Genomic DNA, 288,358 nt, shown 5'->3' on the forward strand with positions numbered 1-288,358 from the left:
ATCTGTGAATGTGTCAAAAAGCATGGGAGTTGTGTGGGAACAGCCACAATGGTGCTCATGGAATGCCTTCCTTTTGCAGAGTAAGGCAATGCAGCTATTTGCTCTGGGTTGCCTTACTCTAAATTTTGAAGCCATTCAAAGACACGCAGAGTGACTTTTTATGGCGGCATAAATCTGACTTAGAGGCATGCGTCTCACATCTACCACTTTGCGTGGTGCAAACATGATGCAAGCCTTTCATAAATATACCCCATAGTATCCCACTGAGGGCTTGGTGAGGTCACCTGAAACTCTAGAACTGATTTCGTGTCTGCAAAGTTGTTTCCTAGTTGTTTGTTTTTGGTGACGTTTCCTTTCCATCAGGAAGCATTATTAGTAGATTAACTGCTTGGGACATGAAGGAGTTTATGCTGAAATTTAATGAATTATTATTGTTTCTTGAGTATGATCAAATGGAGTTGGTAGTGAAGATCCATAAAGCTCACAGTCTTCATCAGTTCACACCTCCCATACCAGAAGTAGCCTGTGAAATTTTACAAAGTTTCCAAATTTGCAAAACATAATGATTTTCTAGGTTTTTCATAAACTATATTTTACTAATTTTTGTTGCTTTCTCCATATCATCAGATTTGCCCCAGAAAACAGATCAATGGTGATCAAAACAAGATCAGTCAAATATATAGTCTGTGCAAAGGGTGGCTTAGCCATTGAAGAATAAATATCATACTTCCATCTAGGAACACATATATCAGGCAATTGATGATGATAACTATGTTATAACCATGCTACAAAGTAGGCAGGAAAAACAATTAAATGGCTATGAGTCAGATGTCTCTGGGTAGTCGCTGATAGAATGTAGTGGGTTCAAAGGCCTCTGATGGCAGACATCTGAATGCACACTTAACAAGAACATTTCTCAAATGTGTAAGTCACAGTACAATTATGAAGAAGTAAGGGTTTGTGATAGAAATGTCGTGGAGAAGCTAGATGTGGAGTGGCAAATTTAACTAGCGAGCCATTTCAAACATATCTACATCCTTGACCACTATGGGGCTGCTTTGTGACGATGGTAAATGATTTTATTTGTGGCTGGGGTGTATTTCCTCCACTATGAGATTCTCAGGTAGAGGGAAGCCTCCGGTGTGATAATTTTCACCCATGTCTGATTGAGCCCCCAAGAAAGTTAATAAAGTTGGATGATATATCATTGGACAGTTTAGTTTTTGGCCTAGATCTTGGTTTAGAGTTAGGTAATGGAAAAAGCTCAGATTTCTAGAGTAAGTGACACATCCTCTATTGGAGAAAGAATCTACTGTGGAATTTGCTCCAAAGTAGTATCACTAAGGTTCAGATAACTTTGCGAGATGGTTCTTCATACCATAAAAATACTATAAATGATGTAGTCACATCCTAAATCACCTTCCACCTGAATCTATCACACTTATAGGTACATAGACTTTTAACATGCTCTGTAATCATCAGGTGTAATAAAGTCCAACACACTGGTATGCATCATTGGAAAAATACTGTTAAATACGGGAGCATGTGGATTTTGGTGCTGTAAGGATAAGGACCACAATGTGTGTGTTATTCCCCATTATCTGGGAATGCAATCACCAGCACAACCCCTGTGCACTGTCGTGGGGACATCACCAATATTGCAGCATCTTCATGATTATTGGTGTAAATGTAAATATATATCGATACTAATATAATAAAGAGAGAGCCCAAACCTTTGAGGCGGGTAATCTCAGGAACAACAGCACCAATCACAACACCCAATACAGCGTTGGAAAGGGCAGTTGCAGCAGAAGGACATAGGCTATGCAGACGCCCACCATATACATTTAAAAGGTAAAAGAAGCGTGCCAGCAAATTAGTCCCTTGTGGGCGCGTCTGCGTTGTGCTGTGGGCGTGTGCTGGGGTCGTGACAAACACTGGGGGCGTGTGGTTCGTTCCACCTTTCATGCCATGTCTCATATTGTGTGCTGTTGGCATGTGCTGGGGGCCTGGGCGTGTGTGGGGCGCAGGATTACGGGAAAAAAGCGAGCATTGTGCCCAATATTACATTGTTTTTTCTTCCCAGGTTCTGTACATTCCAGCTCCGGGTGTGCTTGCCCCGCGCTCCCAGTGACATGCACCTGCTTTACTGTATGGAGGTCAGGCATGGCGCTATTCCCAAGGGCCGGAAGGAGCGCAAACAGGGGCCATTGTGCCGGAAATGTAATCTCGCCTTAACTTTCGGTGACGCCTGAAGCGCACACTGGAGATTTTCCACTTCTGTTGCACACAGGCCTCACGCCACGCACATCCGGACACAAGGCCCACCTCCACGGAAATAGCAAGAAAGGGACTATCCCTCCCCCGGGAATATGAGATGATATTCCGCAAACCCACATCCCGCATACCATCACTCCGCAATTTTTATAACGCAGGACTATTACTCCGCAAAGACATAATTTCTAAAACTTTTACAACGCATATGACTTTATTATGCATGCCATTATGACGCAAATGCATGTGTGGTTAAGTCATATACATTGTAAAAGTACATTATTAAAACATCAAATATATGTTTGTATATATGTGTAATTATATATATATATATATATATATATATATATATATATATATATATACACACATTTTTTAATATTTAATTTATTCTTTTAAATTGCATTATTTATATTATTTTTATTTATTTTATTTTATTACCCTTTACACCCTAAAAACTAATCCCACCCTGCTCCCTTTAAATACCCCCGCACCCCATATTCATAACCCACCCTTACTCCTTAAAATACCCCAACACCCTTAAACACTAACCCATCTTAACCCTATAAATATACCCTGTACCCCCAAAGCCCAAACCTATCCCTAAACCCTAAAAATACCCCTGTACCCCAAAACCCAAACCTAGCCCTGAACCCTATAAATACCCCTGTACCTCAAAACCCAAACCTACCCTGAACCCTAAAAATACCCCTGTACCCAAAAACCCAAACCTACCCCTGAACCCTAAAATACCCCTGTACCTCAAAACCCAAACTTACCCCTGAACCCTAAAATACCCCTGTACCCCAAAACCCAAACCTAGCCCTGAACCCTTAAAATACCCCTGTACCTCAAACCCAAACCTACCCCTGAACCCTAAAATACCCCTGTACCCCAAAACCCAAACCTAGCCCTGAACCCTTAAAATACCCCTGTACCCCAAAAGCCAAACCTACCCCTGAACCCTAAAAATACCCCTATACCCCAAAACCCGAACCTAGCCCTGAACCCTAAAAATACCCCTGTACCCCAAAACCCATACCTATCCCTAAACCCTAAAACTACCCCTGTACCCCATAACCCAAAACTATATCTGAACCCTTAAAATACCCAAACACCCCAAAACATATACCTCAGTACCCCAAAACATATACCCCCATACCCATACTTACCGTATCCAAACATTTAAAAAAACATGCTTATACCATTCATGCATTTACAACTAATTTCGTTGTAAATGTATGCGTGGTAAAAGCATATAAAATGTAATGCCATGTGTTATAATGGCATTGCGGAGTCATGGTACTTTCGTAATGAAAGTATGCGGAGTGATGGTATCCGGAAAGAAAGTTGCGGAATAATGGGTGTTTACCCTCCCCCGGTAAGTAGTACATTGGTGGCACGGCGGCCCACATCTCCCGCAACATACTCATATTTTTTCACCACCCATTTCAAAAATGCACAGGTGTCTCTCATTGATGGCCAGCACCGACATACACTTTTAGACACACCTCCCGCCACAAGTTAAAGAATTGCGAACTTTAGAGCTGGGGAGCTACGTTTGAATCTCAGCATCAGCTCAACATCCTGTGATTCCAGGCAAATCGCTTTGTCTCCCCATGCCTACCACAAATGAATGTGTTCTTCTGTAATGTAAATTGTGCTCATGGCATGTTGTCGAGTTCACGCTATATAATATTGCAAGGAAAAATAAAGTAGGGAAACTCGAGTTCACACACTACTGAACGTGCACTCTTAAGTGCATCAGCAGTGCACTGTGAATCGGAGCGTTTCACAGACCTGTCACAGATAAGAAATGCTATCAAACAAAATCCTACAAAACAATATACTACTGGCCGGCAGCAATTCATACCCGGACAACGTCGGGACGGGAAGTTAGTATATATATATTTGTACACACACATAGGTCACTGTCACACACTCATGTATGCACTCACCCAGACACTTATAAACACTTATAAACCCATTCACATACCCAGTCACACACTTAGACAGCCAGTCACATACCCACTCAGATACTCATGCTCTCACTCACGTACTCATTCTGGTACTTATGCACCCACTTACAAACTCACTTGGAGAGTGACGCACCCATGTACAGACCCACTCAGAGACTCATGTACCTACTTAGAGACTCAGTCATAGATTAATATGGACAGTTTCCTACCTACGTATAAACTGTTACACCCACTCACAGAACCACCTGGGCACTCATGCACCCACTCACAGACCCACTCAGATACTTATTCAGAGACAAATGCACCCATGTACAGACCCATTCATAGACTCACATACCCACTTACAGAACCCCACACACACTCATGTATGTACTCACAGACCCACTAAGACATTCACGCATCCACTTACAGATCCAGTCAGACATTCAAACATGCACTTAGACACCCATACACTCACTCTCAACTCAGTCACAGACTCTCTCAGAGACTTTTGGACTCAGTCACTCACTGATGCACTCAGAAAGTCACACTCATACTCACAAACTCACTCATATATCCATGCACCCACTCACTCACACACTCAAGGCTCATGCATCCACTCACAGGCCCAACCAGACACTCACTCTCCCAGTCACAGACCCACTCAGACACTCATGCATGCACCCATTCATTCACCCTCTCAAAGACTTATGCTGTCAATCACAGACCCATTGAGCTACTTGCACACCCACTCACAAAGTCATTCAGACACTAATAAACCCACTCACAGTCCCACCCAGACACTCACACACCCATTCAGTCACTCACACACCCTCTCACAGACCCAGTCAGAGATTTATGCACCCAGTCACTCATAAACTCCGAGACTCACACACGCACTTGCAGTCCCACTTAGAGACCCACGGACACAGTCACAGAACCACTCAGAAACTCACGCTCCCAGTCATAGACCCACTGACAGACTCATGTACTTAGTCAGACCCACTCAGACGCTCATGCAGATACTCACTGACCCACTCAGGCAACACTTAGACACTGATGCACCCACTCATAGATGCAGTGAGACAGTCATGCAGTTTGGCACAGAAGCATTGATAGACTGATGCGCCTTGTTAAAGATTCACTGAAATATTTCTACAGTGAATGAGAGACTTACTGATACAATGATGCATGCAGTTATACATTACATTGAAAACGTTATGCTCTTTGTTAAGGAGATATTAAGAGAGTTGTACATGCTATTATACAGTTATTTAGATAGTACTGTGTTTAGTCCGTTATAGGTTTTGATTGTGGTGGTGGCTATTATGTCTGCATTTGTTTTGTTATTTTGTGACATATTCGCAGGGAATTATCATTTTAAATAAACTTAGAAATTCACTGAAAAACCAAAGGTTACAGTGTTGTTATAGTTAGGCTGACATTTCACTCGTACAAAACCAGAGAAATTCAGTTAGCTGAGCTATTTATAACTGGCGCCCCCGCAATGCACTACTTATGACCTCACATATTACATCACTCATGACATGATCAGTGATATCACTATTGACTTTGTTTCCTCCCCGCCACACTTTTCATGGCAGTCGCACCACCATGAAACGATTGGCAATGAGGAAACCCCTAATATGCTTAACAGTGCCGCTGTGGCACCACCGGCATGTTAGGGGCCTGAGACAGCTGTCCCACCACCAGGGATCGTGGATCACTGGCAGCAGCAAAGGTGCCGTGGCAATCCAACCGCCACAGTCCTAATGTGGTAGGCGGACAGCCACTAAGGGTTTGGCGGTCCATTGGACCGACAAACTTCTAGTAAGGGCGTAAATCTTGATTATATGAGCATTATCTCACCTCTGACAAAATCCTTATTTTGCTATTTAGCTAAGTTCAAGACATACTTCTGGGGCAAATACGTTAGAGTGCAATGGTTTCATAAAAACAATACAGTTAAGAGAATACAGAGTTTAAGTTTTAAGGCAAGTTCATAAATGTAGTAAAAATGCGTTAACCCAATATGACTAGCCAGGAAAATTAAACACAGAGAAAACTGGTTAAAGCTAGGTGTAGGCTTTATCAGTTATTGGTTTAATTTATGTATGTACCTCTTTTAGTAGCTTCTGACAGGATGCCACTGTGTTGCTCTGATAATCCTAGAGATGCAGTATTTGTTGTCACCTATCTGATTCTGGGGAATCGAAGATCCTTGTATGGAAGCTTAAGCATTTTCTAACTTCAGCAAATGTCAGGCTAAGCTCAATCCAGCTTTTTCTTGTTAGAGGTATGGTACCGCTGGTGGTTTTAATGTTAAGAGATGAAAGCCTTTGTGAACAGACTTATCTTGAATTATTTCTTAAACATTGCCTTATTTGGGAGATGTGCGTGATTTTGCCACCTAGCAGGTGGCTCATTCTACTTCTACTAGGCTTCCACTAAAATCTGGCTTGAACAATTCGATTTGTCTTGTTTGTTCACAAGTTATATTTGGGTGTATAGATGGAAAATAATTAAGGTATATAAGTATTTATTTTGGTGCCATCCAGGGCTTTAAAAGCAGAATGGTGGACCTTCATTTTTGTTGTTTGTGTTATTGGAAGTCAGTAAAGGCTTTTTAGTGCCAGCTTGAACTGAGCAGATGTTTTAAACTGAGGGTGTCCTGCAGTTTAGTTTAGTTTAGCAGTGTTTGTACATTCAAGAGCTCTTTCTTATGGCCTTTGGCATAAATTATGTTGAAGAAATCAACAGCAAATCCCTGGCCATTTTAGCATATTGAAGTAATGGTAAGAGGCTTTACCACCCTTTTGACTTAGAGATTTTCTGCAACACGTGATCCAAAGTTCTTTACTGTACGAGTAGGATTCGGCAGTTAGCTGCTCTGGCTGAGCGTAGAGTGGAATATTATTTGAAGCCATTCTGGTCCTGAAGATGCTGCTGCTTTTTCATGCAGACAAAGACAGTTACCCTTCATTCCTCATCTAAAAACATTCGTGTTTTACTCAGGGGGAGATACATTAGGTTCAAATCATGTGCATACACTTACAATTGTACGTTGTATTGGCAGATTAATGTGCCAATGATCTCATGTAAAACCAAAATCATCCCTGACTGTTTTTGACCTTCAAAGAGAAGGATCTGATTTTGACTTTTTCTTAATATTTTGTTGAAATTGGCACAATTCAAGAACTATTCCATTTATTTCTGACAGTTTTTCTAGTCATTCCAGTAGAATTTTGTAATGCATTCTATTGCATGCTGCTGATACGTCCAGATAAATAAAAGGCTTAGAATGACCTGCTTTGATGTAGAAGAGAAGGTCAACTCTGATGTCAGCAGTTGTGGGCGTACCCTCTCTGCAAGGTCTGATACTTGACTGCCTGCCATGTACACCATTTTGAAAGTCTTCAAATTATTATAGTTCAAGCGCTGCCTCCACCTCCATGCTTTTACTAATAAATGGGAGTTCCTAAATGGGTCTGTAGGTTACTAAATTCAGATTGTACCCATTGGTCTCTTTGAAGTAGGTGAACATTGCGTTATGTAAGTGACTCCATCTTGGAAAGAGGTTTTATTATTCTTGTACTTCAAGCAAAGAATCCGAAAAACAGTTTTTATTATGGAGGATGTACTGGGTATAAAATTGATATTTGAAGAAGATGTATGTATTCACTCAAGAGATGTAAAAGAAGGAAACATCAGTGGAAGATAGGGAGTTAAATTGATGTAAATGATGTTTTCCCCGTGCACCTTTAGTGTATCTACTGTAATCTTGAAAAAAAAAAAATTCAGATTTTTCAGATTCACGCAATTCAATTGTTGGCTCGAATGGGTCACTTTTTTTCTATTTTTAACTCCTTTCTAATATTTCTTATATCCTGTACAGCTCATTTATTTGTGTTGTTACTTGATTAATTTAGGATAGAAAAGGAGGTTTTTTATTTGTTGCTTCCTAGACTGAAGGGTTGAAAATTATGTAAGTCATTTGCTGCTTATGTTTTTTTCTACCCATGTTACAATCTCTCCTCTATCTTTTTATATTAATCAAATGTGAGCTAAAGTGAGTAAGACCAATCAACAATATAGAAGTCAGTGAATGCAGATGCAAGTCTCTGGAAGATGGTACAAAAAGTCACGAAACCCTTGAAATGTTGCCATGTGCCTTATAGTGAAACCAAGATTAAAAGTAAGACTTGCTTGGAAACTGGTATGATGACTTAAGCCCAGTAAAAGATTTACCTTCATACTTAGGGCCTCATTTATGAGACATGATGCATTGCTGCGTGAAAGCAGCGATGCGTTACTTCTGAGTGCGCCCTCCTTGCGACATTCCTGATGCGTCATATTTAATGTATGACGCATCATGTCGCAAGGAGTTACAGATACGTCACTATTTCTGACGTATCTGTATGGCGCAAAAGTGACGAATTGCTGGAGTGTGTCACAAAAGTGACGCAACTCCAGCAATGCGTCCTTTCACATGGGGCAAGCCCCATGTGAAAGGGCCTGCGTCAGTCTTACGCCTGCTGTGAGGCAGGCGCAAGATTTTGACGCAACAGCGTCCTAAAAGTGACTCAGTGAAATCTCATAGATTTCACTGCGTCACTTCTACGACCCTTCCTTGCGTCAATACGCCCCCCCTTGCAAACATTATGGCTGGCGCAGGTATAATGTAGCGCAGGGGTTTACAAAGCAACACATCTACCTAGATGCGTCACTTTATAAATATGGTGCAACAAGGCACATTTTTTACGCTGCTGGTGCGTCACAAAAAGTGACGCACCGGCAGCGTATAGGTGACGCGCGGCCTCATAAATGAGGCCCTTAGTTTTGTTAGAACACACATGCCTCTAGTAGCAAATACTAAGCAGTTTGCAGCAAATGTTCACAATCTGTAAACCAGGGTCCGACCGAGAAATGAGTTGCCTGCTTAGAAGTTAACTCTGAACAACAATAATTGGCCAGGACCATGGAGGATATTGCCCGATTGCAAATTGTTCAGAATGCGGCAGCTAGACTTATTGGAAACATCCCTACCCGCAATTCGGTCACAGCATATCGGAATGACCTACACTGGCTTCCAATCGCCCGACGCATTCAATTCAAAATCTTGATCCTTGCCTTTCGGGCTATTCATGGAATTGGCCCGGCTTACCTGAGTAAAAGACTCAAATTATCTATATCAGAAAGACATCTGAGATCTAAAAGCCTCCATCTATTGGTTGTTCCCAGATTTAGGCTCACCAGGAGTGGCGGCAGAACGTTCGGTGTGACGGCGGCCAAGTACTGGAATAGCCTTCCTCTGGACCTTAGGTTCATTGAGTCAGAGCAAGTCTTCCGACGCAAACTAAAAACCTGGCTGTTCACCTAACTCTGATTAGGCGAGCCTGTGGCCCTCTGTAGCTTCAGGTTTGGATGGTTTTGAACCTGGTAGCCCCCTCCTGTGATTAACTTGTACTCTCAGCACCGGGACACCCTCGCCGGGGGTAGCCGCGCGCTTTATAAGCTTCTTAAATAAATAAATAAATTGCAATGTTTTACTCCTCTTTGTCTAAATAGGATAAGGGGTTTAAGTATGAAGTTCTTGGATTCAAGGAGATACCTCTGTTACTATTGTTTTGGGTTGTTCTGCTCTCTTTGACATACAAAACTACTTACAAGAATACTAAGGCATTTTGCGTTTTCAGGCATCAAAAAGCAGACAGGCAATCCAATTGCAAGAAAGATTAATTGTCATTTCAGTGAGTGTCAGGGTATGGGTCAAAGATGTGGCTAAAAAGGACAAAATACTCTGTGACTATTTTGTCGGCCTTTCCCTTTCAGGTGATTGTATTATATTTTAGACAGGTCATTTTTTTTGCCTGCACCTCGGATCCCTCGGTGCAAGATTTAAGTTGCCCCGATTCCCCTCGACCCACTTCCTGACCGGTGCAGCTGATGTTGGTGCTGACGCCGGCAGGCTAGGACGGTCGCCATATTAGGAGAAGAATTTGGTATTGCGGTCCAGTAGTTGGACGCTTCCCGCCCGCCCAACCGGTATTTAGTCACTGCGTCTCAGGTGAGGCTCAGATTTGCTTGTGCTCACCCCTGAGGCGGAAGCCGGGGGTTCTCTCCCTCTTTTCCTCTTGTTTGTGTGCATTCAGTAATTACTGGCAGAATACTTTTAAAAACTGTATTATATTTTAGACAGGTCATTTTTATTTGCCTGCACCTCGGATCCCTCGGTGCAAGATTTAAGTTGCCCCGAGGCCCCTCGACCCACTTCCTGACCGGTGCAGCTGATGTTGGTGCTGACGTCGGCAGGCTAGGACGGTCGCCATATTAGGAGAAGAATTTGGGTTGTGGTCCAGTAGTTGGACGCTTCCCGCCCGCATCTCACTGGATAAAACGATGACACCCTCTCGTCCGCGCAGCGGGCGGGCGCAGCGGGCAGCGGACCAAAGGCAAGCCCATCTGCGCCCGTCCGCGGCAGACTGGGGCACGGGGCCAGTACCCCTGCTCATTCTACCTCTAATGCTGGATCCAAGGAATCATTCAGGTATACTAGGGAGGATTTACTTGCTCTTCGCCCCAATGTTGAGGATGGCTGTCGCCATACTATGGTAATGGACTCCCCACCGCCATATTGTATTTCCTGCAATTATTCCACGGGGGGAGGGAGGAAGGATCAGGTAACTCCAACAAAATTGAAGTTGACACTGCTTAACTGCCGTTCCCTCAAAAAGCATAAAGTAGAGATACATGATTTAGTCCTTGAGGGAGATCTCGATGCGCTTTTACTCACAGAGACTTAGTTAGATGACGCCTCTACTCCCGAAACTTTGGAAGCTGTCCCGGCTGGCTACAGCCTACTTAGAATTGATAGAGAAAGGCAAATAGGCGGGAGATTGGCAATGATCTATAGAAGCAATATACACTGCACCCTAGAAAAGATCTCGCTGCTCAACTGTGAAAGTGTTTTTTTCACGCAAAAAGTTAATCCTAAAAACACTATCAATGGTATCCTTCTTTACCGGCCTCCAGGCAAAACCACACAGTTCTGCAAGCAACTGACAGAGCTGATAACCCATTACACTCTCCGCCGATGTGGTGGAGGCTCTGAAGTGTCTCAGTCACTCAAACTCCAATCCACTGCCCCGTCACATCAACATGGTCATCTTCTCAACCCCGTTTTCACCAACTGAGAAGGAATCAAAATTGCCACACCATTGCAAATTATCTGGTCAGACAACTTTGTTATCCCTTTCAAAGTGGAGACTGGCCCGCAGGACGATAATGGGAACAAAACCGGTCCTACGAAATTTAGAAACTGGAAGAAGTTTACGCAGGAAAACTTCAAAATGGCTCTTCTTAATGACCCACCCCCTCCCAGTGACAACCTGCTCAAGGCATGGGATAACTATGAGAATTGGGTGTCTAGGGCTCTAGACACAGTAGCACCATGGACTCGTAAACCCTCCGTCAGGAAAGGGAAAACAGCCCCTTGGTTCTCTAAAGAACTTAAAGAAGCCAAAGCCAAATGTAAAAAGGACGAGCGGAGTTGGCGGAAAAACTATAATCCAGTGGATATGTTGAACTACAAGAAAGAATTAAAAATTTATCACAAACTCGTTAGAACAGCTAAAGGCTCTCACTTTAAAGGATGTATTGAATCTGCAAAAAATCCTACTAAAGAACTCTTTGTGATCTACAAAGAGCTTACGACCCCATCCAGACTTGAGGCCCAAGATATCTTCACCAATAAATTATGCGATGATATCTCTGACTTTTTTATAAAAAAAGTAGATTTAATACATGTCACCTTTTCAGGTAATTCACCTACTAGAGAGGTGGCAGTGAGAAGTGTCTCTGCCACTAAGACCCATTTGACTCAATTTTTCGTCCCTGAGAGAGCTGACCTGCTCACTATCATTAACAGCATTCAGTCTGGCTCCCCTCTGGATGTGATTGCCCCAAATCGCTGCAAGGAAGTCATTGACTGTCTGATTGAACAAATTGAACACCTGATCACCTTGTCCTTTCAGGAATGTCATGTGCCTGACGCATGGAAGACGGCACAAGTAATACCCCTGAAAAAAAAGCGAATATACAGATTTCCCAGCTACAGAATCTCCGCCCTATCTCCCTCCTCCCCTTCTGTGGGAAAGTGGTGGAGAAGATAGTAAATAGCCAACTTATGAAATTTGTTGAGGAAAACTCCCTTCTCCACTCCACTCAGTCAGGGTTTAGAGCAGGCCACTCTACCGAATCGGCGGTTCTCTTCTCCACAGAATGTTTGAGACAACTTGCAGATGGGGGGCAGATAGCAGCGTTGGTTTTGTTAGATCTTAGTGCAGCATTTGACACCGTGCTGCACTCAACGTTGCTGTCTCGCCTCTCTGATCTGGGAGTAGTAGGACCAGCCCTGGAGTGGATTGGATCCTTTCTTGAAAACAGGAGTTTTCAAGTGCACTGCCCTCCTCACACATCGTCTCTTCGCAAGCTGAGACATGGGGTCCCACAGGGCTCAAGTCTGAGCCCTACGCTATTTAATCTATATATGGAACCCCTAGCCCAATTGGTGGAAACTTTTGGTGTGGATATCGTCACATATGCTGACGACACCCAACTAATAATCAACCTCTCCAATAATCAGGCTGAGGATGCCATCAATTTCTCCAATTGTATGCGATCGGTAGCAGACTGGATGAATAACAATTGCCTCCGCCTCAATAGCGATAAAACTGAGCTATTGATGGTTGGCAAGTCCTCCGCTGCCTGGTCGCAGGCCTGGTGGCCAGCAGAACTCGGAGTAGTTCCCCGCCCAGCACCTTCCATTAAAAATCTTGGGATATGGTTGGATGCGGAGCTCTCCTTCAAACAACAGATCAGAAAAATTACGGGCAAATGTTTTGGAATACTAAAAACACTCGGTAAAGTTCTTGATCTGCTTCCCATCAGTGCTAGGAAGACTCTTGTTCATGCCCTAGTGACTTCACATCTGGACTACGGCAATGCCCTCCTTTTAGGACTGAGCAGGAAAGGCTTACACCAATTACAATGCGTCCAAAATGCTGCCGCCCACATGGTAATTAATCTCCCGCGCAGGGCATCCGGCAAAACAGCATTACAAAAACTTCATTGGCTCCCCATTGAGGAGTGCATCAAGTTTAAAGCTCTCTGCTTTGCTCATCGCATTGCCCAGGGCAAAGGGCCAAGGTATTTGCGCAACCTTCTGACTATACATCGCCCTACCCGGGACCTTATATCTGCTGGAGCAATGCTGTTTCAAATCCCTCGCGTACGCAGGAGCAGAATGGGAGGCAGCTCCTTCCGCTATCTTGCGAGCAAGCACTGGAACAATCTCCCCCTTGACCTGCGCATGGAGCCTTCAGAAACATTATTCAGATCAAAACTAAAAACCTACCTCTTACCAAGGGAATAACTGATTCTGAAGCCCGGGATGCAGTCTATCCCCGGTCCTCGGCCTCTTCAGGGAGCATCAGCACTTCTCAGCGCGGGGACACACTGTTTTTAGTGTAACCATGCGCTCTATAAGTGGTTTTATTATTATTTATTATTACTGCATATAATACACACCGTACTTAAATGAAAAACTGAATGCAGGTTAAATACTGCTTTAAGTTATTCCAGGATGTCTTTGAAGGTATTTTATACATCCAAATCTGTAATGCTTTGGAATGGTGCTTTGGAATGGTGAAAGACTTTTCCATTTTTCAGCTCTGTGTGGATACCGTTAGCTAATCCTACGTTAAAAGAATGTTCTGCATAAATGGCAAAATGTGTTGTCACTTTTTTAGCTCAATGTGGATGGTACTGGGGAAATCGAAGGCCTGAAAAGTCTTCTCGAAAAACCGACGTACACATGTAGAGTGTCAGCATTGTTTTAGAGTGTTCCATATAAAGGAGCTGTTCCCGATCTTAAACCTGGGAACAAGCGCAGGTTCCCTGCTTCTCTTTTATGTGGATGTTTATTATATTTTAAATAATTAACTCATTTAATCTAATTAGTATGATAAAAAATTATAATTATTAAAAAAGTAATTCCCTGCCTCCACTGATTTGACTTAAACCAAGACTGATATGGATCCCTTGTACGCCACTTTTGACTCCTTTAGGGCTGCAGTAACTTTAGAAGAAAATGTTGTGAACTGCAATTGTCTTAATCTTTTGTGAGTGTACATTTTGAAGTAGCATGCCCCTTCCATACCACTCCTTAGGTTTTCCTCACCGTCTCCCTTTGACTAATATGCATTTTCTCATCACTCCACTGGTCCCTCACACATTACACTTACTAATAATTCATATGCCCAGGAGTGTAGAGATCTCTGCCGTCTGTAAATTATAGTCAAACCATGTCAATACCATATTAAACATTCTTACTTCAAACAGTCTAGTTGCTAGACGGACATTGTTAATGGTATAAAAAGCTGCTTATATTGCTACTAATATGAGCACTTCAAGACCACCATCAAGATTTGACAGCTCAGACCTTCAAGTATTGGCTCAAACCCACAAGGAAAGCGTCAGGAAGTAAATTTATTTTGGCAAGTGTCTGCAAGCAGAAAACACCACACTTCTCCAAGACCTTTCCTAGATTGAGAGGAGTGATGAAGGACAACATGAAGTCAACTCATTTATGTTTAAAGACAAATTCTTCATTAGTTGTTTAAGAAGTGCCTCCTTGCTTGCCATTGGCATAGCTCCTGGCTTCACATACCTGTTGAATAGTGTCACTAGTTCTGCCAATAGCTATTGGCAAAGTAACCCCATGTTTCTTGCTGCACATAGATTTCTTGATGAATTAGAAGAATGGTGGCAGTACTTCATTTATCGGGTTAAAATGATCCACATCTGTTATAGGGTGGTATGATTCCTTTGTTGTGATGGCATCAGCTAGGATAGAAAGTACTTTTCCTTCTAGCTTTGTACTGATCTTAAGAATCCTCTCTTCATTAAATGCAGTAGATGGTAAAAATACTGATTGATTTCCCACAGAGGTTTGAGATAGTGAGGAATATCTGTACCTTTGCTTTTGCCTTTCTTGTCTGTCTTTATATGCAGAAAACAGGGATAAATAGTCTGCTCATAAATCAGGAGAATATGTTTTCTTCAACAACATTCAAACAGGTGAACTTCTCATTTGTTTTAGCCATACGAGGAAAGAACCAATCAATGTACTTGGTCTGCTTTGCTTTTTCCCTCTCATAGCAAAGTGTGAGTGAGTGCCTCAGAAATCTTCATTAAAAGGGGCTAACTAGACTTTAGGAGCTGTTACCGCGTAGAGATTTAAAATTCCTGAGTGACTGACAAAGACAAGTGGAAGTGACTTCTAGATTAAATTGGCTCCAGTTTTATTCTTGCTGAATGCAGTTATTTATAGGTGGATTACAGAGGATAGAAATACATATTTCCCCCCATTTATACAGACCCCTCAAGATGAACAAACAACCAATGGGGAGTGAAAGCAGTAATAACCCCTCCTAACCATGGAATCTCTCCCTATTTGTAAAATAACTCACACCCACTAGAACTCACTAGTTCCGTGCTTCATCAATGAGTTCCTGGGTACTTGGGCACAGTTTAAAAAAAACGAGGACTACAAGCTGGATAAAATTGCAAGGATGACACCGTTGACAAACTAAGGCCCTGATTTTGATTTTGGCGGACAGGAAACTCTGTCACAACAGTGACAGATATCCTGTCCGCCAAAATATAAATCACATTATATCCTACATGATTTAAATTTCAGCAGACGGGCTATCCATCACTGTTGTGATGGAGTAACCTGCCCACCAAGATGTAAATCAGGCCCTAAGTCGCAGCTCACAAGGGGTATTGCAGCACATATCTTTGACTGCAAGGGACTCTAAAACCTGAGTTTGCTTTGTTCTATTTCTATGATGTGAATACAGAGTCGGCCCTCTTTCAAATTCCCTAGGGGCCTTGGATGGCCCGTTTCAAGGTATGATCTCCCGCCTGTGCACTAATAGAAATTGTTTTGATTTGCATGGATGTAGGTTACACCTAGTATACCTCAATGCCACTGTACATATAACATATGCAATAGCCTTAATGGTTGACACCATTTACACTTTGTATGTTCGGCCATCATGCTGAAGTGATTACAGTGCCCTCTATTGGTGAGATGATCCTTATTCCCAGGAAAACGCATCCTGGAACTATGAATGCTTTTAAATGTTTTTCCATGTTTCTTTCATTAACCACAGGTATCATTAGGGTCAATGAACCCGAAGGGTGTGTAAGTTCTGACTTGCATGAATGTATGTATTTATCCCACACACCTTGACATGTCTTGACCACAATTAGTGGATTACAAACAGTGTAGGAGACTCCCTTTACACATAGAAGAAAGGTATTTGTTATTCATAGGACCAGCAGAAAGCCAGGAGACCTGTCTTGAGTTAAGGTGACTGAAACATGTAGACCCTATTCCAAGACGCAGGGGATCACTAATTTGTCCCCACTTGCATCTTCTTCATTTTTAACCTTGCCAGAGTACCCATACACATAACAAATTGCACAGAGGGGACAAAGGGCAATTTTATACACAGCAGAGATCCCGCCACAAATTCCTCTAGCAAGAGTTCCCTTCTTCAGTAGGTTGAGCCCACCCAGACAAAGAGGTGTTCTGGGTGATGACTTGATGATGACGCATGCCACTAGTGAATTCTGTGGGTGGGAGTGCCTTTACAAATAGAAAGAGATTCCCTGGTTAGGAAGGGTTATTAGTGCTTTCACTCTCCATTGATTGTTAGTAGCATTTGGAAGAAGTATGGACCCACTCTAAATACATCTACCTCCACTGATTGATTCTTGATTGACCCCAAAATGATCTGTCCATATATAAGGGATTGAGTCACCTATTGAGAGCAAATCCCAGGAGATGTGTATACAGTCTAAAAGAGGCCCAGCTACGTGAGTGGGTTTAAAGTTAAGCACAATTGTGTGTTTCTCTAACTAAGACCACTATGCTTTGCATGGTGGTCCACGGTGGGGAAATGAGTAAGTGGGGCAGAGTAACAAACCACTTTGACCTGAAGGTCCATCCACCACAGGGTTGTCAGGAAAAAAGGTTTATGCTAGCTAAGCTATTGGAGTGTCTGATGGTGTAAACACAGGGCTTTCTTTGTCTGTGACTAAAGGAGGGGAACCAGGAGTTTGGCTGGCAAGTAGCAACATCAATTTGTGGTGGTGCTCTCACACAGGCAAACTTTAAATGAGGCAAAAGTGTTCTAATTTTCAGATTACAGATTACTTCTTTAGGTGAATGGTAAACAAGTTAGATGATAACAGTTATTTATTGCTGCCACACTACTACCCTAACAATAGGTATTTAAAGACAAAAATACCCCCAAAATGTTCTGGAGGATAAAATTCAGCCTTTCTCATAAATGGATTACAACAATTCTAACCATCAATGTGAGCGGAAGATACATGTTTGACCTATATCTGATTTTAGAGGGTCTACTACAATAAAGCAAACTCAGAATAAATTATTCAAATATGTCTCATGGTGGGCAACCTGAGTTTCGCTTAAAACAGAGTTTTCCTGATATTGCAAGATGATTTCAAACTTTTCTAAACTCTTAACTAGTGAGACAGCAGTGGAATGCAGCATTATGTTCACTTTATGCCAAACCATTAGGCAACAATAATTATTGAGTTGAAAATACAGAATATAATTCTAGATGAAAAACAAAGACACCTTATTTCACCCAAACTACAGCTTCTCTTGGTTTTAAGACGGTGTTGTCTTTCACATTAAATTAAAAAAGAGGTACTTCTACCCTTCTTTATGATTGTATGGCAGCATGTAAAACACAGAAGCAGATTCTACCCTCCCTATTACAAAGTTACCAGCTTAAGATGTCTCTGTTGTTTAATGTTCGTAAGTGCCTATGTGTAACTGAAGGAATGTTCCCTAGACAATTGTTAAAAAGAGGAATATACAGTTGTTAACTTTTCAGGGCATATCATTGCCACATATGGCATCAAAGAGTTGCTTTGCCCAATGTCAGTTGCCAGTGTCAACAGAGCCATAGGGTTATGTGTCTCTCAGGCCCTTGGTAGCATCTTTGTTAGGGCCATGAATTAAACTTGGCAATCTTGTGTAACAGTAGATGAAGCCAAGATGAGCATCACGCACCCACTGGGCAATGAAGATGTGCTGCGTTATTCAGTTTCAGGACGCTTGCTCTAGGTCCTTGGATAGGAAACCTATGGGATATGTGTGCATTCTATTACAGCTCTTAGATTAGAAACCCTGCAAGTCTTCTAATTTTGGTTTACAAATGTATGGTTACAACTCATCTACCTCTTGCATTTAGGTGAAGGAGATTCTTTGGGCTCATTTCTCAATGTCTGCTGTTGGCCATTAAACCTGTAATTAGATGAAAGTCAATTAAACCTGAAATTAGTTGGATTTAGCATTTGCAATTTTTCACCACTGATTTTACCAGACATTCTTTACACGTCTGCTGTTAACACATGATCTTACACCACATGTAGTCATATCATAGTCCTGCTGCTGTTTGCTAAAGAAAAACTTCCATACTTTGAATTAGCTTGATAGGTAGAGAAGCAAAGCATTGCAGAAGAATGGAGAACAATAGTAACTCTGCTTACAATGAGTCCCCTAGTGTGCTTCCTGGCAGAAATTAATGAACAGTGTGTTACCAGTGTTAGATCTCAAACCTTGCCCAGCAGACTAGTAAGTCTGCCAACAAGGTGCCCCTTCCTGCTCCTAATACCAAAGCGAATGAATAATAGTCGTGTGGATTGGAAAACAAAACAGTATCTGTGTGTCACGCGGCACTCTCTTTGTGTCAATTAATATGAATGCAAGAGGCTGTTATAGTGCTGCAGGAGGACATTATAGGAACAGTAAGAAAATGGAAAAAGGGAAAGATTAAATTTCATACTCCACAGGGGATGACTGTGCAGAAGGAAGGAGAAAGATGCTGCAGAATGCAGTATCTGGTGCTGTCAGATGCAGATACAGCAGAGGGCGAGGTACTGACTGCAGGAGGCGCACATTAACATACATTAAGATGGATTCTTGATAATATCGCTGGGATGAAGTAGAAAGGATTAATAAGGCTCTGGAAAGGGCAGTGTACTAGAGGAGATAGAGTACCACAAAAGTAAAGAGACACGTGTTCCACAGGGAAAGGAATGCATATTTTTGGAGGTATGAAAAATGCTTTGGTAGCAGCTGGAAGGCTTTAGGTGACTCAAGCTTGTAAGAGTGAAGGAAGCAATGCTTCAGAAGATGGCGCTCTACTATTGCAAGGGGAGGGCGACAGCAATGACAAGAGTAAAGGACACCGGATGCTGATTGCAGAAAGGTATAAGTCAGGATGAAGAGCCTGCACAATCTATGGAGAAGAAGGGAAGCCAGGTGCTGCAGAATAGAGGCAACCATTAGGGATGAAATCCAGAGACATAAGGGAAAACCTGGACTTATGCAGTGATAGCGCCACAGCCTAACAGCTGAGAGGCAGATTTACAAGCCTCTATCGCCACCGCAACATCACTTTTTAGGACGTTGTGGTGGCGATAGGAGTTCACCTTATTTACCAGGCAGAGATAGACAACTTAATGTGGCTTGACGCTGCCTTGTAAATAAGGCCGCAGGTACATCCCCAAGGAGGCACACCAATTATGATCACAAGAAGTGGTTCAAAGTTCACTTGGAAGATAGCATTTATTTTCTTCAATGCTTATTTCTTATATTTCTTTTTGGATTATCATGCTGATATTCAAAACATTTCAGAAGACAACACGGTTTAACATATGAACAGTTATTTCCAATGCATTTCGGGCTGTGCTGCCCTTGATCACGGAAAGCTGAGGAGGAAGAATACAAAAACAGAATATCAGGAAAAGATAGTATCTACAAAGCGTGAGGGCAAGTTACTGGTGCTAGTGGTGAGGGGACTAGGTCATCAAAAAAGTGCCCGATATTAACGTGAAGGGTGAGGGAGTGCTCGGGTTTTTACCGCTTGCGTGATTTAAATAAAAGATAACAGTGCGCACGGGTGCTTAAAATCTTACTTCATGGTTGAAGAGTGGTAGCGCTGAAACACGCTATCCATCAGGTAACCGCCGGTTGTCTGGCGTGTTCGTGAGAGCGGCTGTGTATAAAGGAACAGTGATGACGGACTAAAGCTAGGGGTTAGTCGCAAGGGATGACAGTGGGGAGTGCAGTGGCCATATTGGAGTGGTGGGTGAGTGAAAAATGGTGTTAAAAACCAAGGAGGTAAGGTAAGGGATAGGAGATACAGGAGTATAGTGAAACAATAAAATAGTTATATCAATGTATAGATATCATAGAAAGCAACTAAATTCAGTGCGATCGTTGAGCCCATGAGGCTTCAAAGTCTGTAGTAAGTAGATCCATTCAAGTTCTCTCTTGAGCAAGAATTTGGTGTTGTCAATACCTTCTCTCTTAGAGACAGTCTCTAGGATGATAAATTTCATTTGAGCGATGGTGTGGCGTGCATCAATGAAGTGCATGGCAATGTTAGATTTTTCTGATTTCAATCTGATGTTAGACTTGTGCTCGTTGAGACGTGTTTTCATTTTCCGTTCTGTCTTGCCAATGTATAATTTGCCACATGGGCATTTTAACGCATAGACTACATTGGAGGTGTCACAGGTTGCATCAACATGGAGTTTAACGTTGTGTCCTTTCATAGGGTGCTGCATAGGATGTACCTGCGGTTTTCCGCAAACATGACTCCATTATTACTCAGCGGTGTTTAGACGGATAACACCACCCTCTGAGAGCACCCAGAACCTCTGACAATCTTCCTTTAACTTATCCATCAACATAGTTGTGCACCCCCCAAACTCTTTTTGTAAATAAGGCCCCCTTCCACGCTATGCTTTCCACCGCAACACCCATTGATTTTGAAAGTACCCCATATTTATAAGGGTGTGTTAAATATGGGTCAGCACCAAAATTATGACTAGGGAAAACCTGGTATTATCCTGGTGAAAGCAGGAGAAATGTTTAATTTCTTCATGTTTTTGCGGTTTCTATGTCTGCTGTGCTGTGCAGCACACTTGGAAACAACAAAATGCCAATGATTGTTTTTGTGCAGGAAGGTGTCCCTTCCTGCATATAAACAACCATTTAAAAAAAAAAAAGATGTTTTGTAATTTCTATGTGTGCTGCATTGAGCAGCACACATAGAAGTTATACAATAACAATGTATCTGCTGTTTCACCTCAGAGGACTACTTTGCATTCACTTACTTAGACTTGATTTGCTTGGTTTGTGTAAGTTTCTATGCACTAACATTAGTCTGAAATGCTGGTTTAGACAGATGTATTTTTACCAGTATTATTATTGTTATGTTATGCTTGTCTTGGGCATCTTGTGCAATGCATACGTTAACCTGTGAGGTTATTCTCAGGTACATGAGATGCAAATGGATAATGCTGAAAGTTGAACAACCTAAAAACAATAATTGACTTACAAAGGTTTGGAGACATTCATTGAAGACTGATGTAATGATGCCTTGTTTGCCTCACTTTTAAGCCATTTATTTGACGCCATCTGTAGTATATTGAAGTTACTATGTCTAATAAAAATGTTGTTAGGTTATAGTACTAGTTAGAAGAACCATTCACTTCTACTAGTAGTTGGTGGTCAACTTTGAAGGTCTACTATTTCATTATTCTCTTCTGGATAAGTGATAACAGAAGTTGGGTACAAATGTCGAAAAAAAGGCCAGAGCCGAGACCTCTGGAGCACACCATACTATGTTTTAGGGACCTATTATAGGGTACTGGCAGACTGGAATCTCTGTACCTGGAAACACAGTTACCCTGTGGAAACAACCTATCAATTCACGCATTTACAATGTAAACCTCAACGTATCTGAATTAACTATGCATACAACACGGAATTACCAGTTCATTGAAGATTAATATTCCCATTCACCACCTAGAAGAAGGTGGTCAATTGGATGAAGAAGGGTGGTGCAAAGGGAGGATTATTGGGAGGGGTTTAGGAGGGTGGTAAAGGTAAGTGGGAGAATGTGGATTGGCAGGGGGGAGCATTACATGCTCGCCCATGCTGTAGATGTGGGTTGGGTGGGGTTGTGTTAAGGGGGCTTGTTAAAGGGGTTGGGTTGTACTTGCATCCCTGATCCCATAAAGATTTTCTAGCCACTATTCTAGCCAGATTTTCTGGTGCTCTGGTCTGGTATATCAAATCTGGCTTTAGGGCTGGTAGTGATTTGATTGACATATGAGCACATGGGATACCACTCCACTCAACTTTTAATCGGGGCAAAAGATGGAAAAGTGATATGACCCCATCAGGCCTGTCATGGACTGATAGCTCGGAAGGACCCGGCAAAATGAGTTTCTGGTCAGCAACACAAGCTACTTTTCAGAGTCAACACCACAAAATAATATGTTCTACAGTTTTTAAGGATCAATGGAGGTCTAGAAGCACCAATCTAGTTAGCCTGCTCTTTGTCTGAAGTCATTTGGAAGGTGTCAAATATGTCTAACAATACTTACACAATACCAAAGCAGGGGTGGAAGCACGAATGATGCATATCTAGCACATTAGTTTTGTCAACTTGCCTTTGGATTTGCTGGTTTACGGGTTTCTTCACTAATTGTCTGATTCTCAGGAGGTCTTCTACCGGTAAGTATTACCCTGTGTTGCTTACATATCTGGAGAACATGACTTTTGAGAGGTATACAAGACATCTGGCAGGAAAAATTATTTATCCACTTCTACAGAATATATAGGAACTCAATTGAACAGAGAATGAAGACTCAGGTATGGCGAAAAGATGCCAGGGGACAATCAGTTTGGTGGTACACGTTTGTAAAATAATATAACATGTATTTGTTAAGTGCATGCTCACTCAAGGGCATCCTGGCACTAAATAACATATGTTTATTGTTTCCCAACTGAATGGCACTTATTTTATCAACCTCAAAAGGTGAAAGGCTGAGTGGACCTGCTGGGATCTGAACCTGTGACCATGAGTTCGAACACAGGCCCATTCAGTGGACGCCTTAGTCCACTATGCCACCATCACAGTAGGGGGGATCCGCTTTTACTTAAGTTGGTATTATACAACGGCAGTGTACAGGAACAGAAGCACTTGTACCCAACAAATAATACATTTATTTTGTAAATTAACCATACTGCTTGCATTGGAATTCATAAAATCACATATTTTATGCTTCATTTTTTTAGAAGACTTTATCATTTGAAAACAACATAGAAAATCATGATGCCCCTGTGTATGAGGATACCTAACCAGCAATGTTAAAGACAATACCATTCAGGTATGTAAGTCGGTTTACAAAGGAGTCCAGAAAAAGAAAATACATTCCGATAGGAGGACTGATGAGTGGGGGGCTGGCCAGAGTCACCCAGGACCCACAGCAAGGCTGGAAATGAATTCAGGAGGTATTTAAAGCAGGAAGGCATGATGATAACAAACCAATCTGAGATGGCAATGTCTAACTTAGCAGATAGTCTTGCAATGGTTGCCATATACCTTTAGGTCTCGAGGTGATTGGCTGCAAAGTGGCATAATCTCTACTGGTTTTATCAAAGTAAATCATACTCTTCAACCATGCAGAATTAGAGGGCCACGTTTTGCTGCCTCAGTGCAATGCAATCCCACATTTTGCGAGCAGCAGAGCTTTAGCAGTGAAGTGGCGAACATCTATAGGAATGTCATCAACATATCCCAGGAGTGCCAGCAGTGGAAAGGGGATCAGTGCCATGCCCATCATTGTAGACAGCAGAGAGAGCATCTTTTGTCCTGTATCCACCCACTACAGTGCTTGTCCAGGTTAGGTGAGTGGAATCTGCCTCAACAACACCGCATTTAGGGCATTGAGAAGAGCTGGTAGGGTCAAAGCGCGATATGTCTCATGGAGTGACATAGGCACAGTGAACCAATTTATGCTGCAAAAGGTTAAGTTTATGTTTTATGGAGATGAGTTTAGTCTGTGTGCAGCAGTAATACCAGACTTTTTCAGGGTGGGTTTGTCCCAGGTTATTCTCCCAGGCCTCTCAGGTCCACCTATCTGGTTCAGGTTTCAGCGCTGCACAAGCTTGATATATTCTGGAGACTCATTGCCCCCATCGGAGTCAGTAAGGATAAGTGCTATGGGAGAGAAGTTATCTGAGATAGGTGTGCATCCAGGAGCGTAGTGTGTTATGTAGACACCTAAGCACAAAGTGATCCATGAATGTGGCCTCATGGTACGGGGAATCGTCTACATGTTTTAGTACATAACCATCTGTAAAAAGCCTGCCAATACTGTGTAAACTGTGTCTCAAAAAATAGTGGACTGGACGTGTTTCTCCTGTGTAAGGTGGGAACCAAGGATTGTTAGCCAGGGGTATGGCAGGAGAGTAAAGGGGTCCCCTCCCAGATAGAGGCAAAGCTTCCACCATGCCCAGCTTGTGGTTGAAAGTGTATGACAGATGGGTCCATGGGATTGCCCTTGGCTAGAAAGGATCAGAGCGCCACCTGTTCAGCCTAGTCTTTCTCAGGGCTCGTGTAGGGAATACATGCATCTGGGTGATCCCAATGATATGCAAACTGGCATTGGGCCGCAAGTTATTAAAGTTGCAGATCTGGGACCCCGAACCCTAAGCGTTCGTAAGGGAGCATTAGGGTGTCCCATCTAATTAAGGGTCTGCACCCTGCCCATATGAGGTTCAATAGAAGGTTGCATAGGATAGTGAAGAACTTGTTAGTTAATGGGATCGGTATGTTGAGGGAAAAATATAGGAAGTGATGGAGGACGACCATTTGAATGATTGCCACTCGTCCTGCCAATGATATTGGGAGTTTTATTGCGACTGTAATTGGGGCAAATTGGGGCAAATTATCTGTTCTTTTTCTGGATGGAGACTAATGCCCAGGTATTTGGAGGAGTCCGTTCACACAGTCAAGGGGTTTTCACTTTAAACTGAAATTCTAACAATTAAAAATACATAATGTTATCTGCAGTGCTTGATTTGAGCCGGTGGTTGCTGGTGCCCATTACTCATTGTTGGCAACCAGCACTTGTTTTTCCTCATCAGACATTTCCCAAGAGCAGGAAGGGAAAAACACACACAGTTCAAAGAGTAAGACAACAAAAACGTCACCAAAGAAGAAAGCAGGAACCTGCAAGAGTGAGATAAAGCAGCAGAGCGTCTGGCAATGAGCTAGTGAAGCCTGAAGTGGATTCAGGACTATGCAGCCTTGGACATTAAAGGAAAACGTGGTAGCTAGCATAACTGTGCAGTTTCTCATTGTGCAGTGATGTCACAAGTTGCGTCACCTCGGTTGCCTGCGTTCTTTTCTTTGTAGAGGGCAAATCTTTCGAATATTCTAAGTACATTTATGAACTTTAGCTCACTGCTTGGCTTTCATTCCGAGAACATAACATATATTATTTATTTTCAGACAATTTTTATCTGAAGAAAAGTTAACCCAGCTTGTCTGTTGAACAGAAATATTTCCTGAGCATGGAATACCGCGGGGTATTTTAAGTGGCTCATGAATGTATCCCACTTCTTTCTTGTGTGATGTACGATTTCCGAATAAGACTCGTCCCATGTACACAAAGGTCACTTTAGGGGTATTCCAGACAACCAGAGAATATGCAGAGGCTTCATAAATCTTTAATTGCTATTTTCAATAATTCCTAGAAAGAGGAGTCAGCTGAAGGTTCACTGTTAAGTATACACTTGTCAGCTGCTGGCTTCTGCAGTTAATAACACAAAGCTCCACAGGCGCATAGTAGGAGCAGCTAGGAGGTAAGATTCGTCAGCAAGATCCCTAAAGGAGACTGACAGAAAGGCATATGAGATAGATGCTATAATATTGTGCAGAGAAGCGGAAATTAAATGAACGCTGCCAGGTGGCAGGATAATCCCATCTCCAGGCACTATTTACTTTAAAACTATAATCTCTTACATTGAAGAATTTCCTAAATCGATGAAGAGATTGAACTTCTGCTACAGGCGACTCATTAGAGACATCACACCACCCAGCTCTTATTAAGAAAAAAAAGGCCCCTTGGGCACATTGCAACTGTGTATTCTCCCTCATTTGGAACCCTTCTAGATGGATGGATGACGGAACATCGCATACCGTCGCAATGTATGCCCCTACCACGTGGCCGTTACAATGCGAATGCCACTGCAACACGGGTGTTACAACGCAAATGCCATTACCACGCATAACCTTTACCACACATATTTTTACAATATATGCATTCACCACGCATGCCTTTCCAATGAATTTTGTTGTAAAATCATGAATGTTAAATGCAACTCGATGGTAAAGGTTTTCACTGATGATAGCCCTGAGCCCTAAAACTAGACCCCGGCGCAATCCCCACCCCCAGTCCATTAAAAAGTAAAAAAACAGCTTCTGACCCTGAGCCCTAAAACCACACCCCTGGCGCAACCTACCCTGGCCCCTAGCCCTTGTAAAAAGTACCTGAGCCCTAAAACGTAGCCAAGGCGCGTCCCCCCCCCCACATGGCCCCCATCCTTTAAAAAGCATGCCCTAAAACCATACCCCTGGCGTGACCTCCCCTTGCCCCCCAGGCCTTTTAAAAAATACCCAACCTTGCCCTGAGCCCTAAAACCGGGCACTGGCGCAAAACTCTTTCAGCCCCCAGTCCTTGAAAATATACAACGCCTCAGCCTGAAGTCCTAAAGCTGTAGCCCCAAGCCCAATTTTCCTTGCCTCATTACGATGAGGCAGCTCGTCAAGTCTGAGGCACCGAACCGGTCATAAAGAGGAAGTACAAGGGTTACTCAGTTTCCTTTTACAGACGCTGATTGCCACACATATGCCTTCACCACCCTTATCACACGTATTCCCCTTCCACCCCAGTACCACCCATATATCTTTAACATTCAAACCTTTACAAGGTAATTTGTTGTAAAGGCACGAGTGGTAAAGGCATATGCGTTGCAAAAAGATGCATTGTAAAGGTAAATGCGTTGTAGCTCACACATGGTAAAGGCTAACAGTTGCATTGTAATGGCTGTCTCCCCTTCTAGATTTCTAGTTAACAGGTATTAAGACCCATGCTAGAGGTGCACACCATGGGTGTGAAAGACGCCTTACTGCCTATATCAACCTTGCCGAGAACCCAGCTAGTTCTTCTAGTTCCATATTCCACAAAGTTGCATCTTCATTGGCCACTCAACACAGCCCACGCTGGGCATCCAAGGTCTGTTGTGGCTATCATAATTGGAAAATTTCACCAGAAAAGCTTTCTCTCGTGGCTGGCCTCCACTTTACCTCGTTAGTGCACTTAGACAGCGTCATACACACATGTAGTGCGCCTGACAACAGAGCAATGTAATCCTACATGGACAGATGTTTGCCGGAACAAAATAAAATGTTGGAGGCTTAAATGGAGTTGTAATGTAAACATCTATAAATAATGAGGGGTAATGGAACATGGGCACATTTTTGGCCATTCTCTAAGGAGGGCGTTTAACCAGGGATAACTTTTGAGCTCTTGCTACATTATCAGCAGATTGGGGTCAATCCTACCTGGTCTTCACTCATTGGCTTTCCAACTTGCAGGCCTAGTGTGTCTCTGCACAAAGCGCTGGCTGGTGCTGGATTCTAAGGTTACTCTGAGGCTGGGGCATGGCTACCCCTGGCTTTGCCATGGGAGACAGATCAGAGGATTGCTTGCCCTGCTCAGAACACTTGTGAGATAGGTAGGTTGTACATGACAGAGTGCTGCAGAGTGAGGCCTTGCAGTCAAAGAGACAAAGGAACTACAGAGAACACAGACACATGAATCAGCATTTGATCAGTGCAGCCCCGAGCAGAACAATGTGACCTGTCACATAGTGGAACAAGAAGTGCCGACTACGGTCATATTTAGATCCTAACTGCGATTGCATTGGAGAGATGAAGGGGCTCTTAAATCTCAGATGAGTTGAGTGAGTCCTCAATTTCATGGCTGATGCCCTCTATGCTCCAATCCTCATGTAATGGATATCTCCTGACCCTGAAGACATTGACAAAAGAATGCATATTTATTCAAGGTCTGAAAAAGACACTCAGGCCTTGAATACAAGTGCATTAGATAAATTCCTGTTATTTTCCAACACCTAAGTTACCATTACTGGTGTCTTGATAATTCCAAGGACACAGAAATAAAGGGAGTTAAAAGATTAAGGAGAATAAGTAGCAGGAATTGGTGTTCTTGTGCAAAACCTACATGTTTTCTCCCTGCATTTCACACACAATCTCGGTGTGAAAACCACAAACTTGGAATTCCAACTGGCCAAGTAACTCACAGTACACTATCCACCAGAGTTTATGGGCCACTTGTAATCATGGTTCCAGAAGAATGCCTGACCTAAAAGGCAGGGACTACATGGTCAATCATGCTAAGAAGAAGATCCTGAAACACCAATGAAAATAAAACAAAAGACACTGCTTAATAAGGCAAAGAGACAACGAGAAAAAAGGATGTCATTGGGAATAGCTTCCATATTATAATTCAAAGTAGTGATTTCAATCTTCCACTCCCTTAATTGAGAGGTCAGAAAGTAATTTGCAAGTAATAGTATCCTCAAGTGGGAAACCCAAAGAAGGAATACTCCACTTTAACAGTATGTTTAGACTATATTTGCCTTTATAGTCGTCCCTTCATTTTAAAAGGGCTGAGTAGCTAATCTTAACACTTCAGGAAGATAATCTACCAATCAGTAATCACATTCTTTTGACATTTTATTTTTGAATAGAAAACCCCACATATACATTCTCAATCTCTAGAGAAAATGTCACTCTTGCTTAACCTTTAATTAATGGGGGTGGCAGCTATACCTGTATATACTTATCATCCGATCCATCCTACAATCAGAACTATGGAAAACTTAAACTGATTAAAAGTGAGCTTCACACATATCATGTAGCCAGTTCATCCAGCAAAGGAATCCTCTCGATCCACCAACAAAATAGTGCATCCAATGGAAGAGCCCTTTAGCTATAAGCAAGTGCTTTTAAGCAATAACATAGCAAATCAACCCAATTGCATGTTTGTGATCATATAAAGAAAATGAGAACTCATTTGTTTACAATGAGATAATATCCTGAACTTTTAAAGAAAAATTTACCCTGCTAGATTTCTCAGAAATACTCTTTGTTGGCCAGTATCACTTTCCTTGTAGAGGGGGACTGAGTACAGATCTTCTATTCGTCTTTAAGCAGACTAATCTGTTTTTCTCGATTTTCCTTCAGACATCCTTCAAGTATCTAAAAGGCCCAAAATTAGCTATGGTCATATGCTGAAAATCTCCCCCTACTCCCCATTTTTGCTGGGATACCCATATCCATTTATGACAATAGTAAGTTGATGACCCAAGCCTAAGATGATAATCTTCAAAATTTCCCCTACACTTTCCTTACAAAAAAGTGTTCTCAGATTTAATCAACCAGGCTCAAAATCAAGTGACAATAGCTTTAAGCATCATGTTCCATTTCCTGCATCAAAAGATAGCAACAAGTCATTTTAGACTAACTTTTAAATAGAAGTGGTTATTAAATCGTAAGATTGAGTATGAAACAGACTTTGATATTCTAAACAGACAACCAGAATAATAAGAAAGGAGAAATTCAAAAGTTCACAAACTTCAACCATAGACAGTAGTCCTTCTGCAGAAGCACTTGACAACTAGCAGTAGAGATAACAATGCTAAAGAAAAACCTATACAATATCAATTAGCCCTTTAAGATGTCACATAAGACAGGAAAGGAGGCTAACAGGATAACAGACTTGTGAGATCAATTTTCTACATTTTGAAACACGTAAATATTCCTGTCCAGACTCGAAACTCTAGTCAAAATACACATCAAATATCACACAAACCAATGACAGATGAGTATCAAGGTCAATCTAGACCGCACAGCTGAGACCTATACACATCCTACAGGACATATTGCCTCCTCAGGGAAGAACCGGGGTTTAGAATCCAGCGGCGCCAGGGAAAACGCCTGATGTCTTCGAGTTCCCCTGCCTCGGCAAACAGAGACACAGGACACTTCTTGATGACGTCAAAGACCAAAGTTTATTGGCTGCAACCAGGAACAAAGATCTACGAAGCACAACATGGGTGGTTCGCTAGAGACTGCACAATTTCAATGAGCGGAGCATGGTCTTTTATGCCAAAAATCACATTCCAAAGTAGCATCGGTTACACACAAACTGGCCAATCACAATGTGACATTTCAAAAGTAGCGCATGACGACAATCCCATTTTCCGTTGTCCAGCCCACCAGAAATGACCAAGCAAATTCCAACTTTCCTGTTCGATCAGGCCGGACAAACCCATCATAAAACCTTAACCCAAATCAGTGATTATGTCGTAAAGGAAGGAGCAGAAACAGATTGGAAGCAAGATAGAAAGGTGGGTGCAGTGTACTGTAAATTCGGCATGTCCTGCTCTTTGATCTTTACTCGACCAGCTGCTTAACAAGGAACTGGCTCAGCGAGGTCAGCCTCGGGCAAGGGAGTCAGTTCGGCCAGGTCATTCAGAAGTCAGCTAAGGTGTACGTGTCCCAAGGACTCGCTTGGCCGCAGTCATCGGCCTATGTGAGGGCAACCACACAAAATGGCTGCCGTTCACAAAATGGAACCCGAGGGTTCAAACGAAATCCCTGAATACGTAGTGTTCTCATTGGTTGATTAATGCGAAAACACTCGTACACAACGCACTCGTGATTTGCGGTCCGCTGACACCAAAATTGTCTATTTCCGACAACCTTTATTGAACGGGTTCGGAACCACCGAACCTCAGACCCTCAAACTACGGAACTACAGACCCTCCTTTTGCCCTTACTTAGGCAACAACCCCAAGCCCATGTCAATCTGAATCTAGGTCTATCATCATCAGATCATCGATATGTTGTTGTAGCATCATCCTAGTACTTAGTACCTCTCTCTGGACAGGTCTCCTTGCACACGAAGTAGCACAAAGGCCACAAATAGCAGGAGCACACTGTACGCAGAGGCAGAACAGGAAAAGGATAGTTAAGACCATCCCAATGACCATCAGAATCTTCCATCCCCAAGTGGATATCAATCCCTAAAACCATCCCATCAACGACCAATCTCCTTTGTCTATATGGACAAAAACGGAGATCTTATGTAAATTGGAAGTGGCCTGGAAGACTGACGGAGCGTTGTCTGGAATGAAAACGCAGCAGCTCGACTGAATGAGTTTACATACTCCACCTCGGTCTGCAAGTATGACATCAAGAGCAACTCTATTCTGAAGTGTCATAAGTCTATCCGACTGGAGCTCAGCAGTCAAGTTACAAAGGGCACCGGCAGTTTCGACTATGGTGGACTCAACCACTCTCGTCAACTGGCGAATGTTCCTGCTGTTAGCCATCGGTCCCCAGAACGGTAGAAAACCCTTAAAGAAATCTCCCAACTCTTGCCCTGCAGTGTCTTCCTGACTGAAGACACCTCTAGCAACTCTCGTCTTATGGTAATCTGCCGCAGCTGTAAAAGTGGGAGGCAACAGAAAGGAAACAAAACATGTGCTCGAAAAGTCCGGGGGCAACCATGTATACGCTTTGTCATAGCAAACAAAATAAGTACCCTTAGCGGCTAGAAATGCTGGGGAAGTCTGAGACGTAAAGACATAGGTGTCAGTACAGACGCTCTTCCCTAGCTGAGCTTTCGGTTTCTTGCCATTACCCTGCAGACAATAGTGACCCTGATGGGGCACTATCCAAATCGGTGGAGAACTTTTCGCTCGCTGGTTAACACTCAGACTAACTCCATATTCAGTAACGTCCCAACCACTATATGGTTGATTCTCATCCTTCGGAATAGTTTCAACGGCATTAGTCCCTTTAACCATATCGACTATGCCTCTAACTACAGCACTATTCTTCGGATTGTCTATCGGTGAACGTAGGGGATAGGCACTATGGGCATAAATGAACATCGTTCTGTATGCCCAAATAGAACCATTAAGGCTGAAAGGCAAAACCAAGTACGGAATACCTTTATCTGTCGTATGGGGCATTAAACCACAAATCCAACAATTTGTTGTGTTCATAACTAACTGGTGTTGGTGCAAAAGTTGAATAAAGGAATAATTGGCAAATTCCAGTCTTCTAACTACTTCATGTTCAGGCAAAGGGTGAAAAGAATGTGAAGAAATAGTAGGTGTAGGTGTAGGTTACACAGTGGGAATAAACGTCACTTTTTTTTTTTTTTTTTATTTTTTAAAACCTTTATTATAGTAAAGCACACAGCTGTTCAGCCTAACATCCCGGAGGCAAGGCAGCATGGTATCAGAAGAAGTAGTGTGCAGGGCGATTCATATCAGGACAATGCAGGTTGTTTTTTATTTTATATACAAACAGAAACCTAAACAGAGGCGCCCGAGGGCGCAGAAGAAAGGCAATGGAAAAGGAGAAATGCCTATGAGTCAGTAGGAGGCGTAAGAGGCCAGGTAAGATTCAGAAAAGAACGTAAGTAGCATGTAGAAAAAGGGGGGGGGGGAAGGAACAGGAGAATTACAACACGAGTAGCATAGCTGGTGTCATCGGCTACGGTGACAGGTTTTCATCGCGGGGAATCGGCTCTGGTGGCAGGCACAAGTCACCTCTGTAAGCATTCCATGCCCCCCACACCTTATTCCATGTCTGAGGTCGCCCCCTGGCAGTATACACAGTCTTCTCACGCAGCATACACCAGTCCATGTTGGCCTTCCACTGCACCACCAGGGGGGCCGCGTTGGATCCCCATTTCTGCGCTATATCCCTCTTGGCGACCATGTTGCCCAGTGTAGCCCAACGAGTCTGCGCCGTGTTGTAGTCATTCGGCTCCCAGACATTGAGGAGGCACCGACGCGCCTCTGCAGCCAACTCAACTCCAGTCACCTCCCTCATCACTCGGTGTACTCTCTCCCAATAAGGGGCAATAACGGGGCACTCCCATAGTATATGCATAAAAGTAGCAAGGGCTCCGCAGCCACGACGACAAAAGCCATCAGGCGAGAAGCCCATACGCACAAGCCGGGGGCCGGTGACGTACACCCGGTGGAGGATTTTAAACTGCACCAGCCGCAGACGCGAGGAGATGGCGACCTCCTTAGGGGAGGACACAGCACTCTGCCAGTCCTCGTCGTCCAGTTCCAGACCATCGGCTACCCAATGGTCCCGCAAGCGCTGAAGGAGGTCGATTCTAACATTAATCAGCTTCTTGTAGGACAGAGAGATGGCGCTGTCTGGCATATGCCCGTCCAGAACTCTATCCTCCAAGGGGGAGCTCTCGGGGATTTCGCCCTCCTCCGGTCTGGCGGCAGTGATTGCGTGCTTAAGTTGGGCATGACGGAAAAACTCCGCCTGTAGTTGCGGAAAAGTCTTGACTTCCCCCCTGGCCAGCATGTCTTCCACCCTCGAAATACCTATGAGGTCCCATTTGTCGAAACCCTTGGTATGCCAGAGCTTGCCTAAGATATCTGAATCATATAGAGGGGTGAATTTCGTCAGTCTGCCCTGCCAGCCCTGTATCTTATTGATCGTTCGCCACGTGTGGACCGCCGCCTTGGTCGGGCCTGTGAGGCGCCGATCGAAGGATCTAGAATACAGGGCGCGGTAGTAATTGCCTCCGTGCAAGAGCCACCTATCCATAGCATAGCCCGGGCTATCCACAGGACCATAAAGGCCATGGTTAATAGCGGTAAGTTGAGAGGCCCAGTAGTATCTCCGCACATCTGGTAACGCAATGCCCCCGTCATACCACGGCATCGTAAGCTTCTGGACAGCGACACGGGGCCGACAATCCCAAAGCAGGGCACGCTGCAGGCTCTCAACCTCCCTAAAATAACGAGCCGGAACAAGGTCCTGAGTGTTCTGCAAGGCATATAAGAACCTGGGCAGGGACATCATTTTAAATAATGCCGCCCGGCCCAGGAGAGAGAGAGGGAGCTTGCGCCAACTCTCCACATCCCTCCGCAATCGGTGGAGCGGCGGGAGCAAGTTGTGGTCATACCTCGCCTTAGAATTATTCGATATATAGATCCCTAGGTACTTGAAGCCTTGCCCGGCCAGTTGTATGTTGCAACCTCTGGGGAGGCGCGGCGTGTCACCCTTGAGGATGTAAAGGGAGGATTTGGCCCAATTAATAATCAGGCCAGAATAGCGCCCAAACAACCTGAGCACGTCACACGCCACAATAAGCGACTTACAGGGGGAGGTGAGATAAAGCAGGATGTCGTCCGCATACAGGGAGACCCTGTCCTCGAAGCCCCGGGACCAGGAGATCCCATGCAAGTCAGGGTGCGAGCGTAGCATAGCCGCGAGTGGCTCCAGGGCCAACGCAAACAGGAGTGGAGACAAGGGGCAACCCTGTCTGGTGCCGCGGTGGAGCGCAAAAGGAGCAGACATGCGGCCGTTAACCGTGACAGCAGCCAGGGGACAAGCATAAAGAAGTTGCACCCAGCCCAGGAAGCCCGGTCCACACCCAAGCTTTGTCAGTACCACCCATAAGTAGCTCCACTCTAGGGAATCAAAGGCCATCGTGGCATCAAGGGAGGCAAGCACCGCCGGTTCCGTAAGGGCGTGAGCTCTGGCCATGACCCCGTGCAGGCGTCTCAGGTTGAGGGCAGTGTTGCGGCGGGGAATAAAACCGGACTGGTCCGGGTGCACCAAGTCGCTAATAACCCCGACCAGCCGATTCGCCAATAGTTTAGCCAGGATCTTGGGCTCCGCGTTGAGGAGAGAAATGGGGCGGTAGAATCTACAAACATGCCGCGGTTTGCCTTCCTTATGGATGACCACTATGGTGGCCAGCCGCTGGTCCAAGGGAAGGACACCCTCCTCACGGGCCCGTAGGAACATATCCCTCAAATAAGGAGAGATCACATCCGGCCGGATCTTGTACAGTTCAACCGGTATGCCATTGGGGCCGGTAGCTTTACCCGCTCGCAGGGCGCGGATCGCCAAAGCAATCTCGTCCGTGGTGATATCCCGGTCCATGTCGACACTTTCCTCTTCCGAAAGACAAGGGAGGTCAATCGCCGAGAGAAACTCAGTTGAATCGGCCTCGGAACGATCCGAGCCGGCTGTATAAACACCCCGAAAATAGTCCGCAAAGGACTCGGCAATGGCACTCGGATCTGTAACCATCACTCCGTCCTCGCCCAGGATCTCCGGGACCACCCGGCTTGCCATCTCCCGCCTGTCCAACCAGGCCAGCAGTTTACCGGCCTTATCACCGACGTCATAAATGCGGCCCTGCTGCTCCTTGGCCAAAACCAGGGCAGCATTCGTAGCGAGATCATGATACTCCGACTGTTTCAGGGAGAGTTCGTGTAGGAGAGAAGGGTCAGGCTCAGGCCCCAAACGGGACTCGAGATCCAAGACTTCTTCTTCCACATGCAGAAGGTCGGCATCACGAGTTCGCTTGGCCTCCGCAATGAGAGTTAGGGCTTCACCCCGCAACACAGTCTTGAAAGCCTCCCACAGGGTGACCGCAGAGCCAACGGAGCCCACATTTTCAGTGAAATATAGGTCGATGGCCTTAGCCAGAAGCGCTCGCGTTTTATGGTTGCGGAAATACCAAGGATTTACCGCTGCCGGACGGCTGGACAGGACGACACCGAAATCAAAGGAGACCCACAACTGCGAGTGATCGGAGACGCCCCTTGCCAGAAAACGGGCCTCGGAGATGGCAGGCGACTGCGCCGCCAGGGTGAGAACATAATCTATGCGGGACAGGCTCCCATGGGCACCGGAGAGAAACGAAAACTGGCGGAGCGCAGGATGCAGTAGCCGCCAACAATCCACCAAACCCATGGAGTCAAGGAAGGTCGGCAGCCACAGCTGGGAGCCCGGTAGGTCCCTCGGTGGCTGGCGATCAAGGGTGCCAGAGCAGACTGAGTTGAAATCGCCCCCTAGGATCAATAAGCCCGAAGGCAGGGACAAGATGGCGCTACCAAGGTCATGGAAGGTTCTAGATTGGAGGCCGGGGGGAACATAAACCGAAAGCAGCGCCAGGGAACGCCCCTCCCATCGTCCCGCCACAGCTGCGTAGCGTCCTCTGTCATCAAGTAGTGTGGCGTCTATTTCAAGAGGAAGGGACGCACGCACAAGGATGCCCGCCCCCCGGGAACCCGAGGAGAACCCCGAGTGGGCAACCATTTTGTAACCCTTACGATTGAGAGCCCTACAGGAGTTTCCCACTAAGTGCGTCTCTTGCAAAAGCACAACATCAGGCATGTGCCTCTTTATCAGTTGAATTACCACCCCTCTCTTAACTCGGTCACCTAGTCCATTGACATTCCAGCTAAGCACTTTCAATTTCCTACCCCCCATCGTCCAGCAACCCGCCCCACCCGACTCCAACCAGCTCAATTATCAATTGCACAGTAAAACACGCAGTCCATTGCCTCAAGAAAGAGAAAGAGATAGAACAAACAAACAATAAAACTTGCATAGTTGCACCCCCCACCCTGCACCCCTGCATATGACTAAAAAGCCCCCGCAACCAGCAGTGTGCCTGTCGCCCCATAACTACTCTACAAGAAGACACCCAGAGGAGTGAGGAATCTCCGCGAACACCCCCCGCCACCCTCCATGTACTGACAGGAAAGGTAATACAGCACCTTAAAGCTACATTCGATAGTCAATTGAGGCAAATATTACAGACGAGGAATCACCCACTATAGAGCCAAGTCTCATAGGTCCGGGCCGCCAGCAGCGCCACCGTCATGGTCCTCCTGTGCATCTCGGCGCGTCGATAAAGTGTCCAGCCAGTCACTTACGTTTTCAGCAAAGTCAAAGAAAAGGGCACGACCCTCGTACTCGATCCGGAGCTTGGCAGGGAACATCATGGAATACTTGAGTCCAAGGTCCCGCAGTCTTCGCTTCACCCCTGCGTAGCTCTGGCGCTGTCGCTGAACCGTCCTGGTGAAGTCCGGATAGAAATGGACATCGGCATTCTGGAATTTGAGCGGTCCATGTCGTCTGGAAGCCTGCAGGACCGCGTCTCTGTCGCGGTAGTTGAGCAGCCGGGCTACGATGGGTCTGGGTGCCACGCCCGACTTCGGCGGACCCCCCGGTACTCGGTGGGCTCGCTCCACCGAGAAAAAGTTGCTGAGGCCAGGCGGCGCCAGATGGGTCTTGATCAGGTCTTCCACGAGGAGGTCCGTCGCCGCCTCCTCCGAACCCTCCGGTACACCGACAATGCGGACGTTCTGCCGCCTGGCACGGCTCTCAAAGTCATCCAGCCGCCTTGTAAATTGTTCCGCCGACCTCTGCAGGTTCCGGACTTCAGTTTGTAGGTCCGAGACGTCTCCCGTCAGACTGGACGTCTTGATGTCCAAGTTCTTGACTCGATCATTAGTTTTGCCCAGGTCGGCTCTAATGAGAGTCAGATCAACGGCCATGCCATCCACCTTATGCGTAAGGACTTCATGCTGTTGCTGCATATCCGCCCGGAAACTTGTAATGGCCCCCAAAATGTCACTCAAAGTGGGCTCAGAGCCGTCCGGCGAGCCCGAGTGCAGGATATTCTTGGCAGAGGGCCCAGTAAAAGGCGGCGTCTTTGGTTGGGTATAGCGCTCAATCCTGTTCTGTTGTTGCTGTGATTTGCCGCGGACGCCTTTGTTCGATGTCTTATCGGGGTCCCCCTTGCCCGCCATATTTGGTCCAAGAGAACAAAGGGCTATGTCAGGCAAGTCCGAGCCCAGGGAGACGGAGATTTGCCCGGGACAGATCGTAGTATGCCGTCACAGGGTCGTTCCGTTGTCCAGTACACCTCGCCGCTGGCAAAGGCAGGCAGGCACTCACTCCGCAGATCGGCAGTGCGTAGTGGCGGAGTCCGGAGAGACAATGGCACTGGACTGGCACGGAGTCTCACTCGACGTAGCTCAGCGTAGGAGACACCGATTCGGGATCTGAAAACGGTTCTCGCCTCAGTGGACCATCAGCAACAAGTATCCACCCACGTGGATCAGGATTACGGGCAGGATAATTGCGGAGGATCGGAAGGTCCGCGGAGCTCCGAGCTTACGCGGCCATCTTGGTTGCCCGCGAAGCTCCTCCCCATAAACGTCACTTTAAAAGAGAATGTCACATAACCAATTAAAAATATCATTAAACTCAGTAGCATAAATGAGCACAATATTAAAAATCTTTTTCGTGTGATCAGTTTGTGTATCTTACTTTTGAAATTCATTGTCCCTACAGGTCTCTCCAACTCGAAGAAATCCATCCTCACTAAATATGCTGCTCGCGGTGGTAGGGTGTTCTATGCTAAGGAATGCCTCTGTCAACCCAGGGCAACTCCCTTAGGCCAACCAGAACCTTCGACCTAGTGTCTCGGGCTTGCACTCCAAAGACTTGTCTACCGCGACCCTACAGTTGAACCCGGATGGCGGTTCAAAAAACAAAAATATGTAGTTCCTCGGAGGAGAGTTAACCTGTAAACAGAAAAATCATAAAAACTTCATTTATTCTTTATTAGTCCCACGACTCTTGTTCGCAAATTATAACGATCTTTCCCAGGCAATGTTTGTTCCTTAAATAAAAGCTCAGGCTCAGTAGTGGTCAATCGATTCAAAGGAGGCACAGCTTCTTGCAGAAGATCGTCACTTTCTTTCTCAGTGTTCATTCCAATCAAACGGGCATCACTGACAGGCAGAAATCGAGGCACAGTTTCTGTTTCAGAGTCTGGGAGTCCTTCCTGGACCCACCGGTCATACGGTAAGGGCAACGGAGCCCGCTTGCAGTGTACGCTGTGGATCCAGTACTAGATACGGTCCTGTCCAGCGGGGCTGCCCGTTTTTGCTCCGCTGAAAGTTCTTCACGAATACCCAGGCGCCGGGTTCAATGGCGTGGCCTGGATCTTCAGAAGCCTGTGGCAGGCTATCGTAAACCTGTTGGTGTAAAACACGCAGTTTAGCCGTCAGTTCGTGCAAGTAATCAAGTAACACAGGGTATTCGAGATCACTGAACTTTGTTGGTCTTGGTACGCCCCAAATGTTCGCCGGGCGACCAAGCACAACCTCATACGGACTCAAACCCATTCGTGAATGCACAGTCATTCTTGTAGACAAAAGTGCTAAAGGCAAAGCATCTGGCCATTGCAAACCAGAGCTCGCTTGGATTTTGGCCAATTTTAATTTTAAAGTGCCATTATAGCACTCGACTAAACCAGCTGATTGGGGGTGATTTGCAGCGTGGAACTTCTGCCGGATACCTAATCCCTCGCATACTCTTTTCATCACTTGGCCCACAAATTCACTCCCATTGTCTCTCCAGATAATTCTCGGCAATCCGAACCTCGGGAAAAACTCTTTGATAAGGGCTTTCGCTGTGGACAAGGCAGTATTGTCCATCAAAGGATAAGCTTCCACCCATCTAGAAAAGGAGCAAACAACCACCAAAACAGATTTCAGGTTGTTGCACCTCTCCATGTGGATGAAATCTAGCTGCAAAGCCTCGAATGGATACGTAGGAGGAGCAAAATGACCAGCTGGTGTTGGAGTTCCCTTACCAGGATTGTACATCAAACACACCATACAGTTCTTAACCAAATTCTCTGCACATTTGGGAATTTACACATTCTGCCAAACCGGAGCCAACAACTTGCAAATCCCTTTCACACTAATATGTGCCATTCCATGAGCCATTGTAACAACTGGAAGTACATACGCGTCGGGTAACAACCATCTTTGATGCTCAGACAAATCAATCCAACAACCATTCTAGTCCAATCTACCCTTACTTTCTCTCCATTCATTCAACTCTTTCTCTGTAGCTTCAGCTTGGATGGATTTCACACTCTCAATCGTATCTTCACACATACTTTTCTCTGGAATACATCTCACCGGACCTACAACATACATTCGGCTCATCACATTTCTCGCAGTTTCTTTCGCAACTTCATCCGCAAACGCATTTCCGCGACCAACATCATCCGTAACTTTCTTATGGGCACTGCATTTCACAATCGCTACTTGTAATGGCAAAGTAAGTGATTCAAGAAGTTCATTCACTAACTGCCCATGCTGGATCTTCGTCCCAGGCGAAGTCAAAAACCCACGTTCACGCCACAAACGTCCAAAACTATGAGCCAAACCAAACGCATACTGACTGTCAGTGTACACATTCACTCGCTTTCCTTTTGCCAACACATGCTCTCGTTAATGCAATCAACTCTGATGCTTGCGCTGAATTGTCTGGGATACGTGCAGCTTCAACAATCGTATGCAAAGTTGTAACAGCATATGCTGCAGTCGTATCACCATTCGGCAGCTTAAAGCACGAAACATCAACCCACAAAGTATCATCACACTCTGGAAGAGGAGTATCCCTAAGGTCTTTCCTCCCTTTCATTTCTTCCTCAGTCCTAAGGAAACAATCATGCTGTTCTTCAACATTATCTGTCTCAGCTGAAATCGGCAACAACGTGGCTGGATTCAACGTGTTGCATCGTTTAATGTGCACATGACTCGCTAACAAGGTCAACTCGTAACCCGACAACCGAGCACTAGCTAAGTGCTGTGTCTTGGTACGATTCAACAAGGTATCCACTGCATGTGGAACCATTACAATTAATATATTATCCATAACCAAACCAGCAGACTGTCGAATTGAAACAGCCGCTGCTGCTGTTGCTCTCAAGCAACTCGGCAACGCTCTAGCTACCGGATCTAAAGTCGACAAAAAATACGCACATGGACGTTGCTTATCGCCGAACTGTTGAGTCAACACTGACAATGCACATCCCTCTCTCTCATGGACATACAATGTGAAAGGCTTACTGTAGTCGGGGTACCCAACACAGGAGCCGAACACAACGCATTGCGTAATTCGGAAAAGCTCTTTTGACATTCGTCAGTCCAAGGAGTAGGATTTGGAGTATCCTTAACAGTAAGAGCTATCAAAGGCTTCGCTAGCAAAGAAAAAATAGGGATCCACTGTCTACAGTACGACGTAATACCCAAAAACGCACGTACTTCTCTCTGTGTCATAGGCACATTCATTTTTGCAATAGCTTGAATACTCTCTGGGGTCAGTTTCCTTCCCTCCTTCGATAAGAGGTAACCTAAGTATGTTACTTCTTGTCGACAATATTGCAACTTGGAGAGAGAAACTTTGTGATGAAAATCAGACAAGTGGCGTAACAATGACAAAGTAGCTTCTCTACAAATCTCTTCATTGTCAGCAGCAACTAGCAAGTCGTTAACATATTGAATAAGGGCAGCACCATCTGGTAAAACCAACAGATCAATTTGCGTTTTCAAAGCTTGGCTATAGATCGATGGACTCTCGACATAGCCTTGAGGAGCGCGCTTAAAGCGGAAACTTCGTCCTCCTAAAGAGAATCCAAAGATATCTCTACTCTCCACATCAATCGGGATGCTGAAGAAAGCATTCTTCAAGTCAATCACCGATAAACCATGTGGCTATAGCCGGGATCAAAGTCAACAAAGCTGTGATATCAGGCACAACAGGAAATTGCGGAACAACGATCTTGTTCACCTCGTGAAGATCGATCACAAACCTATATACAGGAGGCTGTGAAGAATAAGTTCTCTTCAGAACAGGCAAAACGGGACTATTGCACACATTACCTCTCGTTTCCTCAATCACACCCTTTTCGATCAGATCGTAAATGATCGCTAAAAGTGCTCGCTCACCATCACTCGAGAGACTGTACTTTGGAATGCGCGGTAACTTAGCATTCGCTTTCAGTGTCACAACATAGGGCGGAATCTCCAAGAGGCCTACATCATTTGGACCAGTAGCCCACAATGAATCGGGTAAAGAAGACAATTAGGTGGAAGTCCATCTTTAGATATGTACATTGGAGAAATCACTCTCTCACCCAACATAAGATGTACTCCTGACGGAGAACAATACAAAGTGGCATACAATCTCTTCAACAAATCCAATCCCAACAAGTTCTCACCACAACCAGTAGTCAAAATGAGGGGTGCTTCGAATCTACGAGGTCCAACAGAAAGAGGCAACGGGGTAGAAATCAGATTCGTAACCGGGGCGCCAGAAAAACCTACAGAAACATTCTCGAAGCCAGACAAAGGTGCGCCAGGGAGTTTAGAGTGGATAATAGAACTCTTCTTAGCACCAGTGTCTAACAGAAAAGGCTCTGACACACCTGATGCAATCACTTCAACGTAAGGTCCACTCTGATCTACTGGAACTGAAACAACTCCCTCTCTTTGTCCATGGCTGTCCTAGCAATCATTACCATCCACTCCCTCACCTTCGACGTAGTAATCGTCCGTATAGTACTGAGCTGTCCTACCAGATGAACCCGGCTGCTGATCAAAACTATTCATCGAGTTCTGTGGAGGCAAAGAACGCACATTTTGTCCGCGACCTCTACCTCTAGGCGCTTGTTGAGCACCTCGTCCTCTTACACCAGAGGCACCATTCGTGTGCTGTAACAAAACTGGACAACTATTCTTTAAATGGCCCTTTTCTTTGCAATACGCACACTGATTAGGCCGATACGGAAAACGCTGTTGAGAAGACTCGTTCCTTAGCGAGTTTCTCGAATATTACTGATTCTGCTGATAATCGCGTTGAATATTAGTACGGGGTGGATAAGGTTGTTGTAGAAGAACTTTAGTCTTCAATTCCTTAGTCTTCTTATCCGCTTTCTCTATCTCATCCTTATGCCTATTTTCATAGTACTGGGCCGTAGCTAAAATCTGCGCTGACGTGGAAACAGCCCAAGCACTCTCAGAATCTTTCAACTTATTACACAACTCAGGAAGCAGATTATGTACAAATTTGTCGACAAACAATCTCTGGCCACCCTCAGTAGCCATGTCCTGACCACTATGGTCTACAAAGGTCTCTTCAAACTGCGTGAAAAAGTCAGACACTGTTTCATCTTTCTTCTGCTTACACGCAGACAACTTGTCCCAATTGACACGCACTTCAGGCATCAAAGTCTTCATATAAGTAATTATCCTACCAGGAAGTTCAGTAATTATATCCTCAGGCTTAGCACCGCCTACTTGTCTATCATTCGCAGCACTAAGATTATTCCATGTATCGCCCAATTCTCGTGCATGATCCGTGTGATGAATCGTACCCCAAATAGGCTGTGGAACAACATTTCCAAACAACATATCTATATCTGCAAATTCATGATACACAAACCCACAGTCTGAGTGAGCTCTTTATAATATCCCGCTGGATTTTTGCGCGGATCAGGCAAAGACTGCTTAATAGCCAAAACTTCAACACGCTTCCAAGGAACATGTACCCAGACACGCTGAAAGTGTGCAGCAACATTTCCATCTTGAGGTCTCCAAACTGGAGGAACCTCACGCATCGGATACTGACGCGCTGCTCTCCTAACTGACGAATCAGGCTCAAACAGTTGCTCAGAAGGAGTGTCACTACGAAATGACAATAAAGTCGCAAGTGCTTTCTCAAAATCCTGAGGACCCACAACGGTCCCTTTCGCAAATTCGGAGCGTATACGGTACAACTCAGTAGGAGCTTTACCTACTTCTTCAACCCATTGTTCATGGAGGAACACACACATCATCTCAAAGACGTACCGTTGCTTTGGTGCTTCCCATTGAAGGAAAACATCCATAACACCCTCAAGATCATACTGTGTAGCGTACGTAACCCATTTACGCGCCATGTGATCCAAGACTGTATGCTCATTAGCATAAGGCAATTGACTACGTGACTGTCTTCGCTCATTAACAGGAGACATACCCAATTGTCCCAACAAAGGAGATAAGAAACTAGAAACTGAAGCAGTCATTCTCTGTCTAGTAGAAGGAGAAGGTGTCAGAATAAGAGAAGACGGAACAATAGTAGAAGAATCCAAAGTCGGAACAGAAGGAGTATTATAGATAGGCGTAGGAGTAGCAGACGAAGGGGGAGGCAAAGTTGGCGGCCCCTGAGAAGGCTGCGCCAAAGGAATAGTAGCCAACGGAAGAGGAGCTGGCTGTGGAGGAATTGCAGGTGGCACAACAACCGGAGGTTGCGCAACTACAACTGGTGGCGTGGTGCCGTAGCATTCTGTGCATAAGGGGGTGGCGAACTCAATAGATGCGACATTAAAGGATCTTTCGCAAGATCTTTCTTGTCTTCCTGCTCTTTAGGCGGCAAAACTGGGTAGCACTTATCTACCGTTAACTTCCTAACCCTAAGCATCTGTTCGCTCTCTTGCTCTTCCTCATTATCCCTATACGCTATAGCAGCTTGCACCATTGACAAACCTCGTTCTCGTTTATTCTTCTTCGCTAATTTAATTTCTTTCTGTTTAGCTTCTTTGCGCCGTATACGGATAGAGTCAAACATTGCCGGCCGGGCTTTCTTTTTGAACAGTTTAACTTCGAGATTATCTAAAATCTCTGTTTCAAAGCTACCATAACGGGGCCACTGTAGGACACCGTCTTTCTCCGTATATTTTACCCAGATGTCATTATAACCAATGGGACCCACACCATGCTTCACGTAAAGCTCATATGCTGGAGTTCCAATCAGAGGAACCGGACACGAATCCTCTAACCGGGAATCCTTAGAACACCCACACCCAAATATCTTTCCAAGTCTGCTAAGACCAGGCATCTTCGCTCACTAGTCTAGCTTCAAACTTCAAGGGAAATCTCAAAACGATAGCCTCGCGAATACACGAGTCCCTTGGCTTTGGGGCCTGCAGGTACCAAATCAAAGCGATCCACTAAGGGATACCAAACAAACTAAGGACTGGGAGACGCTCCACTCATACTTAGCTGAAATGTCGATGGCGTCACCAGAAGACCCGTCTATCGTCTCGCTCTACAAATCGTCTATGGCTCCAAGACAGGGCGACAGTCAGGGCAGCATTCCTTCGTAGCCACCGGAAAGCGGGGAACCTAGCAGCAAATACTTTCGGACCACGATGACATACAGGGGACGATGAAGTGACAGGCCTTCCTCCAGAATTTCCACACGAAACTCTCCAAGATCTTCGGGCTTGGACCGGTACCACTGAAGTCACCCCACATTGGGCGCCAACTGAAGAACCGGGTTTTAGAACCCAGCGGCGCCAGGGAAAACGCCCGATGTCTTCGAGTTCCCCTGCCTCGGCAAACAGAGGCACGGGACACTTCTTGATGACGTCAAAGACCAAAGTTTATTGGCTGCAACCAGGAACAGAGATCTACGAAGCACAACACGGGTGGTTCGCTAGAGACTGCACAATTTCAATGAGCGGAGCATGGTCTTTTATGCCAAAAACCACATTCCAAAGTAGCATCGGTTACACACAAACTGGCCAATCACAATGTGACATTTCAAAAGTAGCGCATGACGACAATCCCATTTTCCGTTGTCCAGCCCACCAGAAATGACCAAGCAAATTCCAACTTTCCTGTTCGATCAGGCCAGACAAACCCATCATAAAACCTTAACCCAAATCAGTGATTAGGTCGTAAAGGAAGGAGCAGAAACAGATTGGAAGCAAGATAGAAAGGTGGGTGCACTGTACTGTAAATTCGGCATGTCCTGCTCTTTGATCTTTATCTGAACAGCTGCCTAACAAGGAACAGGCTCAGCGAGGTCAGCCTCGGGCAAGGGAGTCAGTTTGGCCAGGTCATTCAGAAGTCAGCTAAGGTGTACGTGTCCCAAGGACTCGCTTGGCCGCAGTCATCGGCCTATGTGAGGGCAACCACACAAAATGGCTGCCGTTCACAAAATGGAACCCGAGGGTTCAAACGAAATTTCTGAATACGTAGTGTTCTCATTGGTCGATTAATGCGAAAACGCTCGTACACACCGGACTCGTGATTTGCGGTCCGCTGACACCAAAATCGTCTATTTCCGACAAACTTTATTGAACGGGTTCGGAACCACCGAACCTCAGACCCTCGAACTACAGAACTACATCAGAATAGAAAATGTTGAAGATCTGCGTAGCTCATACAACTCCCCCGGATCCTACAACAACCAAATAATTGGGAACTCAAGGGGAAAGACAACTACATCCAAAGCATAAGCAATTCACAAAGACAACCTTATTGAAATTACGACCTTGCCCTATAAAATGAAACTATTCAATTCTATTTAACACAATTATAAGTCAGCAGGCAAACTCAGAATCAAAACAGCAGATAGAACTAAGACTCATAATGTGAAAAAAAAAGCCTCCCAGCACCAGCACTAGGAGAAAGGACACTAATGCACCATATTAGATATATATATATCTATCTATCTATCTATATATATATATATATATATATATATATATATATATATATATATATATATATATATATATATATATATCCCAAGAGCCGCTCAGGAAGATCAGATGCAGCGTGATGTCTCCAGCATGCAACGATAAGCAGACACGAGCCCAAATTGAGTGCAAAAAGTGGCGTTTATTCTTCTTAGTCGGCCATAACGCGTTTCACCACCGGAGTGGCTTGATCACATATATATATATAATCTAGCAAAAGCCCTTGAGCTTCTTTCCATGATTACGGGGCGTTCCTGCCTCGAAACGCGTCGGAACAGAATAATTAATGAAGGTGTGCAGGATGCACGTTACAGCAAGGCAATCAAGGCTGGAGGGCTCGAGGCAGCATCGAGTGCTCCTCTGAAGCTCAAGGGCTTTTGCTAGATTACATTACCCACACGGCTGCCCTGGCCGTGAGAGGAGGCACCAGTTTTCAGGAAGCAGATGGAAACGGCTTTGGAAAGGAACTTCTCCTCTCTGGGATGCACACTGTCTCGAGGGTGATTAAACTTGCATACCTGGACCCCCCACCTACTCAAGGTTAAAATAATGCGCAAGATGACACACAAGGTCAGAACCTACTTAAAGGTGAACACTGAACAGCGCTGCAAGGACTCAATTTACCAGCATTCCAGCGTCCTGGGTGGTCCGCTCCCATTGTGGGCGGATACACTCCACTGAATAAATTGTGAAATACAGCGCTGACTTCTGACTCTTCTGTGCAGCTTTCCATGATTACGGGGCGTTCCTGCCTCGAAACGCATCGGAACAGAATAATTAATGAAGGTGTGCAGGATGCAAGTTACAGCGAGGCAATCAAGGCTGGAGGGCCCGAGGCAGCGTCGAGTGCTCCTCTGAAGCTCAAGGGCTTTTGCTAGATTATATATATATATATATATATGTATATATATATATATATATATATATATATATATATATATATATATATATATATATATATATATATATATATATATATATATATGGTGCATTCCTGCCCTTTCACTTTGATGTATGGCAGCGCAGTAAGGTGACTTGCTGTGCTGCCCTTAGCCAAATCCACATAATGAGGCCCTAAATATATAGAAATGGTTATGGGTTAGCAGTGATTCATATAAACAGCATAATGCAAGAAAACAAAAGCAAAACAATTCCCCTGATTCCAAAGCCTACCAGTAGAAATAAAGTAATCTAACACTCAAAATTCACTTCAAATGTCACCCACTGGGGACAAACTCACCCTATGTTTATCGACTCATTGCGTTCATAAGCAATAAATTGTTCTCCCCAAAGAACAGCATATTCTTAGATTAGTTGAACTTATGCCGGCGGTTGAGAATGATACAGCAGTACCACACATCCTCAGTGTTGAAGAACATGAATGACTACCACTATGCCATACTCATCACATACTACATACATGAATTGCTCCATGCTAGACTTCATCATAACAGAAGGTTAAATGTTCAAGACAGAACCTCGCATGCCATGTCATTTCCAAATCCCCCTCACCCTTTCCTCATTCAATATCACTATATGGCAGGACAACCTTGAAGACCCAAACAATGGGTTAAAATCTCAAAAAAGTCAAACATGGCAGCATTGAGCACTCCGTCTTTGCCACACTACAATTTCCACAGATCAAGATGTCAGCACAATCACTACACATTACGCTGATACCAAGGCAAACATAATTCACACTCTTGTAACCCAAAAAGAGACTGAACTATAAACAATCTGCCCAATGGTTCTAGAAGAAATTCAGTGAACAATGTACATTCTACGAATGTCAGCACAAATACAAACAAAACCAAAAAATCAGAAAAAAACATCAACCATTGCAAAAACAAATAAGGATGATTACAAGTTTGTATAACAACACACTGTACCCACCCATATGTTGATTGTCAGCAGGTTCGTGGAGAGATGCAAACAACCTGTAAACTAAGAACTGAGAACTATCACAAATGGAAATCCTGCAGACCCTTGCCAAAATTTAGCTGTTGTAACTTCTCATAGTCCATTAATTTAACAACCTTAAAGGACATCCGTCAATCCTTAACACCATAATGGACCAACCTGATCAATTTATCTCTAAGACAGGAGAAGTCCATTACTACCTCAAAATTGAAAGAGGTACTCTTGTGCTTGAGAGAAAACTAGAATAGAAACCGAGGAGATTAACAACTTTCACCCAATCTTGAACCTATGATTTGTTGCAATAATATTAGAAACTTGGATAGCTAAGCAGATCAAACAGCTCATCACTGACAACAAACATCTGGATCAATGTTTATCTGCCTCTAGAGAAAGATGCAGAATGGAATCAGTCACACCAAAAACTGTTCAATGATGCAGAAAAGAAACTTGATTCTGGGGATTCTTGCTTCCTCGTTTTTTCAACCGTTCCATTGTATTTGACCCAGTAGGCCATCAGACATTACTAAATATACTGTAAGAAAGAATGGCCATAGAAGACACATTATTCATTTGGTTCATGTTTTGTCTTTGAAACGTAGGTGAAGTAATAAAAATAGCTGTTTACTTTTCTAACTCATTAACGTGCCTCACATTGTTCCATACTACCACTGATTCAATGCAACGTGTACTAGCCCCCAGCCTCACTACTTAAAAATGAAAAAAAAATCATGTTACTTCTTTGCCTATGATTCTCAGCTGTACATAAAGATCTCTCTGTCAAATTACATCATAACTCCAACTGTTCCACTCAAAGAACGGCCTGCGTGTATGAAATATCACATCATCATACTAAACATCTCAGAATGCAATGTGCACAACACTGTAACATTCTAGTACGGCAATAGCTCAACAATTTGCACACTTTAAAAAAAAATATATTTTTATTAACAAAGCTCGAGAGACCATACAGTACAAAAGAGTGCCAAAAGACCAAAAATGGAGAGACCAGAATAATCAGAAGCGAAGCAGATATGAGGGAGAAGAAAGACAATATCACATTACTCATACAACCAACATCTATGTGCCCACCCCTAGTTCTCTGTATTTTCGCCATGGTGCCCACACTCTTTCCCATAATTTGCACATTCTTGACCTCAAATCTGAAAACTGTACATTTTTCTAAGTCACTGGGTTTTGTACACCTCAAGCTACAATCACAAATAAATAAACTAGGTAATCAAGCACAATATCAACTGAAACTAATAAAAGGAATTAAACACCTTAACCTAGAAGAAGACTTCAAACATGTAACTCAGACTGTAGAGCTTTCAAGACAGAATAGCTGTTATTCCCTGTTTTGTGAAATTCTAAAAATCATTAGAACTCCTCTTAATACAATAACACATGCATCAACCTGACTCAGTCAGTCAATAAACTTTATTCATTCACCAGGCAATAAAAGTTCACCCAAGATTAAATCATTCATTCAATACAGAAGCAAATAGTAAAAGCACAACACAGAGCAATAAATATCATAAAACATATAATAAAATACAATTAAAGGAAGACACTTCATGATTAGGCCAACCTGCACTGTTATACATCATCAAACCTGGTTAAAATCCCATCTAAAACACAGAGGTGACTCTACACAAAGATCAACACACCTAAAAATCCCAGTTTAAGTGAAGTAGGGGTGATTATACTGAGGGGCATCTATTTCTTACCCTCAAGGCAAGATTGACCAAATTTACCAAACCCTCAAATATTTCCATATTCTTCAGTTTTTGCACAAGTGCAAAAGCCTCCGTTTCAGAGTTGGTAAAAAAAGGAATGGACGATAGGGGGCAACAACAGGTTCTTGGCATGGGTGTACGAGGTGCAAAGGACAATAAAGTGTTGTGCTTTGTTGTGCAATATTATTGCATGTGCACCTCAGCAATAAAGATCCCCAGGCTACATTTCTAGGAAAAGCAACCAGAAATGTCAATGAGTTAAAACGTAGTCTAGTTAGTCAAGTAGTTAACCGCATCCCTGCGGCTGCTTTTCCCGCTGTGTTCGGCAAAATTCAAAGAGCCGTTTTACATGACGAGCTCAGCTCGTCATCAGCACACGACTACCGTGGCTGATGACGAGCTGAGCTCGTCATCAGCAGCGAAGAGGTTAAGTCAAGTATTTTTGTTATGATTTGGGACTTAAAAAGGCCCACATAAATATAAAAAGTCTTAAAAAAGGCAATTCATACAATTCAAAATATACAGAATTATAACATACAAGAGGAAGGCCATTCAATGTGCAACCATACTCTACTTAAATATAAGGCCCTGCAGACACATTGAATCAGATTAGGCATTATAATACTATTTTTTGACAATGCAGGAAACTATACAAGATAAATGTTGCAGCAAATAAAAGGCGGTAAATGTTTTCCAGTACAACACTAATACAGTACATCTATTTGTGCAATACATTCAGCGATAAGGAATAATACTAGTAAGGTACTTCTATTTATACTATACAAAATCATAAATGCCAAAAATGCTCTATTCCACAAGTGCAAAGCCGAATACAGTTAGTATAAAAATTACAACATACAAACATATCTAAAAAATATTTAAGAAATACTTAAAGAATGTAAACAGTTTTTGAACATACTATTTATGATCGAGGTGCAAGAAGGCATTTTCGGGCCTACGTGACGAAGCTATTTTGTACTTTATAAACAGTGGTCTTAGCAATTGACGTTGCAACGAATGTCGGACAGGGCAAACACATATCACCTGGTTTAAATATTGGACATAATTCCAGCAAAGATCACAAAGTCTCTCCTCCCCAGGTAATACTTCTCAAAATCCAGTAATAATTAGCAGTGGAAGCATATTCAGCCTTAATAACAAAATAGTTCTACGTTCACCATGGGGAAGGTTCCATATAAATGCAAATGTTTTTGTACTTGTATAGCGCACAGCTACCCGCAGTGGGTTTCCCAGCGCTTGTACGAATACTGCAAGGGAACCCTTCCTGGCTTTCCCTGTGAAGTGTCCACTCCTGGGCCCCCCCATGGTGCAGACCAGGCATCCCTTGTGTTGTGGGGGCCGTTGTGGAGACTAAGCAAGCTATTGCCCAGAGTTGCAGCGTGGGACCCATGATCAGAATAGGCACTGAGGCGAGAATATCCGGTCAGGGGAATTAATGAGCCCGAGACCCGCTGGGGCAGGAATTGAACCCTGGTCCCTGGCCAGAGCTCTGCATCGAGGTCTGCTTGCTCTAACCATTGAGCCACACTTCTCCACACTTCTAACATACAGTTGTGTTTTTTTTTGCTAGTGCTGCTCTCCTCTACGATTTAATCCTAGGCATGCTGAGCACAAATTACCATGCCCCTTTTCCACCTTACTTCATAGAATGATTTTTTTGTCAGATTATTCAAGATAAGCTTTGGTACCACCTAACTTTGACCAATTTCAAACATCTCTAAAGCTATCACATAATTTGAGAAGACAGAGCTTCCTTCCTTCAAGCTATAAAAAATCAGATTTTAATGCAGCCCAGATAGAACCTGAATCACTATTCAGCATGTTATTCCCCCACCCTAAAATAGCTGCCATGGCAAACATGTAGGTAGAGGAGAACCCAAATTCAAACCGGAAGGTCGAATGTACAGTTGAAATATTCCATTGACAGATTTGGCATCAAATATGCCATTTAACCGGTCCTCCTTTACTTCATAGTCACATCACAATGAAAGCTGGAATTTAATCTTATAAACATACAAAATATGGGCAAAATTCCTTTGCCTACAAAACTTATATAGTTTGCGAATGGTTGAAGGTTGAGCTAATGCCTTACTTTTGCGCTGACTATATAATCCTTATTTATGCAGTTATTAGAAAAATTCTACCAAGATACGGGTGCAAATTCACCACTTCCAACTTATCATTTCCCAGGAACCAGTGCAAAACCTTCCTAACTCTGCACCCTAAGGACCTAAAGACCATAACGTTGCTCTTAGAGATGTTTATGTTTAAAAATTGTTCATCAGCATAGTTTCCCAGCTCAGAGAGACTAGTCTGTAGACCTATTGGAGTTAAGTCCAGCAGAACAACATCATCAGAGTAGAGCAGACAACCAACACTCATCGATCCTAATTTAGGTGGGTCCGATTTAGGATGTCCAATTCTGTGAGGTAAATCATAAGTGTAAAGGGAGAAATGGAGGGGAGCAAGAAATCACCGCTGCTTCAAACCATTATGCGCTTCTATTTTACTGGCCAGACCCAGGTCCGCTCCCATCAGTACCTGAGTCCATGTTCAAGAGTTCAGAGCAATGATCAACCTAAGTAGGTGAGCCAGTATCCCAGGTGTAACTAATTTCCTCCACAACGTCCCACGGTCAACCCTATCGAAGGCTGTGGAGAAATCGATGAAGGCAGAATATAACACTATTCCCTTACCCACAGGATACTTTTCAATCAGTGTTTGGAGGACCACGATGTTATCTAAGGTTCCACAGTTCTAACGGAAACCAACCTGCTCAACTGGAATTAGGGGCCAGATGTATCATAGGGTTTATCGCTCGCAAACAGGCCGATTCGCAGAATCGGCCCATTTGCGAACAGACAAAAAGCCTTTTGGGATGTGACAACCCACAAGGCATTCGCAAAATAGGTAATCACAATTTTTATGATTGCCTATTTTGCTAATGCAGGTAGGGATTTGCAATTTGCGATTCCCTAAATGCAATGCAAGAAGCAGTTTCAGAATGAGACTTTGCTTTGAGGAATCGCAAATTAACACCAACTTCAAGTTGGTGGTAATTTGCAAATCCTTACAAAAATGCACAAAATTGCATTTTTCTAAGTGCTGTGTGGCGCAGGCATGTGAGTGCACCACATATGCACACTTACCTTTTTTGAGGGTGCATCGGGGGGCTTATGGCCCCCCTGGAACCCTTGCAATTGTATTCACAATTTGTGATTACCTATTTGGTAATTGCAAATTGCGATGCCTTCTCCTTCATTCCTATAGGCCTCAAGGCCCATAGGAATGAATGGGAAGGCATTCCTTCATAGCGAATCACAATTTGTGATTCGCTATTAAGGAATATGTGGGAATCGCTATTTTTTTTGCAAAACCTACATGCAGTGCATTTTGCGATTCTAAAATAGCGAATCACCAAAATTCACTATTTTAGAATCGCAAAATGCATTGTTGTTACATCGGGCCCTAATTTATTTCCAAATGCCCCATCCTGAAGGTGAAGAAGAATACTCTTGGCTAACAATTTCCCAACTGCATCCAATAATGCAATCTTACTGAAAGTGGAAGGAGCCATTTGAGGACCCTTTTTATGCAAAGGCACAACAACACTTCCTTTCCAGGAAGACGAAATGACCCAAGCAGTTAACAATATTTAAAAAACGTACATAGAGAAAGAGCCCTTGCAGTGATTTCTTGTTTGACTAAATACATTGGGAGTTTGTCAAGGCACATCGCCACAGAGTACCTTTCGCCTTTAATAAAACTCTCTATATCCTCACAAGAAGGCGGGCCATATACATTTAATAAGGGAGGCTCATCGTTCGACTCAAGCAAAGTCCTGTAGCTGAAATTAGCAGCATATAACTGCGATATATATTGAGAACACTCTGCGTCGGATATAGGAATGGCCTCAGCCTTAATTCTGGAATCAAAGTATTTGACTATTAAAGACCAATATTTACGCAAGTCACCATAAAGAGCGCCTTCTCTCAGCTTAATCCATTTCTGGTCCTCCTTTCTTCAGACACCTTCAATCTAGTTCTCACCCGCTTTAACCAATTGATTTCCCTTTGCCTCAATAATGATGGCTGCTTAAATTGTTTCATTAGTAGGGAATTTAAATTGCAGTTTATCTTTTTAACCACCCAAGGGGTAAACACCGAGGGGCTAACACTAGTAATTCTATTTTGACTCCCACATGATCGAAACAGGGACAGCTGCTTTTGGAACCAGGCAATAGGGTTTTCTAGTGAAGCTGCAGAAGGGCCTTATCTCACTACTTTAAAATGAGCGCCAAATCCACCATATTATTAGTCGACCAAAAGTATCCCCATTTGTTTTATTGTATGCAATTGTGTCATTCCTATAATTCCAGGACTTAAGCATCTTAAGCTCTAAATCAAAAGCCACCGAGAGAATATAATTTGATCACTTAAATCCACCCTCAACACCTCAAATTGAGAACAGGAACTGAACATTTGTTAGGATACCACCATATAATCAATTGATGATTGCCATCAAGAAGAATTAAAAGAGATAGAGGCTGGAGAGTCCTCTGAGAACCTTCAATTTAAATGAATGAGGTCATTGGCTCTCAGACAATCCAGGAAGCATAGAGCCCGCCTATGTGATCTTATATTACCAGGTAAAAGAGCCTCTGATATTCTCCATACCTCATCCAACTCTGTGTTTCCGAATGTCATAGAAGAACAGGTCAAGATTTTGGCATTGAAGTCTCCCACAATGATTATCAATGTGTATTCTTCCAAGACACTAATATTATGTACAAAAGAGAATACAGACTCAACTATAGATTCTGACGACCTCCCAGCGGGAATGTAAACATTTACCAAAAAAAAGCTGTATATGGTCCTCCTGTTACATTGCACAGGGCTAACTTTAAGCATATGCAACGTTTTGAGGAATGGACAAACATCTTAGGATTCCAACGTATACTACTACTAAGTAAAACAGCTATGCCTCCATTAGCATGACCTTTTACCATGGGTTTTGCTGCATAAGAACATAACAATAATTCTCATATTTAAAATCAGAGCATATCCAGGTTTCCTGTAAGCAAATTATTAATAGACAAAACCACATTAAAAAGTTTAGCTTGAAGTTGGACTGTCCAAAGCTGCCATATTCCAGGAAAGAATTTTACCCAAGGGGCCACACCTGCAAGATTGGACGTGTTTTTTTTAAGCATTCAATACACCTGCTACCCAACTCCAGGGGGATATCTCATCTCCTTTCCTAGAATCTCTTACCCACTGATCCTCATATCCCAAAATGTTCACCACTCTCCTCCCTGCATCTTTACCGATTGAGATTGTAATATCCTTCATATTTGCAACATGAATCCTGAATGGGATCCTGGGAGCCCAATCTAAAGCTATTAGACTTAGGGGCCATGGTCACTTCAAATGGAAAAACATTGATACCTTTTTTCAAAAAATGGTCCCCATTAGATAGAATTAGCGTAACAACAATCCCAGAGCTAAATGTGACCCTAGAACTCAGAAATGGGCAAGGGGATCCAAATACACTCGATTATTATCTCTACTTGACACCAGACACAGGGCCTCGATTTCTAATAGGAGCTGCAAGATAAAACCTCAATTCTGTGGGACCAATTCCCTATCAAACAAGGAACAACAGTTCAAGGTGTTAGAGAGATGGCTGGAACCAAGTCCTTCAACAGACTTATTATTATGCCTTGATAGGAAAAAAGCGGAGCCTCCCCATTAAGGGTCTGTTAAATATTAGAATGCGATGTGAACATTTGGCGCCATCTTGTCTTAGGCCTTAGGTCTTAGGCCTTTTACGAGCGCGTAATCGGCAGCCATTTTAGACACTGTGGCCACTTCGTAACATTGCCAAACGCCTGCACGTCTTCCCGACCTCACAATCATCCCCCACGCGCTAGCAGCCCCCAAGCACACATGCTAGAGTCATAAAGCATCCTCAGTGTGACCCTGCCCCCGGAGCCACTTCCCGCGCCGAGCCCACATACCCTTTCATCCCTTGTGCACAAATAGGCTGTTGCATTCAAAAAAAGTACTTCTTTAGGTAAATAGATCCAGTAGACGTTAGTATTCTTAAATGGGTATTTATTGGTTAAAGTTGGTAATGAAGAAGGTAAGAAGGAGGTAAAAAGGAGGCCCCACCGGGAGCAGCATCCAGCTGCTCAGCCCACTCAATCAAACTGACCACACATTCAAACCATGCACACAGGAACATTCCAATGACATCACACACACAGACTGAGCAGCAGGGAAGAGATGATCAGGATATAACACATCTCCCTCTTTTAAAACAATGAAAACAAAAGAGAGAAAGTGAAACTAAACACAGTATGTCCTGATGATGACAAAATCAGGATTTAAAAAAAAACAGTCAACATAAAAAATGAATAACTGTAGATAATTATCATGAGATAAGCAGTCAACATAGAAAATGAATAACTGTAAATAATATCAAGAAATAGCAATATATCATCATAAAAGATGAGGAGAGGAATAATATCTTCTCGCACAAAACCAGAGACGAATCACATAACAACCATCCCCCATCTCAAACAAAAACCCAAAATATCACCAATCATGCCAGTTGGCCAGACTGTCACGAAAAGCAATACTAGGGAATCAAACTAAACAAAATAGCGTCCCAATAGAATAACAAATTTAGGACGTAGGAGTTACCACGCTGTCCAAAACCACTTAAATAAAGTATAAAGAACAAAACGCATAACACCTAGTGCAAGGGTACATGGCTACCTAACGACTCTCAATAACTGAACACCTCTAGTAGAATAGAGCACTTGCGAGGTTCAGGTAAATAAAAACATGAATAAACAGAACTGAGGACTTTGCAACCTCATACCATTAATACAAGCAAATGGAGCACCTCAAAACATGAGCACTTATGTGGCTCCGCAACAAATCCAAAATACACACTAACATTGAACTCCTCAAAGTTCAAGCAATAAATGTAGACTGTAGACTCTTCGCAGTAAAATGTGAACTCCTCAAAGTTCAAGCAATAAATGTAGACTCTTTGCAGTACAACGTGAACTCCTCTATCTAAAATAGAGCACTGTTAAATAAGTGGTTCATCAAAAATAAGTATAATAAATCTCAACACTTAATGAACACCTCAAATTAATTGAGCACAAATGTGGTTCATTTTCATAAATAAATTTAAACATTGCCAGAACTCAGCATATCAAAACTTGACCATTAAAATCAACCTATAAAGCAAAGTGTAAATAAATTAATTCATACATTTCAGGATATAACAGTTCCAAGTAGTGTAAGAAAATAAGTAAATCACTCAGAACACAAATAAACCAATACCTCAATTTCAGTACATAACAGTTCCATAAATCACTTAGAACACAACATGTACATCAATTTATATATAAATAGTGACTGATGGAAAATAAGAAACTAAAATAATAAAAGTAGTCACCGTTGTCATATCAGATGTTGTGAATTGCGAGACCTGAATAGAAAAACAGTACCTTGTCTCTTGAAATATAAATGAAAACATCTCAGGGACTTGCAGGGTTTAAAATAACTTAGCGTGCCAATCGCTGTGACACGATGATGAAAACGAAGACAGACACCCAGAAAGGAAAAGCTTCATGTCAGAAACGCTGTTGGAAATGAAAGGCTCGATCCAGGACTACATTAGCGCATTAAATGTCTTTTACATCGGAAAACTCTTGGAAAATGATGATGGCACGCAGCAACCTTCACACTGTCATGTCTTCGCCCCGATGGCTCACAGTGAAAATGCACTTGATGAAAGGCAATGACTCATAGGCTGAGAAGATGTGCTGAAACAAAGGCGGTGAGTCATAGGCTGACATCACGGAAATAGAACACGAGGAGAGCTCCCCTTCGCCAACTCCTAAGAACCTTCTGAAGACGTCATCACACAGCGTGAAGCAGGGGAAAGGCAAGGATCTCTGGAAACCAACTGACAACTCAACCGCCATCCCCAAACAGGACGGTGAGTGTCAGAGTTTTACTTCAAAGGGTCGGAGTTTTACATGACATGCTCCGTTAAATTGAGCGCGCTGGCACACAATTATCTCTGAACACTGCTGCAATTAACTTCTTAAATTTAATGAAAACGGAAGCCTCAGAGTGGAAAAAGGTCGCAGCTTGCAGGCAATGAATTGAAAAATAAACTTCCTTTCCTTAAAAGCGTCGCTACAATCCACTTTGAAATAGGGCAGTTATCTGTTTATTTCATCTTCAAGGTTTTAGACAAAATGAAAACAGTCGCTTCAGACACATTGCAGAAAGGTTCACATGTTTGCCCTTGAAATATAAATGGTCATTTTAAATTGCTGAAAGGTTCATATCTTTGCCCTTGAAAAGTAAATAGTCATTAGGTAAATAGATCCAGTAGACGTTAGTATTCTTAAATGGGTATTTATTGGTTAAAGTTGGTAATGAAGAAGGTAAGAAGGAGGTAAAAAGGAGGCCCCACCGGGAGCAGCATCCAGCTGCTCAGCCCACTCAATCAAACTGACCACACATTCAAACCATGCACACAGGAACATTCCAATGACATCACACACACAGACTGAGCAGCAGGGAAGAGATGATCAGGATATAACATAGGCCCTTCGATAATCTCCTCCCCAGCACCTGGCTGTTCGATCCGATCCCAGGCCATATTCAACCCATGCGGATACAGTTTATTGCCCCCGTACGGTAGGATTCCGCCTCCCATCAACGCCACAACCCCATGAGATCCGACCGATTGCACGTATTTCAGCTCCTGCCAGATTGCCCAGCTGCGCGATAGCAATGACCTATTGAAACCAAAGTGGGGTACAGTACTGTTGATATGTGTGGGAACGGGCCTGAAGCAGGAATTCAAAAAAAGGTTTACAATGCATCAAAGTAATGTCAGGAATATGTTATACTGCAATAAAGAAATAAAACTGTGTATAAAAGTCCAAGCCACAGAGGTACAGTTAGAGCACCTCGAGATGACACCCTGTTGGTCCGATCTGACATGTTTTCCTTTGAAGAATAAATATGTTTCCTGCTTTCCAGCGCCCGTCTCTTTATTTGATAGCTTATTTGATAGCTTACTGAGAGAATTAAGGCTTTGATCGCCGGCAGTGCTTGAGGATATCTGGGGAAAATCTGCTTTTTCAAAAGGTCCTCACAAATTTGGGAGTCATGGGCAAAGAAGATTCCCTACAAGGGGGAGCTGAGAAAAAACTTTTAGGGACCCACTCATCCTCTTGTGGTACTATACAACCTTTTTTATTGCTGCTCACCAAATCAACATTCCAATCCCCAGCATCATCCTCCACTATACCCATGGTCATGTCACCCCAGTTACTATGGACAGTTGCCCCCATATCCATGAGCCCCTTTTCCAGCTGGTGGCGGTCTATATTTGGTACTTCTAGTATATTAGGGGAAGAGGGCATTCTAGTTACTTCTGGGGAGGAGGGCTCCCAACTTCAATGAATGATGGCTTTCTCCGGCCTTTCCACTTAATGAAGCTCAATGATGGGGTCAAACTCTTCTAGAACATTATTAAACCTAAGCTTTTTAGACTTACATAATGCGCTGAGTTCTTTTCTTTTTTGCCCTATTATGTCCATGGGGCCCCTGTTCACAGGAGAAAATCCATCTTGATAAGCTCTTGTTAAATTAGTACTAGAAGGATCATATTGGACGCACACAACCACAGAAGTAAGGGGAGCCCCTATTTTGAAGATCGGAAATATAGGAAGAGGCTTCTAAGTTACAGTTGCATTTGCACTTTGAATTACATAAAATCATTATTCAAATAAATGATTTGAAAGAGAAGTATAGGGCAAGATATCAGTCTTCTCAGTGGCCTCAGGTTTACCATTGTGTTGCCCAACAAGAGAGGCCCCAAGACAATCACCAGCCTAAATTCCAATTTCTGCCACCCCATTTTTTGACATTATGTTAATCTGGGAGGCCTGAGATTTCATTTCAATACCCCTTTCTTCTTTCCTTGGACAAAACCCAAGGGATTGAGGTGCTGCACTCCAATTAGTGTTGGGATAATCAACACAGAGTCCACCATGAGTCATTCGGGAAGTTTCCTTAAATGACAACATTTCCAACACAAAGGCGGCAGCTTGGCCACCAGATGGAGCCACGTGACACGTGGACTCAGACAGCAATTTAATGTCAACAATGTCAACAATGGTCGGAACGGCCTCTGTGTCCTTTCTTCCACTGCTTCTACTTGACAACATGATTTGTTAGGCTGACATAAAGGCATAAAGCAAACACAAGGAGATGATGGATGGAGCACTGAAACCTTTCAGACACTCACCCCAAGTCACAGATCTGGGTTGAATCCATCATCGTTCTTTAGCTCAATTTGCCACACCAGTTCAGACACAGCTTTCAGACACAGCTATATGCAAATCAGTCTTGACCCTGTGCCTCATGGGAACAGTCCAGCCAAACTGCCAACCCATGTCTTCCCTGGACCGGAAACAAGCATCCTGGGACTGGTTTTGGGCTAACATCCCTCATAAGCCAGGCTAGCTTGAATCCAGTGGCAAAGTGAGCAAGGGACCCATGTCTGGGCATACCCTGCCAACCTAGGGTGAACAAAGCAAACACAAGGACTTGATGGATGAAGCGCTGCAGCTTTTCAGACACTCACCCCGAGTCACAGATCTGGGCTGAATCCATCATCATTCTTTAGGTCACTTCGCCAACCCAGTTCTAACCCAGCTATAAGCAAATCAGTCTTGACCCTGTGCCTCATGGGAACAGTTTAGCCCGAAGTACCAAGCAATGTCTTCCCTGGACCGGAATAAAGCATCCTGGGACCGGTTTCGGGCTAAAAGCCCTCATCTGCCCGGCTAGCTTGACTCCATGCAAATCAGTCTTGACCCTGTGCCTCATGGGAACAATCCAGCCCTGACCTTCATAGCCTCACATTCCTGCTCATTAACTCATCACAGAAATACAGTTACTCTTATATAGATTGATCATTTCTCTGATTGTTTTTTGTCTGACCTTCTGGCAAATAAGAAAAACAAATCAACAACTCTTTGTGACCGCGCAACCCTATAAATGTACTGTTTTTTGCAGGGCCATCCCTGAACTTTTTGCCTTCCTCCTGTATTTTGGGCCCTTACAGTATGGGCACAGGGATCCAAAAAGGTTCAGATTAGCGTAGAACTGGAGTATGCCCTCGCTGTTGCGGGCCAGGGTCCGTGTTCTATCGCCCAAAGCAGGAAATCCCATCAAGGTAGTGATTGGTCTCCCCTGCGTTTTGGCTGGAAGGGGGTTGTGTTGGACTTGGCCCTTTTTGCAGGGTCATCCCTGAACTTTTTGCCTTCCTCCTGTATTTTGTCTGACCTGTTTTTGTTGGTTCTATGACTCTGGGCACTTCACCACTGCTGATCAGTGCTAAAGTGCATATGCTCTCCCTATTGTACATTGATGTAGGGATTAGTGACTCCATGATTGGCTTATTTGGTTTACTTGTCAGACCCTAGTACAGTGCACTGCATGTGCCCAGGGCTTGTAAATCAAATGCTGCTGGTGGGCTTCAGTGGTGTGGAGCTATCAGCCGTCTTCAGCCAGGATAGCTTGACTCCAGTGGTGGGCTTGTGGCACTGGTTGTGCAACCCACAAAAGCAGCCTTTAAAGTGTGTCTCAGGTCTGCCATTACAGAGCCTGTGTGCAGTCTGGTACTGCCATGTTGACTGGGCAAGGGCACCCACTTGCCAGTCCCTAAACCTTCCCTTTTCTGCATATTAGTCACCTCTATGGTAAGCCCATGGGCAGGGTGCATTGTATGTAAAAGGTAGGACATGCCCTGATGTGTGTGGCATCTCCTGATAGTCAATTACAGATATTTTCGCTTTTCACTATTGCAAGGCTACCTGATACCCATAGGGCACAATGGGCAATTTGATTAGAACATCTTATAATCCTAACTGACTCAGAGACCTAGGTATACATTTGTGTTTAGTGTGCCTGGACTCAGAATGATAAAATACATATTTTAGTGAAGTTAGTTGTAACATTTTGTGTTTGGAAATACTACTTTTAGAAAGTAGGTATTTTCTTACCTAACTATCCAAGCCTGCCTCTGCTAGGTTGTATGTTCCTTGTCTGGAGTTTGAGTGGCAGGGGCTGGGGGATTCCAGGAGATAGGGTGAGTAAACACAGGGCTGAATAGAGAGATCTGCATGTAGATGGGTGGGAGGAGTTGCAACTGGGACCTCAATAGGGCTGTGCATTCCCTCCACAATGCTGGCTCAACCTCCTGTGGTGCTTCTGATGTCCCTGGCCTACACTGTGAAAGGAAAGAAGGAGTCTTGTCAACAAAGTGCTCCAGGACTGACCAGAACTGGTTTGAACTAGGCAATGGCCTCACTGCCTTCAGAGAACAAAGGGAAAATGAGTATAAGAGAGGGGACCCAAACCCCAGAACTTTAGATCACTTTTGGGAAACAAGAAGAAACCTTTGCTGAGGAGAGGAACCAGAGGAACTGAGGAAGAGACTATCCCTAAGCTGAGGACTGTCTGGGGGATTGGCCTGTACTGGTTGCCTGACTGCCAAAGAAAGGAGAAAGGACTTTCTTCTACTTTCATTCAATTTGTGGAGGAACTCCAAGGGCTTGAGATAGAGCTTGCCTCCTGCTGAGGTCTCAGGGACAACAGACTTCACCCACCAGCCACTCAAGAGTTCATTGGAAGTGCCTGCAGTTGTTTCGGGCTTTCTGAGGGACTGTGTGTTGCAAGGATCTGGAAGCGCGACTCACGAAGAAGAAGCATGTCACTGCCGCAGCCGCTGTTGTAGCATCACTGAAGAAGGGTGTCGCAGCTGCCGCTTTGCCTCGCCGAAGCATCTTGAATCATCGGACATGAGTGTCGCTGTTGCTGTCGCATCAGACGCCGTCACATCACCGGAGAAGCGCGTCGCAGAGTCTGTCGCGGCTCAGAAGGATCATTGAGTTGCCACACGGCCGTCAGGCGTGCTCGCATTGTGTCGCATCAACGAAAAGAAGCCATTTGTGTTTCATTGCACCGCATCTTTATCATATTACGGCGCTGCTTGTCGCATCGCCACGAAAGCGCAGTAAGAAAGCAACGCATCACCTCCACACGCCGAGAAGAACCAACACATCCCCAACGCATCAGTAGGGACCCGACGAGTCATTGTTCTTGCATCTAAGGAACCGACGCATCACCTTCCCTGCAACACGTTCACTGTATAGCGTTACGCATCCAAAGGTACATTGAAATCAAAGTGTCGCATTTACCATCTAAACACCGAGGGGCTAACACTAGTAATTCTATTTTGACTCCCACATGATCGAAATAGGGACAGCTGCTTTTCAAACCAGGCAATAGGGTTTTCTAGTGAAGCTGCAGAAGGGACTAAACTCACTACTTTAACATGAGCGCCAAATCCACCATATTATTAGTCGACCAAAAGTATCCCCATTTTTTTTATTGTATGCAATTGTGTCATTCCTATAATTCCAGGATTTAAGCATCTTAAGCTCTAAATCAAAAGCCACCAAGAGAATATAATTTGATCACTTAAATCCATCCTCAACACCTCAAATTGAGAACAGGAACTGAACATTTGTTAGGATACCACCATATAATCAATTGATGATTGCCATCAAGAAGAATTAAAAGAGATAGAGGCTGGAGAGTCCTCTGAGAACCTTCAATTTAAATGAATGAGGTCATTGGCTCTCAGACAATCCAGGAAGCATAGAGCCCGCCTATGTGATCTTATATTACCAGGTAAAAGAGCCTCTGATATTCTCCATACCTCATCCAACTCTGTGTTTCCGAATGTCATAGAAGAACAGGTCAAGATTTTGGCATTGAAGTCTCCCACAATGATTATCAATGTGTATTCTTCCAAGACACTAATATTATGTACAAAAGAGAATACAGACTCAACTATAGATTCTGACGACCTCCCAGCGGGAATGTAAACATTTACCAAAAAAAAGCTGTATATGGTCCTCCTGTTACATTGCACAGGGCTAACTTTAAGCATATGCAACGTTTTGAGGAATGGACAAACATCTTAGGATTCCAACGTATACTACTACTAAGTAAAACAGCTATGCCTCCATTAGCATGACCTTTTACCATGGGTTTTGCTGCATAAGAACATAACAATAATTCTCATATTTAAAATCAGAGCATATCCAGGTTTCCTGTAAGCAAATTATTAATAGACAAAACCACATTAAAAAGTTTAGCTTGAAGTTGGACTGTCCAAAGCTGCCATATTCCAGGAAAGAATTTTACCCAAGGGGCCACACCTGCAAGATTGGACGTGTTTTTTTTAAGCATTCAATACACCTGCTACCCAACTCCAGGGGGATATCTCATCTCCTTTCCTAGAATCTCTTACCCACTGATCCTCATATCCCAAAATGTTCACCACTCTCCTCCCTGCATCTTTACCGATTTAGATTGTAATATCCTTCATATTTGCAACATGAATCCTGAATGGTATCCTGGGAGCCCAATCTAAAGCAATTAGACTTAGGGGCCATGGTCACTTCAAATGGAAAAACATTGATACCTTTTTTCAAAAAATGGTCCCCATTAGATAGAATTAGCGTAACAACAATCCCAGAGCTAAATGTGACCCTAGAACTCAGAAATGGGCAAGGGGATCCAAATACACTCGATTATTATCTCTACTTGACACCAGACACAGGGCCTCGATTTCTAATAGGAGCTGCAAGATAAAACCTCAATTCTGTGGGACCAATTCCCTATCAAACAAGGAACAACAGTTCAAGGTGTTAGAGAGATGGCTGGAACCAAGTCCTTCAACAGACTTATTATTATGCCTTGATAGGAAAAAAGCGGAGCCTCCCCATTAAGGGTCTGTTAAATATTAGAATGCGATGTGAACATTTGGCGCCATCTTGTCTTAGGCCTTAGGTCTTAGGCCTATTTACGAGCGCGTAATCGGCAGCCATTTTAGACACTGTGGCCACTTCGTAACATTGCCGAACGCCTGCACGTCTTCCCGACCTCACAATCATCCCCCACGCGCTAGCAGCCCCCAAGCACACATGCTAGAGTCATAAAGCATCCTCAGTGTGACCCTGCCCCCGGAGCCACTTCCCGCGCCGAGCCCACATACCCTTTCATCCCTTGTGCACAAATAGGCCCTTCGATAATCTCCTCCCCAGCACCTGGCTGTTCGATCCGATCCCAGGCCATATTCAACCCATGCGGATACAGTTTATTGCCCCCGTACGGTAGGATTCCGCCTCCCATCAACGCCACAACCCCATGAGATCCGACCGATTGCACGTATTTCAGCTCTGAAGGACTGGGTAATTTAAGACCCAGCGGTGCCAGGGAACAACACCTGAAACCTTCGTGGGTAACCTGCTCCGGCGTACAAGTGACAGAGACACGGGACACTTCCTTCGGCGTCAAAGATTCGAGCTTTATTTACTGCAGGGAACACAGAAATCACGGCAAGTACAACGCGTGCTACTTGTGGAGACTGCTTCAAATTGGTTCTGTGGATCGCCCCTTTTATACATAATTCGCCCATAGGTTTACATGGTACACAAAGGTTTATGGCTCAGTTCTCATAGTTATCCCCCAGAGGGGTCGCTTTGGTCTCTTTGATACATTCAAGGTCCGGAACATAAGTGCGGAAACATTTGGTGGTTCCCAACTGTAAAAACCCATCTTCCCACCATTAGTGCATTCCAATCAGCAGTAAAACAGATCGAAGAAGGAGCAAGGACAGGTGCGGAGGAAGATGGAGACAGTGGGGATTTGGAAAGGGTGTAAAAGGGGAGGTATCGAGAAACACGAGCTCCTGGCATCAAAGGGACGTGCCTAATGAGATGCACGGCTGAGACAATAGACCGGCACGGCAAGATGAGCCTCGAGCGGGGCCATTTGCCTTACAGTATCATCCCCCTCGTCATAAAGACACTTTCTAAGGACATGTGTCTTCCGTACATATCTTGGGAATCCCAGGGTCGCGAAGCGGACAGCGTCCGTTCGCTGACTACTTGAGGGCAAGAGACAAAATGGATGCCATATCTAAGATGGAACCCGTGGGTACAGATAGAATAACCCACATAACAGACGAACGGTTTAGGTTAGCACAGCGAAACTGCATACACCCACTAAACTCGTCATTTGCGGTTCATAGATACCAGACTCGACCATATTCGTGCGAGTCAAAAACATCACTTACAGTTGTCACGGAACCTCAGACGCTCCTTTTGCCCTCATGTAGGCAAGCACTAGTCGGAATCATACTCGATATTCATCAGACCATCTAGATGTTGCTGTAACATAGCTCTGTCCAATCGAGCTTCTTTGGTAACAGGCGGCTGTCTTATACACGCTGTAGCACAGAGGCCACATAAGGCAGGACCACACTGCACGCAAAGGCAGCACGTGAACAGGAACGCCACAACAACTCAGATAATCATCAGAATCTTCCAACCCCAAGTCGACATCAGGCCCCAAAACCACCCAAGTAGCGTCCAACTCCCTACGTCCACGTGTATGGACTCAGAGATTTTATGCAACTTTGAGATGGCTTGATAAACAGTCGGAGCGTTATCAGGAATGAAAATACAGCAGCTCGAATGGATCACATTGCACACCCCACCTCGATCTGCTAAGATCACGTCTAAAACCATACGGTTTTGTAACGTCATAAGTCTATCCGCCTGAAGTTCTGTGGTGATATTACCAAGGGCACTGGCAGTAATATTAGCTGTCGATTCCACCAGTCGAGTCAACTGTCTCAGGTTCCTACTATTAATCATAGGCCCCCAAAACGGGAGGAAACCCTTGAAAAAGTCTCCTGCCTCTTGACCGGCAGTGTCCTCTTCGCTAATTACGCTCCTCACAACTCTAGTCTTGTGATAGTCTGCATCTACAGTGAACGTCGGAGGCAACAAATTTGCGATAAAACATGAGCCCACAAAGTCGAAGGGCAACCATGCATACGCACGATCGTGACAGATAAAGTATGTACCCTTGGCAGCCAGAAACACAGGGGACGAGACCATAGGCAATATGTAATTTTCAGTGCAAGCACTCTCTCCAAGTCGGGCTTTCGATCTTCGGCCAAGACCTATTAGACAAAAATTACCAATGTGGGGTACGACCCATATCGGGGGCGAGCTTTTAAGCTGTTTATCACTGGTGAACACACTATACTCGCCTCTACTCAGGACCCTATAGGCTTGTACCTCTTCTTCTGGAATAAGCAATGGTTCATAGATATCTCTATCTAGATCCTCTATCGCTATAGACAACGGCTTTTGATACGAGCCAGGGCCAGAGTAGGGGGATCGTGGCTCTCGATTGGGGTGGGAACCTAGTGCGCTTCGAAACATTGTTTGAAATGCTCGAGCGGAACCCTGGGAACTGTACGGCAAAACCAGATATGGAATTCCCTTATCTGTGGTATGTGGCATCAACCCACACACCCAACAATTTGTAGTGTTAACCACTAACTGGTGCTGGTGAAGGAGCTGAATAAAGGAATTATTGCGAAATTCTGCACGTCTAGCCTGCTCGTGTTCGGGTAAGATATGGAAGGAATGAGGAGATGTAGTAGAGGTGAATTTAGAGTCAGAAGTAGGAATAGGTGTAGGTATGGCAGAAGGTAAGAAGTACGACATCATATAGTACACCCCACCCGCCAGTAATGCAGAAACAATCAAAAGCAATACAAATATCTGAAACATAAAGCATTTCGTACGACTAAGTTGCTGTAGCTCGAATCTTTGTGCCTGTGCTCTTTCCACGTCCATCAGCTTTGAGAACGCCATCCCCTATGACCGTCCGCAACGTTTCTTGACGCACTTCGTTCTGTGTAGCAGTAGTCAATTCCTAGGAGTTCCCAGGAACCGACGGTCTTTAACCTAGCGTCAAGACCTACTAACCAGAAAGAAGTACGCGCGCGGCCCTACGGCCTTTATTTACAATATATATATGCAATGTCTCTCAGCTGTGGAAGCAAAAATACATAGGAAAAAGAACCCTTCAATATGTACAAGAATAATTGTAATGATACAGGTGTTCAGACTGATCGTGGAAAACGGGATAATGCAATTGCCAAGGGGCAAAACAACACTTTATTTGTCCTTAGTACTGGATCGCAAAAAGTATCGAGTTTTCCCAGGACGTGTCTGTTCATCAAACAAAGGATCCGTTGAAGAGACAGCGTTCTGTTGATCAGTTGAATGTTCTGGTCTTGAGTCTTTTGATGACAAATGTTCAACAGTGTCTTTCTGCTGCACTGTGGATTCTCCGACAGGTTGTGCGTCGCTGAAAGGAACAAACGCCGGCAATCCTTTGGTTTCAGTTGATGCAATGCCTCTCCTCACCCACGAGTCTGCCGGCAACGGAATAGGGACTTTCTACGTATGGGTGGCGTGCACCCAGTTTTTCCGATCCTCTAGACGAACAGCAGTTCTCGTGGCAAGGAGGACCTGGTAGGGTCCGGTGAACCTGGGCTCCAAGTTCTTCTTCCGAGAAAAGTTTCTGGTAACCACCCAGTCTCCAGGCTGGAGCTGGTGGCCTGGACCCTCCGTCTGCGTCGGCAATGCTTCGTAAACCTGTTGGTGAATTAACCTCAGTTTAGCAGTCAGATCATGAAGATAGTCAATCAACATTGGGTACTCAAGATCACGGAACACACCGGGTCTAGGGACCCCCCACACATTTGCAGGACGACCGAACACTATTTCATAGGGACTAATCCCTACTCGGGAGTGTACGGTTGCCCTTGTTGATAGTAAGGCTAAGGGTAAAGCGTCAGGCCACGAAAGACCAGTCGTAGCCTGAATCTTTGCCAGTTTTAGTTTAAGGGTGCCATTATACCCTTCAACCAAACCAGCTGACTGGGGATGATTGGCGCTATGGAATTTTTGATTAATTCCAAGGCCTTTGCACACACTCTTCATTACACTCCCCACAAACTCACTTGCGTTATCAGACCACACAACCCGAGGCATTCCGTACCGAGGAAAGTATTCCTTCAGTAGGATTTTTGCCGTTGACAAAGCAGTGTTGTCCTTGAGAGGATAGGCTTCGATCCATCGGGAGAACGCGCAAACCACAACCAAAACGTATTTCAGGTTATTGCATCGCTCCATATGGATGAAGTCTAATTGAATCACCTCAAAGGGACACGAGGGGGGAGCAAAACTACCAGGAGGAGTTGGGGTTCCCTTACCAGGATTGTACAACATACATACCATACAGTTCTTAACCAATCGTTCAGCACATTTCGTGATACCATCATTCTTCCACACAGGAGACAGCAACTTACAAATACCTTTCACGCTAATATGTGCTAACCCATGTGCCATTGTCACAATAGCCAGCACATACGCATCTGGCAACATCCATCTCTTATGTTCCGACAAGTCCACCCAACAACCACTCGCATCCAACTTTCCCGTACTTTCATTCCACTTCTTCTTTTCAGTCTCGGTGGCCTCATTTTGTATCGCCTTCACACTCTCGATAGTGTCCTCACACATACTAGTCTCCGCAGGCCACCTAACCGAACTTGCCACATACATCCGAGTGCTAAGGTTCCGGGCAGTCTCCTTAGCAGTCTCATCCGCAAACGCATTACCACGTCCAACATCATCCGTCACCTTACGATGTGCACTACATTTAACAATCGCTACCTGTTTAGGCAACGTAAGTGCATCCAAAAGATCGTTCACAAGTTGGCCATGCTGAATCTTCGTACCATGCGATGTCATAAAACCTCTCTCTCTCCACAACCGTCCAAAACTATGCGCGACACCAAATGCATACTGACTGTCAGTATACACATTCACACGTTTATCTTTTGCTAACACACACGCTCTAGTTAGGGCAATCAGCTCTGCAGCCTGGGCAGAGTTCTGATTCAATCTCGCAGCTTCCACAACAGTACTCAAAGTTACAACAGCATACGCAGTGGTCACATCACCATTCGACAATTTAAAACACGAGCCATCTACATACAATGTTCCATCTGGATCTTCTAAAGGAGTGTTTTTAAGGTCCACTCGACCTTTTGTTTCCTCCTCTGTTCGCAAATAGCAGTCATGGGCTGCTATTTCATCTGACTCTGTACTAATGGGTAACAAAGTTGCCGGATTCAGAACATTGCAACGTTTTATCTGAATATGACTTGCCAGCAGCGTCAACTCGTATCCAGACAACCTCGCACTTGTCAAGTGCTGAGTTTTCGTACGATTCAAAAGAGTGTCGACTGCGTGCGGAACCATCACCGTAAGCATATTATCCATGACCAATCCTGCTGATTGTCGGATGGACACCGCAGCTGCCGCTGTTGCTCTCAAACAACTCGGCAATGCTCTAGCTACCGGGTCCAAGGTCGAGGAAAAATATGCACATGGACGTTGCTTACCACCAAAAGGTTGCGTTAAGACACTCAAAGCACAACCTTCCCTCTCGTGAACATATAATGTGAACGGCTTACTGTAGTCAGGGGTACCTAACACAGGAGCAGAACACAATGAATCACGTAATTCAGAAAAACTTTTCTGACATTCTTCCGTCCATGGTAAAGGAGTTGGAACATCCTTGCACGTAAGAGCCACCAATGGTTTCGCTAGCAATGAAAAATTCGGGATCCATTGCCTGCAATACGACGTAATACCTAAAAAGGCACGCACATCTCTTTGTGTTGTTGGCACAGTCATTCGCGCAATTGCTGCAATTCTCTCTGGGGTCAACCGCCTTCCCTCCTTTGACAATAAGTGACCTAAATAGGTTACTTCTTGACAACAATATTGGAGTTTAGAAGGTGACACCTTGTGATGTAAGTCACAGAGATGTTGCAGCAACGACACCGTAGCAATTTTGCAAACGTCCTGAGTGTCCGCAGCCACCAATAAGTCATCGACATATTGGATTAAGGCCGCACCAGCCGGCAACGTAAACGCATCCAGTTGACCCTTCAAGGCTTGACTGTAAATCGATGGACTCTCACAGTAGCCTTGAGGAGCGCGTTTAAACCGGAAGCTGCGCCCACCAAGAGAGAAACCGAAAAGGTCTCTGCTCTCTTCAGCAATCGGAATACTGAAGAACGCATTCTTCAGATCAATCACCGAAAACCAAGACGCAGAGGCTGGAATCAGAGTCAGTAGCGCCGTGATGTCAGGCACAACAGGGAACTGAGGAATCACAATTTTATTGACCTCCCGTAAATCGATAACAAAACGATAAACAGGTGGCTTCGAAGGATCAGTTCGTTTTAAAATAGGCAGTACAGGGCTGTTGCACACGTTTCCCCGAGTCTCTTCAATAATGTCTTTGTCGATCAAATCATAGATGATCGCTAACAGTGCTCGTTCACCATCAAGGGAGATACGATACTGGGGAATACGTGGCAATCGCACATTAGATTTCAACTGAACAACATAAGGGGAGATGTCAAACAGGCCCACATCATTGGGACCTGTTGCCCATAGAGATGCAGGAAGAGAACTCAATTCCGGTGGAAGCTTATCGAGAGACAAGTACATAGGAGAGACAACCCTCTCTCCTAACGTAAGCTTTACACCCGCAGGAGAACAATATAGAGTTGCATACAAACGTTTTAGCAAATCCAGGCCCAAGAGATTTTCGCCACAACCAGTAGTCAAAATCAACGGAGCTTCAAGCTCATGTGGCCCAATTGTAAGAGGCAAAGGGCGTGAAACTGGATTGCTAACGGGGGCGCCAGAGAATCCAACGGAAACATTTGTTAAGCCAGACAAAGGTGCGCCAGGGAGTTTCGAATGCATAATGGAACTTTTCGCTGCACCAGTGTCCAACAGAAAAGGATCAACGACGCCCGATGTAGCAACTGCGACGTAAGGCCCTCTCTGATCAACCGGAACTGATACCACTCCCTCTCCTTGTCTATGGCTGTCCTAGTAATTACTGTCGTCAGTTCCCTGATCGACGTAATAATCGTCTACATTGTACTGCGCAGATTGTCCTTGCGATGATCCACGTTGATCAAAACAATTATTAGAGTTTGATTGGTTATCCGAACGATCATACTGAGCACCGCGACCTCTACCACGTGATGTCTGCTGCGAGCCACCACGACCTCCTCTAGATGAATTACCACTATTACGATCGTTCAAAACAGGACAGTTGAATTTTATATGACCCTCCTGTCTACAATAGGCACATTGATTGTACCCTAACAAAGATCTTTGGGAAGAGGAGTCATTTCTAGATTGTGGTCGATTAGATTGCGACTGCGATCTATTTTGCTGAGAAGCATTCTGATTCGAACGCGGAGGATACGCTTGCTGTAACAACACTTTAGTTTTAAGTTCTTTCGTCTTTTTATCAGCTCGGTCGTTCTCCTCTTTCTCTCTGTTCTCATAATACTGTGCTGTAGCCAATATTTGAGCCGAGGTATAAACGGCCCACGCACTTTCAGAGTTTTTCAACTTACTGCCCAAATCAGGCAATAAGTTAGAGACAAATTTATCCACGAACAACCGTTGACCACCCTCAGTGCCCATATCCTGCCCACTATGATCGATGAATGCCTCCTCAAATCTCGTAAAGAAGTCGGAGACACTCTCGTCCTTTTTCTGCTTACAAGCTGACAATTTGTCCCAATTCACCCTCATAGCTGGCATAAGAGTTTTCATTAATGTAATTATTCTCTGAGGGAGAGCAGCAATCAACTGCTCGGGTTTAGCACCACCAGTTTGCAACCCATCAGCCGCTATAATGGCAGCCCAATCACCGCCCAATTCGTTAGGATGGTTTTCCTGACGAATCTTAGCCCAGACCGGTTGCGGTACTACATTGCCAAACAGCATATCAATATCGACAAGATTCATTATCGTAGCGTCTACAAGCTGCGATAACTCTTTATAATACCCTGCAGGATTCTTGCGAGGGTCCGGCAAAGATTGCTTCACCTGCAACACTTCTGATCGTTTCCATGGGAGATGTATCCATACTCTCTGGAAGTAGGGTAGAACAATGGGGTTAGCATTAGGATCGCCTGGCATCCACACAGGTGGAACTTCCCGCATGGGAAACTGACCAGACGCATCTAACTGCCTTTCAACATCCTCAACAAACAGGGCTTGAGGTATCGGAGTGGGACGGAAAGATAGCAACCGCTCAACAGCACGTCGAACGTTGGTATCCACTATCAGTCCGTTTGAGAACTGTAGTTGTAGATCAGACAGAGCGGTCAACACCTCGTCAGGTGCATCGGCCGATATCTGATCGCGCAAAACTTTACACATTTCTTCGAAAACAAATCTTTGTGTTGGTACATTGAATTGACAGAACGTATCAAGTACAATACGTGGAGGATTTCTAAGAGGATGCGTCATCCAACCCATCGCCATGTTATATAGCGAAGCGCGTTCCTTACCGCCGGGAAGCTGACTACGTCTCTGAGGACCATCTGAACCAGCGGACCCAAGGACGGGTCCAAGAGAATGGAAGAAGTTAGCCGCAACAGGAGAAGTACGACTACGAGTAGCTGAAGAAGTATAGCACAAGGGACTGACAAGAGAAGGAGTAGAGACAGGAACAACAGCAGGAGTTAGTAAAGCAGGAACAGTAGCGGGAGCAGGAGTATGCGGAAGTGGAGGAGCAGTAGGAATAGCAGCGGGTAAGGGAGCAGGAACAGTCGGAAGAACAGGTGCAGGTTGAGGAGCAGGCTGAAGAACAGGTGGAGGAACAGGTACAGGGGGGACCACTGGAGCAGCGGTACCCTGCACATACGGAGGTGGCGACTTCATAAGATAGGACATTAAAGGATCCTCAACTGGTTCTTCCTTCTTATCCGACTCCGTAGGCAAAGCAGGATAGCATTTATCTATAGACATACGCTGTAGCCTATCAAACACTTCCTTTTCCTTATCCTCCTTATCACGCTGAAACTGTTCTGCTTTCTTTACAATGGTAGCAACACCATCTCTCTGATTACGTTTAGTCTGTCTGATCTCCTTCTGTCGGGCTTCTTTACGCCACAACCGAAAGGCATCAAACATGGCCGGCCTTGACCTTTTCGCAAATAATTTAGCTTCTAAATTGTCTAAGATTGGGGTCTCGAAGCTACCATGAGGTGGCCAACTAAGGACACCATCCTTCTTAGTATACCGAATCCAGTAATCATTAAAAGTAATCGGGCCTAGCCCGTGCTTACTGTAGAGCTCATAAGTGGGAGTTCCAACCGGAGGTATCGGACACGAGTCCTCCAGTCGGGAATCCGTACCACAACGTCTGAAACAACTAAACAAAGTACAGCGACCAGGCATCTTGCACACTAGCCGTGTTTCACAAACTTCAAGGGTTACGGGATTTACCAAGTCCCAGCAAAGAGCAAAAACCCTCGGTTTTTGGCGTCTGCAGTCGTCAAATATCACAACAAAGTACCAAGAACCACAAATGCAATGGAACCATGCAACAACTAAGTAACCACAACCAAGAACTCTGGGAGCGACCCACAAATACTTAACTCAAAGATCGATGGCGTCACCAGGAAGGCCCGTCAATCGTCTCGCTATACCAAGGTCTACGCCAGGCGCCAAAACAGGTCTACAGTCAGGGCAGCAGTCCGTCGCAGCCGTCAAGAGGCGGGAATCTTCGCGGGAAAAGTCTTCGGGCCACTTATTTCGACAACAGGATCGATGAAGCGGAGTGCACCTTCCCTCAGAGATTTCACACGAAGTTCCTCACGATCGTCGGGCTTGGACCGGTACCACTGATGCAGCCCCACATTGGGCGCCAACTGAAGGACTGGGTAATTTAAGACCCAGCGGTGCCAGTGAACAACACCTGAAACCTTCGTGGGTAACCTGCTCCGGCGTACAAGTGACGGAGACACGGGACACTTCCTTCGGCGTCAAAGATTCAAGCTTTATTTACTGCAGGGAACACAGAAATCACGGCAAGTACAACGCGTGCTACTTGTGGAGACTGCTTCAAATTGGTTCTGTGGATCGCCCCTTTTATACATAATTCGCCCATAGGTTTACATGGTACACAAAGGTTTATGGCTCAGTTCTCATAGTTATCCCCCAGAGGGGTCGCTTTGGTCTCTTTGATACATTCAAGGTCCGGAACATAAGTGCGGAAACATTTGGTGGTTCCCAACTGTAAAAACCCATCTTCCCACCATTAGTGCATTCCAATCAGCAGTAAAACAGATCGAAGAAGGAGCAAGGACAGGTGCGGAGGAAGATGGAGACAGTGGGGATTTGGAAAGGGTGTAAAAGGGGAGGTATCGAGAAACACGAGCTCCTGGCATCAAAGGGACGTGCCTAATGAGATGCACGGCTGAGACAATAGACCGGCACGGCAAGATGAGCCTCGAGCGGGGCCATTTGCCTTACAGTATCATCCCCCTCGTCATAAAGACACTTTCTAAGGACATGTGTCTTCCGTACATATCTTGGGAATCCCAGGGTCGCGAAGCGGACAGCGTCCGTTCGCTGACTACTTGAGGGCAAGAGACAAAATGGATGCCATATCTAAGATGGAACCCGTGGGTACAGATAGAATAACCCACATAACAGACGAACGGTTTAGGTTAGCACAGCGAAACTGCATACACCCACTAAACTCGTCATTTGCGGTTCATAGATACCAGACTCGACCATATTCGTGCGAGTCAAAAACATCACTTACAGTTGTCACGGAACCTCAGCTCCTGCCAGATTGCCCAGCTGCGCGATAGCAATGACCTATTGAAACCAAAGTGGGGTACAGTACTGTTGATATGTGTGGGAACGGGCCTGAAGCAGGAATTCAAAAAAAGGTTTACAATGCATCAAAGTAATGTCAGGAATATGTTATACTGCAATAAAGAAATAAAACTGTGTATAAAGTCCAAGCCACAGAGGTACAGTTAGAGCACCTCGAGATGACACCCTGTTGGTCCGATCTGACATGTTTTCCTTTGAAGAATAAATATGTTTCCTGCTTTCCAGCGCCCGTCTCTTTATTTGATAGCTTACTGAGAGAATTAAGGCTTTGATCGCCGGCAGTGCTTGAGGATATCTGGGGAAAATCTGCTTTTTCAACAGGTCCTAACAAATTTGGGAGTCATGGGTAAAGAAGATTCCCTACAAGGGGGAGCTGAGAAAAAACTTTTAGGGACCCACTCATCCTCTTGTGGTACTATACAACCTTTTTTATTGCTGCTCACCAAATCAACATTCCAATCCCCAGCATCATCCTCCACTATACCCATGGTCATGTCACCCCAGTTACTATGGACAGTTGCCCCCATATCCATGAGCCCCTTTTCCAGCTGGTGGCGGTCTATATTTGGTACTTCTAGTATATTAGGGGAAGAGGGCATTCTAGTTACTTCTGGGGAGGAGGGCTCCCAACTTCAATGAATGATGGCTTTCTCCGGCCTTTCCACTTAATGAAGCTCAATGATGGGGTCAAACTCTTCTAGAACATTATTAAACCTAAGCTTTTTAGACTTACATAATGCGCTGAGTTCTTTTCTTTTTTGCCCTATTATGTCCATGGGGCCCCTGTTCACAGGAGAAAATCCATCTTGATAAGCTCTTGTTAAATTAGTACTAGAAGGATCATATTGGACGCACACAACCACAGAAGTAAGGGGAGCCCCTATTTTGAAGATCGGAAATATAGGAAGAGGCTTCTAAGTTACAGTTGCATTTGCACTTTGAATTACATAAAATCATTATTCAAATAAATGATTTGAAAGAGAAGTATAGGGCAAGATATCAGTCTTCTCAGTGGCCTCAGGTTTACCATTGTGTTGCCCAACAAGAGAGGCCCCAAGACAACCATAATCACCAGCCTAAATTCCAATTTCTGCCACCCCATTTTTTGACATTATGTTAATCTGGGAGGCCTGAGATTTCATTTCAATACCCCTTTCTTCTTTCCTTGGACAAAACCCAAGGGATTGAGGTGCTGCAGTCCAATTAGTATTGGGATAATCAACACAGAGTCCACCATGAGTCATTCGGGAAGTTTCCTTAAATGACAACATTTCCAACACAAAGGCGGCAGCTTGGCCACCAGATGGAGCCACGTGACACGTGGACTCAGACAGCAATTTAATGTCAACAATGGTCGGAACGGCCTCTGTGTCCTTTCTTCCACTGCTTCTACTTGACAACATGATTTGTTAGGCTGACATAAAGGCATAAAGCAAACACAAGGAGATGATGGATGGAGCACTGAAACCTTTCAGACACTCACCCCAAGTCACAGATCTGGGTTGAATCCATCATCGTTCTTTAGCTCAATTTGCCACACCAGTTCAGACACAGCTTTCAGACACAGCTATATGCAAATCAGTCTTGACCCTGTGCCTCATGGGAACAGTCCAGCCAAACTGCCAACCCATGTCTTCCCTGGACCGGAAACAAGCATCCTGGGACTGGTTTTGGGCTAACATCCCTCATAAGCCAGGCTAGCTTGAATCCAGTGGCAAAGTGAGCAAGGGACCCATGTCTGGGCATACCCTGCCAACCTAGGGTGAACAAAGCAAACACAAGGACTTGATGGATGAAGCTCTGCAGCTTTTCAGACACTCACCCCCAGTCACAGATCTGGGCTGAATCCATCATCATTCTTTAGGTCACTTCGCCAACCCAGTTCTAACCCAGCTATAAGCAAATCAGTCTTGACCCTGTGCCTCATGGGAACAGTTTAGCCCGAAGTACCAAGCAATGTCTTCCCTGGACCGGAATAAAGCATCCTGGGACCGGTTTCGGGCTAAAAGCCCTCATCTGCCCGGCTAGCTTGACTCCATGCAAATCAGTCTTGACCCTGTGCCTCATGGGAACAATCCAGCCCTGACCTTCATAGCCTCACATTCCTGCTCATTAACTCATCACAGAAATACAGTTACTCTTATATAGATTGATCATTTCTCTGATTGTTTTTTGTCTGACCTTCTGGCAAATAAGAAAAACAAATCAACAACTCTTTGTGACCGCGCAACCCTATAAATGTACTGTTAGACTTGGCCCTTTTTGCAGGGTCATCCCTGAACTTTTTGCCTTCCTCCTGTATTTTGGGCCCTTACAGTATGGGCACAGGGATCCAAAAAGGTTCAGATTAGCGTAGAACTGGAGTATGCCCTCGCTGTTGCGGGCCAGGGTCCGTGTTCTATCGCCCAAAGCAGGAAATCCCATCAAGGTAGTGATTGGTCTCCCCTGCGTTTTGGCTGGAAGGGGGTTGTGTTGGACTTGGCCCTTTTTGCAGGGTCATCCCTGAACTTTTTGCCTTCCTCCTGTATTTTGTCTGACCTGTTTTTGTTGGTTCTATGACTCTGGGCACTTCACCACTGCTGATCAGTGCTAAAGTGCATATGCTCTCCCTATTGTACATTGATGTAGGGATTAGTGACTCCATGATTGGCTTATTTGGTTTACTTGTCAGACCCTAGTACAGTGCACTGCATGTGCCCAGGGCTTGTAAATCAAATGCTGCTGGTGGGCTTCAGTGGTGTGGAGCTATCAGCCGTCTTCAGCCAGGATAGCTTGACTCCAGTGGTGGGCTTGTGGCACTGGTTGTGCAACCCACAAAAGCAGCCTTTAAAGTGTGTCTCAGGTCTGCCATTACAGAGCCTGTGTGCAGTCTGGTACTGCCATGTTGACTGGGCAAGGGCACCCACTTGCCAGTCCCTAAACCTTCCCTTTTCTGCATATTAGTCACCTCTATGGTAAGCCCATGGGCAGGGTGCATTGTATGTAAAAGGTAGGACATGCCCTGATGTGTGTGGCATCTCCTGATAGTCAATTACAGATGTTTTCGCTTTTCACTATTGCAAGGCTACCTGATACCCATAGGGCACAATGGGCAATTTGATTAGAACATCTTATAATCCTAACTGACTCAGAGACCTAGGTATACATTTGTGTTTAGTGTGCCTGGACTCAGAATGATAAAATACATATTTTAGTGAAGTTAGTTGTAACATTTTGTGTTTGGAAATACTACTTTTAGAAAGTAGGTATTTTCTTACCTAACTATCCAAGCCTGCCTCTGCTAGGTTGTATGTTCCTTGTCTGGAGTTTGAGTGGCAGGGGCTGGGGGATTCCAGGAGATAGGGTGAGTAAACACAGGGCTGAATAGAGAGATCTGCATGTAGATGGGTGGGAGGAGTTGCAACTGGGACCTCAATAGGGCTGTGCATTCCCTCCACAATGCTGGCTCAACCTCCTGTGGTGCTTCTGATGTCCCTGGCCTACACTGTGAAAGGAAAGAAGGAGTCTTGTCAACAAAGTGCTCCAGGACTGACCAGAACTGGTTTGAACTAGGCAATGGCCTCACTGCCTTCAGAGAACAAAGGGAAAATGAGTATAAGAGAGGGGACCCAAACCCCAGAACTTTAGATCACTTTTGGGAAACAAGAAGAAACCTTTGCTGAGGAGAGGAACCAGAGGAACTGAGGAAGAGACTATCCCTAAGCTGAGGACTGTCTGGGGGATTGGCCTGTACTGGTTGCCTGACTGCCAAAGAAAGGAGAAAGGACTTTCTTCTACTTTCATTCAATTTGTAGAGGAACTCCAAGGGCTTGAGATAGAGCTTGCCTCCTGCTGAGGTCTCAGGGACAACAGACTTCACCCACCAGCCACTCAAGAGTTCATTGGAAGTGCCTGCAGTTGTTTTGGGCTTTCTGAGGGACTGTGTGTTGCAAGGATCTGGAAGCGCGACTCACGAAGAAGAAGCATGTCACTGCCGCAGCCGCTGTTGTAGCATCACTGAAGAAGGGTGTCGCAGCTGCCGCTTTGCCTCGCCGAAGCATCTTGAATCATCGGACATGAGTGTCGCTGTTGCTGTCGCATCAGACGCCGTCACATCACCGGAGAAGCGCGTCGCAGAGTCTGTCGCGGCTCAGAAGGATCATTGAGTTGCCACACGGCCGTCAGGCGTGCTCGCATTGTGTCGCATCAACGAAAAGAAGCCATTTGTGTTTCATTGCACCGCATCTTTATCATATTACGGCGCTGCTTGTCGCATCGCCACGAAAGCGCAGTAAGAAAGCAACGCATCACCTCCACACGCCGAGAAGAACCGACACATCCCCAACGCATCAGTAGGGACCCGACGAGTCATTGTTCTTGCATCTAAGGAACCGACGCATCACCTTCCCTGCAACACGTTCACTGTATAGCGTTACGCATCCAAAGGTACATTGAAATCAAAGTGTCGCATTTACCATCTAAACACCGAGGGGCTAACACTAGTAATTCTATTTTGACTCCCACATGATCGAAATAGGGACAGCTGCTTTTCAAACCAGGCAATAGGGTTTTCTAGTGAAGCTGCAGAAGGGCCTAAACTCACTACTTTAACATGAGCGCCAAATCCACCATATTATTAGTCGACCAAAAGTATCCCCATTTTTTTTATTGTATGCAATTGTGTCATTCCTATAATTCCAGGATTTAAGCATCTTAAGCTCTAAATCAAAAGCCACCGAGAGAATATAATTTGATCACTTAAATCCATCCTCAACACCTCAAATTGAGAACAGGAACTGAACATTTGTTAGGATACCACCATATAATCAATTGATGATTGCCATCAAGAAGAATTAAAAGAGATAGAGGCTGGAGAGTCCTCTGAGAACCTTCAATTTAAATGAATGAGGTCATTGGCTCTCAGACAATCCAGGAAGCATAGAGCCCGCCTATGTGATCTTATATTACCAGGTAAAAGAGCCTCTGATATTCTCCATACCTCATCCAACTCTGTGTTTCCGAATGTCATAGAAGAACAGGTCAAGATTTTGGCATTGAAGTCTCCCACAATGATTATCAATGTGTATTCTTCCAAGACACTAATATTATGTACAAAAGAGAATACAGACTCAACTATAGATTCTGACGACCTCCCAGCGGGAATGTAAACATTTACCAAAAAAAAGCTGTATATGGTCCTCCTGTTACATTGCACAGGGCTAACTTTAAGCATATGCAACGTTTTGAGGAATGGACAAACATCTTAGGATTCCAACGTATACTACTACTAAGTAAAACAGCTATGCCTCCATTAGCATGACCTTTTACCATGGGTTTTGCTGCATAAGAACATAACAATAATTCTCATATTTAAAATCAGAGCATATCCAGGTTTCCTGTAAGCAAATTATTAATAGACAAAACCACATTAAAAAGTTTAGCTTGAAGTTGGACTGTCCAAAGCTGCCATATTCCAGGAAAGAATTTTACCCAAGGGGCCACACCTGCAAGATTGGACGTGTTTTTTTTAAGCATTCAATACAACTGCTACCCAACTCCAGGGGGATATCTCATCTCCTTTCCTAGAATCTCTTACCCACTGATCCTCATATCCCAAAATGTTCACCACTCTCCTCCCTGCATCTTTACCGATTGAGATTGTAATATCCTTCATATTTGCAACATGAATCCTGAATGGGATCCTGGGAGCCCAATCTAAAGCTATTAGACTTAGGGGCCATGGTCACTTCAAATGGAAAAACATTGATACCTTTTTTCAAAAAATGGTCCCCATTAGATAGAATTAGCGTAACAACAATCCCAGAGCTAAATGTGACCCTAGAACTCAGAAATGGGCAAGGGGATCCAAATACACTCGATTATTATCTCTACTTGACACCAGACACAGGGCCTCGATTTCTAATAGGAGCTGCAAGATAAAACCTCAATTCTGTGGGACCAATTCCCTATCAAACAAGGAACAACAGTTCAAGGTGTTAGAGAGATGGCTGGAACCAAGTCCTTCAACAGACTTATTATTATGCCTTGATAGGAAAAAAGCGGAGCCTCCCCATTAAGGGTCTGTTAAATATTAGAATGCGATGTGAACATTTGGCGCCATCTTGTCTTAGGCCTTAGGTCTTAGGCCTTTTTACGAGCGCGTAATCGGCAGCCATTTTAGACACTGTGGCCACTTCGTAACATTGCCAAACGCCTGCACGTCTTCCCGACCTCACAATCATCCCCCACGCGCTAGCAGCCCCCAAGCACACATGCTAGAGTCATAAAGCATCCTCAGTGTGACCCTGCCCCCGGAGCCACTTCCCGCGCCGAGCCCACATACCCTTTCATCCCTTGTGCACAAATAGGCCCTTCGATAATCTCCTCCCCAGCACCTGGCTGTTCGATCCGATCCCAGGCCATATTCAACCCATGCGGATACAGTTTATTGCCCCCGTACGGTAGGATTCCGCCTCCCATCAACGCCACAACCCCATGAGATCCGACCGATTGCACGTATTTCAGCTCTGAAGGACTGGGTAATTTAAGACCCAGCGGTTCCATGGAACAACACCTGAAACCTTCGTGGGTAACCTGCTCCGGCGTACAAGTGACAGAGACACGGGACACTTCCTTCGGCGTCAAAGATTCGAGCTTTATTTACTGCAGGGAACACAGAAATCACGGCAAGTACAACGCGTGCTACTTGTGGAGACTGCTTCAAATTGGTTCTGTGGATCGCCCCTTTTATACATAATTCGCCCATAGGTTTACATGGTACACAAAGGTTTATGGCTCAGTTCTCATAGTTATCCCCCAGAGGGGTCGCTTTGGTCTCTTTGATGCATTCAAGGTCCGGAACATAAGTGCGGAAACATTTGGTGGTTCCCAACTGTAAAAACCCATCTTCCCACCATTAGTGCATTCCAATCAGCAGTAAAACAGATCGAAGAAGGAGCAAGGACAGGTGCGGAGGAAGATGGAGACAGTGGGGATTTGGAAAGGGTGTAAAAGGGGAGGTATCGAGAAACACGAGCTCCTGGCATCAAAGGGACGTGCCTAATGAGATGCACGGCTGAGACAATAGACCGGCACGGCAAGATGAGCCTCGAGCGGGGCCATTTGCCTTACAGTATCATCCCCCTCGTCATAAAGACACTTTCTAAGGACATGTGTCTTCCGTACATATCTTGGGAATCCCAGGGTCGCGAAGCGGACAGCGTCCGTTTGCTGACTACTTGAGGGCAAGAGACAAAATGGATGCCATATCTAAGATGGAACCCGTGGGTACAGATAGAATAACCCACATAACAGACGAACGGTTTAGGTTAGCACAGCGAAACTGCATACACCCACTAAACTCGTCATTTGCGGTTCATAGATACCAGACTCGACCATATTCGTGCGAGTCAAAAACATCACTTACAGTTGTCACGGAACCTCAGACGCTCCTTTTGCCCTCATGTAGGCAAGCACTAGTCGGAATCATACTCGATATTCATCAGACCATCTAGATGTTGCTGTAACATAGCTCTGTCCAATCGAGCTTCTTTGGTAACAGGCGGCTGTCTTATACACGCTGTAGCACAGAGGCCACATAAGGCAGGACCACACTGTACGCAAAGGCAGCACGTGAACAGGAACGCCACAACAACTCCGATAATCATCAGAATCTTCCAACCCCAAGTCGACATCAGGCCCCAAAACCACCCAAGTAGCGTCCAACTCCCTACGTCCACGTGTATGGACTCAGAGATTTTATGCAACTTTGAGATGGCTTGATAAACAGTCGGAGCGTAATCAGGAATGAAAATACAGCAGCTCGAATGGATCACCTTGCACACCCCACCTAGATCTGCTAAGATCACGTCTAAAACCATACGGTTTTGTAACGTCATAAGTCTATCCGCCTGAAGTTCTGTGGTGATATTACCAAGGGCACTGGCAGTAATATTAGCTGTCGATTCCACCAGTCGAGTCAACTGTCTCAGGTTCCTACTATTAATCATAGGCCCCCAAAACGGGAGGAAACCCTTGAAAAAGTCTCCTGCCTCTTGACCGGCAGTGTCCTCTTCGCTAATTACGCTCCTCACAACTCTAGTCTTGTGATAGTCTGCATCTACAGTGAACGTCGGAGGCAACAAATTTGCGATAAAACATGAGCCCACAAAGTCGAAGGGCAACCATGCATACGCACGATCGTGACAGATAAAGTATGTACCCTTGGCAGCCAGAAACACAGGGGACGAGCCCATCGGCAATATGTAATTTTCAGTGCAAGCACTCTCTCCAAGTCGGGCTTTCGATCTTCGGCCACGACCTATTAGACAAAAATTACCAATGTGGGGTACGACCCATATCGGGGGTGAGCTTTTAAGCTGTTTATCACTGGTAAACACACTATACTCGCCTCTGCTCAGGACCCTATAGGCTTGTACCTCTTCTTCTGGAATAAGCGATGGTTCATAGATATCTCTATCTAGATCCTCTATCGCTATAGACAAAGGCTTTTGATACGAGCCAGGGCCAGAGTAGGGGGATCGTGGCTCTCGATTGGGGTGGGAACCTAGTGCGCTTCGAAACATTGTTTGAAATGCTCGAGCGGAACCCTGGGAACTGTACGGCAAAACCAGATATGGAATTCCCTTATCTGTGGTATGTGGCATCAACCCACACACCCAACAATTTGTAGTGTTAACCACTAACTGGTGCTGGTGAAGGAGCTGAATAAAGGAATTATTGCGAAATTCTGCACGTCTAGCCTGCTCGTGTTCGGGTAAGATATGGAAGGAATGAGGAGATGTAGTAGAGGTGAATTTAGAGTCAGAAGTAGGAATAGGTGTAGGTATGGCAGAAGGTAAGAAGTACGACATCATATAGTACACCCCACCCGCCAGTAATGCAGAAACAATCAAAAGCAATACAAATATCTGAAACATAAAGCATTTAGTACGACTAAGTTGCTGTAGCTCGAATCTTTGTGCCTGTGCTCTTTCCACGTCCATCAGCTTTGAAAACGCCATCCCCTATGACCGTCCGCAACGTTTCTTGACGCACTTCGTTCTGTGTAGCAGTAGTCAATTCCTAGGAGTTCCCAGGAACCGACGGTCTTTAACCTAGCGTCAAGACCTACTAACCAGAAAGAAGTACGCGCGCGGCCCTACGGCCTTTATTTACAATATATATATGCAATGTCTCTCAGCTGTGGAAGCAAAAATACATAGGAAAAAGAACCCTTCAATATGTACAAGAATAATTGTAATGATACAGGTGTTCAGACTGATCGTGGAAAACGGGATAATGCAATTGCCAAGGGGCAAAACAACACTTTATTTGTCCTTAGTACTGGATCGCAAAAAGTATCGAGTTTTCCCAGGACGTGTCTGTTCATCAAACAAAGGATCCGTTGAAGAGACAGCGTTCTGTTGATCAGTTGAATGTTCTGGTCTTGAGTCTTTTGATGACAAATGTTCAACAGTGTCTTTCTGCTGCACTGTGGATTCTCCGACAGGTTGTGCATCGCTGAAAGGAACAAACGCCGGCAATCCTTTGGTTTCAGTTGATGCAATGCCTCTCCTCACCCACGAGTCTGCCGGCAACGGAATAGGGACTTTCTTCGTATGGGTGGCGTGCACCCAGTTTTTCCGACCCTCTAGACGAACAGCAGTTCTCGTGGCAAGGAGGACCTGGTAGGGTCCGGTGAACCTGGGCTCCAAGTTCTTCTTCCGAGAAAAGTTTCTGGTAACCACCCAGTCTCCAGGCTGGAGCTGGTGGCCTGGACCCTCCGTCTGCGTCGGCAATGCTTCGTAAACCTGTTGGTGAATTAACCTCAGTTTAGCAGTCAGATCATGAAGATAGTCAATCAACATTGGGTACTCAAGATCACGGAACACACCGGGTCTAGGGACCCCCCACACATTTGCAGGACGACCGAACACTATTTCATAGGGACTAAGCCCTACTCGGGAGTGTACGGTTGCCCTTGTTGATAGTAAGGCTAAGGGTAAAGCGTCAGGCCACGAAAGACCAGTCGTAGCCTGAATCTTTGCCAGTTTTAGTTTAAGGGTGCCATTATACCCTTCAACCAAACCAGCTGACTGGGGATGATTGGCGCTATGGAATTTTTGATTAATTCCAAGGCCTTTGCACACACTCTTCATTACACTCCCCACAAACTCACTTCCGTTATCAGACCACACAACCCGAGGCATTCCGTACCGAGGAAAGTATTCCTTCAGTAGGATTTTTGCCGTTGACAAAGCAGTGTTGTCCTTGAGAGGATAGGCTTCGATCCATCGGGAGAACGCGCAAACCACAACCAAAACGTATTTCAGGTTATTGCATCGCTCCATATGGATGAAGTCTAATTGAATCACCTCAAAGGGACACGAAGGGGGAGCAAAACTACCAGGAGGAGTTGGGGTTCCCTTACCAGGATTGTACAACATACATACCATACAGTTCTTAACCAATCGTTCAGCACATTTCGTGATACCATCATTCTTCCACACAGGAGACAGCAACTTACAAATACCTTTCACGCTAATATGTGCTAACCCATGTGCCATTGTCACAATAGCCAGCACATACGCATCTGGCAACATCCATCTCTTATGTTCCGACAAGTCCACCCAACAACCACTCGCATCCAACTTTCCCGTACTTTCATTCCACTTCTTCTTTTCAGTCTCAGTGGCCTCATTTTGTATCGCCTTCACACTCTCGATAGTGTCCTCACACATACTAGTCTCCGCAGGCCACCTAACCGAACTTGCCACATACATCCGAGTGCTAAGGTTCCGGGCAGTCTCCTTAGCAGTCTCATCCGCAAACGCATTACCACGTCCAACATCATCCGTCACCTTACGATGTGCACTACATTTAACAATCGCTACCTGTTTAGGCAACGTAAGTTCCAAAAGATCGTTCACAAGTTGGCCATGCTGAATCTTCGTACCATGCGATGTCATAAAACCTCTCTCTCTCCACAACCGTCCAAAACTATGCGCGACACCAAGTGCATACTGACTGTCAGTATACACATTCACACGTTTATCTTTTGCTAACACACACGCTCTAGTTAAGGCAATCAGCTCTGCAGCCTGGGCAGAGTTCTGATTCAATCTCGCAGCTTCCACAACAGTACTCAAAGTTACAACAGCATACGCAGTGGTCACATCACCATTCGACAATTTAAAACACGAGCCATCTACATACAATGTTCCATCTGGATCTTCTAAAGGAGTGTTTTTAAGGTCCACTCGACCTTTTGTTTCCTCCTCTGTTCGCAAATAGCAGTCATGGGCTGCTATTTCATCTGACTCTGTACTAATGGGTAACAAAGTTGCCGGATTCAGAACATTGCAACGTTTTATCTGAATATGACTTGCCAGCAGCGTCAACTCGTATCCAGACAACCTCGCACTTGTCAAGTGCTGAGTTTTCGTACGATTCAAAAGAGTGTCGACTGCTTGCAGAACCATCACCGTAAGCATATTATCCATGACCAATCCTGCTGATTGTCGGATGGACACCGCAGCTGCCGCTGTTGCTCTCAAACAACTCGGCAATGCTCTAGCTACCGGGTCCAAGGTCGAGGAAAAATATGCACATGGACGTTGCTTACCACCAAAAGGTTGCGTTAAGACACTCAAAGCACAACCTTCCCTCTCGTGAACATATAATGTGAACGGCTTACTGTAGTCAGGGGTACCTAACACAGGAGCAGAACACAATGAATCACGTAATTCAGAAAATCTTTTCTGACATTCTTCCGTCCATGGTAAAGGAGTTGGAACATCCTTGCACGTAAGAGCCACCAATGGTTTCGCTAGCAATGAAAAATTCGGGATCCATTGCCTGCAATACGACGTAATACCTAAAAAGGCACGCACATCTCTTTGTGTTGTTGGCACAGTCATTCGCGCAATTGCTGCAATTCTCTCTGGGGTCAACCGCCTTCCCTCCTTTGACAATAAGTGACCTAAATAGGTTACTTCTTGACAACAATATTGGAGTTTAGAAGGTGACACCTTGTGATGTAAGTCACAGAGATGTTGCAGCAACGACACCGTAGCAATTTTGCAAACGTCCTGAGTGTCCGCAGCCACCAATAAGTCATCGACATATTGGATTAAGGCCGCACCAGCCGGCAACGTAAACGCATCCAGTTGACCCTTCAAGGCTTGACTGTAAATCGATGGACTCTCACAGTAGCCTTGAGGAGCGCGTTTAAACCGGAAGCTGCGCCCACCAAGAGAGAAACCGAAAAGGTCTCTGCTCTCTTCAGCAATCGGAATACTGAAGAACGCATTCTTCAGATCAATCACCGAAAACCAAGACGCAGAGGCTGGAATCAGAGTCAGTAGCACCGTGATGTCAGGCACAACAGGGAACTGAGGAATCACAATTTTATTGACCTCCCGTAAATCGATAACAAAACGATAAACAGGTGGCTTCGAAGGATCAGTTCGTTTTAAAATAGGCAGTACAGGGCTGTTGCACACGTTTCCCCGAGTCTCTTCAATAACGTCTTTGTCGATCAAATCATAGATGATCGCTAACAGTGCTCGTTCACCATCAAGGGAGATACGATACTGGGGAATACGTGGCAATCGCACATTAGATTTCAACTGAACAACATAAGGGGAGATGTCAAACAGGCCCACATCATTGGGACCTGTTGCCCATAGAGATGCAGGAAGAGAACTCAATTCCGGTGGAAGCTTATCGAGAGACAAGTACATAGGAGAGACAACCCTCTCTCCTAACGTAAGCTTTACACCCGCAGGAGAACAATATAGAGTTGCATACAAACGTTTTAGCAAATCCAGGCCCAAGAGATTTTCGCCACAACCAGTAGTCAAAATCAACGGAGCTTCAAGCTCACGTGGCCCAATTGTAAGAGGCAAAGGGCGTGAAACTGGATTGCTAACGGGGGCGCCAGAGAATCCAACGGAAACATTTGTTAAGCCAGACAAAGGTGCGCCAGGGAGTTTCGAATGCATAATGGAACTTTTCGCTGCACCAGTGTCCAACAGAAAAGGCTCAACGACGCCCGATGTAGCAACTGCGACGTAAGGCCCTCTCTGATCAACCGGAACTGATACCACTCCCTCTCCTTGTCTATGGCTGTCCTAGTAATTACTGTCGTCAGTTCACTGATCAACGTAATAATCGTCTACATTGTACTGCGCAGATCGTCCTTGCGATGATCCACGTTGATCAAAACAATTATTAGAGTTTGATTGGTTATCCGAACGATCATTCTGAGCACCGCGACCTCTACCACGTGATGTCTGCTGCGAGCCACCACGACCTCCTCTAGATGAATTACCACTATTACGATCGTTCAAAACAGGACAGTTGAATTTTATATGACCCTCCTGTCTACAATAGGCACATTGATTGTACCCTAACGAAGATCTTTGGGAAGAGGAGTCATTTCTAGATTGTGGTCGATTAGATTGCGACTGCGATCTATTTTGCTGAGAAGCATTCTGATTCGAAGGCGGAGGATACGCTTGCTGTAACAACACTTTAGTTTTAAGTTCTTTTGTCTTTTTATCAGCTCGGTCGTTCTCCTCTTTCTCTCTGTTCTCATAATACTGTGCTGTAGCCAATATTTGAGCCGAGGTAGAAACGGCCCACGCACTTTCAGAGTTTTTCAACTTACTGCCCAAATCAGGCAATAAGTTAGAGACAAATTTATCCACGAACAACCGTTGACCACCCTCAGTGCCCATATCCTGCCCACTATGATCGATGAATGCCTCCTCAAATCTCGTAAAGAAGTCGGAGACACTCTCGTCCTTTTTCTGCTTACAAGCTGACAATTTGTCCCAATTCACCCTCATAGCTGGCATAAGAGTTTTCATTAATGTAATTATTCTCTGAGGGAGAGCAGCAATCAACTGCTCGGGTTTAGCACCACCAGTTTGCAACCCATCAGCCGCTATAATGGCAGCCCAATCACCGCCCAATTCGTTAGGATGGTTTTCCTGACGAATCTTAGCCCAGACCGGTTGCGGTACTACATTGCCAAACAGCATATCAATATCGGCAAGATTCATTATCGTAGCGTCTACAAGCTGCGATAACTCTTTATAATACCCTGCAGGATTCTTGCGAGGGTCCGGCAAAGATTGCTTCACCTGCAACACTTCTGATCGTTTCCATGGGAGATGTATCCATACTCTCTGGAAGTAGGGTAGAACAATGGGGTTAGCATTAGGATCGCCTGGCATCCACACAGGTGGAACTTCCCGCATGGGAAACTGACCAGACGCATCTAACTGCCTTTCAACATCCTCAACAAACAGGGCTTGAGGTATAGGTAGAGCTCATAAGTGGGAGTTCCAACCGGAGGTATCGGACACGAGTCCTCCAGTCGGGAATCCGTACCACAACGTCTGAAACAACTAAACAAAGTACAGCGACCAGGCATCTTGCACACTAGCCGTGTTTCACAAACTTCAAGGGTTACGGGATTTACCAAGTCCCAGCAAAGAGCAAAAACCCTCGGTTTTTGGCGTCTGCAGTCGTCAAATATCACAACAAAGTACCAAGAACCACAAATGCAATGGAACCATGCAACAACTAAGTAACCACAACCAAGAACTCTGGGAGCGACCCACAAATACTTAACTCAAAGATCGATGGCGTCACCAGGAAGGCCCGTCAATCGTCTCGCTATACCAAGGTCTACGCCAGGCGCCAAAACAGGTCTACAGTCAGGGCAGCAGTCCGTCGCAGCCGTCAGGAGGCGGGAATCTTCGCGGGAAAAGTCTTTGGGCCACTTATTTCGACAACAGGATCGATGAAGCGGAGTGCACCTTCCCTCGGAGATTTCACACGAAGTTCCTCACGATCGTCGGGCTTGGACCGGTACCACTGATGCAGCCCCACGTTGGGCGCCAACTGAAGGACTGGGTAATTTAAGACCCAGCGGTGCCAGGGAACAACACCTGAAACCTTCGTGGGTAACCTGCTCCGGCGTACAAGTGACAGAGACACGGGACACTTCCTTCGGCGTCAAAGATTCGAGCTTTATTTACTGCAGGGAACACAGAAATCACGGCAAGTACAACGCGTGCTACTTGTGGAGACTGCTTCGAATTGGTTCTGTGGATCGCCCCTTTTATACATAATTCGCCCATAGGTTTACATGGTACACAAAGGTTTATGGCTCAGTTCTCATAGTTATCCCCCAGAGGGGTCGCTTTGGTCTCTTTGATACATTCAAGGTCCGGAACATAAGTGCGGAAACATTTGGTGGTTCCCAACTGTAAAAACCCATCTTCCCACCATTAGTGCATTCCAATCAGCAGTAAAACAGATCGAAGAAGGAGCAAGGACAGGTGCGGAGGAAGATGGAGACAGTGGGGATTTGGAAAGGGTGTAAAAGGGGAGGTATCGAGAAACACGAGCTCCTGGCATCAAAGGGACGTGCCTAATGAGATGCACGGCTGAGACAATAGACCGGCACGGCAAGATGAGCCTCGAGCGGGGCCATTTGCCTTACAGTATCATCCCCCTCGTCATAAAGACACTTTCTAAGGACATGTGTCTTCCGTACATATCTTGGGAATCCCAGGGTCGCGAAGCGGACAGCGTCCGTTCGCTGACTACTTGAGGGCAAGAGACAAAATGGATGCCATATCTAAGATGGAACCCGTGGGTACAGATAGAATAACCCACATAACAGACGAACGGTTTAGGTTAGCACAGCGAAACTGCATACACCCACTAAACTCGTCATTTGCGGTTCATAGATACCAGACTCGACCATATTCGTGTGAGTCAAAAACATCACTTACAGTTGTCACGGAACCTCAGCTCCTGCCAGATTGCCCAGCTGCGCGATAGCAATGACCTATTGAAACCAAAGTGGGGTACAGTACTATTGATATGTGTGGGAACGGGCCTGAAGCAGGAATTCAAAAAAAGGTTTACAATGCATCAAAGTAATGTCAGGAATATGTTATACTGCAACAAAGAAATAAAACTGTGTATAAAAGTCCAAGCCACAGAGGTACAGTTAGAGCACCTCGAGATGACACCCTGTTGGTCCGATCTGACATGTTTTCCTTTGAAGAATAAATATGTTTCCTGCTTTCCAGCGCCCGTCTCTTTATTTGATAGCTTACTGAGAGAATTAAGGCTTTGATCGCCGGCAGTGCTTGAGGATATCTGGGGAAAATCTGCTTTTTCAACAGGTCCTCACAAATTTGGGAGTCATGGGTAAAGAAGATTCCCTACAAGGGGGAGCTGAGAAAAAACTTTTAGGGACCCACTCATCCTCTTGTGGTACTATACACAAACGGATTGGAGGAGGCGATGCTAAGAGGGGCCCAGGACCTCCCAAAAATGAAACAGAGATTGATTCCAGCGCTCCTCTACGCGGATGACGCCGTCATTCTGGCCCGAACCCCAAGTGAACTTCAGTACTCTCTAAATAGATACACCACCTTTATGAACTCCCTGGACCTAAAGGTTAACGTAAAAAAAACTTTTGTCATGACCACGGGGAGGGGGAGGAAAGGGAAAAAAAACATCTTCCTCGATAGTCAACCTTTGGAGATCGCCACACAATATCCATACCTTGGGATTGTGATTGCCGATAACCTAACATGGAAACCAGCAGTTGAGGCGAGATGTCACAATTTTAAGCGCGCAATAGCAGCCCTGCAGACCTTTTCTCGGAAACTGGGAAGGAGGCGCCCAGTAGAACTCCTAAGAATCTACAATGCCAAGTGCCAGGCGATAGCTCTTTATGGAGCAGGGATCTGGGGTCACACAGACGTTGGAGCCCTCCAAATAATCGAAAATCGATTTATAAGATTTCTTCTTGCCACCCCAAAAGGCTCATCAAATTACGCCTCCCACATGGAATTGGGAATTCCTTACTTGCAGGATCTCCTTAAAATTCAGCCACTACTCTTGTGGAGGCGTATTTGGACGTCGGAAGCTAACACACTATCACAGTCGATAGTGGCCGACCCAATGTCACTCGACTACGCCTACAGAATTAAGTGGCTTAGCTACGTCAGAAACTTTTTCACCGACCTTGGCCTTGAAAAACACTACCTCCATCCAGAATCACTGGTAGCTCTCCCAAAAAAGGAACTCAAGGAACTTGCACTACGGCACTTGGAAACACTAAGACTGTTATCCGAGTCAGCAAAACCTTCAGTGGTTCACGCAAACACAGTCCAGCAAACGTTTGGCATTCAACCGTATCTTACCCTCGACACTAAAACATACGAGAGGATGTTACTTACCAGGCTCAGACTGAACCTCTTTCACAGACTGGTCGCCTTCCCGTTAAACAAAGCCTGGGACCCAAACCTGCCTCCATGCCCTTGCGACGCGAAATCAACCCAATCCAATATCCACGTCATTTTATTCTGTAAATTTTATCATCCCCACAGAAAATATTGGATTCTTCAGCTGTGCAGGCGATGGGGCCTCAGACAATGTCGACCAGCCTTTCTAAGACTGCAAACCTTAGAGTCGGAAGAAGTCTGTTACCTGGTTTTAAACTTTTTAAAATGCATTTTGAACCACAGAAAAAACCTTTAGCAAACTGCACTAAGGAAAAAGTAAAAGAAAACGATTTAATGATCGAAGACTCTCTGAAACAAAATTACCTTTTTTCCTTTTTCTTAACGGCACAAATGTTTTTTATGAAATGGTCTTCTTTTTAATCTATGTATGTATGAATTCCTTATGTTACTTGCTTCTTTTATGGTTTCTCTTTGTGATTAACCGAATAAAGAATTATTATTATTACAAGTGACAGAGACACGGGACACTTCCTTCGGCGTCAAAGATTCGAGCTTTATTTACTGCAGGGAACACAGAAATCACGGCAAGTACAACGCGTGCTACTTGTGGAGACTGCTTCAAATTGGTTCTGTGGATCGCCCCTTTTATACATAATTCGCCCATAGGTTTACATGGTACACAAAGGTTTATGGCTCAGTTCTCATAGTTATCCCCCAGAGGGGTCGCTTTGGTCTCTTTGATACATTCAAGGTCCGGAACATAAGTGCGGAAACATTTGGTGGTTCCCAACTGTAAAAACCCATCTTCCCACCATTAGTGCATTCCAATCAGCAGTAAAACAGATCGAAGAAGGAGCAAGGACAGGTGCGGAGGAAGATGGAGACAGTGGGGATTTGGAAAGGGTGTAAAAGGGGAGGTATCGAGAAACACGGACTCCTGGCATCAAAGGGACGTGCCTAATGAGATGCACGGCTGAGACAATAGACCGGCAAGATGAGCCTCGAGCGGGGCCATTTGCCTTACAGTATCATCCCCCTCGTCATAAAGACACTTTCTAAGGACATGTGTCTTCCATACATATCTTGGGAATCCCAGGGTCGCGAAGCGGACAGCGTCCGTTCGCTGACTACTTGAGGGCAAGAGACAAAATGGATGCCATATCTAAGATGGAACCCGTGGGTACAGATAGAATAACCCACATAACAGACGAACGGTTTAGGTTAGCACAGCGAAACTGCATACACCCACTAAACTCGTCATTTGCGGTTCATAGATACCAGACTCGACCATATTCGTGTGAGTCAAAAACATCACTTACAGTTGTCACGGAACCTCAGCTCCTGCCAGATTGCTCAGCTGCGCGATAGCAATGACCTATTGAAACCAAAGTGGGGTACAGTACTGTTGATATGTGTGGGAACGGGCCTGAAGCAGGAATTCAAAAAAAGGTTTACAATGCATCAAAGTAATGTCAGGAATATGTTATACTGCAACAAAGAAATAAAACTGTGTATAAAAGTCCAAGCCACAGAGGTACAGTTAGAGCACCTCGAGATGACACCCTGTTGGTCCGATCTGACATGTTTTCCTTTGAAGAATAAATATGTTTCCTGCTTTCCAGCGCCCGTCTCTTTATTTGATAGCTTACTGAGAGAATTAAGGCTTTGATCGCCGGCAGTGCTTGAGGATATCTGGGGAAAATCTGCTTTTTCAACAGGTCCTCACAAATTTGGGAGTCATGGGTAAAGAAGATTCCCTACAAGGGGGAGCTGAGAAAAAACTTTTAGGGACCCACTCATCCTCTTGTGGTACTATACAACCTTTTTTATTGCTGCTCACCAAATCAACATTCCAATCCCCAGCATCATCCTCCACTATACCCATGGTCATGTCACCCCAGTTACTATGGACAGTTGCCCCCATATCCATGAGCCCCTTTTCCAGCTGGTGGCGGTCTATATTTGGTACTTCTAGTATATTAGGGGAAGAGGGCATTCTAGTTACTTCTGGGGAGGAGGGCTCCCAACTTAAATGAATGATGGCTTTCTCCGGCCTTTCCACTTAATGAAGCTCAATGATGGGGTCAAACTCTTCTAGAACATTATTAAACCTAAGCTTTTTAGACTTACATAATGCGCTGAGTTCTTTTCTTTTTTGCCCTATTATGTCCATGGGGCCCCTGTTCACAAGAGAAAATCCATCTTGATAAGCTCTTGTTAAATTAGTACTAGAAGGATCATATTGGACGCACACAACCACAGAAGTAAGGGGAGCCCCTATTTTGAAGATCGGAAATATAGGAAGAGGCTTCTAAGTTACAGTTGCATTTGCACTTTGAATTACATAAAATCATTATTCAAATAAATGATTTGAAAGAGAAGTATAGGGCAAGATATCAGTCTTCTCAGTGTGTCAGGTTTACCATTGTGTTGCCCAACAAGAGAGGCCCCAAGACAACCATAATCACCAGCCTAAATTCCAATTTCTGCCACCCCATTTTTTGACATTATGTTAATCTGGGAGGCCTGAGATTTCATTTCAATACCCCTTTCTTCTTTCCTTGGACAAAACCCAAGGGATTGAGGTGCTGCACTCCAATTAGTATTGGGATAATCAACACAGAGTCCACCATGAGTCATTCGGGAAGTTTCCTTAAATGACAACATTTCCAACACAAAGGCGGCAGCTTGGCCACCAGATGGAGCCACGTGACATGTGGACTCAGACAGCAATTTAATGTCAACAATGGTCGGAACGGCCTCTGTGTCCTTTCTTCCACTGCTTCTACTTGACAACATGATTGGTTAGGCTGACATAAAGGCATAAATCAAACACAAGGAGATGATGGATGGAGCACTGAAACCTTTCAGACACTCACCCCAAGTCACAGATCTGGGTTGAATCCATCATCGTTCTTTAGCTCAATTTGCCACACCAGTTCAGACACAGCTTTCAGACACAGCTATATGCAAATCAGTCTTGACCCTGTGCCTCATGGGAACAGTCCAGCCAAACTGCCAACCCATGTCTTCCCTGGACCGGAAACAAGCATCCTGGGACTGGTTTTGGGCTAACATCCCTCATAAGCCAGGCTAGCTTGAATCCAGTGGCAAAGTGAGCAAGGGACCCATGTCTGGGCATACCCTGCCAACCTAGGGTGAACAAAGCAAACACAAGGACTTGATGGATGAAGCGCTGCAGCTTTTCAGACACTCACCCCCAGTCACAGATCTGGGCTGAATCCATCATCATTCTTTAGGTCACTTCGCCAACCCAGTTCTAACCCAGCTATAAGCAAATCAGTCTTGACCCTGTGCCTCATGGGAACAGTTTAGCCCGAAGTACCAAGCAATGTCTTCCCTGGACCGGAATAAAGCATCCTGGGACCGGTTTCGGGCTAAAAGCCCTCATCTGCCCGGCTAGCTTGACTCCATGCAAATCAGTCTTGACCCTGTGCCTCATGGGAACAATCCAGCCCTGACCTTCATAGCCTCACATTCCTGCTCATTAACTCATCACAGAAATACAGTTACTCTTATATAGATTGATCATTTCTCTGATTGTTTTTTGTCTGACCTTCTGGCAAATAAGAAAAACAAATCAACAACTCTTTGTGACCGCGCAACCCTATAAATGTACTGTTAGACTTGGCCCTTTTTGCAGGGTCATCCCTGAACTTTTTGCCTTCCTCCTGTATTTTGGGCCCTTACAGTATGGGCACAGGGATCCAAAAAGGTTCAGATTAGCGTAGAACTGGAGTATGCCCTCGCTGTTGCGGGCCAGGGTCCGTGTTCTATCGCCCAAAGCAGGAAATCCCATCAAGGTAGTGATTGGTCTCCCCTGCGTTTTGGCTGGAAGGGGGTTGTGTTGGACTTGGCCCTTTTTGCAGGGTCATCCCTGAACTTTTTGCCTTCCTCCTGTATTTTGTCTGACCTGTTTTTGTTGGTTCTATGACTCTGGGCACTTCACCACTGCTGATCAGTGCTAAAGTGCATATGCTCTCCCTATTGTACATTGATGTAGGGATTAGTGACTCCATGATTGGCTTATTTGGTTTACTTGTCAGACCCTAGTACAGTGCACTGCATGTGCCCAGGGCTTGTAAATCAAATGCTGCTGGTGGGCTTCAGTGGTGTGGAGCTATCAGCCGTCTTCAGCCAGGATAGCTTGACTCCAGTGGTGGGCTTGTGGCACTGGTTGTGCAACCCACAAAAGCAGCCTTTAAAGTGTGTCTCAGGTCTGCCATTACAGAGCCTGTGTGCAGTCTGGTACTGCCATGTTGACTGGGCAAGGGCACCCACTTGCCAGTCCCTAAACCTTCCCTTTTCTGCATATTAGTCACCTCTATGGTAAGCCCATGGGCAGGGTGCATTGTATGTAAAAGGTAGGACATGCCCTGATGTGTGTGGCATCTCCTGATAGTCAATTACAGATATTTTCGCTTTTCACTATTGCAAGGCTACCTGATACCCATAGGGCACAATGGGCAATTTGATTAGAACATCTTATAATCCTAACTGACTCAGAGACCTAGGTATACATTTGTGTTTAGTGTGCCTGGACTCAGAATGATAAAATACATATTTTAGTGAAGTTAGTTGTAATATTTTGTGTTTGGAAATACTACTTTTAGAAAGTAGGTATTTTCTTACCTAACTATCCAAGCCTGCCTCTGCTAGGTTGTATGTTCCTTGTCTGGAGTTTGAGTGGCAGGGGCTGGGGCCTTCCAGGAGATAGGGTGAGTAAACACAGGGCTGAATAGAGAGATCTGCATGTAGATGGGTGGGAGGAGTTGCAACTGGGACCTCAATAGGGCTGTGCATTCCCTCCACAATGTTGGCTCAACCTCCTGTGGTGCTTCTGATGTCCCTGGCCTACACTGTGAAAGGAAAGAAGTAGTCTTGTCAACAAAGTGCTCCAGGACTGACCAGAACTGGTTTGAACTAGGCAATGGCCTCACTGCCTTCAGAGAACAAATGGAAAATGAGTATAAGAGAGGGGACCCAAACCCCAGAACTTTAGATCACTTTTGGGAAACAAGAAGAAACCTTTGCTGAGGAGAGGAACCAGAGGAACTGAGGAAGAGACTATCCCTAAGCTGAGGACTGTCTGGGGGATTGGCCTGTACTGGTTGCCTGACTGCCAAAGAAAGGAGAAAGGACTTTCTTCTACTTTCATTCAATTTGTGGAGGAACTCCAAGGGCTTGAGATAGAGCGTGCCTCCTGCTGAGGTCTCAGGGACAACAGACTTCACCCACCAGCCACTCAAGAGTTCATTGGAAGTGCCTGCAGTTGTTTTGGGCTTTCTGAGGGACTGTGTGTTGCAAGGATCTGGAAGCGCGACTCACGAAGAAGAAGCATGTCACTGCCGCAGCCGCTGTTGTAGCATCACTGAAGAAGGGTGTCGCAGCTGCCGCTTTGCCTCGCCGAAGCATCTTGAATCATCGGACATGAGTGTCGCTGTTGCTGTCGCATCAGACGCCGTCACATCACCGGAGAAGCGCGTCGCAGAGTCTGTCGCGGCTCAGAAGGATCATTGAGTTGCCACACGGCCGTCAGGCGTGCTCGCATTGTGTCGCATCAACGAAAAGAAGCCATTTGTGTTTCATTGCACCGCATCTTTATCATATTACGGCGCTGCTTGTCGCATCGCCACGAAAGCGCAGTAAGAAAGCAACGCATCACCTCCACACGCCGAGAAGAACCGACACATCCCAACGCATCAGTAGGGACCCGACGAGTCATTGTTCTTGCATCTAAGGAACCAACGCATCACCTTCCCTGCAACACGTTCACTGTATAGCGTTACGCATCCAAAGGTACATTGAAATCAAAGTGTCGCATTTACCATCTAAACACCGAGGGGCTAACACTAGTAATTCTATTTTGACTCCCACATGATCGAAATAGGGACAGCTGCTTTTCAAACCAGGCAATAGGGTTTTCTAGTGAAGCTGCAGAAGGGCCTAAACTCACTACTTTAACATGAGCGCCAAATCCACCATATTATTAGTCGACCAAAAGTATCCCCATTTTTTTTATTGTATGCAATTGTGTTGAGGAAATATAAATATTGGTCAAGTTGTGTTCCCTAGCGTGTACCCCACCGTCTCCATGTACGAGTTAAAGTGCATGTAACTTCCCTCCTGTACCAGCTATGAAGACGCAAATACATTTGCGTCCAACGTCAACATGTCCTCTTTCAGACCCACCCTGAATGGGTTGGATAGCCCGTTCCTAAGTATACTATGCCAACGTCTTTTTGTAGTGTATTCTACATGTTTTTCAGCTCTGGCAAAGTAGGCCCAGAATATCTGCCATCGAGCCTTTTCTCCCTTCTGACTCTGGGAGCCTCAGGTCAGGCGGCCCAGGCTGCCCCCGTACCCGTGAACTCTGCCTTACTTCTAGCGCGGCCCAGCGCGTTCAGCTCAGCCTGCTGCCTGCCAAGATTGACTATAACCTTCGAGTTATCTGTTCTGCTCCTCGAAAATACATTCCTGCCTGCTAGCTTCAGTAAACATCCCCCTCGGCTACAGGGCCAAAGGGCCGACCTGTCTCCGTGCAAGTAATTCATAGCTTCTGTTGCCATGCTCCCATGGAAGGCCCATGCCCCCACGCTTCTCATGCAGACACTCAGGCGCTTATACACGCACTCACGGTCAGTATAGAATAACTTCTGCCCCAGAGACCTTTCCGCCCAGATAGTTCAGTTCCTAAACACCAGATATCAGATATGATAGAAGCACAAGTTGATCTGACATGCCAGACTTCTGTCTCTTTCCGTCAGTGCAAATGTCAAGCCCCCTGCACCCTCCAGTTTCACGTTTATCACACGTCATGCAGCTTCGCGCGCATCCAAGCTTCCGATTTCTGCTGACATTGCAACATTTCTGTTTAGTGCCACCCCTTTTGTGACACCTATCTGTGACGTTTCCAGCACACGCCTAGTCCACGCCTTCTGATTACGTATTAGTAACACGTGGCTACTGTTATCTTGTCTTCTCTCAGCTGTTACGCCTACTGTACTGTTTTCTATGTCATGAATTAAGTATATAAGCTATGTACTGTCAATAAAATGTGGCGCGCTCTCTCTATCCCTTCTTCCACCCCTGTGGTGGGAAGAATATGATATCCTGGTCTAGACCATTCCTTTTTAAGGAATAAAACCCCTAAGAACTCTAACACCACGGACTCTGTTTTCTTTCTTTCTGATTGAGTTATTATTGATTAAGTACTTACCTGCATAGAAATTACGGTAAATTAAATATTTACATCATTTTGGCGCCCGAACAGGGACCCCTCCCCCACCTCACGCGCCGGTTGGTGCGTTGTAAACTCTGTCCCCTGCCATCAGTTAGAAGGAAACTACGCGTACTGGCAGGATTTCCTGTATCTCCCTCTGGCCCACGGAGGTGACGAAGATTACGATCAGTACCCAGACGAGGCGGTGAGGAGTGCGGAGGATCCCGACCAGAGCCCAGCCGAAAGAAGCAAGGTCCGAGGTGTCAAGAGGCCCACCAGTTTTCCGAAGTTTTCCGAGGTTTTCCGAAGTTTTTCCGAAGTTTTCCGAAGTATCGAGTCCAGTCGAGTTTTCCGAGGCCTTCTGTTTCCGTGCTTCCCGGTGAGTACCATTGCTGGGACGTATCTAGACGGGTTTGGGTACACAAGTCCGGTCTGCACTGTTTTAGACAGTGTATCTGTACTGTTTAGCAGTACATCCGTTCTGCACTGTTTTTAGACAGTGTATCTGTGCTGTTTAGCAGTACATCCGATGTAGGGGGTAGTCATATATGTGTTTTCAAAATGTCTTTTCATGTGATTAATGTCGTGGTATGAGTGTGACTGTTTCCTAATGTGCATTTATGTTTTCTTGTATAACTAGCTGTATTCAGTATTAAGTAGCAAGGATCGAGCATTCAGTACCAAGTAAACAAGATGCCGTTTTTCAACAAGTTAAAGCAGATAGGAACTAGGAAAGGGATACTAGAGGAAGAAATTCCTATCCCCCCTAGGGACACCCCAGGTAACTTTATGTACAACAAGCATGGCATAGATGCCATATTATACCTCGATTTATGGGCTGACTATACCAAACATCTAGACGAAAGACACAGATGGCCCGTTACCGGAACATGGGATGCCGAGTGCATCATGAAGGTAGAGGAAGCACTATGGAAAAAGAAAGCCAGACAATCTCAGAAAGACGCCATAGAATTCTGGCGTAAGGAATCACATAAACGTGCTGAAAGAACACTACGTAGGGAAGATAGACTTAAAGAATCAGAGAAAGCCCAAGAAAACGAACTAGTTACCGAGGGGATCCGAGTAAAAACTGAACAGATAGACCGCGCACGAAATAATCTTGTAAACGGTATGTATCTCGCGGCCGAGGGTTCACCTGAGGCCATTTCAGAAATACCGAAAGACCTACCGCCCCCATTGGTTCCAACCAAAGTAACTCATAGGACCACTAAAGACATATTCCTGAATTCCTATCTAGAGAATGTAGCACCCGCTTACACCAATCTGCCTGTCCGCGCCCTGCCTAACGACGGGGACGGTGGTGGTAACCCGCCCCAAAATCATATTCTACCAGTATCACGACAGGTTTCCCCTGTTCCACCAGCTCCACCACTTCCAGTACCTAAAACTGATCCACCAAAACCACTTCTACCTGATCCCACCAAAAGACACATTCAAGTTCAGGTACAGACTCCACAAAGAACTAATGCTCAAGCTTCCGCCTCAGGGGGTGCTACCGGGGGTCTTCACACCCCGCCACCGACACGCAGGTTACCGCTTGGGGACTTGCGGAATCCTTTTTCGTTCAAATCACCCCGTCTTGACGTGTTTAAAGAAACCATTTCAGTTTGCAGATATGATCCAGTACCCGGCAAAGACGATATAATGGTGATGGCATCATTACGGTTAAGATCTGCTACTGATTCCCTGCTGTGTTATGCAGGAATGAAGGAGCGCCTAGATAGAATATATGAGTTTATTCAGACTGGGAAAGACCCCGACAGTATTAAAGATGCCATGGAGCGTCAGAAAGTTGACATTCAAGCACAGATACTACGTTTTTTCATAAATTGCCTAATAAGAGAACGAGATAGGCCTGGGACCGACCAGAGTGAATTAGATGCATTAACCAAGTGGGGTCAAAATATATCTGAAGGAAAACACGATAAGGGGACTTGCATAGCTAGTATGTACAAGAAAATCAGAAAAGCAGTGATAGACATACACCAAAAAGAGAAAGAGAAGGCTTCCTCCGAGGGGGAAGAAGAATGTGAAGAACCAGAAGAAACTCTAGACACTATAGCATATGTAGGTAAAGGAAATTACCTTAGGAAAGGCATCCGTCCAGAAAGCAAGAGAGTTCTTTTCTGTGCCTTAACAAATCCGAATTCTGCTGAGCATCAGTTCCAGGAAACTGATAAAAGGCTTCGAGATCGAGTAGGGTACCATGTACTCAATTCTATGGATGAACAAGAACTAGCCCGGTCAGCCATATCATGGGCCGAAAATCCAGACATATATAATGATGACACAGTAGCGCAGACATTTCTGAACCTCTCCCCAGACGAGCAGAAATTAGCAGGTGTATACATGATTCAGCACCTTCTCATAAAGTACAGACATCAGCATTCGGATCCAGGTCCCTTACCCGAATTACTAGAAGCGCTACTCATGGATAGATGGAGAGGTCTAAGTACCAAATTAATTCAAATAATTCTAGAACAACGCCGCAGATATGACACTTTCATAAGCTCTGAATATGTTCCTGCTCCGCCCCCAGAAAGAAAAACGTATCACATGCAATGCCTGGTTGGCATTGAAAGCCAGAACCCCTTACGTGAAGTACACCCAGTTATGGGTACGGACAATATCTTGAAACGTGTGTATGTACACACGCCATTGACCAAGTTAGAACTGTTAGAAATGAAGAAACTAGTCCCGAGCCATGATAAAGACCCTGCAGGTTTTCACAGAGAGCTTAAAGACATGTTACTGATGGGGGATTACACATATGATGATATCATGAAAATGTTAAAAGTACTGCTGCCCACGGGCATCTACGAGAAACTAAAGGAAAAAGAATGGGAGGTGGGAGACACAAAGATTGCATGGGCAGAAATAGAAGATGAAGAGAACAAACGGGTCCCAGGGGTAGGCCTTGGGGACAAAACTAAAGCATTACCAGGTTTAATAGTACAGGTTCTGCCAAGATTATTGGCAACTAGAAAAGAAGACTGGGATGCAATCTCAGCATGTAAACAGAAGCCCGACGAAGATACTAGTGACTTTTATTCAAGATTCGAGAAATGTTTTATTATTAATAGTGGTCTTAAACCAAGTAGCGAATCGTACCCGCATCTTTTTGTATCAAAGTTAGTTGAGAATTCCCTGTTAGCAGTCAAGAATCGTGTATACAAGGTGGAGAGTACATGGCAAGCAAATACGCCATCTCAGATGTTACAAATGTTACAATACCATCAGAATAGAATTAGAGAAGAACAGGATCAAGAACAGAAACGTATGAAAGACACAAAAATGAAAATGTTAGTAGCCCAGTCGGTCCATACCGACAGGAATAGAAAGGGTACGACCCAGACAGGTCACGCCGCAGCTCCCGTTAAAGGGACATGCAACTACTGCAAGCAGCCAGGTCACTACGTACATGAATGCCCCGTTCTGAAACATAACATAGCAACAGGTAAAACTAAAGAAAGACCGCATCCGCCTAGACAAGACCATAACCAGCATCAGTCTTCACAGAATTCACAGAATACACAGCCTATACATGCTTCCTCACCTCCAGCACAGACAGTAGCGGTGTCACAGCCACAGCCCATTGCCGCGTCCCAGCAAGTTTCACAACAGATGTACCAGTATGCCCAGTCCGCTTACCCTGATTATCAACGATATACATGAAACAGCCTAGAGAGGGAATTTGGCTTGCCTCTTATTGAAATTCCTGTAGATCAAGAAGGTCCTTATGTACACAGTCAAGTATTGGGAAAAGACAGAAAGTTTTTAATTGACACAGGGGCAAGCCGCACCACAATAAGTCATAATGAAGTCCCAGGGGCACCCCTCTCAGGCTCACAGAATGTTTCCCTTGGCTTTTCAGGACAGCCCATTGTAAATGAAGTATCAGAACCAGTCCCCCTGGCTGTGGGTCCATTATCACGTGTTACAGACTTGTTACTTACAAAATCATGTCCAGAAAATCTGTTAGGAATTAAAACATTGAAGGCTCTAGGAGCTATAATCTGCTGTTCCCCGGAGGGAGTTAGACTCTTTCTACGGGATTTCAAGGGTCATTATGTTTTGCGAGAATTCGATGTCAGATTGAAAAATGTACCAGATCACCTGTGGGCAAAAGGCCCAACTGATGTAGGTTGTATGCATATCACACCATACCGTGTTACACTCAAAACAGGAGTTGTACTACCACGAATCAGACAATACAAGTTACCACCCGATGCTGTAGTGGCTTTACTGGAAATCATTGAAGAGCTTATAGCACAAGGAGTGGTCGTAGAGACCGACTCCAATATCTGTAATTCACCCATTATTCCGATTCTTAAACGTACTGACCCCAATGCACCGCCAGTATATCGGCTGGTGATTGATCTTCGAGAACTGAATAAATGTATTGTGCCACAGTACCCTGTGGTTCCCGATATCTCATCCCTATTGACTGCTATTGATTCAGAAGCAACGTTCTTTACTGTAATTGACCTCAAGAACGCCTTCTTCAGCGTGCCTATTGATCCAGAGAGCCAATATCTCTTCGGATTCAGTTTAAACGGACGCAGTTTCAAATTTTCACGCGCACCTCAAGGATTCAAAGAAAGCCCCAGCATCTATAGCCAAGCACTGAAAAGACAACTTGATTGTATCACAATGCCAGTTAACACCGCTTTACTGCAATACGTCGATGATCTACTGATCACCGCACGAAGTGAGCCCGAATGTGAACAAGCATCACTGACAGTTTTACATTTTCTGGCAGACAAGGGACACAAGGTGTCTCCTTCGAAGCTACAATTCTGTGTTCAGCAAGTTGTGTACTTGGGTCACTTGCTGTCCAAAGTGGGGAGACAGCTCACTCCCGATCGCATTCAGTTAATTGCAAATATGCCACAACCCCAGACACAAAAAGAAGTGCGGTCCTTCATAGGCCTCACCTCGTACTGCAGACAATGGATTCCTCAGTATGCATTTCTAGCTAAACCACTCATTCAGTTAACAACGCAGGAGGCAGCAACTTCAACTGTCCTTCCTTGGACTCAGGAACATACACAAGCCTTTGAGGAATTAAAGAAAGCATTATGCCAAGCACCAGTTTTAGCGACACCATGTTACAGCAAACCGTTTACACTTTTTGTTACAGAACGTGATGGTACAGCGTTGTCTGTCCTCACCCAAGATCAAGCAGGTTCACATAAGCCTTGCGCTTATTTTTCAAGTACACTGGATTCAGTAGCCCAGGCACTCCCTGCGTGCTTAAAGTCAGTAGCAGCAACAGCATTAGCAATCAGACAGAGCGATTCAATTGTTTTAGGACATCAGTTAACCGTACAAGTTCCACATTCTGTTGAGGTTCTTTTAAACAGAACCCAGACTCAGCACTTGACTATAGCACGACTGACAGGTTACGAGTTAACGTTATTCCAACCACACATAGAGATCAGACGCTGCAGCATTCTGAACCCCGCAACACTGTTACCTACAATTATGACAGATCCAGCCCTGCATGATTGTATAGAAATCATTAATGCAGTAACAAAGCCACGACGAGACTTAACAGATGTCCCACTGACAAATCCAGACCTGACACTTTATGTGGACGGTTAATGCATGAGAACAAGTACAGGAGAATTAGTGGCCGCGTATGCAGTGACCACTGAAACTGAAGTTAAAGAAACACATCGTATTGACACACTGTCTGCTCAAGCAGCAGAGCTCATCGCTCTGACCCGAGCTTGTATACTAGCCAAGAACAGAAATGTTAATATATACACTGATTCCCGTTATGCGTTCGGAGTCGTACACGACTTCGGAATGTTATGGCAAGAACGAGGTTTCCTGACCACTCATGGTGCAAAGATACAACACGGTCCCCTCATTCAAGCACTGTTAGAAGCAATACATCTGCCCTCAGGCATATCCGTCATGAAGTGTAAAGCACATACTAAGGTCACAGATTCTGTTTCCCAGGGTAATGACCTGGCAGATCAGACAGCGAAACATACAGCATTGACTCACACTCAGACAACTGACATGACAAAGACAATAGGACCGACAAATTGTATGACAGTTAGGGATCCCGCACTAGATGTTATCGATATTCAGACACATGCTACCCCAGATGAAATAAAGAAATGGATTGAACTAGGAGGGATCCAGACAGATCAAGGTTGGATGACGAAGGGAAAATCTACATGGTTTCTCCCTGACTCTATGGTTCAAGTCATAATCAATACAGCACATAGTCCAGCACATCTAGGGGAAAAAGCAATGTTAGACAGTTTACAGAATCTCTGGAGCAATAAACACTTACGAGCAGCAGCAAAACAGAAAGTGCGTACTTGCATGATCTGTTGTCAGTTCAATCCAGGTAAAAGCGTCCCTGTAGAGCAAGGTGGATTTCATCCTCCCGATCATCCTTTTGAAGTCCTCCAGATGGATTATATCCAGATGGACCGTTGTCGGGGATTTAAATATGTCCTCGTAGTTGTTTGTGCACTGTCCCGTTGGACCGAAGCCTACCCAGTCCCAGATTATACTGCTCCGACCACTGCCAAGCAGCTGGTTCGTGAATTCTTCCCTCGATACGGCATGCCTCGTGTCGTGTACTCAGATAACGGTCAGCCATTCTCATCCGAATTAATGAAGCAGGTTTCCTTGCTGCTAGGATATCAGTGGAAATTCCATTGTGTCCGACATCCCGAAGCCGCAGGCCTTGTAGAAAGGCATAATCAGACACTAAAGACACGTCTTGCTAAAATATGTCAAGAGAAAGGGGTCGACTGGATAGTCGCCCTGCCAGTGGCACTGTTCTACATGAGAATGGTTGCCCATTCAAGATCAGGACTATCCCCGTACGAAGTGGTCTTTGGTAGACCACCGAATATGTGGGGGACGCCCATTCCTAAAAAAATTACCGATGTTGATTGCAATATGTTGACAGATTACCTTGCCTCCTTGATGTCTGCACTCCAATCATGTCGGTCACAGGTTGCCGCTGCCTTCCCTGACAACACTGATGTAAAGCCACACGATGTCCATCCAGGGGATCTGATCCTTATAAGGAACTTCGACCGGAAAAGTCCGTTGGAGCCCCGCTGGAAATCGCCGAAGACCGTTCTACTTACTACGAGGACAGCGGTGAAGTTTGAGGGCAGGAAGGGGTGGGTCCACATGAGCCATGTTAAGCTGTGTAATGAACTGAAATCCGACCCAGGCTCATCCACCCCTTCCAAAGACTGTATCAAGCCCAGTGACTTTGAAGTTTCCAAACGAGAGAAAACTCCCCAAGAGGAGTACAAACTCAAGCTTCGATCTAGCAAGTCAGACAGTTTAATTGTTTAAGTCCTCCCCTAGGTGAATCGGTTAAATAGTTTCTGACATGTATCCCCTAGATCGAAATAGAGAGAGAGAGAGAGAATTCAAGAAACGTACATACTGCAAATCACTGCGTAGTCACTGTATAGTGACATTATTAATCATGTTTTTTCTAAGTATTCTGATAATTGTTGCAAGCGTACTTCTCCCTATCTATTGCCCTATTTTCAAGAATGGACAATCTGCTTATAATGTTTCTGCTGAACACTCTTTTAGCGAGTTACCTCCACACGAACTCTCCTACAGACTTGCGCTGCGCAACAACACATTCATTAGTATGCTGCATCATTCCCATCAGACTAACAATGCTACAGACTGCTGGATATGTGGCCGACTCCCTCCCTACCAGAATTACAAGGGAGCTCTGCCCCTCTTTCCGTACCCATTCACTCACAATGGCTCCTGTGGGGCATGGTTTAAAATAATTAATTCCTTAGATCCTGATATTGCTGTTTTCGATGGGGGCTGGGTTTGGGGAAACTTGAACTTGGTCCTGCTCGACGTCTGTTACCCTGATAAGGAGGGACTCCCCACTCGAATAGGAACTGATCTAGAAAATGAAGTATATGGATTAGGTAATTACACAATTAGCCTTATGATCCTTACTGTTGAATCCGAGGCTGCACCAGTCCTGCCCGCTATGCTAGTATTACCAGTCACTGGTAAACTATGTGTCAGAAAGAAAGGTTCAGTACACTTAGGTCATAGTAAATGCACTACTGTGGTCGAATTCAGTGATCATGGTAAATCGTCCTTCAAAGCTATCAGTCACTCTTATTTTGTTTGTGGTCATACCGCATACATACGCCTGCCTCCAGATTGGGATGGTACTTGTTATATTGCATTCCTTCTGCCACCTGTTTTTCTAGCCCCTCCTGATTACCACAGAAACACAAATCTAGTAAAGAATAGACTCCGAAGAGATCTTCCGCTTGTCGACTATACAGAAACGGCATGGGAACAGTACACCGATTTTAATAAGGGATTCTTTTTCTTTTTAGGCCCCGTCCAAAACAGTAAATTAATACGTAGATTAACTAGAACACTTGAAGCTGTAGTACATGAAACTGCCTCCGCCTTAGGTAACCTAACAGAGGAGCAATCTGCTATGCGGGTTGTTGTCCTTCAAAATCGTCTTGTTATTGACGTCATCTTGGCAGATAGAGGTGGAGCCTGTAAGGTCATCGGGTCAAGTTGCTGTGTTTTCATTCCACAAAACGCGCCATCTGTATATCAAGCTATTACCCGTCTGCATAAAATTGCAAATCAGATACATCAGAATCCAGGCACCTGGACTTGGTCCGGTTGGTTCTGGACCACGTTAACAGCTTGGGGATGGAAGATCCTATCCTTCCTAGGTTTTGGCCTTGTCATAGTATTCAGCTGCTGCCTGTGCCTACAGTGAGGGCCGGCGATATGTGGACTGTGTGCCACATCATGCATTGAACATTCCAGTTTTCTCTCAAATAGACAACGGAAGAGAGACGAACAAATTATGTTACAAGAACAAACTGATCAATTTATGATGATTGATATATCATGAAGGGTCCGTAGGGAACAAGGAGGGAATGAGGAAATATAAATATTGGTCAAGTTGTGTTCCCTAGCGTGTACCCCACCGTCTCCATGTACGAGTTAAAGTGCATGTAACTTCCCTCCTGTACCAGCTATGAAGACGCAAATACATTTGTGTCCAACGTCAACATGTCCTCTTTCAGACCCACCCTGAATGGGTTGGATAGCCCGTTCCTAAGTATACTATGCCAACGTCTTTTTGTAGTGTATTCTACATGTTTTTCAGCTCTGGCAAAGTAGGCCCAGAATATCTGCCATCGAGCCTTTTCTCCCTTCTGACTCTGGGAGCCTCAGGTCAGGCGGCCCAGGCTGCCCCCGTACCCGTGAACTCTGCCTTACTTCTAGCGCGGCCCAGCGCGTTCAGCTCAGCCTGCTGCCTGCCAAGATTGACTATAACCTTCGAGTTATCTGTTCTGCTCCTCGAAAATACATTCCTGCCTGCTAGCTTCAGTAAACATCCCCCTCGGCTACAGGGCCAAAGGGCCGACCTGTCTCCGTGCAAGTAATTCATTGCTTCTGTTGCCATGCTCCCATGGAAGGCCCATGCCCCCACGCTTCTCATGCAGACACTCAGGCGCTTATACACGCACTCACGGTCAGTATAGAATAACTTCTGCCCCAGAGACCTTTCCGCCCAGATAGTTCAGTTCCTAAACACCAGATATCAGATATGATAGAAGCACAAGTTGATCTGACATGCCAGACTTCTGTCTCTTTCCGTCAGTGCAAATGTCAAGCCCCCTGCACCCTCCAGTTTCACGTTTATCACACGTCATGCAGCTTCGCGCGCATCCAAGCTTCCGATTTCTGCTGACATTGCAACATTTCTGTTTAGTGCCACCCCTTTTGTGACACCTATCTGTGACGTTTCCAGCACACGCCTAGTCCACGCCTTCTGATTACGTATTAGTAACACGTGGCTACTGTTATCTTGTCTTCTCTCAGCTGTTACGCCTACTGTACTGTTTTCTATGTCATGAATTAAGTATATAAGCTATGTACTGTCAATAAAATGTGGCGCGCTCTCTCTATCCCTTCTTCCACCCCTGTGGTGGGAAGAATATGATATCCTGGTCTAGACCATTCCTTTTTAAGGAATAAAACCCCTAAGAACTCTAACACCACGGACTCTGTTTTCTTTCTTTCTGATTGAGTTATTATTGATTAAGTACTTACCTGCATAGAAATTACGGTAAATTATATATTTACATCAGTGTCATTCCTATAATTCCAGGATTTAAGCATCTTAAGCTCTAAATCAAAAGCCACCGAGAGAATATAATTTGATCACTTAAATCCATCCTCAACACCTCAAATTGAGAACAGGAACTGAACATTTGTTAGGATACCACCATATAATCAATTGATGATTGCCATCAAGAAGAATTAAAAGAGATAGAGGCTGGAGAGTCCTCTGAGAACCTTCAATTTAAATGAATGAGGTCATTGTCTCTCAGACAATCCAGGAAGCATAGAGCCCGCCTATGTGATCTTATATTACCAGGTAAAAGAGCCTCTGATATTCTCCATACCTCATCCAACTCTGTGTTTCCGAATGTCATAGAAGAACAGGTCAAGATTTTGGCATTGAAGTCTCCCACAATGATTATCAATGTGTATTCTTCTAAGACACTAATATTATGTACAAAAGAGAATACAGACTCAACTATAGATTCTGACGACCTCCCAGCGGGAATGTAAACATTTACCAAAAAAAAGCTGTATATGGTCCTCCTGTTACATTGCACAGGGCTAACTTTAAGCATATGCAACGTTTTGAGGAATGGACAAACATCTTAGGATTCCAACGTATACTACTACTAAGTAAAACAGCTATGCCTCCATTAGCATGACCTTTTACCATGGGTTTTGCTGCATAAGAACATAACAATAATTCTCATATTTAAAATCAGAGCATATCCAGGTTTCCTGTAAGCAAATTATTAATAGACAAAACCACATTAAAAAGTTTAGCTTGAAGTTGGACTGTCCAAAGCTGCCATATTCCAGGAAAGAATTTTACCCAAGGGGCCGCACCTGCAAGATTGGACGTGTTTTTTTTAAGCATTCAATACACCTGCTACCCAACTCCAGGGGGATATCTCATCTCCTTTCCTAGAATCTCTTACCCACTGATCCACATATCCCAAAATGTTCACCACTCTCCTCCCTGCATCTTTACCGATTGAGATTGTAATATCCTTCATATTTGCAACATGAATCCTGAATGGGATCCTGGGAGCCCAATCTAAAGCTATTAGACTTAGGGGCCATGGTCACTTCAAATGGAAAAACATTGATACCTTTTTTCAAAAAATGGTCCCCATTAGATAGAATTAGCGTAACAACAATCCCAGAGCTAAATGTGACCCTAGAACTCAGAAATGGGCAAGGGGATCCAAATACACTCGATTATTATCTCTACTTGACACCAGACACAGGGCCTCGATTTCTAATAGGAGCTGCAAGATAAAACCTCAATTCTGTGGGACCAATTCCCTATCAAACAAGGAACAACAGTTCAAGGTGTTAGAGAGATGGCTGGAACCAAGTCCTTCAACAGACTTATTATTATGCCTTGATAGGAAAAAAGCGGAGCCTCCCCATTAAGGGTCTGTTAAATATTAGAATGCGATGTGAACATTTGGCGCCATCTTGTCTTAGGCCTTATGTCTTAGGCCTTTTTACGAGCGCGTAATCGGCAGCCATTTTAGACACTGTGGCCACTTCGTAACATTGCCGAACGCCTGCACGTCTTCCCGACCTCACAATCATCCCCCACGGGCTAGCAGCCCCCAAGCACACGTGCTAGCATCATAAAGCATCCTCAGTGTGACCCTGCCCCCGGAGCCACTTCCCGCGCCGAGCCCACATACCCTTTCATCCCTTGTGCACAAATAGGCCCTTCGATAATCTCCTCCCCAGCACCTGGCTGTTCGATCCGATCCCAGGCCATATTCAACCCATGCGGATACAGTTTATTGCCCTCGTACGGTAGGATTCCGCCTCCCATCAACGCCACAACCCCATGAGATCCGACCGATTGCACGTATTTCAGCTCCTGCCAGATTGCCCAGCTGCGCGATAGCAATGACCTATTGAAACCAAAGTGGGGTACAGTACTGTTGATATGTGTGGGAACGGGCCTGAAGCAGGAATTCAAAAAAAGGTTTACAATGCATCAAAGTAATGTCAGGAATATGTTATACTGCAATAAAGAAATAAAACTGTGTATAAAAGTCCAAGCCACAGAGGTACAGTTAGAGCACCTCGAGATGACACCCTGTTGGTCCGATCTGACATGTTTTCCTTTGAAGAATAAATATGTTTCCTGCTTTCCAGCGCCCGTCTCTTTATTTGATAGCTTACTGAGAGAATTAAGGCTTTGATCGCCGGCAGTGCTTGAGGATATCTGGGGAAAATCTGCTTTTTCAACAGGTCCTCACAAATTTGGGAGTCATGGGTAAAGAAGATTACCTACAAGGGGGAGCTGAGAAAAAACTTTTAGGGACCCACTCATCCTCTTGTGGTACTATACAAACTTTTTTATTGCTGCTCACCAAATCAACATTCCAATCCCCAGCATCATCCTCCACTATACCCATGGTCATGTCACCCCAGTTACTATGGACAGTTGCCCCCATATCCATGAGCCCCTTTTCCAGCTGGTGGCGGTCTATATTTGGTACTTCTAGTATATTAGGGGAAGAGGGCATTCTAGTTACTTCTGGGGAGGAGGGCTCCCAAATTAAATGAATGATGGCTTTCTCCGGCCTTTCCACTTAATGAAGTTCAATGATGGGGTCAAACTCTTCTAGAACATTATTAAACCTAAGCTTTTTAGACTTACATAATGCGCTGAGTTCTTTTCTTTTTTGCCCTATTATGTCCATGGGGCCCCTGTTCACAGGAGAAAATCCATCTTGATAAGCTCTTGTTAAATTAGTACTAGAAGGATCATATTGGACGCACACAACCACAGAAGTAAGGGGAGCCCCTATTTTGAAGATCGGAAATATAGGAAGAGGCTTCTAAGTTACAGTTGCATTTGCACTTTGAATTACATAAAATCATTATTCAAATAAATGATTTGAAAGAGAAGTATAGGGCAAGATATCAGTCTTCTCAGTGGCCTCAGGTTTACCATTGTGTTGCCCAACAAGAGAGGCCCCAAGACAACCATAATCACCAGCCTAAATTCCAATTTCTGCCACCCCATTTTTTGACATTATGTTAATCTGGGAGGCCTGAGATTTCATGTCAATACCCCTTTCTTCTTTCCTTGGACAAAACCCAAGGGATTGAGGTGCTGCACTCCAATTAGTATTGGGATAATCAACACAGAGTCCACCATGAGTCATTCGGGAAGTTTCCTTAAATGACAACATTTCCAACACAAAGGCGGCAGCTTGGCCACCAGATGGAGCCACGTGACACGTGGACTCAGACAGCAATTTAATGTCAACAATGGTCGGAACGGCCTCTGTGTCCTTTCTTCGACTGCTTCTACTTGACAACATGATTTGTAAGGCTGACATAAAGGCATAAAGCAAACACAAGGAGATGATGGATGGAGCACTGAAACATTTCAGACACTCACCCCAAGTCACAGATCTGGGTTGAATCCATCATCGTTCTTTAGCTCAATTTGCCACACCAGTTCAGACACAGCTTTCAGACACAGCTATATGCAAATCAGTCTTGACCCTGTGCCTCATGGGAACAGTCCAGCCAAACTGCCAACCCATGTCTTCCCTGGACCGGAAACAAGCATCCTGGGACTGGTTTTGGGCTAACATCCCTCATAAGCCAGGCTAGCTTGAATCCAGTGGCAAAGTGAGCAAGGGACCCACGTCTGGGCATACCCTGCCAACCTAGGGTGAACAAAGCAAACACAAGGACTTGATGGATGAAGCGCTGCAGCTTTTCAGACACTCACCCCCAGTCACAGATCTGGGCTGAATCCATCATCATTCTTTAGGTCACTTCGCCAACCCAGTTCTAACCCAGCTATAAGCAAATCAGTCTTGACCCTGTGCCTCATGGGAACAGTTTAGCCCGAAGTACCAAGCAATGTCTTCCCTGGACCGGAATCAAGCATCCTGGGACCGGTTTCGGGCTAAAAGCCCTCATCTGCCCGGCTAGCTTGACTCCATGCAAATCAGTCTTGACCCTGTGCCTCATGGGAACAATCCAGCCCTGACCTTCATAGCCTCACATTCCTGCTCATTAACTCATCACAGAAATACAGTTACTCTTATATAGATTGATCATTTCTCTGATTGTTTTTTGTCTGACCTTCTGGCAAATAAGAAAAACAAATCAACAACTCTTTGTGACCGCGCAACCCTATAAATGTACTGTTAGACTTGGCCCTTTTTGCAGGGTCATCCCTGAACTTTTTGCCTTCCTCCTGTATTTTGGGCCCTTACAGTATGGGCACAGGGATCCAAAAAGGTTCAGATTAGCGTAGAACTGGAGTATGCCCTCGCTGTTGCGGGCCAGGGTCCGTGTTCTATCGCCCAAAGCAGGAAATCCCATCAAGGTAGTGATTGGTCTCCCCTGCGTTTTGGCTGGAAGGGGGTTGTGTTGGACTTGGCCCTTTTTGCAGGGTCATCCCTGAACTTTTTGCCTTCCTCCTGTATTTTGTCTGACCTGTTTTTGTTGGTTCTATGACTCTGGGCACTTCACCACTGCTGATCAGTGCTAAAGTGCATATGCTCTCCCTATTGTACATTGATGTAGGGATTAGTGACTCCATGATTGGCTTATTTGGTTTCCTTGTCAGACCCTAGTACAGTGCACTGCATGTGCCCAGGGCTTGTAAATCAAATGCTGCTGGTGGGCTTCAGTGGTGTGGAGCTATCAGCCGTCTTCAGCCAGGATAGCTTGACTCCAGTGGTGGGCTTGTGGCACTGGTTGTGCAACCCACAAAAGCAGCCTTTAAAGTGTGTCTCAGGTCTGCCATTACAGAGCCTGTGTGCAGTCTGGTACTGCCATGTTGACTGGGCAAGGACACCCACTTGCCAGTCCCTAAACCTTCCCTTTTCTGCATATTAGTCACCTCTATGGTAAGCCCATGGGCAGGGTGCATTGTATGTAAAAGGTAGGACATGCCCTGATGTGTGTGGCATCTCCTGATAGTCAATTACAGATATTTTCGCTTTTCACTATTGCAAGGCTACCTGATCCCCATAGGGCACAATGGGCAATTTGATTAGTTAGAACATCTTATAATCCTAACTGACTCAGAGACCTAGGTATACATTTGAGTTTAGTGTGCCTGGACTCAGAATGATAAAATACATATTTTAGTGAAGTTAGTTGTAACATTTTGTGTTTGGAAATACTACTTTTAGAAAGTAGGTATTTTCTTACCTAACTATCCAAGCCTGCCTCTGCTAGGTTGTATGTTCCTTGTCTGGAGTTTGAGTGGCAGGGGCTGGGGGATTCCAGGAGATAGGGTGAGTAAACACAGGGCTGAATAGAGAGATCTGCATGTAGATGGGTGGGAGGAGTTGCAACTGGGACCTGAATAGGGCTGTGCATTCCCTCCACAATGCTGGCTCAACCTCCTGTGGTGCTTCTGATGTCCCTGGCCTACACTGTGAAAGGAAAGAAGGAGTCTTGTCAACAAAGTGCTCCAGGACTGACCAGAACTGGTTTGAACTAGGCAATGGCCTCACTGCCTTCAGAGAACAAAGGGAAAATGAGTATAATAGAGGGGACCCAAACCCCAGAACTTTAGATCACTTTTGGGAAACAAGAAGAAACCTTAGCTGAGGAGAGGAACCAGAGGAACTGAGGAAGAGACTATCCCTAAGCTGAGGACTGTCTGGGGGATTGGCCTGTAGTGGTTGCCTGACTGCCAAAGAATGGAGAAAGGACTTTCTTCTACTTTCATTCAATTTGTGAAGGAACTCCAAGGGCTTGAGATAGAGCTTGCCTCCTGCTGAGGTCTCAGGGACAACAGACTTCACCCACCAGCCACCCAAGAGTTCATTGGAAGTGCCTGCAGTTGTTTCGGGCTTTCTGAGGGACTGTGTGTTGCAAGGATCTGGAAGCGCGACTCACGAAGAAGAAGCATGTCACTGCCGCAGCCGTTGTTGTAGCATCACTGAAGAAGGGTGTCGCAGCTGCCGCTTTGCCTCGCCGAAGCATCTTGAATCATCGGACATGAGTGTCGCTGTTGCTGTCGCATCAGACGCCGTCACATCACCGGAGAAGCGCGTCGCAGGGTCTGTCGCGGCTCAGAAGGATCATTGAGTTGCCACACGGCCGTCAGGCGTGCTCGCATTGTGTCGCATCAACAAAAAGAAGCCATTTGTGTTTCATTGCACCGCATCTTTATCATATTACGGCGCTGCTTGTCGCATCGCCACGAAAGCGCAGTAAGAAAGCAACGCATCACCTCCACACGCCGAGAAGAACCGACACATCCCCAACGCATCAGTAGGGACCCGACGAGTCATTGTTCTTGCTTCTAAGGAACCAACGCATCACCTTCCCTGCAACACGTTCGCTGTATAGCGTTACGCATCCAAAGGTACATTGACATCAGAGTGTCGCATTTACCATCTAAAGAGCACTAAACTGATTCTGCCATTTTTAAAGTACAGTATTGTGGATTTTTTCATTTGTGGTCTTGTGTTAAGTCTATATAAAAATACTTCTTTTTATACTACAACTTGTATGGTGTCCATCTATAGTTTTGTCACTGGGTTACTGTATGTGTTCACAAATTCTTTATGCACTGACTCTGAGATAAGCCTATCTGTGCGTGCCAAGCTACTAAGGGGGTGAGCAGGGTTTATTTTAGGAGTGTACCCCCTTACCCTGGCTAGAAGCAAGGGTCCCTACTTGGTCAAAGGTACCTACGTCTGCTAACTAGAGACCCCCAAATCTAACATGTACAAACTAAACCAGGATATATTTTGGTCAAAGGGCAGACCTAGATATGTGTATGACTTTACTGTCAGGATTTCTGTCCCCCCAATAAAATGTTTTAGGGCCTGATTATGAGTTTGGCAGTCCATAGGACTGAGTAACTTGCGGTGGGGGTCGGGGACCGCTGCACAAGCTGTCCAACTGCTGTATTACAAGTACAGCAGTCAGACCTCCATGGGACTGCCACAACTGCAAAGGATCTGCGATCCGTGGTGTTGGTGGGGTGGTGTTGGGGGCTGCAATATGCTTGTTGCTGCCACTGCGACACTGTCAAGCATATTAAGAGTTTTCGCAACGCCAGCAACCTCATGGCAGCTCTCACGCCATGAAACTGCTTGCGGTGGGGAAATAAAGGGGGCCCTACAGCAACCCCTCTTGCCCCTGTGCATTGGGGTGCATGCAGGGGGCACATGTACATGCACCCCTGTTCCGGCATGGCATGAACTGCCCCGTGCAGGAACATGCATTGAAAATCTCACAGCGGTGCAGTTTTAAAGCACACATATGAGCCCTTCTACTGCACCACCGTGGCACCACCAAGCTGTTCACCCGCTAGACCACAAAATACCTCCTAATCTGGTGAGCGGGCAGTGGTCGACTTTGGCAGTCTTAGAGCGGGGCGCTAGTGGGGTGGCTTACTCCAAGACCGCCAAAGTCGTAATTAGTCCATGCCTTTTTTTTTTGGGAACCAATACTATTTGTAAAAGACTTCTGTAAGTTAATTTTAAGATCCAGGTTACCCATAAAAGTAACAAATTTGTCTAAAAGGAGCAGTAGGACATTAAGTTATCGCCATTAAGACTGCATCATCTGCATATAAAAGGACTGGCAGACCTCTGGACTTTATCATAGGCAGATGTTTTCCCATTTTGGTCAATTGTGCTTTTAAATCATTAACATAAATGAGGAACACGAGCAGGGCCATCACGCATCCTCATCTTACTCCTAAATGAGACCAACTCATTAGAGAGATAAAAATTCAACCACATTACTTCACAGCTGATCTCATTCAGCTGGTTAGTTGTAAGAAGGCAGTACGAAACAGACTGCATTTTATAAAAAGGTTATAAAAAGGCATACATTCCAGAGCTCCTAAGTAACTGGCCCAGAAACTGACCATCTCAAGCAGATAACGTTTCCAGTCGGAAAAGAAAACACACTGGCCACCTACCAAAACATCAAGACCTCAAGGAATTCATGTTCCGAAGCTCCCTCCTTTGATCATCATTTCTAATGGAGTGTTTATTACTTTTATAGGGACTATAGTGTTAGTTGATCTTTTTTGTATAGGATATGTTATGTTATGTTATGTTATGTTACAATAGTTTATATAGCGCTCAGCTGCCCCAGTAAAGGGGCGTCCCAGCGCTTTGCAACAGAAAAATGACAGACTTCAGAGAAAGAAATAGAGCATAGAACAAGCAGGCTTAGTTTCGGGGGAAAAGGTGGGCTTTGACAGCACTTCTGAAATCCAAAAGGTTTTCCCGTTCGCGTATATGTGCCGGCAGGGTGTTCCACAATTTAGCTGCTAGAAAGCAGAAGGAACGTCCTCCCTCTCGACAGCGCTTGATCCGGGGTATCTTGACCAAATGTTGGCCAGCAGAGCACAGTACGCGGGTCGGAACATACAGGAGAGGCAGAGTGTCTTAAACTGGATACGCTGAGTCATAGGGAGCCAATGGAGTCTCCGGATGGTATCAGAGATAGAACAGAATCGAGGAATGCCTACTAAGGCTCTGGCGGCCGCATTTTGAATGCGCTGCATCCGGCAGATCTCTGCTTGATTAGCTCCCAGAAGCAAGGAACAGGCGTAGTCCAGCCGAGAAAGCACCGTGGCCTGGACTATCAGCTGCCTTGTAGATGAATCAAAAAACTTGAGGACAGGCCTTAGGCCTCGTAGAACACCGAAACATTTGGCCGCAACTTTCTTTGTCTGGTAGCAGAAACTAAGGGAGGAGTCTAACCACACACCCAGGTTTTTAGCTTCTGATTTGGGTTCCGGGGCTTTACCCAGGGCAGTGGGCCACCAATGGTCCCCCCATAGATCGACGTTCTTTTGAACCAGTAGCACCTCTGTCTTATTTGCATTTAATTGCAGACAGATAGATGTCATCCACTGTGCCACGGCGGCAAGGCCACTTCGGAACCTGGAGACGTTTGGAGCTGCTGCCTCGGTCAAAGCAACCACCAGCTGAGTGTCGTTAGCATATGAAATGATGGCAAGGTCCCACTGGCTGGCGACATCAGTGGGGCTTAGTGCCGAGCCCTGTGGAACACCTTGTTCAATCGGGTGTGCCTGAGATAGGAAAGGAGGGGTGGACACACGAAAGGACCTCTCGGTCAGAAATGATCTGAACCAGGCCAAGCCCAGATCGGTATTCCCCGCCTCCTCAAGCCGGTGGAGCAGAATCTTATGGGAGACAGTGTCGAAGGCGGCACTGAGATCCAACAGGATCAGTGCTGCCGTTTGACCATGGTCAAGAATGTTTCGTAGATGTTCCAAGAGGGCAGTCCTGGTGCTATGGCCAGCACGAAAGCCATGTTGCGTCTCATTAAGGATGGTATTAAGGATTTTATTAACGCTCAGAGTGTTAGTGAGCAAGGTATTAACATGGGATTCTGACACCTTCGTTATCCAGGGAAGGAGAGAGATAGGCCTGAAGTTCTCAGGCTTTGTAGGGTCCAGATTCGGTTTCTTTAGAATCAGAGAGACCCACGCCTGTTTACATTTCGCTGGGACAGTCGCGCATGAAAAGAAGGCGTTGATCATTTGGTGTAGCGGGGGCATACAGGGCAGAGAAGAATCTCTGAACTGCACAGGTTTAAGTGGGTCTGCTGGAGAGCCGGACTTAATTTTCCCCGCCAACTTACTGAATTCTTCCCAGGAGATCTCAGGGATAGCCGTCAGGTTAGAGGGTAAGACAGGCCTGGTAAAAAGAGAGGGGGTGGGCATAGCCATAACAGGGAAAGAACGATAAATGGCCCGTACTTTTTCAACAAAAAAAGAGGCCAATGTCTCTCATTGGGGTTGCGATGCAGATATGGACACCTGAGCTTTTCTTGTACTGAGATCTTTAAGAATTTTAAAGATGATTTTCGCGGGATTAGAGCTCATTTTGATCTCAGCAGCATATTACTCTGCTCTAGCCCTACATACCGCTCTGTGGTATGTTTTGAGTTCTGCTAGGTAGCGTGCTTTGTGTTCAGGGGCATAATCTTTCCTCCATTTGCACTCATATATTTTACATGCCTTCCTAAGGACGGTCAGGGAGTCATTATACCAGGGGTTAGAGTCATGTGTACGACATCTAATCCATGTTGCCGGTATCAAAGTGTCCAGTGCCCGAGTGATCCAGGCACAGAACGAATCATATCATACCTCGACATCAGTCAAAGGACCTAACGGGTTAGCTCCTAAAAGAGCATGAAAGTCTTCTAAAGGAAGCTTACGCCACAGTCTTTTATATACCGAGCGTTGCGTGCTATTCTGTGGAGATAAAGGCAAGGGAGTGATCATTTCAACCAAGAGATGGTCAGACCAGGCCATGGGAATGGGTGTCGATGCAATGGCCCCTTCCATGTTGGTAAAGATGGGATCTAGCAGATGGCCTCCTATATGTGTAGGGCTTTTAACTATTTGGTGTAACTGAAATGCGGCTAAGTCGGCAAGCATGGTACGGATTGTCTGGTCCTGGTCCAGATCAAAGTGGAAATTAAGGTCGACCAAGATGCTAAAATTGGCCGACTCCACAGCAAATGCTCCGACAGTTTCTAAAAGGATAGTATTAAAACCGGATGTAGGTCTGGGGGGTCTATATATAAGTAGACCGGAGAGGGAGAAATGAGTGTGCACGGCGATATTAAAGTGTGCACTTTCGCCTCCTTCCATATTGACTTTCTCAAAACGGCAGGAATAATTTGACCTGGTAATCACCGCAATGCCGCCTCCCCTCGTTGCTCTATTCACCAGATAGATCGAATAGTCAGGGGGTAGCGCCAAGTTCGAAACAGCAGTCATATCGTCACTGAGCCAAGTCTCGTCAGAAAGAATGCATCTGGAGATTTGTCGGTAATCAAATCATATATTTCTGCATGGTGTTTAGCTAGTGACCTTATGTTTAATTGCATTATTTTTAACCGATATTGAGGAGGAGGTGTAGGGGGTACAAATAATGGCATGGATTTAGAGACTACAAACGTGCCACACGGACATCTTACCGGGCCAACTTAAAGGATGTAGCTGGGACATACTACACTTGTGAAGTAGAGGTCGAAGGTTTAGTAATGCCTCTCTGGAGCAGGAGAGCTTACCTGACTGACTTTGACCAGCATGGCTGGTCAAAGTCAGTCAGGTAAGCTCTACTTTGTTACGTAGCACTACTATGTTAGACTAAGAAATGTTTATTATTGTTACTCTTACTATTACTACTACTTCTACTACTACTATTGCTTCAACTACTACTAATAATACTATTACTAATAATAATGATGATGATAATTGTTGTAATCTCCTTTTTACTGATGGTCCATAATGGTATGTCCCAACACCCCTCCCCTTCCCGTGTTATCAGCGCTCTGGAATGTTAGCAGGGCGTCTGAGATAGAACGTTGGTGTGAGGCAGGAGTGCGAGAGACCAAGACGTGAATAAACCAGCTCTTCTTCAACCATTGTTTGCTGTGCTTTATTCTAACAAATTGGCGACGGGGCTGCGCGGGGGGCAGGTCCTGGTCTTCCCCCGTTTATTCAGCACTGCCGTGAGCCACTACACCAACCCGAGATGTAACCGTGAGTCATCTTAAAGTGTGTGCAGTTTATCGTTTCTGAGCGGAAGACAGATTGAGGCGAACAGCGCGCAACATTAGACTGTTCCGCATATCAGTGATGATTTATTCTTTGAAACGTGACATATGACAATTATGGAAGGAGTATATTAATTGAGGCCAGTTCTTTACTATCGTTGCGGAGGGCCTCGCTCCGTGAACTGTCCAAAGAGTGACGTTTCATTTGTAACTGCCGCCACTGTTTGACTTTTGGAACGGAGCAGCGCGTTAGCATAAGTTACCTCGGATGTTGATAATAATTGTCACGGTGCCAGAGTATTGTGCAGCCGTCTCACTTCTCTGTATATAAGTCGTGTGAGAGACTTTTGCGGAGAAGCCTTCAGAGGAGTCCTGTCAGCTGATATCAGCCTTGACGCCATCTACGTTATCCAGCTATTCCTGCAGCTTAGCGTTCTGTCATTTTTGAGCTTCAAAGCCAAGCTGTGTGTCTGGGAAGTCTTCTGGTTATTAGAGGGCATCCAGTGAGTGAACGTGAGCACAGGATTGACGCTGTGCAGCTGATTTTAAGGCAATTTTCCTCAATTAAGGAGCCTGAGCGTTGTTTGAAGCCCACATAAAGCCAAGGTTAGGCTTATGGGAGTGAAGCGCAGATGAAGTTATTCTTCGCTGACAAGCACAGCTTTCATCCTAAGCTTGTCAGAGGTTGCTGTTGCGCTGTCAAATATTCGCAACGTGTCAAGGCATTTTATTCACAAGCCTGTTGAGCGTTCACGCTGACAGGCACAGCATTCAGTTTGCTTCTTAAAGCTTGTTGGAGGTTGCCTTTGCTCTGCTTAGTACTTTCAATGTTACAAGGCATTTTATTCGCGAGCCTGTTTAGCATTCACGCTGACAGGCACAGCATTCAGCTGTCATCTTAAAGCTTGGTGGAGGTTGCCTTTGCTTTGTTAAATATTTTCAACGTTACTAGGCACAGCTTATTGAGACTGAATCTTTTCTGTGACATTGTTTATTCCCATTTTGTCACGTTTTGCCTAGAGCTATTTAAAAAGTGTTTTGCAATTTTAAAAATTTCAGTGAGGGTATTGAGTGATTAGAATCAAATGGCTACTGCAATGTCAATGTCACAACCCCCTCCATTTCTCAATGATGATGGAGAACCTCTCACTCCATGGAAGAATTGGGAGAAGGTTTTTGAGTCTTATTTGATAGCTATAGGAGGTAACAGGTTTTCATCAGAAAGGAAATTGCACATATTGTTACACAATTTAGGTAAACATGCTAGAGAAATGTATGATAATTTACCAGAAGTTGAGTTGGAAAATAGAGGTGGAGAAGGAGAAGGGGATGTTCCACCAGATGTTTACCGTATTGCTTTGAAAAAATTGGAAGTCCAGTTTGGTAAAAAAATTAATGTGGTATTAGAGCGACACAAATTTTTTTCAAGGGTTCAAGGAAAACAAGAAAGGGTAGTGAATTACATAGCTGTCCTTAGAGGGTTGACTTCCACCTGTGATTTTGGAAATCTCACAGATTCACTTATAAGAGACCAATTGGTCAGGTGCACTTCTGATAGAAAAAATAAAGGAAAAGTTACTGGCTGATGCCCCTGAATTGAAGTAAGCTATTGACATAGCCAAAAGCATTGAGCACACAGCATTCTGTATGAATGAGATGAAAGAGGCGGTTGAGGTGAAACAAGTATGTGAGGATGAAATCCTTAAGGTGTCCAACAAATATGACAAGAGCAAATTGTCTCAGAAGAGTAGCACTGTCGCAAAAGAAGAGTCTCAAAAGATGAAATGTTTCCGTTGTGGTAATCCTAATCACCTGGCGAATAGTATAAAATGTCCAGCAAGGGGTGCCATATGCAGAAAATGTAACAAGAGGGGACACTTCACCAAAGTGTGTCATGATATTAAGAAAGAAATGACCCATATGATTTGGAATGATGAGGAACCAAGGGAGGACATTGTGTTTATGGTTAATGAGTTGTTGGAAAATACTGGATGTAGCTATCCTGAATGTGAAATATTGCTTGATGGTGTGGCGTATAAAGTTTATGCGGATTCTTGTTCACCGTACACCCTTATAGATGAAACCACATTCAAGACCAAGTCTGTTGAAAAAGCTTATGAAGTCTTACCCTCTGACATCAACCCGGGTGGTTATAACCATGATACCATACCTGTGGTAGGAATGATCATTATGCACATCAGATTTAAAGATAGAGCCACTGTGGGTAAAGTGTATCTAACCAAGAAAGGTTCGTGTTTACTGGGATGGAGACATCAAAAGGACCTAGGCATAAGATTAGACCCCAACGCCTCAGAACCTGTCTATTTGCTTGAGTTACCTAACATTGGTAATGAGGTGTGTGAGGAGTTCCCTGAAGTGTTCTCCAGTGAGTTAGGTTTGTTAAAGGGATTCCTTCATAAAATAAAACTTAAAAAACATTGCAAGCCCATGGTACACAGAGCCAGATCAGTGCCATTGGTGGTGAGAGATTCCCTTAAAAAGGAGTTGGAGAAATTGGAGTCTTTGGGGGTGATTGAAAAAATTAAGAGTTCTGAGTGGTTGGCCCCCATTGTGGTCGCTTCCAAAGGTGGTGGCAAAGGGATTCGTTTATGTGTGGATCTTAGGGATCTCAACTCCAACATCTGGGTAGAGAGGCATCCCCTCCCTAGGATAAATGAGATGCTCAGTGTCATAAAGGGTGCCAAATTTTTCAGTGTATTGGATCTCTCGGCAGCATACCACCAGGTTGCCCTCCATCCGGAGTCCAAGAACCTTACCTCTTTCATTACGCCATTCGGAGCATACCAGTATAATCGTATGCCTTTCGGGTTGGCATCCGCGGCGGCGGTTTTCCAACGCATAATGCAACACATCCTGGAAGACCTCAGTAAAGTTCTGTGTTTCCAGGACGACATATTGATTTATGGGGACTCTGAGTGCGAGCATAACTCTATCCTAAGAGTAGTTTTATGTAAATTGAGTAAAGCTGGTTTTACTACACAAAAGGACAAATGTAAAATAGGAGTCAAATCTGTGACCTATCTTGGGCATACCATATCCGGGGAAGGGATAAAACCTAAAACCAGTTTGGTAGATGCTGTATCCCTTGCTCCCTCTCCGTCTACTAAAGAGGAGGTCAGATCCTTCCTGGGTTTGGTCGAGTACATGAGCAAGTTTGTGGAGAATTTCTCCAGTCACACAAGTATCATGAGAGAACTCCTAAAGAAAAATTGCATTTTTAAGTGGTGTGAGGAGTGCGAGAAAGAATTTAAATACATTAAAGCAGCCATCGCAAGAGCACCCACTTTGGGGACGTTTGATCCCAATGAAAAGACCACTCTTACTACAGATGCCAGCAGCAAGGGCTTAGGGGCGTCCCTCACCCAAACCAATGGTGGATGCGAAAGGGTCATTGCGTTCGCCTGAGGTAATATAAATTTTATGATCAAGTTATGTTCCCTAGCGCGTACCCCACCGACTCCATGTACGAGTTAAAGTGCATGTAACTTCCCTCCTGTACCAGCTATGAAGACGCAAATACATTTGCGTCCAACGTTAACTTGTCCTCTTTCAGACCCACCATGAATGGGTTGGATGGTCCGTTCCTAAGTATGCTATGCCAACGTCTTTTTGAAGTGTACTCCTACGTTTTTCAGCCTGGCTGAAAGTAGGCCCTGAATCTCTGCCACCGAGCCTCTTTTCTGGCTTCTGACTGCGAGGGCCCCTGCCCAAGCAGCCCCCGTACCCGTGAACTCTGACTTACTTCTAGCGCGGCCCTCCGTGCTCAGCTCAGCCTGCTGCCTGCCAAGATTGACTATAACCTTCGAGTTATCTGTTTCCCTCCCCGAAAATACATTCCAGCCTGCTAGTTTCAGTAAACATCCTTCCTCAGCGCAGGGCTAAAGGGCCGACCTGTCTCTATGCAAGTAATTCATAGCCTCCGTTGCCATGCTTTCATGGAAGGCCCCTCGCCCCACGCTTCTCATACAGACACTCAGGCGCTTATACACGCACTCACAGCAAGTATAGAATAGCTTCTGCTTTAGAGACCTTTCTGCCCAGATAGCTTAGTTCCTAAACATCAGATATCAGATATGATAGAAGCACAAGTTGATCTGACATGCCAGACTTCTGTCTCTTTCCGTCAGTGTAAATGTCAAGCCCCCTGCACCCCGTCAATCACACGTCATGCAGCTGCGCGCGCATCCAAGCTTCCGATTTCTGCTGACATTGCAACATTCTGTTAGCACCACCCCTTGGTGCCACCCACTTGCGTCACCTATCAGTGACGTTTCTAGCACACACCTCTAGTTTACGCCTAGTTTACGCCTCTTGATGATGTACTAGTACCACGTGTATACTGTTATCTCGTCTTCTCTCAGCTGTTACGCCTCTTACATTGAACATTATGATGTAAATCAAGTATATAAGCTATGTATTGTCAATAAACGAGAGCGCGCTCATCTATCCCTTCTGACACCCTGTGTGGTGATCAGAACATGATATCCTGATTCCTTTATGAGGAATAAAACCCTTAGAAACTCTTGCACCACGGACTCTGTTTTCCTTCATTCTGATTGAGTTATTATTGATTAAAGTACTTATCTGCATAGAAATTAAGAGAGTAAATTAATTATTTACGTCATTTTGGCGCCCGAACAGGGACCCCTCCCCCACCTCACGCGCCGGTTGGCGCGTTGCATGCTGTGTCCCCTGCCATCAGTTAGATGGAATACACGTGTACTGGCAGGATTTCCTGCATCTCCCTCTGACCCACGGAGGTGACGAAGACTGCAATCAGTGCCCAGACGAGGCGGTGAGGAGTGCGGAGGATCCCGACCAGAGCCCAGCCGAAAGAAGCAAGGTCCGAGGTGTGAAGAGGCCCACCAGTTTTCCGAAGTTTTCCGAAGTTTTCCGAAGTTCCGAGCCGAGTCCAGTCGAGTTTTCCGAGGCCTTCTGTTTTCCGTGCTTCCCGGTGAGTACCATTGCTGGGTCGTATCTAGACGGGTTTGGGTACGCAAGTCCGGTCTGCACTGTTTGTAGGCAGTGTATCTGTACTGTTTAGCAGTATATCTAGTATTCCGAATTTCTGAAATTCTGCACTGTTACAACAGTGTATCTGTACTGTGGAGCAGTACTTCTAGTATAGAGGGGTAGTCATCTATGTTTTAAATGTTTTTTGTAATTAATGTCGTGGTATGAAAGTGATTGTTTTTGTGCATTATTGTGTTTTCTTGTATAAATAGTTACAGTCGACATTGAGTATCAAGGATCAAGCATTTCAGTATCAAGTAGGCACAATGCCGTTTTTCAACAAGTTAAAGCAGATAGGAACTAGGAAAGGGATGTTAGAGGAAGAGATTCCAATCCCACCTAGGGACACTCCAGGTAATTTTATGTACAATAAACATGGCATAGACGCCATCCTGTATCTAGAGTTATGGACCGATTATACCAAGCACCTAGAGGAAAGATACCGATGGCCAGTTAACGGAACGTGGGATGCCGAGTGCATCATAAAGGTAGAAGAAGTATTACGGAAAAAGAAAGCCAGACAATCTCAGAAAGACGCCATAGAATTTTGGCGTAAGGAATCACGTAAACGTGCTGAAAGAGCACTCCGTAGAGAAGACAGACTTCAAGAATCAGAAAAGGCCCAAGAAAACGAATTAGTTACTGAGGGAATTCGAGTAAAATTAGAACAAATAGATCGTATCCAAAATAGCCAAGTGAACAACATGTATCTTTTGGCCGAAGGTACCCCTGACGCCATTTCAGAAATACCGAAAAATTTGCCGTCACCATTGGTTCCAACTAAAGTAATGCACAAGACTACTAAAGACATATTCCTAAATTCCTATCTAGATGATGTAGCACCAGCTTACACCAATCTGCCTGTTCGTGCCCTGCCTATAGACAGGGACGGGGTGGTACTCCACCCCCAGGTCACGTTCCGCCGGTACCGCAACAGACTTCTCCTGTTCCGCCAGCCCCGCCACTTCCCCTACTCAAAACGGACCTACCGAAACCACGTTTGCCTGATCCACCTAAACGACAAGTTCACGTTCAGATACAGACTCCGCGGAGAGATAATGCCCAAGCATCCGTCTCAGGAGGTGCGACAGCGGGTCTACAGACCCCGCCACCGACACACAGATTGCATTTAAAAGACACACAGAATCCTTTCCAGTCTCCCCACTACTCATCCCGGCTTGAGGCATTGAAAGATAGGATGTCATTCTGCAGATATGATCCAGTACCCGGAACAGACGATCTAATGGTATTAGCATCACTGCGCTTAAGATCTGCCACCGACAGCTTGTTATGCTGTGTGGGAATGCAGGAAGCCCTCGACAGACTATACAAATTCATACAGACAGGGAAAGACCCCGACAGTGTCCAAGCTGCCATGTATAAACAGAAAGTTGACATTCAAAAACAGATATTACGATTCTTCATTAATTGTGTAATAAGAGAACGAGACAGGCCCGGAACAGATCAGAGTGAATTAGACGCATTGAACAAGTGGGGCCAAAATATAGCAGAAGCAAAACATGACAAGGGGACTTGCATAGCCGCTATGTCCCAGAAAATTAGAAAGGCAGTATTAGCTGCACACCAGGAAGAAACTGATAAAACTTCCTCCGAGGAAGAAAATGAAGATGAGACATCAGGAAAGTCTACAGACACTATAGCATATGTAGGTAGGGGAAACTACCTTAGGAAAGGTGTCCGTCCGGAGAGCAAGAGAGTTTTCTTCTCTGCCTTAACAAATCCGAATTCTGCTGAGCATCAGTTCCAGGAAACTGATAAACGGCTTCGAGATCGAGTTGGGTACCATGTACTCAATTCTATGGATGAACAAGAACTAGCCCGATCAGCTGTATCATGGGCCGAGAATGCAGACATATATAATGATGATACGGTAGCACAGACATTTCTGAACCTCTCCCCCGACGAACAGAAATTAGCAGGTGTATACATGATTCAGCACCTTCTCATTAAATACAGAAAACATTATTCCGATCCAGGTCCCTTACACGAGACACTAGAAGCACTACTGATGGATAGATGGAGAGGCTTAAGTACCAAATTAATTCAAATAATTCTAGAACAACGACGCAGATATGATACCTTTGTAAGCTCTGAATATGTTCCCGCCCCACCTCCAGAGAGGAAAATGTACCATATGCAGTGCGGGGGTGGTATTGAAAGTCAGAACCCCTTACGAGAAGTGCACCCTGTTATGGGTGAGGATAAGGTTTTGAAACGCGTGTATGTACACACGCCTCTGACTAAATTAGAACTGTTAGAAATGAAGAAATTAGTCCCGTGCCATGATAAAGACCCTGCAGGTTTTCATAGAGAGCTCAAAGATATGTTACTGATGGGAGACTACACGTATGATGATATCATGAAAATGTTGAAAGTATTACTGCCTACGGGTATATTCGAGAAACTGAAGGAAAAGGAATGGGAGGTGGGAGACACAAAGATTGCCTGGGCAGAAATAGAAGAAGAAGAGAAAAAACGGGTTCCAGGGTTAGGCCTTGGGGACAAAACTAAAGCATTACCAGGTTTGATAGTACAGGTCTTGCCCAGATTGTTGACAACTAGAAAAGAAGATTGGGACGCAATCTCGTCCTGTAAACAGAAACAAGATGAAGATACTAGCGACTTCTATTCAAGATTCGAGAAATGTTTTATTATCAATAGTGGCCTCCAGCCAAGTAGCGAGTCGTACCCACATCTTTTTGTATCAAAGTTAGTCGAGAATTCCCTACCGTTAGTTAAAAATAGAGTGTATAAAGTCGAGAGTACATGGCAAGCAAATACGCCATCCCAGATGTTACAAATGTTACAATATCACCAGAATAGAATTAGGGAAGAACAAGATCAGGAACAGAAACGTATGAAAGACACGAAAATGAAAATGTTAGTAGCTCAGACAGTCCCATCCGACAGTCACAGAAAAGGTACGACCCAGACAAGTCACACTGCAGCTCCTGTTAAAGGGACATGCAATTATTGCAAGCAGCCAGGTCACTACGTACACGAATGTCCAGTTCTGAAACATAACATAGCGACAGGTAAAACTAAAGAAAGACCGCATCCGCCTAGACAAGACCATAACCAGCATCAGTCTACACAGAATACACAGCCTATGCATGCATCCGCACAGACAGCACAGACCGTAGCAGTACCACAGCCACAGCCCATTGCTGCAACTCAGCAAGTCTCACAACAGATGTACCAGTATGCCCAGTCTGCTTACCCCGAATATTCCCGATATACATGAAACAGCCTAGAGAGGGAAGGTGGCTTGCCTCTTATTGAGATTCCTGTAGATCAAGAAGGTCCTTATGTACACAGTCAAGTATTGGGGAAAGACAGAAAGTTTTTAATTGACACAGGGGCAAGTCGCACTACAATAAGTCATGACGAAGTTCCAGGGGCACCCCTCTCAGGCTCACAAAATGTTTCCCTTGGTTTTTCAGGACAGCCTATTGTAAATGAAGTATCAGAACCAGTTCCCCTGGCTGTGGGTCCATTATCACGCGTTACAGACCTGTTACTCACAAAATCATGTCCGGAAAATCTGTTAGGAATTAAAACATTGAAGGCTCTAGGAGCTATAATCTGCTGTTCCCCGGAGGGAGTTAGACTATTTCTGCGGGATTTCAAGGGTCATTACGTTCTTCGTGAGTTTGACGTCAGGTTGAAAAATGTACCTGATTACTTGTGGGCAAAAGGCCCAACTGATGTAGGATGTATGCACATTACACCATACCGCGTTACACTCAAGGCAGGTGTTGTATTACCCAGAATCAGACAATACAAGTTACCACCCGATGCTGTAGTGGCTTTACTGAAAATCATTGAAGAGCTCATTGCCCAAGGAGTGGTCGTCGAAACCGACTCCAATATCTGTAATTCACCCATCATTCCGATTCTTAAACGTACTGATCCCAATGCCCGCCAGTATATCGGCTGGTGATTGATCTTCGAGAATTGAATAAATGCATTATCCCACAGTATCCTGTGGTCCCCGATATATCATCTCTATTGACTGCTATTGATTCAGAAGCAACGTTCTTTACTGTAATTGATCTCAAGAACGCCTTCTTCAGCGTACCTATTGATCCAGAGAGCCAATATCTCTTCGGATTCTGTTTAAATGGACGCAGTTTCAAATTTTCGCGCGCACCTCAAGGATTTACAGAAAGCCCCAGCATCTATAGTCAAGCACTGAAGAGACAACTAGATTGTATTCAAATGCCAGTTAACACCGCTTTACTACAATACGTCGATGATCTGCTGATCACCGCACGAAGTGAGCCCGAATGTGAAAAAGCATCACTGACAGTTTTACATTTCCTGGCCGACAAGGGACACAAGGTGTCTCCTTCGAAGCTACAATTCTGTGTTCAGCAAGTTGTGTACTTGGGTCACTTGCTGTCCAAAGTGGGGAGACAGCTCACTCCCGATCGCATTCAGTTAATTGCAAATATGCCACAACCCCAGACACAAAAGGAAGTGCGGGCCTTCATAGGCCTCACCTCGTACTGCAGACAATGGATTCCCCAGTATGCATTTCTAGCTAAACCACTCATCCAGTTAACGACACAGGAGGCAGCGACTTCGACTGCCCTCCCTTGGACTCAGGAACATACACAAGCTTTTGAAGACTTAAAGAAAGCCTTATGCCAAGCACCAGTTTTAGCAACACCATGTTACAGCAAACCGTTTACACTTTTTGTTACAGAACGTGATGGTACAGCGTTGTCTGTCCTCACTCAAGATCAAGCAGGTTCACATAAGCCTTGTGCTTATTTTTCTAGTACATTGGATTCAGTAGCCCAAGCACTCCCTGCGTGCTTAAAGTCAGTAGCAGCAACAGCGTTAGCAATAAGACAAAGTGATTCAATTGTTTTAGGTCATCAGTTAACAGTTCAAGTACCACATTCTGTAGAGGTTTTGTTAAACAGAACCCAGACTCAACACTTAACTATAGCACGACTGACAGGTTATGAATTAACACTATTCCAGCCACACATAGAAATCAGACGTTGCAGCATCCTGAATCCAGCAACACTGTTACCTACAGTTATGACAGATCCAGCTCCGCATGATTGTATAGAAATAATTAATGCAGTAACTAAGCCTAGACGAGACTTAACAGATGTCCCATTGACAAATCCAGACCTGACACTTTATGTGGACGGTTCATGCATGAGAACAAGTACAGGAGAATTAGTGGCCGCGTATGCCGTGACCACTGAAACTGAAATTAAAGAAACACATCGTATTGACACACTGTCTGCTCAAGCAGCAGAGCTCATCGCTCTGACCCGAGCTTGTATTCTAGCCAAGAACAGAAATGTTAACATATACACAGATTCCCGCTATGCCTTCGGAGTTGTACACGACTTCGGAGTCCTCTGGCAAGAACGAGGTTTTCTGACTTCCCATGGGGCCAAGATACAACATGGCCCCCTCATTCAAGCACTGTTAGAAGCAATACATTTGCCCTCGGGCATATCAGTCATGAAGTGTAAGGCACATACTAAAGTCACAGATTCTGTTTCCCAGGGTAACGACCTGGCAGACCAGACAGCAAAACATACAGCACTAACTCACACCCAGATTACTGACATAACAAAAACAATAGTACCAACAAAGTGTATGGCAGTTAGAGATCCCGCCCTAGACGTAATGGATATCCAGACACATGCTACTCCAGAGGAGATAAAGAAATGGACTGAACTAGGAGGGATTCAGACAGATCAAGGTTGGGTGACGAAGGGAAAATCTATATGGTTTCTCCCCGACTCAATGGTTCAGGTCATGATAAATACAGCACATAGCCCGGCCCATCTAGGAGAGAAGGCGATGTTAGACAGTTTACAGAATCTCTGGTACAACAAACACTTACGAGCAGCAGCAAAACAGAAAGTGCGTACTTGCATGATCTGTTGTCAGTTCAATCCAGGTAAAAGCGTCCCTGTTGAGCAAGGTGGATTTCATCCTCCCAATCACCCTTTTGAAGTCCTCCAGATGGATTATATCCAGATGAATAGCTGCCGAGGATTTAAATATGTCCTTGTAATTGTTTGTGCTCTGTCCCGTTGGACCGAAGCATACCCAGTCCCAGACTACACTGCTCCGACCACTGCCAGACAGTTGGTTCGTGAATTCTTCCCACGGTACGGTTTGCCCCGTGTCGTGTATTCAGATAACGGACAGCCGTTCTCGTCCGAGTTGATGAGACAAGTTTCCCTCTTGCTAGGATATCAGTGGAAGTTCCACTGTGTCCGACATCCCGAAGCAGCTGGCCTTGTAGAAAGGCATAATCAGACACTAAAAATCCGTCTTGCCAAGATCTGTCAGGAAAAAGGAGTCGACTGGATAGTCGCCCTGCCCGTGGCACTATTCTACATGAGAATGGTCGCCCACTCAAGATCAGGGCTATCCCCGTACGAAGTGGTCTTTGGCAGACCACCGAATATGTGGGGGACGCCCATTCCGAGAAAGATCACTGATGTTGATTGTAACATGTTGACAGATTACCTTGCCTCCTTGATGTCTGCACTCCAATCATGTCGTTCACAGGTTGCCGCAGCCTTCCCTGACAATACCGATGTAAAGGCGCATGAGGTCCGTCCAGGGGACCTGGTACTCGTCCGGAATTTCGACCGGAAAAGTCCGCTGGAGCCCCGCTGGAAGTCTCCGAAGACCGTCCTCCTTACCACAAGGACCGCTGTGAAGATCGAGGGGAGAAAGGGGTGGGTCCACACGAGTCACATCAAACTATGCAATGAACTAAAAAACGGACTGAAACAGGACTCTGACTCGTCCACCCCCACCAAAGACTGTGTTGAAGTAAAAGACGTTACCGTCTCTAAAAGAGAAAAGACTCCCCAAGAATTATACCGAATGAAACTCCGATCTAGCAAGTCAGACAGTTTAATTGTTTAAGTCCTCCCCTAGGTGAATCGGTTAAATAGTTTCTGACATGTATCCCCTAGATCGAGATAGAGAGAGAGAGAGAGAAGCTAAGAAATGTACATACTGTAAATCACTGCGTAGTCACTGTATAGTGACGTTGTTAATAATGTTTTTTCTAAGTATTCTAATTATTATTGCCAGCATTCTGCTACCTATATATTGGCCTATTTACAGGCGTGAACAATCTGCTTACAATGTTTCTGCTGAACACACTTTTAGTGAACTTCCTGCACATGAACTCTCTTACAGACTTGCGCTGCGCAACAATACATTCATTAGTATGTTACACCATTCCCATCAGACAAATAATGCCACCGACTGTTGGATATGTGGCCGACTCCCTCCCTACCAGAATTACAAGGGAGCTCTGCCCCTCTTTCCGTACCCATTCACTCACAATGGCTCCTGTGGAGCATGGTTTAAAATAATTAATTCCTTAGATCCTGATACTGCTGTTTTCGAGGGGGGCTGGGTTTGGGGAAACTTGAACTTAGTCCTGCTCCACGTCTGTTACCCTGATAAAGAGGGACTTCCCACTCGAATAGGAACTGATCTAGAAAATGAAGTATATGGATTAGGTAATTACACAATTAGCCTTATGATCCTTACTGTTGAATCCGAAGCTGCTCCAGTTTTGCCCCATATGTTAGTATTACCAGTCACAGGTGAATTATGTGTTAGCAAGAAAGGTTCAGTACACGTAGGTCATAGTAAATGCACTACTGTGGTCGAGTTCAGTGACCATGGTAAATCGTCCTTTAGAGCTACCAGTCATTCTTACTTTGTTTGTGGTCATACCGCATACATTAGCCTACCTCCAGATTGGGATGGTACCTGTTACATTGCATTCCTTCTGCCACCTGTTTTTCTAGCTCCCCCTGATTACCATAGAAATACGAATCTAGCACCGAATAGACCCAAAAGAGATATTCCCCTTGTCGACTACACAGAAACGGCATGGGAACAGTACACTGATTTTAATAAAGGATTCTTTTTCTTCCTAGGCCCTGTCCAAAACAGTAAATTGATACGCAGATTAACGAGAACACTTGAAGCAGTAGTACATGAAACTGCCTCCGCCTTAGGTAACTTAACAGAAGAGCAATCTGCTATGCGGGTTGTTGTCCTTCAAAATCGTCTTGTGATTGACGTCATCTTGGCAGATAGAGGTGGAGCCTGTAAGGTCATCGGGTCAAGTTGCTGTGTTTTCATTCCACAAAACGCGCCATCCGTCTATCAAGCTATTACCCGTTTGCATAAAATTGCAAATCAGATACATCAGAATCCAGGCACCTGGACTTGGTCCGGTTGGTTCTGGACAACGTTAACCGCTTGGGGATGGAAGATCTTATCATTCCTAGGCATTGGCCTTGTTATAGTATTCAGTTGCTGCCTGTGCCTACAGTGTGGGCCAGCGATATGTGGACTGTGTGCCACATCCTGCATTGAGCATTCCAGTTGTCTCTCAAACAGTCAAAGAAAGAAAGATGAACATATAATGTTACAAGAACAGACTGATAGATTCATGAGGATTGATATATCATGAAGGGTCCGTAGGGAACAAGGAGGGAATGAGGTAATATAAATTTTATGATCAAGTTATGTTCCCTAGCGCGTACCCCACCGACTCCATGTACGAGTTAAAGTGCATGTAACTTCCCTCCTGTACCAGCTATGAAGACGCAAATACATTTGCGTCCAACGTTAACTTGTCCTCTTTCAGACCCACCATGAATGGGTTGGATGGTCCGTTCCTAAGTATGCTATGCCAACGTCTTTTTGAAGTGTACTCCTACGTTTTTCAGCCTGGCTGAAAGTAGGCCCTGAATCTCTGCCACCGAGCCTCTTTTCTGGCTTCTGACTGCGAGGGCCCCTGCCCAAGCAGCCCCCGTACCCGTGAACTCTGACTTACTTCTAGCGCGGCCCTCCGTGCTCAGCTCAGCCTGCTGCCTGCCAAGATTGACTATAACCTTCGAGTTATCTGTTTCCCTCCCCGAAAATACATTCCAGCCTGCTAGTTTCAGTAAACATCCTTCCTCAGCGCAGGGCTAAAGGGCCGACCTGTCTCTATGCAAGTAATTCATAGCCTCCGTTGCCATGCTTTCATGGAAGGCCCCTCGCCCCACGCTTCTCATACAGACACTCAGGCGCTTATACACGCACTCACAGCAAGTATAGAATAGCTTCTGCTCTAGAGACCTTTCTGCCCAGATAGCTTAGTTCCTAAACATCAGATATCAGATATGATAGAAGCACAAGTTGATCTGACATGCCAGACTTCTGTCTCTTTCCGTCAGTGTAAATGTCAAGCCCCCTGCACCCCGTCAATCACACGTCATGCAGCTGCGCGCGCATCCAAGCTTCCGATTTCTGCTGACATTGCAACATTCTGTTAGCACCACCCCTTGGTGCCACCCACTTGCGTCACCTATCAGTGACGTTTCTAGCACACACCTCTAGTTTACGCCTAGTTTACGCCTCTTGATGATGTACTAGTACCACGTGTATACTGTTATCTCGTCTTCTCTCAGCTGTTACGCCTCTTACATTGAACATTATGATGTAAATCAAGTATATAAGCTATGTATTGTCAATAAACGAGAGCGCGCTCATCTATCCCTTCTGACACCCTGTGTGGTGATCAGAACATGATATCCTGATTCCTTTATGAGGAATAAAACCCTTAGAAACTCTTGCACCACGGACTCTGTTTTCCTTCATTCTGATTGAGTTATTATTGATTAAAGTACTTATCTGCATAGAAATTAAGAGAGTAAATTAATTATTTACGTCACGCCTCCCGAACACTTAAGGATCCTGAATCTAATTACTCCACCATTGAGCGGGAAGCCTTAGCGTGTTACTGGGCTATAATCCACTTTAAATTCTTCCTGTGGGGTATCCCTTTCACACTAAGGTCTGACCATAAACCATTGATTCCCCTTTTCTCAACTAAGAATTTGGAGAGAGCCACTCCACGAATCGCCAAATGGGTACTGGCATTACAAGGGTACAATTTCACAATGTGTTACGTAGCTGGTGAGAAGAATACCATTGCAGATTGTATGTCTAGGTTACCCATAAAAGGTGAAGACAATGTAAGTGAACCACCAGATGAAACTATACTTGCGGTGGAACTTCCAGCCATTGGTAAAGAGGAATGGAAGAATGATTCCCTAAATGACCCAGAATTAAAGGATCTTATGAAATTTGTTGAGAAAGGGTGGCCTGAGCACAATAGAGAGTTAACTGAGAACCTCAGACCTTATTGGTCTGTGAAGGATGAATTATCAAGCATGAATGGTCAGTTGTGGAGAGGGAGCAAGGTCATTCCCCCCGTAGGAATGAGAAACAGGATCATTGTGCTTGCACATGAGGGTCATCCAGGAAGAAGTATGACAAAGAGTAAAGTGAGACAACACTATTGGTTCCCAGGCATGGATGGGTTGGTTGAAAGCATGGTCAAGAATTGTGAAGCGTGTGGTAGAAGTGACAAATCTAAAATTGTACACAAAGCACCCCTTATTCCTGTAGAGGTTCCCAGTAAACCGTGGGACAAGTTGGGACTTGACATAATTGGGCCCATGAATTTCCTCAGAGCCAACCAGAGATTCATGTTTGTGATTATAGACTACCATTCACATTGGATCAGCACCAAGTTTGTCCACTCTATAACCACTCAGGATAAGATAGAATTCCTGAAGGAATTATTCGCTACTGAAGGTATCCCCAGTTCCCTAGTGACTGATAATGGGGTCCAATTTACGTCAGAAGTCATGAAAAAATTTCTGTCTGACTTAGCCATCTCACACATAAAAACACCTCTGTACTGTCCCAAGGCCAATGGTATGGTGGAGAGGGCAAACAGAATGGTAAAGAGTTCTATTCAAATGGCGGTTACTATGTGTGAACCAGTAGAGGAGGCAGTGAGGAAAACTCTATGGTCGTATCATTCTGCCCCTAATGCAGTGACAGGGGTGTCTCCATTTGTGTCCCTCAAAGGGAGAAACCCTGGATCCAAGCTTAACCCTAATTGGTTGAATGGGAATAGTCCAGTATGGGTGGACAGGCAGTCTGTGAAAGACAAGGTGGAACTACACCAAAAGGAGTACAAAATCAGGTATGACCAAAAGTGGGGAACATCATCCAAGAAGTTCTATGTGGGCCAGTGGGTGGTGGTCAAAAGACCTGCTGTGGGTCGAGCTAAAGTGTCCTCCTTCTCTAAACCTGCAAGGATACAGAGTGTGAATAATAACTCCTTAGTACTTGAGGACGGAAGTACATGGAGTATAGTCAATGTGTGTGCTTGTCCAGATGTGTGCGTACCAACGGCTGTTGGTGAGCAAACCCCAGACGATGATTCATCGGACACGCAGGAAAACAGAGTGACCAGGATGCGTCAGCCACCTAGTTGGCAAAAGGACTATGTAACCTAAGCGATGTAACCTTTCCTCTCCGAGGACCTGTCACATGATTGTCCATTGTTCCTAGTAGACATACAAATGGTAGGTTGTAGTAGCTTCTCTTCCTAAGAGAATTGGTTGTAAACTGTTATTATTTCCGTACAGAGGGAGATGTGTTGTAATCTCCTTTTTACTGATGGTCCATAATGGTATGTCCCAACACCCCTCCCCTTCCCGTGTTATCAGCGCTCTGGAATGTTAGCAGGGCGTCTGAGATAGAACGTTGGTGTGAGGCAGGAGTGCGAGAGACCAAGACGTGAATAAACCAGCTCTTCTTCAACCATTGTTTGCTGTGCTTTATTCTAACAATAATAATAATAGAGGTGACGATGTAACTGCGCCTTCTTTTGATGTGCAGGCTGTAACAGCGGGCACGAATGGTTGCAAAGGAATATATGACATTACATTGTATACATTCACAAGGCAGTATTTTACATCGCGTTTGTTACAATGCAAGTCGTTACAACAACTTGAGCTGTAGGGCACTGGACTTAAGAATAGTATGATATACTATTCCAACTCCAGCCTACGTAACAGTAGCGAAGGTGTTGGAATAGTAAATCATACTATTCCTTAGCTTAGAGCGCCATCCAGCGCAAGTCGACTTGCGTTGTAATGACCGCGATGTAAACATACCGTGGTGTAATGACCCCGTTGTAAAGGTCGTTTTCTGTTGCAAAGCCACTAGAGCTCTACCTGAGTCAAATGTTTTACCAAACAAGTAAGGAGGAAAATTAGATGAAATTAAGATCACCAGTGATATGGGGGTTTTAAGCACTGAGAACAACAGCTGCTCAAAGTCATCTGAAATTCAGTGGTGGCTGGCTTATACCAAGGTTTGTGGGGCGGGGCGCACTCAATTAATTTTTTTCACTAATTGACCAACCTCTCTAACTTGCTGTTCAACATTGTCCTCCCTCAGGTTTCTCCTTCTGGAAGATCCGGACCAGAAGTGGAGAGATGTGGTGCAGCGCCCAAAGCAGCTGACTTCGGAGCACAGGGTTCAATGTTCGATCCCCGGCTCCGGTGGCAGCTCAGCACCATGTGACTCTGGGCAATAGCTCACTTAATTTCCACGACAGCCTCCAGCCCCTTGAGACCCGTAAGGGTGAGTAGTATGCTCTGTACAAATACGGATTTATATTTACATATTTACATCACTACCCAATCCTGGCATTGCTCTCACGGCATGAAAGCAGTGCTAGGGTTGGATAGAGCAGGCTTTCTCAGCGCTCCTAAGAGCACTGAAGTCCTGCCCTTTCTCTAACTCAGCTATCTAAGACAGCTAGGTTAGAGAACTTTAGAATATGCACATCTGGCTGGGCGTCCCAAGAAGGCCGGTCAAAGAGACATTCAGATTTTAAAGCACACAGCTCCCTGTGACTACCACTCAGCAGCACTGGCCCTGCCACATCCTGACACTTAGTTTGGGACGATTTGCTGAAAAATAAAACGGTAACAGATAAACTTTATTATCATTTTGTTTTTCAGCTCTGGGGCTTGCGGGACAATGCTCCTCCTCTCAAATGGAGGAGCCTCCCCTGTGTGAAATCATTCATGCCTTGTCAATATTATCTGAGCCACGTCTGACTCAGCAGGCTTTGCTTCCCCAGAAGTTGAATTAGGATCTGACTAGAGGGTTGATAGCTTGGCTAACCTGGAAGGGAGCGAGGGATTCCAAGTTTTCAATCAGGATCACAGGGACTGGAAGTCTGGACCCAGGATTTCATACCCTTTCAAAATTATATCATGAACATCTTTAAATAGAATGAATGAATGAATGAATGAATGAATGAATGAATGAATGAATGAATGAATGAATGAATGAATGAGTACGCTCTTGTATAGCGCATGGCTACCCTGAGGCATCCCAGCGCTGCGAGACCATGGGCAGAAGAAGACACTCAGTGAAACAAAAATGTCTTCAATCGCTTCCTGAATACGAGATGGTTCATTTCCAGCCTGATGTTATCTGGGAGTTTGTTCCAGCCCTTGGCTACATGAAAGGAAAGCTGGCGGCCACCCATCCGAATAGAGTGCCATATATAAGAATCTAATAAGAACGGCAAATTCAAAAGTCCTGAAAGTGTCTTGCATTAACAGATGTTCTATGATAGCGCATGTTTACAATATGTTCCACCTCCTGGAAAAGACAGATATGGACATTTTAGTGACTTGGGTAAGTGCTGACTTTGATCAGAACACTGTTCTACCCGAAGAAGGGGTCACCATGGGGATGGGAACCCAGTAATTATCAGGAAAATTTAGATGGATGTAAATCCCATCCAGCTAACTAAATTCAAGTCGCTTGAGCGGTTGGCATGTAAGTGTGCTTAATCTTCCAACACCTCTTTGACAGTGCTACAAAGTCCTGTGCAGACATTTGTAGAAAGTTGTTTGTATTGTCTGCAGCTTACTTATAGTCTGTACCAGTGTTTGATTGGTCAGTCGGTGCCTGTGCTTCAGTTTGGGTATGGTCTGTCTAAATCTAAATCATACCTCATTGTCCCACCCTGGCATGGATTACAATGTACGCGCTGACACTCAAATTATGCTGTGTGTGTCAACGTGCCAATGATGTGTATTATAGAATTTGAGTTTGACATTATTAAATTATTTTAATCCTGATGTTTGCTGAAACGTGAGCAGCCAAAGCATCTATTCGTTTTTAATTGTATTAATTTTAACTATGCGTACTGTTTTAACTTTTTCTGATATCATTGCATTGTCATGTATTATATTGTACTTTTATGGTCTGGTCTTCACTAGTTGAAATAAAGGGCCTCATTTACAGAAGAATGATGTAGCGCGGTGCGGCAAGCAATTTTGCAGCGCCGCTCTGCATCATTCTAAAAGTTTAGGAATGAGCTGTATTTACAAGAATACGGTGCATTCCTGTACCGACCCCTGCACCAGCGCAAAAAAGCAGTCAATGCAGGCACCATTGTGCCATGTTGCAGGGGTGCCTGCGTTTTGGGGTGGGATTGATTTTGTGCAGGAAGGGACACCTTTCTGCACAAAATCAATCAATGGAGGCGATTTCCTCTTTAAAGTACTGCACAATGCAGCACACATAGAAAGAGGAAAAAACTTGAAGAAATAAGGATATTTTTCCTCATTGCGCCTCCCTAAAGCCACCCCTGAGTTGGCGTTAGAATCTGACACATTCCCAGGTTTACGATTCCTTGTAAATCTGGGAATGCGTCAGATTCCATGGGTGTTGCGTGGGAACACCTGCAATCACACCCATTGAGAGCACCTTTCACCCAGTGTTCTGCATGAAGGTGGCACATATTTGCAAAGCCATGAAAATCCACGCAAAGTGGCTTTGCATGGCCTTGTAAATATACTGCGGCACATTGCGCCAACAGGGGCATCCCAAAAAAGTGACACTCCCGCAGTGCAAAAGTGCCAGTAGCGCCTCGTAAATGAGGCCCAAAGTTTTTGTGAATTTGAATTGAGGGTGATTTTAGGAATAGGTTCTGCAAGCCTTTTTATATCTTGAATGGGTTTGGCATCTCCACTTAATGGACGTTTGCAATATAGATACATATTTTATTGTTTTTTATGCTGTGTTGTTGGCAACAGACTCCTAGCCTGCAATTATTTGTCACCCCCCCCTTTCTTCCGGTTTGGCTCTCATCGTATTTCTTTTTTTCTTGAAGATCCATGTAGTCACTAGCACTGTCTGCATCCTTTGCAATTCCACTGAACGGCCTGCATGAGGCGTGCGACTATGGCATAAGGCCATTGCTGCCCATAACCCCCGCTGTGCATTGCCGAAACTGCTCTCCAAAATGTTATCAATATCAGGCCAACTAGCAATATACAGCGTCGAAGCCAAAATTATGAAGAACAGTTATGTAAATCATGCTGAAAAAAAGGAAAATAATGGAGTACATTCTCTGTCAATCGTAATTTCTTTATGTGGAGCAAGACATTTTTTTTCCCCGGAGAAATCTGCAAATTATGTGGCAAATAAAAGAGCAATTGTGGTAAACCCTTCATTATACGGTTAATGCGGTGGCCATTAAACAATATAAATCCATTGGGCCTCTCCATTGTTTTTTGTTTTCTCAACAATCTATTTATGAAAGATACATCGATACCTAAACATTGTAATTTTGATCAATGCTCTTTATTCCTTACACTTTGAAGAAAACAGCAGGCCTCATTTATGAGGCTGTGCGTCACTTTTACGCCGCTGGTGCATCACTTTTTGTGTAAAAATGCGCCCTGTTGTGCCATATTTACAAAGTTATTTACAACAAGGGGTGGTGAGGGACAGAGTCTCTGAATTAAGCAGAAAGCTCTCACCCAGTCAAGAGATCAGAGCTAGATCCAACACCGTTTTTTAGCTCACTGCACCATCCCAGTTTCAGAACCTGGCTGTATGCAAATTAGTCTGTTCCTGTCCCAGTGCATGATGGGAACAGGGCAAACCAAACTACAAAAGCCAATTCTTACACTGGGAAGGAAACAAGCTCCCGGGGACCGGTTTCTGGCATTACAGCCGTCTTCGGCCCGGTTTGCTTGAATCCTGATGGTGCAATGAGCAAGGGTCTCACATCTGAGAATACCCTTCCACGCTTAGGGTGGACAAAAATATTTACAACAAGGGGTGGTGAGGGACAGAGTCTCTGAATTAAGCAGAAAGCTCTCACCCAGTCAAGAGATCAGGGCTAGATCCAACACCGTTTTTTAGCTCACTGCACCATCCCAGTTTCAGAACCTGGCTGTATGCAAATTAGTCTGTTCCTGTCCCAGTGCATGATGGGAACAGGGCAAACCAAACTACAAAAGCCAATTCTTACACTGGGAATGAAACAAGCTCCCGGGGACCGGTTTCTGGCATTACAGCCGTCTTCGGCCCGGTTTTCTTGAATCCTGATGGTGCAATGAGCAAGGGTCTCACATCTGAGAATACCCTTCCACGCTTAGGGTGGACAAAAATATTTACAACAAGGGGTGATGTTCATCACCCCCACCCCCTTTTGTAAATCGATTTTGGCCACTATAGGTGTGGCAGGGTATACTCAGACATGAGTCCCTTTCTCACTGCTCCATCAGGATTCAAGCAAGCCGGGCCGAAGACGGCTGAAATGCCAGAAACCGGTCCCCGGTAGCTTGTCTCCTTTCTGGTAAAGAATTGGCTTGGTAGTTTAGTCTGCCCTGTTCCCATGATGCACTGGGCCAGGGACAGACTGATTTGCATATAGCCAGGTTCTGAGCTGGGATGGGGCAGTGAGATAAATAACGGTGATGGATCAAGCCCTGATCTTTGGACTGGGTAAGAGTGGTCTGCTCAATTCAGACACTCTGTTCATCACCACCCCCTTTTGTAAATCGATATTTACAAAGTGACACATCTAGGTAGATGAGTCACTTTGTAAACCCCTGCGCCACATTATACCTGCACCAGGTATAATGTATGCAAGGGGGCGTTTTGCCGCAAGAAAGCGTCATGGAAGTGACGCAGTGAAATCTATAAGATTTCACTGCGCCACTTCTAGGACACAAATGCGTCAATTTCGCCCCATGTGAAAGGACACATTGCTGGAGTTGCGTCACTTTTGTGACACACTCCAGCAATGCGTCACTTTTGCGCCATACAGATACGTCAGAAATACTGACGTATCTGTAACTCCTTGCGCCACAATGTGTCATATTGTAAATATGACGCATCGCTGTTTTCACGCAGCGATGCGTCACTTTTCATAAATGAGGCCCAGTATTTTTAGGCTATCTGCCCCTAAATAAATGTCGAACAAAACGTACATAATGGGACGTACTGTGGTGCTTTATTGCTATCTTACGGTTCTGGTGACATTTACAAACCGCTTGTCCGCCAGTTTAACTATGTCACCAGAGCCCTTTAATGAAACATTGAACCATATCTCACTGGTCCTAGACATGTTTTTTTTTCTCTTGCTCTCCGTCGCTCTCTCTCCAGAGAGAATGTTCTATGGTGACACAAGGGACCTATAGAAAAAGAGGGCAGTAGACGCCATTATTTGTGGAAATAGGTTATCAGACAATTTTAAATGTAGAAAACCGAAGAAACGTATGCATTCTTAACCATTTTCTATTCCTGCTTATATTTTTGCTCGTTCAGAATCCTGACACCTGGTGGTAGATTCAAGATAGTCCCGTTCGATGGTAAAGCTATATTTGTATATCTTTGGCGCCACCTGCAGTTTTGAATGCCATTTTTAGAATTCAAAGACAATCGCCGTTAAAATAATCTAAGCACGCATGTTGGTGGGAGCATTATTATCCGAATTATTTATTAAAAGATACTCCGAATATTGAAACTGTTGATTCGTTTCCAAAAAGAAGAAGCGTTCATTCGCTGCTTCTCCTGGGGCATAGAAAGGCTTTCTTGTAAATTAAGAGAAATGTCTTTATTCTTACGACCTGAATGTGCTCCTTTTTGTTTGCATGCAACAATAACATTGTTGGAATATTTTGCGCACCCATCACATTAACGTTTTGCGTCTTGTATTTCCTTCTACTTTTGTTTTTATTTTTGCTCTGCGATATAGCGCATATTCGGCTCCAGAGCATCGGAGCACGTTACAAGAGCACCGATTAAGTTACACATGGTCAAATTCATGTTGTTTTCAGGCACCGACATTAACTGCTTTACCGAGAATCACACAGTCTGTTGAACCGACGCCGGGACTAGAACCTGACTCCCTAGTTCCAGAGGCGGGAGAACTTGCTAAAGCGACATCTTTCCAGCTGGCAATCAATCAATCAATAAATCAATCACTCAGGGTGTTTAGAGCGCTCAACTCACCCCTGGGTGGTCTCAAGGTGCTGGAGTTGTGGGGTGCCGCTCCGGCTCAGCTGGCAAAGCCGCTTTCTCGTTAGGAACGTCAGTGGACGCAGTCTTCCACAACTCTTTAGTTGAGGGATTTCACCCCAAAATTGAAACTTAGGCACCTACGTTTGTGAAGTAAATTGTCAATGGAGATGGAACACTTGCGAGTCGCTTTCATTCATTTGCTAAGCAACAGCTCTGAAAATGCAACAATCCTGTCGAATTCTTCGGTAGGTTTTGCTCGATAGACGCTAGATGGCAGTGTAGGATAAGTTGGGGGAATAGCTTTACAATTCAATGACCTCTGTTTTTTTCCTTTTTAGTGTTCTTCATTTAAGGTGGACTGGGTGAGTTGTAGGACGTCAGGTCGTTTAGCGGCATATTCATTTATTTCAATTCAGGGTGCGCATTTTACAAAAAGCCCAATACTTATTGGTATATTGATACATCTTTAACAATATATGATAGCTCATAGTATAAAAGAGGATCAGATACGTTATATTCGCTCTAAAATGCACTAGAAATCGATTGGTGTATGATCATATGTGGGTGGCTCTTCCACATGGTGGCGCACTTCAAGCTAGACGAGCAACCCGAATGACTAAAAAGAAGGCGTATTGTTTTGGTGCTAAACACCCTTGATACAAGGTAGTGCATAGCGCTACTTTGGTTCACTTTTAGACAACTTTCCAATGTAAATAAACATTTGGACTTCAAATTAAATAACAAATCAAAACTTTGTGCTGGTTTGTGTCAAGTTTGGTGACTTTGAACCTGCAAAAAGTAATGCATTTTTCATATGATTTGAGGTTATTTTATTTCAAATGAAATGTGGTATTTGAATAGGAGAACACATTACCAATATTCAGGAGAATGGCACATGGGGTTCAAACAGCAAATGAAAGCATATGTAATCAAAGAATAATAACAGTAGAAACAACTCTTGTCTCTGGCATTTCAGATTTAAAAAGCTCCTGTTGTTTGTCAGATTTGGAGGGTTGTAAATACACCAGCAGCTACATGTAAAATGACATAATGAAACTGGCATATTTTACATACTTAGGCCCTAATTTCAAGGGCTCATTTACAAGAAAATGACATAGCGCAGTGCCGCAAGCCATTTAGCTGCGCCAAGCTGCATCATTTTCAAAGCACAAGGAGGCGTCGTATTAACAACAATACAGCACATCCCTGTGCTTTCCCCTGCTCTGGCAGGCAATTGGCTTCCATGCACCAGTGCAAGCATCAGTGCGTCATTTTGCAGGGGTCCCTGAGCTGCGGGGATGATTGCTTTTGTACATGAAAGAACACCTTCCTGCACACAAACAATCATTAATGAAAAAATGAAGAGAAATAAAAGTATTTCTAGTTATTGCACCTCCCTAACGCCACATTCCAAGGTTTATGTTTCCTTTCACACAGATGCATTGTTCTTCGTGAAAGGGGCACATATTTACAAGTCCATGAAAAGCCATCTAAAGTGGCTTTGCGTGGTCTTGTAAATATGATGCGGCACATTGCGTCTCTGGAGCCTAAAAAAAATGACGTTCCGGTGGTACAAAATTATTACAGGGGCCTCGTAAATGAGGCCCCAAGTTTTTTGGAATGCTTTTAAACTCAACAGTTAAATTAGGGGGTGGCTTGAGCGACCTAACAAGATGGCGGCACCGTTCTGAGGTCCGTCTTTCATAGAGCTTCTTTAGTCTTCTTTGGCCGCATTAGGACCTCAGTTGGAGCCTACAAGGTGGGTCCCTGATGCCTAATGTTCCCGGCGTGCTGCTAAATAAGATTGCGACCCACGGAGCCCTCCATTCATCATTTAGTGCTGCGATGTTGGATTACCTCACTCGCAGGTGGCCACCATTTTGGAGCTTTATGCGAGTATCTACTTCGTATATCCAAGCATCTTCATACCTTTGGGTGAGCTATTTGATAATCCTACCTCACCATTTTCTGCAACTATTTTCTCAGATATGGCTTTTTTTCCCCAACTTGGGCTTTGGTGCTCATTTTTCTTAACTTTGCCTATGTACTTGCCCCAGTTGGCTATTATGGTATTTTTCCATAATATTAATGAGGAAAGTATTTGATATCCACTTTATTACACTTTACTTGGAACTTGTGTTCATATGGTGCATTCAGTTTGTGTGACCTGGTGCATTTTTTGATCATAACATGTCACCGAGTCAAATCTATTGCAACTCCTATGATGGTTTATGAGGAATTGTGTGGCTGATACACAGGCTGTGAAGTGCCTCTCACAAGTTTTTCATTCAGTGGATTTCCTTCTACGCCCTGTCACTTTTAGCGGTGCCTGTTCTAGTATTGCTACTTATACTGTCATACCACTCATTGTATGGGCAGGCTTATTACTGACAAAAGGATCTCTTCGTGTCAATCACACTCTCTTAAGATGTCTAGCTTCTTCCTCCGGCACTAAACCTAAAAGGGCTAAAAATGATCCTCCGTCTTCCGTTCACTCACCTTCAACTCCTGTTCTGGATACAATCTTGGACGAATTAACAGCCCTCAAACCTTTTATGAATGCCACCCTCGAAAAACTTCAATGAATTGAGGATAGATGGATTAATATGGAAGGCAAAATAACTGAAATTGAACAACGTGTGGGCCAAATTCAGGACGTAACAACCAAAATTCCTAACTGGAATACAAAAGCTTAAACTCCACACAGAGGACCTCGAAAATCGCAACAGGAGGAATAACCTACGTCTTTATGGTTTACCAAAGAACATTGAAGGCCCAACTTACTCTCATTTAAATACATTTTTGCTTGACCTTCTGAATCTTCAGTCTTCTACAACTTTAAATATCCAACAAGCGCATCCTCTTGGTCACCCCAAACCGCATTCTACTAGACTGCGTGGCAATATAATGCTCTTTTTGAAATTCACGGATCTAATGCATGGTCTGAAGTGCGCTAGAGAGAAACGTCATCTTGTTTGGTCTGGTCATAATATCTTTATACCTCAGGACCTTTCAAATGCAACCCATGCTAGACGTAAGGAATTTCTATCACTTAGTCCTCAAATGAGATCCCTTAATATTCGTTATGGCATTCTTCATCCTCGTCTCAGTAAGATTACTTTTGAAGGTGTCTCCCGCTCCTTTGACGATCTGGCTATTAAGACAGTTTTTACAATCCATCCCTTGAACACCTATGGACACAAATATTCGTTCTTCTTAAAGCCGTTATATTACTGTTTCTGTTACATGGCTTGTTGTTTCAAATTTTTTCTTCTCTAGTTCTGCTTTTCAAACATAGACGGCTAAGTTAAGGCTGCTCTTACAATCCATCTCTAAAACACCTATGGACACAATATGTTTATTCTTCTTAAACCCGTTATATTACTGCTTCTGTTACGTGGCTTGTTGTTTTTAAATTTTGTATTCCCCAGTTTTGCTCTCCAAACATGGGCTATGTGGCCGAATTACTTCTATTTTATACTTGTTCCTCTTTTCTCCGCTGTTGTTCTTGTTACTCAGTACCTAGATGCCCGTTTCTCATCTTATTCTCTTTTTGCTTCAGATCTGGCTTTTCTTCTTGATCTGTCTCTTTTTCCTTCTACTTGTCCCATTTTTCTTGTGTTCCCCTTTTAGTCACCTTTTCTTTCCTTTTCCTTTTATCACTTTCTTCCTCTTCTTTCTCTTTTTACAACTTCATATGGACTTTCTTCTGTTATTGTCTCATGTTCTTTATATTGCTTACCTTGTTATTGACAAATGATGTCTTTTTGTTCTCATTGTTGTCTCAGCAGTGTGTCATCATTGTTCCTGTACCCTTGTCTTCAAAATGTTACATGCTTAATGTTGTGTTGTGGAACGTCTGTGGTCTGGGTCACCCTGTTAAGCGTCAGAAGGTACTTTCTCATTTATCAAAGTTAAATTGTCAAATTGCTTTTATGCAGTAAGCCCACTGTAATTATATTGAATCTCTGAAACTTAAATGCCAATGGGTGGGCCAAGTTGTTTTTTTTACTTGCGGTCAACCATAAGGGTGGGGTTGCAATCCTATGTCACAAATCCTCAAAAATTGAAATTTTGTTTACTGAATGTGACACAAATGGATGATGGGCAATACTTCAGGCCAAGGTCCATATTAAAACAATCACTTTCTTAAATAATTATGGGCCAGTTAAACCTGACAATGATTTTTGGAATATGATTAAATTAAAATTATCCTCCATTACCAATTCCAATATTATTGTTGCTGAAGACTTTAACAATTGGCTAGATCCTTTTTCTGATAGAAAATCAAAATGCAAATTCAAACCTGATAAGTCTCAAAAATTATTTTAGTCTGCTATTGCCTCTCATCCACTTTTGGACGTACGGAAGACCTGCAATCCTGCTAAATATGAATTTATATTTTTCTCAAATGTTCATCATACTATGTTGTGCATTGATTATATTTTGGTTTCAAAGTCCCTACTACCCTTGGTTTAATCTTCAGAAATTGGATCCATTTTTATTTCTGACCATGCCCCTGTCTCTTCGTCATTTGATCTATCCCATACCAACTCCAAACATGCCCGGTGGAGATTTAACCACTTATTCCTGCCTGACCAATCCTATATATCTGAGGCTACTTCCTTCATAAATGAGATTTTTCTGTTCAATAAAGCTATGATACTTCTATCCACAGCAACTGGGATACTTTTAAGGCATCCTTTAGGGCTTTTACCATTGCATACACGGCCAAAAAGAAGAAAATATTGAACTCTCAGTATCTCTCTATCCTTAAACATATCAAATCTCTTGAACACTCTTTCTTCACATCTAATGGTCCCACGCATCTCTGAGACCTTATTAAGGCGAAATCAGATTTAAATAAATTAGTTACAATAGATGCTTGCAATATTTTATTTAAAATAAAATCCAAATATCACGGGGGTCAAAATAAAGCAAGTAAAATGTTGGCCAACTATTTAAACATCAAAACAGAAAAGAAAAGCATTGGTCCTATTTGTAACACTGCTACTAATGTTTTACTTCATTCTGATTCAGATATTGTTAATGCTTTCCCATCCTGTTATCATTCTCTACATATGGATGATACACATCCCTCTGATTGTGATGTGCCGTATGCTATGACTCTCCTTGAAAAACACATATCTCTTCAAGAGATCCTTGATGCCATTGAATCTTTGAGAAAGGCCCGGGCTCCCGGTTAGACGGTTTTTCTATTGAACTAATTTCTTCTTTTTCCTCTATTTTTGCTCCTCGTCTACTTGAATTTTTTTTAATTCCTTCATATTTAAATCAAAACCTGAGGGGTCTTTCTTAGATGCTCTTATTATGATCATCCCTAAACCGGATAAAGATCATACCCTATGCCAAAATTATCATCCAATCTCATTAATAAACTATGATTGTAGCATTCGTCATAACCCCTTCATAACTGGTTTTCAACATAAATCCCAAAAAATCAAATTGTCTGCCTATGCAGATGATATCTTGATCTATCTCTATAAACCTGCTTCCTCTCTGCCCCCTTTCTTTCTGGAAATTGATTTATAGTTTCTGGCTACAAACAACATTTTTCCAAAACTGAGGTCTTACCTTTAAACTCCGCCTGTTATCAATACATGTTTTCTGATACCAATTTCAAATAGTGTCCCTCTAAAATTAAATATCTGGGTGTATAGATTTTCCCTACTACCCCTCACACTCTTTCACACAATTTTAATGTACTGAAACGTACAATTCAAACTTAATTTAATTATTGGTCCTCTCTATTTCTATCTTGGTGGGGTAGATTAGAAACTATCAACATGATGATTGTTCCTTTCATTCTTTTCTTACTTTCTATGTTACCATTTAAAATTCCCAATTACTATTTGAAACAACTCGACTCTCTCTGTATTCAATTCTTGTGAAATAATAAGCCATCTCATATTGCCTTATCTAAATAATTAAACCAAAAACTGAAGGGGGTATGCAATTCCCTAATTTTAAATTATACCATACTGCTTTTTTACTTAGACACTTTTATGCTTTAAATAAGCAGGATCAAGACTTACTGATTTCTAGATGGATTACTTTTGAGCACACTTTACTACACAAATTCTCCTTTTCAGACATTTGCTCAATGTCCAACTGTACCTTAATTTCTCAATATCCCATTTTAAAATATTCCCAACATTTGATACATTCTCTGTTTTCAAACGGTGCTACCTTTCAGCAAGCATTACTTGTCTCTTTTATTTGGTATAATAAATTCATTAAGTTTCAAAACAAATCATTCTACTTCAAACATTAGAAAGAAAAGGGTATTTTTTATGTTCATCAACTAGTATCCCATAACTCTGTGATACCCTTCACTGTATTACAAGAACATTATAATTTACCTCTATCCTACTCTCCCCAGTATTCACAAATATCAAATGCTCTACAGCCATTCTTGTTATCCAAAAATGTTTCTGATGACCCCATTTCATTTGCATCCCTGACCCCTTTGAACACAATCCTCCCTGACTCCACTCCCAAAGCTTCTGTTATGTACAAGCTTTTGTCTACTCTAATCTGACAGACCAAAATCTACCATGGACGTAGCTTGGGAACAATACCTCTCCATATTCCTTTCCACGAACAGATAGAACAAACTATGGCATAAAATGTTCACTACCTCAAGAGCTGCTAACATTTGTTCAAACGCTCTGTCCATCATACCCTTTGGTATCGCTTTGTCCGCCTTGAGTTGGCAGGGTATGCCCAGAGGTGGGTCCCTTGCTCACTCTAACACTGGATTCAAGATAGCCTGGCTGATGAGGAGTATGAATCCGAAACCAGTCCCAGGATGCTTGTTTCCGGTCCAGGGAAGGCATGGCTTGGCAGTTCGGGCTGGACTGTTCCCATGAGGCACAGGGTCAGACTGATTTGCATATGGCCATGTCTGAACTGGGTTGGCAGAGTGGGCTAAAGAACGGTGATGGATTTAACTCAGATCTGTTGACTGGGTGTGAGTGTTTGATTGGTTCAGATGCTCCGTCCAGCACCCCCCCTTTTGTACCGCTTTGTCCGCCATAAGTTGGCAAAGTATGCTCAGACGTGAGTCCCTTGCTCACTTTGCCACTGGATTCAAGCAAGCCTGGCTGAAGACGGCTGGAATGCCAGAAACTGGTCCTAGGATGCTTGTTTCCGGTCCAGGGAAGGCATGGCTTGGCAGTCGGACAGGACTGTTCCCATGAGGCTCAGGGCCAGACTTATTTGCATATGGCCATGTCTGAACTGGGGTGGCAGAGTGGGCTAAAGAACGGTGATGGATTTAACTCAGATCTGTTGACTGGGTGTGAGTGTTTGATTGGTTCGGATGCTCCGTCCATCACCACCCCCTTTTGTACTGCTTTGTCCGCCATAAGTTGTCAGGGTATGCTCAGACGTGAGACCCTTGCTCACTTTGCCACTGGATTCAAGGAAGCCTGGCTGAAGACAGCTGGAATGCCAGAAACCGGTCCTAGGAAGCTTGTTTCCGGTCCAGGGAAGACATGGCTTGGCAGTTCGGGCTGGACTGTTCCCATGAGGCACAGGGTCGGGCTGATTTGCATATGGCCGTGTCTGACCTGGGGTGGCAGAGTGGGCTAAAGAACGGTTATGGATTTAACCCAGATCTATTGACTGGGTGTTAGTGTTTGATTGGTTCAGATGCTTCGTCCATCACCACCCCCTTTTGTACCGCTATGTCCGCCATAAGTTGTCAGGGTATGCTCAGACGTGAGTCCCTTGCTTTTATTTGCCACTGGATTCAAGGTAGCCTGGCTAAAGACGACTGGAATGCCAGAAACCGGTCCTAGGAAGCTTGTTTCCGGTCCAGGGAAGGCATGGCTTGGCAGTTCGGGCAGGACTGTTCCCATGAGGCACAGGGCCAGACTTATTTGCATATGGCCATGTCTGAACTGGGGTGGCAGAGTGGGCTAAAGAACGGTGATGGATTTAACTCAGATCTGTTGACTGGGTGTGAGTGTTTTATTGGATCGGATGCTCCGTCCATCACCACCCCCTTTTGTACTGCTTTGTCCGCCATAAGTTGGCAGGGTATGCTCAAACGTGAGACCCTTGCTCACTTTGCCACTGGATTCAAGCAAGCCTGGCTGAAGACGGCTGGAATGCCAGAAACCGGTCCTAGGAAGCTTGTTTCCGGTCCAGGGAAGACATGGCTTGGCAGTTCGGGCTGGACTGTTCCCATGAGGCACAGGGTCAGACTGATTTGCATATGGCCATGTCTGAACTGGGGTGGCAGAGTGGGATAAAGAACGGTGATGGATTTAACCCAAATCTGTTGACTGGGTGTGAGTGTTTGATTGGTTCAGATTCTCCGTCCATCACCACCCCCTTTTGTACCGCTATGTCCGCCATAAGTTGGCAGGGTATGCTCAGACGTGATTCCCTTGCTCTTATTTGCCACTGGATTCAAGAAAGCCTGGCTGAAGACGGCTGGAATGCCAGAAACCGGTCCTAGGAAGCTCGTTTCCGGTCCAGGGAAGGCATGACTTGGCAGTTCGGGCTGGACTGTTCCCATGAGGCACAGGGTCAGACTGATTTGCATATGGCCATGTCTGAACTGGGGTGGCAGAGTGAGCTAAAGAACGGTGATGGATTTAACCCAGCTCTGTTGCCTGGGTGTGAGTGTTTGATTGGTTCAGATGCTCCGTCCATCACCACCCCCTTTTGTACTGCTTTGTCCTCCATAAGTTGGCAGGGTATGCTCAGACGTGAGACCCTTGCTCACTTTGCCACTGGATTCAAGCAAGCCTGGCTGAAGACAGCTGGAATGCCAGAAACCGGTCCTAGGAAGCTTGTTTCCGGTCCAGGGAAGACATGGCTTGGCAGTTCGGGCTGGACTGTTCCCATGAGGCACAGGGTCAGACTGATTTGCATATGGCCGTGTCTGAACTGGGGTGGCAGAGTGGGCTAAAGAATGGTGATGGATTTAACCCAGATCTGTTGACTGGGTGTGAGTGTTTGATTGGTTCAGATGCTTCGTCCATCACCACCCCCTTTTGTACCGCTATGTCCGCCATAAGTTGGCAGGGTATGCTCAGACGTGAGTCCCTTGCTCTTATTTTCCACTGGATTCAAGCAAGCTTGGCTGAAGACGGCTGGAATGCCAGAAACCGGTCCTAGGAAGCTTGTTTCCGGTCCAGGGAAGGCATGGCTTGGCAGTTCGGGCAGGACTGTTCCCATGAGGCACAGGGCCAGACTTATTTGCATATGGCGATGTCTGAACTGGGGTGGCAGAGTGGGCTAAAGAACGGTGATGGATTTAACTCAGATCTGTTGACTGGGTGTGAGTGTTTGATTGGTTCGGATGCTCCATCCATCACCACCCCCTTTTGTACTGCTTTGTCCGCCATAAGTTGGCAGGGTATGCTCAGACGTGGGACCCTTGCTCACTTTGCCACTGGATTCAAGCAAGCCTGGCTGAAGACGGCTGGAATGCCAGAAACTGGTCCTAGGAAGCTTTTTTCCGGTCCAGGGAAGACATGGCTTGGCAGTTCGGGCTGGACTGTTCCCATGAGGCACAGGGTCAGACTGATTTGCATATGGCCATGTCTGAACTGGGGTGGCAGAGTGGGCTAAAGAACGGTGATGGATTTAACCCAGATCTGTTGACTGGGTGTGAGTGTTTGATTGGTTCAGATGCTCCGTCCATCACCACCCCCTTTTGTACCGCTATGTCCGCCATAAGTTGGCAGGGTATGCTCAGACGTGAGTCCCTTGCTCTTATTTGCCACTGGATTCAAGCAAGCCTGGCTGAAGACGGCTGGAATGCCAGAAACTGGTCCTAGGAAGCTCGTTTCCGGTCCAGGGAAGGGATGACTTGGCAGTTCGTGCTGGACTGTTCCCATGAGGCACAGGGTCAGACTGATTCGCATATGGCCATGTCTGAACTGGGGTGGCAGAGTGAGCTAAAGAACGGTGATGGATTTAACCCAGCTCTGTTGCCTGGGTGTGAGTGTTTGATTGGTTCAGATGCTCCATCCATCACCACCCCCTTTTGTACTGCTTTGTCCTCCATAAGTTGGCAGGGTATGCTCAGACGTGAGACCCTTGCTCACTTTGCCACTGGATTCAAGCAAGCCTGGCTGAAGACGGCTGGAATGCCAGAAACCAGTCCCAGGAAGCTTGTTTCCGGTCCAGGGAAGACATGGCTTGGCAGCTCAGGCTGGACTGTTCCCATGAGGCACAGAGTCAGACTGATTTGCATATGGCCATGTCTGAACTGGGGTGGCAGAGTGGGCTAAAGAACGGTGATGGATGTAACCCAGATCTGTTGACTGGGTGTGAGTGTTTGATTGGTTCAGATGCTCCGTACATCACCACCCCCTTTTGTACCGCTTCGTCCGCCATAAGTTGGCAGGGTATGCTCAGACGTGAGTCCCTTGCTCACTTTGCCACTGGATTCAAGCAAGCATGGCTGAAGACGGTTGGAATGCCAGAAACCGGTCCTAGGAAGCTTGTTTCCGGTCCAGGGAAGGCATGGCTTGGCAGTTCGGGCTGGGATGTTCCCATGAGGCACAGGGTCAGACTGATTTGCTTATGGCCATGTCTGAACTGGGGTGGCAGATTGGGCTAAAGAACGATGATGGATTTAACCCAGATCTGTTGACTGGGTGTGAGTGTTTGATTGGTTCGGATGCTCCATCCATCACCACCCCTTTTGTACTGCTTTGTCCGCCATAAGTTGGCAGGGTATGCTCAGACGTGAGACCCTTGCTCACTTTTCCACTGGATTCAAGCAAGCCTGGCTGAAGACGGCTGGAATGCCAGAAACCGGTCCTAGGAAGCTTTTTTCCGGTCCAGGGAAGACATGGCTTGGCAGTTCGGGCTGGACTGTTCCCATGATGCACAGGGTCAGAATGATTTGCATATGGCCATGTCTGAACTGGGGTGGCAGAGTGGGCTAAAGAACGGTGATGGATTTAACCCAGATCTGTGGACTGGGTGTGAGTGTTTGATTGGTTCAGATGCTGCGTCCATCACCACCCCCTTTTGTACCGCTATGTCCGCCATAAGTTGGCAGGGTATGCTCAGACTTGAGTCCCTTGCTCTTATTTGCCACTGGATTCAAGCAAGCCTGGCTGAAGACGGCTGGAATGCCAGAAACCGGTCCCAGGAAGCTCGTTTCCGGTCCAGGGAAGGGATGACTTGGCAGTTCGGGCTGGACTGTTCCCATGAGGCACAGGGTCAGACTGATTTGCATATGGCCATGTCTGAACTGGGGTGGCAGAGTGAGCTAAAGAACGGTGATGGATTTAACCCAGCTCTGTTGCCTGGGTGTGAGTGTTTGATTGGTTCAGATGCTCCATCCATCACCACCCCCTTTTGTACTGCTTTGTCCTCCATAAGTTGGCAGGGTATGCTCAGACGTGAGACCCTTGCTCACTTTGCCACTGGATTCAAGCAAGCCTGGCTGAAGACGGCTGGAATGCCAGAAACCAGTCCCAGGAAGCTTGTTTCCGGTCCAGGGAAGACATGGCTTGGCATCTCAGGCTGGACTGTTCCCATGAGGCACAGGGTCAGACTGATTTGCATATGGCCATGTCTGAACTGGGGTGGCAGAGTGGGCTACAGAACGGTGATGGATGTAACCCAGATCTGTTGACTGGGTGTGAGTGTTTGATTGGTTCAGATGCTCCGTACATCACCACCCCCTTTTGTACTGCTTCGTCCGCCATAAGTTGGCAGGGTATGCTCAGACGTGAGTCCCTTGCTCACTTTGCCACTGGATTCAAGCAAGCATGGCTGAAGACGGTTGGAATGCCAGAAACCGGTCCTAGGAAGCTTGTTTCCGGTCCAGGGAAGGCATGGCTTGGCAGTTCGGGCTGGAATGTTCCCATGAGGCACAGGGTCAGACTGATTTGCTTATGGCCATGTCTGAACTGGGGTGGCAGATTGGGCTAAAGAACGATGATGGATTTAACCCAGATTTGTTGACTGGGTGTGAGTGTTTGATTGGTTCAGATGCTCCATCCATCACCACCCCCTTTTGTACCGCTTTGTCCACCATAAGTTGGCAGGGTATGCTCAGACGTGAGTCCCTTGCTCACTTTGCCACTGGATTCAAGCAAGCCTGGCTGAAGACGGCTGGAATGCCAGAAACCGGTCCAAGGAAGCTCGTTTCCGGTCCAGGGAAGACATGGCTTGGCAGCTCAGGCTGGACTGTTCCCATGAGGCACAGGGTCAGACTGATTTGCATATGGCCATGTCTGAACTGGGGTGGCAGAGTGGGCTAAAGAACGGTGATGGATGTAACCCAGATCTATTGACTGGGTGTGAGTGTTTGATTGGTTCATATGCTCCGTACATCACCACCCCCTTTTGTACCGCTTCGTCCGCCATAAGTTGGCAGGGTATGCCCAGACGTGAGTCCCTTGCTCACTTTGCCACTGGATTCAAGCAAGCCTGGCTGAAGACGGCTGGAATGCCAGAAACCGGTCCAAGGAAGCTCGTTTCCGGTCCAGGGAAGGCATGACTTGGCAGTTCGGGCTGGACTGTTCCCATGAGGCACAGGGTCAGACTGATTTGTATATGGCCATGTCTGAACTGGGGTGGCAGAGTGGGCTAAAGAACGGTGATGGATTTAACCCAGCTCTGTTGCCTGGGTGTGAGTGTTTGATTAGTTCAGATGCTCCGTCCATCACCACCCCCTTTTGTACTGCTACGGCCTATCTACCTGCGGCCTACTGTTTGTGCGTCCTCTGTTTGTGCCTCCTCTGCTTGTGTCTTGCTCTGTTTTGCCTTTTTTGCTAATTTTTCTGCCAACTGTTTAGCCCTCTCTTGTTTTTCTACCCTTTGTTTCTGCCTTTTTTGGCTGGTATTTCTACCCTTTGTTTGGCCTTTTCTGCTTTTTTTCCTACCCTCTGTTTTCAATCAATCAATCAAGACATTTTTAAAGCGCGCTACTCGAGAGGGTCTCAAGGCGCTGGCGGGGTGCTGCTACTGCTCGAACAGCCGGGTCTTGAACAGCCTCCTGAAGATTAGTAGGTCTTCGGTCTGCTGTAGGAGGATGGGGAGGGTCTTCCAGGACTTGGCGGCGAGGTGGGTGAATGATCTGCCGCCAGTGGTCGTTCTTCTGATGCGGGGGATGGCGGCGAGCGGCGGCACAGAGCTGGCGGTTCGTGGTGTAGAAGGTGAGCCGTTTGTTGAGTTATGCCGGACTGGTGCTGTGGAGGGCTTTGTGCGCGTGGGTGAGGAGCTTGAAGGTGATCCTCTTGTTGACCTGGGAGACAGTGCAGGTCTCTCAGGTGTGGTGTGATGTGACTGCGGCGAGGGATGTCAAGGATCAGGCGGGCAAAGGCGTTCTGTATGCGTTGCAGTCGTTTCAGTAGTTTGGCGGGGGCGTTTCTGTAGTCCAGTCTGCTGCTGACGAGGGCCTGGGTGACCGTTCTTCTAGTGTTGGTGGGGATCCCCTTGTGGATCTTTCAGAGCATGCGGAGGGTGTTGAAGTCGAGGATGAATCCCAGGTTGCTTGCGTGTTCGGTGGGTGTTGGAGCAGCTCCCAGGGCGGTCGGCCACCAGGAGTCGTCCCAGGCTGAAGGTGAGGATGAGGACCTCCATTTTGTCCGAGTTGAGCTTCAGACGGCTGCTTTTCATCCATTCGGCAATGGCTTTCATACCTTCGTGGAGGTTGGTTTTGGCAGTGACAGTGTCCTTGGTGAGTGAGAGGATCAGTCGTGTGCCGGCGGCGTAGAAGATGATGTTAAGGTTGTGCAGTCAGGCGACATGGGCGAGTGGGGCCATGCATATGTTGAACAGCGTTGGGCTGAGGAAGGATCCTTAGGGTATGCCGCAGATTATCTTGGTGGCTTCGGATCGGCAGGGAGGGAGGAGGACGCTCTGTGTTCTCCAAGGGATTAAGTAGGTGGTCCAGACCAGGGCTTTGCCTCGGATTCCTGCGCCGTGGGGGCGGGTGCGTAGGGTGTGGTGGCAGACTGTGTCTAAGGCAGCTGACAGGCTCAGGAGGATGAGGACCCTGGTCATGCCGTTGTCCAGTAGGACCCAGATGTCATCGTGGCGGCGATGAGGGCCGTCTCAGTGCAGTGGTTTCTGTGGAACCCGGACTGTAATGGGTCCAGGATGTTGTTCTCCTCGAGGTAGCGGGTCAGCTGTTTGTTGACCATTTTCTCGATGACCTTTGCCCTCTTCTGTTCTGTTTTGCCTTTTACAGATTTTTTTAATTGCTCTATGTTTTGCCTTTTCTGCTCCTTTTTCTGCCCTCTACTTTTCCTTTTCCTTTTCGGCTCGCTTGTTTTTCTGCCCTCTGTTTTTGCTTTTCTTCTGCTTGTTTCTTTGGTCTTCCTGCCGTTTCCTTAAGACCTGCCTTTTCGGTGGAGACCTCGCACCCCAGCACCAAAGGGTGACAGTACCGGACTCTACAATGCTGCTTGATTGATTTCCTTTTTACTGCATATATATTTAAGGTTTTACATGTTCCAGCAGTGAAATACCCTCCTCAATCATTTTGTCATGGTGGCAAGACTGGCTCACCTATAGTAAAACACTTGTTACAGTATACCAACTAAGGGCCAGATGTATGAAAGCATTTTCCAGTCGCAAATGGTGCAAATAAAAACATACAGCCGTTTGTGGAAACAAAATGGCCTCTACTTATGTTTGAAAGGCTTTTGGAGACCCAAATAAGGTAATCGCAATTTTTTTCGATTACCTAAACTGCGAATGCAAATAGGGAATCGCAATTTGCGAATTCCTAGTGCAAATGTAAGAAGCCTTTCCTAAACGCAAACTGTGCATTTAGGATACGCTTATTACAATCTACTTCAAGCTGATGATAACCATGTACAATAAAAAAAAATGCATTTTTCAAAGTGCCATGTGGCACACACATGCCCCTAGGGCATGTGTGCACTTTATATGTGCACAATTTGAATTTTGGGGATGCTTCAGTGGGGCCTTAGACCCCCGGCCTTGGCTTTGCATTTGCTAATTTGTGATAACCAATTAGGTAATCACAAATAAGCAAATGCTGAACCATTCCCACCTATGGGTCTTTCGGCCCATAGGAACAAATGGAGTCATATTACCTAATAGTGATTTGCTGTTTACTGAATTGCTATTAGGTAATATTAAGGAATCACAAACATTTTTTGTGATTCCTACATACATATAATTTTTCAATTACCAAATAGCCATTTGGTAAAAATCGCCATTTGGGAATTGCAAAATGCCCTTTGCATACATCTGGCCCTTAGTCATTATTCTCAGTTAGGGAGAAGCTAGAGAAATTGGTCCAGAACTCATTTTAATAGTAATTTAAAATCCAACTTAATGGTCAAGTCAGCTTTTTTATTATTAATTGAAAATTAAACTTTTTACAATATTGCCATTTTTCTGCATAAACCGAAAGGGGACTTTTTGCAAGTGTCCAGTGTTTATCTCAATACTGATTGCTCCCCTCTCATGAGATGTGGATTGCTCTCAGACTGTGGGAAAAAGGCTTAGGTGTGAAGAGGTGTTTTACTTCCTTAAGCTGGATGAGCTATGAGCTGTGCCCAGCCACTTCCTGAGCTTCAGAAGATGCCTACCCTTTCACGGTCAGATGTAGCTCACACCTAGGCCTGCCTGCCCTTTGTCTTGCTAATCACCTCGGCTCAGAGCCCAGTGTGGGGGGGGGGAGATGCCCCAGAACTGTTATGGAGTGTCCACATTGGAAGGTTTGCCCATTATCATAGCCACACTTCTGGGTGAGCACAGGGAGCTCTCATCAGGCCAAAAAAGGTTCTGACAAGTTGGAGTTAGGTAGATAGGGGTATTGTGGGATAGTTTACACTAAAACACAATGGGGCATATTCTCAAGGAGCTATCGCCGAGTTAACTGCACTTTTTTGCAACCAAAGTTGCGATAAATGAATCGCCTCATTCACAAGCTGGTGCTAAAAGCTCATAGCACCAGTTTACCTGCGATAGCAGCCACAAAAAACATCACCACGGATGACCCCCGCAACTATCGCTAATGAAATGCAGAGTAGGCATTCCCGAGCAAAAAGCTGCAACACCACTCCCCACCATTCTTAACGACCAGCCAGATCGCCGATAAGATCACAAAACATGTGATAAGGGGTGTTAGCAGCAGGATACTAACACCTGCTCTGATCGAGTGTAATGTCGGACCACAGCTTGCACCACAAATGTGAGCCAAGGCCAGAGCCACACCTGAAGAAAAACAGATGCCATGGAGCCACTGATTATGCAGCCCGGACACACAAGAGGGCCACAACACCCACCAACGCCACCCCAGGACCCTCCCTGGCCCCCCCGGACAAACACATGCCACATCAACTACACGGAATCAGGTACCAAATATTCAGCCCAATGTCACACAAGGACATCTGGTTATATGCATGTGTCGACACAAAAATGAGAATCACACATTCATCTTGAAAGCAACAAATTAAAATGTATTAAAACAAACAGAACAGAAATGAAGAAACATGGCTGCACCCCTTGGGACACTCCATAGGTCACAGCCTGCAAGACAAAAATCATGATGAGGAGGTGTATTCTGCACACATCAAGGGACAGAGAGAGAGCGAAGGAGAGAGAGAGGGGGAGAGAGAGATAGGTGGACAGAGATGGGGGAGAGAGATAGTCGGACAGAGAGGGGGGAAAGAGATAGACAGACAAGGATGGGGAGAGAGAGATCGATGGACAGAGAGGGGTAGAGAGAGATGGATAGATAGAGAGGGGGAAAAAGACACAGAGTAAACAAGAAAGGGACAGGGGGAGAGAGTGCTGACACTGCTCACCCAGGCAACACTGCTCACCTGCTGTCAAGGGTGTGTATCCAACCATGTGCCAATATGTAGTTCAGTACACCAGGTCCCACATCTGAGTCAGACCCGTCATCTGAAACAGAGTCCAGATACCTGAATGGCAAAGTACACACAAATGCATGTGACATCATTGCCTGTCCTTAAGTTTAATCTTACGGTAAACATTATTGAGCCTTCCTAGGTCTTTTTAAAAAACCTTAGGAAATGACCCAACAATACTGTTAATAAGATTACCAGCATCAACAACTCCTTTAATGACATCAGATCCTTGAAGATCGTCATCACAAACGCAACATGTCCCTTGAAATACATACCAACACCAATATATCCTTCCATATCAATGACAGACCCATCAAAAGCCTTCGCAATAATGCCAGATTTTTTAAGATCCTGAAGACTAACAATACCTTTAAAAACTTCAGTAAAATGCTCTTTTGTAATTATCGTCCAAGGTGACCCTGAGTCTGCTGTGAGCCTAAGAGAAACCCCAAGAACTTGTACATAAAAATCAAGTTGTTTTAAGGAAATGTAGGAGCTTCCTTGTTCTCCACAATCAGTAATGGACACAGCAATACCTCTTTCATACTCTGTTTCATCACATTCTTCATTATTCAAATAGGAAATCCTTCCTCTATTAGTGTTCCCTGTGGATGTGTTCCCTGTGGAAGGATTTCTCCACACACTGGCAAAATGCCCACGCCTACCACATTTTTTACATTCTCTACTCAATGCAGGGCATTTTGGATAGGATGCTGCATGACCTGTACTTCCACACCTAAAACAATGAAATGAAAAATCAGTTTTTCTAAACGTGCGTTGAAAATTGGTGAAATTTTGTTAGTGAAATTAGAAGAATTAGGAACAGATTCTGTTTTAACAGCACAAACATCTTCAACTTTTCCTTTTGAATCTTTGTCTAGGGACTTCATCCACTTGTCAGATTGTTCCATGGCTTTGGAAGTGACAATAACATCCTTTAAATTTGGATCACCCATAATCCATAGTTGTTCTTGGATTTTCTTTCTTTTAGTATGAACTATAATTTGGTGTCTAATCATTTCGTCAGTAATTGGGCCTAAATTTCAATTAGTAGTAAGGTAACACAATGCAGTAAGAAAGTCATCAAATGATTCTGCAACACTGGACGTAGGTTTAAATTTAGTTTCCAAACAGGTCATGGCATCAACACATTCCTGTCACCAACCCCATCTAATTGAGGAGGTGTTCTAAAAATTACTTGTCCTTCCAAACCTAAGGAGTGTAAAATGATATATATATTTTTTTCAGCAGAAAATCTTTCTCCATCTATAGCTTTTAAGTATGTTAAAAATCATTCTCTCTATCTGTTCCATGGTATAGGAGGTTCACCCTTACTTTGAAGAAATTTAGAAGGTGGATCAAATTGCATTGTATAAAAATAATCCAGGAAATGTGTTCTCCAGAATAATGAGAAAAATGTAAGAATAGTATAGTGTGCCAACAAGTCAAAATATAACAGAAGTGAAACAGCACTTTGTTTGTATGTAGTTAAATAAATAATAAAGATAAAAGTCAAAATTAATATAAGCAAAACAAAGTATATAAAAAGGTGGTCAAACCTACTCTGCCAATAAACTAATCTTCTTATCAGTAAAAAGATAATATATCCAGCGTTCGTCAGAGCTTGTCAGCCTGAATGAATTTTCTGAGATGTAGTAACAGAGTTTCTCCGTGGTTGTCAGGGCAACAGAAAAAAACTGGAAATTAAAGATGGCTACTGCGTATGTGGTTGTACGTAATGCGCAACGTGAAGACATCGAGTTTTACACAAGGCTAGAGCGCGACGAAATGGAAGCTCTCGATCAAAGGATTCCAAACGATGTGCTCGCTCAGTGATTTCAAATATCAACAGAGCGCAAGTCTCTTGAAGGACAATAATGAGGTAAACAAACTTTGATAATAAAATACAGTTTACTTTACAAATGTCCATATGTTGCTCGAAGAAGGATGAGACGTAGAATATAAATAAAAATCAATCAGCAATAGGTTGACCATAAAATGAGAGATACAAAGTCAAATCATGAAAATATTACTTTAGATAAATCAGAATAAAAATGGCAAAGTCCAAGTGTAAATACCGTTGTAGATGAATCCAGTGAGAATAGTAATAAAAAATATTACTCCAAGTAGAAGGCAGAATATTTCCAAAATCATCAGAAAGGTAGGTTCGATGTCCTGGTCGCTCCTGTGCTCCTGAGATGAAATGAAGATGTAGCAGACCAAGAATAATCATCGCCAAATTTGTAGAATTCCAATCCAGTAATTATATAAAAGTAGGTTTATTCAGGAAGAGCACAGTACAACAGCTGATCTGGTCTACTTTTATATAAGTTCTGTTGCTTGTAATGTGGGACATCACGAACCATGGCAACAGATTACAGGTTATGTTTCAAGAATAAACCTCTTTGCATAAAGCACATTAAAGAAACAGTAACCAAAGTAAGAATAAACAGAAGCATGCAACAAGAATGTTTAATGCACATGTCAGTGGAGTGTTGCATCTGTAGCAGTACAGGGCCATGCAAACCCCAATTTACAATGTTGGCCCTTAGAGGGCCAGTCAGAGTCCTTCAGAGAATGGCAAGTCCAAAGGAAGAGGAAGAGTTCAGTCAGCAGTCTGGTTGCTTTGTCATTGGTGATCACACAGAATATGGCAGTCCAGGGTGTGTGTAGCAGAGTGTATTGGGGGACAGTGGAAGGTGATGATGCAGAGGGCAGTACCAAGCTGAAACCGGCCATATGGCGGAAATGAATGCTACTGCATCCTTCTTACCACAATGGTGCTTTCATCCGCCTCTTGGTCCTCTGCTGTTCCGTGTGCCTCACATGTGGGTGGTGCAGGCCATTCTCCAGCACTGTGTGGCAGTGACACCTCAGGGGCTGGAGGTGGAATGTCTGCTGCACTGTGTGGCACTGACACTTCAGGGGAGGAGATGTGGATCTGTTGGGAGAAGCAGCATGCATCAGCGCTAGGCCTTGTAGCAGCAATACCATGAGGATGGTTTTGAGGTCATTGAGGAACCCAGCTACCACTCGCTGGTGTGCAGCCGTGGCAGTCGCTCTTTCTCCATTGGCCCGCTCCATGGTCTCCATGAACCTCCGCATGTTTCCCACCTCCCGGGCGAGCTCGATGGAGCCACTCTGACTAGTCAGTCGTTCTTGTCTCTGAGTCAGGACTCTGGCGATGTCAGCCATGGTTCGGTGGAGGGCATGGAGTGGACTGTGGGTGTCGGTTAGATGTGAGTGGTCCCTGATTGGACTTAGACACCCACGTGTGGCATCTAGTTTGTCTGCAATGTGGTTGAAGCCCACCCGCACCTGTTCAGCCAGCTGCTCCTGGGATCCCAACACACGGCGTTGGAACACCGTGTGTTCTTTGTGGGGGTCCTGGGAGGCAGCCATGGTGGTGGGTGCTGCCTGCTGTGTGGTCTGCTCCTGGGGATGGGCTGTGGATGCTCTACATGAGCTGTTGGAGGGCATCCGAGTTGAAACTGTGGTGGTCCTCTTCATCATTAGAGAAGAGAGGTTTGGGCTGCACTGCAGGAGTTGTTGATTGTCCCTCTGAAATGTGAAGGGGAGATGCAGTTTAACAATGTGTGTTTGTACTTGTACTTTGTCATCTCACATGTCCCTGCAATGCCACCTGTGATTGGCCAGTGTCTACACCAAGTCAGCACCAGTTGTGTCCTGTGTTCTGTTGTGGACGTGTTGCGGTTTGTGCCACATTGTTGTCAGTGTTGATGTGCTCTGCATGTTATGTGTGTGTGCTGCATTTCGGGGTTGGCACCTGCTGCTCTATTTTGCTGCCCCTTATTCCTTTTCTGCGATGTGCCTTTGCCTTCGGTACTTATACAGTGCTGAGATGTTGCATACTTGGGCACATTGGTCTCTTGGTGGGAGTTGGGGCCTTGGGCATGGTTTGTCCGCAGATGTGCTCAGCGCAATTGTGCATGTGTGCCATTGCGGCCATCTCCCCCATCCCCCCAGTCCCTGTTGCTGTTGTGTCCAGTCTTGTTAAGCAGTGTCTGGTCCCCCGACTCCAGTCACCGTCTCCCCACTAATGACTTTGGACACAATTTCCTCCATTTCTTCCTGCTCCTCCTGTGGCGCAGGACTCCCAGCTCCAGTCTGCATTGCTGCCTTCAGGTTGTTTGCAAATTTCAGCTTGGTTTTGCACTTGACCTCATTCCAGCGCCTCTTGACCTCTTCTTTTGTCCTCTTCAGCACTCTCACGGCATTCACTTTGTTCACGATGGACTGCCAAAGTCCATTTTTTGTGGCCAATGACACAGTGGAGGTGACGAGCAGTTGTTGATGGTGTTCAACCACCTCCGTTATCAGGATCCTGTTTTCCTGCGGACTGAAACGCTTCTTCCTACTCTTCTTCTCCTTGGCCTTCCCTGACCCTGAGGTCCCAGGCAGGTCCTCCGGGGGGCTTGTGGGGTTCTGGTTGTTCTCCGTAGTTGCTCCGGGAACATCCATTGTGCTTTGCTGTTGGTTGGCATTTGTTTGTCAGTTTTTTTCTACTTTTATGGTGATTTTTCCCACCTGACGCGTGTGTGTTGCAGGCCTGGTGCTGCTTTTCCCTGATTTTGTTATCCCGATTGGCCTCATCGCAGCTTTTTTTGCATTTGTGGTCAGGTGATGCATTATCTGGAAGCTATTGCATGGTACCGCCGTGTTGAGAATGCTTAGTTAACACGATGTAATTTTTCCACGATAGACTGCGATGTTGAAAGCTGCGTTAAGTAACTTTTGCGATGGTTATCACATGTTCTTCAGAATATGCCCCGTAGGAAGTGCTGCAAAATTAGTAGGTCAGGTCACCCATGAGAACCTTTACCCCATTGGTTAGGGAACGGCCAGAGGTTTAACCCACTCACATGCTACCACTGGGCTTATAAGTGGAATCCCCAGTACTCTCCTTAGAGCACTTCTGGAATGTAAATAATCAGGAGAAGGACTGCCCTACTGTCTGAAGAACCTGAAGGAAGACTATACCTGCTTTCCTTGAACTCATGAACCCAGAAGTGACTCCAAGGGTTAGATAACTGACATCCTGTTTGAGCTAAATTGGCACAATATGCTTCCAGAGGCCCCTCTCTCTCTCCAGCAGGTCAAAGTGAACCTCCCCTCGACCCTTCTAGATTGAGTCCTAACACTCAAGTGGTGGCCCCAGGACCTTGACTCTTGTCTTGTGTTAGAGTGTACTCCTTCTGTTCCCCAACTGCAAGAAGTAGGACTTAGACATTTTCTGTCAACTTTCTGCCTGGAGAACTGATGGAGTTATGGAGCCTCAGTCATTGATACTCACTCAATGGTCAGCCTCAGCTTGCTGGTATTGCCTGCTGAGGGAGTTCTGACTTACAGCAAAGTTTAATCGTTTGAATGTGAAAGGCTATACTAAGACCAACGCTGAACCAAAGCTGATAGAAACCTTCCTGGGCACTGACTTTGGACCTTGCCCTCTTCAAACTTTACCACCTTCATTGGCAATCATATTAGGACCCTCTACTTCAGGAACTCACTGTCATCAAGCTCCTTTTCAGATCCAACTTGCAGCTTGCCCCTATGACTCATCAACAACCACTTTTTCTCTATAAAAGTCCAAAGGAAATCTTTCCAGCTGGTATATTATTGCTAGTGTGCTGCAGAAGTACTTTACACACTGTCTGTAAGTAAAGCCTGACTACTTTGTGCCAAGCTACTAGTTAGTTAAGTTTGATTCTGACTGAGATTTTATTGACTATTGGTATTGATTAATTTTGGGCCTGATTATGATGGCGGTCAGACGAGAATCCGACAGCCATCCGGTTAAGAACAGGGCAGGCTAACAGGGAGTCAGCTGTCCCACCAGACATATTATGATCCGACCGCCGTGGAGGCAGTCGGAAACATGCCTCGTAGAATGGAGGCTTGTGCTGCGACCCAAAAAAGGGCTGCAGCACAAGCCTCACTGATAAGAGGCATGTTTGTAAACATCCCTGCACCATATGACAGGCACCATGAGGGGCCTGCCAGATGATGCAGGGATTTTTAGGGGGGAACAGAACTCATAGATGAGGGCTAGAGGGGAAGGGGGCCCACCAAGGGCACCCAAAGTCCCTTTCCCCTACCTTTTCATGGCAGGTGGACCATCATGAAATGGCTGGCGAAAAGGGACATTGTAATTCCTACAGCAGTACTTGAGCAGGCACCGCCAGTATTGTAGGGATTGCAGCCCTTCTGGGGGTCAGAAGGCTCCTTGAGCGTGGCGGACGGCCTCTCCTCCAAGCCACCTTCCGCCTGCTATCCTATTGGGGGGACGGTCCTGCAGGTATTGTTCACGGTTATATCATCACTGATGACCAGACAGGGGCGTTCCCACCACTGTCGTAATCAGTCCCACAGTTACCTATATAAACAAGCATTTGATTTTTTTAAATAAAATTAAATGCATGTAATCTTTTTCATTTAAAAATGTGTGTTGTGTTCTGCTCTATTCTGTTTTTATGCTATTTGATGTTCTGCCCGGGTACTTTATAATATTAAGGATCTGTATCACACCAACTTGGCGTAATCTTGAGCTACGGGCATTACCAAAGTCACCTAGAGAGACACAGGACAGTGAATACATTTATCTCTTGCCCCACCCTCCAATAGTGGATGTGTGGTTAAGTGCAAGGGACCGCAGGCCTGATACACCTATATTAAGACCTGGACACAATTTCTTTACCCCAGTACTGTTGTACCATCAATACAATTTATATAAAAACGGCATTAGTGCACTTAGTAGGATATTACTACAGCTGTGCTCTCAACCTCACAATAAGTAATTCTCTTGCAGAATGTTGGAACCAACTCCAAGTGAAAACAACTAGCAGTTGCATACCCCATAAAATCAATTACATTTTCAGATTTTGAAAAGGAGTTTGCTGTAAGTCTTCCTGCCTCTTCTATATATAACTAGGACTTTGCTTGTCACTTTAGAGCCCATGATCATGTATAGGAACTTGGCAATCAGCCCTGCTAGCCTATTTGGACTTAGAACTCCACAGTGCGTTGCAATCATAATTGTAATATATCATAATGGTAAATGTAATGATTTAAAAAAGGAAGTCCAACAATCAGTCACATATTATGTACAATTATGTACAATGCAACAAATAAAATAAAGTAAAGATAACACTTGTTGTTGTCATGGGGTCACTTGGCATTGAGTGGCAATTGGGCCCCAACCATAGTGGTTGAAGTTATTCGTCATTGGTGTCCGGGGCTAAATCTGACTATGGCTCTGCAAACTGGTCAGGTCCAACCATTTTTGCACTTGACTCTCATGGAGGTGTTAATCACACAGCAATATGAAATATGATACAATCTGGGGTCAGGGTGTGGGGGGGGGGGTTCAGTACAGAGTTGTGTAGCCCCTGCAGGATCTAATGAAATGCAGATTCCCTAGAGTACCACTCCCCCTTTCTTTCTTTTTTGTGACTCAGGTAAAGATATGGGTACAAGCATTGGTTAGGATAGGTGCAGATTATTAGTGATTACCATAGAGGCTGGTGTCTAGGTCAGTCAAATAGTATTTTAGCAAACAAGTTCACATTGGCATGGACTAGCATTAGCAGCAACAGTTTCCCTCTGCTCATGTTAGGTAAAGTCTCCTAGTTCATGCAGAGAGAGCATGTGATGCTGGTGAGTTTGTTAAGTTCAGGCCAGTATGATTACCTTCTACACATTCTCAAGATTCAGCACCAGCACCATGCCTGTCTAACTGCTTTTTAGATCACAGGTGCTAGACAATATTCTTGGTGGGCTTGTGGCCAGTCATGGCCTTTGGGATAATGCAGGAGGGCATTCATCTTCTGCAACAGTAGCCCTTGGGGGCAATATAGGTGGCACTCACACTGACAAGGAAAATAAATGGGGTGCTGCAGCCACCACTTTACCTGATGTACTCATGTCAAGAATGGTAGACCATTGCCTGGATCAATGACATAATATAGTTGAAAACAATATTGATTCATAAATATATCAGCAAAAATATTGTCTACAAAAATATCGTCATCCAATACTTAATTAACAACAACATAAATACTGATTATCAAAATATTGCCATTTAAAATATCTATTTCAAAACCCAGAATATCGACTAAAATATTATCGCAAAAAATAAAGCCAAATATTACAAAATAATAACATAACTTTAGTCTACTTTAAACAACAAATAAGAATAAACTCTGCATAACACCATAAATTACCTAACTACATTATTTAAACCTTATAAAAATAAATAATCTTTAAACATAAAAAATACAATACAAAACATCAAACAATTAACCAATAAAAAATGCTTTCATCAAAAAAAGTAATACAAAAATAAACATTAACCAATAAAACTATCCATAAAAAATACAACCACAATAACACAAAAACAGTAATATATGTTTCACATTAAAACAGAAACACTAATTAACATCCACCATAAAAGATGATGACCAATATATCAAAGAAATTCTAACTAAATGAACAGTAACTCATGAAAAACAACCATAAAGCAAACTAACCAATAAGAATAGGTAAATATTAAAAATATAACATAAAAGGAGTAGAAAATTCCAACCCTTACCACACCAAAAACAGTAGGGGGCTTGTTTATGGGAAATTGATGTAGGACAGCGCAACAAGTTTACTTGCTACGCGGCCCTATACCAATGTGAAAGGACAGAAATGCACAGTATTTGTGAAATACAGTGCAATTCTTTCCCTTCCCCCTGCACTGGTGCACACTTTGCTGCCTAGCGCCCTCGTAGGCATTCTTGCACCATGGTGCAAGGGTGCCTCCATTGTAGGCAGGATTGCTTTTGTGCAGGAAGGGGCGCCTTCCTGCAGAAAAACAATCTGGAGAGATGTTTTCCTCTATCTATGTGTGCTGCAGAATTCAGCACACATGCAAAGAGGAAAAACACAGCGGAGAAATAAATATATTTCTCCTTGGTATGCCTGCTCTGGGAAGGCGTAAGGTTTTGGTGCTGCCCAGGTTTATTTGATTACATAAATCTGGGGCAGCATCAAAATCCACCGCAACACCCATGGAACACCTCCTTGATGCAGAGTAAGGCAGCGACTTGCGCTGCTTTGTCTTACTCTATTTCTATGAGGCCATGCAAAGCCACACAGGGTGACTTTGCGTCTCCTTACAAATATGATTGAGAGGCTTTTGCCAACAGAGCCTCATAAAAAGACATTCTCCAGTGGTGCGTGCCTCTCATGAATAAGCTCCTAAAATTGCAAGACATTGACACTCTGTTGGATTGCCAACAGGGAACCAGAAAAGAAAATCTACCTTCACAAGTAAAACATTAATTTTTAACATAAATCAAAATAACTTTAATTTAAAAAAATAAAAATAACTACTAAAACCCCTATTTTTAATTTATCAGCCAAACTTTAGGTACTACAGAAAAAGTACCACTTACAACCGCCAGTCCCACCAATAAATGTCAACAATCAAACAACCAGAAAAAGGCACATTAATTGCAAGCAAAATCAAACGAAAGTACCAGCTAAACTTCCAAATTAAAAGATAAAACTAAAGTCCTCAACACCTATAAACTAACCACAGATAAAGATTTAAAATATAACTTTACAATATAACAACAATTTAACTAATACAATTTTTCACCCTATAGATAATAAACCACCTGAACCAAAGTAAAACACCTTCAATGGAAAACAGAATAAAAATAACTCCAATTATACTCAACAACACATATGTAGGTATAAAATGTAAAACAATTGTAGTAAAGTTTTATGTACATTTGGAATGGGAAGGTAAAATTATTAAAATTTATTTTACTGTATTATTAAAATATTTGGAGACAGAAATAGCAAGATATGCCACCTCATAGAAAGGCAAACAATTACTCCTGCACATAGGTTACACTTACCACCAAGTGAGCACAAGCACAAAGAATGTTAATTGTAAATGAAAAAACAGTTTTCTAATGCATGTTACGGGATGGCTACTATGAAAATGATGCTGTTATTAATGTAAGAGAACACAACCACTCCCCAAATGTCACCGAAATCGAAGTAAGGCATGTACTTCAAGATTTAAACAAAGTAAGTATTAGTTTCTACGAGCCCACAACTAATATACTAAAAGGTATACCCCTAGAGTACCTGAGCATTTCACTTGTCAGCCACCAGCAATACCCACTTTAAAACACTTAATAGCGCGAACTAAGCAAGCCATCAATTGCCCGTAGAAGATAAGTAGACATCCAAATTCCTGAACACTTAACAACACATTACATTGAACCCTACCTCCTACATGACAACCTAAATAATGATAAAGACATTATTATATTTGCTACAGAATTTACTAAGACTAAGAAATCTCAAACATGGATCATCTACGGAACATTTGAAATATGCCTTAAAGCATTCACTCAGATATACACCATACGAGGTGAATATAAAAAATCTGATATACCACTCATAAATGCCTTTCTACCTAATAAACAAAGTAGCAATTACTACAAACTACTGAACCAAATTAAAATGTAAAACTATTGTCCACATATAATATTAATCAACTTTGATCATGCCACGATACCAACAATACTTAAAATGTACCCATACACAGACATTCAAGGCCATTACTACCATTTGAGTCTATGCATTTGGAGACACCTCCAACAATTTGCATATGCAACAAACAGCCAGTTTTCTTTAAAAATGATAATAATAACAATTGCACTAGTCTATGTCCCTGTAGCAAAGGTAATTAACCACTACAACTTACTTATATTAAATCCATAGTACCAACAAAACGAACACAAACTTAGAGCCTGATTACAATCTTCGCAGAATGTGTACTGCTGCCACTTTTCCATAAGTGTTTCCACCTACTGCCTTGGTGATCTGCTACCCAATTAAGATCTTGGTAGGAGCTCGGCTTCTAGATTGCTGCAGTCCTGTGGCCTTTGCAGAGACTCCTGCTCCATTGTCGACAGCGGGAGAGCCAGAGGCAGGTATTGGAGGGAGTCCCCCAAGCTTCCCGCCCTCTAGATTGATTTGCCTTTCTGTCAAGCTTTTCCTGGCATGGACATCTACATGTGCGAGTCGGCAGAAAGTAAGGAAATACGTGCAAACTCACCTTTTATTTGGGTCCCACTTCAAAATCCGTGTCGGATGCAATTGTCCTGTGCTTTTGCCCCAGACCATGATGATCAGCAACCCCATTGTCACCAAAATGGAAGGTAGGCTGCAATATCCCTTCTCCTTTGTAGTGAATGGTAACAGTTAACTTCAGCATGTATAATTTTACATGCAACAAAACAGACAATACACATGACCTACATATACATTATGGACATTTACACATATATATGCATTTTGTGGTATTGAAACGTAGTACTTACCTGACTTCACTCCATCAGGACTCCTCCTTCAAGAGACTGCCAGCCCATCTAGAACATCTAAATCGGCTTGGTGATATACCGCCAGCCCAACAGCGGCGGAGTACTCCAGCCTCATCATCTAAATACGGCTGTGGGAAGGCCTTCAGCATGGCGGAGTACTCAGTCCCGCCCCCACCACAGGGCGGCAGTAAGACAGCCACAATCATAACCAGGCCCTAATTCCCTACTTGACTGCTTTGAAGACACGTAGGTGGATATGCTGCATGGTTCTGGACTCAGATTTCAAACCAGATTCGAAATACCATGGTAAAATGTCTACAACAGCACCATAGCTTAAGAAGCCAAATCCAACAATGCAGTAGAAGTATGGCGCAATGCCCTCCTAGCCACACTAGGTAGAACCCAACCTACATTCTATAAATTTAGTGAAGCCCTTCAAAAAGAACAAAGCTACCAACAACTAAGAATCGAGCAACCAGTAACCCAAATTAAACTTAAAATAAGCAAACATACCAGTAGGATGTACGGCACGCTACAATATAAAGTTAGAATCTTTAAACAACAAAGGAGTACACTACATGGAATCAATAGCAAAATCACTAATATAAAGGTACGCACTACTACAACTTAAGGATTTTTAAGTAAATATTCAACAATTTATTTATAAATATCAGTCAAAAAACATACAAATAAAATAGAAAATAGGACTGATAAATAAAATTAAAATGTTTAATAATTAAACACAAGTTAGCACATCAGCAGACAGAAAACACAACATTAGAAATAAACACAAACTGGAGTCGCAAACACTGCGACCCAAGATGGCCCCCTGACGTTGCAGCTCTGCACCGCATCGGACTTCGTCTCTACCTTAGAGCGGTTCGAGCGCTTAATACCATGGAATAACACCGGATTCCTGCATCGGAACACCACTGCCTCTGGATGCTGAGTTTTGTTCCTTTACTAACTGCCTCGACAAGGAGGAATATGCAGGTGATGCACATCGCTTATTAGCGGCCGCCATTTTGTTTTTTTTCCTTTTGCCGTTTTTCACCTCAACTTTTCTACATGCCTTATAGACTTTCCACACATTCTATCTTATTGTATCCTTGATGCCATATTTTGGATACCTGCTTTGGAGTAACCAGTTCACCTGAGCAGAGTCGCTGCGTAATTTAAGAATGCTGTTTTTAGCTTTTGCCGACTTGAAGGAATGAGGATTTTATTGAGGTGAATTCAAACTGCAGTTTGGAGGCCGCCATTTTTTCTTTTTCCTGCCGATTTTCTCCTCACAAGCTCTCTTATGACGATTCATGTCTCAGTTTTATGTATGTGTCTAGCATGTTCTTTAGTGCTTCTTTCTCTGTGATATCTGTTCTCCCTGGAAAGGTCCCTAATACAAAAGATACACAATGCGACCGCTGTGAAGGCAGTAGCATCTTAATGAGGCCAGCGGGACCTCCGAATCCTAGTCGGGCGGTCCTGCTTTCACATCGGTGTCGTCTGCCCGACATCATATTTAGGCACTAAGTGAGGACTAATCAATAAGTACTCATGTCTTACTGCTGAAATTCATGAGTCAGCCAGGAGCACAACAAGATTACATCACAATTATTCCAAAACCAATTTTTGTGGATTGGACCCTTTATGTTTTAGTGAGTTCATTTATCAAAAGACACAACAATTTGGAATCACCGATGGCAACTGTCTTGGTACAGTTTCTAGGCACTTTATATAGAATCTAGGAAACACTACAGCTGCCCTATCTCTAACTGTGCTGGGCAACCTAGTTCTTTGGTAGAGCCATTCTGAAACTACCAACGGGATTCAAATGTTCCACTACATTTTTGCTCTGAACACCAAATAAAAAAGTCCTTAAAGTAAACTGTTCAGCTTCTGCACACCCTTTGGTGAATAATGTTAGCACAAAACCAATACCTGGCTTTGAAGCTTCTAAGGGTGAAATTTGCCATTTAAGAAAAACTGCTCACAACCTGGCCTTTGAAGCAAGGGCAGCCACCATTTACAGCTGCCCACCTAACTTTAATGTCCCCTTCACCCCTGAAAATTAATCATTAGCTCCCGTCTCTTACATAAGGCCTCTATGGCTGTCCCTTTTTGCAAATCAAATGTGAATTCCTCTTGAAAACATCGCGATGGCTTTTTCTTCCCTGAATTCACAATTTGAGTAGGTGGTTAATAGTTTTTTTAGGTCCTTTGCAATAAATGTCAACCGTCATAAAATACTCTGTATTATCTATTACTTTCCTGGATTTAGATATGTCCATCTTCTTTTATTTTTATCAGGGTGATGTTCTTAATTTGTTGTAGTAGTTGCTCTTACTACAAGTGGCCTATTAAAATCCTTGCCCTGGGAAAACAATAGGAATGACAAGTTTTTGATGAAGAATAATCAGATATCAGTGATTGCAACATGTTTTTCCCCTTATTTATTTTGGTTGCACCAAAATCTTTTTGTGAAAAACAAAAACTTGTAGTTCCAATAGAAGTGGTAACCCCCTCTTAACAAGCCCACTGGAAATTACAGACCACTTATAATGACAGCCAAAGTAGAGCTTGCAAGAGGTTTCAAGATTTATCAAAATATCAGGCAATCTGTATGTCAATATTTGTCTATGTGAGATCATGGGTTAGTATAAGGGGAGAAATTTAGAATATGCACTCCCATCAAAGAAATACTTCAGGCTCTTGTTAAGTAAAACATGTGTCATTGCCAATGGTGGGCTTTCTTCAGATATTGTGTTTTTAAAGTTGGATTTTTTTTTAATAGAAAAGTGTGTTGAGTATTTCAAATAGAAGTAAACAGCCTTGAAGTACAGAAATGAAACAATAACATTCACAAATCAATTTGATTAACGCGAGTACCATTTAATAATCAAAATATACCAAAATGGTGAAAATCAAGTAAGAGGATCAGGAAGTACAACTTATGAAAGTTTAGCAATGAAAGTGCACCAATAAATAAACAAGGGGCATATTTTCCACGACTTTGTACTGCCGCCAATTGTTTGGCTCTTTTCATATGCTCTTTGCTGAGATGTTTCAGCATTGCAAATTTCTCAAATATAAAAAAAATCCCTGAAATTCTGTGATGCCTTACTGAGCTCCCCAGAGACCACTTACTGCCTCAGATGCCTTTCCCAAGGCCTACTGCAGTTTCTGATATCTAATAGACCGTTTCCGGTTTATTTTGGCTTTATTAGCAACCACCCACCACCTAATCATAGCTTTAAACGCCTCCCAAACTGAAAAAAAACTACTGGGGATGTATTCTTGTTTATTTGGAAAAACTCAGTAATTGGAGTTCATGTCCTCTCTTTATCAAACTGCCTTCTATGCCTTGAGCTTAAATCAGCATCTTGTCAAATTTCAAGCAGGAATGTGGAGTGATCCGAAAAAGCGTTGGCGAAAATAGTGGTTGACTTTCTATTTAGCATTGACAAAAAAAGGAGAATCAAAACAGAACACAGTAATGAATTGCTGCTAAAACAGGTAAAACTTTGTAAAACCCAGATAATCAAGATGCCACAGCTCTACCACTGAAAAATCCTGCTTTAAAGATGGTAATAAAACTGCAGTATTGGGCTTAGTCTGTTGTTTAAAGCTATTTGGGGAATCCGGCTTTACATTTTGTATAAAATTGAAACTCCCTCCCAAAAAATTAGGGTACTGCTTAACTCAATCGAAAGCACATAGAGCTGACTAAGAGCCTCGGAATCATTCCCTAGTGAACTATAGTAATTAACTAAATTGAGATTGAGCTGTCCACAAAAACTTTAATGCAAATCCACCATGAATCCAATAATGACATTGTCAGAAACAATAACATCTATTCACAGGACACTCTCAGGCAAAGGCCTCAAACCTGAAATCTAAAAACAGCCTTAAGGAAAGCCACTAAGGCCTAGAGGAACGATAAATATAGCAAACTAGTGAAACTTATTTTAATTAAATACAGGAGATTATACAAGAAATGTATTCGGGAGGCAAAGACAAGACTGTGATGGGGAATGGCTAAAACTACACACACTAATGTGGAATAGAAACCAAGCACAATGTTGGCACTAAGTTAACAGGCAACAAAAAACTGAAGCTACTAAAGGTACTTGTATGCCCCAGGAAACATGGTTGGCCCACTTAAGAGACAAACATAATTCAGCAGTTACAGATGAGGCTCACATAACCTTGAAATGTCTGCAACCTTCTGATGCGACCAAACTAGAAGTAAACATTAATAAAAATGTGCTTTAAAGGTAATCAAGACGATCTGTGAAAATAACACACCTGGCCCTAATGGCCTGCCTGGCTTTTTATTTAATTTCAACATTGACTAAGTATCTTATGCCATTATTTTGCCCAGCTTATTTGTCAGTGGACGTTCCACGCTCATGGAGTGGGTCCAAACTGCACCCCGTACATAGAAAAGCAGATACAAAAGTCCCCACCATTTACCAATTGTTAGCACTTTTAGATGTAAAGGCCAAAGTTTACTCAAGCATTCTACTAGAGGAAATTGAAAACTGGACAGGAACAGCCAACCTCAACCCATATTATCTGGTGGGATTCAGACAAGGCACTTTGACTATAGACAACTTAATTACCCTTTCATATTTCACTCACAAATTGAATAACCCTGCCAAGGCTGCCATAATTGCATGCTTTGTGGATAATTCTGTGGCATTTGACTGTGTAGACCGACAAATGTTGTGGAAGAAACTAGCAGATTGGGGTATTCCTCACCCCCTTTTAAAATCCATAAATCCACTCTACTAGAACACATGGGTATGGGTCAAACTTGGCTTGGGGGGGCAGTGTATCCCAAATAACATACACAAAAGCATTAAATAAGGCTGTGTAATTGCTCCGCTACTGTGTAACCTTTACACAGGTTACACAGTAGCGGTGCCTGAAATTCCTAAAGTCATATCCTTTCCTCCAAGCTTAAGATCGTACAAAATTCAAATACTGAAATACACAGATAACCTAGTTATACTGGACCATACTCAAATAGGTCTCCAGAGAGAGCTGGATCAACTGGATCAATATAAATATAGTGTGGAAAAAACGATGGATTTAACCCATATCAGTGACTGAAGGTGAATGTTTGATAATGTTCAGCATTCTGTCATTCATCTTTTTGTGATGCTGTGGTTGCCCTAATTGGGAAGAGCATGCCTAGATGTGGGTTCCGTGATCACTGTGCCACTGTATTCAAGCTAGACTGGCTGATGAGGGATGATACCCCGAAACTGGTCCAAGGATGCTTGTTTCCGGTACAGGGAGGACTTAGCTTCGCAGTTCAGGCTTGACTGTACCCATGGGGAGCAGGGTAAAGACTGATTTGCTTATGGCTCGGTCCAAACTGGGGTGGCATAGTGAGCAAGAAAAAAATGGATTTAACACAGATATGTGACTGGGGGTGAATGTTCGACAATCTTCAGAATTCCCTCCATCATCTTTTTGTGTTGCTATAGTTGCCCTACGTGGGAAATGTATGCCAAGACTTGGGTCCCTTGCTCACTGTGCCACTGTATTCAAGCTAGCCTGGCTGATGAGTGGTGATACCCCAAAACTGGTCTCAGGATGCTTGTTTCTGGCCCAGGGAGGACCTGGCTTGGCAGTTCAGGCTGGACTATCCCCATGGGGAGCAGGGTCAAGATTGATTTGCATATGGTGGGTCAAAACTGGGGTGACATAGTGAGCAAGAAAACAATGTATTTATCCCAGATATGTGAAGGTGGTGAATGTTTGATGATGTTCAGCAATCCGTCCATCATCTTTTTGTGTTGTGATAGGCAGCTGTAACCAAGATTTTGTCTATCTTAGCCAATTACTGATGTAGCGCCGAAGTCTCCTCCTTTTTTGTCCATTTCAAATCTCTTATCTTAGTGAAAATACAATCCAAAAGATGTATTAGAGACCTGGCCTGTTCCTGTTGCTGTGACTGTGTCTGTTCTTGATTTAGACCCTGTTCGGGCCCCGCTGACTCAACCGGGGTATCATATTCTATTGCTGCTTCCTGTCTCTCGAATCACTCAAAAGCGGTTACTGAAACAATTCTCGACAGGCTCCTCATCATACTCTTAATATACGTGTATGAAGAGAGCCAACAGATAGGTAAACTTTTGGCATAATCCACTAGGAGTACAACAAGCCACACTTGCATTCATACTCATCTTAATCCATTTTCCAAGACTCAAAGAAGTAACAAAGAAGAAATGGTGCAGATATTTTACAAACATTACCAGGACCTTTACCAAAAAATTGACCAAGTCCCATCTACAAAGCTCGAACAACATCTTAGTTCCTTTGAGCTCCTTAAAGTGTCCGAAACCTATAAAAATTGTCTTGTTGTGAAAACCTCTTTGCCTGAGTTATAGATAGTCTTAAAAGCATTGACAAATGCATAAGCATGCCGAAACAATGGGATCCCAATAGAAATTTATAAGGAATTTACTCTGCAACTTCTACCTTTCTTGACAAAGATGTTAAATTAAATCATGGGGGGACTAATATTTTTTTTTTTACTGATCCATTGGTATTCAGTTTTCTGAAAAAGTTGTCAACTCTAAATGTCAACTCATATTAGCCAATTAGTCTAATAAATTCGAATTAAAAACTTTTCACCAAAGTAATCGCAACACGATTAATGTCTGTGGTGCAAAGAAGTATTCAGAAACATCAAATGGCTAATACAAGCTATCTGCTGCAGGCAATTGATAATTTTTCCACAAACAATGTAAAAGCGACAATAATTGTAATCAATGGTTAAAATTCTTTCAGCTTAGTTAACTGGGATGCATTATTTGCCAACTTACCAAATTTGGCTTTCCCAAGTAACTTTTATCAATGAAGAGGCCAAGATCTTGATTAATGCTAAAGTGATCAACACCATTACAATAAAGAGAGATATACGTCAGGGCTGTCTAATGTCTCCGCTTTTGTTTACTTTTTTTCATTGAGCCCTTGGTGATTAAGCTAAGCAACAAGCCTCTGATTAGCAACACCTCCAAAGGGGATGGGGAAACTTTTTGCAGACAAGATTATCTCATATCCTAAAGCCAAAGAAAAAAATATTCAAGGAGTACTTGATCCAATCCAGGAATTTACCACGGTGAGTTGGTTATAAGATAAAATACTCAAAATCAAAAGTTTTGTTGTTTAGGGCAGAGGCAAGTGATATTCCTCAACAGTTGGCTTCTATTTGTCCAGTTTGTTATTTAGGAATATTTGTGACTGCAATTTTTGCAGATTTGTCATACCTTAAATCTTTGACTATGTGTAGGAAAGTTACAGATTTATTAAATAGATGGGCCCCTTCTCTATTCTTTATAATTGGGCATGTTTCATTAATATAAATAAGTACCATTATTCTTGTTTATTTGCTAATGTTCCAATTAAAGTGAATAATTCATATTTCAAGGAAGACAGCTCCCTCTTTAGTAAGTTAAATGGAGGAATTAACAACCCAGAGTCCTTTAACTACTGAATATTATATTATACACTAAACTAAATATGCAGCAAGGGGGCTAGCATTACTTGGGTTACAGGATTATTTTCTAGCATCTTTTTTAGATAATATTTTGCGAACGTAGGGCCCTCTTACTTTCATGATCACCATACTTTTCATGGCGGGATCGCTGCAATTAGGCCCTTAGTCTCCAGCTGCTGGGAAAACTTCATCTGGTCAATCCTGCAGCCCCTAGTACATCAGTGAAAGCATTGGTGCACCAGGTCTTCCTTCATTCAGGTATCCTGCAGGATCCAGTCCTCCTTAGTCAGCTGGACACTCTTGGAGTCACGGACCCTTTTACTTTTTGTACCTTTTTAAGCAAATAAACATGAGGCCAGCCACTGACGCTTGGGGAGCAGTTCCACTTCCATGGTGCCACGAGGATTCACTGGTCTTCGAGTCATGGTGTAAGTCCTGTGTGTAAGTTCTCTGTTTCCAGAAGGAGCCAGACATCAGTAGTCAGAAGTCAGGATTCTTCTCATAGCAGGGCCTTCTTCTCCAGATAAAGTCTTCCCAGGTGCAGGAATTTTCTAAGAAGGGAGTAGTGGAGGTGCCAGATTTTGCATGTGGAATAGTGGTATTCTATCACCCAATCCTAACAATTTTCTCACGGCCCCCCAATCTCCTTTTGCAGCACTTCTTCTTTGCCTTACAGTGAAATTATCAGGCCTGGGCGGAGTTACGCGGAACTTGGCGAAGTGACAAAAAGCTCTACGAAGTAAGGCAAGTGGTGGACTGCAGTGCGCCCAGGCCTAGAAATTACCCAAAAGCCCCATTACAAGACTGCAGGTCCCAGCTCCTTAAGGACGTCTTGTCTTCATCTCCTTGGCCCTTCCCTTACCTGACAGGTTCAAAATTGTTTTTCTCTTTCTGTCGCTTGAACCTAACCTTCTAGGATGGTCCTGGGGATGAATGGATGAAGCCCTCCTCACCATCTCCATGTCTAAAGACGTAGCACAAAAGCTGTCTTTTGTTCTGCCAACAATTGCTGTCTGCTCTCAAATGGCATATTCCTGCTAAATATTCAACAGTTAACACCTATTTGCCTTTCCTGGGTCGAATGGCAAGCAATTTCCCCTCTGAGCCACAGTCAGCAACTCTCCCAGTCAAGATGTGTATTCAGACTCTGAAGGTATGATGAGTTGCAGAACTGGATTTTAGTCAGTTCTTGCTTAGGCAGCCTAAAGTACATTTGTACAAAGTTACTTTTCAGCTTAAGTTATCAAAACAATTATTTCTCCATTAAGTCAGAGTTTAAAAACTGAAAGGATATAAAGCCGTTTTCTAGCCCCTTCCTAAAGGGAGGTAGAAAATAAAGATTTTAATCATGCCTAGGCATATTCATATATATATTTAGGAATTTATTTATTCCTAAAGTTTTATTTGCTTAAGTGTAATTTGATCTATTCAAAATATATGTTGAGTTGATTGTTCCCATATACACATGAGTGATATACTTGAATGTTCTCTGTCCTCCCTTTTCCCTGTTTGTATTATCTTCAAATCCATCATTCATATTGTTTTGTACGATGACATTTATATGCTGAATACATTCACTTTTATATTTAAAAGGACAATAAAGAATTGGAAAAAATGAAAGGTCTAGCCAGACCTAATGAGGGAAATAGCTTCCAACTTTTATTTCACTATGTGGCACAGCAGCCCCGATATGCAGTGTACCATATGATTATCTGTTAACACTCTGATCTGCTGGCTTATAAATTCAGAAAAATTTAAAAAAAGTCTGGGGTGACTATGCAAAAAGGCAAATTTGATACAGCGCTTTTCACTGATTTGCGATATGTTGCATCATGGGGGTATTCCAAGAGTGGTACTTGGACGTTTCAATACTGCCACCCATGGATTTTGACATAAAGCCAAATCTACAAAGATTTTCGGACCTGGGTTTGCATCACAAAATAATCCTTCCCTGGGTCAGGCGTTAAGTAGGATGAATTAATGTATTTCTCATAACATTTCGCACATTGCATGTGTGATGTACTGTACACCACCCATCCAATGTCTGAAATGTTTTAAAGTTTGTCTAAGCACAAGAGTTTGCACTGGATGGGTACCCTTTCAGTTTAAAACCCATGCTGGACATCACTCACACACCTTTGCACTATGGTGCAAAAGTGTGCATGTAGTGCTAGGCAGTCTGTTTATGCTCCTGCACAGGGGAAGAGAGCGACAGCAGACCATATTTAGTAAATTTGACTCTGAATACCCACTCTTCCAGAGCAGTGCAGTGCAGCATCCTTGGTTGCTGTGCTGACTGGTGCTATCTTTTAATAACTCTACCAAAAATTGTCAATGTGAACAGGTGAGTGGGACATAGGCCCTTTTTCAGACTAACCTTGATAGGCCAGGTAAGCCTAGTGTCAACAGTAAGTCAACAGTTTTACCTTTTCATTAAGTCTCTAAAAGCAAAGTTAAAAACCTCTTGCAGGGCCGGACTCTGTGTCCCGCGAAGGTTCCACAAGTATATCTACAATGAAGATGAAATCCTACTTACACCTTCAGTTACTGACTTATTTTACATTTGAGCATACTCTCTTTTCTGGATCTCAAAATTCTTAAGCAGGGCAAAGAAGGATGCTATAGTCAGTGAGGAATGCCAGACACACCTTGTATTCGGAGTAATCGGCCTGGCAGAGTAAAAATAGCTTTTTGAACCTTGTCACTATAGGTTCATGGTAAAATACATTCTCTTCTTGCTCCATTTTTAAATACCATGCTCGCTGCCTTGGGTGCTACACGGCCTACAAAGGGGGACAATAATATCTAAAAGTGAGGTCTTTACCTGTTAAAAAGGGTAATTATGACAGGTCACACTGCAGGTTTACACTGCTGCAGTCAGGCTACACAGGGTAGGCCTGTAGCCACGTTTGCACTGCCACTGTAGGGGAGGTCACGATAGGTGCTGCAGCTCACAATTTGCATTTAACTTCCAGGCCCTGGGTGTATTTTCTAAACCATATACTAGGGACTTTTACGCATGTGTCAATCAGGAATAAGCCTGTTCAGCCGTATTTAACCCCTTCAGTGCTCATGACAAGGTAGGATGGGCATAGGCACTTTACTCCTGGTTACCAAGGGTAAAGTGCACAGAGTTCTCAAGATAAACAAAACATATCAGTTAAAAATCTGGGGGGATGTCACTCAAATGATGGTCATTTCTTAAAACTCTGCCCTAAATAAATATTCTGTTTAATTTATCATACCATCCTGTACAGTTGCACTATGTAGTTACTGTTGTTTTTCTTATACATTAAAGTCACCCATGAACCCTAACACATTCTTTGTAATAATAATAATTCTCACACTTATTTGGCTTATAGATGGTCTCTCTTTACACACGACTGGTACAGCCATTTGAGCCATTCATAATTGAAAATAATTCTTATATTTAACTTGCTTTTTACCTTACAAAAATCTCAATATATTGTCAACGAATTGGGGTTGTTCTTCTAAAAATGATCATTCTGACAGATTTGCGTAGAAACACTGAATCACAGGAAGCCTTTATGTCTCAGCAAATTCCTCTGTGGCCACCTACCCATTTACTGTAAGGCAGTGTTGCCAAAGGACCCTGTTATTCACACAGCATGTGTGACTTGAAAGTAATGATTGCTGCTTTCCAAGTAGAAAAGCAGATTTTACTGAAAGTTGTTTGCTGTGGGAAACATCCCACAGTTTATTATGTTACTGGAAAGGAACCTAGTAAATTTGCCACTTTTTACAGAGGATGTACCTCAGTAACCTGTCGCTGTGAGGAAAAGCTGAATAAAGTAATATAAAGTGTATGGAATGAACCTAAGGATCAAAAGATAACCAACATATCGCGATTCAGTAAGGCTTTTCTGTGAGTAACTTGCCTTAGGTGGCGTATCTTGTATTTTTACCTTGGAAAGGAGTAAAACACCACTACTCATAGAAAACGCTTTGCGACTAAGGCCGTAAGGGCTTGGTCACCAGATAGAAAGTTTGGGACATTGATGACATGACTCTTAACAAGATTTTAAAAAATCGACAGTCTCAGCTTTACTCCCTCACATGGATGCAGATACTTAATTCTGAGGAATTAACAAAGGTTTCTACGAGGACTCCCATGATCCTGCAACTGCTGCCGCTGCCTTTACAGTAACTACTGTTGGAAGACATTCACAAACTTCTGTTTGTCTTCCTATGAAGTGATTTACACAAGCACAGTTTATAAACAGTAGTTTAAAAATGGTCATGTGAAAATGCCGTTGTTTTTGTTCAATTGCAATTTGTTTCTGATGTCTCTACAAGAAACCTCTACCATCATGTCACTCCAGTTTTGAGGGTGTTGCACCCTCTTTGCTACATTGGAAATGGATATATTCTAATCCTCGATAGGCATAAACAAAGGACTATTTCCAGACAGTAATGTGTCCGAAGCAAGTTTGCAAAAGTTCACAAATGGACACATTTGTAGTTGATCCCAGACTTTCCTAAACTAATCCTCACTGGTATGCCCAATTCTGATAAATACCAAACCTGAATTTGCAACGTACAATAAATTAATTTAATATTGTTATTTCACTATGTTTTGATTGCAAAGCTTGTTATCCGGCGCTCCTTTCTTTACCCGTATGCTCTGTTGTAGTCTCAAACAAATTGTGCCACTGGTCATATGAACCTTTGATTACCTTTTATATCACAGTGAAAAACAATTGGCTTCACAAAAACGACAGAGGATGGTGTCTGAACTATGAAGGTTTATTAGTTGATTAAATTAAAGTTACACGTTTAATCAGTCAATCGATCGGTTTATCAAATAGGCATATATATCAAAGCGATGGTTCAGTCTAAACGTATATATTTTATAAAGAACCATGCAAATTATCTTCAAGTATAGAATGCAAAATAGAGGGAGAATCGGTTCCATGAAAGAACTTCCCTAAGCTAAATAAGGCATCATAAATATGAAGGGGGACTTCTGGAAGGTGCTAGTACAAGAGAATCAAATTAAAGTTCACGTAAAAAGCTGAAATGTTCAAGAGTCATAGAACAAGAACCAACGATAGGAGCATCAGCAGGGTCAGGGAAAGGTCTTCTCTCAGCATGTCGAGTCCGGAATCGGCTAAACTATTCTTAAAACACAAAATTAAAAGATGCATGGCATTCCCTTCAGAACAACTTTCCCCTCACTCCCCGTCCTTGGCACCCTTCAGGTTTCACCATATTCTGGGAATCGGTCGACTCCCGGATTTCCCATCCCACAGACAAAGGCTCACACAGCTACACGACCTTGCAGATATCAGAGATACAGAAGACTCCGTCTCATCTCTGCACACCGCATGAAGCACAAGAGGTATTCTATTACCTAGCATTTCTAAAACAAAAAATGAACAGTTCTTCTAACTACCGAGAGCGATAAGTAGCCTGCAAGGGAGAGGAAAAATGTGAAAGCACACAGAAACTAAACAAGCATTTCAGAAATCCTTCCAGAGGATCTGGCCTAAGCGCAGTTAGCAAAACATCAAGAACATCTCAGTTCAATTCATTCAGCCATGTCATAAGCAATTTACGGATTATACTTTCTTTATATGAATGTAGCTTGGTTATATTGACATACTGCCATGTATTAACACACAGGCTGTCGTTCTCTTACATTGATTTAACATGTAATTAGTAAAATCATGGAGCACTAAAGTTATGCGGCTCCATTTGGTTTGTATTTTACATGTTCTAATCGACTAAGCCATTGAAATAAATAAATGGTTTGAATGGGAGTAAATTATGTATTTTACTGCTGCACAGTTCGTATAAAAAGTACCTGTGGCAAACATATAGGAACTCATTTATCAATTTACAATAGAGGTCTTGGATATATTACCACACTTATTTATGTCTCGGGAGATTATTAACATGTGGTGCAAAGATCAAAAGAAACAAGACCTCATAGTTTCTTAACTGTGAAGAAATTCACATCAACAATTATGGAAAGAGTTTGATTAGCACACACTGATAGTAACAAACAACTTCACAAAGTGAGTTTTTTTGCGACGTTCGGTAAAGCAAAAAAGGCTTCTCCAAAGGTTTGGACGTGAAAAGATGCAGAAGGTAGACGTATGCCCTGAATATCATCAAAAAGATGCCGACGTCGACATTGACCAACAAATCTGATATTAAATAACAGTTTACTGTAAATGTAAATAGTGGATATCTGGATCCTAAAATGAGCTCAGAATAGAAATAGTCTCTCTGGTACATTATTCAACGGAACACTAGCACCTGAGTTACACCTGATATCAGTGAAGTCATACATTTGCTCAGAAGAAGCCCTTTTTGCTTTACCGAACCTGTGGATCATGGATATTTGTGTACCTAAAAGTACTATTGATGAGCCCTGAAGAAGTCCTATAATAGGACGAAACGCGTTTGGTACCCTGTGAAGAAAATAAAAGAATAAAAGAACGTCAAAAAATGTTTCCCTTTGTGAAGTTGTTTGTTACTATCAGTGTGTGCTGATCAAACTCTTTCTGTAAAGGTTTTGCCTATGGCAGGGACAGAGGCCTTCCTGCTGTGTTACCCTACAGCAAAAGAAAAAGGCCAGAATGCACTGTATCTATCAGATACAGCACATTCCTATCCTTTTGCCCTGTGCCGGCTGACAATTGGCTGCCATGTGCCAATGCAGGCACATTTTCACCATGGTGCAAGGGTGCCTGCGTTGCAGGGATGATTATTTCTGTGCAGTAATGGAAGCCTTCCTGCACAAAAACAATAATAAAAGGCTTTAAAAAGGAAAAACAAGGAGAAATAAAGAATGTTCTCCTCATTATGCCTCCCTTACACCTCCCCTGGGGAGGTATACGTTTTTGGTGCTGCCTCAAAAAATTACGATTTCTCAGAAATCTGGGGCAGTGTCAAAAAGCCATGAATGTTGCTGGGAATGCCCCCAGCAACACCCATTGTGCACCCCTTTAACACAGAAAACTGTGTTGAAGTGGACCATATTTATGAGGCAGCATTAAGCCAAAAAAGTGGATTAGTGCTGCCTCATAAATATGAAGCAGGCTCCTGTGCCACGGAACGTCGCAAACAGTGATGTTCCGACGGCGCCTGGGGCCTCATAAATGAGGCCCTTAGTTTATTAACTTGGGCTGCATAGAGAATCATTAAAAAAATCAAGAAAATAAAACTTTAGGTGGTTTACTTTTAATGAGGCGGAGGGGTCATGGCCCTGCACCTAAACATAGGGTATGAATTTACAGGAAAGCAATAAAGGCAATTGAGTTGTGCACTCCTACCTCCAGCTTTCAATGTTTAAGGGATCAGTCTCTGGAAACTAAATGCTCATGACACTGTGCAGGAACTGGCCTAATCACAATACAGCACTAGATTTGAGTAGCTAAACTCTGCAACAAGCCACACTGCAGCACTAAACCCAATGTGCGCAGAGCCAGGACTCATGCACAAGGCGCTCCTGTTTCACCTCATTAATATTAATGTGGCAGGATGTTTTTAGTCTGATTGCCGTCACCCCGCATGTTTTACAACGCGGTCGTTGCAGCGATCGGGTTGTAACAACGCATACCATTAGCCCGCAAGTCGTAACAACTGTGAGAAGTTAGCCTGGCATATGATGTCCACTAGTTCTAGTGGGAGTGGGCACCTTGCACCAGTCTGATCGACCTTTATTGATGGTGGTTGTAAAGTCAACCTTATAGAAAGCTATCCTAGGGGTAGTAGTGACAAGCAGTCTTCAGGCTAAGACTTCAGAGAGCGAATTAAGCGAGTTGTTTTACCAATTATAATCCCTTGAGTACCAAATGAAAGCACACCACACAAGGTATATATCAAATATATATGTATTTATTCTAAACACAACCCCTCTGCACTCTTTATGAGGTCAGAGGTAAAAGTATAATACAAGTTACTTAATTAGCATACGATAAGTTGCACAGTATACGTTTTGCCCTAGGGGCCTCACAAACCATATAGTAAAATAGTGGTATAAGAACCACGTGAGAATTCTCTAAGGCTACTCTAAACAACCAAAAGTTAGGAAGTAGGAGGCCAGCGGGAGCTGCGTGCAGTGACTAAACACAGCCGCGCGTTACCATTGACTCTCTATGGGAAATGAACAACTTGCAAATTTACAATTTAAGGACACTTCTAAATAAACTACGATGGAACCCTTTTGGACTTAGACACTAGGAGGGCCAATACCCTTGAGACTACCAGAGTACTCGTGTTACCTCACCCACGGAAGCCGGGTGCATAGGTCTCTTTTGGTGTCGGGTTTCGTCATCGATTTCAATGGAGATGTGCAAAGAAGTGCTGCAGGCGACCAGAGGAAAAGTGTCCGGGTAGATCCAAGGATGGATCGAAGATCTGTAGAACCTGAAATCAGAAGGGACAGAGTCTGGGTCACTTGCCAGTGACCTGGGAGGCGATAGAAAGATGCCACCAGATGTCGGGTGATTTCAGGTGAGAAGGTGAAGCTGGTCTCTTCAGTCACAAGGACCAGAAGGCATAGATGACAACCAGGAGCTGGATTCGAGCTGTCCCACAAAGAATATAGTTGACTGGGGTGTCCGTATCCAGACGGGACCTAACAAGCCTTGGCAAATGCAACCCACGCAGGATGTCAAGATTAGCTTCGGTGCAGACCAGCAAGGTCTGAGGAACTTCTCCTTTCCAGAGAAGTTGGAGCAAGCCTGGAGAAACCAGGAAAGCAGGTTAGATTCAAAGAAAAGTCTTTGGGGGCTCACTAGCCAATAGGCAAGTAACTGCAAAGACGCGTCAAGCTGAAATGCAAAACCAGGGCCCACTGGTCACTTGTGGAGTAGGAGCCTCTGAGCTGCAGTGCAAATGGTGCTCAGGCTGTGGCTTCAAGCACCCCAAAGCACAACTTCAAGATACCTCGTGAAGTAGGTGCAGCGTGCAAAATGCAGGATGTCCAGGAGTTCCGGTCTCACATCTCTCATGTCCGCCACAGGTCTCAGCTTTGCTGTGAGCGAAGGTTCAGGTCAGAGAAGTCTGGAAGTCGATGTCCTGTGTTGCAGATTCTTCGGGATCTGGCAGGAGTCTCCAAAATGCAGACTGGCAAAGGTGGTGTTGGTGCCTGTTTGAATAGGGTGGTCACTCCTTGACCACAAGGGAGATATCTTCTGTCTTCCAGTCGAAATGGAATGTCGAAGGTCCAGGATATATGTTTCAGAGTTTCATCCAGGGTAATCTAAAGTCCTAGGGACTGGGTTCCTATACTTATACTTTAACCGGGTAAACCAATAACTACATGTCTTCTCCCTCTAGAAGGGTGGAATGCTACCCCAGCCACCAGAACTGGCGGGGTAGTATTCCAAATTGTTTGACACCTTACACAACATGTTTTGATAAAGCCAAACCAAAGTTAGCATTAACCGCGAGGATTATAATGCACTTAAGAGTATATGGTATGGCTATATCATAGAACAGTTAAAAGGAGATAGTTCCGAAAGCTGCAGAGGGGCTCAGCTCATGCTAGGGCACCCACGCACATAAAACCAAACACTCTGCCTCCAGGATTGTTAAGGCATTCCATAGGAGTGATTTATAGGTGTATATGTGTCTATATGTATATATAGATATAGGTATACCATATCTAAGTAGGGGGTGATTACACCACCTTACCCAGGCTGTGTGAAAAGACCTGTGGTGTCAGTTTGGAAGGCAAACCAGGGTGGTACAATACATGCTGCAGACCCTGGTAGGTCTAGGGTGCACCTATGCCCTGGGTACCTAGGGTGCACTATACAGGGGCTCACAAGGGTGACCCAGTAAGCAATCTGGTATGTACCTAAAGTCCATGGTATCAATTTAGAGAGAGAACAGCTGGGCTGTGGGCCTGATTAGCAGGTCCACAGCCACACTAAAGTCGAAAAACCAGAGAATCGCAGCAAAAAGTGGGGGTAACCATAGGAAGCAGACCCTACTCTCCTACACCCCCCCCCCCCCCAAACGCAGGGACATTAAACATACCTTGACCAGTTGAGTCTTCATGTACTAAGTGGAAATATCTGGAGAGTCCATCTGCATTGGCATGGTTACTCCCAGGTCTAAGTTCCACTGTAAAGTCCATCCTCTGTATGGAAATTGACCATCTGAGCAGTTTGGGATTTTCACCCTTCATCTGTTTTTGCCACAAGAGGGGCTTATTGTCTGTCTGAACTTTGAAGTGAGTACCAAAAAAGTATGGCCTCCGCTTCTTCAGGGCCCAAACCACAGCAAAGGCCTCCCTCTCAATAGCTGACCAATATTTCTCTCTAGGGGTCAGCCTTCTGCTAATAAAAGCTACTGGCTGGTCTTGACCATCTTTATTTAATTGTGATAGCACAGCCCCTACCCCCAATTTAGAAGCATCTGTTTGAACAATGAATTCTTTGGAGTAGTCTGGACTTTGCAGAATTGGTGCAGTGCACATGGCCTGCTTCAGGTCTTCAAATGCCTTTTGACAGCTGACTGCCCACTGAACTTTCTATGGAATTTTCTTGGAAGTTAAGTCATTAAGGATTGTCACAATGGAACCATACCCCTTGACAAATGTCCTGTAATACCCAGTAAGGCCCAAGAAAGCTCTGACCTGAGTCTGGGTGGATGAGGAGCAGCCGTCTGAAACTGAACTCGGACAAGATGGAGGTCCTCATCCTCGGACCCACCCCCTCAGCCTGGGATGCCTCCTGGTGGCCGACCACCTTGGGAACAGCACCAACGACAAACGACCACGCACGCAACCTAGGATTCATCCTCGACTCCACCCTCTCCATGTCCAAACAGGTCAAAGCCGTATCCTCCTCCTGCTACAACACCCTCCGCACACTCCGCAGAATCTACAAATGGATCCCGACCGAGACAAGAAGAACGGTAACACAGGCCCTCGTAAGCAGCAGGCTGACTACGGCAAAGCACTCTTCGCCGGAATCCCAGCCAAACACCTGCGTCGTCTCCAGCGCATCCAAAACGCCTCCACCGACTGATCGTCAACGTACCCCGCTGCTGCCACATCACCCCCCCCACCTGCGAGACCTCCACTGGCTCCCCGTCGAATAGAGGATCACCTTCAAACTCCTCACCCATGCACACAAAGCACTCCACAACGTCGGACCAGCCTACCTGAACAGCAGACTCAGCTTCCACACACCCTCCCGCCAGCTCCGCTCCGCAAGCCTCACCCTCGCCACCGTCCCCCGCATCCAGGGTACTACCTTGGGCGGCAGATCCTTCTTCCACCTCGCCGCCAAAACCTGGAACACCCTACCTACCCACCTACGTCAGACTGAAGACCTACTCGCCTTCAGAAAACGCCTCAAGACCTGGCTTTTCGAGCAGTAACGGCGCCAGCCCCCCCCCCCCCCCCCCTCCCCAGCGCCTTGAGACCCTCACAGGTAAGTAGCACGCTATACAAGTCCTCTGATTGATTGATTAATTGGGGGGTTGGAGCAGTCCAGTCCATTATGGTCTGTATTTTAGTCTGCAATGGTTGAACCTGGCCTCCACCTACAAGGTGGCCCAGGTATACAACCTGACTCTGCCCTATCTGGCACTTGGTAGCCTTGATAGTTAGGCCTGCATTTTGCAGGGCCTCCAAAATATTTTTCAGGTGGATCAGGTGATCTTCCCAGGTGGAGCTAAAGACAGCAATATCATCTAGGTACGCGGCACAGTAGTCATTCAGGCCTGAGAGGACTTGGTTCACCAACCTTTGAAATGTGGCAGGTGTATTTTTCAGACCAAAGGGCATTACCACAAATTGATAATGTCCACCATGGGTTGAAAATGCTATCTTTGGCTTTGCATCATCAGCTAGTCTGATCTGCCAGTAGCCAGCTGTCAGGTCAAATGTGCTCAGAAACGTGGCAGATGCCAATCGGTCTATGAGCTCATCTGCTCTGGGTATTGGATGGGCTTCTGTCCTAGTGACTGCATTGAGACCTCTGTAGTCCACACAAAACCTCATCTCTCTCTTACCATCTTGGGTGTGAGGTTTAGGCACAAGGACTACTGGACTGGCTCAAGGGCTCTCTGAGGGTTCAATGAGTCCCAATTCCAACATTCTTCTGGACTTCTGTCCTGATACAGTCCCCGACATGATCAAGTTGCCTGTAAATCTTACTTTTAATAGAGAGACTGTCCTAGTGCACCAGGTTGTCTGACTTGGAGGCAGTGAAAACATATGTCTGTAGGACTGCAGAACTTGTCTGCAGTCCTGCTGCTGTTGGTCAGTGAGGCTGCCTGCCAAGGCTACACCATCAACTGAACCATCAACAGGGTTCTGGGAGAGCAGGTCTGGGAGAGGGTCACTCTCTTCCTCCTGTCCCTCATCAGTAGCCATGAGCAAGCCCATGTCTGCCCTGTCAACATATGGTTTCAGTCTGTTGACAAGAAGCACCCTGTGGGGGCTCCTGGAAGTTCCAAGATCAACCAAATTGGTGACTTCTCCCTTCTGCTCAACAATAGTGTGGGATCCACTCCACTTGTCCTGGAGAGCTTCTGGGGACACAGGCTACAACACCCACACTTTCTATCCTGGCTGGTAAACAGTCAGTACAGCCTTTTGGTCATGCCAGGACATTTGCACTTCCTGACATGCCTCAGGGTTTTTGGATGCCTTTTTCATGTACTCTGCCATCTGGGAGCGGAGACCAAGTATATAGTTCACAATGTCTTGTTTAGGAAGTTACTCCCATCCTCCCTTCACCAAAGGGGTCCTCTTACACGATGCCCAAACAGAAGTTCAAAAGGGCTGTAGCCAACCCCCTTCTGTGGGACCGCTCTATAAGCAATTAAAAGGCAGGGCAGTAGGATGTTCCATCTCCGCCTGAGTTTTTCAGGGGGACCCTTTAAGGTCTTGTTGAATCTCTCAACTAGACCATTGCACTGTGGGTGATAGGGTGTGGTGAACTTATAGTTCATTACATTTTACATTTACTCCTTTCACATTGCAGTTAGGTAACTAGACATGAACCTTGTACCTCTATCTGATACTACCTCCTCAGGGAAACCCACTCTTGAGAAAAACTCCCAGGAGGGCTCTTGCCACAACAGGTGCTGTAGTGGTCCTAAGGGGAATAGCTTCTGGGAATATGGTGACATGATCCACTACCACCAGAATAAACCTGTGCCCAGAGGCTGTTTGGGGATCCATTGGTCCAACAATGTTAATCCATACTCTTTCAAAGGGAACCCCCACCACAGGTAGTGGTATAAGGGGGGTCTTTGTAGTGCCACCTGATTTGCCACTGGCGTGGCAGGTGACACAGGAGGGACAAAACTCCTTGGTGTCTTCTGACATGTGGGGCCAGTAAAAGTGAGGGACAAGCCTGCCCAAGTCTTGTTCTGGCCAAGATGTCCTGCAAGGGGAATATCATGGGTTAGTGTCAAAAGGAAGCCCCTGAATGCCAAAGGTATGACCTACCTCCTGGAAGCACCAGGATTGGGGTCTCTAGCTCTGAATACAGGAGCCCTTCATCCCAGTAAACCTTATGGGTTCCACCAGCATTCCCTGCAGCCTCAGCAGCAGCTTGCTGTCTGAGGGGTTGAAGAGAAGGGCAGTCCAACTGCGCCTGCCTCAGATCTGCCCTGGAAGGTTCCCCTGTCCCAAGAAACTCAACGTGATCAGGTTCAAGCTCTTCTAGGACAGTTCCTTCTTCAGGCTCACAATCAGCTTCCACAGAAGGCTGATCCTCATCCAGAGGCAGGGAGGAAGGCACAGCCTTAACCCTACTGCTCCTTTTCCTGGTAGGCAACTGGTCCATCATTCCAGAATCCAGTGCCTGTTCAGTGTTGTAATTTTTGACCTGTGCCCTAGTCACAGCAAGCACATGTGCTGAGATGCCTAGCATTTCTGCATGTGTCCTATACTCCACTTCAGACCAGGCTGAAGTTTCTAGGTCATTGACAAGCAAACATTCTACAGGGAGGTCTGAGCTAACAACAACCTTCTTAAGGCCAGTTACCCCTCCCCAGGAGAAATTAACAACTGCCATCTCATGTGTGGTAGTGACATTGCTAGCATTGGTCACTAGGTAATTTTCACCTAGTATGATCTATCCAGGGTCCACAAAGCTGGGTGTCACCATTGTGACACTAGCACATGTGTCCCTGTTGGCCTGAGCCACGTTATCATTAATCAAAGGAGTTTGTCTGTACTTGCCCAAGTTATTGGGACTCACAGTAGAGGACATGGCTATGTCCCAATCACAGATCAAAACAGCTTAAGTTAGTACTCTGACTAGGCCAAAGTCCATCTCAGTTCCCAGTGTTAACCCTACTACACTCTTCTGTTGAGAACCACCACTTGGAGCTGAACTAGGGGGAACAATTGCCTTAGGGGCAATGGTGGCTGGAACTGTCTCCTTTTTGGTGCACTCACTGGTCCATTGAGTATTAGTCTTACAGAACTTGCACCAAGGTTTCTTTGGACCTTCTTTCGTTTTAGATTGTTGGGAACCCCCACCATTAGAAGCTTTTTTGGGGACCTTGAGAAGACTTCTGATCTATTGCTTTCTCCCCACCCTTTTGGTCTTGCTTCTTCTGGTCACACCTTGGTTCTGTACCTTCAGCCTCACCCTGGTTCTGACCCATTTGTCTGCCCTCTTACCCAATTCTTGTGGAGAGGTCAAATCAGAGTCAACCAGGTGTTGATGCAATAGCTGGTTCTGACACTTATTTAGAATCTGTTCTCTCATTATAAGGTTATACAATCCTGTATAGTCACTTACTTTACTGCCCAGTAACCAACCTTCCAGAGCCTTAGCAGCACAATCTACAAGATCTGTCCAGTCCTGAGTCTGTGTCTTCTGGGTGTCTCTGAACAGCAACCTGTACTTTTCAGTGGCTAGGCCCAACCCATCTATTAGAGCAGTGTAGTTAACAGCATCCTCTTCTCTAACAGTGAGGACCTTGTCTCTTCCTTTGTTTGCAAAAGAGAGTCACAAGATTGCTGCCCACTGACTTTGGGGTACCTGCTGTACTTTGCAGGCCCTCTCCAAAGCAGTTATCCACTTGTGGATGTCATCCCGAATCTGATAGGGAGGGACAATCGTGTTCAGGTTTCGATGGTCATGAGACCTTTCCCTAGCACTAGGGATATTGCTCCCACCAGTGGGCTCTAGCCCACACAAGTATTTCTCTCTTTCAAGATATAGGGTCTCTTTGGCCAGGGCAACTTCTTGCCCTCTGATCCTAATATTGACTTCTGTCATTCTTGCTTCATGCTCTCTTCTCTGAGGGGATGTACTCACTCTCCTCCTATGAGATGAGGCAGTTGACCCTATTGATGAACCAGAATGGTGAGATTCTCCTGAGTTAGATCTCCGTCTTCTGGGTCCACCAGTAGGCCTATCTGGGGGAATGAAGGAGTGACCCTCATGGCCATCTCCATCTCCAGTTAGTCCTGTTTCTCCCAGGTCTGGGTCATCACCCAGGGCCTGGACTTCATCCTCTTCCTCTTCAGAGTCCTGGTGGGGTGCCCAACTAGGATCCTCCTCTGATGATGGTTGTCCCCCTTCCGCACTACCTTGGGTACCTGAATCTAATGCTTTTGCTAAGTCATCTGCCACAAGTGTATCTATCAGGTGTTGGGTGGTTGGACTCTGTCCTTGCCTTAATTTTCTTGTGACACATAATCCTCTCAAATCTTGGAATGAGAAGGTGTCATAGTTAGATGTCTGCACTTGGCTGACATCTGGCAGAGAGCCACCAGCTCCTGCTCTTAAGGACATGACTAGTGAGGTGTGGTGTGTGCACTACCTACACTACTTGTTTTCCTACTAGAACCTCTCTAGAAGTTGTACTCAGGGTGTGCTAAGCCCTTACCACCTACAACTGCTAAGTTCAGTAGAACGTATGTATTATAAGACTTGATTCATATGTACCTACAGGTACCTTGATGTGATTTTTCAAAAAATATTCTCAAGATTATTTGGTAAAACAATACAAGCTCTTATCCCATCCGCTGCACACTAATGTCAGAAGTTAGCTTGGCATATGATGCCCACTAGTTCTAGTGGGCACCTTGCACCAGTCTAATCGACCCTTATTGATGGTGGTTGTAAAGTCAACCTTATAAAAGCTATCCTGGGGGTATCAGTGACGAGCAGTCTTCAGGCTAAGACTTCAGGGAGTGAATTAAGCGAGTTGTTTTTTCCAATTATAATCCCTTGAGTACCAAATAAAAGCACACCACACAAGGTATATATCGAATATATATTTATTTATTCTAAACACAACCCCTCTGCACTCTTTATGAGGTCAGAGGTAAAAGTACAATACAAGTTACTTAATTAGCATACGATAAGTTGCACAGTATACGTTTTGACAACAAGAAAGGTGGGGGAGGGTCTGGGGGCAATGTTTAGAGACCAGTTATACTCCATGCCCCTAAATACGAACCTGACTGACTAAAAGGAAGAAACGGTCTATAGAGTGTGACAAAAAAAAGACTACCTTTATTGGAGCAACTACAGTTCACCAATTTTACATAACTTGTTCAATACCAGGCTTGAGTATGGTTTCCATCAGCCCACCCATTTGGCCAAAAGATAGTCAAAATTATTCTAAACTATCATGCGGTTTTTATCATATGGCATTAGGACAATTCCTAATAAACATAATTGTTGTCCTTCTAGTCATTTTTATTACACTTGCACTTATCACTTGCACTGCACTCCACCGGTCCTCACATACATTGAACAAACATAGTGGCTGAGTCGTTCAGAGAGCAGGAGGTCTAGTACTTCTGTACATCAGCCTCTGTACCATCTTGGCTATAGGCGACCCCTCTCTCCTGGTTCCCCAGATGACGAAGTTCCGCCAAATGGGTGGGCTGATGGAAACCATACTCAAGCCTGGGATTGGACAAGTTATGTAAAATTGGTGAACTGTAGTTGCTCCAATAAAGGTAGTTTTTTTTTGTCACACTCTATAGACCGTTTTCTTCCAGTATACGTTTTGCCCTAGGGGCCTCACAAACCATATACTAAAATAGTGGTATAAGAACCACGTGAGAATTAGAAAGCAGGCCTGGGGCCTGTGGAATCGCTGGGGCTACTCTAAACAACCAAAGGTTAGGAAGTAGGAGGCCCATGGGAGCCGCGTGCAGTGACTAAACACAGCCGCGGGTTACCATTGACATTCCAAGGGAAACAAACAATTTACAAATTTACAATTTAAGGACACTTCTAAATAAATTACGATGGAACCCTTTTCGATTTAGACACTAGAAGGGCCAATACCCTTGAGACTACCAGAGTACTCGTGATAACTCACCCATGGAAGCCGGGTGCATAGGTCTCTTTGGTGTCAGGTTTCGTCGTCGATTTCAATGGAGATCTGCAAAGAAGTGCTGCAGGCTAACAGAGGAAAAGTGTCCGGGTGGATCCAAGGGTGGATCGAAGATCTGTAGAACCTGAAAGCAGAAGGGACAGAGTCTGGGTAACATGCCAGTGACCAGGGCGGTGATAGGAAGATGCCACCAGATGTCGGGTGATTTCAGGTGAGAAGGTGAAGCTTGTCTCTTCAGCCACGAGAACCAGGAGGCATCGATGATGACCAGAAGCTGGATTCGAGCTGCCCACAAAGGATCAAATTGACTGCGGTGTTGGTATCCGGACTGCACCCAACAAGCTTTGGCAAACGCAACCCACGCAGGATGTCAAGATTGGCTTTGGTGAACAATTTCTCCTTTGAAGGGAAGTTGAAGCAAGCTTGGAGAAACCAGGAAAACAAGTTAGATTCAAGGAAAAGTCTTCGGGGGGCTCACTAGCCAACAGGCAAGGAACCGCAAAGATGTGTCAAGCTGAAATACAAAAGTGGGGCCCACGGGTCATTCGTGGAGTGGGGGGCTCCGAGCTTCAGTGCAAATTGTGCTAGGGTTTGGGGCTTCATGCACAACTTCAAGATACCTTGTGAAGTAGGTGCAGCTTGCAAAATGCAGGATAACCAGGAGTTCCGGTCTCACGTCTCTCGTGTCCGCCACGGGTCTCAGCTTTGCTGTGAGTGAAGGTTGGGGTCAGAGATGTCTGTAAGTCCATGTCTTGTGTCACAGATTCTTTGGGATCTGGCTGGAGCCTCGAAAATGCAGACCAGCAAAGTTGCTGTTGATGCCTGTTTGAACAGGGTGGTCACTCCTTGACCACAAGGGAGATGTCTTCCGTCTTCCTGTCGAAATGGAATGTCGAAGGTCTATGATATATGTTTCAGAGTATCATCCAGGGTAATCTAAAGACCTAGGGACTGGGTTCCTATACTTATCCTAAGTTTAGGGGCTGGACTACCTTTATGGTCCCTCCTATGGGTGGACCTCGGAAGGGGGTGGTTACACCCCTTTCCCTTTGTCCAGTTAAGTGCCTGAGCTGGGGCAGAGTGCCCCAGCAACCAATTTGAACTGGGAAATGCATGGCGCACCTAGTGTGCCCCGGCAGTGTCTGAAAAGCATTCACTGAATGCTGCCCTCCCTGCCCCAATATACAAAGGCCTGTCTGGGGAGGTGCCAGCACCTCCTTGGACAGGAACCCTATTGTCCAGGTCTCCCCTGCCAGAGTTTCATCCACCAGCAGGAGGGCAGACTTGTGTCTGTGGCAGCAGCATCCATTTTGTGATGCTGAGGCTCTGTTTAACTTTATCTTGATAAACCAGTAACTACATGTCTTCTCCCTCTAGAAGGGTGGAATGCTACCCCCACTGCCAGAACAGGCGGGGGTGGGGGGTGGTAGTATTCCAAAGTGTTTGAGACCTTACACTACATGTTTTTATAAAGCCAAACCAAAGTTAGCATTAACAGCAAGGATTATAATGCACTTAAGAGTATATGGTATGGCTATATCATAGAACATCTATAAGGAGATGGTTCCGAAAGCTGCAGAGGGGCTCAGCTCATGCTAGGGCACCCTCTCACATAAAACCAAGCACTCTGCCTCCAGGATTGTTAAGGTATGCCATAGGAGTGACTTATAGGTGTATATGTGTCTATATGTACATATATATATATATATAGATATAGGTATACTATATCTAAGTAATGGGTGATTACACCACCTTACCCAGGCTGTGTGAACAGACATGTGGTGCCAGTTTGGAAGGCAAACCAGGGGTGGGACAATACATGCTGCAGCCCCTGGTAGGCCTAGGGTGCACCTATGCCCTGGGTACCTAGGGTACAGTATACAGGGGCTCACAAGGGTGACCCAGTAACCAATTTGGTATGTACCTAAAGTACATGGTATCAATTTAGAGAGAGAACAGCTGGGCTGTGGGCCTGATTAGTAGGTCCACAGCCACACTAAAGTCGAAAAACCAGAGAATCACAGCAAAAAGTGGGGGTAACCATAGGAAGCAGACCCTACTCTCCTACAACAACGACTTGCGGAGGGGGCGCTGGATGTTGGAATAGTATAATTTACTAATCCAACTCCAGTCTGTGCAGACAGTAGGGTAGGTGTTGGATTTTAAATCCAACACCTCTCACCCCCTCCGCAAGTCATTGTAATGCCTTGCGGGGCAATGCTATGCGTTGTTACAATGCGGTCCTTGTAACAACCGCGTTGTAACAACATGCGGGATGACAGATTCGTACTAAGGGCTGTTTACCATCTGTGAGCCTTGTTACAATTGTCTAGGTATTCCTTATTTGATGTGATTACAAGATTTGCAACACTACACAGATTTAATAGTATTTAATTCTGAGGTTTCGGCTGCCATAAGAAAATGAGATCTCCTGATTAAAAGCAGTGCTCAGTTTGCAAAAAAGCGCAGGTGCCAGGGCCCTTCCCAGGATGCCACTACAGGCTGGACTGTCGATTGCCCCTGCCAGAAGTACCAATGATAGCACCAACATAACTACTAAAGATCACATCCCTACAAGTGTGACAGACTATTTCAGGCCACCCTAACCTATAAGAACGTAGTGGGTGGCAGGTAACATTCATTTTCAATATTTTAATGTATATTGACTTATTAAACCCTGTTATTGAGCTCATCTCAAACTTAGGTAGCGCCACCATATGGAGGACTGTTATTAATGCCAGTGCAGAGAATGAAGGGGCAGTGCCGAGGACCGGAAACCACCAGCTTAAATTAGGCACTGCTGGAAAGCAGTACTATCCTCTGTACTGCTTTTGATTTCGTAATGCCCAGGTATTGAATCTTGTGCTCCCTAAAAGGACAAAGGTCTCAACGCTGTGATGTCAATTTGGCAAATGTAGACTGTAGTAGCAGGCCAGGGGTCCATTGGAAAGCTGTCATACCACTGGGAAAGCTGGCATGTGTGACCAGTTGACACTTTCCAATGCTTATATTATTCTTGGCATGTATTAACCGTTTTTGTCAGAAAGTAGTGGTCTAATTACAACAGAGCCTCGGTTCTGTGTCTCGAAAATAGGAGCTTTGAGGGGTAGAACACACAAAAAATGCCCAAACCTGGCAAAATAAAGCTGAGGAAATTTGACCTTTCCCTATAACAACGTTTGATAATGACACATGGTCTATAATCGAAGTATAAACCACATTCTAATTAATACTAAATTATTTAAATATCTAATGTTAGGCACAGAATGCCGCATTTAGAAAGAAAATTATGCGTTTAGTATTTTTCTTACTTATCTGTGCTATTGAGGGTTTTAGTGGAAATGGTTTACTTCCATACACGTCTTAAATGGCTTCCTGTCTTTATTAATTCATACTTTAATTTCCAGTTTTCACTCATGAAAATTGAAATGTATTCAACTTCACCAGTATGAATGTGTTTTTCATTTACAGAAGAAATACAAAGGAAATAAGCAGTCTAAATTTAAAAAAAACTCACTTGTTTAGATATTTTGGCTAGTTTCCTATCATTTTGCACATTATCAGGGAAACACTGTCGGTAATTTAATGTGGTAATATCTCAGAATTTTGAACTTACCAATTGTGCTCCTCAATTTGTTTTTTGCAGGCAGTAAAACAGGATTTTATAACACATGCTGATATTACAAACAGTATTTTGAGATAAGATTTTATTGCAGGTAATTTTAGTGAATGTTCTAAAAACACTGGGAGCAGAATGCAATTACCACCAGAAGCAAATCACAAAAAAGCCAAAAAGAAGACCCCCTTCACTAGGGGCCAGATGTACGACCATTTCATTTTGCGACCCGCTAATTGCAATTTTTAGCGACTTACAATTAGCGAGTCGCAAAATGAAATGTACTAATGTGTCTCAGACACATTTAGCGATTCTCAATGGGGTCGCAAATGACCTACCTCTTTCAAATTCATGAGGTAGGTCGCAAGTTATGACCCATTGGGAATGGTCAGTAAAAAGTTACTTTTTTTCTAAAATGTAGCCTGTTTTCTTTTAAGGAAAATGGCATGCATTTAAAAAGGAAGAATGAAAATGTTCTTTTATATTTTTTAAGAGTAGGCAGTGGTCCGTGAGACCACTGTCTGCTCTTAAAATATTTTGGCATCTACATTCACAAAGGGAAACCCCTGTTTGTGAATGGGTTACCATCTCCTTCATGGAGTTTGTAAAATAGAAATGTTTCCTGACCGCATTTCAGTTGCAAAACATTCAAACATTCCACAGCAACTAGCTATTAGGAAGAGATGCCCATGACATGTCCCATGCTAATAGCAACTTGAAAACCCTATTTTGTGAGTCTGTAATAGGTTAATGATTCACAAAATAGAGTAAGTAAATTGCAAAAGCCTTTTTAGTGGTTGGAAATGGCCCGATTCTCCATTTGTGGCCACTTAAAAATGGTTGTACATCTGGCCCTAAGAGTTAAGCAATATGAGAGCGGTGGTGGTAGCATACTATGTCAGCAGTAATGAACAGGTCTCTTTTACCCTGTGTAACCTACTACAGGCTCACTCACTGTTTTTTTAAAGATCTGCTGCTGTGTGATGTGCTTAACTCACCCTTGACCTACATCAGGTACATGTGGAGTGGAGTGCTGCACAGCACAGAAGTAATGACTTTGCTCTGCAATTATGTGTATCTGGAAAGGGTGCAGTACAGGAATAGAACAGTGTTGTGCAGTATATACATGGTTAGTACATGCACTGTATGAATGTATGCCTGAAAGGAATACATTATGTGAGAGATTTAGAGCTGTACATTGTGTGCACAAGAAAAGCATTTGCTGGGTGTATTGCTTGTGAGAAGTACAATAGATAAAGGGTGAAGTGTTGTGCAGTGCACACATGGTGAGTGTGTGTGTGTTAGCAGTGTGTGTGTTTGCAATTAGCACACCATGATACAACACAAAAAGTCTAACGCACTGCTCAGTGTGCACAGACTTAATGTGTGTGCTGAATGCATGTGTGTCAAAAGAGGCACAATGAATGGAGGTGACAGTACTGTAGAGTAAGTGTGATGTGAAAGCACACTGATTGCAAGCGTGCCTGCAGTGGTGCATTAAATTAAAGACCCTAGGTTCCATTTGAGAAGCCCAGGCCTGCCTGGTGAAGACATGAGGAGAACAGAAATCCCCCAGCAGATTTGTGTTTTGCTGCATTCCCATTGTGCTGGGTGGGACACACACTGGAGGAAGGGACTTTACACTTCAAAAGGTTGCTTTTTGATTCAATGATAGATCACAAGGAAGGGTACTTCCAATCAAACGATTACGATGTCAGATTCTGACAGCCTCTCTGACTCGATCTGTCCGACATGAAAAGGCTGTTAGAAACTGACTTTGGGGTCCCCTAGCAGGCCCCTCTTCATCCTGAGGCCTTTGGTTGGGGACCGATCTGTCCGACACGAAAAGGCTGTTGGAAACTGATTTTGGGGTCCCCTAGCAGGACCCCCTTCATCCTGAGGCTTTTGGTTGAGGACCGTGGGGTACGTAAGGGACCTCTCTGTAAAACTATTCCCTCTGTGGCAGGCACCAAGGGGTATCCATAACAGGGTGCAAGGTTTTCCTCAGACACCCATTTTCCCCATTGAAGCCTGTGTTGTCGGTATTAACACAGGCTCCCATTGAAGTCAATGGGAGTCCTTCGAACGGTGTTCAGAAGCATCATAATGTGTTGGGAGGAACCGCCGATTGCAAGTCGGCTGGTCTCAATTCCAAGTCGGTGTTGGAAGGAGAAAACTCTGACCAACATCGTAATTAGCCCCTTAGTGTCTGGGAAAGGACTGTAAGAAGGGGAGGTCGAGACACCAAAATTGGTCATCTGCCATGCATCCAGATGGGATGTATGAGATGGGGAAGCTCTGCAAGACTTCTACCTGTGTCACTGACTGGGGACAAGGCTTGCTTGTCTCCCTGCTGGGTGAGGACACATCACACAGGGAAACCAAGCCCATCTGCTTTGGTTCCTGGGGCACCGGCCCCTACTTGCTTGCCAAGACCTGTATGCCTTGTGAGGAAGAGAAGAGCATTAGAGGGAGTGAGGTCCAGTGGGGAGTCCTACTGAGAAGATTCCATGAGTGAGGCTTGAGGAAAATGGCTGCTCAATGATCAGGTAGTTGCATGTGTGCAACACCCGTAATCCAAGAGAGGGCTGCTGTGATCTGACCCATGTAAGGTGCACCTCCTCTTTGCAGTTAACCCGTATGCCAAAAGGGGAACCATCATTGAAATTTGTGGGCCAAGAGCATTGAAACTTGTGTCCAACTTTATCAGTGACCCTGTATGTCAAGGGGCTGCCATGGTGAGTATGATCACACCAGAAGATTCTATGCAAGACTGTGAGTCCTTCAAAAACCTGTATGCAAGGAGAGCCTGCCGGTACCACAGTGGCCAAGTTTGGGTTATTACCTGGAAGGAAAGATTGCAGCTGTGACTGGTGGGTGAAGCCCATACCCTGAGATCACAAGGACGCCACCTTCACTGGGCTCCAATAAGTAGCTGGAGGATAGAATCTGTACCCTTATGAAGAGAAGAGTAACTTTCCTTGCATTTTCCAAGCGGGAGCAGCACTAATTGCTGGAATCAACCAGCAGTGCTGCGTGAATATGAGAGTCCACACCTAATGGGTGCTGCCGCATATGCCAGGAGGAGCCGGACTTTGCCAAAAAGGATCAGGACTCAGTAGTACCCATGGAGAGGGCACTCGCTGCACCTCTGAATGCTTTCATATCGCCGGAGAAGGTAACACTGGAATTGAGCCTTGGGGCCCAGGAACTCACTGCTAACAGGGATGTTGATTAATTACTTAGTCAAAGATTAACTATTGAGTACTGCTGACCACATTATAAGAAAGATGGTGGGACAGGTATTTGCCTGACAATGACTAGTTTCCTAACCTCAATGCGATTGAGTTATTGCTCATGAATATCTTTATTCCTTTGCATATTTAGAGTTAGAAATAAACTACTTTATCTTACAAAAGTAAGTATCTCAGTGGACATTGATTTATTTCACGCACTGTGTGCACTTTGAAGTATGAGTCGTGTTCCCTTACCTGTATTTTCCCTCCCCCACCCTTCACACCAAGAGAGCCTTTAATTGCTCATCCACAGCTACCACTGAGTCAAATGCAGAGGGGGTACTTGGCCCCATTACTCAGGATCCATAGTATGTCGAGCCCCAGGACAGCAGGAGTAAACGCCCTCAATCACCATGGTTGGACCTAGTACCTGCTGCACGCTTTGTGGCCTTATGTAAGGGGTTCTGACAATGATAGAGAAGGGAAAAAGAGGGAATTAGCTAAAGGAAATGAGAAAAAATATAAGTTATGAAGTAGGTGAGGCAAAAGGGAACAGGTAGGTTGATAGAGGGGAACCGACTGATCAAGAGAGAACAAGTGAAGTTAAATCATGCTTTTTAAACTCATACATCAAATCTTTATCAAACTCCAACTCCTTCTCCTATATATGCCCCACCAGGACTTGTACCTGGCTACCTAACCCAGCCACAGAGAGGCACTGGACAAGGAAGTGCACTGCACTCGAATATGAAAGATTTTTGTGGAACTTCACTGTCAGTTCATGCATGCTGCTCCTCTGGGCCAGGGCAATAGGGAGGCACTCCATTAAATGAGGGCACAGGCACGACACTGAAAGTCACATATTTTGGTTATTGCCACTAGTATGTCTGGTTACAGAAAGTTGTGTTAGTGAAGTTAAGGCTGTGTTATTTTTATAGAGTATTGATAGGGGGGTGTACCCAGTTAAAGTTAGGGGGACCTGGGTAAATAGGCGTATAAAGCGAAGGGGTCCCAGTAACAGAGAAACATTAACCACAAAATTAGAAATAAATCAAATCAACAAAGTTTTGGTCCACATTGTTTTAATTCACAATGGGACGTTATGCTAAACATGCACATATTACACAGTAATCAAGCATTGGTTAAATACAGTGCCCCAAAGAGTAAAGGCGGGGAGGGGAATGTGATAGTGACGGGATTCAGTGAGGAAGGAGAAAAAGATTCTTAGGTGACGATATAATCAACACTAGAAACTTGTTTTGCACAGTTACAAATTCTGTACCAGGAAATAGGACCAATAGGTTCAAATATAGTATTTTAGACAAATATCATACTCCAAAAGTTCAGCAAATGATAACAATAGGGTATGGAGTTGAAAATGAAAGGCTGTCAGATGTCGACGTTTCGACCCATGTGAGCGCAGATAATATTATAATCTTGCAGTAGGGTCTTCATCAGGACTGGAAGGTTGGGGACACGTGATCACACACGATGTTAGAACAGGACCCGATTATGCATGAGTTCAAGGTTGATTAGAAAGAAGATATCAAGAAGTAGCCCAAACAATGTTCAAATTAATTCCACAGGTTTGAGGGGGTCCATAAGGATCATCGTCATTTATCTAGCGAGTTCAAAAAAACGCCGGGTTAGGCAGCGTGAGCACGTCCGACAGGGATCGTGCTTAGAGCAGTCTGGGCGGCGGTGCTTTTTCTCCTTCCTCACTGAATCCCGTCACTATCACATTCCCCTCCCCGCCTTTACTCTTTGGGGCACTGTATTTAACCAATGCTTGATTACTGTGTAATATGTGCATGTTTAGCATAACGTCCCATTGTGAATTAAAACAATGTGGACCAAAACTTTGTTGATTTGATTTATTTCTAATTTTGTGGTTAACGTTTCTCTGTTACTGTGTTATTTTTATAGCATACACAACCACTTCCTGTGAAGCGAACTGGGTTAGATGTCAAGTCAAAGGCCATCTGATGTCATTTCCTGTGATGTTCTCATTACCACTTTTCAAAGCTGAAAAAAATTATACGTATGTGTAATTACCAAAATTATGTTCTCAGACAAACCTGCTCTGTACTGCTATATCTCCTCTTTTCCACTGCTATTTCCACATGAGTGTGTGTCCTTTGCTGGATCAGTTGCTTCCCTCATATGACCTGACTGTAGGCCTTTTAATGCTAGAAAGCAGGTATGAGGAACGGGGGAGTGCTAAATGGCTGTTGCCACTACCTCCACGAATGATGGATCCTTGACACCTGCACAATGAGCTTCTCCGCCCACGTTTTTATGCAGCAAAATGAGTAGGCCATTGGTTCAGAGCAGGATAGGTCAATTAAACAGTCTAAGAAGAATAGCTCCTTAGGCCTCTTGAAACCTACTTAACTAATCAACATCATTGCTTAGGCAAACATGATATAAAGCAGGGGTGTCCAACATATGTCCATGAGGGCTGAATCCATGGCCCATTTTATGATTACTACTGACTATATAAATGTATACTCCTATCCGGTTACAGAACCGCGGTACATGAGAGGTCTTGCATTACACTGCAACTACGTATGAGTGACATCCACCTGTCATTCCCAGGTACTTTCTTACAGTTTCCTATGAGTCATGAGTCACGAGTCTGAGTTTTTAACTTATTTTAATATTGGTGCACAACCCTTACACCATTCTTCCTCATTATTATCATTTTCAGTTTCGGCTCCATCCAGTCCGTGTCCTGAGGAGAACCCTTACTAACGTTGTGGTTCGTAAAAACGCGTTGACCCTGAGCCTTGGAAAAAGAATAAGGGTGCCACTAGGGCTCTTTAAACCTATACAGTGTTATCCCTAGTTTTGTAACCCCCTAATTTACTTTCCTATCCTTGGCTTAGTTAGACAGGCAGGCAGCCCTTTTAAACTGTATGTCCTCCTGCCTTCTTGTACCTAATATAAAGGACTGGTTCCTAATGTGAATGTATTGTTAGGTATTTGATTTATTGTTTTTGGTGTTGCTTGTATGAACTGACAGTATTGATTTTCGAGCACTTGTACAGCACTTGTATATTATTGCACATTTCACTTGTTCTTATCTTTTTCACTGTTTGCTGTCTATTTGATAATATAGATAAATGAAACATTTGAATGTTTTTCTAAAAATACAAAAAAACTAAAATAAAATAGATGACCCTCCAGAACTAATTGGCTGGGTGGGATCAAAAATCGAAAAATAAGTCTGTCTGGCCTCTTTGTTTGTTTAGCATACTTTAGTGGTACAAGCCAGTTCAGATACAGGACCCAAACCTTTGTTCTTGCCCTGCTACTAGTGCAGTAAGCACCAACATCAGCAATCATTATTGCATCCAATAAATTTCAGAAACCCTCGGTGTTGGATTTTATTCCATGCAAAGTGGGCGTACCCAAACTGTTAGCGACTGAAAACAGTCCCTAACATCGCTATCGCCTATTAGCAAGGCAGGCGTAGCGATGGAAATATTCACGCTAAGTGCGAATATCTCCAAACACTAACTCCTGCTCAGACCAGTTCTTAGCCATTATATCCAAAGGGAGGTGGATATAATGGCTAGGAGCCTGTTAGCGATAATGCATGAATATCGCTGTATTGTCAGCGATATTCACGGATTTCGCCGCTATCGCCGGGAATTTATCGCTTTTGAGATAAACGTTGCTAATAGCACATTATCTCAGCGATAAAATCCGGCGATGCTTGGCGATAGAAAAATTGTTGCTAAACCTATATAGCGATAATTATCGCTAGTTGTTGGTAATATGCCCCCAGGGTCCATATTATCAAGCAAGGGCGATACATTATCGCTGCTTTTATCGGCAGGAAACTGCTGCTAAAGCGGCGATAATGGGCTTGATAATATGCCCTTGTGAATTCCCATAGCAGCCCATGTTCTGGTGTTAACCTGGGCTGCTATGATAATTCACAAGGGCATATTATCAAGCCCATTATCGCAGCTTTAGTGGCAGTTTCCTGTCGATAACATAATGTATCGCCCTTGCTTGATAATATGGCCCTAAATGCTTAATGAGCTGCACAGGAGGCGATCCTGAGTAGAGCAATTCCTCGCCGCCAACTGGACAATGAATAAAAAATAATCAAAACTAAAGTTGGAAATTATTTTAAATCTTCAATTGTATTTTTTTTTACATTCAAGATAGATTCTCTTTACTTTCAAATAATCTGTGGAAGAGATGATATAAAACCCAGTGTTGTGATCAAAACTTGAATGCAATAAGTATGAATATTAGGCACAGATTTAATAATTCCCTCTCAAGACCTACAACCACAAAACTTAGAAAAGAACATTACAACATGTAACTTTATATCCAATAAAAAGCCCAGTTGCTTGGCACAGAACGTCCCAAGCAATCATTATGCGTTATAAATGGCAGTGTATGTACAGGTGGCAGGGGCAGGTGCTGAGGAAACCCTTTATAGGCAAGTGCCCTTTGCCAAGAAGAGTGCCCACTGGGGATTCCTGCCACCCTCGAGCTATAACTATAATATATCTTGTGTGCTATTGGAAAATTCCCAGAACGAACAATACAAGCATTGTGCGTGCAACGGAAAGCTTTTCTTGTTAACACCAAAATCTAAGTTTGTGGGTAGTGATTCGTCTATTTTTGACAACCGTGCAGAGTGCAGGTTTATGAAGGCCATGCAAATGTGTTGTCATCTTTGTAAGATGAGGCCGACATAGCTATCTCTCTCTGGCCTATGCCTTTCAGGTATGCTGCACATTATTCACCAGGCCCTTTATTGGTGACTAATAGTAATACAGGGAGGCTCCAGTTTATATACATTAAACATTTTCGGTATTTCAGAAATGACATGAAGAACAACTTGCAGCACAATTATAGCAAAAGCCTGAAATGTAGACAACCCAGCATGCAAAACAGTGTGTTGGAGCGAACATCTCTGCTTTATGCTGCACTGCCGTGTGCCCCTGCCCTTCGTACCAGACTGCGAGTATCTTGGGGCATATTTAAAAGACCCTATCACCAGGGGACAAGTCCTAAAAAAGAAGTGGGTGGACGCTGACGTCACGACAGGAAGTAACGTCACGAAAGGTGGCTTGCACCTTCAGACTCATTGCCTCCCCTCGCTCACCCCTTAGATGCGATTGCATCAGAGAAGCCAGCATGTGAGAATCGTTCTTAATGAGCACCGATCTCGCCACAGAGAGGTCAAGGAGTGAATGTGCAGTTCCATTTGCTCCAGTTATCGAGCTGCCGGTAAAATAAGTGGTACCCCGACTGGTACCCCGACTCGAGCCCTGCCTATCACCAACGGATCGTCACTTTTTATGACATTCCTGTGGCGATAGTGGCTTCACCTTTAACGTGGCTTATTGCTGGTTTGTAAATAAGGCCTACTTTCACGCTATACTTAAGAGAGAAAGTGGTGGGCAATGGGTGTTGCGGTGGGCGTTCCCCCGCAACACCCATTTATTTTGCCGCTGCCCCTTATTTAAAAGGGTGGTGTAAATAGGAGGCATGGCCAAAATGAAGACGAGGGAAAAACTGGTCTTAACATGGCGAAATGAGTAGAAATGCTTTATTTCGACTTGTGTTTGCTGTTTCTTTGTGTGCTGTATTTTGCAACATACATAGAAACATAAAAACACCATGAATGATTGTTTATGTTCAGGAAGTTGTCCCTTCCTGCACATAAATAATAATGACAGTTTGCAAATTCTATGTGTGCTGCACAATGCAGCACACATAGATTGTTTAACCCCTCCATCGCTTGTGACGGAACCGTTCCGTCACGCCCCTCGGGTGGGCTGTGCTGGTGACGGAACGGTTCCATCACGGTCCGCTCACCGCACCTGTGCGGTGCTGATTTCGCGCCTGCGCGGCGCGTTCTATTGAGCGGGCGGGGCCGTGACGGAACCCTTCCGTCACAAGCACAGCTCACCCGAGGGGCGTGATGGAGCGGTTCCGCCCCTTAGCGCTGCGGCGGAATAGCCACCGCAGTGAAAGGGTTAAACACATGGATTGTTTATGTGCAGGAAAGAACACCTTCCTGCCAGTGCTTAATTTGTAAAATATTAAGTGCCAGGGCTCTGACCAGGACGCCACTGCAGCTTGCACCACCCATCGCCGTTGTCATCACTACCAAAACAACTGCTAACCATCTCTCTTGCATGTAAATGTGACATTTCAGATTACTCCCTGTCCCCAAAGCTAAAGGAAAGGCTGAGGAGGCAGGTATTAGCAATTTTAATATATATTGTTTTCCTGAACAACAGTTGTTCTGCTCATCTGTAAATTAGATGAGCAGCGCCACCATGTGGTAGACTGTTTATAAATAGGGTGTTGACAATTAGGTGCGGGTACTGAGCACCGGAAACCAATTAAGTGCCGGTGCTGAACACCGGAAAGCACCGGCTCAAATTAAGCACTGCTTCCTGCACATAAAAAACCTGTCCGTCGACCTAGACTCTCTTGCACTATAGTGCAAGGGTGCCTACCTTGGCACTAGGCAGATTAATTTAGCGCCAGCACAGAGAGAAATGCAGGGGTGCACCATATTATTGTAAATATGGTGCATCCCTGCGTTTCTAAAGTGACCTAGCATGGCTTTAGATATTTTGGAGCTTAACAGCCTTACCCCACTTTATTGCTAATATGTTATGCCACTGCTGAGGAGATAGGAGGACTAGATGCGCACCATTACTGGTATCAAGAGCCTTGTCAGAAGGAGGCTCGTATGAGGTGGGTAGTAGTGGCTCACAATAACCACCAGCACAGAGAGACACCAGCTGAAATACTATAAGGTGTAGTGCTGTCATATCCTGCATTGATCCTCTGCACCAACATATGTGGCTCTGTGTCTGTGACATGGCTGAGATCAGTAGCATCGTGATTTTCTCTCCAATAGATTATCCCACCACACCCGTTTTAGCAGCTAAAGTGGGGGTTGCCCCTGGAACTTGTAAGGTCTATACTGGCATCTTCTTAAATCTGGCCAAAAAGCTTATTTACTCCTTTAAGGGAATACAAGGGCAGGGCAGAGGGTTGGAGGTCAGGTAATGTCAACTGAATCAAGGTCAGTGAAGGAGGCACAATATGAAATCCAGCACACGGGATGTATAGCACATCAAAAACAGCGAGAGGGAGAGTGAAAAGTAAGACATTATAAATAACATGTGAAAAGTAAGAATGGTAGCTAATAACTGAAAAGTAGGAAGGGTAGAGGAGTAGGAAGGTAGAAAGCATAATTGAAAGGAAAGAATAGTAAATGGAATGAAGTAAATAGGTAAAGAACGAAAATTGAAAAGAAGGCTAAAAAGAACAAATGATTGAAAGGTAAAAGATTATATGGATATAAAGGTGAAATGATGGGTGGATGGAAGCGTGCAAGGTTTAATTGTTGGGAAAGGATAAATTGAAGAGTGGAATCATGAATGGATGGATAGAAGTATGGATAGAAGGTTGAAAGGGGGAAAAAGTAAAAGGATGGATGGGTGGGTGAATGTATCTGTGTGTGAACAGAACGCTTGCTGGATGATGGAATGCTGAATAAATGGATAGATGGATAATGAAAGGTGAATGGATGAAGGTAGGTCCGGATTGAATCATTGGCTGGTTAGTGGATGGCTGGAATGGTAAGCAAATATATGGTTGGATGAAAGGATGGACAGGTTAATTGATAGTAGAATGAAAAGGTGAAAGTTAAAGGCCTATGGGAGGGTGAATTGCTAAAAGGAAAGGAAACCATTCTAGAAGGAGCCAGTGTTAGAAATCGAGGTTTCTGGTTTGCAGAGTATACGCTCTGTCCAAGCAGGAGCCACAATCCTAGTTAGGGTAAGTTCGATACACACCCTCAATTAACCTATGCGCACCATCTGCTAGCTTAGCACAGAACAGTCAGGTTTAACTTAAGAGGCAATGTGCAAAATATTTGTGCAACACTTAAATTACAGTAACTCAGTGAAAACACCACAAAAATACTCCACACTAGCTTAGAAAAATAGAGAATATTTATCTGATTAACACCCGACCAAAATGACAAAAATACGAGTAAAAATTTTAAAGATTAAATCCAAAAACAGTGCTTAGAAGTCAATAGTTCTAAAAGGCTACTTGAGGTCGTGCTTAATGAGGGTAAATCCAATGTTCCAGGCGGACCGAGATTGAGGGCAGGCGAGCTACAGGAACCATGCAGGGCCCGCTAAAAAAGGTACCATGTATGGAGCAAATGTCGGCGTCGAGGACTCCCTACATCGATTCCGATTCATGCAGTCAAAATCGAGCCTCGCAGTGTCGTCCTCAGATTGGTGATGTGTTGCCGTTGAACCTTGATGTCGAGACCCCGCCATCATTGCATTGCCACTGTGTGGAAGGGCACTGCCTTGGTTCCGATCAGCGCAAAGGGTTCACCGCATTGGTTTTTGCAGAAAACAGCTGCAGAACTCACTTCTAAGGCCCAGGACTCGAGGGGGCACCTCAGAAAAGGGTAGGACTCATAGATGACAGAGAACAGGAGGCAAGACAACATGCCCTTGGAGAAACTTCGGTTCAAGGATATTGAGAATAGGCCCTGCCCTTCTCACTCCCAGCAAGAAGCAGCAGGTCAACGCAGCAGAGCAGGTAGCAAAGTGGTAGTCCACCCTAAAGCACAGCAATCAGCAGGCAGTAAGCAAGCACAGCAATGCAAGTAGCAAAGTGTCAGTCCTTTCAACAGCACAGCAGATCTTTTTCAAGGCAGAATGTCCTTGGTTCTGGCAAAGTTCTGATTTAGTGGTGTCAGGAGTCCAATACTTATACCTAAATGTGCCATTGAAGTGGGAGAGACTTCAAAGAGGCCTTTGAAAATCACAAGGTCCCTGCCTTTCCTGTACTGGCTCCAGAATCATTACCGGGGGATATGCAGCTCTTTGTGTAGGGACAGGCACAGCCATATTCGGGGTCAAGTGTCAGCTCCTCCCTTCCAATCTACCCCAGGAAGGTCATCAACCTGGGGATGGGCCATCAGGATGCAAATGTCACTCCCCCTTCTCCCTTTGTGTGACTGTCTAGGGGGATTGCACAAAGCCCAGCTGTCACCCATCCCAGACGTGTATTCAGAGACAGGCAAGGGCACTGAATGGTTGAAGCACAAAAAGGACAACTTTCTAAAAGCAGCATTTTCAAACTTACAATTTTAAATCCGACTTCATCATAAGTTGTGATATTAAATTGTGAGTCCAGAGATAACAAATTCCAAATCTCTATCATTTCCCAATTGTAATTTACACTAATGAATGTTATAGGCAATCCCAATGTTAACCTATGAGAGAGATAGGCCTTTCAGTAGTGAAAAAACAATCAAATGTTTCCTCTTCCATAACATGTAAAACTCCTAATGCCATGTCCTACCTTTTTAATACATTGCACTCTGCCCATAGGGTTGCCTAGGACCTACCTTAGGGGTAGCATATGTGTAATAAAAGGGAAGGTTTGGGCCTGCCAAGTTGGTTAACTTGCCAGGTCGAAATTTGCAGTTTAAAACAGCACACACAGACTCTGCAATGACACGCCTGAGCCATGTTTATGGGCTACTGAAGGGGTGGCACAATCAGTACTATAGGCCCATTACTAGCATTTAAATTACAGGCACTTCGGACATATAGTGCACTTTACTAGGGACTTACAAGTAAATCAAATAACCCTGTTGGGGATAAGCCAATGTTACCATTTTTAGAATACAGAGCATATGCATTTTAGCGCTGGTTAGTTGTGGTAAAGTGCCCAGAATCCTAAAGCCAGCAAAATAGAAGTCAGTAAAACAGGAGGTCAAAAGGCAAACAGTCAGGGGAATCACGCCAAGGATGCCAGGTGTAATAGACAAAGACAAACAATTGATGGACGGAATGCAGAACAAATCAAAACATTCACCCCCATTTTGAAGATCTGGGTTAAATCCATCATTCTTTTGTTCACCATGCCACCCCCGTTTAGACCGGGCCATATGCAACTCAGTCTTGACCCTGTGCCTCATGGGAATAGTCCTGCTCAAACTGCCAAGCCAGGTCTTTCCTGGACCAGAAATAAGCATGCTAGGACCAGTTTCGGGATTTCACCCCTCATCAGCCAGGATAGCTTGATTCCAGTGGCACAGTGAGCCCACTACCCACGTCTGGGCATACCCGGCGCACTTAGGGCTAGGAAGCAAAAGACAAACAATTGATGGACGGAATGCAGAACAAATCAAAACATTTACCCACAGTCAGAAGATCTATGTTAAATCCATTATTCTTTTGCCCACGATGCCACCCCAGTTTAGACCTGGCCAATCAGTAGGAGCCGCTACTGCATAGAAGTATTGCTTTTCAGCATTCTTGAAGTGTGTGAATATTGTCTAAAGCATAGGTTAAAACACAATGGCATATCCATTTCCATCTGGGCGTCACATAGGTAGAGAAAAAGGCATAGGATGTGCGCCACATTCTCTGCTGCAGTAATGTGGCACAAGGTGCAATGGCAGTCATAATTTTCATTATGTTTTTTTTTCTATTTTGATGTAAAGGTTTTAATTTATAAGGTGTCAAATCGAAATTTTATATACAGTGTTTTGCCTAATGGTGGCTGCATATGTTTCAAAATCCTTTAAAATGAGGGTATGGGTTTGATATTCAGAAATTGAGCTGTCAGTCTCCCTTTATTGAGCCAGTGATTCAAACTGGATGTTGCATAGTTCCAATAGGTGGCTTTCAGTGACGGTTTGGATATCATTGTTAGAGAGGATGGATCCTTTCAGTAAGTTTTACACCTAGAGTACTAAGCCACGTCTTTAAGCGCTGGAGCCATGGGAATGTAATAGCATTGTCTACCTTCAATAACTCCTTAAGTCCCTCCCTACAGGGGTATAACTTCTCCACTAACCATATCCTTCCTAAACCAATAAAAGATGGGGTCTCAGTGCTGCTAGATGTTCTATCCTTTTCAAACCTATATTAAAGAACAAATGAGTGGGTGGTGTACTTTTTGACATGTAAAATGACCTTAACAAAGAAATTCTCCCACAATGTCAGTGAGTTTACCTTTTCTATGCCCCAAATTTCAACTCTGTATAGGGCGAGAGCCTGGCCTTTAGCTTTATAAACTTCTAAGGCAGGGGACATGGCACTAGAGATCGTAGTCTCATGCATTTTGGATAAAACTGTGGCCCTATGATGGAAGATGGCTTTACATTTCTGGATGTATGGGCTCCATGACACTTTGCTATCAAGCAAAATACCTAGATACTCAAACTGAAATACACATTCCAATCTGTTTTGTCCTAGCTATAGCTTCCCTTTTAAAGACTTGTGCAGTTTTATCACCATTCATTTGGTTTTGGATGTGTTGATCTCTCTCTCCTTCTTATTGCAATAGGCCTTGAATCTATCCAATAGTAGCTGCAGCCCCCCTTGGTGTTCTTGACAACAAAATATTGTCATCTGTGAATAGCAGAGCCATGACTGGGGAGTCTTCTAGTTTTGGGGAATCATTTAGGCCATGAACCCGACCATAAATCAAGTCCACTGGTACCACTAGGGGGATGGGCTCTAACATTATATTTCTGCATGGTATGGATGCCTAGAGATGGAGAATATGTGATGGATAGTCATCACTTTTTACCTTTTACCTGATATTATTGGATTAGCAACCATAGGCGAAAAAATGTAAGGGTTTTCATATTTTTGATAAATAGCATAAAAATTCAGCATAAAAATTCATCATACTATGTGGAAAAATAAATCAAATTCCACCAGATTGGTTCAATTCAATATTATTTAAAAATAATTGTGATTATTCATTGTAATATTAATAATATCGTCCTTAAAAATAATAACAACAAAACTTCATTGTATTCCTCATGTATTAATATAGGATATATGCAAATTTGCACTTACAATTACATCTTCTATAGGAAATATATGTCATGAGTGAACATAAACTCAATTTTATCATTCATATTCATCATCATCATATTCTGTTGAATATCATCATTCTCTGCATCTGTTTGATTTTCACAGGCTGGAAGTATGCACATGTCAGTGCACTTGAGATCATTTAGACAGCAGACACATGTAAGTAGTGTGCAGTTGCTAATGCAGTGGCAAGCTAGTAGATCTAACACAGCCTGAGGTGCTAGCTGCCCCTCAATTCAGCCCACTACCAGTTGCTCTGCTTCTTTGTGTAATAACTAATTGATATAAGTAATACAAAGAATACTGGTTGCAAGATATAATACACGTTGATTATATATTGCAACTAATATTCCATGTATTACTGATATCAATGAATTATTACGGTCAACCATGTTAAATGTGAGTACTTGAAAAATTGTACACTAATGGTACTTCTAATAATTTGAACTTTCTATTGTATTTTACCTTTACTTTCTATTGCCTTATCACCTGTCCCTTACCTCATAACTGTTTTCTATCACCTAAACTACTCGGTATGTTTCTTGGCCCTTCAATTGATTTATGGGTATCTACTATGCACTCTACTCACATTCTGCTGCATAGGACCTTCTGTCAATCTGCTTCTATCACTTTACGACTATTTGTCATTTATTGCTTGTACCTGCCTTGAGAAAGCCCTCGGCAAACTGGTCATCGGGCAAAACACATGTCGGCTGTTTTTTCATATGATCTCACTATTGGAAAAAAATTATTGAAAATGACACACTGTCAACAAAAGAATATGAGTGTTGGAAATTATTCCTCTTAAGACATCTGATAAGAAGGCACAGACCTCAACCCATAGTTTAAGTAATTGTATTCCCAATGGCTCTTGGGTGTAGCAATTTGTGAGGTGCGTACCATCGTCAATATTGGGCCCTGGCCTCTGTAGCGCAAAATCCAGACTCATCCACCCATTGAAGGACTGGGTTCTGTAAGACCCAGCGGTGCCAGGGAACAACACCTGAAACCTTCGTGGGTGACCTGTTCCGGCGTACAAGTGACAGAGACACGGGACACTTCCTTCGGCGTCAAAGATTCGAGCTTTATTTACTGCAGGGAACACAGAAGTCACGGCAAGTACAACGCATGCTACTTGTGGAGACTGCTTCCAATTGCTTCTGTGGATCGCTCCTTTTATACACGATTTTCCCATAGGTTTGCATAGCAGACAAAAGTTTACAACCCGGTTCCCACAATTATCCCCCAGAGGGGTCGTTTTGGTCACTTTGATTCACATAAGGTCCGGAGTATAAGTGCGGAAACATTTGGCGGTTCCCAACTGTAAAAACCCATCTTCTCACCATTAACGCATTCCAATCAACAGTAAAACAGATCGAAGAAGGAACAAGGACAGGTGCAGAGGAAGACGGGGACAGTGGGGAGATCGGAAAGGGTGTAAAAGGGGAGGTATCGGGAAACATGAGATACAGGCATCAAAGGGACGTGCCTAATGAGATGCACGGCTGAGACAATAAGCCGGCCGCTCGAGATGGGCCTCGAGCGGCGCCATCTGCCTTACAGTATCAACCCCCTCATCATAAAGACACTTACAAGAGACATGCGTCTTCCGCAAATATCTTGGGAGTCCCAGGGTCGCGAAGCGGACACCGTCCGTTCGCTGGCTACTTGAGGGCAAGAGACAAAATGGATGCCGTATCTAAGATGGAACCCGTGGGTACAGATAGAAATACCCACGTAACAGATGAACGGTTTAGGTTAGTACAGCGAAACTGCGTACACCCACTAAACTCGTCATTTGCGGTTCATAGATACCAGACTCGACCATATTTGTGCGAGTCGAAAACATCACTTACAATTGTCACGGAACCTCAGACGCTCCTTTTGCCCTCACGTAGGCAAGCACTAGTCGGAATCATACTCGATATTCATCAGACCATCTAGATGTTGCTGTAGCATAGCTCTGTCCAATCGAGTTCCTTTGGTAACAGGCGGCTGTCTCATACACGTTGTAGCACAGAGGCCACATAAGGCAGGACCGCACTGCACACAAAGGCAACACGTGAATAGGAACGCCACGACAACTCCGACGATCATCAGAATCTTCCAACCCCAAGTCGACATCAGGCCCCAAAACCACCCAAGTAGCGTCCAATCCCCTACATCCACGTGTATGGATTCGGAGATCTTATGCAACTTCGAGATGGCTTGATAAACGGTCGGAGCGTTATCAGGAATGAAAATACAGCAGCTCGAATGGATCACCTTACATACCCCACCTCGATCTGCTAAGATCACGTCTAAAACCATACGGTTTTGTAACGTCATAAGTCTATCCGCCTGAAGTTCTGTGGTGATATTACCAAGGGCACTGGCAGTAATGTTAGCTGTCGATTCTACCACTCGAGTCAACTGTCTCAGGTTCCTACTATTAACCATAGGTCCCCAAAACGGAAGGAAACCCTTGAAAAAAATCTCCCGCCTCTTGACCGGCAGTATCCTCTTCGCTAATTACGCCCCTCACAACTCTAGTCTTGTGGTAATCTGCATCTACAGTGAACGTCGGAGGCAACAAATTTGCGATAAAGCATGAGCCCATGAAGTCAGAGGGCAACCATGCATACGCACGGTCATGACAGATAAAGTATGTACCCTTGGCGGCCAAAAACACAGGGGACGAGACCATCGGCAATATGTAATTTTCAGTGCAAGCACTCTCTCCAAGTCGGGCTTTCGATCTTCGGCCACGATCTATGAGACAAAAATTACCAATGTGGGGTACGACCCATATCGGAGGTGAGCTTTTAAGCTGTTTTTCACTAGTGAACACACTATACTCGCCTCTACTCAGGACCCTATAGGCTTGTACCTCTTCTTCGGGAATAAGCGAGGGATCATAGATATCGTTATCTAAATCCTCTATCGCTATAGTCAAAGGCTTTTGATACGAGACAGGGCCAGAGTAGGGAGAACGTGGTTCTCGAATGGGGTGGAAACCTAGTGCGCTTCGAAACATTGTTTGAAATGCTCGAGCGGAACCTTGGGAACTATACGGTAACACCAGATATGGAATTCCCTTATCCGTAGTATGTGGCATCAACCCACACACCCAACAATTAGTAGTGTTAACCACCAACTGATGCTGGTGAAGGAGCTGAATAAAGGAATTGTTGCGGAATTCTGCACGTCTAGCCTGCTCGTGTTCCGGTAAGATGTGAAAGGAATGAGGGGAAATAGTGGAAGTAAGTTTAGGATCAGGGGTAGGAGTAGGTATAGCAGAAGGTAAGAAGTAAGACATCGAGTAATACACCCCACCCGCTAATAATGCAGAAATAGTCAAAAACAATACAAATATTTGGAACATAAAACATTTGGTACGACTAAGTTGTTGCAACTTAAACCTTTGCGCCTGAGCTTCTTCCAAGTCCATCAGCTTTGAAAACGCCATCCCCTATGACCGTCCGCAACGTTTCTTGACGCACTTCGTTCTGTGTAGCAGTAGTCAATTCCTAGGAGTTCCCAGGAACCGACGGTCTTTAACCTAGCGTCAAGACCTACTAACCAGAAAGAAGTACGCGCGCGGCCCTACGGCCTTTATTTACAATACATATATATTTTGTCTCTCAGCTGTGGAAGCAAAAATACGTAGGAAAAAGAATCTTCAATATGTACAAGAATAATTACAATGATACGGGTGTTCAGACTGATCACGGAAAGCGGGATAATGCAGTTGTCAATGAATCAAAGCAGGATCTTTTATTAGTCTTTAGTGCTAGATCGCAAAAAGTATCGGGTTTTCCCAGGACGTGTCTGTTCGTCGAACAAAGGAACCCTTGAAGAGACAACGTCCTGCTGATCAGTTGAGTGTTCTGGTCTTGAGTCTTTTGATGACAGATGTTCAACAGTGTCTTTCTGCTGCGCTGAGGATTCTCCGATAGGTTGTGCGTCGCTAAAAGGTACAAACGCCGGCAATCCTTCGGTTTCAGTTGATGCAATGCCTCTCCTCACCCACGGGTCTGCCGGCAAAGGGATAGGGACTTTCTTCGTGTGGGTGGCGTGCACCCAGTTCTTCCGTCCCTCAAGACGAACAGCAGTCCTCGTGGCGAGGAGAACCTGGTAGGGTCCAGTGAACCTCGGGTCCAAATTGTTCTTGCGCGAAAAGTTCCGCGTCACCACCCAATCTCCGGGCTGGAGCTGGTGGCCTGGACCCTCCGTCTGCGTCGGCAGTGCTTCGTAAACCTGTTGGTGAATTAACCTCAGTTTAGCAGTCAAGTCATGAAGATAATCTATCAACATTGGATACTCAAGATCACAGAACGCACCTGGTCTAGGAACCCCCCAAACATTCGCAGGACGACCGAACACTATTTCATAGGGACTAAGCCCTACTCGGGAGTGTACAGTCGCCCTAGTTGACAGTAATGCTAAGGGTAAAGCGTCAGGCCACGAGAGACCAGTCGTAGCCTGAATCTTCGCCAACTTTAATTTAAGGGTGCCATTATACCCTTCAACCAAACCAGCTGACTGGGGATGATTGGCACTATGGAATTTCTGATTAATTCCAAGGCCCTTACACACACTCTTCATCACGCTCCCCACAAACTCACTTCCGTTATCTGACCACACGACTCTAGGCATTCCGTACCGAGGAAAATATTCCTTCAGTAGGATTTTCGCAGTAGACAAAGCAGTATTGTCTTTGAGAGGATAGGCCTCAATCCATCGGGAGAATGCGCAAACCACTACTAAAACGTATTTCAGGTTATTGCATCGCTCCATATGGATGAAATCCAATTGAATCACCTCGAAGGGACATGAAGGGGGAGCAAAACTGCCAGGAGGAGTTGGGGTTCCCTTACCAGGATTGTACAACATGCACACCATACAATTCTTAACCAAGCGTTCAGCACATTTCGTAATACCATCATTCTTCCACACAGGGGACAGCAGCTTACAAATACCTTTTGTGCTAATATGTGCTAACCCATGCGCCATTGTCACAACGGCCAGCACATACGCATCAGGCAACAACCACTTGCATCCAGCTTTCCCGTACTTTCTTTCCACTTCGTCTTTTCAGTCTCGGTGGCCTCTTTCTGGATTTCTTTCACACTCTCAATAGTGTCTTCACACATACCCGACTCTGCAGGCCACCTAACCGAACTCGTCACATACATTCGAGTACTAAGGTTTCGGGCAGTCTCCTTGGCAATCTCATCCGCAAACGCATTACCACGACCAACATCATCCGTCACCTTACGATGCGCACTACATTTAACAATTGCTACCTGCTCAGGCAACGTCAGTGCATCTAAGAGATCATTCACAAGCTGGCCATGCTGAATCTTCGTACCATGCGATGTCAGAAAACCTCTCTCTCTCCACAATCGTCCAAAGCTATGGGCGATGCCAAACGCATATTGGCTGTCGGTAAACACATTCACACGTTTCCCTTTCGCTAACACACACGCTCTGGTGAGAGCGATCAGCTCTGCAGCTTGGGCAGAATTCTGATTCAATCTTGCAGTCTCAACAACAGTATTCAACGTTACAACAGCATAAGCAGTAGTCACATCGCCATTCGGCAACTTAAAACACGAACCATCCACATACAGCGTTCCATCTGGGTCTTTCAATGGGGTGTTTTTGAGGTCCACTCGACCTTTTGTTTCCTCTTCTGTCCTCAAATAACAATCGTGTTCTGTTATTTCATCTGACTCTGAGCTAATTGGTAACAAAGTCGCCGGGTTCAGAACATTGCAACGTTTTATTTGGATATGACTTGCCAGCAACGTCAACTCGTACCCAGACAATCTCGCACTCGTCAAGTACTGAGTTTTCGTACGATTCAGAAGAGTGTCAACTGCATGCGGAACCATCACCGTAAGCATATTATCCATGACCAATCCTGCTGATTGTCGGATGGACACCGCAGCTGCCGCTGTTGCTCTCAAACAACTCGGCAATGCTCTAGCTACCGGGTCCAAGGTCGAGGAAAAATATGCACATGGACGTTGCTTACCACCAAAAGGTTGCGTTAAAACACTTAAAGCACAACCTTCTCTTTCGTGAACATATAACGTGAACGGCTTACTGTAGTCAGGAGTACCTAAGACAGGGGCCGAACACAATGAATCACGTAATTCAGAAAAACTTTTCTGACATTCTTTCGTCCATGGTAAAGGAGTTGAAACATCCTTGCACGTAAGAGCCACTAATGGTTTCGCTAGCAATGAAAAATTAGGAATCCATTGCCTGCAGTACGACGTGATACCTAGAAAGGCACGCACATCTCTTTGTGTTGTTGGCACAGCCATTCACGCAATTGCTGCAATTCTCTCTGGGGTCAACCGCCTTCCCTCCTTTGACAATAAGTGACCTAAATAGGTTACTTCTTGACAACAATATTGGAGTTTAGAAGGTGACACCTTGTGTTTTAACACGCAGAGATGTTGCAGCAACGACACCGTAGCAATCTTGCAAATGTCCTGAGTATCAGCAGCCACCAATAAGTCATCGACGTATTGGATTAAGGCCGCACCAGCCGGCAACGTAAACGCATCCAGCTGACCCTTCAAGGCTTGACTGTAAATCGATGGACTTTCACAGTAGCCCTGAGGAGCGCGTTTAAACCGGAAGCTACGGCCACCGAGAGAGAAACCGAAAAGGTCCCTGCTCTCCTCTGCAATCGGGATGCTGAAGAACGCATTCTTCAAGTCAATCACCGAAAACCACGATGCAGAAGCTGGAATCAGAGTCAGGAGCGCCGTGATGTCAGGCACAACGGGGAACTGAGGAATCACAATTTTATTCACCTCCCGTAAATCGATAACAAAACGATAAACAGGTGGCTTCGAAGGATCAGTACATTTAAGAATGGGCAGCACAGGGCTGTTGCACACGTTTCCCCGAGTCTCCTCAATAACGTCTTTCTCGATCAGATCATAAATGATCGCTAACAGTGCACGTTCACCATCAAGAGAGATACGATACTGGGGAATACGTGGCAACCGCACATTAGATTTCAACTGAACAACATAAGGAGAGATGTCAAGCAGGCCCACATCATTGGGACCCGTTGCCCACAAAGACGCAGGAAGAGAACTCAATTCCGGTGGAAGCTTATCGAGAGATAAGTACATTGGAGAGACAACCCTCTCTCCCAACGTAAGCTTTACACCCGCAGGAGAACAATACAGAGTTGCATACAAACGTTTAAGCAAATCCAGGCCCAAAAGATTTTCACCACAACCAGTAGTCAAAATCAACGTAGCTTGGAGCTCACAAGGCCCAATTTTAAGGGGCAAAGGGCGTGAAACTGGATTGCTAACAGGGGCGCCAGAGAATCCAACGGAAACATTTGTTAAGCCAGACAAAGGTGCGCCAGGGAGTTTCGAATGCATAATAGAACTTTTCGCTGCACCAGTGTCCAACAGAAAAGGCTCAACGACGCCCGATGTAGCAACCGCGACGTAAGGCCCTCTCTGATCAACCGGAACTGATACCACTCCCTCTCCTTGTCTATGGCTGTCCTAGTAATTACTGTCGTCAGTTCCCTGATCGACGTAGTAATCGTCTACATTGTACTGCGCAGATCGTCCTTGCGATGAACCACGTTGATCGAAACAGTTATTAGAGTTTGATGAGTTATCTGAACGATCATTCTGAGCACCACGACCTCTACCACGGGACGTCTGCTGTGAACCACCAAGACCTCCTCTAGATGAATTACCACTATTACGATCGTTCAGAACAGGACAATTGAATTTTATATGACCCTCCTGTCTACAATAGGCACACTGATTGTACCCTAACGAAGATCTTTGGGAAGAGGAGTCATTTCGAGATTGTGATCTATTTGATTGCGACTGCGGTCTATTTTGTTGCGAAGCATTTTGATTCGAACGTGGAGGATACGCTTGCTGTAACAACACCTTAGTTTTGAGCTCTTTCGTCTTTTTATCAGCACGGTCGTTCTCTTCTTTCTCTCTGTTCTCATAATATTGTGCTGTAGCCAATATTTGAGCCGAAGTAGAAACGGCCCATGCACTTTCTGAATTCTTTAATTTATTGCTCAAATCGGGCAATAAGTTTGAAACAAATTTATCGACAAACAACCGTTGACCACCCTCAGTGCTCATGTCCTGACCACTATGGTCGATGAATGCCTCCTCGAACCTCGTAAAGAAGTCGGAGACACTCTCGTCCTTCTTCTGTTTACAAGCCGACAATTTATCCCAATTCACTCTCATAGCTGGCATAAGAGTTTTCATGAACGTTATTATTCTTTGAGGAAGATCAGCAATCAGCTGGTCGGGTTTTGCACCACCAGTTTGTCGGGCATCCGCCGCTACTATGGCAGCCCAAGCACCACCTAATTCATTCGGATGATTTTCCTGACGAATCTTAGCCCACACCGGTTGCGGTACAACATTGCCAAACAGCATATCAATATCGGCAAGATTCATTATCGTAGCATCTACGAGCTGCGATAATTCCTTATAGTACCCTGTAGGATTTTTGCGAGGGTCAGGCAAAGATTGTTTTACCTGTAATACTTCTGATCGTTTCCACGGGAGATGTATCCACACTCCCTGAAAGAACGGCAAGATCGGAGGAGCAGCTGCGGGATAACCTGGCATCCACACTGGTGGAACTTCGCGCATAGGAAACTGACCAGATTCATCTGGCTGTCTTTCAATATCCTCAACAAACAAGGCTTGGGGTATAGGAGTGGGACGGAAAGATAGCAACCGCTCAACCGCACGTCGAACGTTGGTATCCACTATCAGTCCAGTCGAGAACTGAAGCTGTAGATCGGACAAAGCGGTCAGCACCTCGTCAGGTGCATCGGCCGATATCTGATCGCGAAGGACCTTACACATTTCCTCGAACACAAATCTTTGGGTTGGTATATTGAATTGACAAAATGTGTCGAGTACGACACGTGGTGGATTTCGAAGAGGATGTGTCATCCAACCCATCGCCATATTGTATAGCGAAGCACGTTCTCTGTTACCAGGAAGCTGACTACGTCTCTGAGGACCATCGGAACCAGCGGACCCAAGAACAGGTCCGAGCGAATGAAAGAAACTAGCCGCAAGAGGAGAAGTACGACTACGAGTAGAGGGAGAAGTATAAGATACAGGACTAACAAGTGATGGGGTAGAAACAGTAGCAACAGTAGGAGTTAACAGAGCAGGAGCAGTAGCGGGAGCAGGAGTATGTGGAAGCGGAGGAGCAGTAGGGATGGCAACAGACAAAGGAGCAGGAACAGTCGGAAGGACGGGTGCAGGTTGAGGAACAGGCTGAGGAATAGGTGGCGGAACAGGTACAGGGGGAACCACTGGAGCAGCGGCACCCTGTACATACGGAGGTGGTGACTTCAGAAGATAAGACATTAAAGGATCCTCAACTGGTTCTTCCTTCTTATCCGACTCCGTAGGCAAAGCAGGATAGCATTTATCTATGGACATACGCTGTAGCCTATCGAACACTTCCTTTTCCTTATCCTCCTTATCACGCTGAAACTGCTCTGCTTTCTTTACAATGGTAGCCACACCATCTCTCTGATTACGTTTAGTCTGTCTGATTTCTTTCTGTGGGCTTCTTTACGCCACAACCGAAAAGCATCAAACATGGCCGGCCTTGACTTTTTCGCAAATAGCTTAACCTCTAAATTATCTAAGATTGGAGTCTCAAAACTACCATGAGGTGGCCAACTAATGACACCGTCCTTTTTTGTATAACGGATCCAATAATCATTAAAAGCAATCGGGCCTAGCCCATGCTTACTGTACAGTTCATAAGTCGGAGTTCCAACCGGAGGTATCGGACACGAGTCCTCCAGTCGGGAATCCATACCACAACGTCTGAAGCAACTAAACAAAGTACTGCGACTAGGCATCTTGCACACTAGCCGAGTTTCACAAACTTCAAGGGTTACGGGATTTACCAAGTCCCAGCAAAGAGCAAAAACCCTCGGTTTTTGGCGGCTGCAGTCGTCAAACAACACAACAAAGGACCAAGAACTACAAATGCAATGGAACCATGCAACAACTAAGAACCACAACCAAGAACTCTGGGAGCGACCCACAAATACTTAACTCAAAGATCGATGGCGTCACCAGGAAGGCCCGTCAATCGTCTCGCTCTACCAAGGTCTACGCCAGGCGCCAAAACAGGTCTACAGTCAGGGCAGCAGTCCGTCGCAGCCGTCAGGAGGCGGGAATCTTCGCGGGAAAAGTCTTCGGGCCACTTATTTCGACAACAGGATCGATGAAGCGGAGTGCACCTTCCCTCGGAGATTTCACACGAAGTTCCTCACAATCGTCGGGCTTGGACCGGTACCACTGATGCAGCCCCACGTTGGGCGCCAACTGAAGGACTGGGTTCTGTAAGACCCAGCGGTGCCAGGGAACAACACCTGAAACCTTCGTGGGTGACCTGTTCCGGCGTACAAGTGACAGAGACACGGGAAACTTCCTTCGGCGTCAAAGATTCGAGCTTTATTTACTGCAGGGAACACAGAAGTCACGGCAAGTACAACGCATGCTACTTGTGGAGACTGCTTCCAATTGCTTCTGTGGATCGCTCCTTTTATACACGATTTTCCCATAGGTTTGCATAGCAGACAAAAGTTTACAACCCGGTTCCCACAATTATCCCCCAGAGGGGTCGTTTTGGTCACTTTGATTCACATAAGGTCCGGAGTATAAGTGCGGAAACATTTGGCGGTTCCCAACTGTAAAAACCCATCTTCTCACCATTAACGCATTCCAATCAACAGTAAAACAGATCGAAGAAGGAACAAGGACAGGTGCAGAGGAAGACAGGGACAGTGGGGAGATCGGAAAGGGTGTAAAAGGGGAGGTATCGGGAAACATGAGATACAGGCATCAAAGGGACGTGCCTAATGAGATGCACGGCTGAGACAATAAGCCGGCCGCTCGAGATGGGCCTCGAGCGGCGCCATCTGCCTTACAGTATCAACCCCCTCATCATAAAGACACTTACAAGAGACATGCGTCTTCCGCAAATATCTTGGGAGTCCCAGGGTCGCGAAGCGGACACCGTCCGTTCGCTGGCTACTTGAGGGCAAGAGACAAAATGGATGCCGTATCTAAGATGGAACCCGTGGGTACAGATAGAAATACCCACGTAACAGATGAACGGTTTAGGTTAGTACAGCGAAACTGCGTACACCCACTAAACTCGTCATTTGCGGTTCATAGATACCAGACTCGACCATATTTGTGCGAGTCGAAAACATCACTTACAATTGTCACGGAACCTCACCATCTCAGCAACATAATAAACACATTGGTGTCATGTGAGCAAATCCTTTCTACCTCTTAACCATCATTATCAACTGGTGGACATGCAGCAAAAAAACCAGCCATCTGCTTCTTGATGTGAACTGTTGAGATCAGGCACTTCGTGGGTCCCTTAGATGTGATTTTGTAGCATTCATCTTCACAGTTCGCGGGCAGTGTTTTATTCTCAAGTTTTACAAAATATTCTGGTTTCCTCCATTCGTTAACAATAAATGCAATGAGAGTTGTTTTATTCCTTATGTGGCTTAGGAATTTCCTCCACTGTCTGACAATCTGGGAAGGTGAGATTCTCTGTAACTGGTGCCCAAGTTTTTCCCCTTTGATTGTCTTTTCGCTGTTCCTAATTGATGTCTCATTGTACGTCTCAAACACAACATTGCTTCTTTGACACTTATTTCCTTCCTGCAAAGCCAAGGACTAGACAGACATAGCCACCTCACCAAAGCTTGATTCCTCTCCTTATACTTTCTGAACAAGAAGCATACCATCAATCAGAGTGGCAAAATTCCCAGGTATTTCTTCACATTTCTAATGTATTGAAAACGTTCATCACAAGCTTCACCTCCCATATTTTTGCAGTGATCAGCAGTTTGAATGCTAGATGCATGATCTTCCTGCTGTGCTTTAACCCTTGTATAGTTCCTATAACTAGATGCAGGAGAATGGTCTTCTGCAGCTACTATGTTCCTACTACAAACTGGGAAGATCGTTGAATCAAAATTAATGGTTGCACACTCGCAAAACCTTTTGTCAACTCTAAGCTCAGTGGCCTTGATACATTTGTGGTAACTCACAAAAGGCAAAGAGTTATTACTTGCTATCACATATTTTCCATCTCTAAGCATCCGTACCTTGCCAATAAATCATATCAGAATTCATCCCCCAAAGTGGTACTGATAACATGGTTGGCTCAAGACGTAATTAGTGCAATCTAACAGGGCCTCAATGGCTTCATTCACATACACGGAGAAAAGGGTGGGCGCAAGAACTTAACCATGTCTGATTACCCCCCTTACTGGAATGCAGTTATTGAGCTCACACAGGCATTCCCAGTCCATCTGTGTGTAATTGCCTTCATCCAGCTGTATTATCTGTGAGAGGAGGGTATTAGGGACACCAGTCGACCTAACTGAGCCCCCAACAAATGTCTGAGGACTAGATTGCAGGCTGCCCTCAGGTCCACCTATGCTATATAAGGATGGTCTGCTTTTAATTTGATATATTTCCAAGTAATAATGTAGATCTATTGTACTTCCATACATTGCAGAAACTCTTAGCCTTGCTGCTGATCCAGTCCGGGCTTGCAATCTTGCCGCAGACCAGAGCAGTGTCAGACAGCAGAGAGGAGCGGAGCGGAGCCTGCCTGCGGAGCCAGCTAACCAGCTACTGCACAAAGAGACGCCGAGAAAGGCAACACGGTGAGCCCTGCAACCTCACTCCTGCCCTCTCCCCCTCCCCTCCCCTCCACCTGGGAAATCGGTGGAGGCACGAGAAGCCGCGGGAGAGTCCCGAAAAACGGGAGCGAAAAACGGAGCCGCGAAAATCGGTAAAAAACCGAGGCGAGGCCGGCGGAGCAGGTGGGACCTGTGGGGTCTGGGGACCTGGAAAAATCCAGCAATTTCACGTCCCTTGGGCCCCCCCCCAAGCCTCATACAGCCTCCTCACAGCCATCTACAGTCACCTACCGCACACAGTGGCAGAGCTGCCCGACTACCTGTTGCCGTTGCTGTTGATCTGCCCTGCTGCTTCTGCCGTGGTGGTGTTGGCAGCCCTGTGGCAAACCCACTGCAGGGAGCAGTGAGCAGTGGGCAGAAAAACACCAGAGAAACAGAGAGGGAGTAGCTGCAGCAGCAGGAGCAGCAAGCAGCAAGTCCCCAACAAAGAAGGAGCGGAACACCCTAGGGCTGCAAGACAAGCAAGGACAAGTAAGCACCAGGATCGGACTAAAGGATTATCGCTCCTATCCGCATTTTACCCCCTCTCATTTTCTGTGCTGTTCAGCCCCAGGGGTACAGCGGCACAAGGAGCCACAAGGGGCCATCAAGCTACAAAAACAACCAAATTACATACTACAAAGCCCCACAGACACAAGAGGGAAGGCTACGGAATTGAGAGGTGAGCCAGAAACTTCTTCTCCGCCTCCCTCTCTTACTCCTACTCCCTTCCCGCCCAACCAACATTACAGACACTACTTTTAAGACTGAGAGCTCAAATCTTTAGATGAGCACACCCACTGCAGTAGTTCCCCATATTGCCCAGGACTGAACACCTTATCCTCTGAGTTGTTGAGCAGAGCAAAGCCAGACCGAGTTGTGGCTCAGACAGACCAGCGTCACAGAGGAGCCGCGCACTATTAACCACACGAAGTCTCCCCCTTCCTTCCCTCCTGCCTCTCTGCCGCGAGGGTGACGGAGACTGAGAAGTAGCACAGGAAAACCGCATGGGGAGAGCCATGAGCTGCGCGAAGTGACGGGTGATCATGAATCCTCCACGCCGAATCACCGCCCTGTACTGAGCAGCTCCGTGGCAAGGCGGGAAGCACTGAGGGGGAGTCGCGGCAACGAGAGAAGCATTGAGGCGCCACCAGAACCGCCCAGGCCATAATAGGCTGAACTAGGCTGAACCAGGGTAAGAGAGGGAGAAGTAAAATTTGCGGAACTGCAATCACTATCACTGCTAAAAATCCCCAATCTATTGCCAACTGGGAGGAGGCGCAAAGTTGAAATACCCTTCAACACCCAGGAAGCCATCAGGGGAAAGCCAGCAAAGGAAGTAAAGGACGCAAAGGACGAATCACTCGAGACCCGAGACCCGCCAAATTTCCTAACCTGACCCACCAACCCCACCGCACAGGGCGCCAAGCCGACAATGAGGTCTGGTAAGGTGAGGCGAGTCACAACCTCCACTAGCAATACCAGAAAAGGTAAAACAAGGAACGCTAAGGTTCCAAACCAGCCGTTGGAAAATAACATACAAACCCTGACCACTCCGGCCACCCCGACCACCTCGACTGGACGGGAGAACGCATCCCGCGCGGCCATCGCCGCCAACTTAGGAACGCCAGATATCCTGTTAGTAGACTTAGTTCAAGATCCAAGCGAGGTAGGAAAAGAGACTATCTGGAAGGAATCTGCGCCCCAAGGGAAAAAATTACTTCAACCTAAAATTTATTCAAAATTTTCCTTTATTAAAGACGCAGGTGCGCGTCTCCACCTCAACACCCGTAACCAATTGAATCTCCCCTCCCCGTTGCACCCTCAGCTACCAGAAGGGGCATCCAGTTACCTTTCGGCCTCATCGGCGACACTCGATACAGACACCGGCATGTACACCGTATCAACCGAACTAGGGGAGAGAAGAAACAACTATTTTAAAACACCGACCAAATCAAACATAGAGTCCTTAAAAGGCGCAACGGAAACATTGACATTCAACACACCCCCCATAACTAACTTTGAACAAACAACAGAGGGCGCCCCAGAAGAGGTCCTGCCAGGCGACGAAACTACTCGTTCATCAGCTCTAATAGCTTTACCCGCTCTACCAGGTCTCCAGTCTAACCAAGCAAATGAAATGGAATTACCAGCAGATCCATCTGGGCTGCCTTTAGAGCCTAAAATCTTAGTACTTCATCGCCAGCATAAAAGCCCCCCCCGAGCTATGGGATTTCCTGTTTCTTCTCTTGCAGTGTCAGAAGTGTTTCATTTTACAGGTCACCCGACCCCCCCATCTGAAGACAAAACTAACACAACAGAAGCCAGCGAGTCAATTTCTCTACAACCACTGAAATCCTATCTCTCCAACTCTACCGGATGCAACCAAGAACCCAACAAATCCAATAAACATAATTCCGAACAGGAGCGTAAAGACCACAAGAAAGACACTGTCTTTACACCGTCGACAGAGAATCACTTACCCATTCGAAACAGTTTAAATTACAAACCCTCAAAGTCCACTACAGAGGAACCTCACCCCGAAGTACCCCTACTTAAGCAACTCCCTACAACGACAAATACAGAGGGCGACCAGAACGACATAATTGCAGGAAGCACACATCTTGCTACCCTCACAAAGGAAGAATGGGAAAATCTTCTCACCACCATTACATCCGAGGAAAAGAAGGAAGTGGCCCCACAAGGATTGGGAAGTCCCTCAAAAAAGGCCGACGCAAACACTCCGCCGAGCGAATCAGGAATATGGGCTTCACTTCTGAACACCATGCAACTCTCCACTAAAGCCCTGGAATATCCCTCAGACAAAATGGATATCCAGCTTAACATCCTCAACTGCCTAGCGCTACACGTGACCAGCATTGACAGCAAGCTTTCAGATATGACTAACTTTATTGAAAGGGCCCAACGGGATGCAACTATCCTTCCACCAAGCTGCACCTGCCATCTAATCGTGGAAAAAATTGCCACGTTACCCACAGTGATGAGTGACCTCCTCACTGACCTGAAAACCATCGGCTCTAGTACAAAGCCCGAGCTTGATAGCGCGAACATCAGCATTAGAGGACTAGCAGCCAATAGCCAAACCGTCTCCGAAACAAGGATACATAAAGGGGCGCAAGATTCAGTCACTCAAGATCTCAATCCACCCAGCACCCGTAACTCTCTTAGCCTCAGCAAAGGTCAAGGGGAAAGACCAAAGGAAGAGGCATCACACCCGATGGTCCAAACCCCCTACGAGGCTGGCCAATATCCGGAACCCAGAACGAAAACTTCCCACACAGTAACCAACTCGTTCCCTTTAAAACCCCCAAGGAATGTCGAGGTAAACTATCCGGAATCAGCTGCAGCAACCATCAGTAACCCAACTACGCATGAAGCTACAACTTTGGAAGGCAAAGCTGAGCAGAACAAAGGACAATCCTCCAAGCAGCGAAGGAAACAAAGGAGGAAAGGGAGGTACAAGAACTCACCTATCAAAACATACTTTCAGATTGTACCAAACACCCAGAATGCCCTTCCGCAGGAGATAGAAGAATCTAGCACGCCAAAAAATCAACAGCCAGATCAAGGCCCAATCACCACCCAGACATCAGGAAGCCAAGCACGAGTTGGAGTCAATGCCCCCAAGGACCTCAATCAAAACCCAATAAATCCCCAGGCTAAAGCGACTTGCAGCAAAATGTCTAAAACAATCGGAAGTGACGACTCAAAAAGGAATAGAACCCCACCAGTATGTGATACTACTCAACATCAACACACAACTGCGCAACTAAATTCAGTAGAAATAACTGAAGTAAACCGAACCACCATCATCGATATAGATGGTCACCCTCATAACAGGGAGCGAAGTCACGGAATCGAAAATAAAACAGAAAAAATCCAAACGAATGTCCAGACTGAAGAACTAGGCTACAAGTCCCTAGGCAGCAGCAACCTAGCTAACCAAGGTCAACAAGCAACCTCACAAATAATTCTGTTCGTCCCAGAATACAAGTCCAAAGGCAGAAGGGACATCTTAAATCGTGGTAACATCCTCCAAATTCTAAAAGCAATCAGAAGCTTGGCCGGGATTAAAACCCACAACCTGCTGTCCGTAGAATTTGAAACCTTCAAGCATCTCTCGGACCAAGAGGCTACCAAGACCGAATGGGCAAGTTCGGAGCTAGTAGAAAGAATTCTCAGCGAAGACGCACAACTAGAAGCATGGGGGATTCGAGTGTATCAGCATCGACCAGTCGGGTACCCGACCCCGCTACTCCAATACAAACTTGACTCCAATAAGAGACCATTAAGTAGTTCGACCGAACGAAATCAAAGCAACACATTTCTCAAGGGAGCCCGCAGCACTTCGGTCACTGGCCCCGATGGTCCAAGCCTCACAGCTAGGAGGGGTAGGAGGCTAGAGGAAACCCATCCCTCAACCGACTGGTCTTGGATATCCAAAACAATAAATTTCAGAACTGAAAATCCATGACCGAACCTTGAACAGGGAAACAAGGAAAGAAACCTAAAACTCTGCTCTTGGAACATCAATGGACTCGGGACGAAAATCAACGACCCCTCACTACTGTTATACTTTCAAAATTTTGATCTAGTTCTCCTACAGGAAACTTGGCTGGCGGACCCCTCACATCTCCAAGGCTACAAGACCTACCACCTCCCTGCAGCCCGACAATCGATCTATGGCCACCGCAAAGGAGGACTAACCGTCTACGCCTCGATTGCAGCCATAACCGCAGGGAAAGAATATACGACCAAAAACATCACATCCCTTGAAATAATGTCAATCCAATTCGAAATGCGGGGCCAAAGTAACCAACAACACATAACTCTGGTAAACACTTATATCCACCCCCAGGGCAAGAGGACTGGTGCAAAGCAGTTGATACTCGAACTTACCCGGTTAATAACGGAGGACAAAAGCTCGAACTATATCCTAACAGGAGACTTCAACATGTTCCTAGGGGAGGTAACAGGAGACTGCAACCTAGACGACGATAAACATCGAGCATGGGGGATCATCTCCCAGGACACCTACAAGTGGGGCAAACCAACAAAAATCTCGAAAGATCTGCACAGAGAACTGGAAAGTCTCTCAATGGTAGCACTAAACGGCCGCATGCCAGGGGACAGACCTCAAGCCCCAACTTTCCACAGAAACGCGGTCAACACCGCAATCGACTATACCTTCGTCGCCCTCCCACTTCTGGGCTTAGTAAAAGATTTCCGGATTGGGGTGTCCGATTACAGTGACCATCAGCCCCAAGAACTCACTCTAGGTACCCAGGGCACTGCCACAACATACGCAACTTCAGAACCCTGTCAGACCATGAGATACCAACATAGGAGAATCCGTTGTAAAATACGCGACCCAGAAAAGCTAGCAGCTGCTGCAAAAACAACGTGGGAAGAAATCAAACTCACTGAAGGAAGCACCGTCCATGCCTGGGAAATTTTTACCAAAGCTATGGGCCAACCCGCCCCACCTGCCGTCACCCAACCAGTACAAAAAGTGCCTCAGCCAGAACAAAGCATCTGGGCAGGAACAAACCAGTGCACCCACTTGTCATCAAGTGAGCATGCCGAATTAAGACACCTAAGGGGCGACATAAACAGAGCAATTCGCTCTATCCGCCAAAACAGCGCATCTGTCGGCACCATAGATGCACTAAGAAAACTTCGAACAAGGAAAAAGAAAATCATCTGGCGCGCAAAAAAGGAATACAAAGAATCACTCTGGGCTAAACTACTCCATGATGCCAAAATGAATAACAGTGCCAGATTCTGGTAAACGGTCAAGAGCATCGAAAATCCATCGGCACCCAGGATCAACTCCTACATAACGGAGGACGTTTGGACAACCTATCTGCAACACTACTTTAATGTAGGCCCCCAAAGCAACTTGCAAAAATCAGCTGAGTTCTATGCTGATCTATCTCGGCCCACCTTTTATAGGAACAATCTACCACCTAGTTCCTCCCTAAAAAAGATCGAGGACAGAATACAGCACAGCCACCAAGAGGGTGCCCCCGGGCCAAATGGCTTGCCCCCATTGTTATACAAACAAGATCAAAAGTATTGGTCTGGCTCATTACTAAAGCTCTTTGGCAACATTACTACAACAGGAACAATCCCAGAATCCTGGAAAGGCTCAATCCTCTTGCCTATCTATTAAAAAGGCTGTAAAAGTGAACCAAAAAACTACAGGCTCATCGCCCTCATTGACATCGAGGCCAAGTACTACGCGGGACTTATTCTAGCCGACCTCCGGGAATGGGCAAGGGAAAAGGCCTTAATTCCAATTAACCAAACAGGCTTCCAGGAAAACCTGGGGACCACCACAAACATCCTGGCTTTTTCCCTTTTAGCCGATTCGACAAAAGCAGCAAGAAAACCATTATTTGTCTGTTTCATCGATTACAAAGCTGCCTTTGACAGCATAGATCGAGGAAAGCTATGGTCAAAGCTAGTACGATGGGAAATTCCTCCCGCCCTTCTGAATCAACTCATCCTACTACATTCAGATACATGGGTCCAAATAAAACTGGGGAGTGGTACAATCGTATCCAGGCGGATCCCAACCTCCAGAGGCTTAAAGCAGGGGTGCGTTTTGGCCCCTACTCTATTTAACCTCTTCGTGGCTGATCTTTCAACTGACCTAGATAATTGTAACCATCATGCACCAAACCTGGGAGGACTCCCTCTCTCAAATTTACTGTACGCCGACGACCTGATTTTAATCAGCCAAACCCCAGTCGGCTTACAACACCTGCTCCATACTACGAACAACCACGCCTCAAAAAACGGGTTAGAAATCAACTTAGAAAAGTCAAAAATAATGGTGCTAAACCAGCGCAACCCAAAAAAGCGACTGAAATGGCAGCTGGGTGAGAGAGAACTTGAAGTCGTCCACGACTATAAATATCTAGGAATTATCTTTGATAAGAATGGGACATATGACCAACAAAAAGAGGTGATTCAGAGACGAGGAACCATCTTAGCAATCACCCTGAAAAATCTTAAAAGCAAAATAGCAGGACCAAACCTGCTCCCGCTGCTTGAAGTGCTTCGCGCAAAGCTGCTGCCCACGCTCACATACGGCAGCGAGGCCTTGCGAGGGTCGGACGAAGAAACCCTCAATAAAACGGTTGCTAAAGCTTTAAGAATAATCTTCAAGCTTCCTAAATACACCTCCCCAGCCCAACTACGCCTCGAATTTGGAATAGTAAACCAGAGAATAAGCAGGAAGGCCGCGTATGTAAAGAACTGGTATAAAATAAAGAGTGCAGAGGCGGGCTCGCTGAACTCATTCCTATGGAAGGAAATCTCAAGGAAACATGCCTCACCGGCCAAAGACTACCTCCAATCAGGGATCAGCTTGTTAGCCCTGGAGAATATATGGGAGTCAGGACTCCCATTCAAGACCGTAAAAGACCTGGTGAATAAGTCAACAAAGCTCGTCTCCACCGCAAATGATAAAGAATGTCTAAATAAGAGGGCCCATAGCTGGTTCGTGATACAAAGCTATCCAAAATGCTCACCACAACCGTACTTCGGTACCAGCTTTTCCGGGCCTTTAAAAGAAGGCTTCTTGGCCCTGAGGATGGGCATCCTTCCTGTCAAACCAAATTTGCCCCCCTGGAAACGAATATTCACATCTACACAATGCAGACTATGTGGCGAAACTAAAGAAGATATGCTGCATTTCCTATGCATATGTAAGTTCCTAGACCGGGAGAGGAGAGAACTGCTAAAACCGCATCTAAATGAAATGCATATCCGGACGTGCAGACAGGCAGTGAAGGCGTGCTTCAGCGCGGCCAACGTTAAACTAACCTGCAGCTTCGTCCGCTACATGAAAACTGCCCAAATAAAGCTTCTCGCCGCAGCCTGAGCACAGTTGCGCTCACCCAAGCTCTTTTATCCGGCAATTCTCTTTGACTTCCACTACGTTCCGACCCTGAGGCAGTCGTCCACAACCACACAATAGACTATTAGAACTACGGACACTGGCGTCACTCCCAGACGGGGACTCACCCTTACTTCTTCCTTAAATTTTATACCTTCATCACAAACAAACTATATGTCATTTTAACCCGAAAATTGGTCGATTTTAATGCATATCCATCACGTTGTTTTTTTTTTAAGACAATATGAAATGATGTCACATATATGTATCCTTTTATAAATTGTTTACTGATGTGTGTACTGCTAAGATTTTAATTAATCAAGCAATAAACTTACTTACTTACTATTGTACTTTCCTTTAGTCTAAAGCCCACCTGGTAGGGTAAAAGAACCATAGTGTCTTCCATCTATTCATCCAATTTGTTTAGAATCTGTTGAGCATAAATCTTTTGTAGGCTATCAGGAAGATGTCCACTCCCTTCCATGTTCTGGGGCTCACAGCTCCAGCCACCACTGAATTAAATGATAAATTGATATAAGAAACCCATACTGAGGAGTCAAAATGGAATCAATCCTCAGGAATTTTATCTGGGATGGCAACTTTTGTCTCCTCTAAGGAGAATCCTCTTTGGTAACTTGAATTAAATGTCATGTCACTACTATTCGGTTCGATGACAACTGGGGATGAATAATGCTCATCCTCAAGAATATATGAATAAGGGGGCGTGGCCAGGACAAGCATGGAATCAGCTGCAATCTAGCGGAGCCCCGCCACCCTTCGCCTGTGGTTCGGTAATCCGTGGACTAACCTGCCTTGGACAGGTCGGTGGGAGTCCAGACAGCAGGATGAGACCCAGTGGACACCTTGTCCATGGGTTGTACCCGTGTCTTCCTGGTATTGGACTGGGTAAAACTGCAATGATAAGCTGCACCCAAGATGGCTGCACAGCCGTGAATGGCTTATAGATGCTGTGGTGAGCCGGCCACCCCAGGGGACTTTGAACTTTGGCAGGCCGGTACATGTGCTACCTCCCTGCGTGTTTTGGTACTTGTGGCAAGTGGGGGGCCCTGGGCCTTATTTTGTTACGGGCATCTGCAATCACACGTAAGGAGATGGTGCAATTGTTTGAAGAACCATTCATGGTAGACAAAGTGGGGCTTACCCAGTGTATCTAATAAGGTGAGCCTTGTGGTGCTCCTGGAGTCGGGTGAAGAGAGAAGGCCCTGCAATGACATTCTGTCTCTGTGCATGTCCAGTAGGACAATTGGGGTCCCTTGTCATTACATGAGACAGTGGTGGCAAAGGTTGACCCCGGGAGACTCTTGAACTTAATGCTAGGACTCTGATTTAATGACTGTGGTGGTGTGACTTGCGAAATTTCTAGACCAGCTGAGAACTTCAGGTGGGGGAGGCCTGTACCATGATTACAGGTGGGTATGGAGATGTGTGATGAGGGTGCACATGCACGGTGAGCCACATCAGATGGGATTTTTTGGGGGGGCATCTGGAAAGTGGCCATTCTACTTATTGTTATAGGCCCCCCACCTGCAGAGGGCTATACATTCTACTCTGGACTGTCAGTGGCGGCCCCATCTCCTGGCACTTGGTGATATGTGACTTTTGTGGGCTGCTCTGGGGATAATCTCACCTTGTCCTTGGCAAGGTCCTCCGGTGTCTGCTTTATAGGCACTTGGTGCATCAGACCTCCTGAGTAAGAGCAATTGACCTCACAATACAGAGGAGGGAGGAAACAATTTTGTTCAATGATGCCTACGTTTGCATCTATCCGAGAGTCACCTGCTGCAAGGAACCAGCTGGGAGGTGATTGTGCATGAGGTCCCAGGACATGAGGGAGTTATACAAGTGCTGTAGCTGGATACATATTAGCCCAGTCTCATTTATCTCAGCACTTTGGCATGGCGGGCCTGTCAGACGTGGCCCCAATCCCAGTTGGTGGGTAGCAACATGGGAGGAACCCAGAACGTCTACTGAGATGGTGTTTGGAGAAGTGATCATGGTAAAGCCAAAGGTGCTCAAGACCTCGCACCAGGATCTGCTACGCCAATCAGGGTCAAATAGGCACCCAATAGTGGCTACATCGGACCGAGATCAGGAGTCCCACACATCCACCATTCTATCAGCTATAAAAGATACAAAGAACACCCTGGAATAAAAAAAAGATGCAGCCACTCAGGAGGTTAATCTCCTCCAGACTGATTGTAGGAAATTGGTAGATCACATGGCAGAGACAGAGTCTACCCTGGCTTTCACCTGCCCAAAAGCATCTGAACACGCCACCCACATACAGAAGTTGAAACGCGAAGAGACTCGTTTACAGTAGAGGGTGGAAGATGCTGCGATTTGGTTCTACCTCAATAATATTTGCCTAGTGGGGTTCCCAGATTGGACCAAGGGCCCCGAGCATGGAACTACTCCTGGAGGAGCGGCTGGCATCTGTAGTGCTGGAGGGAAAAACTTCCAAATGGTTTAGCATTGAACATGTCCAGAGGGTGACGAGCTGGTCACCAACTCCAGGGAGGTCTCCAAGAGCGATCGTAGCCAGATTGTTTAAATTCCGGGATCTTGATTCTATGCTGCACAAAGCCTGCGCACATGGCCTCTGAATGGTGGAGGGACAACTAGTTAATATCTATCTGGACTATACAAAGTTAGTCCAAAGACAAAGGGAGTCCTACTTGGGGGTCAAACAGTATCTGAGAAGTCTGGACATTCGTTATGTCTTGCTGTTTCCGGTGAAACTGAGTATCATTAATAATATTTTTTTACTTCTGTGGTGAAAGCCTGAGTTTGGCTCGAGCAGAAAGGTCAGCAACTGCTGACCAATAGGGGTGACACCACTCAGCCTCAACTGTGGCAAGAGCAATGGCGAAGATGAAATAAGAGACCCCCGTCGTAGTTCGCACCGCTGAACTGCAGGCAGAGTCTGAAAGAGCACAGATGGTGGTGGATCTCCAGTGGGTGCCATGGCCTGTGACACTGAATAGATCGGTGGCCCTGATGGTGGGGGGTTTCACTGCATGGGGGATAGGGGCTCCCAGGAAGGTAACGGATAATTGAACATCACCCCATGTCGCTCCAATGACATCCGACCAGATCACCTGAAGTGTGCATTCTCATTTGTGGCTGGGATCCCTCAAAATCTACGATGGCCTATCTCAGGACTGCTGGGGTGTTCATGAGTATAGCTATGTGCCACACTCTTCCTGACATAGGAATCTGTATTTACAGGCTTCTAATGTGTATGTTTTATTCAGACGAACGAATTTGGTGACGGATGCAGCCACGGCCCGTGGAGGGAGTTTCGGTGGGGCGGAGAGGCGGGGCGGGGGAGGGGCAGGATGGGGGGTGCTAAAAACTGGAGTATGGATATTTGAAGGTAAGTAAACAAACTAATAAATAAAACGAATTTCGTAGCGCACCCTGCATCGCATTTTGCGATGCAGGGCGTGCTACGAAATTTGTTTAATTAATTAAATTGTTTACTTACCTTCAATTATCCATACTCCAGTTTTTAGCACCCCCCACCCTGCCCCTCCCCCCCGCCTCTCTGCCCCACCGAAACTCCCTCCACGGGCCGTGGCTGGACAGATGTACTGTAAATTGTGGTGGCCACCGCTTCAGAGACCGCAGCACGGTAAAGTAGAGAGGGGGAATAGTTGGGCATTGTTAATTTTTATGGTTTGAGTGATGAGGGCCTCTCACCCTTTTTGAAGGGTAATTTGCACCACAATGAATTTTTGGGGGAAGGAGCAGATGAACATGTGAGATGGCCAACCATACAATTAAATTATTTGGTTGGAATGTGTACGGTCTAGGGAACAAGATAAATAAGAGAGATGGTGGTGAAAGCGCTAGCTAGATATGCCACAGATGTGCTTCTTTTTGCAGGAAACACATATGAAAGGAAAGAGGGGGATGCTAGTAGCGAGGGGGAAATACACAATACTTAGCCAAGCAGGCTACTGATCTAGTGCGAGAAGTGTGGCATTATTGCTCAAGAGATCTGTGGCATTTCATATGAAACAAATGTGGATGGATGAGTTGGGGCACTGTGTGGTAATTCTGGGTGAATGGGAGGGGGAACAACTGACTTTGGTCATTATCTATGTTCCACATGGACTTTAAGGAGCTACATTGGGGTATTTGGACAAACTGCTCACATAACTGCCACCGGCTACTACAGTAGTTGGAGGTGACTTCAATATGGTGTTAGATGATCAGTGGAACAGAGCCCACCCTAGACTGACCAGGCACTTGGAAACTTGTGCACTTCATCCGAGCTGTAGGGATGAGGGATGGTTGGAGGGAAATGCATGAAGATCGAAGGTGCTATTCCTGGATGTATGACGTTACAACGCATACTTTTACCACGCATACCATTACAACACGGTTTTTACAACACATACCATTACAACGCATAGCACTTTGGGGTGCTGGATAGTGAATAGTTTAATTTACTATTCCAACTCCAGTCCCCGTGGACACTAGGGAAGGTGTTGGATAGTAAATTAAACTTATTCCCTATCCTAGAGCGCCCCCCAGCACAATGCGTTGTAATGGTTTGCGTTGTAATGACTGCGTTGTAATAGTAGTGCGTGGTAAAAGATTTGTTGTAAAGGTTGTATACCGCTATTCCTTTTTCTCGGGAGAACATGATACCTAATCCCATATTGACTATGTCTTGGCAATGTGTTGACCTCATACATAGGGAGGGAGCAAGTGGTGAATGGTGATGTGGAGAATAATAAATGATAAAGAGGTGGCTCTGTTACTGTTAGCCTTGATCCAACACATTGAGGAAAATGTTAGACCAGTACAGGAAGCTGCTACAATGTGAGAGACATACAAGGCCACCATCTGGGGGGTGGTTATCACGGGGGAGACGAGTGACAGACGTAGAGGGTGGGAACGCTACACAGAATAAGAGAGAGCAATACATGAATTGGAGTACTAACACGCACAGTGCCCACTGGCTGCAGTGAAGTCCCAACCCCTTAAAAAGGTGGAGAAATACAGCTCAGTACCAACAAATGTGGTTAAGTTAATCTATGTAATGAATGCCTCTACAGAGTAGGAAACAAGGCAGGAGAGATGCTGACATGGCTCAGAAAAAGGGACCAAGATAGACTTCACATAAAGGAAGTTAGGGCCCAAGTGGGAGTCTGATGATTGTTTCAGACACTGTTGCTCAGACAATGGAGGCCTATTTGAGTTACTTCTATGGAAGCAAACCTCAAACTGACAAGGAAGATAGATATATATATATATAGCTTTGTTAGAGATTGCCCTTGTCAGAGACTTTATCAACAGAAGGCACATGTTCTGAAGGCTGACCTGACTGTGGGGGAGCTGCCAATGGCCCTAACTCAATTACAGTCTGGGAAAGGGCTGCCAGCTGAATTCCTCAAGAAGATGGACAATATAGCGATGCCACACCTACATGGGATGTATATAGAAGAGCACCATATTACTGATCCTGAAACCAGGAAACCATAAGATTGATTGGACTTCTATCACCAAATAACATTTGTAAATGCTGACTCTAAGGTACTGTCTAAGGTGCTGGTGAATCGGTTGCAAAAAGCGACCTTGGATCTGGTGCATCCAGACCAGAATGGCTTCATGCCACACAGATTATCCAGGCTTTATTGTCGATGTCGCCACAATAACATTGCTACAGCCAAAGGTGTAAAGCTCCCCATAGCTGTAGCCTTACTGGATGTAAACAAAGCATTCAGCTTGGTAGGATGGCCCTTCCTCTGTGCCATCATAAAGAAAATGGGCTTGGCACTTAAATTCAGATGATTCATTGGACTACTCTACAAGGCCCAGAGGGCACGTGTTAAAGTAAAAGGATTCCTCTGGCAGTAGTTCCATATTAGCCAGAGGACCAGGCAGAGTTGCACCTTGTCTGCTATGCTATTCACCTTAGTGACAGAGGCATTGGCAGAGTGGATCTGGGTGGATGTGCTGATCTAGGGTTGGTGGTGGGGAGATACCTTGGAGGAGAGTATATTGCTGTACTTAGATGATACCCTCCTATACTTGGTGGAAGCAGAGCAGTCACTAACACGAGTGGAAAATATATTTAGGATTCATGGACGTTACTCAGGACAGGTTTTCAACTGGGAGAAATCACTTTTATTCCCCCATGGTTCATACGAAGCTCTCCCCAGGCCCATTAGGGTGTCACTTAATAGTTTGAGATACCTGGGCCTCTGGATATCTAGGGAATAATTTGGAACCACTCCTGCATAAAATTTAAACTGACACCATGCACTTAAGGACACTTCTGCTCTACATGATGGGTAGAGTGGCTCTGTTTAAAATGATTACTTTGACTAAATTCACTTATTTTCTGCAGAAAAGCCCCTATTGGATACCAGAGGCCTTCTTCCAAAAGATTGACAGTTGTATGAGGACACTACTGTGGTTGGAAGGCCCACCTTGTGTGGCACTGCGCACCCACCAAAGGTCTACATATGATGGCAAGATTGTCTTACCATATATTTGCAAATAGTATGAAGTTGCTCAAGTCAGCACTGTGAATGAGTGGGTGTTTGCAGCACTGGAGGGCCCGGACTATCAACATGACCCAGACGCCCTGGGCAGGAAGGGATAGCTTCATGTTATCTATGGTGGTAGGATTGACCGTGGCATCTGAGAAGCAGCAGAATATGGCACACTGTCTTGAAAAGCATGGGCTGGGGGACGAATTTGAACCACGGAGGTCCATTATGGGTGGGCATGAAAATAGGAGTGATTCCGTCCTTGCTAGACTTTAGAGGCTGGACCTCATCGGACTCTCCATGCTTTGAGATGTATGGGATTCGGATGGCATGGTGCCATTCACATATCTTAGAGAGGAATATGATATGACACCTTGTATAATGTGAGAAACTACTTCAGGTAAGAAATCTTCTTTAGCTCCCAACTCCTCTCTCCACTAGTAGTCAGCAACTCCAGTGAGAAGCAACTGCCTCTCTCAACATTCTAAGGTATCCTCCAGAGAACAACGGAATGTACCAAAGGAAGCAGAGGTGGGCAAGGGGAACATACCCTAAAGTAACTTACATATTATAATTGGCAAAGGCAACTTTTACAAAAGGAGAGAAAATATACATTAGAGAAAATATACGTTGTAACAGCACCCTCCCATATTATTGTGCATCGTGCCTGACGCCTCAATTCCAGCAGCCTTGCACTCTCACTGGAATTGTTCTTTGTACTTTAACATTGCTGCCCTGTGCAACATGCTTTGTGCCTTAACTCTAGCATCTGTCTACTTTACCTGAAATAGCATCTTGCACTTTAACTTTATGCCCCTATGTGGGGCAGTGTTGTGCCTCCCTCTCCCAATCTGGGTCAACTCTTTACATACAACGTTAGATCATCCTGCACCTATCCCACATTCAGCGTACATCTCAAGCACTGTTTCCCACCCTTTAATGCCACTCTTATCATACCTTCTCATTTCCTGAAGTGCTCCATCATACAAACGATGCCTTCAGTGTCCTTAAAACCCGGAACAATCTCTTTAACAGTCTGCAAAATATTTAATATGTACTGTTCTGTAATGTATATATATCCCATTTTTAAAGTATTTCTTTCTAAGGCGTGTGTGTTGAAAGTTTAGATTCAATCAATCAATCAATCAGACAAATTTGTAAAGCGCGCTACTCACCCGCTAGGGTCTCAAGGCGCTGGGAGGGGGGGAGTCTCTACTGCTCGAACAGCCAGGTCTTGAGTTGTTTCCTGAAAGAGAGATGGTCCAGGGTCAGCCGTAGGTGGGTGGGGAGGGAGTTCCATGTCTTGGCCGCCAGGTAGGAGAATTATCTTCCTCCGGCGGTGGATCTGCAAATACGTGGGACGGAGGCGAGGGCGAGGCTAGCGGAACGGAGCTGGCGGGTGGGTGTGTAGAATGTGATGCGGCTGTTGAGGTATTTCGGGCCCATGTCGTGGAAAGCCTTGTGTGCGTGGATGAGGAGTCTGAACGTGATCCTCTTGCTGACGGGGAGCCAGTGCAGGTCTTTCAGATGTGCAGAGATGTGGCTGTGGCAGGGGATGTCCAGGATCAGTCGTGCAGAGGCGTTCTGTATGCGTTGAAGTCTTTTCTGTCGTTTGGCTGTGGTTCCAGCGTAGAGGGTGTTCCCGTAGTCCAGACGGCTGGTGACGAGGGCCTGGGTGACCGTCTTCCTGGTTTCTATGGGGATGCACCGGAAGATCTTTCTGAGCATGCGCAGGGTGTTGAAGCAGGAGGACAAGACGGCGTTGACTTGCTTGGTCATCATGAGGGAGGAGTCCAGGATGAAGCCCAGGTTGCGTGCATGGTCCGTTGGCTTGGGTGCGGTGCCCAGGGCAGGGGGCCACCAGGATTCGTCCCAGGCAGAGGGGGACGGTCCCAGGATGAGAACTTCCGTCTTGTCTGAGTTCAGTTTCAGACGGCTGAGCTTCATCCATTCCGCGAGGTCTTTCATTCCTTCCTGGAGGCAGGCTCTGGTGGTGGCGGGGTCGTTGGTGAGGGAGAGGATCAGCTGGGTGTCGTCGGCATGGGAGATGATGTTAAGGTTGTGCTGGCGTGCAATGGCTGCGAGAGGGCTCATGTAGACGTTGAAGAGGGTGGGGCTGAGTGAGGATCCTTGCGGAACGCCGCAGATGACTTTGGTGGCCGCGGATCGGAACGGGGGGAGGCGGACTCTCTGGGTTCTTCCGGCGAGGAACGAGATAATCCACTCCAGGGCCGCTCCTTGGATTCCGGTGTTGCTGAGGCGCTTTATCAGGGTGCAGTGGCATATGGTGTGGAAGGCTGCTGAGAGGTCTAGGAGGATGAGGGCAGCAGTTTCCCCGTTGTCGAGCAGGGGCCTGATGTCGTCAGTAGCTGCGATGAGGGCGGTCTCGGTGCTGTGGTTTGCTCGGAAACCGGACTGTGAGGGGTCGAGGGATCCATTGGTCTCGAGGAAGGCGGAGAGTTGTCTGTTGACGGTCTTCTCAATGACTTTGGACGGGAAAGGGAGGAGCGAGATGGGGTGGAAGTTCTTGAGGTCCGTGGGGTCCGCGGTGGGTTTCTTCAGGAGGGCGCTCAGCTCGGCATGTTTCCAGCTTTCCGGGAAGGTGGAAGGATTGTTTTATGCCTTGTAAGAATTTTAAGTAATTACACAATAAACTTATTGTCATTATAATTACCCTTCCAATTTCTCCTCTATCCTGTCTTCATTAGGTGTGATACTTTCCCTAAGGGCCATCTCAATTGGTAGTATTTAAGAAATTGGAAGAATAAAACTTTTGACTGCGCCACAAAAAGGTGTTGCACTTTCAGAGCGCCTCCTACAGCCAGCTCTCTGGAGGGGAGAAAGGGGGTCCCGTCCCATGACATCATCATGCAGGCAGGTGCAGCCAGTCACTGCACCCACCAGCAAAGGGATCTCTCTCTCCTCTTAAAAGTTCAGGCGGGTTGCCTTCTGCGCCATGAAACACTGGAAGAAGCTGAATCTCTGACGGCAAGTACCCTGAAGCCAACCTGCTGCTGAGAGAGGGAAGGAGCCTGATAACACTGCAGAGCTGTGATTGACCTAAAGCACCAGAGCAACTTGAACCGCAGGCAGAAGGAAGAAGAGAGAAGAGTGATCTGCATGCCCTGAGGACTGGGTCCTGCAGACTCTCCATGTGGACAATTGCTAAAGGAATCACAGACAACAGTCTTACAGCCCGATTCATCAAGCGAAATTGCGCTCGCAAAGGGCCAGATTCTGAGAATCTGGCCCTTTGCGAGTGCAATTTTTGCATTTGGGATTCATCATCCCAAATGCAAAAATCGCTATTAGCGAAATCGCATATTTGCGAGGAATTAGATTTAACCCCTTGCATGCTGATGACAGAACGGTTCCGTCATCAGCGTCGGTTGAGCTGTGCTGATGACGGAACCGTTCCGTCATGACTCCGCCCTCGCAAGGCGGAGTCAGCACAGGCGGGGAATACGCCCCGCACGCAAGGGGTTAAGGAATCTCTAATAGAGATTCCTTAAATGCAATTCATCAACCAATTTGAAATTGCGAAATCGCAATATTTGGCCGCAATTGACCACGAAGTCTGACTTCGTGGTAAAGTGCGAAAAAAGAGAAAAAAGCACTTTAGTGCATTTTTTTCTTTTGCATGTTACACACACACATGTCCTTTGGACATGTGTGTGCGCAACACCTGTTTAAATTTGCATTTAAGGGGTGCCACAGGGTGTCCTTTGGACACCACTGGCACCCATGAAATCACTATCTTATTTGCGATTAGCAAATTGCTAATCGCAAATAAGGAATACTCCCCATTCATTCCCATGGGCCTTTTGGCCCATAGGAATGAATGGGGAGTTATTCCTTATTTGCGATTAGCAATTTGCTAATCGCAAATAAGGATTGTGTAGGAATTGCATCTTATTTTGCGATTCCTACATGAATCCCGTTTTGCGAGTCTGTAACAGCGATTCCTTATGAATCGCTATTAAAGACTCGCAAAACGGGTCTTTGATGAATCTGGCTGATAATTCCTGCCCCCACGAGGCTTGTAAACAAGGCGGAGCAGGCTGCCATCAAGATATTTTTTGCTAGGGCGGGCCAAGAAGTTGTGTACCCAAGGTGGAGCGTGCCACCATCCATCTGTTACAATATTAAAAAGTGATTTGCTTCTCTGGAATGTAAACAACCCTACTTATGAAATAAAGCATACCGCATGACCTTTTTATATAGTTCCTGATTTACATAATCATTTTGACTTCACTGCATACCTATACTTTAGTACCATTTTGTGAACGTCCTTTCTAAACTACTCTAAATGTTTTAACCCTGACCCAACATTAAAAGAAAGGCACATGTTACCCAAAAATGTAATAGCCAATTCACCATGAAAACATGATATTGATCTTAAAATGGTTATTTTTCAAATGTAATCTGAGAAAGCAATGACGTGGATAGATAAGGAAATAATCGACATCAATATGAAATGGTGACAAGGAAGGGCAGACTGTATGGTTTGTTAATCATGAATGGAATAAGTTTCACGTATTTTTGTGCTTTCCTTTATGCGTGGGCTGGGAGCAGAGATGATGACTGTATATTTTCCTTCTTTTCCAGACGATTATTGTCAAAGCAGTTTATTTCCATAACTAGAAGAAAGAGGCGTATATGATTCATTCTTCTCCCAAAACACATACTCTTCTTTTCTGACTTTTGTTGATTTTCCTAGCATTAGTTTCCATACCTCAAAAGTTTTGTTTTGTGTGTTTATTTGTTAAAATGAAGAAAATAAACACAGGAAAATGTGGAAAATCACTGTGTTGTTATAAACAACACATATCCTAGAGATAGGTCAAACAGAACGTCATAGCAAGCAGATACATGTTTCTCGTTACGTTTTGCAGCAAGATAGCATAAAAAACAAGCAAACACCTTCAAGGTACTGCAAGTATAATGAAAGTGGATCCACACAAAATGCAGAGCAGGTGTTCCAGCATCTCGTCTTCTACCCACTGGGCTACCTGACACATACATGCAAGTTATTTCTTCCTTCCCTGGCATCCACCTTCCTTTATAAATGTGAATTCAGGCAGTTACCTCTACATTGTACCTATTGAATATGACCCATGCAATCTGACATGAGTGTTTATGTAATTTCGTTAAAAATATCTCCATTAGAGCAAAACAGTTAAGTTAATGTGATGAGTAGAGATTTTTCATGTAGTGCCCTTGCACTGTGCAAAGAAATAACAACATATGAAATTAATATATAAACATGATCGACTTTACAACGCACCGCAGTAAGTGAAACTGCTGAGCTGCATGAAACGGAGAGAGCTGAAATGTGCTATATGTACTAAGATATACCACACTTCTGGTCCCTCCTAGTGCTGGCAAACTGTTTGCTACTTATTGCCAATGCAGTCACTCTTGCCCCATGCAAGGGTGCCTGCGGTATGGGCAGGGTATATATATTTGTTTTGCAGGAGGGGATACTTCCTGCACAAAAAACATTCCTAGGGCTGTTTCCTCTTTGTTTGTGTACTGTAGAATGCAGCTCACTTGGAAAGATGAAATAACTGTGGTAGGTGCACAATTTTGGCACTAGTCCAGGTTTGCTGCTTTCGCAAATCTGAGACTGTCACAAATTCCATTGGTGGATTCACAGGAACGCCCATGCCCCACTCATAGGACACCTACCGATGCGCTGGCTTGCGACGACTTGCCTCATGCTAGGATAGCGCGAGTCCTTAGCAAATATGCCCCTGAGTTTCTTTAAACATTTCCTAGATTCCTAGAAGTGCCTCCCAGTAGAGATTACAAGAGTTTATACGGCGCAATATCGCTATGGTTTTGGTAAAGAATCAGTAGGTTGCTGAAAAAAATTGGATTTAAGAGATAAGAAAAAATGTGTTTAAGAAAAACAATCATTTATCTACAATATTTAAACATGGCAGAGATATGTACAGCATTGGACAGATGAAGCCTCCTATCAATAATAAAAGTCATACTTTTGCTGATATGATCTGTGAGTTACAAGACTAGCCCATCGTGTTTCATGCTACAGAGCTTGCAGGAGCCAGTGTCAAGGTAGAGTCAGGTAGCACCATCCTATGATATGATATGATATGATATGATATGATATGATATGATATGATATGATATGTTAATAGGGATTTATATAGCGCACGTTCACCAACAGTTTCTTGGCGCTGAGGTGGGGAGGTGTGAGCAGAGGGAAAGGTGTGAGTTATTGATCTTATGTCTAGGAGAACAGCCATGTTTTGAGGGATTTTCTGAACATGGGGTAGGACTCTGTTAGACGTAGTGAGGGTGGCAGTGAGTTCCAGAACTGGGGGGCGATGAAAGCAAATCTCATTCCTCGGTGTTTCTTGCGCTTGAAGGTAGAGGATGTCAGGAGATTTGCGTTTGCAGAGCGAAGGGTACGGTGGGGAATATACCGCCGGACTCTGTTGGAGATGAAGACAGGCCCATTGGAGAACAGGGCTCTATCGGTCAGGCAACCAATCTTGAAGAGGCAACGTTGCGCCACGGGGAGCCAGTGAAGGACTTTGAGAAGAAGTTTGGATTGGTGCGACTTGGGTAAGCCGTGTACAAGTCTGGGTGCCTGGCTCTGAACCAGCTGAAGCCTCTGCAGCTGATAGTCGGGAATCCCAGCATACAAAAAATTAGAACAATCAATTTGTGATATTACCAAGGCCAGGGTATCCTGAACCAGGGCCTCGAAAGAGGAATTTGCTGATTTTTCTGATCCTGGGCAAGTGAAAGAAGCAGGATGAGACCATAGAGTTTACTTGGGTCTTTAGAGTCAGATCGCTGCTAATGGAGACCCCAAGGCTTTTGACTGTTTCAACAGGGGTAGGTGGAAGGCCCAGGCTGGGTGGCCAGAAACTGGGGTTCCAGGGGTTTGATGAGGGCCTGGTTAATACTAGTTCAGTCTTGTCAGGATTTAATTTCAGTTGACTTGTGTTCATCCAGGTTTGGAAGAACGTCAAGGTAGACTGAAAGGATTTGATTGCAGAGGGAGAGGAATTGATGGTGAAAACAAGCTGAATGTCATCAGCGTAGTTGAAGATGGCTATGTGCCTCTTCCGTAGATCTGATATTAATGGCCGAATGTAAAGGTTAACACCTTGGCTGCTATGGGTTTTCCCCTCCTGTGCTTATTTGTGAGCTTTCCCATTATACTTGACGAGCTCAGCTCGTCATAAGCACAGCTCAACTGTGCCTCACGACGAGCTGAGCTCGTCTTGAGCAGGGAAGGGGTTAAATAGGAGTGGGGAAAGGGAAGAACCCTGGGGACACCACAGGTAAGTTCCTTTTTTTCCGACATGAAGTTGGATAAGCGGACGGCTTGCTGACGAGTACTGAGAAATGAGGAAATCCATTTTAAGGGATACCATGGATGCAGGCGCCCTCGACACGTTCAACCAAAAGTTTGTGGTCGACCGCGTAGAAGGCAGCCGACAAATCCAGGAGGACGAGTGCCTGCGAGATGTTATGGTCCGCACCGCGTCTCAACTCATCGTGGACTGCTGGTAAGATGGATTCCGTGGAATGCTCAGATCTAAAACCTGCCTGGTGAGGGTCCAGGTAGTGGGAGTGTTCCACGAATGTGCTAAGGCAACTTGTAACATATGCCTCCAGGATTTTACCCAAAAAAGGTAAGAGTGAGATGGATCGGAAGTTGCTAGGAACAGAGGGATCTGCCCCTGGTTTCTTCAAGATGGGCCTCACTTCTGCCATCTTAAAGCAGTTGGGGACAATCCCTGAGGATAGGGAGTTATTGAGAAGAGACAGAGGAGTTTCTGGTAGCGGATGGATTATGATGCATCTGAACGGGCTCCGGGGGGGGGATAGTCTTAGGAATACTGGCTTTTATCATGGCTATTTTATCGAAGAAGTAGGTATTGAGGGAGTCGCAGAGCTGTTGGGAGGGGGCTGGTTTGATGGTGATTCGATCAGGTTTGACAAGTTCGTCCACAATGGAAAATATTTCCTTTGCTTTGTTGTCAGTGCTGAGATTTTTTTGTGAGAAATAATCAGCTTTTGCCTTCAGAATAGCAGCTTTGTATTTCATTACAAGACCGGAGGCTACCATTATGCAAATACTTTTATTTGCTGCCCAAACATGCAGCCCTTCAAAGAATACTCTTACATCACAATAAATAGAACTTTAACACATAACAACTAGGATGAACAGGCTCCTATCTTCCTCTTTTGTTCGCTGCTCGAACACAGATAAGTACCACTTCTCTAGCATACCATCTTAACTTATTTATAGATGTTTTAATATGTTTTAGATAAAGAATATTATAATACCTACTACTATTTATTATCTAGTTTTTTACTTATTTATTCCATTGTCTAAGCAATCTGTATTAATATCATTTTTTAAACATTTTCTATCTTGTAATATCTCCCAGTCCAATTTATGGTCGGGATTAGCCTTCTTCATTTCTTCTTTCTATGCTTCAATCGATTGAAATTAGTTCCTGTTAAGTATTTAGTTCTTAGTAGGTATTCTATTAATTCCTGGTAAGTATCGGATTGTTTTGTAAATGAATGCGCTTGCATGAATAAAAGACCCCTAATGATTTAAAACGCATTCTTGTTTAAAAAAAAAAAAAATAAATAAAGGGGAAGTAGAGAAATTAAGGAAAAGAAACGAAACGCCGATGTATATTTTTTTGATCTCCCGCGTCTCTTAGCAACTTAGAGATGCGAGGAAAGCTCTATTTGACTTGGGACCCTACGCATGCCCATTGTGCCTTCAAAGCCTCACGCGTCCCCTAGCAACTAGCTGGGAGACGCGGAGACGCAATGACGGAGAGCAATCTTACGCTTGATAGCCTCACGCGTCCCCTAGCAACATAGCTGGGAGACGCATTAGCAACTGGGAGACGCGTTAATACAAAAAAGCCTCGCGCCTCTATGCACGACTGAGATTCATTAGTGACTCTCCTGATCTCCATGGTTACCTTCCTATCAAGAGTGTAACGGAGACGGAGAGGACGAGGCTCACGAAAGGAACCTAATTTATTACGAAGCATACAAGGAAAGTTTCAGCGTGGGACATCCTAGAGAATGAAGAACATAATTACTGTGGACAGATAGGTAAGAGAACAGACAGGTGCCAGCGTGGTTGACACAGTGCCACGTATTGATAATGCATCAGATGCAATGTTTAAGCTTTGCATTTATACTTGAGATTCTACGAAAAGCGCACACGCTTCAAAGAACTGCATTTACCATGATGCTCATGGGGTATACCCGCTGGTGGGTGGAGCAGTGTGCGACCTATGGGCTTTCACTTAATATGGCTCCCTTGAGCCACACGAGCAGACGAGCTCAGGTTACGCACCTGCGTGCCGTGAGAGGTACCAGATCCGATAAAACTTGGCAGCCTGCACAGAAAACCTCGAAGAACTGCCTATACTCTGCTGATGAAGGTTAACAATCCTGAAACACCAGTGTCCAGAGTTGGCCTGCAACTTTGCATTTATACTTGAGATTCTACGAAAAGCGCACACGCTTCAAAGAACTGCATTTACCATGATGCTCATGGGGTATGCCCGCTGGTGGGTGGAGCAGTGTGCGACCTATGGGCTTTCACTTAATATGGCTCCCTTGAGCCACACGAGCAGACGAGCTCAGGTTACGCACCTGCGTGCCGTGAGAGGTACCAGATCCGATAAAACTTGGCAGCCTGCACAGAAAACCTCGAAGAACTGCCTATACTCTGCTGATGAAGGTTAACAATCCTGAAACACCAGTGTCCAGAGTTGGCCTGCAACTTTGCATTTATACTTGAGATTCTACGAAAAGCGCACACGCTTCAAAGAACTGCATTTACCATGATGCTCATGGGGTATACCCGCTGGTGGGTGGAGCAGTGTGCAAACTATGGACTTTCAGTCATTCCGACTGGCTTCCGATGGTCTCGGAGAGCCCATCCTCTAGTAGGAATGCTATCAGTAATCCCACGGGCAGCTATTTGCGCCCTTGAGATTACAGTGTTGGGTTTCGGCACCCTTTCTGTTCCGGTCTTTCTGACACAGAAAGGCTTTCGGAGCTCGACTTTCTGGGCCCCCAACAGGACCTTGAGGTGCCTGTCATGGGGTGCAGGGATGAAGTGAACCTCCTATTTTCCAATGTGAGCATGCATTCTGGCTGGAATACATGCTCCCATTGTAAAGCATAGGAAGGCAACTGAACAGGGTTCGGTCGCTTCCTAATTAGTCGGTCAGGACCACCGACCGGGTGTTGGTTTGGACTGCCGACCGGGTATCGGTCGGTTCCATGACCGAGATGATATGGGGCAGAGGAAACTCTGCCTGACATTGTAATAGGGCCCTTAAACTTTGGCCACTTGCAACAAATAACAACATACAGTAATAGGTGTAAAAAAATTATGATTTCTCTGGCAAACGTTTGCAAAGTTAACCAACATTTTAACTTAACTAAGTGCACAGCAGGACAGTGGCAGCTGTTTTGCAAGTGGCTAAGCTGACAAACATTGCAACTTAACTAGGTGTACAGCAGGACATTTGAAAAATCGTTGTGGGTAAACATTTTTCAAAAAATGGTTGCTGCAGATGATTTTTGCTGAATAAACTCATGTTAAAAGATTGATTCCTGCCAAACATATCTTTAGGGAGTAGTTTTTGTGCACTCTTTTTAAAACAATTAAAACACCTTTGTAAAAACACACACGCACACACACACACACACGCACTCTCTCTCTCTCTCTCTCCCCCTCTCTCTCACCCATACACAATAAAATAAACATGAAAGAAAACTGCAAAGTTCTTTCTGTTTTTCTCCTTCTGGGGCCTCAGCACCATCCAAGTGAATGCAGAACATAATTACTGTGGAAAGATAGGGAAGAGAACACACAGGTGCTAGCGTGGTTGACACAGTGCCACTTATTGATGTTGCCTCGGATGCGATATTTAAACTAGCAAAAATGACACGTGCCAGGTCAAGTTTGCTTATTTTATTTTGGATACTAAGGTCATCCTTAACGCTTCAGGGACGAAGAGTATAAACACAAATGTTAGATTCTAATTTTGTCTAGCGGATCCTTTCCCCTGTATATGGCCGCTGGCATGATTACCACTCTACAGCCAAGGTCAATGCTTTCATTGTTTTTCTCCAACTCTGTTATTTGGACTCTCCTTGTGCGCGGGAGTAATCCATTTGGCAGACAGATATTTCTGTAACCAAGGTAAGGTTTGTTTTTCAGAGCATTCTAGGCTATGTTCCTGTTAACCTTGTGGTCATTACAAAGGAAAAACACGAAACACCCCTTTAGTAGCCAGATCTCAGTTATACAAAGAATACAAAATAACAGTATACAATGCAGGATTTCACAATTTCTTTAATTGCTAACTCGAAATATATAAAAAATAAGAAAATTAGCTTAATGAGCGTTTGAGCTTAAGAGTTTCAGACACACACACACACACACACACACACACACTGTTTTCTGGAGAAAAAAAACAAAGTTAAAGTGGTGCTATGACTACGAAATAAACTCAAACCTCCTCTGTAACTTAGTTATGTAAATCAAAACTCACACCACTGATATACTCGGCTCATGACTGCAAACCTGACATCTCTGAGGAAATCTCACTTTGTGTCAAGGATAACATCATTGATGGGATCACATGTGATATCGCCAATCAATATCATTGGTCACTGCGCCCACCCATGTATAATAAACCTCATTCGACTATGCCCTGCACCAAAACCACCGTCTAGATGCACAGACTGTATACACGTGTTTCTAAGAGTATTTTTGTAAATAATTTTGAGAATTTGTGAGCTTCAGATTACATTTGTGAAACTGACCTTTCCTTTAACCAAGAGCCTGGCAAGTTCACAAACTAAAAATGGAACATGATTGCTTTGTGAAAATCAGTATATTTTTTAATTCTTAACTTTTTGGGGGGGGGGTTTTGAGATCAGGGGATGCACCTTCTGGTACATTATAGGCTATTTTATTTTATTTATCAGGATGAAGGGACAGATCAACGCATCCTGTAATGGAAGTCACAAAGAATTTCCTGGTTTGGATAAAAAATTAGAGAGCTTGGGTTCTTGAAACCAAGTTTAGGTTTCCAAACTCCAATTAGAATAAAGGAGAAAATGCTCTCTCATCCTATGGCATTTGAAAGGAAATGTCTCTTTTTTCATGTTCACCCTCACATTAGTTAACTGATGCTGCTGGTTTTCAATTCTGAAAGTGCACTGAGGCCTGCTAACCAGATCTCAGTGTCAGTGTTCTAACCACTCACAAGGTGTATGTCGAATTTGCTAACCCAAATTGTCAGAGACTGACTTACTTGTTAATCCCTAGTATATGGTACCCAGGGTATGTAAGGCAGAGTGTCCACCCAGGGCTGCAGAACTGACTGTGCCACCCTGTGTTTGACAAAGTACAAAATGGCTCCCAGCCTGCCCCTCCAGACTGGAAGGGCAGTGGTAACCCTGCTAATTCAACGTTGCCTTTAAAACTAATTGCACTGCCCCCACTTCCATAAAAACTATCTGTAAGTCTTCCCCAAGGAAGACCCTATTGAGTCCTAAGGCAGGGAGCTGTACATTATTAAGTAGGATATGTATTTTATGTATATATCTCAGCAAAAACACTTCCAAATTGTCATTTTGCTGTGTGAGAGTTAGTAGCCCTCATGGCTATCACATGGTTTCCGGCTGGCCCCTCAAGCCAATTTATTTCTGAATGTGACTACTCAGATGGGTACTATAAAGAATCAAATTAATCGTGGCATTAAACGCGACTTGATGCCCTAGTCGAATTTAATGTCACTTTTAAAGAAATGCAACTTTTTAAAAGTTGCCACTCTGTGGCCCAGTTTTTCCAGTGGCCCCAAATGGTCTCTGGCCACCAGACAGCTTTCTGCCCTTCTAGGGGGAGTAGTGGGAAGGCTCCCCTTCACAGCAAGCCACTCAGGGTGTTATCCCATCAGGATGAGCTTCAAATGCAAATCCGCCTTTGGTGGACAAATGGCTGCCCTTTGTTGAGGTACACAGGCTATTGGCGAGAACAGAGAGGGGAGAGCAGTGCCCAAACGGATTCTCAGGTGAGTATCCCACAGGCAGTCACACCGCTAGGTTAGGCTACTAAGCACCTAATATTCAAGGAGGGGTTCCGCCATCTTGAGAGTGGGGAAGATAGTGGACTCTGGGGTTGCTAGTTGCCACAATTAGCTGGAAAGTCATCAGGGAGGGGACCTGGTAGGCCATCTGCTATCATCCCCTGAGCACTTTGTGGGAATAAATATGGTACTTCTAGCACCCTGATCCTCAGATCCCACCTGAACTAGAAATAGGACAGAAGAAGGACTGCCCTGCTGACCCCTGACGTTTGTAGCCAAAGTTGCCCCACCTGTCCTGTGGACCAAGTAATAACTCCAAAGGCATCCGCTTTGACCATACAGCACCCAGAGCATCCTTCAGCATCTTCCATCTCCTGCATCCGCAGCATGTGGACCACTCTCTTGAAGTCTATGGTGGTCATGCTCTAAAATTTGAAACTGGACTGCAAAATGTTTTGGTGGCCAGATAACCTCCCAAATATTCCTTATTGGCCCCAGACATTCACCATGTCGGATTTGGTTGCCCAAACCGGGCAGGAGAATTCAAACTCAACTCTTACAAACTAAGATTTAAGGTTTATGTAAACATCTGTATCTCCAGAACCCTTTTGTGGCTTTTCCTCATTTTTGTCTCTAAAAATTCATAAAACTATAATCTATTTTTTTTTTAATTGGTGTCAGATTTCTCTTGTGGTGTGTGGCTTTCTTATTCTGGTGTTTGATACTGCTAAATGCTTTGCACTCATTCCTTTGTTTAAGCCTTGCTGCTCAAAGTGATAGCTACCCATGGTTGAGCTTAAGGTTTTACCACTGAGTCTGACTGGACCCAAGACAGTTTTTGCAGGTGTATTACATGGTAAGGCCACACAGCCATAGCATATACTTATTTTATTAATATGAGTTCACAGGACAGTTTGTAAACTCAGGTTTTCAAAACAGTCACTAATTATCAACATATACAACATCTATCTCAGATTAATCATTTGAACCACATCAAAAACCTTTTTGTAATGCAGATGTCTTAAGCACTACTTAACAGATCTACAACATATCAAGCATTTGCCCTGCTCTGGAAAAAAGTTATATTTTCATTTGTCACTTGGTGTAATTTTATCCAGCAGTTTTTGCATTAACAGAGACCATGTTTTCCTATTGGAGGTAACATTAAAAACACAACTATTTTATTCTGTCGACCACCCCATTCTTTTTTTCACCAGGTGCAGCTGCACACATCTTGACATGTCCACACTTAATGAATCATGCTATTTTAACTATTTCTTATTCATTTTGGCTAAATATATATTGCACACTAAAGACAAACTAATTATTTCCAATCATAGCACCATAAATAGATTAGAATTGCAAGTGTTGAATGTCTGGAGTACCTGTGACTCTCAAGAAGTGAAGCATAAAGTGGTCTATTATGCCCTTCCCCTAGGTCAATAACGATAATAATGAGCATGTCGGTTCTGTTCTGTTCTGCTATGTTATGTTATGTGTATTTGTAAAGTGCACTATCACCTGCAAGAGCTAGAGTCTGGGTCTAGCCTTGCCTAGGGCATTGTGGTTATTTGAAAAACCATGTCTTCAGTTTCTTGCAAAACTCAAGAAGAAAAGAGGAGACTCTGTGAGAGGTCAGTCCACACGTTAGAAGTGATGTAAAAGAACAATCTAGTTCTGTGTATGTGTGGAATGATGCAAGTAGAATCCTGTGGAGCAGAGGTGTCTCGGCAGCTGGGGAAGGAGATGTGACTGTTCAGGTAGTTGGGGCCTAATTTGTATAATGCTTTGAACATAGGAGTGAAGAGATTGAACTGAGCCTGATTTGTGTACAGGGAACCAATGGATCTCCCTGAATTCAGATATGATGTGAGTTTGCTCTAGGAGGTTGAAGATGACTCTGGCTGATAAATTCTTGATAGTTTATAGTCTTCCAGTGAGTTGGATGGTGATAATGGCATAAACTGGCATATTGGTGTCACCATGTTGGTGACTAGGACATGGATGTTAATTTTTCTTGTGTTTCTTGGAAGTCATTTAAAGATCTTCCTCATCATCTTCAAGGTGTGGAAGCAGGATTTACTGTTGATGATATTGAGGTTCCTGGCATAGGTGCAGGGTCTGGGTGTGATTCTGAGTTTCGCCAGTTGGAGTCCCATGTGTACTTGCCAAAGATTACAACTTTATCTTGATGTTGTTCAGCTTGAGACAGTTGGCCTTCATCGAGTTAGCAACTTTGGGCATAAAGACAGTGAACATATGTTTTATGTTGGAGGACTTGTCCGAAAGAGAGAGAATGAATTGTATGTTGTTTCTGTCATTTGAGCAGATGACCTTGGCCAAAAGGATCAAGTATGCGTTGAAGAGAGTGGGTGTAAGAAATTAAAGTATTAATTGAAGGTGTGAGAGCCTGCTTCAAATAATAATCAGCTATATGCTATTCCACTTTACACGACTCTACTCAATGAAGCTACATTCTGCACTATTGTACTGTATGTCACTACACTGTTTTTCACTCCACTGTATGCTGAGGCACTGTATGCCACTGCAATCTATGCTACTCCACTGCATGCTTTTACACTCTACCACACTACACTCTATGCTACTTCAGTCTTCCCAAACCTATTGTACCCTATTCTACTGTACGTACCTCCACTCTATGCCTCTTCAATCTACAACACTTCACTGTATGCCATTCCACTGTACTGCACTGCACTATATTACACTCAACTCTATGCCACTCTGCTCTACACCACTCCACTGTATGCTATTTCACTCTGCAATATTCAACTGTACGCCACTCTATTGTACCACATTCCACTCTACAACGCTATACTCTACGACAGTACACTTTACAAAGCTCTCGGGAGGCACTAGAGAGCCCTACTGAGTGATGGCCACCATTATGTGAGGCTCTGCCGGAGTCTTTTATTCTCTTTTTATCTGGCTTAGACCAAGGTATCGGGGACTCCCCAGGGGTGCCTGTGTGCTGCTTACTGTGCTGTTGCAGGGGCACCCTAAATATCAAGCTAAAGGGGTCCCTAGCAGCCAGTTGAGAAGGGAATATGGTGCCTAATCTGGGACTACCTCATAGGAGACTTCTATGCGTAGGCTTCGGATGCGGATGACCTGCATAGCAGTTGCCTAGAAGAGGCCCATTGGGGGAGAGCTTTGTGGCTGTACAGTGCTGCCATGTATCGGAGGTAGTGCTTCTATCTGTGCCAGCTGGGGGCCACTGGACTGCCGTCCTGATGCCCACAGCTTGTGTTGGGGACATGGGGAAGGGCCCACCATGCGAGCAGCAGTGAATGGCAGACCTTTTGAGGAGGGAGCAGCAGTGGTGAGGCGCTAGCCATCAGAGCTGACCCCGGGGTTGTGCTGTAGGATGGCCTTCTAGCCTGGGGTTCTCCACGATTGGCAGGTCCCAACGGAAGTGGTTCTGCAACTCCTAGCTTTAGGTTGCTCAGGGGGCTGGGGGCTGATATTTTCCTACCCATACACTTGCTTCGCTAGGGGGGCTATGTACTGTGGGATATAAGCCAAATTGAGACTGGATACTGAGGCATGTACAATAACCAGGGTGTCCGCTTTGGACCCTGGCCATTGCCATAGTATAATTGTAGATTGCTACTGTGCTTGGCTCTCGCCTGTGACTCTGTCCTGCATGCCAGGAGGTACATAGGCCTGCTTGTGCCAGTCACAGTTGTTGGCCTAGGGTGTGGCGGGCCTAATCTTGTCTGTTTAGGGACTCTTCTTACTTAGCTCTAAATTGACTGCCTATTCCTGCCTGTGGGATCAGCTGTCCCACCTGACAATTTACTCACCGTCTTCTTGCTACAGTAACCCCCCCCCCATTTGTTCCAGGCTAGGGTTGAGGTGCCCCCCCGAGGGAGCTACTGACCAAAGAGTTGTTTACTTGTGTACCCTGATTACCTCCTGAGCACGTCACCTTCTTTTTGGTGGCAGCATGGGGAGGCAGATGCCAAGCAGTCCAAACTCTCATTTGAGCATCGCAGACAGACAAGAGCAGTAGTATTGTCTCCTGAAGAATTGCAGGTAAATCCCAGGAACAAGACATTTGTACCATGTTTATGGAGCTGAAGCACAGCCTCAGGCGTGGAGCGGTTTGCTGCAGAGTATCAGAAAGTGTTATAAGTGGAGTAAAGTGGAGTTGCATAGAGTGGAGTTGAGTGTTGTAGATTGGAGTCACATGGGTAGAGTGTAGTAGAGTGTGGTAAAATGGAGTAGCATAGAATGTTGTTGAGTGGCGTAGATTGGTGCACTATACTTCAGTGGAGTACACTAGAGTAGGGTGTCATACAGTACAGTGTAGTAAAGTGGAGTAGAGTAGCATAGAGGGAGTTGCATAGAGTATCATAGAGTGGAGTAGAATGTTGGAGAGTGGCATAGAGTAGAAGAGAGTGTTATAAAGTGGAATGGAGTGGAGTAGTGTGGAGTGTCAGAGAGTGGACTAGAGTGAGTTAGAGTGCAGGGATGTAGATTGTTGTACAGTGGAGTAGAGTGTCGTCGACTGAAGTAAAGTGGAGTGGCATATATAATTAAGTGTTGGTCAGTATCATGTCATAGAGTGCTGTCTTGTAGAGCATTGTGGCATACAGTGTCATAGCGTACAGTGTTGTGGTGTACAGATGAGCAGAATAGAGTTTTGTAGTGTAGAGGGTCATGGCATAGAGTGCCAGGGCATAGAGTGGAGTGGCATAGAGTGGAAGAGCATAGAGTGGAGCGGAGCAGATTAGAGTGATGTAGAGTGGAGTGGAATGTCGTAGAGAAGAGTGGAGTGGCAAAAAGTTGAATGACTTGTGGTAGAGTACGGTGGAGTGATGTGTCATACAGTGTGTCATACAGTGGAATGTTGTACAGTTTCTTACAGTGGAGGAGCATAGAGAGGAGTGGTGTAGATGGGAGTGGTGTAGAGGTGAGTGGCATTTTGTAGAGTAGAGTGGAGTGGTGGACCTTGCAGTGATGTCGAGTAGAGAGGTGTGTCCTATTATAGAGTAATATGTCATACAGTGTCTTACAGTGGTGGTTGCGAAGAGTGGAGTGGCTTGAAGTAGAGTGGCATAGAGTGCAATAGTGTAGAGTAGAGTGATGTAGAAAGGAATAGTGTAGAGTGGAGTGGCATAGAGTGGAGTGGGTTATAGTGTAGTTATGTATTTTGGAGTTACTTAGAGTGGAGTGGCAAATTGTAGAGTAGAGTGGAGTGTTGTGTCATAGAGTAGCATATGCTACAGTGTCTTACAGTAGACGGGAATGGTGTGGAGTGGCATAGATTGGAATGGTGTAGAGTGGAGTGGCATAGAGTTGAATTGCATACAGTGGAGTGGCATAGAGTGGCATGGCGTGATGTAGAGTGGTGTGTTATGTCATAGAGTTGTGGTTCGTTCAGTGACTTACAGTGGCGTATAAGCGAGTGTCATACAGTTTAATAGGGTAGAGTGTAGTATGGTAGAGTGAATTGTTCTAGAGCGAAGTGGTGTACAGTGGAGTGGCGTAGAATGGAGTGATGCATATTGTAATAGTATACAGTGGATTGTTGTAGATTGGAGTGGCATATACTACAGTGGCATACAGTGCTATGGAGTAGACTGAAGTGAGATAGAGTGGAGTAGCATAGAGAGGAGTGACATAGAGTGGAGTGGTGTAGAGTGGAGTGGGGTAAAGTAGAGTTGCAAAAAGTGGAGCAAGGTGCAGTGGAATGGTGCATAGTGGAATCGCTTATTATGTAGTGACATAGACAGGAGTTTCATAGAGTGGAATAGCCTTTGAGCAGAGTGTTGTACAGTGGAATAGTGTAGAATGTATAAGTGTATGGGGTAGTAGCATACAGTGTAGTGTCATAGAAGGGAGTGTTGTACAGTTGGATATTGGATATTGGATAGGTATTTATAGAGCGCTAACGTTCGCTCCCAAGGGAGCATCTTACAGTTGAGCAGCATACAGTGGAATAGCATACAGTGGAGGGGGTGCAGTGCAGTGACATACACTGGATTGTGTTATAGTGGAGTGGCGTACAATGGAATAACGTAGAGTGGACTGGCATACTGTGGAGTGGTATAGAGTGGAGTGGAGTACAGTGGAGTGTTGTAGAGTAGAGTGGAGTGGAAAACTGTGGAGTGAAGTACAGTGTATTGGCAAATAGTAGAATACCGTAGATTGCAGTGCCATAGAGTGCAGTGGAATACACTGGGGTGCCATTCAGTGGAATTGCTTACAATGGAGGGGTAGAGTGGAGTGGAGTGGTGTGAGGATCTGGATGTACTATATGATATGGCCATGGAGTACACTCACAGACACCATTTTGGGTCCAGTTAATATTGTTTACTTTTTTAAAAATATTTCTTTATTGGCATTTTGGTATGTCACAACATCAGAAAACATATGCATGTTAAAGAAGATATATCAGCACCAAAGTTCACATAAATTATTATTATTTATGAGTTTATAAATCGCACTTATGCCCAAAGGCGTCCTGGCGCTGCCTACTGACTCCGGACATTTGCTGGGAAACTATTCCATAAATAACCAGGTCTTAAGCCCCTTTCGAAATGAAAGTAGCTCTGAGGCATTTCTGGGATGCACCGGCAGGTTGTTCCAGGCTTTTGCAGCACAGAAGGAGAAGCTGTTTCCTCCCCATCTGGCCTTTTTTACTCGTGGTACCGCAACCAATCTTCCTTCGGCTGATCGAAGAGCTCTGCCCAGCACATACCATTTTATACCACTGCTCAAAAACTCTGGGCCAATGCCCTTTAGCGCTTTAAAGACTGTACACAGAGCTTTAAACTGAGCATGTCTTGATACCGGCAACCAGTGTAGTTGCCTAAGACCCTCACGTACTGAAACATGTCTGGGGATCCCTACAAAAATCTTGCTGCCGTGTTTTGAACCAACTGTAATCTGTATTCATGCTTCTTTCTCAAATTCAGGTACAGGCTTTTACAGTAGTCCAAGCGCAACAGTGTGAGGGCAGTGACAGCCGTCCTGAATCCCTCAGCTGGAAAGAAGCATTTTATTTTCCTTAATACCCTGAGGATGTGAAAGCAAGACAACACTACTCTGCTAACCTGGTCTCCGAAGTCCAAATTTTGGTCAACAATCAAACACAGATTTCTTGCCTTCCCAGTAGGGATAGGTGGGCTTCCCAATGCTTCCGGCCACATATCAGGGGTCCAAATGTTTGGATTATTTCCGAACATAATAACCTCAGTCTTCCCGGCGTTTAATTTGAGACAGTTGGAGGCCATACATTCTGCCACGTTCTTTAGACAGTCGTGGCATCTCGCTGCCATATCCACTTGAGACCCTTGTTGTAACGATAACACAATTTGAGTATCGTCTGCGTACGATGTAAGTTGCAGGCCAAAGGATCTTATCAAGGCCGCCAGAGGGCTGACATAAATATTAAAGAGCGTGGGGCTCAGGGAGCACCCTTGCAGCACCCCACAGGGAAGGGAAAAAGGCTTTGATTTATCCACCCCTAGGTCTACTGTCTGAATTCTGTTGGTCAAGAAGGACTTAAAGAGACTCCAAGCCGGGCCCTCCAGCCCAGCCCCCGCCAATCGGTCCATCAACACTCCATGGTGGACCGTGTTGAAGGCTGCCGACAGAGGCAACAGAATCAGCACAGCAGCCCCTCCCTGGCCCACAGCCGCTCTGACCTCTTCCGTGGCCTTGATAAGGGCTAGTTCCACACTGTGACCTGCACGAAACCCAAATTGCGTAGGGTCTAGGGCATTGGCCTTCTGAAAGAACTTGCTAAGTTGTTGATTAATGGCCTTCTCTAGTATCTTAGCCGGAAATGGGAGACAAGATATTGGACTGTAACTATTGGGATCCTTTGTATCTAAACTGTTTTGTTTTATAAGGGGGAGTATCAAAGCGGATTTCCATTCCTGGGGTACTCACCCATATCCATGATCATGTTGAACACGGGTGTGAGAGTGGAAGCAATGACCTCGGGGCAGATTTTGAGAACTGCAGGTGGGCATGGATCATTGGGAGATCCAGACCGAACAGTACGCAGTAGGTTTAAGACCTCCAGGTATTGTAAAGGATTAAACTGATCTAATCTGTCCTGCAGCTTCCTAGATTTTAGACCAGTACTGGTTATTACTACCACCACCTCTCATTGGGTTTTGGAAAAGGAGGAGAAAATCCCTTCAACCTTATTCCTAAATGACGCGGCTAGAGACTCACACAAAGCCGGACTGCTATGAGTGCTGGGCTTAGTTGGGATCGTCAGTCTGGTGATGGTTCTAAAAAGTTCTCTAGAAGAGGAATTTGCCCTCTCAATCTGCTCAGCAATAGGCCTTTTTCTCCTCCACAATCAATTGCTTATAAAGAATAAGACTTCCTTTGTACTTTGCTTTATTGGTAGGACAATAACCCCTTCTCCAGACCCTCTCAAGCCTCTTACACTCTGTTTTGTGTTTTTGCAGGAGGTCGGAATACCAAAGTGCCGATGGCTGCGCTCTCCTGGGTGTAAAAAATGTTGTTGGCGCAAATTTATCACAGGCGCTCTCATTCCACCTTGTATACAATTCCTCTGCCCTATCAACATTTGCAGAAAACCTAGGCGCATTTAATGTCAAGAAATTCCCCATTTCCTCCCCATTTATATTTTTCCAGACCCTGACAGCAATCTTTTCCCTTGGTTCAACTGCAGCTGGATTCCAGGATCCTTGGCTGAGAGAGAAGAGAATGGCCGCATAATCGGACCATGAGAGAGGTAACACTTCCAGCAAATCCAAACCGGCATTGTTAGAGAAAATGCCATCTAGCTTGTGCCCGGCTGAGTGTGTGGGACCCACTACCCTTTGGTCGAGTCCACCGTCCCCCAAAAGACCAATCAGTCTTTCAGTATCCGTGTCAAGGGCATTCTCTAGGTGAAAAATTTAAATCCCCCATGATCGTAAAGGTGTTCGCGCATAACCCTGCCTCCAGCAAAGTGCCCAATGAATCCAGAAACAAGCCTCTGGGCCCTGGGGGCCGATAGATTAGAATCCCTTTAAAGGTGGTGTGGGGAGAAAGTCGCACACTAACAGACAGTGCTTCACATGTGTCAGTAGAGGCAATAGAAAAAGAGGGCTCAAGGCTATGATGGTATAAATATCAATAGTATCACAATAAATCAGTGAGCAATAGATGTGTCTTCATACATTCAATTGAGTATTCCTCCATTGACAACACATATAATGACATAGAATATATTCCCTAGGTGTAGTATCACAGAGGAATAGTATAACACTTGAATACTTGATCGCTGAAGGAAGTTTGATACATATAGTGGAATGTATGTCACTACAATGCATACTTTTACAACGCATACATTTACAATGCTTTTTTTACAACGCAACATCCATTACAACGCATTCCATTACAACGCATGCCATTACAACGCATCTCTAAAAACTACCTTTACAACGCATTCCACTACAATGCATACTACCTTTACAATGCATACCATTACAACGCATACCATTACATTGCATGTATGGTAAGTATTGGATAGTGTAGGGGTAAAATTTACTATTCTAACCCCAGGGGGGTGCAACAGTAGGGTAAGTGTTGGATAGTGTAGAGGTAAAAATTACTATTCTAACTCCAGGGGGTACAACGGTAGGGTAAGTGTTGTATAGTGTAGGGGAAAAAAATTATATTCTAACTCCAGGGGGTGCAACAGTGGGGTAAGTGTTGGATAGTGTAAGGGTACTATGTGTATGCGTTGTAATGGTATGTGTTGTAATGACTGCGCTGTAATGACATGCGTTGTAGTGGTATGCGTTGTAATGGTTGCATTGTAATGGCATGCGTTGTAATGGATGTTGTGTTGTAAAAGTTTCGTTGTACAGGTAGTGCGTTGTAAAAGTTGCGTTGTAAACGTTGTTCCCCCATATAGTGTATGACATTCACATTTTTCCTCTTAAAGCATGTGCTTGCAAGCCTTTGTTACAATTCTAACTGTTTTACCATCATTAACATATCTCAAAGCAACCTGTCAACAATTGAAAATGTGAAGAGACATTGTGTGACTAATATGAGCCTTAATACAGTGGAGTGTTGTAGTTAAAACAGATGTAATGTGAAAGTGTGTTAAAGGATGTAAATGTAATGTGGCAGAAAAATATATTATTTGCTTTCACTGGTCATTTTTGGTAGAATGTGTGAATAGTAAAAGTAGTTTTAAAGTTATAAGTTTTAAAATATATAAATATATATTGTGCCGCTTTATACCGAAGTAAGTTTGAAGTGTACATGATAAGGCAGTATGTGGTTGGCAGATGACTATGTTTACCAAAAGTAAAAGATAGCCATGCTGTTTTCAGCACATTTTGTCTGCTTTCTGCATTGTGCTGTGTTCTGTGCTAGGGTGTTAAATGCAGGTATGTACAAGGTGTTATTGTTCTCCCTATCTATTACCACTTTATTGAAGTGTTAATATCTAGAGAAAAGTATTTATAATTTTCTATATATTTTTACAGCAGTTTAGGGAGAACTGTGCATTTTTGTCAGAGCAAACATATTTAAGGGATTACTTAATTTCTATTATCCTTAATCACATTTACTGCAAAACTGTGATTACATGAGTGTTAATGTTCACTTCTCTGAAATCTAGCCCATTTCATTTGCTAAAGTATCTCATTTACATAAGCAGATTAGCATCAATATCTGCTTATTTTTAAGGAACTTGAATTTCAGATGGCTCTTTCTAAATTGTAGAGTGATATGCACAAACCCTGTCTTTTCATATGAGGAAAATATGAACAGAGTATGCAGTCAAAATAAAACCATAACCTTTTGATTAAAAACCTCATAATTTTCGTTTGCTTGCAACAACGAAAACACACACATTATCTGTGAAAGGTATGAGGTGGATGGGTGAAAAAATCAACTTTATTTGAATATGTTCTCTATTAATTATATGACTGTAAATTGTCACATGGAATGTTTTTGTTTTATGTACAGTTTGCCTAATTATGCACGAGGGATGAAGCATGAATGAATATTTCCTAGATAAATAATATCAAGGATGCTTGTTTTCATAACGGGAAGGCAAGGAATTGATTGGTTAACTCTAAAATCTGTGGATCACACTCAAATTTCAAACTTTTCTTGTGCTTTTTGGCCTTAACTTACCTAATGGATACAGGAGTCATCAAGGCAGTCTTGAGGTGATTGCTGGCATCACCGGAAGAGTATATCATCATCACCAATATATGTCCTAGACATAAAAATGTTGATTGCCAAATCAATGGTAGTAAATCGTTCTTTCAATTTACTTGCGAGAATGGCTTGATCAATAGCAATAGTCTCAAATATTAGAACAAAAAACCATTGGTGCATATCTATTTGTTGATACCGCTCTTTATATGTACCTACTTAGGATCTGACTCCATGCCTCTGCCCTTAAGCTGCAGGTCACATCTCAGTCTTTCTTGTCATCCGTTCCCCTTTTTGTGGTGATGGCTCCACAACCAGTCAATTCAGTTTATCTCATGAAAGAAAATGAGGCAGATCTGACTTATCTGTCTGTTTGGAATTTGTACGGTGAAATCTGCATTTAAGCGGAATGTTTCACTGAAGTAAAAGGGGCAAAATACAGATTGTTTTCATGTTGTGCTTCCTCAATTTGTAACGGAGTAAAAACATAAACTTACAAGTGTATGCTGATCATTTTCTGTTTCAATTATACTATTCTTTGCAAGTGTTTTAGATTCTTCTTCCGACTCTTGGAATAATTAAAAATGCTGCGACAACTAGAGAATATGGCAGGCTGTAATCAGCAGGTTTTAATATTGAAGTTATGAATAGATCTTTTTTCCACAAAGACAGACATTCAGCTACCACATATAAACATAGCTCAGACAAATTCAGATTTCAGGACAGGAGGCAGGGCAGCAAGGCCAGAGGGAGTGTAGGGGGCATTTCATGAGATCTTTTTGGGTACCACTAGTAGAACCATGCCCATTCTTGAGGAACTGTGAGCATCGACAACACAATTCTATGTACTCCTGGCAAACTACTGGTCCATTATTAATGTGCTGTGGACATTGTTGACAACATGTGAGCTGTCATTGGCATAAAAGAGATCAATCTTTAACATATTACAGACATATCTGACTAATGATTGTTAATCCTGGCATAGTAGTTTCCCTGGCATAATGATACCTCCTTGGGCTAATTGTGGAGGTATTGTGGGCACACTTTGCATTTTGATTCTGTCTCCGGCATACCCTGTTACAAACTTGACATGTTTTTGATATACTTTGCATGTCTCTTCTTAGTCTAATGGTGCCCATCCTAAGTATACCACGGGCGTTCAGCATATGAATGTGGTTAACCCTGGCATGGTACTATTTTTGATATATTGGGGCACAGTTTATATATTTAATGCTAACCTTGGCATAAACTTGCCATGGCCTTGGGGCATTCTTGATATAATAATACCATGGGTTTAGTATACAGGTCTGGTGCGTAGTCAGTCTCAGCTCACGTTCTTCAAAATGAAAGTCACTGGCCAGCATTTTGTCTTCCTCTTATACTCAAAGTTAGCAAATTGAACCAAAGCAAACTCTTATGCCATTTATCTTCTGGATACAATTTCATCAAATTGAAGGGAGCCTGGTTATTAAAGGAAAATAGGTTTTGGGAGCAGGGGAAAACACACTTGTTTCAGCATATAGGTGATCTAAAGTCGTGGAGTGGACTTGTATCCCCAACAGTAAAGGCCCAGCATCTAGGGCCAAGTGGATAGATTGCAACTTTTCTGCCATGAAAGGGAGAGGATAAGGTAAGTAAAGAAGTAAGAGTAAATGTGCACAGGTATCAGAGCAGACAGACACATGTATGACATAGCCAGTGGGAAGCAGTACATGTATGACAAAGCAGGAAATTTGCCCAAGAACTGAAGGATGATGGGTGAAGAAGTGGTTTTCTGGCAGCAGAGTGCTTCGTCCAGGATAACTTCTTCTCAAGATGCTTAATGGGATTTTCCAGTGTTACTGCCTAAGAGACATTGGTTTCCCAGACAGTAATAACTTATTATTTAGTTCAGTAGATCTTGTGGCTTTTTAAGTTGAGTTTTTTTCTCATTAAATCCAGAGAAAGTAATTTAAACTGGATGCCCATATGTACATATGTTTCAGTTGAACATCTATGAACAGCTGAGTGCTATTGTATCAAGCTGTCCTTAAGAGAAAAGTATTTCAGCCAAGGTTAGGCTTCCCATTGGGCATGCAGGTAAATCCATCAGTAGGCTTAAATACAGCAGATGCTTTCAGACCTGGATTAAGGTATGCAAAGCTGGCACATGTTTAGTGTGCTGGGCTGCTGTCAGACCTTGATTGGTTAAGTTATCCTCAAACAACTAGCCCCAGATTTTCCCCAAAGTTACAGAGCACAGCACAGCAAACAAAAATGCTGCACTGTGTTCTGTGACAGGGAGGGAGTAGGAGAGACGACACCCTGACTACTATTGTTTGTAGATAGGGTTTTGCATGAGGAGAAATAGGTGGTTACATGGAAATGTTCATTTTGGGATGGACTATTCCTATTGCAGTAGGTCCAAGGCTGGTTAGCGCCACTTTTGTGCCGCTAACTCAGCACAAGATGTTTGTAAATCTACCCCCCAAATGCCTTAAATCGGGGATGCAGGAGCAACACACAAATATTACTTGAACAAACATGATTTTCTGGTGAAGTGAAATAATGAGAAAAAAATGAAAAAAGAAACAAATCAGGAGGTGCTTGTGCTAATCTCAGTCACTTACAATTGCTATGTGGAATAATCCTATCCATTGTTTCTTGCCCACTTTGCTATTTTAGACAGGAACTAACTAAAATAAAAAAATCAGCCTTGGTCCTGCTCCAGCAGCAACAGCGCAGCCAGAACTGCCAGACCAAGTCTCCTCTGAGCAGAAGGACAAGCAACCCCAAAATGGTTTCAATCTACTTGGATCTCACCAGTAGAGTCAGTTTGAGGCCTATAGTTCAGTGAACACAAGACCTACATCTGGACATACCTGTCTCACTTAGCACATTAACCCTTAAAAAAGTGACCTCAATCTCAACCACTGATAATTACCCTGGGACTCAATCTAGTCCATTGTTTTTTCCTATCATGCTACCTCAGAAATGGACCAGTGATATGCACATTGGCTATGGACCTACTGCAATAGGAACAGTCCATCCCATACTGAAATGCCAGGTCCCATCGGAGGAGGAACACATGCAACCACAGACTGATCTGGGCTTGTTTCAATATCATCAGTAGGGTGCAGCCTGAACCTTATGGCACAGTATGCATAGAACCCATATCTGGACCTATAAGTTGCATTTAGGGCACTGTAAGGAGGAAAACAACTGATGGGTGGGTTTCTTGAATTAAGCTCACCACCAGGTTATTACTCTAGACCACAATCTAGTTCACATTTTTTCTCCACAATGCCATCTCAGGCAGGAAGCAGCCATGTGTAAATCAGCCGTGCCCCTGTTGCAGTAGGAACAGTTCAGCTTAAACTGCCAGGTCAGGTCCCCTCTGAGTACCGACTAGCACAACCGCGTACCAGTTTCTGCCATGCCTACTGTCCCAAAGCACTTAAGCTACAAGACATAAGTTTGCAAAAACCAGTGTCTTTTCCTGTAAGTTATTGACCCAGCCTGCCAGGAAGAGATGGTTGCTCCTATTGCAAAATGACTTTGCCTGATTTGTTCATGGTACAGTGGCAAAGTGATGAACTGGAAGTTGTCCATTACTGACAGCGCTAGTGGCTGGGATTAATTCATGAACTGCATCCATCAGTTTGTTATTTGTTGCAGGAGCCCTCCTCAGTGCAACTAGTGTGCCCAGATGTGGATCCCCACTCACTGTGCAACAGGACTTAAGCTATAACTCATTGATGAGTAGAGATATCCCAGAACTGTCCCGCTGAACAATGCAAACATTCACCCAGTCGCAAAGATCTGGGTTGAATCCATCGTTCTTTTGCTCACCACGCCACCACAGTTTGAACCCAGCTATATGCAAATCAGTCTTGACCCTGTTTCTCATAGAAACAGTCCAGCCCAAACTGCCAACTCGGTCCTCCCTGGACAGGACACAGGAAGCTAAAAATGACTGCCCCCTCAAGTCGACCAATGGCGACCATCTGCTGGTTGCGGGTGCTGTTTCCAAGAGCCAAACCAGCTTACCCACGGCATACCTTGATACAAGAGGAACACTAAAATGCTGGGCTGGGCCCTTCCCCTCTCTCTGAACCCATGCAGAGGACTGTGTTAGGAGCTCTATGCAGGCTTTTGCTTAGAGATATTTGTTATTGTGGATATAACAAGCAGTCTTGGGAACCAATGCTTCGGTAGGGACCAGGCTTTGTCTTTGGGACGAGGGTGCTGATGAGCCAATTTGCCTTGGTGGAGACTAGGGCAGTGAGCAGCTCCACAGTTCTCCCTTGTGACCAGAGAACGAATGGAGACCAGCCGTGGAATGAGCCACAGAAACAGTTTTTGATTTTTAAAGTTTCTTAAGTTTAATAATGTCAAGGAATTTAACAAAATTGTGATGTTGCAAGTCCTTGGGCTTGCAACTTCACACAGTCTTGTTATGCTGCACAGACAGGGAGACTTGGGTAGTCATCGAGTCCATTGAGCAGAATTGCATGTCTTACTCGCAAAGCACACGTTTCCTTTTTGAATAAACCAGTATTTTCACTGAAAGTGCCCTCATTTTGAAGAACAAAAAAATTAATTTCCATTTAGAGTCTCTGTACGGGCAAAAAAGAGGAGGGGGCATTATATAGGTTCTGCAGCTCCTAACAACCTCCTCATCTGCATCTCGCCAAATAGCTGCTCCTGCTACTCCCGAAACCTTTGCTTCTGTGTGGCTGAACTCGCCCTCTGTGACCTCTATACCCAGGGGCGGCTGGTGACATTTGAAAGTGGTGAGGCGTAAAATGATTGGCATACTGCACTGTTGCGAGCGAGCGCAGCGAGCAAGCCCGAATCATCAAAATGGTTTTTGAAAAAAGAGAAGAAAAATGGTGCATTTTCAAGCAAATTTAAGAAAGCAGGAAGGTTAATAAAGCAATTCTGCATCAAGCAGTTGGTCGAGCTAGCAACTTATCACATCACAGTGCAATTTGATTGCATTAAAATAACATATTCAGCCTTATGTGTTTGGTTCTGTCTGCCAGACTGGGCATTGTAATGTTTATTCTTGTGTAATTCTCAACTCTCTTTCCTCCCTTGATTTATGGGCAACGTTAGGGATTAAAAACATCCTAGCCCAGAGAGTGAAACATGTAGTGAATGTAATTTGGAAGAGAAAAAAGCTGATACAGTATGACTAGAGAATAACAACCAAACAGTGTACTAAAACCCAAGTAAAAGCAAGTACTCTTGAAAGGACGTTTTCTATCTTCATTAAGCTAATGAGTATTTTTGGTAGCTAATTTTCTGGACTATATAGGTCATTTCAATAATAAATAACAATATGCAGAAATTAGTCATGGAGATCTGTGGCATTTACCTTCGCAGTAAGAGGGAGACTGTCCTCATGAAAGCATGTCAAATTTTTGATATATACAAAGGATCAATGGTCTTATAACTAGGATATTTCCATGCAATGCGCTAGACCCATGGGCTTTGAATTTCGTGCAAAGGAATTTTACCAGCTGTGACAAACATATATACTGACACCCTAATCTTTACTCTACTTAGAATGATGCCAATAAGTTGACCAACAAGACAGCCTATCAAACTGCACACTTAGCCTTTTTGGGCCACTGTGTCTTAGACTCAATGGAAAGTAAGGGTGATACATCTAGGGATACAAGTAAAGAGGGTGACAGACATTAATAAAACAGATTAAACCAGACTTAACATGAGTAAATTATCTCAGACATACAACAGACCTAAGGTGGGCTTAGGCGGAACGATGAATTTAAAATGGGTCCATTTTTTTGTCTTTCGAAAGCCTACATTTTTAAGTCCATGTTTTCACATGGAAGACTGTCATCAGCCAACATAGAATGTATTACAGCCTAGTTAGGAAACACAGTCCCACCATTGCACATTCTACTGCACATCGATATTTCTTTTCATAAAAATTTGCTTTTTAGATCCATTCTTAAACAGGAAATTAATTTGTAGACCTATTCTTAAAATAACCGATTCTTCATTACTAAGTTTACCATGATCATTCCAAGTTAAGGGTTCACGTTGTCTCCTCTTTAGTCAATAATTTAGGGACATTATCCATCCTTTCTGTTTTGCTCCACACTCGCCTTGTTTCTTCCCGTTAGGGTAAAATTCATTTATGCCCTTTAATAGGCATGCTATTGTGTGCAACCATGTGGTTTCTCTGGGTCTCTACACTTTTAGCACAGAGCTACCTTCGCTTCCCCACTCATACTATGTTTCATCTCTCATCTGCCGTCACTTTACACCATTCGTATTTAGCCTACACTCCTGCCTGTATTATTTTCTTAGCTGTGCCTTCCCCGTACAGAGTCCATTCTTACAATGCAGCCCTCTCTCACTATAGATGTAGTATCTTGTTCTCTGTTTGGCAAGGATATCTCTGCCATCTGACTCTACATTACCAGTCCAGCTCTGTCCTCTCTGCATTCTCGGTCTTGCCTCACTTCCTCCTCTGCTTTCATGGTCCCTTGATGTAAACATTCTCTGCCTTTCAGTGCTTCTCTGTTCTTTGTCACCATATTGCCAGTCAACCTCGGCTCTCATTTTCTGAATTCTCAGTCTTAGCATTCTCCTTACATTAGTACACTCTTTACATTCTCAGTACAGTACTCTTTCCCATCTCCTCTCGCCCTGCTTTTCCATTCCATGTCTCTCTTTACTTTATTTTACAAATTATCCTTAAACATTTACCTTTTTTTGGTATAGCTTTCTTCTCTTTTTTCCTCTCTCATTCTCCATATTCCATGTACCTTACATTCTGGCTACTCAGGGGCATATTACCAAGCAATAGCGATAATTATCGCTATTGCTTGGTTAGAGACAATAATTTACTGCTGAGCTGCGGCGATTTTTATTGCAGATAAACCTTGGTATTACCAAGGTTTACCGCAAATGCGATAAAAATCGTCCGCAATGCATGAATATCCCTGAAAAGTCAGCGATATTCATGCATTAGCGAGCTAATGCTCTTAGCCATGTTATCCACCTCCCATTGGATAACATGGCTAAGAACTGCTCAGGGCAGGTGTTAGCTTTTAGAGATATTCGCACTTAGCGCGAATATCTCCAAAAGTTGGTAATAGGAGATAGCGATGTTAGCGACTGTTTCCAGTCGCTAACATCTTGGCACGCCCACTTTGCATGTCATTAGTGATAAATATCACTGACATGCAAAGTGGGGCCCAAGATGGTCGCTATCTCCTACTAGCTGTCGCTAACTGGTGTTAGCGACAGCTAGGTAATAGGGAGATAATTTTATCTCCTCTTTCTTGGCTTTTAAAGCCAAAAAAGTGGAGATAAACCCCTTAATAATATGCCCCTCAATTTCTTAACTATTTCCCTTTCACCCACTAAGAACTCTCAGTCCAGAGGTATTACATGCTATCTATCGGACCCGCTATTTACTACATCAGCGACTATTTGACTCCATGCAACCATCGCAGCAGCAGAAGAGAAGGCTTCTCTTCTGCTGCTGCGATGGTTGCAGGTAACCATCGCCTATAGTGCCAAGCAATCATTTTATGTCTGAGCTTGTAAGATCACCCAGGGACCCAATGTCCCTAAGAAAATTCGTACCAAAGTGTTTCAAAACAAATGACAGTTTTCTTCTGCGTGAGCCGCATTTACCAGATGTCGGTAGATGGACTTAAAGCTCAACAGCAGCATGATACAGTGAGTTATTTGCTTTTATTATTTGTAGCACACATAAAACAAATACTGTCAAAACAGATTCAAGGCTCAACAAATTTAAATATAACAGCACCATATCTAAAAAATCTAACATTGTCATTCATTGATAAAACAGAACAATTAAAACACATTGACAGTAATGTGGGAAATGTAAAATTGATCTTCAATTACAATAAGGTGTACTAAATTTCTGATAGCTCTGTTTTACCGGTATTTAATTTGCGCTAGTTATCATAAAAGATTTGGTGATTCGAAGCATCTGTGAATGACTTCCAATGCTTTACATTTGATTGAGCCTTTTTAAAATGTATAATCAATGTAGATGATTTGTGATAGGCTGACGTTGGTTTGCACCCGTAACTATTCTTGCTGCAATGTTCTGAACTCTCCACTCCAGGCACATAAGAAGCCCACACATGGGCCTCCCTCTGTCTGCACATGGAACTCCCACACTATATTTATCAATGTACCACTTCAAATTTAGCAAACTTCTTAAAACAGCGTTGTTTGTGGCCTATTAGCTCGCTCACTGGTCTGTGAGCTGCATGGCGCAGAGATACCCCTCCCGGGCTGATTAAGCATGTTATAAATTAAACGAACATAACCAGGGGCCTGACCGTCTGGAAGATCGAGAGACACAACACCTAGGTGAGTGGTGGGTATGAAGCACATAACTCCAGTTTCTAGGAAGGGATGCATCTTCGTGAAGTGAGTTTTGGGAAGAAGTAAAGGGACAAGTTGGTACTACCAGCATAAACAGGATTTTGTTTTATTTGTCTATATGTAATCAGTGAGTTACTCTTCAAACTGCCTTGCTTTAGTTTGTTTTCCCACTTCAGTCTCTACATATTAGGTTATGTTGATCAATCACTTCTGGGGACATGCATGTTCTATGTCACTCGTGCCCAGGAAATGGAAATATAAATGTATGTACATTTTGGAAACTTCTAACCCATGCAAACTAGAAGGACATTGAAAGGTATTGCTAGAGGTAAAACAGGCGATGTACCAATCCAATGGCTTCAGCCAGTGGACATACCCTGCCCTGCCTGCACTTCCCCACACACACCTGCTTGAAAGACATTGCGGCGCTTCCATGTGGAAAATATGTCTGGAACCTTCCCGCCCGGGTGCGTTTCACTGAGACGATGTTTGTCGTTTAAGAATGCTGCTGTTTGTGTGATACAAGCTGCAAGCAACCTGCACGAATCAAGCATTGGCTGAGGTCAGAGCATTCCCATAGACGCAGAGCCCCCAGGTGCTGCCAAGCTGGCGGGATGAAGGCTGGCTACACCCCCGCGCTCCTCAGAGCCCGCCTGCTTGGTGGCTGCACTGCAGCGCCGAGTAAGTCATGTCAGGGGCCGAGGGGCGTGTCATGGGTGGCGGGGAGACTCAGTCACCACACATCATCCTCATTTCCCACCATGGCTGGTGCATGCCACGCACTGTACCCACCTCTGCAGCGTGCAGCGCACCACACGTCACACCCACCGATCCTTGGCAGTCGTGTGCCATGTGCGTTGCTCGTTGCCTCCGCGAGTCCCAATTCACGCATCACCCACCGGTCCTCGGCAGGCCTTGGCGCATAATTACACACTGTTCTGCACATACACATTTGATATACATTATATATAAATAGACAATCCCTTCCGACCTTATTACTGCGAGCCACTACTGAAACACGAGAGCGAGACTCTTACTTTTAATTTATTTCACAGGATGAGATCTCTATTCTCTCTACACTGACTAGTGTCTAGTGAGTGACTACACGTTGACAGACACACACAAGTCCAAAACCCCAACTCCAAGTTGAAGTCCACAATGAGCAGCAGGCACCAGCAGACTGTCCGGTGTGTGTCCAGACTAGGGAGCAGCCAGACAGACAGCGTGCGTCCTGAAATGGCCAATCACTGCATGGCTTCACATGACGTCACACAGTGATTGGCCATAGAAAGTGTGGCTGCGGCAGTGTGCCACCACCGACGCGCGGCACCCAATAATGGATTGCCTGTCCTTCTGCACGGTGCATGCAGCGCCAGGATTGGCTAGGGGGCACAGTTACCATCTGCACTTTTCAACCACGGGGCTGTGGCCCTAGCTGCTGTATAAAACAGCACCCTTGGGTCCCTCTCTTAAGGGGAAGGTATAGTACGCGCATTCTTGGGCTGGTGAGAGCCCAAAAATACACATGTGCACTACTGCTGCAGCTGAGTCTGCACTGTCACTCAAGTTGCAGCAGCCCTGCCCAGCCCCACCCCCTGATGCACTCCGATTGTGTTGGGCGTTGTAGGAAGGTGGATACCTGACTATGGTTACCCCCAACTTTTTGCCTGGTGTTTTGCTGGTTTTCCGACTTAGTTGACCTGGGACCCTGCCATGCAGGACCCCAGGCCTACTGCTCTCTCTGTAAAATGGATTCCATGTACCTTAGGTACATAACCAATTGGTACTGGGCCACCTTATCAGACCCTGTAACTCAGGGCAAGGGGGTACCCAGGGCCTACCAGGGGCTGCAGCATGTATTATGCCACCCCTGGCTGGCCATCTAAATCTGACACAACTGGCTGCACGACAGCTGGGGCAAGGTGGTGTAATCACCCTTTGCTTTAGATATAGTATACCTATATCTAACCCTAAAATGGATACCCGTATTCCTATCAGTCACTCCTATGGCAGGCCTTGACAATCCTGAAGGCAGAGTGCTTGGAATCATGTGAGATGGTGCTCTAGCATGAGCTGAGCCCGTTTGCAGCTTGCGGAACCAAGTCCTTTTAGCTGTTCCATGATAACGCGTACCATATACTCTTAAGTGCATTATAATCCTCGCGGTTATATGCTAACTCTGGTATCGCTTTATCAAAACATGTCGAGTAAGGTGTCATACGAATTGGAATACTAACCCCTCGCCAATTCTGGCGACGGGGTTAGCATTCCACCCTTCTAGAGGGACACGACATGTATGTAACTGTGAACCCCGGTTAAAGTTAACTCAGCATCACAAAATGGATGCTGCCACCACAGACACAAGTCTGACCTCCTGCTGCTGGGAGTCCTTCCAGTGAGGGAGGCTTGGACAAAGGGTTTCCTGTCAGGGGCGGTGCTAGCCCCATCCCAGACAGGGTTTTGTGTATCCTGGGTAGGCAGGGCTTTAGAGGAAGGTAACTGCAAGTGGCACCCCGGTGCTCACTATGCATCTGCCGGCTAGAACCAGTTCCAGGGGCACACCAGCTGAGCTGGGGAAAGTCTGGCATGGGAGAGGGGTGTAACCACCCCTCTTCCTGGTCCCACCCATGGGCAGGGCCTAGTCGCATGCCAGCCCCTTTTCCTAGTATAAAGATAGGAGCGGGCCCCCTTCCAAATTAGATCATCTTTGAATCCTGAAACTACATTCTACGAAAGGAACTCTCGACTTCTTCTCAAGATTTCTCCCTTGTGGCTAAGGAGTAGTCACCCTGCATCCGCAGGCACCATCCAAGCATCGCGGTCTGCTGTAAGTCTCTCCTCCAGATCAAGACTGCCCAGCACAACGAGACCTGGCTTCCCTGGCACCTCTGACCTCTACCCACATCGTCAGCTCAGCTGAGATCCGTGGGTGCGACGAGACCTCGAGGGACCGGCCATCTTCAAGACTGCACGACTCTTGCCCAGCACGACCGCTGAGGGATCCTCGAGTGAGTGCTTTGGGGTCCGAGAAGCTCCAACCCTGAGCAGCTCCAGCACCGAAGTTCAGCACTCCAGCATCCACCAGATCTGCGTGGGGCCCTTCTGCTCTTTGCTGCTCACCGCGTTGTCTGGCTACTAGCCCGCTGGCTTGTGGCCTTCCCGATGATGAACGACGACATCAACACCACTGGTCTGGTTGCTCCAGACTGGCCCTTGCTCCCCTCCAAAAGAGGAGCACCCCAGACCCTCCTGGTCCACTCCAGACGCCATTTTGAGTCCACCGCATGGGCTTGCATTTGCCAACACTTGTTGCCCCAATCCTGGGTCCAGCAACGTCGACAGCAGATACCATCGTGGGACAGCTCGCACCTCCATCCTGGTCGCCGACAACGCCTCCTGGTCCGTGAGACTGCAGAGCCCAGCGTCGCCCACTCACCTGGTCGAGGTGACTCCATCCGGTGCCATCCTGGTGCCCATCTAATCACTGGCTAGTGATTCAGAACTTGGTCCCCTCTGCTTACAGGTGTCTTCCATCTCCGATCCAGGCTTGGATCCATCCGAATCTCTCCACTGGTCGCCTGCCAGCAACTTCTTCTTTCAGGCTCCTGGTTCGTCAACGAGGGTTTCCGACGACACTTGAACCCTATGCAGCCGCGGCCCCTGGGCTAGGTAAACCGAGTACCCTGGTGCTCCAGCATAGAACAACTCTCTAAGTGCCTAGACCCTCTTTCGTTTTTGACCTACCTAGTCGTGTTCGCCCGAGAACACTAACTTTTGCATTTACTAGTATCCATAGACTTTGTCCCGCATCCCGCGTGAGAGTGCACACTCTGCACCCGAGTCCCCTAGGCCTCCTGCTAGTAATCTGAAGGTTCAGTAGTCCAGTCCTAGCGATTCCAAACCCTATGAGATTAGTACTTACCTGCTAGTAATTTCGCATTCCACTTTTAGAGTATATGGTTTTTCGTGCCCCTCGGGCATTTGTGTAAATTGTGCAACTTAAAGTATTTTCGTAAGAGTTTTGTTGTGTGCTTAGTACCCTATCCTCATGAAGAGTACAGGGCTGTTGTGATCTAAATAAATACACTGTTTATTTTCATAACACTTGTGTGGTGTCCTTTCACTTGGTGTTCAAGGGGTATATGTGATGGTATAACAGCTGGCTTAACACGCCCTCTAGAGTTTAGCCTAAAGACTGCTCTTGTCCATGCTACTAGGACTACTAGGATAGCTGGTCTACGGTTGACTTACAACCAATCATCAATAAGGGTTGTTTGGACTGATACAAAGTGCCCACTAGAATAGTGAACATTATATATCAGGCCAACTTCTCACATTGGTGAGCAGCGGTTGGAATTTGAGCTTGCTGTTGTTTTACCACAAGTATCCTAAGAATATCATTGTGAAAGATCAAATAAGTACCCAGGTACATATAACTTAGCTTAGAATATTCTGAGTTCTACTGAACCAGGTGTTGTAGTTCAACAGGGCCTAGCACACCCTGACTACAACTCTTAGCAAGGGATCAGTAGGCAAACAAATAGTGTAGGTAGGTGCATCACTTACACCACACTAGAAAAGCATGTCAGACAAAGGAGGAAACTCTGAGTCTCCCCTTGTGTCAGTTGACCCTCCACAGGTCATGTCCAGATATGCAGCTCTTAGCTTCCAGTAGATGAGACAATTGTGTACCTCCAGGAAGCTAAACAGGGTTCTAACCCTACCATTCCCTTTCTGATTGGTCTCTTAGAGACTTATGATGCCAGGAGAACTGCTAACCCAGATTCTTCTAATCCAGATGGGAACATGCCTCCCCTAGAGGGAACCACTGGTGACCCTGACCTCCACCTCCAGGCAGCAGATGATGCAGAGGAGGAGGAAGAGGAGTTATCAGGGGATGAGGCAGACAAAGGTCAGGTAGAAGTCAGTAGACTAACCAGGACCAACTTGAGTAGGCATGAGAATGGATTTGGGGGACCCCCAGGGCCACTCTCAGGCAGGCTTAACATTGGTAATGGACGAGTTAGGTCTCTATCCAGAGGCTCTAACAGGTCCATTAGAGCCAATGGCTCTTAGACCTCTTCTCACAGAGGGATGACATCCCCTCAGAGGAGAGAGCATGAAGCAAAAATGAAGGAAGTCAATCTGAGGATTGAAAGGGAAGAACTTGCCCTGGCCAAAGAGAGACTTGCCTTTGCTAGAGAGCAGAAATTGTGTGGGGACACGGCCCTCCCCTGTAGCTATGGCGTTGCTACGCGACCGACGTGCATAATGTCCTCGCGCCCCGCACTTTCCTCAATCGAGCCTCCGTGACTGATGCTAGACGGGACTCTGTTTTTCGAGAGTGAGCATCGCTACCCTCTCGTCTCTGCTTGAACTTGCGGTAAGCTTCCTCCTAGGGTTTGCAGGCCTTCAAACCACGAGTGCCTTTGGCAGTCACTCCCCGGCACCGTTCAACCCTCTAATATTGGCACCACGATCGCCTTGTTTGCTAAATAGCAATATGTTTTTAAATGCCACACATCCCTGGTGTTTGAACGCGGCACTTCGCCACCCTCTGCAGTTTTAACCACGATCTTTGCTGAGGTGGTTACCTACTCTGCCGAATAAACGTTTTATACCGTATACTCTTTGGACAATTGAGTTCCCAGGTGTCTTGCACCTAACTAGGCACTTAATATAAATATCTACTATTCACTTGATCAACCCCCATGTTATATGTAGGTAATGCATGAGCTACCTAAGTAATGCATGAGCTATCCTACTGAGCCATTGCTAATTAGGCACTTAATATAAATATTTATTATTCACTTGATCAACCCCCATGTTAAATGTAGGTAATGCCTAAGTAATGCATGAGCTATCCTACTGAGCCATTGTTAATTGAACATGTCTTTTACAAAGGGACTTACTTTAGCTACCCCCTTCTTTCTAGATTGACCAACTGGCAATCCAGACCAGGGTGTGACTTATTGGCCTCCTGTGAAACCAACCCCCCCCCCCCCCAGTGAGTACAATGCACTCCCATGATTTTATCTACAAAAATTAATGTTCCATGTTCCACACCTCTCTGAAACCCACTCTTATTCATTTCCAGGTCCCCCCCTCCCCTGTCTTGATAAAGACCCGCCGTGACCACCAATCGGGGCACACTAGGGTCGAAACGTCGACGCATAATACTGGTCAAGATACCTCCAGGAACGGGCATAATAATCATCTGTCTCCTTGGAGCTTTAACTAAGAACTCTGACCGCCAATTCAGAATTGTTTTTCCCTCGCCCCCTTTTTTCATGTATAGTACTGTATATAATTGTATATAAGTGTCACTCAATTCTTTGCACTAGTCACTTCGTTTCACTTACAGTCACTTCTCACATGTTCTTAGAATTTGTATAAATTGGAATGAAGTAATTCCGGTGTTTTACATACGTGACGTTGTTTCCTATATAAATACCTTGAACTATATTTGTCTTCAGAGAGGTTTCATTCAATCTAACTGCACTTGAGTTATTACGTTGTGTTTTGAGCTAACCTAGCCTTTTAAAAGCAATATATTCGGTTACCCGACAGAACCAATTTTGTCTTTAACCATACCCAAACTGAGTCCCTTTCTGAAAAGGTTGGTGGAGTTGTGATGGCCACAGCTCAAACTCAGACAGATGGTAGTGTTGTGAAGCCTGAAACTATGGATCACTCCACTCAGACAGAGAGCATTGAGGAGGAAGAGAAATCTCCCTCCCACCAGACTTTAGGAAAGGATCAGCCTCCTCAGGGAACTGATCTGACCCCTTGTGAAGGAACTGCCCCAGAGGTAGTAAGGCCCAGCCTGGCAGAGCCCCTGATGTCAGTGGACCCTTCCAAAGTGGGACCCAGTCTAGAGCAGGTAACCTGCCCCTCTCTACCCTGCCTCAGTCAGCCCAGGGCTGAAGCAGTCAGGGAGGCCAGTGGTGGACCCCAAAGGGCCCCCTGTCCAAAAGAACTTCCCAGTCAACAGATTAGGATCACTGAAGCTAGTAGACCTAGCCAAGTGAAAATAAAACAGACTCCTGAGGGATCCCCCTTAAAAGTAGTTAGGGACCTCCCACAGCTGAACACTGTTGGGCACAGCCAAACATGGGGCCTAAAAACCCCAAACCTGACCTGTCCCTCCAGTAAGCCAAACAGAGGGACTCAGCCTCCAGCTTTAGGTAGCCAGAGGTTGACCCTGAGAGCTCATAGCAACTCAGTACTGGAAAGAAAGGCACATATGGTGGATAGTGATTGGAGGAAGTTGAGCCCAACAGTAGTGGAGTCTCACTTCAGTACTCCATTCCCACACCAGCCTTTTACTTTGCCAAAACACACCACAGGTAGTGATTCCCTATGGTGGAGACCCTCAGATACCCTTAGGGTGAGGGGTTGCTTAGTGGACCATGATATAGGGGGTAACCATGCCAGTGCAGGTACCACTTCATATGGCCACTCAGGCAATATAGGCTTACCTGGTCAAGGATAGCCTTATCTCCTTTCGTTGGGGGGGGGGGGGGGGGTTGTGTAGGAAGGTGGATAGCTGACTATGGTTACCCCCAACTTTTTGCCTGGTGTTTTGCTGGTTTTCCGACTTAGTTGACCTGGGACCCTGCCATTCAGGACCCCAGGCCTACTGCTCTCTCTGTAAAATGGATTCCATGTACCTTAGGTACATAACCAATTGGTACTGGGCCACCTTATCAGACCCTGTACCTCAGGGCAAGGGGGTAACCAGGGCCTACCAGGGGCTGCAGCATGTATTATGCCACCCCTGGCTGGCCATCTAAATCTGACACAACTGGCTGCACGACAGCTGGGGCAAGGTGGTGTAATCACCCTTTGCTTTAGATATAGTATACCTATATCTAACCCTAATATGGACACCCGCATTCCTATCAGTCACTCCTATGGCAGGCCTCGACAATCCTGAAGGCAGAGTGCTTAGAATCGTGTGAGATGGTGCTCTAGCATGAGCTGAGCCCGTTTGCAGCTTGCGGAACCAAGTCCTAATAGCTGTTCCATGATAACGCGTACCATATACTCTTAAGTGCATTATAATCCTCCCGGTTATATGCTAACTCTGGTATCGCTTTATCAAAACATGTCGAGTAAGGTGTCATACGAATTGGAATACTAACCCCTCACCAATTCTGGCGACGGGGTTAGCATTCCACCCTTCTAGAGGGACACGACATGTATGTAACTGTGAACCCCGGTTAAAGTTAACTCAAGCCTCACCATCACAAAATGGATGCTGCCACCACAGACACAAGTCTAACCTCCTGCTGCTGGGAGTCCTTCCAGCGAGGGAGGCTTGGACAAAGGGTTTCCTGTCAGGGGCGGTGCTAGCCCCATCCCAGACAGGGTTTTGTGTATCCTGGGTAGGCAGGGCTTTAGAGGAAGGTGACTGCAAGTGGCACCCTGGTGCTCACTATGCATCTGCCGGCTAGAACCAGTTCCAGGGGCACACCAGCCCCTGAGCTGGGGAAAGTCCGGCATGGGAGAGGGGTGTAACCACCCCCCTTCCTGGTCCCACCCATGGGCAGGACCTAGTTGCGTGCCAGCCCCTTTTCCTAGTATAAAGATAGGAGCGGGCCCCCTTCCAAATTAGATCATCTTTGAATCCTGAAACTACTTTCTACGAAAGGAACTCTCAACTTCTTCTCAAGATTTCTCCCTTGTGGCTAAGGAGTAGTCACCCTGCATCCGCAGGCACCATCCAAGCATTGCGGTCTGCTGTAAGTCTCTCCTCCAGATCAAGACTACCCAGCACAACGAGACCCGGCTTCCCTGGCACCTCTGACCTCTACCCACATCGTCAGCTCAGCTGAGATCCGTGGGTGCGACGAGACCTCGAGGGACCGGCCATCTTCAAGACTGCACGACTCTTGCCCAGCACGACCGCCGAGGGATCCTCGAGTGAGTGCTTTGGGGTCCGAGAAGCCCCAACCCTGAGCAGCTCCAGCACCGAAGTTCAGCCCTCCAGCATCCACCAGATCTGCGTGGGGCCCTTCTGCTCTTTGCTGCTCACCACGTTCTCTGGCTACTAGCCCGCTGGCTTGTGGCCTTCCCGACGACGAACGACGACATCAACATCACTGGTCTGGTTGCTCCAGACTGGCCCTTGCTCCCCTCCAAAAGAGGAGCACCCCGGACCCTCCTGGTCCACTCCAGACGCCATTTTGAGTCCACCGCGTGGGCTTGCATTTGCCAAGACTTGTTGCCCCAATCCTGGGTCCAGCGACGTCGACAGCAGATACCATCGTAGGACAGCTCGCACCTCCATCCTGGTTGCCGACAATGCCTCCTGGTCCGTGAGACTGCAGAGCCCAGCGTCGCCCACTCACCTGGTCGAGGTGACTCCATTCGGTGCCATCCTGGTGCCCATCTAATCACTGGCTAGTGATTCAGAACTTGGTCCCCTCTGCTTACAGGTGTCTTCCATCTCCGATCCAGGCTTGAATCCATCCGAATCTCTCCACTGGTCGCCTGCCAGCAACTTCTTCTTTCGGGCTCCTGGTTCGTCAACGAGGGTTTCCGACGACACTTGAACCCTATGCAGCCGCGGCCCCTGGGCTAGGTAAACCGAGTACCCCGGTGCTCCAGCGTAGAACAACTCTCTAAGTGCCTAGATCCACTTTCGTTTTTGACCTACCTAGTCGGGTTCGCCCGAGAACACTAACTTTTGCATTTACTAGTATCCATAGACTTTGTCCCGCATCCCGCGTGAGAGTGCACACTCTGCACCCGAGTCCCCTAGGCCTCCTGCTAGTAATCTGAAGTTCAGTAGTCCAGTCCTAGCGATTCCAAACCCTATGAGATTAGTACTTACCTGCTAGTAATTTCGAATTCCACTTTTAGAGTATATGGTTTTTCGTGCCCCTCGGGCATTTGTGTAAATTGTGCAACTTAAAGTATTTTCGTAAGAGTTTTGTTGTGTGCTTAGTACCCTGTCCTCATAAAGAGTACAGGGCTGTTGTGATCTAAATAAATACACTGTTTATTTTCATAGCACTTGTGTTTTGTCCTTTCACTTGGTGTTCAAGGGGTATATGTGATGGTATAACTGCTGGCTTAACACGCCCTCTAGAGTTTAGCCTAAAGACTGCTCTTGTCCATGCTACTAGGACTACTAGGATAGCTGGTCTACGGTTGACTTACAACCAATCATCAATAAGGGTTGTTTGGACTGATACAAAGTGCCCACTAGAAGAGTGGTGAAGGCGAGTTTGGTTCCTTTAAACAACCTTTTTAAAAGTATTTGGCCTGGATTTGAATGGAAGTTCCCTATTTTTTTTTAAAATAAGTAGAAAGTGGACATTATATGACGAAATGTGCGTAATTCGAATTTGAGTGAATGTATATTTAGTCTTCATCGCAAATGGAATTGGTGGTGGTACATTCATAAGTATAAACTTTCATTCGTGTATCTAAGCTGTGAGGCCAGGATTGTAACGAGTTTACTGAATTATACTGAAGATAATCTGAAGCACAAATAGTAAACTACAGACTGTAATATTGGCTTGATTGACTGGTATGATCTGATATGATTGACCTAAATGTACCAGCTTCAAAAATCTACATGTGACCTGCAGGCCATAACTGGTCTGGCGCCTGCTTCCGTGGTGCTTCTCAAAAAGTTGCTCGGTGATGTTGCAGTGGAGCAGAGACTGCTTCCCCCACAATTAGGGCACAGTGAACCTGGCTTTGCAGAACCCCCTCTGAGGCAGCAATACTTAGCCATTAGATTAACCTGTCCGTTAATATGTCTACAGAGAAAGGGGAGCTCTTTAAAGCCTAGCCCCCAGACCCTCTCCAGGAACCCACAGGGGCTTATGTATGAAGCTTATTTCCCGCTCACAAACGGGCCGATTCTCAGAATCGGCCCATTTGTGAACGAGAAAAAGCCTTTTGGGATGTATCATTCCAAACATCCCTCACAAAATTGGGAATCACAAAATTTGCGATTCCCTGTTTTACAAAT

The sequence above is a fragment of the Lissotriton vulgaris genome, chromosome 8, assembly GCF_964263255.1.
Source record: "Lissotriton vulgaris chromosome 8, aLisVul1.2, whole genome shotgun sequence".
In the NCBI taxonomy this organism is placed as follows: domain Eukaryota; kingdom Metazoa; phylum Chordata; class Amphibia; order Caudata; family Salamandridae; genus Lissotriton; species Lissotriton vulgaris.